The sequence below is a fragment of the Petromyzon marinus genome, chromosome 11, assembly GCF_048934315.1.
Source record: "Petromyzon marinus isolate PM22_M1 ecotype Great Lakes invasive population chromosome 11, UKy_Petmar_22M1.pri1.0, whole genome shotgun sequence".
NCBI lineage: Eukaryota > Metazoa > Chordata > Hyperoartia > Petromyzontiformes > Petromyzontidae > Petromyzon > Petromyzon marinus.
The window spans coordinates 8,228,576-8,487,524 of NC_133677.1; the positions used below are offsets into that span (position 1 = coordinate 8,228,576).

At 47.7% G+C, this 258,949-nt stretch overlaps 4 protein-coding genes and 2 long non-coding RNA genes across 10 annotated transcripts; 3 read left to right on the plus strand and 3 right to left on the minus strand.

Moving 5' to 3' along the window:
• Nucleotides 1-16,899: 16,899 nt before the first annotated feature.
• On the minus strand, nt 16,900-39,070 carry HHEX (hematopoietically expressed homeobox). Its single transcript, XM_032952123.2, has 4 exons — nt 37,962-39,070; nt 24,845-25,023; nt 22,194-22,244; nt 16,900-21,512 (listed from the first exon to the last, which is right to left on the minus strand). Exons 1-4 carry the CDS (start codon nt 38,461-38,463, stop codon nt 21,360-21,362), a joined length of 885 nt encoding a protein of 294 aa, XP_032808014.1. The 5' UTR covers nt 38,464-39,070; the 3' UTR covers nt 16,900-21,359.
• Nucleotides 39,071-49,328: 10,258 nt separating this feature from the next.
• LOC116941447 (uncharacterized) lies at nt 49,329-56,301 on the plus strand. Its single transcript, XR_004402673.2, has 3 exons — nt 49,329-49,779; nt 50,084-50,140; nt 54,037-56,301. It is a non-coding gene; the product is annotated as an uncharacterized LOC116941447 (long non-coding RNA).
• A 12,740-nt stretch (nt 56,302-69,041) lies between these two features.
• PDE6C (phosphodiesterase 6C) lies at nt 69,042-111,217 on the plus strand. 3 transcript variants are annotated; one of them, XM_032952120.2, is made up of 22 exons: nt 69,042-70,164; nt 73,044-73,196; nt 75,216-75,305; nt 75,918-76,058; nt 77,542-77,616; nt 77,787-77,851; nt 79,902-79,968; nt 80,795-80,842; nt 82,222-82,371; nt 83,438-83,581; nt 84,303-84,368; nt 86,556-86,702; nt 87,817-87,924; nt 88,285-88,394; nt 91,935-92,022; nt 92,622-92,722; nt 93,832-93,939; nt 95,424-95,487; nt 97,774-97,848; nt 102,701-102,784; nt 103,830-103,977; nt 104,976-111,217. In XM_032952120.2, exons 1-22 carry the CDS (start codon nt 69,697-69,699, stop codon nt 105,041-105,043), a joined length of 2,568 nt encoding a protein of 855 aa, XP_032808011.1. In that variant the 5' UTR covers nt 69,042-69,696; the 3' UTR covers nt 105,044-111,217. The 3 variants fall into 3 exon arrangements, with proteins under 3 accessions (XP_032808011.1, XP_032808013.1, XP_032808012.1); XM_032952121.2 differs by having other exon boundaries at nt 69,324-70,164; nt 104,979-111,217; XM_032952122.2 differs by lacking the exon at nt 102,701-102,784.
• A 542-nt stretch (nt 111,218-111,759) lies between these two features.
• LGI1 (leucine rich glioma inactivated 1) lies at nt 111,760-136,480 on the minus strand. The gene is made up of 10 exons (XM_032952119.2): nt 135,397-136,480; nt 134,032-134,103; nt 131,973-132,041; nt 131,239-131,310; nt 130,019-130,090; nt 128,841-129,010; nt 124,660-124,824; nt 123,163-123,406; nt 121,893-122,166; nt 111,760-120,072 (listed from the first exon to the last, which is right to left on the minus strand). The coding sequence occupies exons 1-10, from the start codon at nt 135,561-135,563 to the stop codon at nt 119,767-119,769; spliced, it is 1,611 nt and encodes a 536-aa protein (XP_032808010.1). The 5' UTR covers nt 135,564-136,480; the 3' UTR covers nt 111,760-119,766.
• A 52,601-nt stretch (nt 136,481-189,081) lies between these two features.
• On the minus strand, nt 189,082-200,357 carry LOC116941259 (uncharacterized). 2 transcript variants are annotated; one of them, XR_004402664.2, is made up of 3 exons: nt 200,270-200,357; nt 193,319-193,371; nt 189,082-192,247 (listed from the first exon to the last, which is right to left on the minus strand). It is a non-coding gene; the product is annotated as an uncharacterized LOC116941259 (long non-coding RNA). The 2 variants fall into 2 exon arrangements; XR_012941468.1 differs by having other exon boundaries at nt 189,082-193,371.
• A 253-nt stretch (nt 200,358-200,610) lies between these two features.
• SFRP5 (secreted frizzled related protein 5) lies at nt 200,611-239,059 on the plus strand. 2 transcript variants are annotated; one of them, XM_032952118.2, is made up of 4 exons: nt 200,611-201,486; nt 206,266-206,343; nt 206,482-206,494; nt 236,710-239,059. In XM_032952118.2, the coding sequence occupies exons 1-4, from the start codon at nt 200,850-200,852 to the stop codon at nt 236,918-236,920; spliced, it is 939 nt and encodes a 312-aa protein (XP_032808009.2). In that variant the 5' UTR covers nt 200,611-200,849; the 3' UTR covers nt 236,921-239,059. The 2 variants fall into 2 exon arrangements, with proteins under 2 accessions (XP_032808009.2, XP_032808008.2); XM_032952117.2 differs by lacking the exon at nt 206,482-206,494.
• The last annotated feature ends 19,890 nt before the right edge of the window (nt 239,060-258,949 follow it).

Here is a 258,949-nt window from a genome sequence, read left to right on the forward strand (position 1 = left end):
CAGGCTAACATCCCTGTCAGGTTGTGTCTGAACCTGTCCTGGGTCCAGTCTTAAACCTCCACCTGCTGCCGTATGTCAACATCGGTACTGGGGACACGAAGGCGGCCGGGTGTTGCTGCTTGACCACCTCGATGACGAACGTCGGACCGCAACGAAACCACTCCACCCCAAGCGACGTCGAAACGGACAGCGCGCGCGCGTTCCGTTCTAGGGAGAGGGCGAATCGCAAAGCGGCCGCGTTAACGATGACCCGACGCAGTGCGGCGGCTGCGGCTGCACCAGGCTGGACCTCGGCGTGAGCTCGTTCAATATTTGTGCGTCACGCCTCCCGTGTGCTGCTGCTATTGTACTCGCGCGAAAGCATTAAGATGGAAGACAAAGTTTCCTTTCCTGCTCTCGTACAATCGAGAGTCACTGTGGGGTGGGCCTTCAACTCCAGGGCCCAGACACTTTGCCATTGCCACCGGAGTCAATATTTGAGCACCTGTCGCTCGTGACCCCTCTTGTGCGACGAGTTATGGCATTTCAACCCCCGGCACCACCACCCCCCCATTCAACATCATTAATCCCATTAATCAGCAGCAGCAGCAAGCGCGTTTTGAAGCACTGACCTTTATAAGCATTACGAGCCACTCGAAGTTTCTATGGCAATTGCTGAGAGCAGATTTCAAAATTGCACTTGACAGCTAAAGTGGCATGTGCAACAAATTGTCGAATGTCACGGGCGGTGAGTGTGCGTTTAAAAGAAGAAGGAGAAGAAGAAGAAAAAACGGTAAAACTGGCGGAATAAAAGATGATAGGATGGTGGCGCGGGTTTTAAGTTGCGTGACTCTCGTTCACGTACGAGGTTCCCTTTTTGTTGTGCGTGCGGAAATGTCAAAAGCCTAAATTTGGTGTGACATGTAACGTGCACGGAGCCCATCCGCAATTGATCAAACGCGTTGAGATGAACCTTTCATGGCCGAGTGGGTATGTGGAATGTGTGAAAGGTTCGCACCATTGATTTTCGGGAACAAGATTGCGAGCAAAAAAAAACACGATTGTTCAGCCGAATGTTCGTTTTTTTTTGTATTATCCCACAATGCGTGCGAAGCAAACTTTCGACTAATCAGATCGCGATTGTTGGCCAATCTGGAAACAGCGCACTCGACTGTCACTCAATCTGCATCATTTCGTACGCTCGCTCTATGCCGAATTCATAACCACAGCTCTGCTGACGGGTGGAGATGTCGACTTGTGACGAGTGTACGGCGGTTCATAGGCCCGGCTCCAGGCGTGGTGTGTTCTGCATTATCGTACGAAATGAATCCCCTTATCTTTAAATTAATCCCCTTATCTTTAAGGACACATCTAGGTGTACGTTTGTGAGCCGTGCGAAAAGTCGCTGTGGGGAGTATATGCTGGCCAGTTCGCCGGAGATGCGGGCCCAGTTGAACGATGCAGTTGGTCACCACGATGCGGTCCGTCGCGTAGTTCGGGTGTCCGCGGTCACTGCACTTTGGGGGGAGGGGGGTAGTGAGGGGGAGGGGTCATCTTCAATGCCCCTCTCGTGGAAGAGGTGCACGAAGCAGCAGCAGCAGCAGCAACAGCGAGCGGTCGCCGTCGTGAAACGGTCGGTGATGGAGCAGCCACCAACCACCACGGCTTTCTTGGCAGATCAAAGCCGCGCGGAGCAGTAGTGCGGCCCTCGATGAGGCTTTGATTAGGAACGTCGGCCGAACTCCACGGCGTTCGCCAGCGGTCTTCATTTGACCCTGCAGCATTGTCCAATTGTCTCACAAGGTGATCACAGATCGGTGTTCGGGAACTCAGTCTTCCCGTCGTACGACTAATTTGGGGCGCCACGGCTATGAGATGTTAACTACCTCGCCTGCTGTACAGCAGGTCGTAGGTTCGATACCGATCCTGACGATGCCTGTATATTTGGAGTTTGCATGTTCTTTCCGTGGTCGCGTTTATTTTTCTCCAGATCCTCCGAGTTTTCCCTCCACATTTAGAATCAACGTGCGTTTAGAGCATTTCGCTGCTAGAAACGTCCACTTGATAAGCCACTTCGCTGAGCTATCATTTGCGGCCAGGTCGTTTCTGAAAATAGCTACATAGCTCAGTGGGCCCTACCTGATCAGATAAAAAATACCGTATCACTTCGGCCGTTTTGAGTGTCGCGAACATATATCGTTTATATATTCGATTTTCATGCACTGTATGTGTAAATACGAAACAAATAATTCAACTCTTAATTGCTGTACGTATGTGAAGACATTTGACGGATTGTTATCCTTTAAAATGTACTTTCACTGGTACAGGAGTCCCGTACCAGGAGCAGGGCCTGTGACCAAACCACCAGAAAGGCCCCCAATCTCATCATATCTCAGAAGCTTCGCACGTTTCAGTCTGGATAGGGATGCAAGAGTGACTGCTATGCACGCCCGATTGTCATAGACGGCTGCGCGGCAGAGGGCAGTCCATCACCATCGAATGTTGTGCTGTACACCTATGCCCCCACACCCCTCCTCCGCCTTAACTAACCGGCACCGACCAGCGTGTATGTACGTTGAACTTATTTTGCACTGTACGTAGCCAACCGTGCTAATCGGCGGTGCGGGCAAAGGACAACTAAATAAATTTAAAAAAAGCGTGGTGAAGTATGGCCAAATCACTCCCACGGCGTGGGGAGTTCCTCATCCAGCAGTGGATGGACGACAGCGCTGCACCGACCAGGGGATGGGAGTACACGTGTGCCCATTTGGAAGCAATGCCAAACACATAGTGCCATGCACACACTCTCGCTGCGGGCAGACGGCGATACAGGCAATCTGTGTTGACGTGTGTGTCAATAACGTGCCATTGGCTTGTGGTCTCGTTAACAAACGAACTTCGGGCGATTAGTTGACATGTTTGACATGAGTACGATGGACTTTGTTCAGCCGACAAGAGTGGAGATGTGTTCATCTCTCCTACAGACTGCATCACTCTAGAACAATTGCGATGGCGCTTTACTGCTGAGCCGTACTATTCGCAAGCAATCCTACGCTGAATATTCTTCCGCTAATGTCCCAACGATACCGCCGATTGGCGACTCGCTGCAGCGCCCTCCTTGTACGGCAACCATGACAAGAGGCATTTGAATGTCGCAAATTCAATCGCTATCGTGCAAAACGCCACATATTAGGGTCATTGGATCGATCGTCACGGTTTATAAATTCTAATAATTCACCCAAAACAAATGCGGGAAGTCTGATAAATATTAACCCGCGATTGTGCAATGCTTACACTCGAGTTTTGTTTTTTTCATTCATGTGATGTGACTATCAGTCTCAAAATATGTACATTCAATTTTAGTTTTGTCTCTCACCACCACCGCCACCACCGCCACCACCACGGAGACAAAAAACGAAATACAATCAAACATGCGCATGCTTACCAACATTGGTCCCGCCGTGTCTAAAGCGTTTGTACTTCTGTGCACTACAAGCACCGTTGTGATTGCCGGCCAGGGCTGACATCAGTGGCGAGTGATAATGACCCAACCGGGCACCAGGCGCACTCCTTCACCGCCAACCTGCACTGACCAGCGTGGTGAAGCATGGCCAAACGACCCCAACGACAACCAATACACAGCATGGTGTTGATGACCTTTACCCAGCAGACAAGGGGCTCTATATGATTATTATTATTAGCATTGTATTTTTTGAATTAATCACGTGTAGGAAGTGTAGGCTGCTACAATGTGCAATGTAATGAGTTGTGGGTAGTAGTCGAGGAGGCGTGGATTCACCGGGAGGGGCCGTAACAGCTCATCAGATTTACGATACACGGCAGTCGTCACCACTAGTATCCGTTTATCTTGGGCGGCGTTTGTGAGACGGGGGGGGGGCTTGGGATTGGCTTGACAACACTTCTCACTTTAGCTTAAGGTGACGCCAGCCGCCACATTTCAAAAGACGATCAGTTTCAAACTCAGTGCGTGACAATATATAGCCCGAGTTCAACTCCCCTCCCTCCAGCCTCCCCCCTACTGGGATAATGAGCCCATACCTGGCGTTAAAAGAGCCGTGGCCACCACCACCACCACCGCTCGGTTGGGTCAACACGCAGTGGTCAAAACACATTGAACTTTTTTTTTGTTACGAGCGATTTTTGCACCTCCACACTTTGCGTGGGCCACAGAACCCCCGTCCGTCCGTCCGTCCGCCGGACGATTCGCTTTTGTTCGGCCACGCCGACTGTTGCGGAGCTGCTAAATTTATAGTGGCACAATAGGTAGGTGTCCCTTTGAACATGACCCGTTAATGTTTTTGTTTAAAGAGCATTTACTGCGATTGGTAAAAGAGGAGGTGGGGGTGGTGGTCGGAGGGGGGCGGGTCCTTTGAATCATTTGCCCATCACCGCTGAGCATACAATGCCATGGACTTCCCATCAAAGGCTACTTTAAAACATTTAAAAAAAATTACAACTTCAACCGGGCGACAATACTTACGGCTGCACGATTGCGCGTGTCAACACTGGTGCCAAGTGTTAACAGTTTTAGGAGCTGGTGCAACGTGCAAACTGAAGGCCGGCATTGGTTTTCGTGTTTATTTTGTTTTGTTTTTTAACCAACGCTAAAGCGGTTAGCGCTGCGGTTAGCGCCGTGCTTTGCTGTTGAGCTAAGAGGACCTTTGTTCGATTCCAGGCAAAGGCTAAAATGGTCAGTGGAGTGAATCAAGCCGCCTCCTCCCCCTCACCACCCCCCCCCCCCCACCGATACCTTCACCACCCCACACAAATAACCAGCGCCGTGAAGTACGGTCAAACAGCCCCCCGCCCCAAAAGGGCTGTAAATCATCATTACTATTTCTTACAATTTCATTTAAAGAAATAAGATCTTCATTACACGCACGCGATCATGAATATTACAGTTAAACTTCGTGAGCAACATCTGCCGTTAATGTCTTTACGCTTGCTTTCTTATTGTGAGTTTACATCTATCAGATGTTTACATCTGCTAATAGCTTTATAGCTCAGCGGATTCCTCCAGTATAAATACATATTATGATATCTGATGCTATAATTATGCGTAATTGGAAACAATATTTCAATTGCACTCAGAGAAGGCACTGTGCTGAAATTGGCAACGATTTTGTGAGCATTCATTCACATCTTGGCTGTAACCATATCACCAGACACGCGCCTTGTCTCCACGGATCTCGCAAGATAAACACGCCTGGGCCTCGACACTTCTTTCGGATGCTGTGGGACCACGTGGTGGGCTGCAGAGGGAATGAATGCACAAGTGAAACTTCGCATTGCACTGCACTTCTAAGTCCTCACGCCTCTGCTGCACAAGCATCAACTCCGTACTGAGCGGTGGATTGACCGGATTGGCTACGTTGGGCAACGTGTATCAGGCGAGAGTTTATACTGTTCTCGCGCGTATGATGGCAGTACATTCAGAAGCCGAATGCCAATGTCGAGGTCTGTTAGGCACGAGAGAGCGCGCTTCAGAAGAGAGTTCGTGTAGTTTTGCTCATTCCTCCTCCTAAGTGGCCCATAGGTCGCATGACCACAGTGGCGCGACTGTGCCTTGCGTCTCGAATTATCCATCCACGAAGGCGACGTGAGCATCGGCCTCTCGATGTTCTGATGCACTTGACGGTTCTACCGACCAGTGAATCTTCGAGGAGGAATGTCAGATGCCAGGAGGAGCGATGATGTTTGGGGTCTCGGACGAGGAGTTTATTTTGGACGTCCGCGTTTGTTCCGCTCTGTTCGCCAGCGTTCGTCCGGATCTGGGCGAGATTCTGGACTGTGTAGGATGGGGGCAGCAGCGCGATGCCAAAAAGGCGTGGGATCGGGGACCTGAGTCTGCGGATAGGTACAATAAAGTGTAATAGTACTAATAATAATAGGGGAGTGTTAAACAGTCCAGTAATAGGCCCACGTGTATTGGGATTCGCGTGAACCGTGTGGAGCAGTGGTTCTTAACCTGGGGTGCGACTACGTTGTTTCATTAAACCCTATGTATTTCGTAACATTATATATAAAAAAAAACAATTTACGATTGAGACCCAAGGCTGCAGTAAATGTTAAGAACCACTGGTGTAGAGGCTTTCGATTAAAATGTCGTAAACCTCTCCGTCATGTCGGCACACTAATTTTAGTGGCGATATCTATAAAAGGATCGCGATGGACATGCGCAACAAGAGTTCGGCTATTGGAGCCCCTCGAAGGGAGTCAACTGGTGGCGTGTTTGCGGCTCGTTTTGCCCTCTTCGCCGTGGCCGTATCGCGGGGCAGTGGGGCTGAGTGACACCAGACATTGACGTTTTGGAGCGGCTTATCTCTGGAGTAAGTGCGTTTACAGCAGTTTCAAAAAAAAAGTCTATATAAACACACAATCAGTGGGTTCAGGGGCACAACCACGGGTTTTAGATGGGATGGAGGGGATGGGAGGGGGGGGGGGCAGTTTCCAGTAATATTGGCGTCACGTGAGTAAAGTGATGGTGGCGCAGTGCTTTAGCGACATGCGCTGTGAACCCGGCGACCTGGGTTCGATTCCTGGCCAAGGCTATAATATAACAAACGTCAGTGGCGAGCAACAGCACCCCCATTTCAGCAGGGAGAGTCCAGGCAGATTCAATTTGGAATGCCACATCCATCTCGCTTCACGTTGGCCCCACGGATATTTTGATTATTGTATGAATACAGCTTTTAATATCGCGTCATTATGTGTAGGCATAACCTGTACTCAAGTGGTAGTGCCTTACACCGATAATCCCTGCTCCAAGCCGGCCTCGCAGCGTTCCGGAAATTGCTGAGGTAAAGTGAAGCCGTGGTGGCAAGGGGGGATATATGAACAAATCCTTCAGACATCTCCGCCTTCCATTTCACCAAGGTGTCCTGACCGGCAATGGTGAAGTGTGGTTAAACAACCCCCTTACGTATTCTTAGCTCTTTCGGTAAAGTCACGTTGAAGGGAAACAATAAAATAATAAAATGTATATAAAACAATAAAAATTCTCACGACGTTTCGACCATAATGCAAACGGTCATCAAAATTCTCACGACGTTTCGACCATAACGCAAACGGTCATGATGACCGTTTGCATGATGATGACCGTTTGCGTTATGGTCGAAACGTCGTGAGAATTTTTATTGTTTTATATATATTATTATTTTATTGTTTCCCTTCAACGTGACTTTACCGAAAGAGCTAAGAATATGAATTACTGCAGTCACGAAAGCTTTAAATCAAAATTTAAACCCCCTTACGACTGACATGGGTGTGCGTAATTATTCATCCAGCAGTGGGTTAACAAAGGGGTTTGAAAAGGTGGTGACAACAAAAACACCATGCCGTGCACGCAGAGCCTTCTGCGCAGGCTTTATTTTTGTTTTTATTAATGAGGGCCTACAAACTGAGTGTGCTTAGCGAGGCGACACTAACGTTGGAGCCAATCGCTCACCTCGGAGTCGGGTTAAATAAGCTGGCGGCGTTGTTGTCTTGCGGGCAACGTCGATGACTGTTAAAACGGTTGCGACGTTAAGGAAAAAGTCGTTTCCATTAACTTAGCAGGCAAAAAACAACTGGTATAAAACGTGATTTTTTTTTTAAATCAGCATTTGCAAAGGAAGCTCTCGTCTTTTTTTAAAATGATCAAACTCTTAATTAGACGTGGAATTAAGTCCGGTATGTTTCACGTGTATTCATTTGTATGAATAAAATGTAGTAAGACGCACAAATTGAACATAAAACATGCCGAGGCGCCAGGGGGAATAAACGAGAGATGGAGAGAGAATCTTCTTCTTGGTTCTTTCCATTCTACGTGGTGGTGACTTTACCGAAAGAACCAAGAAGATGAATCCCAGCAGTCACGAAAGGTTTAAATCGAAAAATGGAGAGAGAAGTTGCGGAGTTCCCTCGCTTTGTGCGGTAGTAGTCGTAGTAGTAGAAGCATTCCAAAACAAGGGAGCACAAAGCGAAACCGCACGAGACAGCTGCCTGCCGAGCAGCTCATACACAGTATAACAAAAATACAAAGATCCCCCATACAGCCTTTACAGACTATTGTGGCAAGAGCTGTTAGCGAGCACCTATGAAGGCCGGCACGGCACACGAGGGGGTGGGTGGTCAGCACCACGCCCGACCGCCTTTGTCTCCTTAGTGGCGATGTTTACGCATCGCACCAGGTACTCATTTGAGGCCGAGTCGACCTAGGGGAGGTCCACCACGGGTTCAGATAAACTTTCACTGGTGTTGGTCCTGAGCGGGAATCGAACTCGGGACGCCGGGTTCGTAGCGCAGCGTGCGAATCGTCACACTACCACAGTAACGCACACAGTAACACACACACAATGTTGTCCCATGTCCGAACGCATAGCCGCATACGAGTGAATTCAAACCGCATAGGGCGAATTTTGGGTGGAATTAGGTTAGCCGCATATATGCAAAATCGCACAAACCGAACCCGCATGAAGCGAGGGAAATCGGTAAACAGATTCTGACAGGAGTACGTCACCGACGCTGATGTGCGGCGCAGTGAGAATTCCAGACAGCCGCAGCTTAATGTTCAATCGTGAAGTACCTACTATAATGACCCAAGAATGTCTGTGTGTCTCGTGCGTGACGTCACTCCACGTCGACCAGCTCCCCTCAATAATCATGAACAGGTGACGTCCTCCAAATGGACAGCCCCCCTAATTAATAATCATGAGCAGGTGACGTCACTCCACATGGGGGGGGCGAGGCGCCTCCTCCCCCCTCCTCGGCGTCAACTCACAACCCTCACTACAGAGGCAGAACCCTCACGTCACGTGATCTCCGTAACGCTGTTGAGACATCAAAGTAAAAAGGACGTCATGATGGACAAGGGATTATAAACCTTTATATTAAATAAATCTGTGTCACCGCGCCCTTACAAATTGCACGCGAGTTGATGCAATGAGTATATCACGTCGCGCTCTGCTTTTCGCTTGCGAGTTTCACATTTACCGCAATGCATCCGTCCTTGGACGGGCAAAAGGCGAGTTCAAAATAATATCCAAACGCTGCCAAAAATAATGACGCACCCTCTGAAGGTTCGTGGTGAAACTTTTAGTTTTGTTGTCTTGTATCACGTATAGATAGATATGGATCTAGGAAGGGAGACGCTTATTTTTTATTTCTCTGCTTGCCTCCGTCGTTATATCATCGGTCTCAGCAACGAGGCCATTCGGGTTGTGTGTGTTTGGGGGCTCGATTCAAAGCGACTCGCTATGTGGCCTATAATAGTGGGCAAATTGACTCGTGTTGACACAGGCTCCCCTGCTCAAGAGGACCCTCTTGGGCCGGGGACCAGCCGACACGTTTGGGTGACGAGTAGGGGAGAGAGGGGGGGTAGAGGGGGGGAGCCTTTGGGGGGGGGGGGAAGTTGGTACAAAAAAAAGAATAATTGTGAAGCACTTGCAAGCAATACCGGATTAACAGCGGGTCGTTGAAGTTCAACACTCTGCTCGTTGCTCTTCAACACGCCCTGCATTCGATCGAACGCACACTCGCATGTGCGTAGTGTGTATGTGTGCGTGTGTACACGTGTGTAGTGCTGGATGTGTGTGTGTACACGTGTGTAGTGCTGGATGTGTGTGTGTACACGTGTGTAGTACTGGATGTGTGCGTGTGTACACGTGTGTAGTACTGGATGTGTGCGTGTGTACACGTGTGTAGTGCTGGATGTGTGCGTGTGTACACGTGTGTAGTACTGGATGTGTGTGTACACGTGTGTAGTACTTGATGTGTGTGTACACGTGTGTAGTACTGGATGTGTGTGTGTACACGTGTGTAGTGCTGGATGTGTGTGTGTACACGTGTGTAGTACTGGATGTGTGTGTGTGTGTACACGTGTGTAGTACTGGATGCATGTGTGTGTACACGTGTGTAGTACTGGATGTGTGTGTACACGTGTGTAGTACTGGATGTGTGTGTGTACACGTGTGTAGTACTTGATGTGTGTGTGTGTACACGTGTGAAGTACTGGATATGTGTGTGTACACGTGTGTAGTACTTGATGTGTATGTGTGTACACGTGTGTAGTACTTGATGTGTGTGTACACGTGTGAAGTACTGGATGTGTGTGTGTACACGTGTGTAGTACTGGATGTGTGTGTACACGTGTGTAGTACTGGATGTGTGTGTACACGTGTGTAGTACTGGATGTGTGTGTGTGTACACGTGTGTAGTGCTGGATATGTGTGTGTGTGTACACGTGTGTAGTGCTGGATATGTGTGTGTACACTGTCTTGTAGGGCCGTGTAGGGCCGTGTAGGCCAGTAGTTCTTAACCTTTCCCCTGCAGCCTTTGTACCCCTTTGGTTCTCAATCGTAAAACAAAACAAAGACAATGTATCATATCAATATATACATCGGTTCGATGTAACAAAGTAGTTGTCCTTACGTGTTTAATGTATGTCTCGATGATTAACCTTCTCGAAAAATCTGGCCGTCTCGCACCCCAGGTGAAGAGCCACACGCGATGTCGCGATCGTTGGCATGCAGCACGTGGACACTTGCGATCCCCGCACCTGCGATTCGGCACGGTGGGCTAAGTACGGTGCGAAAGAAGTTCAACATGCATGCATTTTGATGATCCGACCTCCGGACGAGGCAGTGGAAGCTTCGACGGTGCAGGCTCCTTACATTCCCCTTCACCCCCCCCCACCCGCTGCCGAACCCAACCTCGCCCACCTCTATCTACCGCGCAGACTCAGTGGGCTCACCCACGCTTAGTCGATCCCCAAGCGGGTCGCCTGCGGTGGGGCAAAGCGTGGGTAACCGCCACCTACTCCGACGTGGAAGTGTCGACCAAATCACCCTCTACTAGGAAGGGCCACTCTCTGGAGCTCACACTCGAGTGGGGTGGCTATAATCGCCAGCAGTTGGCGTGAGCGAGCAGTTTTGCAGGGTTGCACCTTTTAAAGCACCTTTATTCGGACCTTTTTTGTCAATTTCACTGCTGGGTGCAGGCCTCGCCACGAGGGCTTTGGCGTTCCCAGAATCGTCCTCTTGCTGAGGTCGCCGCGGTCTTTGGGGGAACCTGTGAAGTCTTCCCCGGGACAGGCATTACAAGGGCCGCTTTTTTTGTTGGCCGTTTGGTTTATGATGTACACATCGAGATCTCATTTCGCACCATACGTAGCCAACCGTGCTAGTCGGCGGTGCGGGGGAAGGACAGCACTCGTCTGGCAGTGCGAGATTAGTCTTCGCATTACACGTTGCGGGTTTTTTTTATCCTCGTAGTTGCCAACTCGACACTCACCACGGGCTGTTGTTTGACCATACTTCACCCCACGCTGGTCAGTGCGGGTTGCCGAGGCGCAGAAAACGTGGAGGCATAGAAGTGCAGTACAGCAGTGGATTTTTTTGCCGCGCTGCACGCGAGATTGGCGGCCGCCCAATGGAGCACTGCCCAGGCTCAACCCCGCTGTGGGGTCATCACGCGCACGTGACGTGCCATCAGGAACACAGAGACATTAGTGCAAGGCGCCTTACAAATGCGTGCAAATTATAATTGGGTGTTAAAAAAAAGTGCGCAACGGAAGTGCTTGCCACAGAAGCAGCTTCAACCATCACGCCAACTCCGGGAATACTCGCAGCAGCAGCGGCGGCGGCGGTGGCGGCGGCTTGTGGCTACCAGCCATCGAACAAAGACGGTCACGGCATCGGGCGCGTTCAGACTGCGCTTCTGCGGCCGTCTGGAACGCTCTCCCTTCCGACGTTGGGAAGCCACTTTTAAATCCAGATTGAACGCTCATTTCTCGAGAACTGCGTTTTTTTGCGTTAAGTGTGTTGTCCTTCCCCGCACCGCGGATTAGCAGGGTTGGCCACGTATGGTGCGAACGAAGTTCAACGCACGTACATATAGATAACGAACCCGCGTCCAGGTCGGAATCATTTTCATGGCACGGAGCCCGCGGGGCTCAGAGTCAGAGCACAAGTGGTCGTCCTCACGTCGACTCGAGTGTTTGAGGTTCAAATTACCCAGAAGGAGGTGGGCAAACTCGCTGGACGGCTGAGCCAACAACGGGGCCGTCTCTCCCCCCCTCCCCGCGGACCCCGGAGAGGTTTGGCCCTGGACCTTTATGGGTTTTATGCGTGCGCGTTTGAAAGCGCATGAAGAAGGCACTCCCCCGCCTGCCCGCGCTCTCTGTCTCTGTGTCGCTCACAAGGGGCACGCGGGGTGCACGGGAGGTGGATGGGAGTGCATCTGCTGGGGTTGTGTGTGTTTGTGTGGCGGGAGCGATGCGAGCGATGTGTGTGTTGAAAGTTGCAATATATTCGGAATCACGTACGCACCATCACTCAGTCTGCCCACTGATTGTACGTGCACGGGTGCTATTGTGCAACGCTGTGTCTGAATTAACGCTCTTTGCATAACCAGCTTTACATAATTCAATATCCCAAGCGACACATTTTGAAGTGGAACGTTTATGTTATATATTATCCTATTTCACTGTCACTATTTGCAATCGATTCACCATTGTGTTGTTATATGAAACAATTTATTTACATTCCTGTTATATTTATGAATCGGCCAAGGTGGCCCAGGGCGAGAGTGAGTGGCTCGCGATCGCAAGGTGGCGATTTCGGAATTTGGTTAGGGGCCCGACTTAACTCATCATACCTCCGCGGGCGATATAATGGGCACCACTTTATTGGGGAAGTGGTTGTCCTATGGATATACTCGCCCCCCACCCCTGTCATACGAATGTGGAACTTCCACCGCTGGCTCGGGCCTGTAGACGGGAGATAAACACCAATGCCACAGTTCTCATTTGAACAGAACATCACTCACTGTTTTGATATCATTATGTTGTTAAAATATGCACAGTATAAATACAATATGTTTTTTTTTTAAATTAAACTACTGCATTATATTTGATCACTCTTCAGTTGTCGACCGCCATATCACATAAACATTTTTTTTACAAATATACGTAGACTCGTATAGTGTACATACGACAGAAATCCCCGCGATAGCCTGAACAGACTGTTGGGGCAAGTGCTGTTAGCGAGCACCTATGAAGGCCGGCACGGCACACGAGGGGGTGGGTAACCAACACCACGCTCGGACGCCTTTGTCTCCCCAGTGGCGATGTTTACACACCACACCAGACACTAATTTGAGACTGAGTCGACCTAGGGGAGGCTAATAACTTGTTCACACAATCGTCACTGGCGTTGATCGTGAGCGGGAATCGAATTCGGATTGCCGGGGGGTTCGTAGCGTAGCGCGTTCACCACTGAACCACCACGACTCACATGTGCATCACGTATATCGTTTATTGTAAAATTTTAATCAGTTCCTATGATCACTAATATATTGCTTTTATAGCTTTATTTTGGTGATTTCGAAAACGTTTGGTTTAGCCATGTTTGTTTGTTGAAGTACAGAACCTGATAACTGTAATCTAAATTGTCTTATGGTTGTTATTGTTTGACTTGCATCCCACTGGGATTTTTGCACACAGCGTTAATACGCGGTGCTTTTTTTTCTGGAAGATTTTGCTGTTTTTTCCTGGATTTTCTGTTGCGCGTAGTCACGTTAAGATGTTCTTTGTTCATGTTTTTGTTTGTTGCGGTTGCATCCGAGTCAAGAGCCGCATGGCTCACAGGGCTATGCCTAATACATGAAAACTGAAAACGTGGAATAAGTGTACACATACACAGACCTCAAGCTTTACTTTAACACGTGACCAATATGATCCATGGTAGAGTTTTTTGTTGGGTTCGATCGCATGCAAATGTGTCGTTAAAACCCGCCACCACCCGACACAGCCAATTAGTAAGGTTTGTCACGTAAACAAAACGTGCCGATTAGTTACTAGTACAGCACCCCGGTGTGTTGGAGAGTAAATTGTAAACGTTGTGGGTTTACTCACTAACACACCCGTGTGCTGAACTAGTAACTAATTGACACGTTTTATTTACGTGACAAATTTTACTAATTGGCTGTGTCGGGTGGTAGCGGGTTTTAACGACACATTTATATTTACGCGATCTAACCAACAACAAAAAAACCCTGTTATGAATATCAAGCTTCATTACAATCGGCTCTCCATGTACGCAGACATCGTGCTTTTGCCTAACGCGTCGCGTGAGACGTGTTTAAACAATCATCGGGCGCGTGCGGTAGGACTTAATTAGCATTAGAACGGGAGGAGGAGGGGGGGTAAAGTAGTAACATCGGTAAACGCGGAAAGACGGAGCCGCCGTGACGGTTTGTGCGGACCGGAGTTTGGGTCAAACGCAGAGAGAGTGAGAGCGAGGGAGCGAGGGAGCTACTGGAGGCAAACGCCGCTCAGCCAACAGAGAGACTCGTGCGCGCTTACACCAGCAAGGTGGAGCTTTTGGATCGGTGCAAACGCAAGAACATTGAGCTCTCTCACAACAAAGCACGCTCATATATAGTATGTTAAAAAGCGCCTTCGTGTCAATTCGGCGAAAGCCGCAGAGGGGCATGTTAAGAGCGGTTCCAAAACATCGATCCATTTGTGCGAACGTTTAAACAAATTAAACAAATATAACCCAAAAAGGGTTTTAAATGGGTTCAACATTTGTCGTTGAGATTTACCGTCGAGCGTTCCCTCGCTCTCTCCTGCGTCGCAACGTGAACTCGCCGATTCTTCCGCGAGCGCATTGTTAGCGAGCGCCTATTGAGGGCGGCAGGGCAACACCACAAGGGGTGGAAGTTGCGTCCACAAACGAATTCCCGACCGCCTTATCCACCCCCCCCCCCCCCCCCCAGTGATTGTGCATATGCGCTCTCTCACTTACGTGTAAACATTTGAGGCTGAGTGAACCTATAGGAGAGACGCGAATTTGTTCAGATAATTATTGCACGCTTGAAGGATGCAGGACCCAACTAACCGATGGCCTTAAATGTAAAATATATTTATTTAAATGCGGTGATGAGGTTGAGAATATTTTTCGCAATTTATAGTTATAGAATATCTATATTTATTATTTGAGTCCATTAAATGATCAAATAATAAATACATAGTTATTTAAGTATATATTCGCGTTAATTTATAGATGATAAAATGTGTTTTTATTCATTTCTATGTAATACGGTTGAGATAACATGTGTTTCATCAGCACAACTGATGTTAAGCCCCCAACATTACTTCTTCCGACGGCTAATCACGTGACACGTAATCCCCACATTATCTTTACTCGAACAATAATCGTTGTGTATCCACTGCTGGATAGCGACTCCCTCCCTCACTCTGTCGATCGTAGGGCTTGTTATTTTCTTACCAAACTTCTTCACGCTGATCCGTGCTGGTTGGCGGACAAGATCTGTTCAGATTTCACAACAATCACCGCGCCCTGCGCTAACTACTGCGACACCGCTCCATCCCAGACCCCGAGTTCCTATAAATACGTTTCCCTGTAATTCTGGACAAACTTGATGGATGCGTAAAGAGCACTCTTACTTTAGCAATCATTCAATTAATCAATTGCAACCACATCTGTGTGTTTTTTTTAAAATATATAATGCGACGATTTGGCTAAACAATGGACGTGGGACATGTTTAACAGTCAACTACGGGTGCCTTCTGTAATTCTGTGTATGGAACTAGAGCCTACATACAAAACTATCATTTGTATTTCATCTGGATGGTCTTTTGTGATGGAAAATCTCGAATTGCCTCTTGTGCAGCATTTTTGTATCCTAATACGCTCATGGATTAATATATTCCGTAACAGAGCAATGCTTAAATATTCGTATTATAGTTGATGCGTGGTTCGTTCCTTCGTTTCTTAATCCGCTGGTCCTGGTGAGGATGGCGGCGGCAGCAGTTGAGTCGTGGCGGTCCGGACCTCCCTTTCCCTAGCGACAGACTCCAGCACGACATCACTATACACTACTACACTATACACGACTATGCACTGCACTATACACTACTAGACACTATACTTAAAGCTATCGTGACTGCAGGAATTCATATTCGTTGGGTCTTTCGGTAAAGCCACGTAGACAGAAAAAAATAATACAATTATCACGACGTTTCGATCGCAACACAAGCAATCGTCATCAGGTGAAAAAATATATCAGGTGAAAAAATTGTCATATTTTACCCACGAATGTTAGTTTAACGCCACACTTATATGTATGCGATCTAACCGGAAGAAAAAAAAACTTCATTACGGAACAACGAACGTGTCGATCGTGGAGAGGGGGCAGTTGTTCACCCATATTTCACCACGCTGGGCAGTGCGGGTTTGCTTCGTGTGTGGGAGACGCCGCAGGACCGATAGGTTTGGATTTCACGCGCCACTGATGTTAGCCGTGGGCAAGAAACGAACTTGCGTCGCCGTGATGCAGCTTTGCTGTCCGCTACACCACCGCATCTCCACATTATGGACACGTGTATCGACTACATTATTACGTTAATTAACACACGTGTTATTTTAGAGAGAGATATATTTCCGTATGTATATATATACGTAGCAGGCTATCTACCCCATGGATCGTGATGATCTAAACGTTAAGGATTGGCCTTAAGGCATGCAGGAAAATGGACAAAGGTTTTATTTTCGTGGTAAAATAAAACCTTTTTTATTCGTGTTTAAGTTTGTTTTGGGGATATGTCGTGGGGGTGAAAAGTAACCTTTCAAATGGCTACCACTTCACGAGCCGACAGGGCAAATCAAATAAAAGTGTTTACGTCATGTACAAATATGGCAATGGAATTGGTTGACATTATACCTCCACGATCTAACCCACACTAAAACAAAAAAACTCGAGGTTATAATATTGCTCGGGAAAACCTGCGTGTTTTCATATACACATATAGTATACATATATATGACCTTTTACTGTATATTTACGTGTTTGTTGCGTGTGTTGACTTATGCGAAATTAAAATTATACAAAAAATACGTGGGAAAAAAACACAATTTTATTTCGTAAATAACAAAAAGCACGTTTTGTACACCACCACACATTCATCACAGCATTTAATTTAACCACTACGTATGTACAGTACATGACGACACAATATTGTGTAATTACGATTTATACCGGTGGCTGCCAGATGATAAGGCGCACATTATGGATCTAACACTGGGTGCATATCTATCTGTGTGTGAGCGTACACAACAGATGTCCTGAAAATGAATACCTGCTATTCACTTGATCCACCGCTATGTATTAAGCTCTCTGATTAGCACGGTTGGCTACGTACGGCGCGAAAGAAGTTCAACATCATACACGATACAAAGTTTCCCATTTTCGTTCGCGAGAATGTCATGAATATTTGGCCAAACACTCTTATCTATCTATTCCTTATCTGGAAATAAAACAACACATTGCGCAATAACACGGTGTGTTGCATTTGTGTCTTAATTGGTGCAGCTGCCAACTCAGCATCGCCAAATCATCTATCCTCGTCAAAAACCCTTAATGCGTACGTGGGAATTGATACCAGATCATCAGCACCGTGTAGCCATTTGTCATCAGCGTCCTGGAGAGACAGCAGCGTCATCACACACACGCAAGAAACTGTCCCAATTCATCTTTAGTCTTTCAAGGAACACGGAGATTGTGACAAAGTGTAGGTGCCAGATCTGGGCTGTTAACGGTCGATGGGGCATATAAGCAGTCGATCCAATCCGTGCTTGTTGTCCCTCGTGTGTTCAGACTCACTAGGTACTAAAGTTCCTTTAAAAAAATATTAAGCGCACAGTGTCCTTAGACCTTTTGTCGAATTGCAGAAGGCCTCACGCCATCTGACAAATGTTTGACAATTCCATTAATCATTATATACAACTTGGGATAAATTCAATAAAGAATTATATAACAAATAAGAGGTATTAGTTTTGGGGTATCTCTCATATAAATTATGTGTAAATGCTTACACGTGTGCATGTGTGTATGTAAATATGTAAAATGATACTGATTTGGTTTTGATATAGCCATCCTCTCGCAGTGGATCAGGAGCGCTTTACATCTCACGTCTCAACACATTTGAAAGGGGCACCCTCCAGCAGCAGCTGGCCCTGTACGACACAAAGGCTTACTCAGCCAGCACCTCGCCTGCAAACGGGCACTATACATCTGCCAAGTATACCTACGTAGCTTGCACACGTGAACAAAGGTCAGAACATCTACATGTTATGGAGTTGCGGTGATAGCGAACGGGTGGGTGTAAAGTGCCCGATGATATCAATAACGCACGTGGTTTTAACTGTTTTAAAATATCCACGTTTGGAAATAAAACCTCAAGGTCTTCAGTGTCGGCTCATATTCGTCATGCGTTGAAACTCACAGCCATTTGCTATACCCACGCCCCAAACCAGATGATTGCTCAAGTTCTGCACCATAGGGTAAATTATATCTCATCATCGTTACAGTACAACATTTCGTACTGTACTGTGTTAGTTTAATTACGAATGTACATATACACAACACAAACTGTACACATTTAAAACCAAAAAAACTGATTTTATCATAAAACGGAAACCCATTCATAGCTCATAGTTTTATACCACCGGTGTCTTCGATTGGAGAAAATGTTGCACAACAATTCTCCGTCTGGTCAATTTATCACACAGTTCATACACAAAAACCCATAAACATTCAAGCTATTCAGTAACAGCCCATACAGGCTGCCTGAACATCCATCAACACTACCTGAAAATTACACATCGCCTGAACATTCGAGAATTGTGTCAAAACGTTGGAGACGTCCCACAGTCGCCTAGACAGTACAGGGACTCTTCTACTTACAAACATTCGAATTACGAAATTTCAGAGATACGAACAAATCTGTCTGTATGTCCAGTTGCCTGTTCGGACCGAGAGTCGTAAGTTCAACCGCCGCGCAATAGATGGCGGTGGTGGCATCTACATCTGCAGAACGTGAAGAACCAGTGGCATCTATATCTACAGAACGTGAAGAACCAGTGGCATCTACATCTGTAGAACGTGAAGAACCAGTGGCATCTACATCTACAGAACGTGAAGAACCAGTGGCATCTACATCTGCAGAAGGTGAAGAACCAGTGGCATCTACATCTACAGAACGTGAAGAACCAGTGGCATCTACATCTGTAGAACATGAAGAGCCAGGGGCATCTACATCTACAGGAGATTATGCAACGAAAAGCCATTCCCCGTGTTTAGTGTACATGGCGTACAACATGTTTGGAATCGACAGGAGTAAAGTTGGACTAACGAACAAATCGACTTTCGAACAGACCTCTGGAACCTAACTCGTTCATAAGTAGAGGAGTCCATGTACACGTTTTTATTTGTCTCTGTGAAGTGTTCTCCATGGTGGTCCAAAAGTCAGGACACGAATAGGGTTGTTATAGTAATTATTTCAACAAATTACACGGGGTTCTAAAGACTTCCATTCACATTAATGCACGATGAATACAATTCTCGTCGGGAAGTGAACTTAGGACTTCCCCCCGCCCCCTAAAGATTACAGGCGTGTAATCTTTCAACATTCATCAATTATGTTTCGTCTCAATTCACTCCAGGTTCTTAGTCGAGTTTTTGTAAACAACGAATTTGAGTTGACCCAACAGTACGGAGAAGAAAAATCGATATGAATAATGATAAAAGATAAAATATTAACTTAAATAATACGCAAGTCAAATGTTTGGATGCCTGTGTTAAAATAAATTAAATCACCCTATGTGTCCTGCCCATTGGGCCACCCTGTATGTGTAATAATCGAGAGGCTTAAGAACAAGTCACACGGAATGTACCTGATCTCGGAAGCTAAGCAGGTTTGAGCCTGGACATTGCTTTGATGGGTGACCGCCTATGCATAAGCAGGTGCTATAGGCGACGCGACATTGTGGAGAGGCACATTGTTGTACTGCACTATATCTTGTGTCTATGCCCACCCACCTTCTCCAACCCGCACGTACAAACGTGGTGATATGTTGTCACGGATAATGATCCCCTGTATAGCCTGAACAGACTGTTGGGGCAAGTGCTGGCACGCAGCAAGAAGGGGCTGGTGGCCTATACCATGCTCTTCCGCCTTTGTCTCTCCAGTGCTCAAGTTTACACACTGCACGAGTACTGTTTACACACGGTACTCGTTTAAGGCCGAGTTGACCTCAGGGAGGCCCATATGTGGGTCAATAACCCTCAGGGCCCACAGAGGCTCTCATCTAGCAGTGGATTAACGAAAGGGCTGTGCATTTTACATTTAATGTAAAAGGCTTGAAGAGGCGAATACCACTTTATAATCATGATGGGCAATATTAGACACTCAGCGGAACCTGAAAGTGATATGAATGTGTGAGATGAAACGAAAATGCTGCATCCATTGACCGTGTAAATGTACAACGCAATGTACAGGCCAACGACAAAAAATAATAATTATAATAATAAACAACAATTAAATCAACCCCATACATATAAAGTTGGTGCTTAATGCTATGGAATATTGAATGAAACAGCACGACAAAAACGCTCTAGAGGAGCACACGTGATTGCCCCAATCGAACCGGGTTCATCCTCTCGTCCCATCGATTTTGTGCGAAAGAGATGCAGACACAAAAGCAAAAAGGAGAGATTACTTTAACACTGTCCGCACTTTACACGCGTAGGGACTCTCCCACGAACACGTTAGGTGGGTTACAGCAGCAAACATCGTGCATGCTCAATAATGCTCAAGCGTTATAAAAAAAATAACAACTATTTGCTGTACACGGCAGATACTGCGTCGGCAATGGTGCACAAGCGCAAATAATACAAATAAAACTCAACACATTTGTCCATGCCAGCGTGGCCTTAAAATGGAAATATATGCGTAGCACATGAAGAAGGGCCATTGCCCGAAACGTCACCCATTATACACGCTTCCTTGTCAGGCCACGGAGTTATTGACGAACGTGTTGAGTTTGTTGTTATTTCTACCGCGCATGGCGTTGATGTTCAGCAATAACGAGGCGTGAGCAGCTTGTACCGCTCTGCATATGAACGGAGGAAACTGGTATTTGGGTCGCGAGGAATCTTGAGGAGCCCCCCGATCTCCGTAGCTCTGCACAATATTTGCTTCTGCCACATTCCAATTGACGTGTTCCTAGAAATTCCCAGCACGTGTTGCGTTTCACCTCTTGGTTGTATCTCTTCGTTCCAATAAGCGTACGAGGTTTCGTATGTGCACGAGATGCCGTCATTGGTCCGCTGCCGGGCCAGTGGTACAACACAGTGGCTCCAACAATACAATGCCATTCATTATACCTTCCAACGTGAGTCCATGGTTTAGCTCAGGGGTGCAGGGTGATTGCTGGTGTTGGTGGCGGGAGCCAAATGACAATTGGGTTGTGGAGGGGGGGTGTGATGGGAAGGGCGGTGAGTGGAGGCAGTCCTTAGTTGGGTTCATCCACGTCCACATCTTCGTCGCTATCGTCAGAGGAGACGGTGGGGGGGCTGTCGGAGCGACTGCAGTCCGAGGGGGGTCCGCAGGGATCGGCTCTGGCTCCGGATTCTCCAGACTCAACTTTGCCGTCTGACGGTAGTTCCTGGTGAAGACGAGATTGATGGCGTGTTCATTGCGAGCACGTCAGCACATTGTTCGGGCGAGCACGTGGCTTGATTGAGCACGTGGAGTGGGCATTTGTTCAGAGTGAGCACGTGGCTTTATTAAGCACGTGGTTAGGGTTCAGAGCACGTGGTTAGTGACCACGTGGTTAGAGTGAGCAGCGCATGGCTTGATTAAGCACGTGGTTAGAGGGAGCACTTGCCGAAAGAGAGCACTTGTTTATATAAAGCACATGTTTAGTGTGTGCACGACCAAAGTATACTCAGTTAAGATTGAGCACGCAATTATATTGAACAGGTGTGGTTATTAGCCACAGCTAATATCAAAAGGGCCTGGGGTGATATCTGACTCCTACCCCCTCTTCATCAATCCACACTGACCAGCATGGGGGAAGTATGGCCAACCTCCGCATGACCTTACACGGCGTAGGGCCCGTGCGTACACACGTACGACGTTATACGGTCCATATAAGCCATTTTAAGAAGCATCGACGCCGACTTGTAAAATGTGTTACGTGTACTATTTTATTATTCATTTCATTCGCCCCCGCCCACAATCCGTTTGTTTTACTGCCGCCTAAATGTGTTCCAGTAAAAGAAAAAGAGCAGAGCAAACGTAGGAGGAGGCTGCTCGTAAAGAGCCGAGTGGCCAAGGCTCTCACCTGCTTGAGTCTCCTCCACTTCGCCCTCCTGTTTTGAAACCAGGTCTTCACCTGCATTCGTTCGCACGCACACACACACGCGCGCACACGCCTTCCGTGAGCGGACACTTGTGCACGTGTGTACTGTAGCTATGCGTGTACCGTATATAAAGCGGCGGCGGAGCGGCTGGCGCGCCGTGCTACGAACCCGGCGAAAATGAGTTCGATTCCGGCTCATGGCCAACACCAGTGAAGGATATCAGAACCGTTCCTGGGCCTCCCCTAGATCGACTCAGCCTCAAATAAGTATCTGGTGTGGTGTCTAATCATCGCCATTAGGAAGATAAAGGCGACTGGGCATGGTTATGGTCACCTATACCATCGTATGCCACCATTCCTGCCTTCATAGGTGCTTGCGAACAGCACTTGACCCAAAAGTCTGTTAAGGCTATACGGGAGACCTTTCGTTTTTAACTGTACATACAACTCAATATTTGCATGCTCTTGCACGATACATCTTTTTCAGTGTTTACCGATATTTTTTCGAATACAAATGTATTTTTTACGTGCTGCACTTGCCTGATGATTGGTAAACAACTCACCCCCCCCCCCCCCCCCCCGATCGATCCTCCACTGAATGAAGACTCCCCCACGCCTTTCGGTCATGCGGTTATTTTGACCATACTTCACCACGCTGATCAGTGCGTGCTGGTGAAGGACGGAGAAGGAAGAGGGTCGGAACCGCTTAAGATGTCGACCGCCGTTTTTTTTTGTTTGTTTGCCGTTTGCCGTGAAAATAACTCCGGTCACCGTATTCGCAGCGCGAGCACACAAGCTGCTGCGTCACCGCTCACCCACTGCACTGTTTCCTCTTCAAATATGAGAGATGCCACACGTACGCGACCCGTGGCAGTGGATTACGAGTGAAAGAAGTCTGAAGCTTGAGTGCAACGTCTTCAAATGCAATCCCTCGTATTCCTTTGTAATTGGACTGTGCGTGCATTCAATATGACCAAATCACCCAGAATGCACCAGTGACCTCGTCAAGATCTCAGTAGCTGAGCAGGTTGGAGCCTCCAAAGTGTTGGGATGGGCGATCCACTGCGCATGACAGGTTGCGAAAGGCGACGTGGCAAGTCAGCAGATTGCACCGCAGCAGTATCCAGCACCGACAGTAGTTTACCGTACACTTCACCGCACTCCTATGATATCACGTCTACGCCCTCCTCCGGCCTTCCCCAACCCGCGTGCTGACCAGCGTGGTGTCGTGTGCTCGTAACGACCCGCACGGCATGGGGAGACCGTCACGCAGCACTGGATTGCCACAAGGCACCGCTGAACATGCGGCATGGAATTTTCACGCACGGGTAAGGATCACCCTAATGCGAAGAGTCGGCTTGTTGACAAACTCGCGCAAGCATCCTTTCTCGCTATTAAATACCAAAAAGAATTCGAGGAGCCGCTAGAACCGACACTCACTCAAAGAGGCATTGTTAACTTCTTGTTTCCCGTGAGAAAATAAAAAGGGTGGGCCACGCGCCGAAGCCCTCGGCGGCAAATCATAAAAACTGCGTGCAGTGATAACCCACAACAACCTCCAGTGCAGCAGCAGCAGCAGGCTTCCCCCTAACCCAGTCTGATCCACGTCCACATCAAATACATTATTTGGCAATTGATGCCGCTGCTGCGTTGGCAGTGGTGCACAAAAGACAAAGACCCCCCCGTGTAGCCTGAACAGAATGTTGGGGAAAGTGTTGTTAGCGAGCACCTATGAAGGCGGGCACGGCACACGAGGGGGTGGGCTGGCCAGCACCACGCCCGGTCCCATTAGTCTCCCAAGTGGTGATGTTTACACATCGCTACACCAGGTACTCATTTGACCTAGGGGAGGCCCAGGGCCGGTTCAGATAATTGTCACTGGTGTTGGCCACGAGCGGGAATCGAACTCGCGTCGCCGGCTTCGTAGTGCAGCGCGCTAAACGCTACACTACCGCTCCGCACACGTAACACAAACAACAACAACAACAAAACCAAATCAAACACATTCTCCAACGATAACGCTGCGTGGCCTTAAGTGGGACAGATATAAATATACGCGTACACATTCCACTCTGTCCTTGCGTACGATGGAAGCAACATGGTTCAGGAGCTGAATGGCAATGTTGATGTCCGCTAGCGATGACGAGAGGGCTTCAGGAGAGAGTTGGCACAGTTTGGCTGCTCCTCCTCTGTTGTAGGAGCGCAGACTACAGTGAGTTTACTGTAAGTTTGGGTTTCATGGCCACAATCGCACTGTGTAGCTTGTCTTTAATGCATCCCCATTGGTTCTCTCTCTCTCTCTATGGTTCTCCAAGTATATCCACGTGTCTCTATGGATTTCACCATGTGGCTCCATAGTTTGGGGGTGCATGTTGACGTCCCGTTACGGTCGATGGCAGTGTCTTCGAGGAGGAAAGTCAACGCCGGGAGGGAGGGAGGGGGGGGCGTGCGACGTTTGGGGGTCTCGCACGAGGCGTCTAAACGTTGGGACGTCCGCGAATCAATTCGTGGAAACGCCACGCACGCTGCGTCCTGTTCCAAACGTGGCGACGAGTAACGACATCGGCAACCCGCGGATTCCAAGAGCCACCGCCGCTTCTCCTCTCCACCTCTCGCCCCTTCCCGCCTCTCACCTGTCGCTCGCTGAGCTGCAGCAGCTTGGCCAGGCCCTTGCGCTCGCCGGGGGAGAGGTATTTCTGCCGCTCGAACTTGCGCTCCAGCTCCACGGTCTGCTCGCTGCTGAAGCGCACCTGGCCGCCCTTGCGCTTGTGTGCGGGCCGCGGCAGGAAGGGGGCCCACAGCAGCGGTTTGCCTGCAACGCCACGCGGGTGTTAGAGACTCCGCAGCGGTTTAGCGCTACGCTGCGCTACGGACCTGGCGACCCGGGTTCGATTCCCGATCACGGCCAACACCGGTGACGATTATTTGAACCGGTCCTGGGCCTCCCCTAGGTCGACTTAGCCTCAAATCAGTCCCTGGTGCGGTGCGTAAACATCGCCACTGGGGAGACAAAGGCGGCCGGGCGTGGTGTTGGTCACGCACTCCCTCGCGTGCCGTGCCGGCCTTCATAGGTGCTCTCTGACAGCACTTGCCCTGACAGTCTGTTAAGGCTATACGGGGGATCTTTGGCTTTGCACGTGTGCGGTGTATAGTGCGTGCGATGTGCGGAAGTCGAGTGGTTCGGATTCCGCTCACAACCTTGTAACACCGGCGACGTCTGTCTGGACCGGTCCTGGGCCTCCCCTAGGTCGACTCAGCTGAAAATGAGTGTACCTGGTGCTGTGTGTAAACATCGCCACTTGGGTGCGGTTACTATCCACCCACCCCCTCGTGTGCCGTGTCGGTCTTAATAGGCGCTCGCTAACTGCACTTGCCCCAACAGCCTAATAAAGGCTATAGAGGGATACTATATAGATAGGTATGTGCATGTATGTATTGTGTACACGTGTGTGTGTGTGCGTATGAACGGGAGTGCCGGCCTTCATAGGTGCTCGCTATCAGCACTTGCCCCAACAGCTTGTTGGGGCTATACGGGGGATCTTTGTCTTTGTAATGCACCCACCCCCTCGTGTGCCGTGCCGGCCTTAATAGGTGTTCGCTAACAACAATTGCCCCAAATGTCTGTGAAGGCTACACGGAGGGTCTTTGTAATGGGTGTGTGCTCACACTACCTCTGAGTGTGCCTTAATAGGCGAGTCTTAATAAAGTTGTTCACGCATAGCACAGTTTATGAATTATTAAACGTAATTAATTGCCGATCAGAGTGCTTATTATACTGCATTCATGAAAGTGAGCACACCGATATATTAACACGGCAAATATATTAAGCACCACACATGTGTAGTATGTATACGTGGGGTCGGTTAACCAAAATAACGAGAAGAGCCAATTTAGTTCCAATTCGGGAAACAACTCAGCACTATTTCAAGAGCCGCAGCAATGCATGCGAATGCGAGACGGCGGGGTACAGGGTGATTCAAAATAATGTTGACACATATTTACGCGATCTAACCGAAACATCTCTATTATGGATGATATTGGTCGCGAAAGCCTACGTGTTAAACTTGTACGGGACTATCGTTTTTAATGGAAAAAGAACGGATAATACACTGTGAAATGACAACAAATGTATGTTAATAGCTTCAAAAAGTCTTCACTTATTCGCCATCATTGCCATAACAACACTGTAACGTGATTACAAATGTAACGTTAATAGATAAAAAAAAGTCAGTCTCCACTTGTTCGTCATCAAAGTCAACACGTGCCTGGAATCTTCTCCAGATGATCTCCAGAGCCCGGAGGCACATTTTTTGCGGTATTGTTGCAAATTCCCCGAAGTGTTAACATTTCTTTGAAGCATCCTGTATATGGTACGTAGAGGGAGCGGTCGTGTCGCGGTTAGCGCGCTGCGCTACGAACCCGGCGACCCGAGTTCACGGCCAACATCAGTGACCATTAGTTGAACCGGTCCTGGGGAGACAAAGGCGGCCGGGCGTGGTGCTGGCCACCCACCACCTCGTGTGCCGTGCCGGCCTTCATAGGCGCTCGCTAACAGCACTCGCCCTAGCAGTCTGTTAAGGCTACAACGGGGAGATCTTTGTCTTTGGCACGTAGCAGAGCCGGCTGCGTTTGCTGTGAATTGTGGGCAAGAGTGGTCAAAAGCTATGCCGATAACTCGTGGGAGGCTTTGACCCGGCCCTGTGGATTTTCAAAAGAGATGCGAGACTTATATAATCTGTTTGTATCTCTGCCCGTGGTAGTTCTCGTGGGTGAAGCGGGAGTCATCAGTGGTTGTTATTTAGTGCGCCTTGCTATGAAACCGGTATCACAAGCTGCTAGTTGCTTTCCTAGCCAGGGATCATATAGAGCACCAGCGGTCAGAGGTGAGATCTCTAACCGGACCTGGGCCCCCAACACGTTCTTTCACCAACCGGCACTGACCAGCGTGGTGAAGTATGGTCCAAACACCAAGGCCCTCCCCCCCCCCACCCATCCGTCAACCCCCCACGAATAATACGGTGAAGGGTGGGTATGTATGTTACCCTGTAACAGCACTGTAGTGGATTGACATCGACCATTAAAGTTGTTGTTGTTGTTGTTACTCTCGTTGCAGGGCAATGATTCAGATGAGCTTCTGCGGCCCTCTGGAACGCTCTTCCTTCCGATGTCAGGACGCCACTGGAGATGTGGACTTTTCTAAAGTTACTTCTTTAAAACTGCTTTTTGTGCCTATGTTTGTTGTCCTTCCCCCGCACCACCGATTAGCACGGTTGGCTACGTACGGTGCGAAAGAAGTTCATATACACACATAACGCGCTTCATGCATTATGTTTTAAGTAGACCATTTCACGACCAAATAAAAATGTGTAACTTTTAACTTTCACATCTACAGTACATTATGTTGCTGTTAACAATCGCGATACGAAAACACATAGCTGCGGTTTCATAAGAGACCCGTGCATTATTTCAACGTGATTTATAATAAAAACAATGTACCCATCGGGAAACCATCTACGGAATGCACCATGCAATATTCCAAACTGAGCACCATACGATACGGTACATACAATATACATAAACACATAACACAAATGAAAAAAAAAAAACTCAACACGATCACCAACAAGACTGTGGCCTTAACGGTAAAATATATAATAGGCGACGTTTCAGGTAATGGCCCATCTTCAAAGCGCAACAAATATGTTTTGTGCGTGTTCAGTTGTCGTCCCCCGTGCCTCCGATTGGCAACGGTTGGCCCTCGTACGGCGCGAAAACAGTTCAACGTGAGACGAATGAAGCTCAACAAATGAACAACACCACGCTCTCAATCTAAAATTGCGACCTTCAGCGGGGGGGGGTGGGGGTGGGTGTGGGGACGCACGCTCTCTGCATCAGCACCTTTGGTGGTCACTGTACGTTTCGAGAAATACAAAAGCAGCAGAGAGAACACGACAGCTCTGCCGAGCGACAGCTTTGTTTCTGTAACCCCCCATCCCAGTGCAATTGCAGGCGCGCGGCTTCCGCTTTCCCTGCAGGTGCTTCCTCCTCTGCTTTTATCCTCTGAGCGGACGACTGTTTTCTTTGAGATATATCGCAGTCCTCCACCACCACCACCATCAACCACCACCTCCTTTGTAATGTTTTGTCCGGGTCATAATCGTATCGGGTTCCACCACAGTTCCTGCAAACGCCGCGGATTACCGCCGCCGCTGTTGCTGCTGTTGCTGCTGTTGCCTGATGTCGTGACCGACTTAGGCTGATCTACGACTTACTCACGATACGGCCCAGGAGTTTCCTGCTGCGAATAAAATAGCTCCCGCTCGCATACGCGGCAATGGGATGGGGGTGACGCATGTACCGCCGGACGAGCCTCCCTCCACAAATAAACAAACACGCACGCACGCCGGCTAGGCTCGTTATTTATTAGACACCGGCTGGTGGAGTGAGTGGGTGGGTGGGTGGAGAAGGGGAAGCGGTCGCGTCGTAGGTGGGTGCAGCAAAGCGAACCGAGGGCGAGTTTCCAGCTCTCGCCAGGGCCACGGATAAATTCGCCACGCAATCGCGGTGGTGATGATCCATGGATCAGTACCCCCCAACCAGAGCTTCATAGACTTCTCCCCCCACCACCACCACCATCCCCCCCACCCACCATTCCCCCCACCATCACCCCCCCCCCCCCCCCACTGGAGGAATCCGGTGAGTTTCTGAAGCTATTTGTCTACAGATGTCCAGGATTCGTGACGGCTGTCATGACGAGTCGATCAATATCGGTTCTTAGGGTCACGATGTTGCTTGTACTGGAAAAAGTTAAATTTCGATTTAAAGCTTTCTCGACTGCAGGGATTCATCTTCTTGGTTCTTCTTGGTTCTTTCGGTATGTTTTATTTTTATTACTTTTGTTTCCATTCTACGTGACTTTACCGAAAGAACCAAGAAGCTGCAAAAAAGTTGTAGAGTTTTCCAAGCGATCCTTATCAGCCGCTCGTGACCGCATCATTCGCCGCAATGGTGAATAACAATCGATCGTTGGATGTAATCGCGACGATTAGTCGAATCGCGAACTGATCGATTCGTTGCATCGCCCTGCGATGCTTTTACATAGCTCAGTGGGCCGTATCTGGTAAAATAAAATAAAAACGTGTAGCTTACTTTCGTATAGCTTTTGGTCGTTCACAATGCAAGCAGTCGCCCACAGAAAAAGGTCGAATTTGACCACAGTATTGATCTATTCAACCGCTCCCATTACAGTACATGAACTTTGTAACAGATTCAATCCAGGCAAACTATGGGGCCGTCCATAAATGACGTCACGCGATTTTGGACGATTTTTTAAGTCAGACCTCCCCTAAAATATGACGTCACAAAGCTCTGCCCCCCCCCCCCCCAAAAATATATAAAACATGCTTCAAATCGCTTTAAAATATTAGTCATTGTAGTGCGTATTTAATGTGGCGCTGCACTCTGATGTTGTAGGTGAAAACATTTACTAAAAAGTCTATTTAATTAAGCAGAGTTTATATTTATTGAAAGTTGCGCATATTGATGTGACGTCACATTTATCAAACCCCCCCCCCTCGTCACACATCGTCACAAATGTCTGACCCCCTCCCCTCTCCCCCTAGGTGCGTGACGTCATTTATGGACGGCCCCTATGTAGCGCGCGATCGAGCAAAGTTAACAATTGTATCACGAATTATATTCAGCAAGTTATCAAAGGATTTGGCGCGCGAAGTGCGAAAGGAACGAACGAGATGGGAGGCCATTGACGCCGACTCTGCTGCTGCTGCTGATGAGACACTCGGGTGTCGAATCCGGTCCAGAAGTTGTCTTTTGCTCGCCTTGAATCAATGCTGCCGGAAATGATGCGGCAGATTTGCTATGCGCGAGACGTAATACTTGGGATTTGTTGTTTGATGCGGAGAGACGGCGTATATATTGTATCGTCCCCCCCCTTAATGTTGTGCGTTTCCGCTCTTCCCAATGTATGCGACGCTAATGATTGAGTTATTAGCGTGGTTGGTTGGTTGTCTTCTGAGTAAAACCTGTCCCCAACCGTAGCAACGTGCAATTCCCATCTCGCTATCCACAACAATATTAAGAGATGTTACATTTGGGGAGGGGAGAGAAGGGGTGGTGGGTTGCGCGAAGGTTCGCGCACTGCTCTACGAACGCAGCTGAGTTAGATTATCGATCACACGGTAAACATCAGTGATTATCGATCACGCGGTAGACATCAGTGACTTGAGTCGCAACGTTAGACCGGTTTCCTCCTCCACCATCTCCCACGCCTTACCCCCCCCCATATATCAACCCGCACTGACCAGCGCGGTGAAGTATGGCCGAGTAGCCACAATGACCGATACATGGCATGAGGAAACACGATCAATGCACATGTGAAATCGTTGATTTTACGCAACAGAAATTATTTTGATTCGGTCACTGAAGCGTTTCGGCCTACTCGCCTTTTTCAGCAAAACATTGAGGCTTAGGAGTTAATGAGGGTGAAATATAGTGGGGGGGGGGGGGTCGGGGGAGACACTCCCTCTGTTACTTTAATTCAACTGTGATGATTGCACTGTGGACATTTCCATTTCTCGAGTATAGTTTTTTTGCTGGGAGGAGTGTGACGCTAAAGCGGAGAGAAAGCGCATTGAAGCCTCTCAGCGACTATACAAACACATGTATACACTTGGGACCTTATCGCATTACTAACGGGGGGTCCTTTATGGCAGCTATACTCACAATAAGATGTATTTATGACCAGGTAAGAGTGCCATGGGGTCAGATGTCTCTTTTGGAAATTCGCTTATCATAGTTAGGCATTCAGTAAGCTCGTATAGTGTGTACTTGGCGTGAATGTAGTACTGTATAGTTAAAAAAAAATCAATATGACTTTGCATTACAATTGTTCGACTATATTATCCACATTTTGCCTTGGTTAAATATAATGCGTTAAATATAAATGACATGTTATCGTATTAATTTGTTAACTATATATTTAAATTGTGTTCATAAGACGAACTGCGTTCGCCTAACAGTTTGAGGCCTGCTGTTGGGCTTTGCACCCTCCTTATAACTTGATTGTATGAACAAAACATATTCGCAACCCAATGAACGCCTGTACTTGACTACACATATATAAATAACGCATAGCACTCCGCCGATTAATCGATTATTATTGGTGCTTTCTTGAAGGCAGAGGTGATTTAAATACAGCGCTCGCTGAGCAGCGCGCACATCTAACTACATCTCAACACGTGCGTCTACAAAAACACTTGCCCCTGAGAAGAACCAACATATACATTGCGCGACGTTTCGGGCCATGACCCTTCTGCATGGCAGATACAAGCATAAAGCAAAATGGCTTTACTTCATTTGCGATGGAGGGCTATTTGCCTCAACGGCATCGTATCGTGTAATGGCACGTTTCCCAGAAACGTCTTCTCTTAAGTAGGTACCATATTTCCTTCAGAGTTATTGACAAACGCGTCGAGTCTGAGGCTGTTATTTGTGACCCTGCACAACTGCCAACGGACATCATCAACCAACAAACAAAGGAGATCGCGTGGTTGTCGCCGAGATTACCATTCAAGATAAGACAAAGGTCCCCCGTATAACCTGTAACAGACTGTTGGGGCAAGTGCTGTTAGCGAGCACCTATGACAGGCCGTCATGGCACACGAGGCCTAACACCACGGCCGGCCGCCTTTGTCTCCCCAGTGACGACGAATTTACACACCGCACCGGGTACTCATTTGAAGCTGAGCCGACCTAGGGGGATTACCCGGGATCGGTTCAGATAATCGTCACTTGGTGTTGGTGGCCGTGTGCGGGAATCGAACTCAGTTCGCCGGGTTCGTAGCGCAGCGCGCTAACCGCTACACGACCGCTCCCCCCACCATCATCACCACCATCATCATCATCATGGCCATCATCATCATCGCCGCTACCATCGACATCGCAAAAGAGAATCCACTCGGTTATCCGCCGTGGATTGTTTCCCTTCATTGGGCTGAATTGCGGAAACCGCCGCCTCTAATCAGGCGCGCGCACGCACGCGGCCCCGCGTCCCTTGTGCCGGAAAACATTTGAGCAGCATTACCAGCAGATTTACTCCTATCGAGAGCTCAAGGCTTCCTGTATTCTGATTGTGTTGTGTGTGTGCCTGGAGCGGTGGTGGTGGAGTTGGCGAGGGGGGGTGAGGAAGAAGTTGGGGGTGGAGCGAGAGAGAGAGAGACGGCTGGGTGGTTGTGAACTGGGCTGATGGTGGTGATGGTTGGTGGTTTCTGCTGCTGCTGCTGTTGTTGCGAAAGCAGCGGTGAGCCGAGCCCCGGCACGACCGTTAGTTGTTGGATGGATGGTTGCTTGCGCCGTGCAATGTCGGCCCTATCGCTGGATACACATCATCGTCGTGGTCTGTTGTGACATGCCAGCCAGTCCTGCGACACCCACCCACCCACCCACCAACCCCCCTCGCTCCCAGATTGTACCGATAATGATTGTGTTGGGTCGTATGACACCCCCACTGCATCCACCCACCCGCAACAGATTGTGGGGATAGTGTTGTGATTGGTAATGTTACAATCATTATGGCTGGAGTGGGTTTTAAAATATATATAGACATAACTTATATTATTACATTGCATATGTATAGCGATATTAAATACATATACCCGCTGTGTCTATGACCCACTGTTTATTGAGAAGCGTCTTGCATTTATTCGCTGTACACACCCCCCATTTAATTAAGTGATATATTGGTATCTTTAAGGGTGTATCGATTAGATAAATTTCCCACCACTTGTTTGATTAAGGGCGGCGAGTTGAGCTATCGTTTCTCATTCGTTCCGCCTGAATGCAACATGACCACAGTGCCATTATTATTACTTGCGTGCAATTTGAATCATCCTCGAAAAATAAATCAGATTGTACGCAACGTACCCGTGCCGTGCCCGTGTTAAAGCTACGAATTGATGTAAACTTTACAGCCGCCACTAGCGCGAATTACACACAATAAAACCCTATAGCTCACTTATCAATGTCAATGGGTGATGTGAAGAATGAATGCATATAGGATGATTTTACTGTCAGCCATTATCAATCCACGGCTGGATTAATGTATTTCAAAGCTGCTGCTGCTGCTGCCGCTTCTACCTCCTATCACGACCATACTAAACTAACAACTATTTTACCAGGTAATGCCCACTGAGCTATATATCGTAGCTCTTTTTCAGGCCACAAATGATAGCTCAACAAAGTGGCATATCACGTGGACATTTATAGCAGCCAAATCCCCTAAATTGGACATCCGTGGAAAAGAGCTTTATAGCTCATCGGGTTCCTCCTGTCTACATAAATATTCAGGTTTCTGATACACGTAGACCTCTGTCCTGTATTGAGCAGTACAACACACAGTGGGTCGCAGCAATATATTTTAAAAGAGGCTGGCATAACTGAGTTGGTTTGGCCAGTTCCTGTTTCACTAGAATGTTATGTTTTTTCAGTTGTGGCAATCATGCGAGGCATCTCGTGTTGAAATGTAAAAAAAAATGTAACCATATCACATTTATAGAATAGGCAAATGTAAGTGCGTGATGTGGACCGTATAGGAACACGTTATATAAATTACATTGCCACAGTTGTCGTCTTGAAATGAATGCACATTGAAGCCCGTTTACCAATTCACTTTTGAATGTCGGTCACGGGAGATGTTTGGCCATACTTCACCGTTCGGGTCAGCGCAGATTTAGTGAAGCGACAGATAGACGGTTCCCATTCGTGGACAGTTGCAGGAATCATGAACCCATTGAAGTGAGCTGTGGCCGGGAATTCTCGCGGATGCCGCGGGGTTCGTAGCACAGTGCGCTAACCAATGAGCAGCAATACCAAGAAACAGCAACACGCAATTTGAACTTCGTAAACCCCGGTGTGCGTTCGTGGAATGATTGTAACTTTTGCTCAGATTTCCCTTCAATTCTGGCTGAACGCACACGAATGCGAGTCTGACCCATTGTTTGATACGCTGCCTCAACGCAAGAAGTGGAAACAACCGAGATGAGTTAGATACTCGCTATCCAGCGCGCGCCGAGTTCCGCATTCACGTGAACTTATCGTCCACGCCATTTAGGTATAGGGCAATCGTGGTGGTTAACCGCTGTCTGAATTCAACATATGATTCCTGTTTTCACATTCACTTCAATGTTTTGCACTATCAACAGCCGGGCTTATTTAACACCAATAAAACAATCTTAGATATAGATATAAATGTACCTACCGTGTCGCCACTATTGCAGAGGTAGTGTAGCGGTTAGCGCTACGCTGCGCTACCAACTCAGCCACCAGAGTTCGATTCTCGCTCACGGCCAACATCAGTGACGATTATCTGAACCGGTACTGGGCCTCCCCTAGGTCGACTCAGTCTCAAATGAATAAAAACATCGCTACTGGGGAGACAAAGGCGGCCGGGCGTGGTGCTGGCCACTCATCCATCCCCTTGTGTACTGTTCCAACCTTCGTAGGCACTCGCTAACAGCACTTGCCCTAACAGTCTGTTAAGGCTATACGGGGGATCTTTGTCTTTGCTACTATTGGAAGGCTCTCACGTCGGGTCGTGAATATTTGCGCTCAATATATCCCACTACGAACGATTGTTATAATTATGATATTATTATCAGACTGGAAATAAGAGAAATGCGAACACCTTGCATTACCGTCCGTACTTTAAACCCCATTCAGTCTCACCACGTTACAATGTGATGCGGACACACTACGCAGTATAAGGACAACAGCGTCAGGAGAGAAACCAATATATATTACTTAACTGTAAACACATTATACCGTAATATTTTAAGAAGAGGAACAACCCTTTTTCAATCCACTGATTCGATGTTGAATGAAGGCCGACCCACAAGACGTTCCGTCGATCCACGAGAGAGGGGGGGGGGGGGGTGTTGTGGACCATACTTCACTCTGCTGGTCACCATCGAGTGTTTGGTGATTGGAGACATCCACTCGCCGTGACCGGAAAATCCCAAATCTACCGGGCCCATAGCGCAGTGCCGCTAACCACTGGGCCACCACGCCACCATCACAGCGAATATGCTGTCATGTCACTCAATAAGATGTAATGCAGAATATTATCGGCATTAATAGTTTCACTGACGGGATACAATCGACGGGATGAATATTTATAGGGTTTTTTGTAAGGCCGTGTTTACAATATTGGATAAATATATTCCAATTAGATTGCAAATGTAATTATACCCAGGTAATAGCGAATTGAGACTTTAAAGTCAATGCCAAGTTATACCTGCATGGGCTCTACCAATGAAATAAAAACATAGGATATTTTAATTGCCGAATTAATTGCCTTATTAAAATAAGTACTGTCTCTAAAAATCACTGCATCTGTTCCCAATCTGGTCCCACCACGCTTACAAAAAATTACGCAACAAATTCATATAATGTATTTATAATACAAAAAACAAGATCATTAAAATTGTGCTGCTTGTTTTTAAGGTGACATATTATCTCTACACGCGTAAAGGCAGATTTTACATCATTCACGTATAGCGAGTAGCACCTATGAAGGCCAGCACGGTACACGAGGGGGTGGGTGGCCAGCACCACGCCCGACTGCCTTTGTCTCCCTAGTGGCGATGTGTATACACCCACCGCACCAGGTACTCATTTGAAGCAGAGTCCATTTAGGGGAGGCCCAGGACCGATTCAGATATTTGTCACTGGTGTTAGTGACCGTAAGCGGGAGTCGAACGCAGGTCGACGGGTTCGTAGCGCAACGCGCTAACCGCTTCACCACAGCTCCCCGCTACCTCCCGCTAATAAGACACACACACACGCGCGAGTACACATACTATGTATCTGGTCGAGTGCATGCGTTTAGCGCACAGTGAATTCGTCTTAGGTCAAAATAAGCTGCGCGTGACGGATGCTGTCCAAAACACATCCGTCAATAACGCAGTGGCCAAAGGAGAGAGTGTATAGAGTAATAGGCGACGCTTCGGGCAATGGCCCTTCTCAATTAAACGTGACACTTATAATCGCGGGAATGTGATCGATCAACAAGTGAGCTGCACGTGACAAATCATCCAATCACAGATCCGTCACCAGCTGCGCTAATTGGAATGAAGCAAAATCCGCCGTGAGTCGCAGCGCGCGACGACTCCACCATTGGCGTCCGTTTGGCGACAGAGTTCCGACACGGAACGCGCTAAATCGCTCTGCGTATCCCAATAGGAACCGGCCACGCTGTCCTTCTGGCTTCTGCGGCCGTCTGGAACGCTCTTCCTTCTGATGTTAGGAAGCCACTGGAGCTATGCACTTTTATATCGAGATTGAAAACTCATCTTTAAAACGTATTTGTATGTGTTCAGTTTCGTTGTCCTTCCCCCGCACCTCCGATTACCAGTTGCGGAGGGAGTTCTACATACATGCTACATACATACATACATGCTACATACATGCATACATTCTTAGCGATATTTTACTTATAGACACAGTTCTGTATAACTATCCAGGGGAGGCCCAGGACCAGTTGTAATGATACAGTACTGTGTATATATGTATAAATGATACTGTAGTTAAGAATATCTACATGAGGCTTAAGTCTCGCTTTCAAGGGCGGGTCCCTACCGCTTTGGCGATATATTGGCCAATTACCATTCCTGTCTGGGGGCTTCGTGTTGGGACGAAACCCCCTTAAGATTGCGGAGAAAACCCCTCCACGCAAACGGAGAAAACCCCTCCACGCAAACGGAGAAACCCCCACCACGCAAACGGAGAAAACACCTCCACGCAAACGGAGAAAACACCTCCACGCAAACGGAGAAAACACCTCCACGCAAACGGAGAAACCTCCACCACGCAAACGGAGAAAACACCTCCACGCAAACGGAGAAACCTCCACCACGCAAACGAAGGGGACATCAGCAGCAACAAGAGGAGCAGCACTCGGCACTGCCATCGCCTGGCCACACCTCGCAGCGGTGACCAATGCGAGGTGCTCTCTCGCTAGGCTCAAATCCTCCGCTCATAGGGTTGGTTGTCGTCCACTACTAACTACACCCCTGCATCTCACACGCTCGGTGCATCTAATGTGTTAGTCGCGGGCTGCGGCACGCGTTCTGTGTGGATTGCAAGTCCAGTGTGTCACCACCGCTGTGGCAGCAGCATCTAAACACGTGCATTCCCGGTTTAATTTACTCGACGTCTATGGAAAATACTGGGCATCTGTGACGAAAGAGCTTCATAGCTCATCAGATTCCTCCTCCAGTCTACATGGAGATTCTGATTCCGATTTCGTACGTAGGCGCTCTTCTCGGGGAGCCACGATGGTCAGATGTTAACTTCCTCGTCTGGTATGCAGGAGGTCCTGGGTTTGACCCCGACCCTGACGATGCCTGTATGTTTGGAGTTTGCATGTTCTTCCTGTGGTCGCGTGGGTTTTCTCCGGGTCCTCCGGTTTTCCCCTCCGCATTTCGACTCAACATCACGCGTTGAGAGTTGTTTGGCTGCCACTAGACATTTCCACGTGATAAGCCACTTCGTTGAGCTACCATTTGTGGTCAAGGTCGCTTCTGAAAAATATCGATATAGCTCAGTGGACCTTACATGGTTTAGAACCAAAAAAACTATATATAGTTGAGTTGAAATTTCGATCTCACGGGAGGGGAGAGAGGCGGAGAGAGGAGGGGGGGGGGGCGGGAGAGGAAGGGGTGAGGTGTTACTCACCGAGGTGGTCGTGCCGACCCAGCAGGGGATGCCCGAACTCGAGCGCCGTGCGCGGGTAGGGGTACAGGTGTCCCGGGAAGCCCAGCGTGGCCGCGTAGGCGAGCGGCTGCCCGTGCGAAGGGTACCCGGCGGCCACGGCGGCCGCAGCAGCAGCGGCGGCCGCGTGAGCGTGGTGGCCCGACACGGCGGTCATCTCGCCGTAGGTCACCGGCGCGCCCCTGTAGCCGGGCGTCACGGACGTGAAGGACGAGTTGGGAGACGGGTGCAGGGTGGCGGCCGCGGCCGGAGGGGCCCCCGGGGGCGAGGTCTGGAGCGGCGGCAGAGGCGGCTGGGGAGGACGCCTCCTGCCGCGCTCGTCGACGCCGCTAGCGCAGCCCACGCCGTCGCGTCTCAGAATGTCCTCAATGAAAAAGGGTGTCGGGTGGGCCACCTGCACCGGGGTCGGCGCGTACAGCGGCACGCGGAGCGGCGCGGGAGGAGGCGACGCGTGCGGGAACTGCATGGCCGTGCTCAACCCCGGGGGGGTGTGTGGGGGGGGAGTCGTCCCGACTGGCGATGGGCGAGCGATGCCCCGGGTGGTGACGGGATGGGAGCCGGCGGAGGGTCAAATCCTTCCCCGTCCCCCCACCCCCACCCCACCCCTCTCCTTCCTCGCCTCACCTCGCGTGGCTCTGAAACTCACCACCACCACCACCGCCGTCTCCTCCTCCTCCTCCTCCAGCTCGTCACCCCGTTGGCTGTGTTGTCGTCGGGCGAGCGAGCCGTGTGCGCCAGTGGCTGTTGTGAGCGCGGGGCGCCACGAAAGTCGCGAGGCGCTTCTGTCGCGCGCGCGCGCAGCCGCTCAGAGGCGGAGTTGAATGCGCGCGTTTCCTTCCGTCCTCGCAAAGAAAGCCAACAACCAGAAGAGTTGCTCCCTCGCCCCTTCTTCTATTGGCTGATGTTTATTTTTTATTTCGCCTCGCTTCAGAATCCAACCACCCCCTCCTCTTCCACCCGACTCTCCTCCTGCTCCTCCTTCGGCTCCTCACCTCCCACCCCCGGCCAGTGTCTATCCGGGGATGAACTTCTCCCGCGATTGTGGCGAGTCGTGACACGGCTTAGACATATCTGCCAGACCCGCGCATACAATGGCGATGTGATAGCGGCGCTGTAACGAAGGCGATCTTTATCAGCCCTTTTGTTTGTCAACCCACGGCTACGCACGGCTGTTTGTTGCCGGGCAGTAGGCAAAGTAAAATCTGCAACGTCGTCCGCAACATATAAAAACAAAGATCCCCTATATATCCTTAAGAGACTGTTTGGGGAAAGCACCTATGAAGGCCGGAACGAGACACGGGGAGGTGGGTGGCCAGCACCACGCCCGACCGCCTTTGTCTCCCTAGTGGCGATGTTTACTACACACCGCAGTAGGTACTCATTTGAGGCTGAGTCGACCTAGGGGAGGCTCAGGACCGGTTCAGGTAATCGTCACTGATGTTGGCCGTGAGCAGGGATCGAACTCGAGGCGCCCGGGTTCGTAGCGAAGCGTAGCGCTAACCGCTACACTGTGTCTGCACATATACGTCTGCCCAGACACACAAAACATATCAAGGATTTCTAATACGGCCCTCGTCTGGGAGCGCGTAATTTCAGCAGTGCTCAATCAAGACGAACAAAACTCTGGACCGGCTTCCAGACAAGGCGTCTCATCAGTAGGGTTGTGCTGGACTATACTTCACCACGCTGTGCGCATAGACAGTCGTAGGTAATTAACGATAAGGTCGCATTGTCAGATGAAAGCGCGCTCAGATATGGATTAGATGTGTATGCAGCATATATGTATATATATGTTACTGAATATGGTGTGAAATACACACAATTCACACACGTGCACAACATAGGTTAATACCTTTGAACTGGAATATCTTCGTTATGACACCCGCCATTAGTGTGTGTATGCTGCTTTATGAACAATCTTAAATACAATTAATATATATTCTTAGCTCTTTCGGTAAAATCACGTTGAAGGGAAACAATAAAATAATAAAATATATAAAACAATAAAAATTATCACGTTGTTTCGACCATAACACAAACGGTCGTCGTCGTCAGGTGACGACCGTTTGTGTTATGGTCGAAACGTCGTGAGAATTTTTATTGTTTTATATATTTTTTATTATTTTATTGTTTCCCTTCAACGTGACTTTACCGAAAGAGCTAAGAATATGAATTACTGCAGTCACGAAAGCTTTAAATTAACAATTAATATAATTTTGGTAATCGTGCATTAACTTGACATCTAAATGCGTTTAACGCAAGAAAGAATGCGTTACTGATGACGTATGCATGTTGAACTTTTTTCGCACCGCACGTAGCCAACCGTCATCTCATTTTGGATTATTTGACCATAATACCACACCACGCTTGTTTAGTGCGGCAATTTGTCGAAAGAGGGTGGCCCAGGAAATATTACAGATGTGACCCAGATAATACTAAATATGTGGCCTAGGCAATGCTAAAGATGTGGCCCAGATAATACTAAATATGTGGCCTCGGAAATACTACAGATGTGGCCCAGGAAATATTACAGATGCCACTTGCCAATGATATCATTATCCGTCGTCGGAAATCTAACTTAGGCATCCGAGTTTATCACGCAGTGTGCTAACCACCGCTACGGTACATAGGTGCCCTGTGCTCGATGTGCTATTTACATGGAGGAAAGAGAAGGATCGAATGAAAGTAGTTTATTTCGTAGGCTTTCGCGAGCAATAACATCCATAATAGAGGTTTTTGGGTTAGATCGCATAAATATATAAATGTGTCGTTAAAACCCTTCACCACCCGACACAGCCAACTAGTAATGGTTGTCACGTAAACAGAACGTGGCCAATTCGTCACTCGTACAGCACGCCGGTGTGTTGGAGAGCCAAGCCACAACATTTACAAACTGAGTAAGACGTTTCGCCAGTAATTGCAACTAGCTTCATCAGGCGACAGCCAGATTTGTAAATGTTGTGGCTTGGCTCTCCAACACACTGGTGTGGCTGTACTAGTGACGAATTGGCCACGTTCTGTGTACGTGACAACCCTTACTAGTTGGCTGTGTCGGGTGGTGGCGGGTTTTAACGACACATTTATACATTTACGCGATCTAACCCAAAAACCTCTATTATGGACGAATTAAAATTATAATATCTATCTTGAATAATTCCAACGCCACCACCTCGTTGTGTCGATCACGTGCAAAGGGACGCCTCGAGTTGGTGCCTGAAGCTCCGTCTGCTGCGTTCTCAGCCGTGATGCGGACCAAATTGTTGTCCCAGGCCACTCTCGTAAGAGATACACTTCAGGTCTAAACGGGTCCTCACCGGGTGAAATAAACTCGACCAACTAATACCTGGGCCACATCTGTACTATTACCTGGGTAACATTTGTAGTATGATCAATCGAATGGTCGAGTTTAGGGGTGGGGGGGGGGGCTGATTCAACAGTCTTCTTCTTTCTTGCGGCTGCTGATGTAGACGCAGAGCAACAGCTCCAATTTAACGTTCAGGTGGTCAAGCCAGATCACCGCGTCAGGAGTAGCGGAGTGTAACGCTGTGATGTCTCCTTCGTATTAGGCGATCGGGAATGGAAAGGTTTTAATTTGTCATTTGTGCATCAGGTATCCGCAACTTCTGCCATGGTTTGTGCAGTGGATGCGATTTAGGGTGGACCATGAGCTTCGTGGGAGATCAAACCAGCGTGGTGAGGTATGGTCAAACAAAATCCCCCAGGAACCGCACGGCGTGGGTAGGGCCTCACTTATCAGTTGACTGGCTCATCATGGCTGTATCTCACACACGACGAGTGTATTTATCCAGGAAGCCACACTGAGTGTGCTTATAGACAAGCCCGGGGAGTTCTTATACGGTCGGTATTTCACATAAAGGGGAACAATCCAACGAGTGGCTCACCGCCACTCAAGCCACGCGCATTCCGGGACAAAAAGTGTCCCGGGGCCCGGCGGCCGATCAATAAACACGCGCCCCGTGCAGCTTCGGCCTTGCGTGTCCTCCAGGGCCGCCGTCTGTCTGCGAGTTGCCCCCCCCCCCCCCACGACTCTCTCTCTATGTCCTACAATGCGACCTTACAATCCACATTCACCAAATCACATTCACCAATTGCAATAATCGCAGTCATAATGTGCAGCCTTTTGTAACTGCTGCGTGGATGAAAGTGATGGCCATGGTGGTCGTGATAGAACCGGTCCTGGGCCTCCCCAAAGTCGGCTCGGCCTCAAACGAGTACCTGGTGCGGTGTGTAAACTTCGCCACTGGGGAGTCAAAGGCGGTCGGGCGTGGTGCTGGCCACCCGCCCCCTCGTGTGCCGTTCCGGCCTTCACAGGCGCTCGCTAACAGCACTTTCCCCAACAGTCTGTTAAAGCTATACGGTGGAGTCTTTGGTCGTTTAACCATTCTTCACCACGAAGAACAGTGCGGGGTTAGTGAAGAGAGAGCGAGCGAGAAAGACACGCAGGAGTGGTTTAAAATCACACGCCTGCACTCCCATAGTAATTTTGGCCGTGGTCGAGAATTGAACTCGGGTAACCAAATTCACAGCGGAGTGCGATAACACAACTTGTTCCCACCGCTCCAGCCCAAATAGCACACGCGAAGCGTCGAGCACTGTGCGTTGTTTCGCGATAGCAGTGAGATTAGCCGGGGGGGGTGGGCAGAGCGGTGGTGCAAGTGGTTTTGGCTTGCTGCGCTATCCAACCCGGCTACCTGAGTTCGATTCAAGACCACGGATATTTTAGTTGCCATACATTTCCGCACGATAAGCCGCTTCGTTTGAGCTATCACTTGTGGCCAGGTCGCTTCTGAACTGATAGGAAAAAAAACTAAAAAGTAAAGTTTTTAGTTTTAGATATCCTCGATAACGAGTTTGATGATCAGCGTGGGTGAAGTATGGTCAAATATCCACCACGCTTGTATAATTGACACAGCGTGGCGCAGCAGGGAATTACTTGTTAGCCATACCACTTGTTAACCACCCCAAGCACACGGAAGCACAACTCCAGGGTTCTTTGTTAATCCACTGCTGGATGATTGCCTCTCCACGTCGTGTCGCTCGTATGGGTTGTGGTGCAGCGGTTGGCGCACTGCGCTCCGAACCCGGCGACTCGAGTTCGATTCCCGCTCGCGGCCACCAACTCCAGGGACGGTTATCTGAACCGGTCCTGGACCTCCCCTCGGTCGATTTAAACCTCCAATGAGTACCTGATGCGGTGTGTAGTAACCATCGCCACTCGGGGGACAAAGGCGGCCGGGCGTCGTGTTAGCCACCCACCCCCTCGCGTGCCGTGCCGGCATTCATAGGTGCTACTCGCTAACAGCACTTACCCCAACAGTCTGTTTAGGCTATACGGGGGGATAATTGTTGTTTGATCATATTTTACCGCGCTCATCAATACAGGTTGGTAAAGGATGATACTTTACTTATATATATTAGCTGCTGACGCAATTGTCCATTGCGAAAAAAATATAACTAATACATTTTAGAGAATTCGAATGCGTACAGCCTTGAGTAAACACTAAAAATGTAAATAAATCTTAGATTTGCTTTAATCTAACGAAGGATGTACAGTTATGTATTTTTTTGTATTGTACTTCATTTGCTCCCACATCTATGCTATCATCCCGCATCCACAAACCCGAATTGACCAGCGTGGTGAAGTATGGCCAAATAATCCCCCACGACAACATTGCCTTTATTGCTCGCGTTGCTATCGATAAAATTGGTCAGTTTATCAGCTCAATTTTGTTAAACAGGTCCACAACAATCTATTAAAACACAAAAGTAAATGTTTAATGTATTAAATATATTTATTGTGTGTGTGTATATAGCATTCAAAAGGAAATATTGAATATTGTCTCGACCACGTGGTGTGTTAAAAATCCGACGAATCTCTGATTCGCGTACTAAATGTAGATCCTATAAGAGGTTTTGTAAGTTTGCGTTTAAATATTTAGTTGTAAATGTAGCCGAATGTTTAATGATATGTAGTTTTAAATGTATATATATATCCCAACCGTTCTTCATCAAGTAAAGAGTTGACTTGTTCGCTAACCTATACGCATTCATTCAGATTACGATTATAACAAATGACGATTTTAATAACCTTCAGGACTTTACGAATCAAATCTATAACATTTAAGCTCACGATCATCATCCTCATCATCATCCATGATCAAGCCACTGCTGGATGAAGGCCTCCCTCTAATCCATCTCCATCTCTCGCCATCCAACGATGTCATTCATAATTATCCACCCACCACATGTACAACCCAACGATTTAATTATTGAACGAATTTACGGAAAACATTTCACATTCAAAGCCAACAACACAACATATATATAAAATATCGTTAATTAATTTGTAAATACATTCAAATTGTAGTTGAATTCAAAAAATTCGATTCAATAACATACCCACAAATACGAAAATGTGTCCAGAGAAAGTATCAACGACGCACACAGGAGTGAGGATGCGTCGATATATGATTGCTCTCCATCGTTATGTCCACGAGACTCAAATGGAACCGCCTTGGATCATAATCGATCACTCACGAGGCATGCAAATTAGCCACGAACGCGGACTGCCGATTCCCCGGATGTTAATTGGCCGCTCGGTATCGGAACGCTGCTCGGCTGGCTTGGAGTCGGGATTATCGGCGTAAGGCACTACCACTAAGAGTAAAAAAAAACTATTATCCAGAATAATAACTGGTAATAATAATGATATACGAATGATACTTTATATTGCTATAATAATAGATATGCATCATGAGGATAAAATAAGTAATATTAAAAAAAAACTTTTTTTTAAAAACACGCTTTTATGAAATGTATTAGTATCGGAAGAACTCCACGACTCCAGGAAGTGGCCCCGAAGCTTGGCCACAACGTAAGGGGCCCGTGGAGATTTACAGCCAACGTCAGTAGACCGTGGACAATTCGGCACAAGCCGAAACATAACATATAAAAAAAGATCGTTTAAAAGTAGTTTCATTTTATTTTGTATGATAGAATATAGTATTGTCATCAGTATGATATAAGTATACCAAGTTTGCAGTCGATACCACATTGGGAAGTGGGTTAAAATTGAGTTACAAGATTTGAGGATACAACAACAACAGACAGAGTGAGTTACATGAAAACATCGAATAATGCGACAGAGATGGATGTGGCGTGCCAAGATAATTCCGCACAGTTACACCTGAAATGTATCAATCGGTATACATTTTGGAATAATGCTTAACAGAGACAACACGTCTGCTAACACGAGACGCAACTAGCTGGAGACAAAACCAAGGAGGCGGAACTAACGAGACAACAACAACAGCAACCACCACCACCGACAGACTTCCCAATCAACCACGACAATCGATTCTCGAACGTAATCGCAAGCGGAGGAATCGTGGGCAAGTGGCCGCATGCCCCAATCTCATAACACCCCCCCCCCCGACTTGGGGATACAGTGGAACGCTGTGTGAGCTTATCTCCAAAGGGGGGGGGTTCATACAACAACTACGGATCACATGAACGCTTCTCCTCAGAACACCTCCAAGCCCATTAGGACTGACAATCATTAATGCTTGGGAGCGAGCGCGATTATTTATCACTTGGGAAGTGGGCGAAGGGGAATCAATAGTTAACTTTTTGGTGGCGCCTATTGATGTTATCTCGTCTGAGAGGGCTAATGCATAAACAGCTTTAGCGGAGGCCCTCCCAGCGCGGATGAAAGGGGCAGGTTCACGCGCTCCTCTCGTTTCCAAATCAGCGCCCAGAGTTACCGGCGGCGTGATCCGTTTATAGATAACCCACTCGAATGACAGCGGGGAGATATGAGGCCATCGCTCCTCCCGCAATTTAAACGAAGAGTAACTTCCCCCTCCCTCCCCCCCTACCATGTTACCAGGTAAGCACCTACTGAGCTGGAGGTGTTCTTTTTTAAGAAGCGGCCTGGCCACAAATGAGAGCTCTAGGAAGTTGGCTTACCGCGTGGAAATGCACAACGGGCAAATTCTCTAAACGCGCATTGATTGTAAACGTGGAGGGAAAACCGGAGACATCTACGCGAGAGAGACACCGCAAACTAAAAAATATACAGCAGGTGTCGGGATCGAACTCACGACCTCCTGCATGCCAGGCGAGGTAGTTAACATCTCTTCCGCCGCGGTGGGCTTCATTACAAAGAGAGAACAAGATTTAGTTGCGACGCTGGGTTGTAGCAGTGGCGCGCACAAAACACAGCAACAACAACAAGAACTGAACACATTCATCAATTAATGGCATAGAATTTGAACAAAAAATATGTCGCAGGTGACATTTCGTGCGATGGCCCTTTCACCACAGCAGAGACGACTATTGTAGAGAAAGCAACGGTCCACGTGATTCCCAACAATCTCAACTCACTTATTAAATATGTAACACTCTTCTCCGCGCTCTACAGTATTTTTGAAGTAAGATGAACGTTAAAAATCAGTGGGGTATCTATTCAAGTGGCATCCTGTGACAGCCCGCAAACTCCGATTAGCCCGCACCTCCGATGAGCACGGTTGGCTACGTACGGTGCGAAAGAAGTTCAACATACAGTACATACAGTCGGCTAGGGATGGGGGACGCTGGCTAACGAGTCTCTGTGTAGCCCAGGACTCTTATCTCCTAATCCTCTAATCAAGGGCCCCATCGAAATTCGCCCAATTTACCTTTTTTTAACGGTCTGTGTGTTTTACCCTTCTTCCCGTGAAGGACGCTACTGGGCAGTTGGAGGCAGTCGCCCTCCCAACAACGACAACAACAGTGGAGGGCCGAAGCTCGATGGCTCACAACAACGAGTGGAGAGCCGGGTGGATAAAACGCAGTCATGTGGCACAGTAGGGAAGCACAGGTGGTGCATCTGTCGGTCATCTCAGCCAGTCAACCCATGGCACCTGGGTCTGTTCCCGTGATCTCCTGCCAGCAGCGACCCTTCCACACTTTACGTGGCCTCAAGGTGTACCTAGCCTGGCACAAACGACGCCGTGGTGATGTCACAGCCACTTCGCAGCGAACGGCAATTGTTTTTTGTTGCTTATTATTCTGCTTAAAAAAAACAGGACGAGTCACACTAGTCACGCATTAAACACATTACGCGTGCTTACGCATTGTGGTGATTCTCAACTAAACTATTTAAAACTAAACTATTGTTATTTTACCAGATAAGGCCCACTGCGCTGTGTAGCTCTCTTTTAGAAGTGACCAGACATGATCGCTCAATGAAGTGGCTTATCGGGTGGAAATTTGTCGCGGAGGAAAAATAGACAAATCACTTAAAATATATATGCACAAATTAAACTAAACTATTTTTTTTATTTAACCAGGTAAGGCCCACTGAGCTATTCGTTTATTTTTCAGAAGCGACCTGGCCACAAATGACAGCTAAAGTGGTTTATCATGTGGATATTTACAGAAGCCAAATACTCTAAACGCATGCTTATTAATGTGGAGGGAAAACACGGAGGACCCGAAGAAAAATCCACGCGACCACGGGGAGAACATGCAAACTCCAAATATAGAAGCGTCAGGGTCGAGATCGAACCCACGATCTTCTGTGGACCAGATAGTGACAATTATCTGATCCGGTCCTGGGCCTCCCATGTGGTCAACTCACCCTCGAATGAGTACCTGGTGCTGTGTAAACGACGTCACTAGGGAGACAAAGGCGGCCGTGCGTGGTTCTGATCATCCATCCCCTCGTGGCCCGCCGTTCCTCCCTTCATATGTGCTCGCTAACAGCTCTTGCCCAAACAGTCTGTTGAAGGCTATAGGGAGGGGATATTTGGCTTTGAGCATGCTTGTGCAAATGAATGAATAAATAAATAATAAAAAGGCTCCAGTTAGCTCATTCATTCTACATATCTGTACTTTACAAATCGATGTGTTGACAAATGATTGGGCAAGTATTCATCGTATTGCGCGATGGAGATCACGTGGCGTATCGCGAAACATTTTGCAATCGTTCCGTGTCTCCGTGTGGTTTGTTTTTGTTACCTGCTGCCGTTCGTTCGTCAGACAGTCACAAGGGTTGAGTTTGCTTGGAACCAGAATGCCAATCATTAAACAGAACACAGCGCTGATATCCAACACAACCCGATTGTTTAAACGCGGCCTGCTGTTGTAGTGAATACTGTACAACCACGTGTCGTTGTAATTGGCATGCATTCAATTCACTAACCCGTTGGGTTCCCTGCGATTCAATAATAATCCACATAGCACGCGCTGGGAACGAGCTGATTCCATCGCTCCATCTCGTGAGTGGAGGCCGTGCCTTGATCGCCTTCCATTCCTCCTCGGCTTCCGCTCCCGTCGTCATTCCGGCCTGCCCAAATAATTTGTTTATTATACACGCAGGTTTCTGCTCAGCACGTTTAAATCGTGACTCACTCATCGCATTGTCTCCGTTTGTAACTTTGTTATTTTACTTTTGCCTTTGGGTTTTTTTTTTGGCATTGTCATCGAGGATTACTGGCTCCGCTAATGCTGTTTAATTAAACGAAAGCCGTAATAAACATCCAACAGACACCACTTGTTACGCTATTGTTCCGACGTCTGTATTGCTCCCCCCACTTTCACCAACCCGCATTGACGACCAGCGTGGTGAAGTATGGTCAAATCACCATCAACGCACACGACACGCGCGGCGCGGGCAGGCCCTCGTCCAGTAGTGGGGTGACTCCAGGACCGTACAATTTGGACATCTTCATCATGCCCATTGAACACGGGCCCTCTCTATTCATTGCGGGAATCAACTACCCCATAGAGTCAGGAGTGTAAGACTGTATCTCCCGACTATGCCACGAATTGGGCATGTATGTACATATTTGTTGAACTTCTTTCGCACGGTACGCAGCTGATCGGAGGTGCTGGACCATACTGCAGACATAAACATACGTGAGCCGATGGCTGAAGTATGTTCTCAGCTTGTCGTGTAGAATGCCCTATTATAGGATAAAATATCCTATAGGCTGAACACGAAATGTGAACATTCACATTGTCTAAATCACTTAACACAAGAATAATAACAAATGCGGAGCTTATTGGGTCTCTCGTGGAGATATTCCCCGTGCCCCCCGCCACTGCCCCAAGCCCGTGGGTCCCTAAACCCCTCCACCCCCACCCGCCCCCTCCGCCCGCTAATCAATGTAATGATTGTTCACACAACTACACACGTACGCACACGGCGCCTACGTCACCGATTTGTTTCAATTCACAACAGTTCATAATAATTTACAGCCCTTATTAAATCCACTGCTGGATGAGGGCCCTTCCGAAGCCGTGCGGGGTTCCGTGACCATACTTCACCACACTGGGCAGTGCGGGTTCTGTTTGGTGCAAAGTGTGGGGGTTGGGGAGGGGGTGTTCAGATATCAGGGCCGTGGTGGTCGGGAGTCGAACTCGTGGTCTCGAGCTCGTTGCGCGTGCGGTGCGCGAATCGCCAGCGCCACCGTGACACCCCCACGGTGCATTACAAGCGCAGACAACAACCGTACGTGCAACATCGGTCCAGAGCGCGCATGGCCATTGATAGCGGCCGCACATCTAAAGGCTGTACAACACACAGTGGGGCAGTTGATTCGTTCTGGCCCCTCGAGACGTTGATGGGCAAGTGCTGCATACTCTATGTGTCTACTCTACCTCCATTTGCACGTACTCGATCTCATCTGTACACGTGGAGTAGTGGCGCAGCGGTTAGCGCACTGTGCCGGTGTGAAGCCGATCAGCTGAGTTCGCTTCCCGTGCGCGGTGAAAAGTCAGTGGCGAGTGAGATCTCTGAAACCGATTCTGGGCATCCGCTTCAGCAAACTCACACCGGCCATCGTGGCCTGCTTCCGTGTGGCTGATGTAGCTGCAGGGCAATAGCGACAATGTCACATTCAGGTGGTCAAGCCCACATAACCGCGTCACGCGCAAGCGAAGTTGTATCGCTGTGATGTCTCCTTCGTATTTGTGGATCGGGGCATTGCGTCGTTATACGTTGTACGGTCTGTTCTGGATGATCAGTCGCACACGACTGGAGAGTTGTTTTTTTAAATATTCATTTTCCATTTGTGCAGTGGATACGATTTAGGGTTGACCATGAGCTTCCTGAAAGATCAAACCAGCGTGGTGAGGTATGGTCAAACTAAATCCCCCCAGGAATCGCACGGCGTGGGTAGGGCCTCACTTATCAGTTGACTGGCTCATCATGGCTTTACCCTACACACGACGAGTGTATTTATCCAGGAAGCCACACTGAGTGTATGTATGTACACACGAGTATATTCATCCAGAAATGCACAATGAGTCGTACGTCTCTTTTAAAGAGGATCCTTGCTACATTGGGTTTTGATTTGCAAAGATATGTTCAGCCAATTAATGGGTGGTTATGATACTACGAGCTTTTTTTGGCCCGTCCAACGACGGATGTATATTGCGGTAAATCTGAAATATTCAATAGAAAAATTGTTCAGCTCATGATTATTAATGAGGGGAGGGTTGCCCCGTGTGGAGTAACGTCACCCGTTAATGGTTATTGGGGAGGGGTGCGGCATGTGGAGTGACGTCACCCACTAATGGTTATTGGGGAGGGGTGCGGCATGTGGAGTGACGTCACCCGCTAATAGTTATTGGGGAGGGGTGCGGCATTGGAGTGACGTCACCCGCTAATGGCTATTGGGGAGGGGTGCGGCATGTGGAGTGACGTCACCCGCTAATAGTAATTAGGGAAGGGTGCGGCATGTGGAGTGACGTCACCCGCTAATGGTTATTGGGGAGGGGTGCGGCATGTGGAGTGACGTCACCCGCTAATGGTTATTGGGGAGGGGTGCGGCATGTGGAGTGACGTCACCCGCTAATGGTTATTGGGGAGGGGTGCGGCATGTGGAGTGACGTCACCCGCTAATGGTTATTGGGGAGGGGTGCGGCGTGTGGAGTGCGCGACCTTCTTGTGCGTTAGTGTAAATTTCCATGCGGGCATGAATATTAATGAAGGGGTGGGGGGGGGGCTCTTTTGCAGTGACGTCACGCACGGATGTAGCACTGTGCTGCGTAGATTTATTTTTTTACTGTCACTTTCGATTTCGCGTTGTACTTGCGGCTAACCTAATGTTTTTTTTCCGAAAAAAATCGCTCGGTGCGGTTTTAATTCACTCAACATGCGGGCCATGCGGTCGGACACGGGACGACACTGTGATGCGCGCCGTGTGCGCTACTCGGCAAGTAGCTTGCCTCGTGCGGGTGTCGCTTCGTTGGGCCCTTTTATTTTCTTTTTTTGGAACGCATCTACCACTACCGCATGCAGCGGAGGACATATGTACAACAACAAACGCCGATATCGGGCGTTGTAAGTTAGGGCTTCGAGGCACTCGGGGAGATTAGCAGCGGAGCATTATCAGTGCAGCAAACGGATTCTTGAGTCTTCTGTATGTGGTGAAGTTTTGAGTTGAGTGTGTCCCCAACTCGTTGGAGGTGGTTGGGGTTTCTCGTGTGACTGCGGTTTCCTCTCACGCCGAGTGAAACGCTCATTAATGTGGAGGTGACAAAACATCCCAGTGGAGCAGCGCCATCCTGAAAAGGAGTCTTGAGACTCAATGAGGCGTCCCGTGGTAAATAAAGGACATTATTATTATTGTCAATTTTTAATGTTTACTCGACACTGCCAGGCCGTTTAAATGCAGCACGCAGCTGATCCAACAGTCGCCTAAGCAATGCAGCTGAACGCGAACAAAACACAGGGCATGCTGCAGCTATGGGCCATACATACACACACACAAAGACAGATCCCCGTATAGCCGAAATGGACTGTTGAGGCAAGTGCTGTCAGCGAGCACCTGTGAAGGCCCAAGACGAGTTTATTTATCCACAGATCGGGGCAACCGCCGAGGCGAAATGGTGACGAGCGCACTGAACTAGCAATGCAGGGGGCGCCGGTTGCGATTCGATTTCCCGGCGCGGCAGTGAAAACAACGGGCAAGTTTATGATTTAAATCCCCCGCCTCTGCCCACCCACTCGGCGGTCAGGTCGGTGGGTCTCAAAGTGCGGCCCCCGGTTAGCCACAGGGTGGCTGGCCACCGTCTTTCAGGTGGTTGGCTGGGCCGTGATGCAAATGCAGGTTGATCAAGACAGTGTTGTCGGACATGAATTCATATTTTACTTGTGATATTTAAACTGAAAGTAAAGTTGGATAATGTATCCTAACCCTAAGATCTCAATTCTCCCCCCACCCCGCCCCTCCTAAAACAACACCTTATACCTGTGGTGCGCTGGTGAGTTTTAACGCCAAATGTATTATATCTTTACGCGATCTAACTCCCCCAAAAATAACTCTATTATGGATACATTTTCTTATGATCCGTAAATATAATTCGATATTCCTGGTATTTAGTGAGAGAAGTAAATGCGTTATTGACGCCGGGGGTGTGGGAGCTGAGTGTGTCCGCGGAAATGTTTGCATCGGATGAGTGTGTCGGCGGGCCCAAACGAGTTCGAGAAACTCTGGGTTAGGCGAGCCACGTTTGGTCGATCGGCAAGCCGCGTCAGGGTGCAAATAAGTGTGGGCACCCCCCACCTCTCCCAGCGTGGACGAGTAGGCCAAGTGCCGTCGTCTAGAAGGCCTCAGTGGAGATCATCTCACCAGCAGGGGCGTAAATAAGCTTTTGCAGGGCTGCACTTTATACAAGACAAAGATCCCTCCGTGAAGCCTTAATAAACTGTTGGGGCAAGTGCTGTTCACGAGCAAACGAGGGGGTGGATGGGCAGGACCGCACCCGACCGCCTTTGTCTCTCTCGTAGTGATGTTTTCACACCGACGTAGCAGAGGCCCAGGATCGGTACAGATAATCGTCACTGGTGGTGGTGGCCGTGAGGGGGAATCGACCTCGGGCAGCCGCGGTCGCAGCCGCCAGCGTGCTAACCACTGCGCCACCGCTCCCCTCCCCCCTGTAAACACACACGCACACGTGCTATGCGAAGAGGCCACAGAGTGGACAAATGTCTGCCTTCCAGACTCAAAGAGGATGGATGGGGCTATTGAAGACGTTGTCATTGGGATTTGCAAACACAAGCGGTGCGCATGCGGTGTTTATTACGAAGGACACAAAGCCGTTGTGTGCCGATGGATTTAATATTTATTTGGTCAAGCTTTCGCCCAATCGCTTATACTGCGTAATCTCTGTGCAGAGACGACATCAAAGTGCGTGCCGTCTGCCGTTGTCTTGTAGAGTGAGCGGTAAAGATCCCCCCCCCCCCCGTTAAAAGATGTTGCTGAACGTTATCAGTTACACAGGCACAATTTTTATTGGAATTGTCCAAATAAATCGCAACGTGCGGACCTCTCGACGAACTACTGACACTCGGTGAGGCAGGAATTCCTGGATAAACGGAAGACCGCTACTGTTAAAAGGTAATGTAAAATGTGCAACCCTTTGTCAATGCACTGCTGGCTTGAATGGATAACCAATGGCGTGTCAGTCACGTTGTTTGTTCGACCATACTTCACCACGCTGGTCAATGACGGGCCAGGAAATTGCTTCCCCATGCATATAGCTTGGTAATGGTTGTTCGCCGTGGCCAGGAGTCCAACTGGGTAGCTGGGTTCGTACCTCGCGGCTTAGCGCAGTGCACGAATCACAGAGCCACCGCTCCACCAACAAATACATTTAATCCGCACAAACATAAATGACGTTTATACATTGTGTCCTGTTCTCGAGGCGGTTAAGGGTTTTTTTTTTTAGAAGAACTTACAGTTTTAAAACGTGAAGAGACAAATTCAGCAAAAAGGCACATCTCAATTCGGTTACGTGCTTGGTGAAATGCACGCGCCGTGTCTGCTGATGAGACCCAGAAGGTCGAAACCAGTCCAGAGTTTGTACAGGTTTCTAAATGATATAAAATTATTGAATTCATGGTTATTCTATATAATTATGTATGAATAATAATAATAATACCCTGTAAATGACCGACTGTGTTGGGTTGGCAAATCCGTGCGCTCTCAACTGCATTTTCCATCTCTTTCCGTGTCAATGAAAGCACGCGAGTACTCGAGGCGCCTTTGATGCTCCCTGGGCTGCAACTCTTGCACAGGCTGAATTCTACGTGGAAAAAGATGCAAGTCCTGTACCCAAGACTCACCACAGCGAAACGTCGTGCGCTCCCCAATTCAGCGGCGGAGCATCTCATCCTCGTCGAAGATTGGGGGTTCTCATTGACGCTCTCACTTAACTCGCTCAATAGAAGTCGGAGATAGACCGGTTCGAGGTCTGCCGACACGATGCTTTGCATCCACTGTTGGTCCGGGAAATCAATGCCCGAATATGGTGCGGAGTTGGAGCCGTTCTGATCTTAAAATATCTGCGATCGTCTCTCCGTGTTGAGATTATTAAACAATATTTGAACAATGTCAACTATTTTTGAAGGCTGCTGAGGTGTATACCGGTTCATCATAAACTCCCAGGATTCTACTTTATCCCTGCTAAAATATATATTTTTAACAAAATCATGAACACAAAATACCGCTGTTTCAAATCAGGCAGTTACTTGTGGCCCACCCTGTACATGTACACATACACACACGTGTGTGTTAGTAGCGCAGTGGTGAATAATACACTGTGCTACGAATCCCACTCCCCGAGTTCTTAGCCACGGCTAATATCAGTGGCGATTATTTGGAGGGACCCTGGACCTCCCCCTAGGTTAGTTCAGCATGAAATGAGTACCTGGTGCGGTGTGTGCTTGTCAGCACACGTGGTTCTGGTCACATCAAACCCCTCTATGTGCCGTTCCGGGCATTTCATAGGTGCTTGGAAACATCACTTGCCCCATAGCGGTGTGTAACTTCCACATGGTGATCTGTATGTGTGTACTTAGTATCCGGTGCAGACTTGGGACTTGGGAAAGGGCCTTCATCCAGCAGTGGATATATCATGACTAATGATGATGACGACGTGATTGTTACAAACCACAGCTGTGGCTCCCCCCGCTGAGCACACATCAAATGAAATTAAACTATTACAATGTTTTATTTAGCCAGGTAAGGCCCACTGAGCTATACAGCTCCTTTTCAGAAGCAACCTGGCCACAAATGATAGCTCAACGAAGTGGCTTATCACGTGGAAATGTATAGCAGCCAAATACTCTAAACGCGTGATGTTTATAAATGTGGAGGCACAAACCAGAGGTCCCGGAGAAAAGTCCACGCGCCCGCTGTGAGAGAGAGACACGCAAACTCCAAATATACAACAGGCGTCAGTTTCGGAATCGAAACCACCACCTCCTGTATACCAGGCGAGGTAGTTCACATCTCCTAGCCACCGCGTCGCACACATTAAGGCGCGGTGAGAGAGGCACGCGATCAATTTGGCCGCTCAAATATTTGTCGCAATTGATTGGAGGCCAGGCGAGCTGGCTACACGTCCAGTCTACGCGCGTCGTCTGCCTAGCCCTGACCGCTGCCTTTATTCATGGCCCTTGGCTCCAGGCCGATTGTCCGATAAGCGGCGGAGAGAAGTGGTCACTCTCACTCAGTGTCTATATATCCCCCACTCCGTGCCTTGCCCACCCCGCTCCACTCACCCACTCAACCCCTCCACCCACCCCACGCCCTCCACACCTCGTGTCACGCAGCACATGCGGGGAAACTCATGAAAAATGAAGCTGCTGTTGCTTGCTGCGTAGATCAGCTCGCGTTGAGCAGCTAGACCAGGGGTCGGCAATCTGCGGCTCATCAAGGACTGATTGGTGACATTATTTATTAAGGACCGTCTCGTATTCACATGCATTGCGGCACTTGAAATATTTTTTGTTTGTTACCAAATTCGAAAAAAATGTCTCTGCTTGTTGTTTTGGTTGCCGACCCCTGAGCTAGACAAATCATTTGTTGCACCTCGAGGCCGTGAGAGATGGTGACGGAGTGGTAAGGTCTTTATCGCTCGTATAGCGGTGGATAGATCAAATAAATAAAACCATCAATGTTTAATTGTTACACGGAAAGTCTAATTTAGACAGTTACCCGGCTTGTTTACAAGGAAGACCCGTGATGCTTCACAATGCATTGCTGATCTCGTCAAGGAGCACAAACCATCACGCAGACTCCGGTCAGACTCGCAGCGGCGGCTTGTGGCTGGCCGTCGAACAAAGACGGTCACCGCATCGCGGCGCTTTCAGATGCGCTTCTGCGGCCGTCTGGAACGCTCTTCCTTCCGATTCTCAGGAGCGATGCACTTTTAAATCTATATTGATTTTTTTTTTAATGTAGAACTGCTTTTTGTGTTCAGTTTGTTGCCCCCCCCCCCCCAGGGCCCCGCACCTCCGATTGGCACGGTTGGCGATGTACGGTGCGAAAGAAGTTCAACAAACATCAGCACCAGAACAAGAACAACGACATCGTCGTGATGCGTACGGAGGAACAGGCAACAACGGAACATGGCTGATGATGATACCACGTGTATTGTAATGAAGCGATACAGGACCAACGCTGCCTTTGTCAGGGCGCAGGGTTTAAGAACACGATTCAAAAGAGGCGAATTCACCGTGGCTGCTCCCGACTGTACCCTGCTCCAATATTTGTACTCGCGAGGGGAGGGTGCCTCTGATAAGTGACGCCTAAAGACCAGGCGCGCACCAACCCCGACAAGGGGGTCACCAGCAGCAGCAAAGACAAAGATCCCCCGTGTAGCCTTAACATATTTTTGTCGCAAGTGCTGTTAGCGAGCACCTATGAAGGCCGGCACAGTACACGAGGGAGTGGGTGGCCAGCACCACGCCCGACCGCCTTTGTCTCCCCAGTGGCGATGTTGACACACCGCTACATCAGGTACTCATTTGACCTAGAGGAGGCCCAGGGCCAGTTCAGATAATTGTCACTGGTGTTGGCCACAAGCGGGAATCGAACTCGGGTCGCCGGATTCGTAGCGCAGCGCGCTAAACGCTACACTACCGCTCCGCACACGTAACACAAACAACAACAATAACAAATCAAACACATTCTCCAACGATAACGCTGCGTGGCCTTAAGTGGGACATATATACGCGTACACATTCCACTCTGTCCTTGCGTACGATGGAAGCAACATGCTTCAGGAGCTGAATGGCAATGTTGATGTCCGCTAGCGATGACGAGAGGGCTTCAGGCGAGAGTTGGCGCAGTTTGGCTGCTCTTCCTCTGTCGACCTTAGGGGGAGGCCCAGGACCGGTTCAGAAATTCGTCTCAGATGTTGGCCGTGAGCAGGATTCGAACTCGGGTGGCCGGGTTCGTAGGGCAGCGGGATAGCCGTTGCATTGCCGCATCCCCACACCACCAACCAACCACCATCACCATGAGTCACAATTGCGCATTCGCTCTCACACTGAAGAACGTTAAAAAAAATAACTCGACACATTCGTCATTGACGCTGCCTAAAGATACCAAGGCATGTGTAATACAATATAGAATTACTTGTCTTTCAAAGCACAATTACATGGCATATGACAAGGGGCATTGTCCGAAACGTCGCCTGTTACATATATATTTTTTTATTTTCATTTTAAGACCACACAGCATGAGTCATGGTCACAATAACTTGCACGAAACGAAAGTGGGATTCCTCATACAGCAGTGGATTGGATAAGGGTTGTACGCGTGCATTCGGATGCAATTCATCATCTTGAAGAGCAGCAGCGAAGTTGTTACCAATTGTCTTTGGTTGTATTCGGTAAAGTCACGTAGGTAAAAAATAAAACAACAATCACGACGTTTCGGCCACAACACAAGTAGCCTTCTTCAGGTGAAGGAACAGAACTGTCGGGACGACAGAGCTTCAATGAACGCTGCTAAGATTCGTAGCGTCTTTTAAGCTGGGTGAGAGAAGACGCTACGAATGTTAGCAGCGTTCATTGAAGCTCTGTCGTCCCGACAGTTCTGTTCCTTCGTCTGAAGAAGGCTACTTGTGTTGTGGCCGAAACGTCGTGATTTTTGTTGTTTTATTTGTTACCTACGTGACTTTACCGAATAGAACCAAAGAGTATGGATCCTTGCAGTCACGAAAGCTTCAAATCTAGAAGTGATACCAATTGTTGGCTGAAGGCCTCTCGATGCTGTTACCATCCACATTTACTCCCGACAGACTGTTTGGACAAGTGCTCCTGGCAACATACACAGACAAAGATCCCCTGTACTGTATCGTCTGCATAGACTGCTGGGACAAGAGCTGTTAATGAGCACCAATTAAAGCGGACACGGCGCAAGAGGGAGCCGGTGTGACGAACGCCACGCATGGCCGCCTTTGTCTCCCCAGTGCTGATCTTTACTCACCAAGTACAGTACTCGTTTAAGACTGAGTCCACCTAGAAGAGGTCCATGACAGGTCGACTGCGACAGGTCGAAAGAGGGCGTCGCGGTGGCTAGGAGATGTTAACGACCTCGCCTGGTATGCAGGAGGTCGTGGGTTCGATCCCGACCCTGATGCCTGCTGCTGCTGCTGTATATTTTAAGTTTGCGTATTTTCCCCGTGGATTTTTTTTCTCCGTTTCCCCCTCCACATTTAGAATGGACACGCGTTTCGAGTTTTTTGCTGCTCTACATTTCCATACCGTTCTCCACTTCGTTGAGCTATCTATCATTTGTGGTTGATAAAAAAAAATAGCTACACGGGGGGCGTCCATAAATGACGTCACGCACCTAGAGGGGGGGGGTCAGACATTTGTGACGATGTGTGACGAGGGGGGGGGGAGGTGAGAAATGTGACGTCACATCAAAATGCGCAACTTTAAATAAATATCGACAACACGTTCTACTTAATTAATTAGACTTTTTAATAAATGTTTTCTCCTACAACATCAGAGTGCAGCACCACATTAAACACGCAACTACAATGACAATAGTTTAAAGCGATTTGAAGCATGTTTTATTTAAAAAATGGAAATATGGTTTTGGGGGGGGGGGGCAGAGCTTTGTGACGTCATATTTGAGGGGGGGGGTCTGACTTTTTGTGACGCCGTGTGACAAGGGGAGGCGGTCAAAAAGAGTCCCAAATCGCGTGACGTCATTTATGGACGGCCCCATAGCTCAGTGGGCCTTATCTGGAAGAATAAAAAAAAAAAACTTTAAATATTTTCATCTCAGGTGATAGGAGGGGGGTGATATGTCACTGACTATGTCACCATACAGAGAGATTTATTTGACGATTCACCGCAGCTGCACTTGAGTCGAAGACTTTCAATCCACGAAGCATTCGTTAAAGAACAGAACGAAAGACGGGACACTGGAGGGCGCTGTTTCACTTGCGGCGAGGGCCAAGCCACCCATGCCCCATGCTCGCTCGCTCCGTAATTATCAAACCACTCGAATGGATTTTCAGTGCACGGGTGCGGCTTTGCAATCAATCCACTGCTGGATGAAGGCCTCCCGCCACGACGCCTTTGCGGAACGCGACGTGCCGTTCTTTCGCGTGGCAAATGAAGGGCAAAGTTGTTCGTGATTTCGGTTGCACGTGTGTGTTTTTTTTTTATACGCGGGGCAGTGCGAAGCCAACATGGCACGTCGAGCCAACAACGTCGGTTCCAACCGCGTGTCCAACGTTAGTACGTTTACTGGGGTCGCATACGGTCCGTGGTTGGTTGTTTGTAGCTGCAGTCACACACAGGAGAATCTTTCATTTTACACTTGTGCATCCCATTTGTGGGGGGGGGGGGGGGGGGGGGGAGGGAGTAGGGGAGTGGGAGGTTATTTTGCCATACTTCACCAGGCTGGCTACACAGTACTGCGTCCACTTTTGTAAGTGACGACGTTCCCTTCTTTAATCATCATTAACGTCACAACTCTTTCAACGACAACAAAAGTCCCCGACATTGTCGAGTTGTCGACAATTCAACTTTGTATAAAATAAAGGAAGGAATAAAACACAAACAAATATAGCATGCGCGTGTCTTCGATGTCGTTATGCAACATGCGATTGTCCTGGGAAACACAGATTCGCGTTATCACCCCCCACCTACCCCTCCCTCACCCCCGTTACAGACAGAAAGACGGAGCTCAGTTCATGACAACGCTTCCAACCTTGGTTTAGAAAGCGGTAAACAAATAAAAGAGCCCATCAATTAGGATTCGCCCCCCCCCACCACCACCTGGATAACCTCCAATCAGAGAGATTTCCGTCGGCCCAGGATTGGATAAATAAACGAACGAAATTTGTGAGGGGGCTTGACCCCCCACCCCCACTCAGAAACTCCGCTTCCCCCCCCCCCCCTATTATCAGATGTGAACCCCTGACATGATGCGGTGTTCTGATTCTGCTTCGTTGAAATCTCCAGACACAAAGTTTCGCGAGACTTGAGTTCAAACAAAAATAAAACAACCCGTGACTGAATGATGATTCACGGCCCCTTTTGTCAATGCACTGCTACAGTTGCTGCACGCGCCACATTTGAAAAGACGAAACACGTTTTCGCGGTTGTGATGTTTTTATTTTACTTCTGGTTGTACATGAACTCCTCTACCTACGACCATTCGAATTACGAACTTTCAGGTATACGAACAAACCTGGCCTCATGGCCATTTGCCTGTTCAAACCGAGAGTCGTAATCTTTGATTCTTTCGGTAAAGTCACGTAGGTATAAAATAAAATAAATCACGACGTTTCGGGCGCAACACAAGCGTCCGCCACCTGATGACGGACGCTTTTGTTGCGCCCGAAACGTCGTGATTTATTTTATTTTCTACCTACGTAACTTTACCGAAAGAACCAAAGAGTATGGATTCCTGCAGTCACGAAAGCTTCAAATCAAGATCGAGAGTCGTAAGTTCAACCGCCGCGCAATAGATGGCGGTGGTGGCATCTGCATCTGCAGAATGTGAAGAAGCAGTGGCATCTACATCTACAGAACATGAAGATACCAATGGCATCTAAATCGACAGGAGATTATCCAACTTTTAAAGCCATTCCCCGTGTTTAGCGTACATGCCGTACATCATGTTGGGAATTGACAAGAGTAAAGTTACGAACAACTCGACTTACGAACATATCTCTGGTATCGAACTCGTTCGTAAGTAGAGGGGTCCTTGTACCGCACGTTGCTCGGCACAATGTCCGATGTTTTGTGCCACGCGCTGAGAGGAGCTCCTGTGCTCCACGTGGACATCTGCGAAAAAGAGCTTCATAGCTCATCGGATTCCTCCAGCCAAAATAAAGATTCTGAACGTCGAGCATAGCTCTCTGATGTGCTTTGGGGTCGTACACTTGTACCACTCCACGTTTTGTTGGGGAGATTGTTATTATTCCGAAAAAAAACTCCCAAAGCGTGGAGTGGTCTAGCACGTGGAACGAAACGTCGGACATCATGAGGAATAAACACGCGGAACGAGACAACCGTACATCGGACAGCTTCGAAGCGTAGCATTCGAATTTACGTTAACTCAGTCACTGTTATCTATACGTGTTTGGTTAATGCGTAGGCATACAGCTCAGGACTACAGGATATAGGGGGGGGGGGAGGTATTTCAATCCCTACTTTGGCCTGGGGGGGGGAGTTGGATTAGCTAAGCCCATCCACCGCTCACGCGTCAATTTAATTAGCAGCCATGGCAACGGGTATCACTTAGCGAACGCGCACGAGAAATCAGCCGAGTTGTGTTGAAGTCCCTGCGTAAAATAACTGTGCAGATCCACGGCGCGCCGAACGTTGCCGGGGCATTCCTGCAGCGCAGGGTTCTTCATGGCAAGGCCCGCGGACCACTGGGCGGCCGTTAGTGCGGTCCCCCCGACAATACGCAACACGTGAGAACAACCACCCCGTCATCGTGCTGGCAAATCGCCAATGGTTTTAAATGTGTGGCTGCCCACACGCTGATGATGTCTTATCGGAGAAAGTGTGCGTCCCCCCCCCCCTGAAAATGAGTGAAGGACACCGCTTTGGCCTTCATCTCTCAGTGAAATACTTGCCCTGAAGGACACCGCTTTGGCCTTCATCTCTCAGTGGAATACGTGCCCAAAGAAGAAATTCGGTTGCTCTATAAATACCAATTGTCATTGAAGACTTCTGATCATGGCATCATTTGTGGGGGGTATTTGTTTTGACAGTGAGTTGAGTCGTCTGTACTGCCGTCGGAGGCCGTTATGCGAAATATAAATATCAAGATGCCCCAGGATATGTTTGTTTTTTTTGGCTTGTTAGTTCACAACCCCTTTGTCAATCCACCTTTGGGTGGAGGTTTACCCACGCCGGGTTGATCGGAGGGGTTGTTTGACCACACTGGTGAAGTACGGTGAAGGAGGGGGGCCTGGACCGGTTTATATATTACTCGCCACTGGTGATGTTAGAAGTGACCGGGAATCAAGCTCAGGCCCGATGGGTTTAGAGCGCAATCGGCTCATCACCGCACCACCACCACCACGTCGGACAAATTTGGCGGAACTAACGGGAAACAACACAAACAATACAAACGAGACAGTTAAAAAAACGAGACGAAAAAAATAATTGTTGCTTGAATAAAATCTCGGGTTTGTAGTCGAGGAATTTCATCGAATCGCTGGTTGGTCGGGGTTGCGAATCATCGCATTCGGCGCACGCTTAACGATGACTCGTCGTGTCACGACGCTGGAGAAATTGCCACTCGTTCTGAGCGGAGGAGGCTGTGACTGGCATAGCAGCAGGCAGATTAGGGCAACCCCTGTAATTTGACTTTGATTGCGGGGGAATCCACAGCAATGGGGCTTTTATTAACCACGTCGGATAGAGATTAGGTCGGAGGCGTCTGTGTCGTTACAAGCTGCGAATGACTCACGGCGTGGCCCCCTGTATTCGGAAGGATTTGCAAGCCTCGGCGTTCATCGCATTCAGTTTCATTTCCAGGTCAAAGGCAATGATGCACGGCTAATAAGCTCTTTGTCCTGCATACCTTGAGCATTTCGACGCGTGGGTTTTAATTTAGAAACGCTACGCGCTTTATATAATTGTCAACCAAAGCACGTTACGTAGTTCACGCGTTGGTTCTTTGTTTTGTCACCTAGCGATGCACATTTGAAAATGTGCTACCGTCACCCACTCTCGTGCGTCGGTGACTTGGGAATGAGAAACCATGGACATTGACACACGGTTCGTGGATGAATAGGGCACAGAGATGTGCGGAGGGACGCGTGCTTAAAATGTCACTGAGAGACAGAGAAGGCGAAACTATGGATGACTGATACAGAATCAGAATCTTTATTAAAAATTGGAGAAATCCAATGAGCTATGAAGACCTTTTTCACAGATGTCCAGGACGGGGGCAGGTCAGAAAGTTACAACAATAAACGATACAGGAACACGATAGGAGTGCAATATAGAGGAAAGATAGACAAATCACTTAATATATACAAATACAATTATTTTTTATTTTACTGGGTAAGGCCCACTGAGCTTTTAGTTTCTTTTTCAGAAGCGACCTGGCCACAAATGATACCTCAAGTGGTTTATCATGTGGATATTTATAGCAGCCAAATACTCTAAACGCATGCTGTTTTTAAATGTGGAGGGGAAAACCGGAGGGGCCGGAGAAAAATCCATGCTACCACAGGGAGAAGAGGCAGAGTCGGGATCAAACGCACGATCTCCTGTATACCAGGCGAGATAGTTAACATATCTACGGGGAGAGAGAGACATACAAACTCCAAATATACATAAGACGTCAGGGTCGTGATCGAACCCCCGATCCTCCTGTATACCAGGCGAGGTAGTTAACATCTCTACGGAGAGAGAGAGACATACAAACTCCAAATATACAGAAGCAGGCGTGAGGGTCGGGATCGAACCCACGATCCTCCTGTATACCAGGCGAGGCAGTTAACATCTCCTAGCCACCGTGACTCATGGCAGTGGCAGCCCAAGAGGTCCGTCGACGTCTCGTAGAGACGGAGCCATGCCATCATGAGCTCGCGTGCAGTAGCCAGCCACATAGATTGTTTGCATGACACCGTGAAAGATGGGGACGGTTTGGAGAGGCATTCATCCCAGCAGTGGATACATGTATATCCTGGCTGCTGCTGCTCATGATTAATCTCTCCCCGTGTTTGTATAATGCATACATGAGGTGCAATGTATTGGTTGCAGCAAATGCGCTTGTTACCCGTGCCCTCAATATGGCTATATGAGGGTCTTGTAACGCATTGTAGATGCACAGATGGCTTTGTACGGTGCGAAAACATTTCAACGTACGTACATTTCATTGTGTTCGAACCTCAGGCTTGAATACACGGAGCATCTCCCATAGGAAGACATGGAGCGCACCACATTGTGCAATATGGGAGGAGAGTTCTGACATATTTCTTGCTGTGTATTGATTTTAATGAGTACATTGTTAACAATACATGGCTCCCATTGCCATATATTAAAATCAAACAGAATACCAACCAATATCATGCCATAGAGAGCGCTGTGCAATGCAAGTAACCGTAGAGATTACAGCAGCCATATGCAATTAAGTTAAATTGAACTCAGTTTATTTGCAATTGTGCATTCATTGCATCGCAATGTAAATAATGCAACTTGATTCATGCATGGACCAAATACGATTGGCGAAGCTACAAAGGCCGCTGCGAAGCCACAATTACTCCACTATTCTAAAAATAACATAAGCTCTATATAATCGGGTAAAGAAAGCTTCGTTTCAACGGGGCCTTCTGTCACGCAATTTTGGAGACTCTATGGCCATACAGTGTACGAACAATGTAATATTTGTTCTTGTAGAGTACAATATATGTGTTGCGTAACTTCATTATAATTACGAGCAATTATTTTTTCCACTGCTGGATGAAGGCCTGCCATCACGCTTGGTCTTGCGACACAACCATTCGTCTGACGTGAAGGGCTTCGCGGTTGTGCTGCTGCTGCGCGGCTCTCGGTACGCATGTGGTTCGGCACGACGTCCGACGTTTCGCTCCATGTGCTGGCTGGGAGCTTATTCAGGAATGAAATCGTTAATGAACTGAATATTTTGAAGAAGAAAATAACATCAGACAGCAACTCACGTCCTTCCCCCGCGCCTCTGATCAGCGCGGTTGGCTACGTGCGAAAGAAGTTCAACATACATACATCAATGCCTGTGCACGAGCTGATTCCATCGCTCCACATGACATTCTTCATTCGTCACTCGGGTCCAGGAGGCTCGAGTTTGTGGCCACTGTTTTTGTTGAGTTGCAGGAAGCCGAGAGGAACCCCGGCAAAGAGAAAACCCGGCCAAATCCGAGGGAAGAGCACGACACGTCTGCACAGCTGGATGATCAACCGAAGGTAAACCCAACCGGGCATCACGTTGACCCTGCCGGCGAGTGTCTCGGGGGACATCTCAACATGAGTTCATCAACCCCACCCGGAGGCTGCTAGGATGCCATGGTCTCTGGAGTGACAATTAAGATTCTGGTCTCGGCACGCATGGATCAATACGGTTTATTTACACCTAACAAGGACGATAGAATACAGTCTGAAGAGAGAAAAAAGAAGCGAGGAGAGTTGCATTAATTGGAGTTACAATTTAAGCAACAAAAAACATATTTTTTAACAGGACATATGATGTACGTCTATTAACTGCGATTCTTACATGTGATTGTTAGTTTTAACGTGTGGCTAGTGACACTTAAGTCTGTGCTCTCCAGTTATCTCGGTGCAAAGTGCTTTTTCCCAATCCTGGCCAGCTGGTTCATAACCCTAATAAACCAAATGCGATAAACGAGCACACGGCTTAGAGAGCGTACACACAGACGTTCATTTCACGATTCGTGTCACCTGGGGAGGGTTGCCACGAGCAGAGATGATGGCCGATGTTCGTCACTCGCGACAAGAGTGGCGACCAAGGAACCGAGGGGCAGGCCAGCCACCACGCCCGAGGAAACGGAGCAATGAACTCGTGTGCAGTGCCACGTGTGTATTGCTATTTTGGGGAGTGGTGGCGCAGCGGTTAGCGCGCTGCGCTTCGAACCCGGCGAACCGGATTCGATTCCCGCTCACGGCCAGCACCAGTGACGATTATCTGAACCGGTGATGGGCCTCCCCTAGGTCGACTCAGCCTCAAATGAGTACCTGGTGTGGTGGGTAAACATCGCCACGAGGGAGACAAAGGCGGCCGGGTGTGGTTCTGGCCAACCACCCACTCGCGTACTGTGCCGGCCTTCATAGGTTGCTCGCTAACAGCACTTGCTCCTACTCTTAAGACTATGCGGGTGATCTGTGTCTTTGTTTATTTTATCACGTAATGCCCACTGAGCTATGTAGCTCTTTTTCACAAGCGACTTGGCCACAAACGATTTCTCAACGAAGTGGCTAATTGTATGGAAATGTATAGCAGCCACAAATTCTAAACGCGTGATATTGATTCTGAATGTGAAAAAAATCCACGCGACCACCGTGGAGAAGATGCAAACTCCAAATCAACAGGCGTAAGAGTCGGCATCGAACCCAGGCAGTTAACATCTCACCACATTGCAAGTCTGTGAGCGATGGTGACCGATTGAGAAGTGAATTTATCGTGGATAATGATGATGTGAGTTCGTGCTTATTATTTCGCTACTGCCACGTTTACTGTTCCCATTGAGCTTCACTCGACCATTTCTCCACCCATGTTGAGGAGCAGGTCTACCATACTGCATTCAACCACCACCACACTGCAGGTCACACTACTCTTCCTTCCGCTGCCTTCCTCACACTGCTCGACTTTGTAAGTCACTCCCGTCGTCTCGTCCCAAGCTCTTATCGCCTCGCTCAATAAAAAAAACACCCGGTGTTAACTTCCCATCTATTCGACCTTCACGAGTGGCGTTTGTTGATGTCCGGTGCGGGCCCCCTTTAGACCTGTGCTCAGCAACTGTGATTTTAAAAACAAAAATAGATCAAAGTAACCACTGGGGCATTGTCGCTTTATCGGTGCGGTGTTGCCATCAGTGTCAACGTCATTTCATGTTGGGGGGGGCGGGGGGGGCAATGACTTTATGAAGCAGCACGATCGCGAAAAAACGACGACACATTTGCGCGCGGGGTGAACCAACAAAGTTGAGCTTTGGGCACGTCGTGCCTGAGCCTAAGGATATCCTTGAGAATCAGAATAGAGCTCCATTAAATAGGCTTTAGGGGGATAACTCGCACGGTAGATTCGATGACTTGAACTTTCCGCTTTTGTCCTGCGCAGGCCAAATCCACCTTTGCGTCGGCGCGACCCCAGAGGACTTAATAGTGGAGTGTTTGGCTTTAATTTCCCAGGTTACAAATACCAAACAGGCGCCACCTCGAGCCCGCGGGGGTTCAGCATTGCATTACTGGTAGACGTCGCGACAGCAAAATTAATTTCCTTACGCATCGTAACGTTTAAGCATTGTTTATCAATCGTGTTCTTTTTGGGTGAGGGGTTTGACGGGGGTCATTATTTTCAACGAGATTTTGACACTGCCCCCCATAAGTATCACAAGGGTACGCGGAGGTTCACTTTAATTTGCGATGGAAATAAAATGTTTATATCGTTTAGTAACCTGTTGCTTGCTAGCCTTGTGGTGTTGTTGATCGATAACCGGATCAACCAGAATCGATTACCAGTTCGGAAAGTCAGGCACCGGTGTGTAAACGATTCGAATACGAGTCACAGATGCGCGGCTTGGCACGTGCGAACGTACAAACTGCATGGCGGCAGGCCTATGCGTATGTAAAGAAGGATAAAGGAGCGGCCCCGCAATTGCCTGCTCACGCCGCTGAAGGGAACTCCGAACGGTACTTGGCCTACTCTTCCACGCCGACCAGCCGTGCTGGATGAGGCGGACGCAGCCGGAACAAACCGGGTTGCACTCCACACTCTTTGGTTTATTTCGGTAAAGTCACGTAGGTACAAAATAAAATAAATCACGACGTTTCGGGCGCAACACGAGCGTCCGTCATCGGATGGGAAAGCAATGGTCTGCTGCTGAGACAAGCTGTTTTAAAATGTTTGAAATGGGTGTAGCCTAAGGGTCATAAAGAAGTGGACGGGGCTAGTGATGTTGTTAGAAATGAGCACGTAACTGTAAGATAGGAGGAGAGCGGCCTCCTCGACGAGGGCACGGAAGTGGCCATGTTCATGTGAGAGATTAGCATGATGTTAATGTAAGATCGAAGAGTGGTGCCATCCAAAAGCTGCGCGATGTCAGCAGACATCGCGCTGGTCGCAGCGGCTGTCGCGATTTTCACCTGAAGACGGGCGCTTGTGTTGCGTTCGAAACGTCGTGATTTATTTTATTTTATTTCTACCCCTACGTGACTTTACCGAAAGAGCCAAAGAGTTATGGATTCCTGCAGTCACGAAAGCTTCAAATCAAGATTGGGTTGCGCTCATTCCTACCGCTGGACGGATAGACTGCATATCTGGAAGATGGAATCGAACCGGAATACTCTGGATTGCAGCGTCCTGACCATGCCACCACTAATCTTAGAGTTGATTTGTAAGGATCAGACAAATGTGTGCTACTGGCTTGGAACTTATTATTGAAAGTAAGATGAATAACAGTGTTCCCTGCTAACGTTCATTGCCAAAGACGCAAACTGTGTAGATTGCTCACACAACTTGTAAATTGCTTAAAATGAACACGTTTGTGGGATGGAAACATGACATCCACACCGTGCTGATCATGGTGCTTGTTGACCCTACTTCAGCTAGCTAGTTGGGAGCCCAGAACGAATTCAGCAAGCGCTCGCCAACTCGTGTAGGCCGTGGCCACCGATGAAACTCGGGTCGCCGGGTTCACGGTGCAGTTTGCTGCTTCCACCGAAGAGCCATCGCGAACACGCGCTCCAGACCCGAACTACGACGCGATTTGCAGAGCTCCATTCCAAGACACAATACATCTCCGTGTCCTCTCACCGACTTTGGCTCAACGGCTATCGACCGTCGCTTAAAACGTTTTCCAGTGCCCGGTGGCTTACCCATAGCACTCCCTCGCGCGCCATGCACGAGATGCCCCGAGCGACGGTTTCAGTATTTACGATGAGAAATGCGAATCCATGAGCTTGTATTTTGAATCGGCCTCGGCCATGGAGAGCGAGAGGGCGAGATGGAGAACGCGTACGTTGCCTTGTGACCCCGTGGCTAAAGTTGGCGGGTCACGTGTGATGCTGCTGCTGCTTGCCACTTGCTGCCAGCCCTATCCCTGCAGCTGTGGTTTTTGTTGGGTGCTTGGTGGGTGGGCATAAAACCGGTGGCAGCCTCGGACAAACCATCCGCTACCTCAAGGAAAATTAAGCATCCCAACAACACACACACACAAACGATGCCAAACGTGGGACCTGTGGGCGTCATCACGGCGAATCGCATTGACGGGGCTTAAGCGAGCGCAATAGGCTTACTTTATATAATGAAGTCCCTTGCGAGCCGCCCGCCCGCCCGCCCGCACGCCCCAAAACCAGTCCCTGGCGACACCGAAGCGAGTCGTCGACGTGATGGGAAGTCTACCGGAGCCTACCTAACAAACCAAAGGCACCGCCAACACTCCGCGCCGCTGCCGCTGCTGCTGCGCAGGCCAGCCGCACCGCGCGCCGGCGCACCACGGACGCGTGGAGACCCCCACGGATGTGTAGAGATCCCCACGGATGTGTAGAGACCCCCACGGATGTGTAGAGATCCCCACGGATGTGTAGAGATCCCCACGGACGCGCTGCTGCATATTGACCCATAGAAATACGCACGTATATATATTTAAAAATTGTTGTTCCGAATCGGAAAAGCGATCAAAGATGGGCAGCCAGAACCAGGACAGCGTCGAGCAATTTTTGGACTCCAACCCGAACTTTGCGCAGGAATACTTCAACAGGAAGCTGCGCCCGGGGTTGATTTCGGCCATGTGCGACGAACGGACGACCACCGCAGCGCACTCGTACGTGGACATCTCCAAGGTGGAGGAGAGCGAGATCCTCTTCGACCTGGTGTCCAACATGTCCGAGACCATCAACATGGAGAAGTGCATGCACAAGTGCCTGCGCCACCTGGCTGGCCTCATCGACGCCGACCGCTGCAGCCTCTTCATGTACCGGCAGCGCAACGGCACGCCCGAGCTTGCCACCCGGCTCTTCGACGTCACCAGGACCTCGTCGCTCGAGGAGTGCCTGGTCCAGCCCGAGGCCGAGATCGTGTTCCCGCTGGACTTGGGAGTGGTGGGACACGTGGCCCAGTTCAAGAAGACGGTGAACCACGACGTCAGCGAGGTGCGTGGTGCGCCCTCCGAGCGGGGAGAGGAGGGCGGTGGCGTTGCAGAGCGGCCAAGCGGCCGCTGTTGCCGTCCCGAGCCACGACAGCGACGTTGCTCACGAGACGTCGACGTCGCGTAGCTCACTGAAAGGCGCCGATAATAAATTGCGAATAATTTGTTTTTTTTAGAATAGCCGAGATTGTAAAAGGTAACAAAAATAATAATTATATCAGTCAATAATACTGGCATCAGACATAACCTTCGAAGTATTTCCAGTCGGTGGCCGTAAAATTACCTATTCAAGAAATTGCATCAAATAAGCAATCCAATGCACGAGCCACAATCGGCCTTATGTTGAACATGATCAGAAAATGATATTCTGATCAAAATGTATGTGCTTAAGTCAATACTGGTGAGCTGCCAGATGTTAATTGATTCAAGCAAGCCTGCCTCTGCTGATGAGACATTGTCCTGTCAAAACCGGTTCCGCATTTTGCTTGTACTGAATGAATGCTACTAAATGTAACTCTCAGAAGGCCGTGGGATTGTGCAAAGGGTACTTTTACGTTTTTATGGAGAGACAGATTATCTAGGCGACGTGTTGTCCGCTTATCTATGTTTAAAAAGTTGCTAATGCAATAGAATGAATCCACTCTATTGCAATTGCAAGTACTGCACTGTAGGCTTTGCAGTGCTGTACCAATATTCTCGGTGTGCTTATTATCAACGTGCTCGTGCTCATTCAATTGCTAAACTTTTTGTTTACGGAGTAAACGAGAGTGGCATGTAATTATAAAGCAATGCGAATCATGCCTCCATTGTTTGAACATAAGACACATCTTCATTGGCGACTCTCGGATCAGTTTTACAAAGTTTCAAAATCATAATTTAGTGGTCTTAGGAAAGGCCACAACAGTAATGCACCTTTTTATTTCGCAAGGAAGGCCTCAATGAATTGGAAGTAGATTTTTCACAAGAGTCCTGCATTGCAATATTTGGTCAATTCCATTGATGAGCGTTTGGGTTTCATGTGGGAAGTAAATCGATTTACTTAGAGAAAACCCACCGCGGGCATACAAACGGATACCAGTCAACGTCCTGCACAGACTGATTTAATAATGCCTGTGCTGCCATCTCCCGGCCACGTTGCCACTCTCGGCCTACAACGTTTTGAATTGCCAGGCAGTGTCCCATACAAAGACTAAACGACTCTCAGCTCTGCGACGCTTCTGCGGTAAAGACAAGGTCGTGTGCGTCAAGGGCGATGTGGTCATCAGCGAAATGCCGTTAGGCTTCTTCAACGTGCGTTCGGTTAAAATAAATATATTTAAAGTTAGGCTGTGTGCTTGGTTTGTAATCCTGGTTGTGAACGACCGGAGAATCCCTCGTATCCGCGGTGATTGTGGGTAAACAATAACTCGGATCCTACCCCCCTTATCCGTGCGCTAAAAACTCGCGGATAATGGGATGAATTTGCCGCGCTAATCCTCTTATCCACGAACAAAAATGGGCATTTTCGCCGACCCTGCAGCTGCCGTGGAAAAGATGAGTTGCGGGTAATAGGGCCGCCGACGAGAGGAGTTCTTCTGTCTTCACGTTTGAAAATTATATAAGTTGTATTTAAGGGACACCGATGGCAGCTATAGGACCCAACTTTATGGCTAAAAAAAAAAATAATTCTCTTAGATGGCATGTCTTTCAACTGCCGAATGCCATCACGATCGCGATGCAGTTGGCAGTCTTCTTTAAAAATCTTCTTTCGTTACGGCTGATGGTAGCTGCAGAGCAACAGCGAAACAATGTCGCATTCAGGTGGCCAAGCCAAGGCAACCGCATCAGGAGTAGCGGAGCAGCCGCGTGTCGCTGCGATGTCTCCTTCATACCCACCGCATTGCCCCTTCGAAATTTGCCGTTGCAAGCGCGGCGACCTTGAGGCAGCCTCGGCGATTAGAACTCATCGTAATCAGATCACCAAAAATAGATGCAGATAAGCATGCGAGGTTCAGCATTACACAAGCCGTGCGCCTGTGTCATTTTGGAACGGTATCTCCCATAAATTGCCGTTTTATTTGTACGCTTCGTTGCTGCTCGCCGTTGGCAGCGCTGTTGCACAATAAATGTGTGTTCTACGTGTAAAAGGATGAATGTCCCCCCCCTCCGAAAGTGATTCAAAGTCACACTTGATAATCAGCAAAGTCGAATCCGATGTCACGACGACGTAACATGACGCCATGCACAGTCGACGCGACATGTTTAATCGTTCAACAGCGATAGCGCAATGGACACGGTGGCTTAAATGGCATCAGGCTGGGTCTGTTCCAGCTAACGATGTCCACGCCCGGCACACCACAGCACCTCCAGGATACCGCTCGCTGTGGCTGTGGCTGCTGCTGTGGTTTCTAGCCACCTCCGGGGTAGCCACGATCCGGAAAAAATAAACAATGAAAAAATTAAAAAATTCGGCGTAGGAAAATGAACCCCTGCGTTTACGCACTTTAAAATGCAAAACGCCTTCCACGTCTTGAAACCTGTTGCGGGATGTTGTCATCGTACAGCCAAAGACTGTGTGTGTGGTGTGGGGAGCGGTAGTGTGGCAGTTAGCGCGCCGCTCACGGCCAACACCGGTGACGATTATCTGAACCGGTCCTGGGCCTCCCCTAGGTCGGCTCAGCCTCAAATGAGTACCTGGCACGCTGTGTAAAAGCATCGCCACTGGGGAGACAAAGGCGGCCGGGCGTGGTTGTTGGCCACCCACCCCCATACCGTGTCCCGTGCCACGGCCTTCGCGGGGGCTGCTGATGGCTGAACAGCGCTTGCCCAAACAGTCTGTGAAGGCTACACGGGGAGGGGTGAGATATTTGTCGTCGGTGTGGTGTGTGTGTGTGTACGCTCAAGGGCAAGCTGTTCAGCAACTTTGTGGACAAGCTGACGGGCTACACCACCAAGAACATCCTGGCGACCCCGATAATGAACGGCAAAGACGTGGTCGCCGTCATAATGGCCGTGAACAAAGTGAACGGGACGGCGTTCACAGCGCTGGACACGGAAGTAAGGTCACCGTTGTTGTCTGCACCTCATCAAACCCCCCCCCACCACCACCTTCCAACAACCCCCATCTGCAATGACCCGACCTATCAAGGTCGATACGATGGAAACATAGGCAGGAAGACGTTTTGGCAATTCTGGCAAATCGCCCCGGTGAGGCTGGTCGCTGTAATCACCAGCGAAAGGTCTCGGTACTCGCAATTGTCAATTCTGTGGAGTTTACCCTCCAACACACAACCAGTGTACTGAAGTAGTAACTAAATTGCTCGTTTTGTTCACGTGACAAATATTACTAGTTGGCAGTGTCGGGTGGTGGTGGGTTAACGACACATTCATATTGACGCGATCTCACCCAAAACAATATTAACGTAGGCATGACATCTCCTTCACGTCACTGTCCCACCACGTTAAACAATGAACGTCTATTTTTTTTTAAAAACACTTCCTGTCAACCGCTAAACGGGCCTTCTGGGAGTACATTGGCTCAATATAAGCGAACGATGAAAAGGTAGCAACATGCAGCGTCCTATAGCAGTGCGGGATTAAGCTAGTGCGGGGCCTGTAGCGTACGTTATATAGCGGCCCTAAATAAAAAAAACACATTAAAACACATACATTTTTTACTTGCATAGTAAAGTAATTGTATTTTTTCATTTGCTATACAGCCAGATAATATGACAAATCGCTAACCTTAAACATCCAGTCGTTCATAAAAGTTGAAGGCAGTATAGTACTATGGTAATAGAGCAAGTGCAGAATCACTGAACAGGAATTGAAAGAATTCAGTGCGGGGCCCTTGACCCATAGCATATGCTACTTTTTGCTACTAGGATAATCCGGCACAGTCCGGTCGGCAATCAGATTTGCTTGAACCGATGCTGGTGAGCTTCCAGATGTTATAGTCAAGGATGCCTCTCCGTTATATATGAAGTTATATATATAAAGCGATAGGAATACATTACTTCCATACTTGATTATCTTACAATTGGAACGTTATATAATAATGCCAAGCCACTGCTGCATGAAGCCCTCCCCACACTATTTCAGTCATGGGGGTTGTTTGACCAATACCTTCACCACAGTGATCAATCCAAAATGGTGAAGGGGGAGAGGCAGAGGCCCAGGCAAAAGTGAGTGGCACAGAGTAGCAGCGTCTGTTTTCATAGGGGGCGGGGAGAGGGACTCAGAGTGGGGGTGGCCACACAGAAGTCACGTGATTCACGGGCTACTTGGGCTGATTTAGAGACAGTATATACTGTAGATCTTGAAACAATAACCTTTGGATCACCTATATTGGGATTAACTCAAAGTTTCACCACCCATGCCTGCCATATTGCTGCTACCAATGTGTATACAACTCATGTTGTGTATCTCGATTAATATTATTTTAATGTTGGCATATTCATCTTTGCCTACATCACTTGAGATATTACTCGCCAATTATGCTAGCCATCACCAGAAATCAAACTCAGGTGGCTGGATTCATAGATAGCGCAGTGCCTTTTCCAACCTGCACTGACCAGGGGTGCCGCGGTGGCAAGATGTTAACTACCTTGCCTGGAATTCAGGAGATTGTGGGTTTGATCCTGACCATGAAGCCTGCATTTTGGAGTTTGCATGTTCTCCCCGTGGTCACGTGGATTTTTCTCCGGGTCCTCCAGTTTCTCTCTACATTTACATTTTTTGGCTGCTATAAATTTCTACATTATAAGCGATTTAGTTGAGCTATCATTTGCGGCCAGGTCACTCTGAAAAAGAGCTAATGAGCTCAAGTGGGTCCTACCTGGCAAAATAACAATATTGAGTTTTTAGTTTAGTTTAAAAGTACGGACAAACAACCCCTGGCGAGACTTTCATTCAGCAGTGGATTGACATTAAAGCTGAAATTTCCCATTTACTATCGCGCTCTGGAATAGGAAAGAAGGGCAGCAGAGATGGCAGCTGACGAACCCTCGAGCGGAATCCATTTTCTTGTAAACACAAACGGAATCATGACATTTTCTTTGCGTTTTTATTCCGCAGGTCTTCCTGAAATACCTCATCTTTGCCTCGGTCTGTTTGAAGACGTACTACCTCTCATACATGCACGCGTGCGAGACACGGAGGGGCCAGGTAAACAACGACACTTCGTCACCGCACGCTTGAGCCAATCACAAACTCTCCCCGTTGACTTGTTAAGTGTTCCATTTTTGTATATATAAAAGAAAACTACCCAGCACAACTGAAAAAAATAGTGTGCAGGTTGGAATCCAATACGAATTATAATGCACACCATAGCATCGGTCGGTTCCCCCATCATACCATGCACGTCACGTGATGTGCATCATCCTGCGTGTATGTCAAGCACACAACCTTGTTGTTGCACAGCTGCTCAAAAAAGTCATGCCTGAAAAATATCATGGCAACTCTCATTTGCAAGTGACCTGCGCATGAGCCTTATCTATATATTTCTTTACAGAGCTGACATTTCCTCTCTCTTCAATTCAATGTTTATTTGTTCCACAGAAAGTCCCCTGCAGTCAGTTGAGTCCATCTCCTTGCTACCACTCGAGAACACGTGGCTTTCATGTCACGGGGCGGCTGTTGTGGATTTGAACCCACGATCTCAGCGGCGCGCCGGCTCAGCGCTCCGAGGTGGTCGCTATTAGCTCGCCGGGCCAAGTGGCCCTGCTCGTGAACTCCGTGCGGACCACGTGGCTGCAGTCCGACTCTGCTCTGTTGCAGGTCTTGCTGTGGGCGGCCAGCAAGGTGTTCGAGGAGCTCACGGACATCGAGCGACAGTTCCACAAGGCCATGTACACCGTCCGCGGCTACCTCAACTGCGAGCGTTACTCCGTCGGTCTCTTGGACATGACCAAGCAGAAGGTTTGTTGAGGAAGTGAAATATTCCACATCAGCGACAGGGGGGATCCTCCAGCATGCAAGCCCAGGTATGGCCCGTGATTAAATTTAATAAGGCTCACAGCCACATGAGGCCTGTCATTTAGAAAAGGCCTGCAAACTGTACTAAGCCATCACCACAATCTTCTTAACCCCTCTAATCAGGTATTAGAGGGGGGGGGGGTATTTGAAATTTGGAAACGTTGTTTTCATGATTGTCTTGCGCTCAGTCTCAAGTTATTTTTCTCAATATTGTTGGGTAACGACGGTGCGTATTAATGTGTGGACCACCAAACATGTTTGGCAGTCCTATTCAGCCCTCGGTGAGGTATAAAGGTTCCCCACCCGGGGTCTGCGGGTGACGAGACAGTGACAATCACTGCAAATCGTTCTGGAGTCGAGATTATTCAGGAGCCTGGCGGAGTTCAGGGTTCAATGTCTATGCAAATTTACACTTATGAGGAGGGATGCTGTGGTGGTATCGTGGGATTCAAGCTTTTCACGTCTACATTCTCTCTCTCTCTCTCTCGGTCCTGGTAACACATATCAATACATCATCATCATCTGCCTTGGTCTGTTAACTCCTGGACAAAGGCCTCTCCGTGCCACAGCCATCACTTATGGTGATGTGATGGCACAATCCATCTCGCTCCTGGACACGAGCCGATCTTATTGGCTCCATCTCCGCGGTGATCCTCTCGGCCGTATTTCCCTCCTCTAGATGCCATTCGGCGAACAGTATCAGTCGAATCCATGAGCCGTGATGCCTTCTAGCGATGTATCTACCCAAGCCCACTCATCAATACATGCTCATTTTCAAATAACAATACACAAATTAAGCGTTTCCTTTATCTAGAAAAGTTCCACTGAATCCCAACACCAGGGGTCAGCAACCAAAACAACAAAGGAGAGGTATTTTTTTTTCCGAATTCGGTAAACAACTCAATATTTCTCGAGCCGTAATGCACGTGAATACCAGATGGTTTCCCTTAATAAATAAACGTCACGAAGCAGTCCTTAAAGAGCTGCAGGTTAATAATTTAATAATAATCATTTTTATTTATAAAGCACCCTTGAACAGTCGTTCTCAGGGTGCTCGATTGCCGGACCGCTGCCCTCGACTCGTATTTCTCAGAAACGGATTGGTCCACACCAGAGACAACTTTCTTTAGAGCCTAGTCTCAAACAGTGTTAGACCACAGGACGACTTTTCAAAGACAATGCATATACTACCAGAGCATTGTTTTTTATTGTATGTTCACCACAAGTATGAAGTGTGGTTAATGCAGACGTGATTCCTTGCAAAAGGTTTCAGTTTGGTGATTTAACATTTTAACACAAACTGTTTTATTGCCAGAAAGGGTAAAACCTATTGTTATATTTTGATACTGGCAAGGGAGGTCCCATGATGGTCTGTAAATGCGTTCGTGATGTTCTGACCACCGCTTATGTGGCCCTTGCCTTGCAGGAATTTTTTGACGAGTGGGCCATTCAAATGGGCGAGGTGGCACCGTACAAAGGCCCCAAAACTCCGGACGGAAGGGTGAGTTTTGCCTGCCGGAAAACGAAGTCTCGCATTTTTACTTTTTTTAAACGACAACGCTTGCGCGCGCCCCTTGACGAACCGTCGTCCATGTATATGTACGTGCGTTTGCACGTTTAACTTCCTTCGCATGTACGGACAATTCAGCCGCCGCTTGTTTTTTTTTTCAGGAAATTCACTTTTACAAGATCATTGACTACATCCTCATTGGCAAGGAAGAAATCAAAGTCATCCCGTGAGTTACTCGGACAGACCCTGCTTGTTAACGTCTTGCACTCCAGTCATACCACTGCCTACATTTCTCATAACGTGAAATTCCACTTGTCATCGATTAAATAGTACTGTATTTGTTATGCCAGATCCCAAAATCAAGGACATTTATTTTGGAGGCGTAATGCTTCACATATAAATGGAATATCACATGTTCTTCAAATAAGTATATAAATATTCTTAGCTCTTTCAGTAAAGTCACGTTGACCGTTTGTGTTATGGTCGAAACGTCGTGAGAATTTTTATTGTTTTATATATATATTTTATTATTTTATTGTTTCCCTTCAACGTGACTTTACCGAAAGAGCTAAGAATATGAATTACTGCAGTCACGAAAGATTCAAATCAAAGTATATAAATACTCAACACCGTTACAGCGGATAATGCCAAAAAGGCAACAGTGCAGCAAAATCCATTTTTGTATTGTACTATGCTCCAACAGCTATGCCTGCCACCTTCACCAGCCAGTAATGACCAGTGTGGTGAAATATGATCAAATAACCCACACAACCGCCTGCTGTATGGGGAGGCCCTCACCCAGGAGTGGATTTACAAACGGGCTGCATACGCACATGTGCCACTACAGTCTATTCCAACACGTACGATGGTTCATGATCGGTATCTATTGGGTTTGGTCGTTCTCTAAAAATGTGCCGTAAACCCTCCTCCACCCGGCCGACACGGCCAATGAATAAAAGCGACACGTGAATCAAACGTGCTTCAGTAGCACGATCGCTGTTGTTGGCGGATGATCTCACAACATTTAAACGGGTACGCCACTTCGCTGGAGCTTACATCTAGAATCTCGAGATGTGACGCTGAGTGTGAACTCAAGTGCATTGTCTTCATGTTAAATGTTGTTATCCTGACATGAATCCACGACGGTGCTGTTTATAATAATTAACTCCGCATTTTAATCCGTAGCGCTCGAGAACATGTTCACGTCACAATGTTTGTTGTTATTATGATGAACGCGTCGCAATAGAATCGTGTTTGCTTTTGTGATATATGCTGTTTAATAATATTCTGCAATTTTTATTTGTCTTGAGCATCTGCTGATACGATTTTTTTTATCTGTACCGAGGTTTCCCCTGAGGCTCTTACGCTGCCTTAAGTGCATTGAATTGAAATAAGAGAATACACTTTTAAATACCTTGCAACGTGCCACTTTTGTCAAGAGGTCGGAGAGAGATTTCCTGTCAAAAAGCTGATTAAGGCCTCAGTTTTGAGCTCTTTCAAATGCCAGATGTTGCGTAGCTTTGAGATATTCGAAATGGCGCCAGACGTCACATCGCTTCGAGATCTTCCAGTGACCTCAAAATTATTTATTGTCACAATCACATGTCCACTCGGGAAGGTCCTCGCCATTATTGTTCAACGTGCATTTCCATGACTGAAATTAAAAACGAAGTAAGTAGCGCCACCTGTGCGGTGCAACCGCACGGAGGCCCACAGGTCAGGGTGGGGGGGCCCAGGAGCCAGGCTATGAAGAGGGGGGGGGGATTGGACTGCGCGGTGGGTGGGCGGGAAAAATATAATTTAATTCCTAATCATAATATTTATTTATACTGGAGAAATCCGATTAGCTACGACGCTCTTTTTCACAGATGTCCATTAGGCGCCGATAATAACTTCAAAATAACAATTAAAAAAAATACACGACAGTAGTGCAATGTACAAGAAAGGCCAACATCACCCACAAGCATACAAAACGAAACAATGTTTTATCCCACCAGTCGAAGCCCACTGAGGTATTAACTTATTTTTCAAGAGCAACCTGGCCATAAATGATAGCTCAACAGAGTGGCTTATCATGTGAAAATATATAACAGCAAAACCATCAAAATAATCTGCACCATGGGCCCGTGCCAACCATGCTACGCCACCGGGAAGGGATCGTGTTGCTTTAGATACTTTTGATTCTGCCCCACGCGATATATGAGGTCAGGATTAAGGCCAAACGAAGAGTTATAAAAAACTAATATTTGTAACGAATGCCTCTTTCCTTTTCACAGAACTCCACCAGATGACCACTGGGCCTTAGTCAGCGGCCTTCCAGTCTACGTGGCAGAGACTGGCTTTGTAAGCTGCCTCCTGTTCTGCAGAGGGTGGGGGGCATACGATAATTCATACGCAGGGCATGCATCTCCCTCGTAAGGTTTCCTAAATTGCTGTCCAGTCAGATCGATGGGCTCGTAGATTTCAGGCTCCGGGTGTAACTTCTTATGATATATTTCCCCAACCTCTCCCGTGCCCCTCAGCAGCAGTGGGGAATGAATCAGAATCAAAATAGGGCAGTGGGGGTGGAGAAAATGCTTTCTTGAGCACAGTCCCAGACAGCTTAGCTTAAGGCCTGGCTTATAGGGGATGCTGCGATTTGACGATAGAAGATCCAGGATAATAGTATCGTCCTTTTTGCTAAATATTGTCCGATTGCGCCGCTCGCCGCTCATTTTAACTTTAAAATGTTAACTTTTTTTCATAAAACAATTCTTTAGGAACTAAATAAGAGAAGTAACAGTTGTAAACACATTGACATTACCAATTATATTTGTGCATTACAAATCGTTTTCTGGAGTAACAGAAGGAATCATGGTTATATGACATCGTTTTCATAAGTCATGTTATTATTTAATAGGTTTACTGTAACTGACAGCATGCGCATTATATGTTACATTTATACATTTTAATTACATTGTACGCAATGTCGAAAATCACTCGGGGTGCTTTCATTCTTTGTAATATAAAAAGAAATGTATTTATTGAATGAAATCACAACCGTGAATCTTGCCAAGTCGTAAATGTTCCAGGGAGGGCGAATCATTCCACCCCTGGTATGTAATTCAGTTGTTGTTGTTACCGTATTGATCAGGTTAATAATTAACCGTTTGTCCACTTTGTGATGCAGATCTGCAACATTATGAACGCTCCTGCCGATGAAATGTTCAAGTTTTCTGTGAGTAAACCAAATGCCATTCCACTCGAATTACTGATAAACCCACGTGTACAAAACAACTGACCAATTTTTTACGTACGTTTTTTAGTGACGCTGTATTGGCAGTGGTGCCAAAGTATATTTAACAACTAAACTAATTCGTAAATAACAATGCCTTAAAAGAAAAAAATATAAACGATGAACAACATGGCAATGGCTCTTCTTCATAACGCATTAATGGAGAGGAGGACAGAGAGATGGGGTTAATAGAGGATTGTAGATTGCAATTAACACCATGCGGCCTGATTAGAAAAAAAAATGTTCTCTGATGACCAGTTTTTAAATAGACATGAACAATCACCGAATAGTTTGCTATTCAGTACCAGACAAACCCTTCGATAATCAAAAGTATTACAAAATAAACGCATTTTATTTTAAAGTAAAATTATAAAAATGTTGCTGGCACAATGCATTGTGGGACGGTTTGTCCTTGTGGCAGTACATTCCTGGTTCCGATCACAATTTCAGCATCCAAAGTAGCGGTGGGCAACCTGCGGCCCGTGGAGCACCTCGTGGTGTCCTGGTCTCAGTGTGTTAGGGTGATGCGTGCGGTCACGATTAGTGCACAAGCACTATTTCCAACTTGCGGCCCACCGAGGCGAAAAAAGGCCGCTCATGCGGCCCACTAACAAGTCTAGGTTGCCCATCGCTGATCTAAATGGTGTTCAGTTCCGATGAGCTTTAAAGCTCGTTTTCACAGATGTGCAGGTTGGAGGCAGGTCAGAACGTAACAACAACAAACAATACAAAAACACGATAGGGGTGCAAACTATAGGCAAGGTAAACACATCGCTGAGAAATATTATACAAATAAAACTAAACTATGTTTTCGCTTACCAGGTAAAGCCCACCGAGTTATTAGTTTCTTTTTTAGAAGCAACCTGACCACGAATGATATATTCTTGGTTCTTTCGGCAAAGTCACGTAGATAGAAAAGAAAAATAATACAATGAAATTCAAATAAAAAATAAAATAAAATTGAAAATGATAAAAGCAAAAAATCCACGGCGTTTCGATCGCAAACACAAGCGGTCTTCATCAGACCGAAAGAACCAAGAATATGAATTCCTGCAATCACGAAAGTTTTAAGTGACGAATGATAGTTCAACGAAGTGGCTTATCACGTTAACATTTATAGCAGAAAAAAATCATCTAAATAATTTAAATGACGATGTCAGCAGCACAACTCGGGTTTTGCAGTGGAAAAACAACCCGGAGGTTGTTTGAGCCACGCCGGGCTGGTTCGGCATGACCCCAGCGCGGCTCATTTGTGCAGCGTGATGAAAGGTATCCTTATCTACGGGCCACCTCCTGGGGTTTTTTGTCAATTTGTTCCGCAGCTCAACCCCGTGGACGAAACGGGCTTCGTGATGCGAAACGTCCTCTCGCTGCCCATCGTCAACAAGAAGGAGGAGATCGTGGGCGTCGCCACCTTCTTCAACCGCAAGGACGGCAAGCCCTTTGATGAGTTTGACGAGATGATCATGGAGGTGAGCGTTTCATCAACCGCGATGGCTGCGCACGTGGCTGCCTGTAATCCGGCATCGAGGTCGGTGGATCGCCGCGCAGAAGTTGTTTAGCTCCCTCCCTGCGAGCGTTCGAGAATGGTGCCATACCCTGGCTTGCCAGGAGAAGGGGGTGCAGCAAAAATGTGGACCCCACGTGTTCCAGGTGGGATAGAGCGTTGCCCCCTTGCACACATGGGGTTTTATCCGGGTGCTCCGGTTTCCTCCCACATTTAAATACCCAGGGCGCCGCGGTGGCGAGATATTATCTTCCTTGCCTGGTATGCAGGAAATCGTGGGTTCAATCCTGACCCTAACGCCTATGTATTTGGAGTTTGCATGTTCTCCCCGTGGTCACGTGGATTTTCCTCCGGGTCCTCTGGAGGAGGTAGCACTCAGTAATCTGCACAAATAGGTACACGAACCCACTGCCCTGCTGCAAATTTGGCCACCTTGCAGCTCAATTCTATACCACCTGGTATTATCAGGCAGTCAACCATCCAGGTATTAACCAGGCTCAACTTTTTGCTCATTTTCCGAGATCTGATGAGATTAGGCACATTCAGGATGATCTGGTCGGAGGCATACTTGTTTGAAATTTGGGTGCCAAATACTGAGAATGGTATGCTTGTTTTTGCGTATGAAACATCTACATGACTCAATCTGACACAGAAAGTATGAAAGTCAGAAACGTTTCTCAATTCAAGTCGAGTGAAGAGCTTTGCCATCACAGCTAATAAATACTCTTACGCAGGACTTCATGTCTCGATTCATATTTTTCCGGGTCATAGGTAGGCTCTGTAGATGACACATGCCAAGTAGCCACAGACATAGTGAACGGTATACTGGATGTGGTGTGCCGGGTAAATACATATTTCCCGGATCACTGCCCTGCAGAGGCCCGGATAAAATCTAGCCCTGATCTTCTAACCACGTACAGTAGCGTTTTCAAGGAGATCCCTAATATTTACGAATCACGTGTTTAAGTCACAAATCTTACCATAACTGTGATGAGCAGCAATCCTTTGCTGTTGTCCGTCGTTCGTTTCAGGCTCTGACGCAGTTCCTGGGGTGGTCCGTGCTAAACACGGACACGTATGACAAGATGAACAAGATTGAGTTCAGGAAGGACATTGCCTTGGAGATGCTGTTTTACCACAACAAGTGCACCAACACCGAGCTTCAGACCGTCATAGTACGTTTTTGGTGGTCTTGGGGGAACTACTGGGGAGGCCTTCATCCCACAGTGGATTGATAATGGCTGCCTTATCTTGGTTCTTTCGGTAAAGTCACGTAGAAGGGAAACAATAAAATAATTAAAAAATATATATTAAAAATAATAAAAATATATTTTTACTATTTTATTGTTTCCCTTCTACGTGACTTTACCGAAAGAACCAAGAATATGAATCCCTGCAGTCACGAAAGTTTTAAATAAAAAAATGACTGCCTTATTACAGCTGTATACATGCGTTACACATTAGGCACCATCTGGGAGGAACATGGGTAAAATAATAATGTTCTAGGTTAATTTTTCCATGCAAAATATTTGTTTTAGTCTTTTGCCAATTTAGACCTTCGAGAACAAAGTTGTAAAGCCATATTTTCATCAGCAGACCTGTTTTAACTGAGAAAGAGAGTTGAGACTAATCCAGAGTTTTCCAACTTAAATTCTCCTTTAAAATATTGTTCTGGAAGGCCCATAAGCTAAAGAACGAAAAGGTATTATTTAAAATGGAGAAATTGACTGTTTGTCGATTTCTAATTATTTAGCACGGCTTGTAGGTAGGACCCGTTCAGGCTCAATATTCAGGCTCAAATCTGATATTCATTTTGTGCGGTTACATTTGTTGAGTTAATTTCGAAGCACTTTTAGCGTCTTTCTTCAACAACCGGGATAAAAATGTGTCTTTCAGAAAAACAAAGAGATCCTGAACAAGGAGATTGAAAACTGCTCAGAAGCTGAACTCAAAAAGTTGGTCGTAAGTATCGAAGAGCGAGTAAACGCATCTCCAGCACGTTTGGCCTTTTAAAGTCCTCACCTCATTCTTTGAGGCCCCACCGCTTTCTTAAAGGCCCCGCCTGTTCTTGCTCAGCTTTCTAGCGACACTGAACGTGGCTCCGCGAGTCACGGTTATTTATGTCCGTGAAATATTGCTCGTGTTATGCATTGCATTATCAATATTGTTGGTGTAGACCAATCACTTTCAAAGACGATGCATACAGTATATTACCAGAGCATGTGTTTTTGTTTGCATGTTCCCGACAAGTATGTGCGGTTAATGCAGTAACTTGATTCCTTACAAAAGCTTTCTGTTTGGTGTTTGAACATCTTAACACAACTGTTTTATTGCCAGAAAGGGTAAAACTATTCTTATATTTTCATATCATCATTGTTATTATTGGGTCTTACAGTAAAGTCACGTAGATAGGTTCAAAGAAAATAACAAAAAATAACAGAACCTATCTACGTGACTTTACCTAAAGACCCAAGAATATTAATTCTTGCAGTCACGAAAGCTCTAAGTCAAGATCTTTATTGTTGTCATGACGAGCTCTTTTGACTCGCTGCTGATACACTTTGCTCAGATGTGGGGCCCGTCGCTCTCATAGCATCAATTGCCTGTCGAAAATAAAGTCAGAGGGCTCCTTAGACATCAGTGAGGCCTCTTTAAATGGATCACCTTGCACGAGCCACCACTTCCGCAAGGTCTAGGTTTTAACAGTGCATTAAAACGACGAATGCTCAAACCTTTTTTGAATATTCATCCATATTTTTATATAAATCACTGGTGTCATTAGCTCCAGTTAAGGTCGGCGGTAATCTCCACGGTGTTCTGATTGTAGGTGACATGAGCAGGTTAATTTCTTCATACATATGGCCTCCATTGACATCTTCACCGCTTGTAATTGGGGATGTACATTTCAATCCCCTTTAACGTCTGGAGGTTATACTCTTTGGTTCTTTCGGTAAAGTCACGCAGGTAGAAAAAATAATAGATCAAGACGTTTCGATCGCAACACATGCAACCGTGATCAGGTGTGTAACAAACACAGCAGGAGAACTGACCTGGGCAATGGTATCATCCACTGGGATCTGTTTAGGGGTGACTGCGAAATTCAACCCTTTAGCTAGTACCGTTTTAAGGCTGTCGGAAATTGGGCTGTTACTATGATTGATGACAATCTTGTTAACATCTAACTTTTTAATGTGTGGCTCTGGCAACACAAGGTAATACCGATCGCCTTTACACTCACATCTGCTGATGTCACTTCTAACTAACTCTAAATGGACCTTGGTTCGGGCCAGCCTAGCTCTAACCTCAGAGAGAATAAGATTGCTCCGATTTGAACTTGATAATTTAGACAAGACTCTCTTAGAATCACACTTAGTGTTAACAGATCGAATGTCCACATCTGATTGGGACCATGTAGATAACATGACAGTTTCTTCAGCTACTTCAATGTCAACCAAATGTAAAGTTAACTTGATTGCGAAATTCAACCTCCTGTCAAAAAATAAGCCAGAACCACATATTAAAAAGTTATATGTTAACAAGATTGTCAACAATCATAGTAACAGCCCAATTTCGACAGCCTAAAATCGGTACTAGCTAAAGCGTTGAATTTTTCAGTCACCCCTAAACAGATCCCAGTGGATGATATCATTGCCCAGGTCAGTCCTCCTGCTGTGTTTGTTACACACCTGATGACGATTGCTTGTGTTTCCATCGAAACGTCGTGATCTATTATTATCTTTCTACCCACGTGACTTTACCGAAAGAACCAAAGAGTATGGATTCCTGCAGTCACGAAAGCTTCAAATCAACTTGTGGAGGTTCTTGAGCCTCAATATTATTTGGGCAACTTTCCATCGAGAGCGCCGGGGAATTGCAAAGCGCTACGTTCGAGGTCACTGAAGTGGAAACGACGAAATGTGCAGTGGACACCTACGGGCTATTTGCCCATTGATCTTGATGATGATGATGATGGTAATGTTCGATTCCTGGAGAGACTTAAGAATTCAATTCCCTCCGCGATTACCGTCACATCTCTCTCTCTCTCTCCACGATACAAGCGAGAAAAAGAGTCGGGCGAGGAGGCATCGCTCTCGCCAAGGGGTCATTCACGGCGGTGGCCGTAACGCGACCTTTGTTTCGGCCGTGCAGAAGCAGGAGCTGCCCGACCCCAAGGAGATGGAACTTTACGAGTTCCACTTCAGCGATCTCGAGGAGACCGAGTTCAACCTGGTGAAGGGAGGCATGAGGATTTTTTTCGAGCTGGGCGTCGTCGACAAATTCAAGGTCCCGCCGGAGGTACACTTATCGAGCGTGTTTTGTTTCGCAATGAGTAGCATTGGAAATGATAAATCCGCGAATGAACGAATCGTAAACAATCAGTGGTCTATTCATTCATTCTACTGAATTACAGCAATAGGCATTGCAGAGGCCGTAGGCAGTTAGAGCAGTGCGCTGACAAACTTGACGATAACCCGAGTTCGATTCCCAGCCGTGGTTAACACCATTTGGCGAGTGATACTTCAAATCGGTGGGTCCAGTACGCGCCACCTTCACCAACGCACGCCGAGTTTTTGGCTTCAAGTGGGAAGAAACCAGAGTAGCCGACGAAACCCCACCACACATATGAAGGGGGGGTGACCCCCAGTACTGCCATCTCCTGGCCATCTCGCAGCCCCACGCCAACAACACCTGACAAGCTGTGGTGGTCGCCCATCTAACTACTCACGAGGATCAAATCTGCTTGGCTTCTATGATCCAAAGAGATTGGGTGTGTTTTAGGGTTAGTTAAGTGTAGTTAAGTGTACATTTTTTTTCTAATTGCGTGTGAAGTTTTATGCAGCTTAAGTGCAGTAGAGCGAACTTACAAGCCCTGAGGTGTGGAATTGATATTTTTTAAATCAACATTTGTGTTTCCGTTCAAGCAATAGCTTCTTCTACTTGTGCTATAATAGTCATTGCAGTAATGCAACAGAAAATCACAATGGTAACGAACAACCTAAGAAGAGCGGCACAAGCCCTGAATCTAGGCCGAGTGGCCCAGACAAGCATTATCCACAGCGGTGTAGCTATTGAGTGTGCAGGCGGTGCAACTGCACCGGGGCTCATGGGCTGGAGGGGGCCCAGCCTCCTGGCTACCAAAAGGGGAGGAGAATGAAGAATGGGGCCCCATTGAATTCCCGTTCACCAGGGGGGCGCTTGGCAACCAGACAATGCCACTGCCAATCTCACATTAACCATAGTCACCGAGATGAATATACACCGACGTTAAAAATGTCATTGTCCACGATCACACAATGCTCCAATTCATAGCCATCATCACCCACGATGTATCCGCTTCTGTGTGAACGCCTCCCCCCCCCTCCCAGCATTCTCGAATTAATATACTTTCATTTGTTTTCCTTATTTTCAGACACTGGTGCGTTGGATGATTACCGTCAGCAAGGGCTACCGCACTATAACTTACCACAACTGGCGCCATGGCTTCAACGTGGGCCAGACAATGTTTACGCTGCTGATGGTGAGGACCTCAGTCTTTTGGCCGGAAGACGGTTCTATGTTGCCATTGCTTGGACTCTTAACAGCGACAAAATGCATAATATACACCCTCGTGTTGTGCTTAAAACAGATATTGTTCTGCTTTGCTTGCAAGAGTACATCACGAGATGCTCGAGACAACAATGAATTAACTCGTAACAGGCTTTCCCAAACGCATTCATACATTTCTACTCATTAGCAACGTAACATTAGCGTGAAGGCTAGCAGCATTGAAGACACTCTTCTGAAAAGCAACATTTACGTGCGCGGCGCTTCGCTTGGCAACCTCCGTTCACGAATCGCCAGCGGCTGAACGTTGCAGTGGCTCTTCTTGCCCACGCAGACGGGGAAGCTGAAGAAGTACTTCACGGACCTGGACGCCTTCGCCATGGTGGCGGCGGCGTTTTGCCACGACATCGACCACAGGGGAACCAACAACCTCTACCAAATGAAGTAAGGCTGCCGCGGTCCCCGTCTAGCACACGCCTGTGAACCGTGGGGAAATGGAGATGGAGAAAAGGTGGCAGCGTGCTGGAACGAAACGAGGAGTGAGAATTGCACACGAGTGACGATTGCTGCGGACAGCGAAAACGAGTTGATATTGTGACCATAACTAAAACGAGTTGATATTGTGACCATAACTAGAACGAGTTGATATTGTGACCATAACTAAAACGAGTTGATATTGTGACCATAACTAGAACGAGTTGATATTGTGACCATAACTAAAACGAGTTGATATTGTGACCATAACTAAAACGAGTTGATATTGTGACCATAACTAAAACGAGTTGATATTGTGACCATAACTAAAACGAGTTGATATTGTGACCATAACTAAAACGAGTTGATATTGTGACCATAACTAAAACGAGTTGATATTGTGACCATAACTAAAACGAGTTGATATTGTGACCATAACTAAAACGAGTTGATATTGTGACCATAACTAAAACGATTTTTTTTTTATTTTACTCGGTAAGTCCCACTGAGCTATTTAGCTCTTTTTCATTAAGCGACCTGGCCACAAATGATAGGTCAACGAAGCGGCTTATCGCGTGGACATTTATAGCAGCCAAATACTCTGGACGCATGTCTCTCTAAATGTGGAGGGAAAAACCGGAGGACCCGGAGAAAAATCCACACAACCACAGGTAGAGAGACATGCAAACTCCAAATATACAGGCACAGCTCGGTACTCCCAGCATTACTTGCATGTCACGTGACTTTTACACGCTGCATGCGTGTTTTATACAGCCTATAATAAGACATCTGTGTACCAGTTTTTTTTTTCCTTGTTAGATATCACCAGTACGGTATTGACATCACTGGCTACCGCTGCTGCCCTGTGTCGCAAAGGCTTTGTGTAGACAATACGCCAATTCCAACACTTCCTGATACTCACGAGAAACTCGTTAGACAAAGTCTATGAAGGCTGTAAACAATTACAGTAACAATTACATAGTAATACAGTCCTGATTGAGGCCATGGCAAAAAAAAAACTGTTTTGCGTCAACGTCACAGTTTTTTTATTCTTATTTTTTTAAAATGTGGTGTTTTATATGTGTAGTCTGAAAAAGAAAACGGTTTAAATGGTAAATATTTACATTGTGGAAATGATCTTTAAAACTTGCATTGCACCATTGAGTCACATTGATTATCCATCCGTAAGCAAGGTCTCTCAAAGTGCGGGTGCAAGAATCGGTGTGTTTTGATGCGTATGTGTGTTGCACTAAATTGATTTGATTGAAGAGTCAATTATGTTTGACTTGTTAACGTTGTTACGTAAACTGTGCAGCCACGAAAGATGGTACCATTCGCTGCAATGCGAAAAATACAAAACAAGTTACGGATGGAATTGAGACTGAATTGTGGCAGTTCATCAAATCGCCAGGGATGAATCATTCCTGACTAAAAAGCGTTGTTGTTTCTGTTTCCTCTTATACCATTAGCTGCCTCGATATTCATACATTTTTTTAATTATTCTGATGATCATTAACGAATTTTATTGATGTACAGTGAGGGAAAAAAAATATTTGATCCCCTGCTGATTTTGTACGTTTGCCCACTGACAAAGAAATGATCAGTCTATAATTTTAATGGTAGGTTTATTTGAACCTTGAGAGACAGAATAACAACAACAAAATATCCAGAAAAACGCGTGTTCAAAAATGTTATAAATTGATTTGCATTTTAATTAGGGAAATAAGTATTTGACCCCTCTGCAAAACATGACTTAGTACTTGGTGGCAAAACCCTTGTTGGCAATCACAGAGGTCAGACGTTTCTTGTAGTTGGCCACCAGGTTTGCACACATCTCAGGAGGGATTTTGTCCCACTCCTCTTTGCAGATCTTCTCCAAGTCATTAAGGTTTCGAGGCTGACGTTTGGCAACTCGAACCTTCAGCTCCCTCCACAGATTTTCTATGGGATTAACGTCTGGAGACTGGCTAGGCCACTCCAGGACCTTAATGTGCTTCTTATTGAGCCACTCCTTTGTTACCTTGGCCGTGTGTTTTGGGTCATTGTCATGCTGGAATACCCATCCACGACCCATTTTCAATGCCCTGGCTGAGGGAAGGAGGTTCTCACCCAATATTTGACGGTACATGGCCCCGTCCATCATCCCTTTGATGCGGTGAAGTTGTCCAGTCCCCTTAGCAGAAAAGCACCCCCAAAGCATAATGTTTCCACCTCCATGTTTGACGGTGGGGATGGTGTTCTTGGGACCATAGGCAGCATTCCTCCTCCTCCAAACACGACGAGTTGAGTTGATGCCAAAGAGCTCCATTTTGGTCTCATCTGACCACAACACTTTCACCCAGTTGTCCTCTGAATCATTCAGATGTTCATTGGCAAACTTCAGACGGGCATGTATATGTGCTTTCTTGAGCAGGGGGACCTTGCGGGCGCTGCAGGATTTCAGTCCTTCACGGCGTAGTGTGTTACCAATTGTTTTCTTGGTGTCTATGGTCCCAGCTGCCTTGAGATCATTGACAAAATCCTCCCGTGTAGTTCTGGGCTGATTCCTCACCGTTCTCATGATCATTGCAACTCCACGAGGTGAGATCTTGCATGGAGCCCCAGGCCGAGGGAGATTGACAGTTCTTTTGTGTTTCTTCCATTTGCGAATAATCGCACCAACTGTTGTCACCTTCTCACCAAGCTGCTTGTCAATGGTCTTGTAGCCCATTCCAGCCTTGTGTAGGTCTACAATCTTGTCCCTGACATCCTTGGAGAGCTCTTTGGTCTTGGCCATGGTGGAGAGTTTGGAATCTGATTGATTGATTGCTTCTGTGGACAGGTGTCTTTTATACAGGTAACAAGCTGAGATTAGGAGCACTCCTTTTAAGAGTGTGCTCCTAATCTCAGCTCGTTACCTGTATAAAATACACCTGGGAGCCAGACATCTTTCTGATTGAGAGGGGGTCAAATACTTATTTCCCTAATTAAAATGCAAATCAATTTATAACACTTTTGACATGCGTTTTTCTGGATTTTGTTGTTATTCTGTCTCTCACTGTTCAAATAAACCTACCATTAAAATTATAGACTGATAATTTCTTTGTCAGTGGGCAAACGTACAAAATCAGCAGGGGATCAAATACTTTTTTCCCTCACTGTATGCTCAACAGAATTTTTTTTTATATAATAATTCACTGGGTATCCAATCTCTAAGGTCCTGTCCAAGTCAGATTTCCATGTTAGCCAGCACACTCATATTATGGATTGGTAGACAGGCCTTGGTAGCTTACAACATTGTATTCCAAGACAGTGGCATAGCTACCGAGTGTGCAGAACTGCACCGGGGCCTACCAAGAGCCGGCGGGGCTGCAAAAGAGAGGGGGGCAAAATGTGACAGGAGGTCCCCACCCCTGCCAATTCATTTGTTCCACAAGGACCCACGCCAACCACATCGCGGACACGGAGTTGTTAAAACCCCGCTTGTGTGTGTGTTCATACGCCGCCGCTGCGCGCTGTGCCCGTTCGTAGGTCTGCAGCTCCGCTCGCAAGGCTCCACGGGACGTCCATCATGGAGAGACATCACCTGGACTACTCCAAAACCCTGCTCACCGACGAGGTTACTGACGAGCGCGTCGAGCTCGGTTTTTGTCTGCTTGTGCTTGAGCACCGCTGCCAAATGACACAGCAGTGGCATCACCGCCACTACTGTGCGCAGACCGGTGAGCGACGAGGGCCAGGCACTCTTCCCACGCTTGACCGCCACCCAAAAAAAAGGCGCTGGAACAAGACGCAATGCATCCACGACAGAATGAATGATCCATTATGTCAACGCTCAGCATAGCTAATGGCCTAGTGGTCGAGTTATGGTCAAGCTATGGTCGAGCACCGAGCAGTCATCGAGCTTATGATCGTTTTGACGCTCGAAAAAAATCCGGTATCATTTATGACGATTCCCGTTCCACTGTTCCTTATTTGAGCAAGAAGAACATACCCCCCCCCGCCCCCCCCCCCAAAAAAAAAAACAACATATCGTATATGGGCAAATCCACGCTCAGTTACTCCACATATGGGCCTGAAACTGTAACATAATTGATCACGAGTTCTGTCGCGGGTTCATTACGTCCCCTTACAGCGCCACTGAATGAACGCTCGCGCTCCGTTGTGGTTTGGCAGCAGCGCCGACAGCCGGCGCATTCGCGTCGCCCTCTCTTGCAGTCTCTGAACATCTTCCAGAACCTGAACCGTCGGCAGTACGAGACCGTCCTCCACCTCATGGAAGTCGCCATCATCGCCACCGACCTGGCTCTTTATTTCAAGTAAGGGATCGGCCTGTGTGCACACAGCCGCTCACCACGCACTGCCGTGGAGGATTATAGGAAATTAGCATCCTTTTCCCCCGTCCGTAGGACGGAAGCTGTGATGTTTACGAAAAAAATGAGCAGAGTATAATTGTGTATCTTGTGTAAATTTAATGGCAGTGAATCTTGCACGAAAGCATGTCATGAAACACTGCACTGCATTTCACTGTAGCACTGTATTCGTGGCAGTGAATCTTGCACAAAACGAAGTCATAAAACACGTCAATTAATGTCACTGTAGCACTGTATATAAACTGACCTTCAATTTGTTCAAATTCACTGCTCTGATACTTTATTCTCTTCTGCTTTCGGTCGCTGGGGGTTGAAATCAATTGGAAATCGATACAATATCTGGAAAATCACCGAGAAATGTCTATTTAACCATAACGTAGAAGCATAAATTAGATGTATCTTTTGTCTCAAGTGCTGAAGAAATAAAGACACCAAGTCCACTTTGTTGCTGCGTAGAATCATTTATTAGATTCAGTTTCAATAAAGAAACGTGAAACTTAAAGCGAATTTGCGAAACAAAAATATTTCCACTTGACTTTCTTCTGCGCGAGTGTAAAAATCCACCCACTCATGAATATTAATGACGGGGGGGGGGGGCGGCATGTGGAGTGACGTCACGCGCGTTACACACAAACAGACATTCTTGGCTCATTATAGTAGTAATTAACATAATAGCTAAGGCGGAGGAACGTCAGTCTTTCTGCATAAAATTAAATAGGATTTTAGTCCCGTCAGCCTATGAGTCTTTTTTTTTAAACCAATGCTTACAATGCCATTTGTTTAAGCAGGGAAACTCCGGGTAGACTTTGACTTTCACAATCATATCAGCCTGTTGAACCAATGCCTCTGGGTTGTCTGACGTTATAGGCAAGAGCACTCCACAAACACGGTCGGGTCCATTTGTCAACAATCATTATGGAGGGCCTACCTCCGATGTTTATACACCTGCCGTTGGACCACAGGTCCGGGAACCATTGCGCTCACGTTATACTCTTTACTACAAGGCCCGTGTACAACGTGCGTGTTTTTAATTTCTCTGGCTTTTTGACCCGCAGGAAGCGAGCGATGTTTGTGAAGATAGTGGATCACTGCGAGACACTGGGGAACGAGGCTGAAGCCATCAAGTACATCACCTGCGACCCCACCAAGAAGGAGATCATCATGTAAAGCTACAGACGTGGCGTGCGACGCAACTTAGGGGAAACGAAATTCGTGCAACCGTCCCAGTCACGCAGATCTCGGTGGGACTCGGACAGAGTCAACGCAGCCCCTTTCCGCTAAGTATTATAATTTCATTCCTGCCAGTCTGACGGAAAAAAAAACATTTTTTTTAGCAGTTGCCCACCAGGTAGCCCTGGCCTAGGAGAGGGGTTTCTTTTAGTGACGGCAATTTTCTGTTGTCAAGTTGTCACGAGATCTTTCAAGCTCAAGACGTCATCATAGTCGAAGCCGTTGATGCCATCACCACCACTGGCACGTTAGAGGCCATCCACGTAGTACGTACGCATGGAGGAGGGAGGTTAACCCAAATGCGTACGCTTGCGTATGCAGGGTCTACTGACAATGTGCGTACTCATAGGAAACGGTGGGGGGGGGGGGGGGGGGGGGTGAAGCCTCGATAATAATGTGTCTACATTGGCCTTCAAATGAGTCAGATAGTCCGGGCGGTGGACTATCTGTTTGCTTAAACACGTTAATATTATTAATCCTTGATCGTTTCTGCGTGGATTAAATATCGGCCGTTCTGTAGGATTTGGGGGGTGGGGGGGGCGTGCGTCAGGCGTCCGTACGCCTGACGTACAGGGAGGGGTCAAGTTTTGATAGATTTTTGCGTACCTACTAAATGGATGGCCCCTTATTGCCGCCGCCGCCACCACCGCCACCACCACCACCACCACCGCCACCACCACCACCACTACCACCACCACCGCCACCACCACCGCCACCGCCGCCACCGCCACCACCACCGCCACCACCACCACCGCCGCTGTCTCCCCTCCGCTGCTGCCGTGCAGTCGTCACGGCGGCGACCCCCCCCACCACCCCGAGAGTCTCCATGCCATCTGCCTCAGGGCTTCCCGTTGGTCGCCCTGGACTTGTGAACAGCACTCCCTACCGCCAGTCTGTCAAGCTTCAATACAAAAACTGTCGCCCCACTTCGTAATGGAATGCTGGACACGTTTCTCTCGCCTCTCTGCGTGTGGCGGTAGTCGCTCGTGGTCGTGGGTGTAGATGCGTCCCAAGGCAATGGCGCACAAAGCAAACAAAACAGCACGACGAGGAGGAGGAGGCTGCTTGCCGAGCAGCTCCCACAGTACATGCACAGACAAAGATCCCCCCAGTATAGTGCAGCCTTAGCAGACTGTTTGGGCCAAGTGCTGTTAGTGAGCAACCACGAATGCCGGAACAGCACACAAGGGGATGATGGGCGGCCAGCACCACGCCCGGCCGCCTCTGTCTCAATACATACAGTACACGTAGCACACACACACAGACAATGTTGTCCCACGTCCGACCGTATAGCCGCTTGTGAGTGAATGCAAGCCGCGTGGCACAGCGAATTTTGTGCAGAAATGGGTTAGCGGCGTAAACAGCGCGAAATCGGCGCAGCGTTGAGGTGAACCCGTCTGTTAAATGCCATTCGCAGGGCGATGATGATGACCGCCTGCGACCTGTCAGCCATCACCAAGCCTTGGGAAGTGCAGAGCAAGGTATGACCACGATTGTAAATGTCGCGAGAACAACACACCACCGGTGTTGCTGTTCTAGCGACGAATTGGCCACGTTCTGTTCACGTGACAACCCTTGCTCGTTTGCTGTGCCTGCTGGTGGCGCGTTTTAACGACACATGTTTATACGCGATCTAACCCTCCAAAAAAAAAACACCCGCTTATGGATTACATGAGGTGTTAGTATTCCCAGTGTTTTTGTTTGTTACAAGGGTCTTGTCAAACTCTAGCTCAGCAGGGGTCGGCAACCAGCGTCTCTCCGGAGCCGCACGCGGTGGCTCTTTGAGGGGCTGGCTTCGTGACGGTCATTTATTAAGGAGCACCGTTCCCCTATTCACGTGCATTGCGGCTCCTAAAAATATAGTTTTTTTTATATACAGAATTCGAAAAAAATGGCTCTTCTTGTTATTTTGGCTGCTGACTCCCTAAAGGAGCTCCGACGTTCTAGATCCATCCTCCATGGTAACCTCGGCCGTGGCCATGTCGGTCTGGTTTTAAGTCTACCCTCAAAACGTGGCTCTTTCACAAGCAATTTTCATAATGAGCACGGCTCATGAGAAGGAGGTGCGTAGTACATTTTTGAATGCGGCACGATTCATATTTTGAGCGTTATGAGATGTATAATGGGCTTATTGCAAGGCTTATACAAAGGGGATATATGGTAAATGGCCGAATGCTGTATCATTGCTACGTCAGTGGGGTGTGATGTCTAATGCATGATTATGGTAAGGCTTATGAAGAGAGGATGTGTGGAAATTGGTTGAAAGACGTATGAATGATATGCGAGCGCGATGACGCATTACGTTTGGGCTTATTGTACGGCTTATGAAAAGAGGATGTTTATTGACTGGTTTAATGCTTTGAACTTTATCGAGTGCAGTGCCATGGTGTTTGTGTATAGGGTTCATGAAAAAATAAGAATAGTCTTTACCCTTTCTAGGACTAAAACAGGAAGTATTAAAATGTTCAAACGCCAAATAGATATCTATTGCATGGCATCAATTACTGCATTAATGACACACACTTGTGGCAAAACATGCAAACAAACATGCTCTGATAATTATTCATACAGTATATGCATTGAACGTCTTAACAGCTGTTTTATTATTCATATTCTTTGGGTCTCTCGGTGAAGCCACGTAGATAGAACAAACAATAAAAATAATAACAATATCACGACGTCTCGATCGCAACACAAGCAATCGTCATCAGGTGAAAAATATATATATATAGCGGGAGAGCTGCTGAGAGTATTTGGCGGGAGCGCTGCTAAGGCAGGGAGTTATAAAGGTTTGAGATGGGTGTAGCCCAAGGGTCAGTGGACGAGGTTAAGCCTAATCTCATTTTTCCGTTATCTTGATACTGGCAAAAAAGGTCCCATAGATGTGTATCGGGTTATTGTGAGGTGCCTTGGAGTCTCACTTCAATGAAAGGTGCAAACTACGCTTGACTTCCTATTATTGTTGTACAAACACATTAACTTCCTCATATTATCATCATAGGGAATACATTCAAGTTCAGGCTGCTATCTAACGATGAGATTAATTCCTCAGGTTCAGAAACGTTTGGTACATGCACAGTTACTTTGAACAACAACAAAAATACGAGAAAATAACTGAAAACAAGGCGTTTTACAATTATACTTGTGGAAATAACATGAGGCCACTTAAATTATAATTTAAAAAGCATGCATACTCCATGATACAGGTTTTATTGGGTTAGATCGCGTAAATATATAAATGTTGCGTTAAACCCGCCACCACTCGACACAGCCAATTAGTAAGGTTTGTAACGTAAACAGAACGTGGCCAATTCGTCACTAGTACAGCACACCGGTGTGTTGGAGAGCAAAGCCACAACATTTACAATCCGAATACGACGTTTCTCCAGTAATTACAACTAGCCTCATCAGGCGAGAGCCAGATTTGTGGAGAAATCCTCCTGTTTCGTTCCTTAAATAGAGGGCTAGATCTGATGGCATCTTGAGCGAAGTGGGGGGGGGGGATTAATTAATGCATATAAATGACAAGCACGTATCCGTTGTCTTAACCACATTACTAGACATTCATTTTTACTGGATTCTAAAAAGCCTCATTCAGTTGAGTATAAAGTTTACTTAACGTCTCCTTCGTTATGGGCTGGTGACGAAGTCTAATTTCCTTCCGAAACAAACAGACGTGCGTACAACAATGTGGCCATGGGGGCGGGGCGGCCCTTATCCAGCAGTGGATGTAACAATGCGTGCGTCTTGCCGTCCCCATGCCCCAGGTAGCACTGCTGGTCGCCGCCGAGTTCTGGGAGCAGGGAGACCTGGAGCGCACGGTCCTGCAGCAGAACCCCATCGTAAGCACCCACGGTGGCTACACGGGCGGGGAGATGCGAGGTGGCTGGAGGGGAGCGGAGATGCGAGGTGTCTAGAGGGGAGTGGAGATGCGAGGTGGCTGGAGGGGAGTGGAGATGCGAGGTGGCTAGAGGGGAGTGGAGATGCGAGGTGTCTAGAGGGGAGTGGAGATGCAAGGTGTCTAGAGGGGAGTGGAGATGCGAGGTGTCTAGAGGGGAGTGGAGATGCGAGGTGTCTAGAGGGGAGTGGAGATGCGAGGTGGCTGGAGGGGAGTGGAGATGCGAGGTGTCTAGAGGGGAGTGGAGATGCGAGGTGGCTAGAGGGGAGTGGAGATGCGAGGTGTCTAGAGGGGAGTGGAGATGCGAGGTGTCTAGAGGGGAGTGGAGATGCGAGGTGGCTGGAGGGAAGTGGAGATGCGAGGTGTCTAGAGGGGAGTGGAGATGCGAGGTGGCTAGAGGGGAGTGGAGATGCGAGGTGTCTAAAGGGGAGTGGAGATGCGAGGTGTCTAGAGGGGAGTGGAGATGCGAGGTGTCTAGAGGGGAGTGGAGATGCGAGGTGTCTAGAGGGGAGTGGAGATCCGAGGTGTCTAAAGGGGAGTGGAGATGCGAGGTGTCTAGAGGGGAGTGGAGATGCGAGGTGTCTAGAGGGGAGTGGAGATGCGAGGTGTCTAAAGGGGAGTGGAGATGCGAGGTGTCTAGAGGGGTGTGGAGATGCGAGGTGGCTAGAGGGGAGTGGAGATGCGAGGTGTCTAGAGGGGAGTGGAGATGCGAGGTGTCTAGAGGGGAGTGGAGATGCGAGGTGTCTAGAGGGGAGTGGAGATGCGAGGTGTCTAGAGGGGCGGGGAGATGCGAGGTGGCTGGAGGGGAGTGGAGATGCGAGGTGTCTAGAGGGGAGTGGAGATGCGAGGTCTCTACAGGGGAGTGGAGATGCGAGGTGTCTAAAGGGGAGTGGAGATGCGAGGTGTCTAGAGGGGAGTGGAGATGCGAGGTGTCTAGAGGGGAGTGGAGATGCGAGGTGTCTAAAGGGGAGTGGAGATGCGAGGTGTCTAGGGGGGCGGGGAGATGCGAGGTGGCTGGAGGGGAGTGGAGATGCGAGGTGTCTAGAGGGGAGTGGAGATGCGAGGTGTCTAGAGGGGAGTGGAGATGCGAGGTGTCTAGAGGGGAGTGGAGATGCGAGGTGTCTAGAGGGGAGTGGAGATGCGAGGTGTCTAGAGGGGAGTGGAGATGCGAGGCGTCTAGAGGGGCGGGGAGATGCGAGGTGGCTGGAGGGGAGTGGAGATGCGAGGTGTCTAGAGGGGAGTGGAGATGCGAGGTGTCTAGAGGGGAGTGGAGATGCGAGGTGTCTAGAGGGGAGTGGAGATGCGAGGTGTCTAGAGGGGCGGGGAGATGCGAGGTGGCTGGAGGGGAGTGGAGATGCGAGGTGTCTAGAGGGGCGGGGAGATGCGAGGTGTCTAGAGGGGTGTGGAGATGCGAGGTGTCTAGAGGGGCGGGGAGATGCGAGGTGGCTAGAGGGGAGTGGAGATGCGAGGTGTCTAAAGGGGAGTGGAGATGCGAGGTGTCTAGAGGGGTGTGGAGATGCGAGGTGTCTTGAGGTGTGTAGAGTTGCAAGATGCTATTTTAAAGCGAACATTTGCGGGGGGGGGGGGTGGGGGTGGGGGGTGTTATCATTCTGTAGATGTGTGTGTGTGACCAGATTTGTTAAGTTTATGCACACCGAGCATTGGTTTTGGGTGTGCCTCAGTTTTCAAAGAGTATTAAAATGGAGAAAATACAGTACGACCTCTTATTTACCCAGAAAGGCCACGCTGACTTGTGAAGATTTTCTGGAAGTTTCTGCATTGCGATGGATGAGTTTTTGGATTCATGTGAGAGGAAAGCAGAGTGTGTGGAAAAACCCCAACCCAATCGAGGCGATATCACTGATAGCTCCACACAGACAACTTCAAAATCGACAGACTCGAGCTAGTGAGTGAACTAAATATATCTGTGGCCCAAAGCCATTGCTGCACAGCCATCTCACAGCCATCTCACAGCCCTCACAAATAAATGTGACAGATAATTAGTTGACATATCCTTGTCTGTGTAGTGGGTTCTAGAGACACTTCGGATAGGTAACTTCTTTATTACAACACAGCACTCCAGCAGTCCTCCTGATACACTGTTCAGCCTAGGGACACAGTCTACTCCTAGCATGCCGTGACACTGGCTACGCTCTCGGGTCCTCCGCTATAATCACCCTAGGGGAGGCTACCCCTGACCCAACCCAGCCAAGGTGCGGGTCTTGACTCTGGCTTCCTCGGACCTCACCTTCACAAGGGCGTGGGGCCGGGAGTCCCAGACTCCCACCACTGGCCCAGAGTCCCACCACTGGTCCAGAGTCCCACCACTGGCCCAGAGTCCCACCACTGTCCCAGAGTCCCACGACTGGCCCAGAGTCCCACCACTGGCCCAGAGTCCCACCACTGGCCCAGAGTCCCACCACTGGCCTAGAGTCCCACCACTGGCCCAGAGTCCCACCACTGGCCCAGAGTCCCACCACTGGCCCAGAGTCCCACCACTGGCCTAGAGTCCCACCACTGGCCCATAGCCCCACCACTGGCCCAGAGCCCCACCACTGGCCCAGAGTCCCACCACTGGCCCGCACAGCGTCCTGGCCCTCACAAGGGCAGCGGGTCGAGGGGGTCCAGGGTCCTATCTAGCTGCTGGTCTTCGGCTTCGGTCTTCAACTGGTCCCAGATCGGCTGGGGAGGTCCCCTTTTATGCCCCTTGCCCATTGAGGGGTGGGGCTGCGAGGGATCCTAGACCCTCCGCAGCCCCCCCCCCCCCCCGTTGGGGGCACCAAGGGGCTTAGCTGTCTGGGGCTCCTGAGCCCCCAGCAGCCCCTCCCCTCTTGGGCTGGCGCTGCAGCCCCTCCCCTGACGGTATGAGGTACCGTTCCATCTATGGTGCTACATCTGTATAGATATTGGTGCTATAGTCACCCAATATCTGTTAATGTTTCTGTAAATAAATTTTGTAATTGTACCGTGATCAGTTTTTTGCCCGAGCCGATTTGCGTTGAAGGGAATCGAATATTTAACTTTTATTTAACATTGATTCATGTTTGTGCAATATTTTCAATGTATCTTCTGATAACACTTTTCTATTTGCCTCATCGTTGTTCTGTATTTGTTTTGTTTTTGTCAATTTGGTGACCCAGGTCACGCTTGCAAACGAGACGATATATCTTGGCCTCTCGAGTTCTCACCTTTGCACTGCAGAACAAAACACCGCGGCATTGCTCTTCCGTGTGTAGAACACACGTGCCCCACACACGTACCCCACACACGTGCCCCACACACGTGCCCCACACACGTGCCCCACACACGTGCCCCACACACGTGCCCCACACACGTGCCCCACACAAGTGCCATAGACACGTGCCCCCACACATACCCTCACACGTGCCCCACACACGTACCCTCACACGTGCCCACACACGTGCCGTAGACACGTGCCCCACACACGTGCCCCACACACGTGCCCCACACACGTGCCCCACACACGTGCCCCACACAAGTGCCCCACACACGTGCCCCCACACATACCCTCACACGTGCCCCACACACGTACCCTCACACGTGCCCACACACGTGCCGTAGACACGTGCCCCACACACGTGCCCCACACACGTGCCCAACACACGTGCCCCACACACGTGCCCCACACACGTGCCCCACACACGTGCCCCACACAAGTGCCGTAGACACGTGCCCCCACACATACCCTCACACGTGCCCCACACACGTACCCTCACACGTGCCCACACACGTGCCGTAGACACGTGCCCCACACACGTGCCCCACACACGTGCCCCACACAAGTGCCCCACACACGTGCCCCACACACGTGCCCCACACACGTGCCCCACACACGTGCCCCCAAACGTCCCCACACACGTGCCGTAGACACGTGCCCCCACACGTGCCCCACACACGTGCCCCACACACGTGCCCCACACACGTGCCCCACACACGTGCCCCACACACGTGCCCCCAAACGTCCCCACACACGTGCCGTAGACACGTGCCCCCACACGTGTCCCACACACGTGCCACTCATGTCATTTAGACATTACGACTCAAAACCCGTTCGTCGATAACACTGTGGCCTTCATGTTTTTATATATATAAAGTCTACAATGAGCCATGTTTTTGGAAATAGACCTTCTTTGCAGCACACAGAGACAGAGAACACTCTGCGGTTTTGAAGGCCACGGCGTTTGTGTTGTTATTGACGAACGCGTCGAACATTGTTGTGATGCGTGTTTGTGCACCACTGCCACGGAAGTATCGCCAGATAATTAAAGTTAAACACGGAGGCTTTCGAGACCAATATTATGCGTAATAAGGTGCGTTTGGTTGGAGGCGGGTTTTCGACACGTTTACATTTACGCGATCTAACCGAAAAAACGTTGTCATCACCAAATAACTCGTTTAATTTAGACGCTGGCAGTCGAATAAGAAACACTCCCCTGCACGCGTGAAGTGATTTCTGAGTTGTAAATTGTTCAGCTAAACAGTGGTGTAGAATTGGCTCTTCACACCATATTTTACGAGTGAGACGTTAACGTCTCAATTGCAAGCAATTCACAGTTCGCCGCTCGGGTGTGCTCACGTGATTCACGATTGTGTTCATACCACCCCAATTTTCCCCATTACCCCTCCAATTGACATATGCTTCCAGAAACAACAGCCGCAGAGGGGAGGTAAAGGGGCTCATTGGTTATTGTTGGCAATGCAGGCTGGACATTCTTAGAAGTGCTATTTATATGAACATTTTTTTCCCTCTTTGCATTATTTTTTTTATTCATCAGCCCATGATGGACAGAAACAAGGCAGTTGAACTTCCCAAGCTGCAGTGCGGTTTCATCGATTTCGTCTGCACCTTTGTGTACAAGGCAAGAGATCGCTTTGTAATGATTTCCAGATTTGCCTGGAATCATTTATGGTTTAGCTTCGTCCGTCCATCTGCCTGTCTGTCCTAATTCCCATTCCTCTGTCCATCTCGGTCCTCATGCCCGTTCGTCTGTCCATCCGTTCGTCCGTCATAATTTTGTCATCATTTCGCGCTTGCAGAAGTCATGACATTGGGCCTCGTGGCACAGTGGTGTGAGCACGTGGCAGCTCTCAATCAGCAGGATGCGAGTTCACATCACGTTAGTGGGGTTGACTCAGCCCTTTATTGCCAAAATTTAGTATACATTAACAAAAACTCAACGTCCTCTTCAATAATATTGTGGCCTCAAGAGAAAAAATATACAATAGGTGATATTTCTTTAAATGACCCTTCTTCAGAGCACGTTAAGACGGGCCATTGGCTGAAACGTTACCTCTTATATATTATTTCCTTTTAAGGCCAGAGTGTTATGTTGAGGTTTTTTTTTATTAACTACTAGCTTTACTACCCGGCTTCGCCTGAGACTTGGATTCTTGTCTTGGATTAATACACGGCCTACGCGGAGGGTGGGGGGGGGGGGATGCGTGACGTCAGCAGGCACACTGCGTGACGCTGCCGCATGCGGGTGACATCACAGATGTGACGTCACCGCTCACTTGCCGTGCAAAATATATCCATTATTGCGCCTCCCCCACCCCAAAATACAAAAGTATATTTTTTATACTTTTTTATACTTTTTGCATTGTGTACAGTCTGGAAACTACCCACATGCCACATTTCAAATTTGTTGCATGTTGGGAAGTATGCTAAACATTTATAACAGACACACATATTCACAAATTTCCCTTTATTATATATATAGATGCTTGTGCACCGCTGCAGCAGGAGCAGCAGCCAAAGCAACATCACCAAATAATGTGTTCAGTGTCGGAATAATGACATGTCCACGGCGGTTCTATGTTGCATTGTAGACGTTCTCGCGAACAAAGGTCTCCGCGGTCCGCGCCTCCCCCCCCCCACCGCCCTCCGATTTGTGCGCATCGCAGGAATTCTCGAGGTTCCACCCGGAGATAACGCCCATGTACGCCGGGCTGCAGAACAACCGCGTGCACTGGAAAGCACTCGCGGACGAGTACGACGCAAAGTGCAAGCAGTTGGAGGAGGCGAAGCAGAAACAGACGGAGACCGTGCAAGGTGATGAAGCCGCCCCCCCCCCACCACCACGCCCCCCCCCTACCCTTCCCCCCCCCTGCTCCCCCCGCCCCCTACTCCCCACCCCTTGTTGCTATTGCTGGAAGGGGCGGTCGTGATAGGGCAGCGGTCTTCACTCATTTTCAGAGTCGGGTGGGGGTGGGTGCAGGCACTTGTGCCGGTAAGACAGCATCAGTGTGAGGGCTGCCACACATTTGAAACCATTGGGTTTCACAGCAGCAGCAGCACAATGATGTGGTGTTTTTCACGTTTGTGTATTTAATTATCGGGGGGCCGCAGGAAGGCCACCAGGGGTCACCAGTGGCCCGTGGGCCTTGCAATGAAGAACACTGGAATAGGGAATTCATTTCAGTCGGGTCCTGTCACGTTCAATGACCCATGACATATTTCCCCACTGCTCACACTACGACATCTATCCTGTGATTTGTAACTTCCATCCTTACCCATGTATCGATAGTTAAACTATAATGTGCATTTTTTATTGAGGGAATGTGTTGTCTTGGTGTGGTCTGGGACTATTATTGCTGTTGCTTTGCTGGCTTGCCCAAGTTTGGGAATTTATGTACTCGTGCAATTTGAACTTATATATTTGTTTTGTGATTTGCTTACATTTCCTACACTTTGTACACCTATCTTTGTTGGTAATTGTAACTTTCTGACCTGCCCCTACTGGGCATCTATGTGAAAAAAAATCATATTTTCCATTCCTGTTTGGAGAACTTGTAACATTCTGATGTTTTTTAGTTAGGGTCCAGTTAGGTGCCCCATAGGTTGTTCCTCGTGTCGTAGGGTAAAGGTGCAAGCCTGCAGTTTCATGCTCATGCAATTGCTGGCGGAAGGTGGCCTCCACTAGAACGAGCTGTTGAGAAGCTATACGTTTGCTCAAGTTTTTTTTTTCCGTACAAACAACTATTATTTCAATGAATATCACACTTAAAGCTTATTTTCTTATTAACCGTTTTTCCGCACTTTTGTTTTAGCAGGCAAAACGGTTACCAACGGCGGCTGTGAAGAACCCCCCAAGTCGAAGAGTTGCGTGATCGTGTGAAACCGCCGAGGCGTCTCGCCGCCAACCTGCAACGAACTTAATCTCCCAAACCTGCAGCAGTGTGTGCGTGTGTTTGTGCTTCACACTCTGCAGCTGTAGAAACAACCTCCCGTAAACCTTTGCTGCTTCAGGGGTGGGGAAGCTACAGCCCAATAGACCAACTACGACCCATGACTTCACATCATACTGCCCGCAGCCACGTGAAGCCTACCGTATTCATAACGGCCCGCAAAAAAAATATTTGTTCGCGTCAATGAGGGCATCTTAGCAGCACTAAAATCGCGTACCAAAGGGGAAAATCTTCAACCCGGTAACAACAACTGTGTTTCTAAGTTTCACGCGTGTAGGTCACCCATAGTCTTGAACGAATAAATTTTAAGGTCGCACTATTTACACACATTAGTGCTTGCCACAAATGAACCACGATTACCTTGCCGATCTCGTCAACGCACATAAACCATCATTCAAACTCCAGTCATCCTCGCAGCGGCTGTTGGATAGTCAAACAATAACGGTCACAGCACCGCGCGCTTTCAGATGCGCTTCTGCGGAGCGTCTGGAATGCTCTTCCTTCCGTTATTAGGAAGCCACTGGAACCATGCACTTTTAAATCTTGATTGAAATCTCATTTCTTCAAAACTCCTTTTCATGTTTAGTTTGTTGTCCTTCCCCCGCACCACCGATTAGCACCTGTACCTATGTATGTGTTCAATACACATACATAGGTACAGGTAGTTCTGGGCACACAGGTAATGAGTTCATTCCAAGCCTGATCTGTGGCACGCCGAAGGTAATTTGAAAAGACCTTATTCCGCCGTCGGTAAGGAAAGGATGCCTCAACCCCTGCTTTACTTAAAACACATTAGCAATGAGGTAACAGCAGCTGGGGAGGCACATACGTAATCATCCGCTCTCCGATAAATCAAGCCAATCTTGTTTAATGGGTCACAAATTCAAGTTTCAAATACTAAAAATTAAATGCGATTCTAAGCTTGCGGCAGTGGTGGCCACCTACAGATGCTCAATTAATAAAAAAAAACAGATGCATAGACAGTGCACACTCACCGACAGCACGACATTTATGGGAGTGCTTTTAAAGGGGCAAAGCATGCAGTAGGGTCTTCTTCCATTTGATGTCGGTCGTCCGATGTTATTTCAAACTCCGTCAACAGCCGGCATCTTTATTTAAACATGTAGGTAGAAAAATAAAATAAGCAAAAAATAATATATCACGACGTTTCGATCGCAACACAAGCGGTTGTCCTCAGGCGGAAAAAATAATCCAGAGTGGACCCGCTGAACCAGCGAGAGAGCTGTTACAATAAGAGGTTATATATGTGGTGATGGGCAAGCAAGCGGGGTCTGAGCTGGAAAGGAATTCCATCCCCAGACGCAAGCACGTCAGTTGTGTTAATGGGAGAGATTAGGGAAAGAGAGATTAGGGAGAGAGATTAGCATGAAATGAGCTTCCGTCGCCACATAAGAGTCATCCCCGCATATGCGCACAACAGCCGTGTTAATGGAAGATTGGCACTATGTTGATGGGAGAGATTAGGCAGAGAGATTAGGGGGATTAGTAAGTGAATGTCATGTCTATGTGTAACACAAGCTGCGGCGCTGCCAACTGTGCTGTGAGGCAAGCGCGTCCACGCAAGAGAACCACCACAACGGTGGTCGCGCCAGTGAGACACAAAGCCCATCACGCAACCAGAACCATCGATAGATCTAGGCTAAGGGAGCAGAGGTGGCCATGTTAGTGAGACCCCAGCCCGTGAATGCAGAGGCACCTAACAGGGCAATGCAACTCAGAGAGTCGGAGATAACAGCCAAACGGCAGGGAAGAATGGACGCACCACAGCAAGTAACGACTTTTCTTGGTTAATAACGTCCTTCCAATGATTGATCAGCTTATACCCATCTTCTCGGTTGAAATTGTCTCTGTGTTTATATATCTGGATGGTTTCATGGACAAATCTTTGATGGTAGCCCGAAGGTTTGCAGAGTACCTTTGTCTCGGAAAAAACAATATCGTGCTAGCCCACTGCGCTATAACAATGATCAGCTACGGCAGAGGTATTGGTTCTGCCGTGTTTCAAATCTGCCTTGTATTCGCGAACATGGTCGGAGACATGTCGTTTCGTTTCCCCAATGTAACTGCTGCTGCAGACACAACTTAGTTTGTAGACACCAGGGTATTGCATGTAAGGAATGACATCCTTCACAGATGGGATCAAATCACGGATTTTGTCTACTGTATTGAATTGGACCTGGATCTTGTGTTTGTTTAAGATGTATGGCAAGGTGATGGTTTTGATTGGGTCCTCAGATGGTTGTCTCCCCATGGTTGGGGCTACAGCTTTGCGGATTGTGCGGTCTGAGTATTCACTCATCTTGAGGGCTTGGTGTATGTGCTCCAGTTCACTGACTAGGTGGCGCTGATCGGAGATGCAACGGGCCCTATGGCTTTGTTTTCTGATGAGGGAGTTCTTCTTGGCCGGATGGTGGTGGGAGTCAGGCTTTAGATAGGAATCTGTGTGGGTCGTTTTCCTGTAGACGGAATGTCTCAACGAGCCATCAGGCCTCTTGATCAAAACGTCCAGGAATGGTAGCTTGCCATCATTTTCCACTTCCATGGTGAATTTGATGGATGGGTGTATGGAATTGATGTGGTTGAAAAACTGGTTCAGTGCTGGCTGGCCATGTGGCCAGATGACGAATGTGTCATCTACGTATCTCTTCCACAGGGAAGGACGAAGGGTGGATGTTAGGATGGCATGTGTTTCAAATTTCTCCATGAAAACATTCGCTACCCCTGGTGATAAGGGAGAACCCATAGTGGTACCTTCATTTTGTTTGTAGAATGTACCATTCCAGTTGAAGTAACTGTTGGTAAGGCAGTGCTTCACCAAAGTTGGTACATCAGGATTCAGTCCCTGTTGTACCATGTCTTCAATGATTGCTATGGTGTCAGGTACAGGTACATTCGTGAACCCGAGCGACTACATCGAAGCTGACAAGCAATTTATATTTATATCTTTATTTAAATTCAGGAAGAATGCAGTCTGCGCCATTTAGTTCCAGAGGAAGCTCCCTGCACGCGGAGTAAAACGTCAGAAATTGTGCGGAACGATGCGCGGTACGACCGGCAAATGCATCAAAGACAGCTGTGCGGCATCGTCCGCTAAAAAAAACCTAGTCATGTCTCATGGTGTCGATGAGTACTGTTGGCTACGTACGGTACAAAAGAAGTTCAACATACGTTGTTTGAGAAAACTTCTTCCAGAATATCCCATGACCAGCAGTGAGGCAAACTCCACGGTGATGCATCTCAGGCATTTCTCCACCGAGTGAGAAGTGAACCATCGGCACTGTCTTTAGGAACAACACTTTTGAGATAAAGTTGAAAAAATACTTTTGGTTACAGACACTCCAATTCCCCGGAGATAGAGCAGTCCTCCATGCGTCCCGTACTAAACAAAACCAAATTTATTTGGCGTAAACACAGTCTTGGGCGAATCCTGCAAAGTGTGCTGTCTTAATTGCCTGTTCTGGTCAGTGGTGGATCAAGGGGTGGGGGTGGGAGCGGGGGGGGGGGGTGAGGGTGCACCTCCCCCCCCCCTTCACCACCCCCTTGAGACCCCAATATTTTTTTTTCTACCGATTTGGCCAGATAATACATTACATTCTAGATTTTATGTTTTCGTGACTGCAGGGATCCATACTCTTTGGTTATTTCGGTAAAGTTACGTAGGTAGAAAAAAATGTTTGTGATTTATTTTATTTTATACCTACGTGACTTTACCGAAAGAACCAAAGAGTATGAATGCAATACATTGTTAGCATTATTAATGTAGGGCCCTATTCAAAAAGCGCGAAACGTTGGGGCTGCCCCCATGGGGAGTTTCTAGGGTCGGCCTCCGGTTCTGGTTCCATGATCCCTGATGACCGAGATCTGAAAACCACAACGCCGTCGATGGCACTGCGATGAAATCTCTAACGTAAAAAGAGTTACGCTTCCCAAATGTATGGAACAGGTAACAATCCCGAACACTCACCACACCCCCTATGAAGCCACATGCATTTTGTATTCCCGTTGTTTTATTGCGTGAGGCGCAGGTTTCTGTTTACTTGCAACTGCATCGAAAAATCGGCTGGGTTTTTGTATCGTTGTTTTGATTAGGTGTGTGCGTGTGATAGAATTGACTACCAGTCTGCTGCTTCGGGGGGTGCTGATTCAGGACTACACGTCTGAACGTTTGAAATGCGACAGTTGAAACTTTAGAGGAAACAAAATAACCGAAGGTTGCTTTTTTTTAGGATGCTATCATTCCCGCAGCAGAGCTTTGGGCATATCGAGGCACACTGGCTCACGCGAGTAAAGCGGGGGATGGACTTTTCGAAATCGGCTTGTCACTTCCATCGCAAACGTGCGCGCGTTATGTAAAGGGTTTCAAGAGGCTGCGTTCGGTTGAGGTTCACATCGTTGGTAATGAAAACGCAAATCAGTTTACGCTCGAATACTCTGTGGGTGCCATACGATACGGAACACTTTGTGACGGCTGTAACAAGAGCTGCATTTCACATCGAGAGCCTGTTTGAAAGACTGGAATTAAATGTCACGTGTGCAATGTTCAACGATTATTATACCATGGCTACAACTGGGTGTTGGGGCTAGTGTCAAGTGCTACATTGGTTCGACAAGGCTAGGACCAAACAGATGGCGTGAGAAAGTAAAACCACACTGAAAGAAAACTGAGTGACTTTCACGCATTTGGGAAAGTGGTCTTAAAACGAAGGTTTTAGTCCAAAAAAATATTCAGGTTATGTGCAAAGAAATATTATATTGTAACAAAACATAAGGGGGACACACACACACATTTGGAAGGGCAACCGATATTCCTGAATATTGTCTGCCTAAGGGAAATGAATATTATTTCCCATAGGATAAACATACATCCCCTGACACCGGTGTGGATCGGATTGGCCCAAACTCTGCTGCACACCGACGCTTGCGCTGGCTCCGACCCCAGCCGCTGGGACTCAGAACTGCACCGACAACCGTTGACGTGGCTGCAAGTCGCCATCATCGTCGCCGTATCGTGCGCACTGCTTAGTTCACGATTGCGAAAAAAAAAACAAGAATAGGTTTTACGCTTCCTGGCAATACAACAGGTGTTAAGATGTTCAAACAACAAAGAGATACCTTTCGCAAGGAATCAAGTCGAGCATTAACCACACGTACTTGTGGTGAACATACAAACGAACATGCTCCGATAATACAGAGTGTTTTAAAACGATGGACCCGATTTGAAATCGCTATATGTCTGCAACCACGAACCGCTCATAAATGAAACTCTTACCACTTGAAAGAGGCGGGGCATAGAGAGGGCGGGGCATAGAGAGGGCGGGGCATAGAGTTTCATATGATGACCGCTAGATGCCTCTCCCAGCGCACAAACAGCCCCTAGCCTCAGTCATTCGCAAGACAATACTGCCTCAACCTTGGATAGATCGCACGGGACCCCAAGACTTGGCGCTACACTCTTGGCCCCCAAGATCCCCAGACATCACCACACCCTGCAACTTTTTTATTGTGGAGATACGCCAAAGACCCGTGGTGTTTTTGTGCCACCTTTAGCGACTAATCTGGATGACCTCAGAAACAGAATCACGGCAGCGGTGACTTCAGTGGAAGAAGACACTTTGAGAGGCGTTTGGGACGAATTCAACTATCGTCTCGATGTTGTCCGTACAGCAGGTGGAGGGCACATAGAGCATTTATAAAATGGTTAGTAAAACTTAATAACCCATTAAACCGTTTGTAACTTTTTGTGTAATTGTAACATGTTGCCGTCGTGAAATATACTGCTTTGAAATTGGGTCCATCATTTTCAAACACCCTGTATACGCATCGTCTTTGAAACTGATTGGCCTACACCTGTTTTTATTTTCTATACTTTCATACTGGCGAAAAGGTGGTTTCGCAGTCGAGCTGTTACTTTAGGGTCCCTTTCGTAGTGAGACTCGTCAACTGACCTCACGATCATGGCGATGAGCGCGCCGATGCACCGGTTACGTTTATATCAATTCCGTCGAACGTTTAGTTACACGCATCACCCGGTACACATGTACGGCAATGCCATTACGCTAAATAAAAACAAAATGTTAATTTAATGCTGCACGTCATTGTTTTTCTACCCTCGAAGGCATTTATCACAATTGTGCAAAGAATGTGCTATGTTAAGGTACGGACGCCTATTGGCCTCCGTAACCTCCACAGTTTGCGTCCACTCGGTGACGAACACGGCTCTTAAAACGGGCGCTTGCTTAAATGGTGGCCCAATGAACGAATATGAGAAGCAGAGTTGAGCCGTGGAGGGCAGGTTGCTTGCATCGCACCACATTCAGCAGTGGGAGGTGGGGAGGCCCAGAGTGTTGTTATTGGCGGACAAACTTGGATATGCGGTGCAGCACAGTGCTTCTCTACGTTGCTATTCACCCCGCCGTAGGCAAGACGAAGTACTTGCTTGGGTAGGTTACCACCAACAAGCTTCAGCGGCAGGGCTTCGTGTTGGCCGACAGAGTGTAGTGCAGCAAAGTCTACTCCCAGATCTGACCAGAGTTGCGAGCCAGACGCTTTTATCAATTGAACCTAATCATTGTTGGGCCTGGAATGCCAACATCATCAGCGACCATGAAAGCGCCCAAAGAATATATAATAAGCAAGTGCATTTATTGTTAATCAGTGCGATACAATCGTGATACAGGCTTTGACCGTTAATAAATAATAATATCACTTTTATTGTCGCGCTTCTCCGTTTAAACACAGGACATTGGTAAATGTTTTTTTTTGTCTTCTGTAATTTAAACGTGTATAACATCGGAGCATTCACACGTCTGCTTACAGTAGGTTGTTCCGAGTTCATATCACCGCGAGTCTAACGATACGAGACGCATCTTGGGCCGCACATCTCATTCATGACATTTGTCAAACTCATTGCCATTCAGTGGCATCGCCACGACTTGCAACTTCATTTACCAGCAGATATTCTTTTGTTCACATATCGTGACTTTCGGCTCAGACTTTAAGCTCAAGTAAATGCCCTTCATTCGATTCTCTCTTTTTGCAACAAACGATTTCACCGGATCGAGTGCCAATGAAGCTACCTACGAACGCTGTGGATTGTGGTGGTTCACGTCGTACCGGGTGGAAAGCTCTGCTCAACTGTAAATCGTTTGCTGACCCTGGCAGTGATGAAGGTCGAGTGAGGAGTGGTTCCAAAACGTCACGATCTTTGGCAAACAAAGAAGCGTGGAGATACGACTGCGTGCAATTACACCGAGGGACGGAGAGAGGAGCACTTGGATGAGAGAATTTACGCAGGTTAAAGACGTAATTCAAACTTGTTTAAAAAAAAGGTAAGTGGGTTTGGGGCTGGGACGCGTCACTCCTGGAAGGGATGATGATGACTGACGGTCAGGAATGGTGCCGGAGTGGCAGGGCCAAAGGGATGCAACGTGGCTCCGAGAGAGGACGTCCTGAGGCGAGATGGAACGTCGAAATCAGCTCCGTTGCAGGTGCGAGGCGGTTTGTTACCTCGCAAGCACCGTGAGAGACGGTAAGAGCTTGTGGAGGCCTTCATCTAGCGGTAGATAGATCATGGCCGGTGACGAATATGATGAGGCGGATGCACTGGATTGCCTATCGTAACATGCCAATGTGGACACGTGTGGAATTTGCAGTTTTCCAGACCGCATTTGGCCCCCACATACAAGGATAACAAAAGACAAATCACAATTGACCTTGCGCCTGCCGTCAAGAACCACTCGAAGGCACCTTTCAATAATCCGCGTGACCGTGCACCATCATCCCGCACTAAAATCTTCACCTTGCTGTAATCAACTATTTTACCATACTTTCTCTTCTCATAGGCGGAACGGTGAGCTTCGTGCACCATCGCAACGAAAATAATAATCATGCAACATGTAACCAGGCGTTCTTACTCCACACGCTCTTCCCAACAAGCTGCACAAGTAAGCCTGTCCATCATACGCCGTCACATACCGCACGTGACTATTACTCCTGCAGCAAATCTATTACACATTCTCTCTTTTTTGGGAAGCCGTGCTTATTTGCACTCTCGTATTTCTTGAGAAAAGCTCGTGTTGGGAAGGCTGCCCTTTGTAGAAATGTGCATCTCTCAGCACTCAGGTCAGACAACACCTGCAGCCCGTCACAGCTCACACATTAGCAACCGTCGTTGGTCATGGTGAAATAACAATACACGGCATTACAACAACAACAAAAAACCCTACATTTTGTGCAGTAGTGGGGAAGTTTGGCTCGTTGGTGGAATTAACAAAGCTATTTTTTGGGGGGTAAATTATTAATTCAGCCATATATCTAGGGTACACCCAATGGATTCAATCATTGCGATACACCCTCACGGTTCTGGGCACCCCACGCGGTGTTGGTGTTGGCAAACATGGGGAAACTACTGGGATCGTTGAATTGTTGCTGAAATGTCTCCACAGCCCCCTATAATTGGGAGAATTGCAATACTACACTAGTACTCGTATTACAGCATCGTAGCGAATTGCAATACTGTATTAATAAAAGCGTTATTAATAGGAGAACAATATGTACACTAATGTTTGATCATTGTATAATTACAAGCCATGTACCTTACACCTGGGGCAGGATCAATCATAGGATTCAACTTTCGGGAGGGGGCAAAGTCAATTTAAAACGGGAGGAGCAACATCCCAAATAATGAGCTTTGATCCTGCGGATACACACTTGAGATGTAATCGTAAACATTTCAACCCACGACACACTACGGGAGTCGAGTGAAGAATATTTCACGAATGGGGAAAGAGAAAGGGACGGATAAGGAAGGGATTCCGGGATGAAAGTTCCCTACAAACGAAGAGGGCACGGCTCAAGATGAGCAGCACCTGGAAAAAAGGAGGAGGAGGAACGCCAGTGCAGGAAGGGGAGGAGAAGGGGGAGAAGAAATGGCCAGGCCGAGATGTCGGGGATGAGAGGATGGTGATGATCGTGAGGGAGAAAGACGGAAGGAGCGAGCATGAGTGAGCTGGACGGAGGAGCAGCGTCTGTTTTCAAAGGGGGCGGGGAGAAGGGAGAGATTCCGAGTTGGGGTGACCACACACAAGTCACGTGGACACTGAGGCTGTAATCTTGTAGATGCACCTTTGGGCCCTAAACTTGTAGAAATGTACCGATTTGGATGTGTGTTTGTTCTATGGGCTCTCCGGCATACGATTGAAGCAAGCGTGTCATGATGGTACTCAAATGGCATCACTCACACACGATGTAATATGCCCAACATGCAGTGACGGCACCCACCATCGCAAGAACCCCAGTCATCATCGCTGCAGCTGCTTTTATCTGGCCATCCAACTTTCGACATTCAGTGCATTGAGCGCTTTCAGATGCGCTTCTACGCCTGCCGATATTAGGAAGCCACTAAAACTACGGACGTTCAAATCTACATTGAAAGCTCATTTCTTGAAGACTGCGTTTTGTGTTTAGTTTGTTGTCCTTCCCCCGCACCTCCGATGAGCACGGTTGGCGACGTACGGTGCGAAAGAAGTTCAACGTACAGTCCACAGGGCCAATGCGGCCACCGCCAATCTCACACCACGGCTCGCATAGCAACGCCACTGGCCGCTGCCATCACCTGCCCGTAGCTGATTCAGGTATCCACCAGGAGGCGACCCCTTCAAGCCGTCCCACGGGCTCACTCACCAACCGGCACGTGGCGCTGTGTAGACGTTTACTGGCCAACGCCTCCGTGCCACGGACACACGAGCAGTGCTTGTCACCCTTGGAGCCCTGAGCGTCATTCTCAAGTTGGTCTTTTTGTTTTTCTCCAAATTTAAAAACAACAACAACAACAAAAGCATCACAACCGTGTCGGCTGGGCGCTGATATATGCCCGGCCTTTGGTATTGAGAGTCGTCCGCACAAAATTAGGGGCTCCAGTAGAACGTCGCGGACTTCAGCATTAGGCGCATGCGTAAAAGAAAAACAACAGACGTGAGAACGACTCTAGGCCAGGACAGCCACACACACACACTAACCGTGCACGACATAGATAGCTCGGCGGCCAATAAATCGCGCGACTGCGTTTTAACGTAGGGGACAACGCTCGACTCTGCTTTACCCGTGAGCGAATGCGCGCGAGAAGAAGAGAGGACAGGTGAATGACCGCGTGCTCAAACAAGGGCCACGTTTGTGAACGCCGTCAGAAACAATGACGGTCACACCGCGAACAAAAAAATACCGCTCCGGGTGTGGGTCTGGTCAGGCTTGTTTCGGGACGAATTATGCGGCGGTTCGGATGCATACGAAGTCGCCGCAATGTTCGCGTAGGGATTTTGCGTTCCTCCAAGAGACTCCAGCAACGAGTGGCAGGGCATTCGTCCGCACTCCGTGCTACGTTCGACTTCTTTCGTGGCACGCACCAAAGCGCAGTGTTCACGGACAGAAAAATCCCCCCCCACCAATGTCATTCTGCTGCCGGGATAATCGACGTGAACAATTGTCAACTCTTGACTTCAAACTTTCGTGACTGCAGGAATTCATATTCTATGGTTCTTTCGGTAAAGTCACGTAGATAGAGAAAAAAAATGACAATCAAATAATAAGTGATAAAGTACAAAAAAATTATCACGACGTTTCGATCGCAACGCGAGCGGTGTTGCAATCGAAACGTCGTGATATTAACAATAACATAATAAAAAATAAAGTGAAAACAAATATCACGACGTTTCGATCGCAACACAAGCGAAACGTCGTGATATTTGCCTTCACTTTATTCGTATTATTTTATTGTTATTTTTTTATCTATCTACGCGACTTTACCGAAAGCGCCACGGGATATAACTGTCAACTCGTGACGTACCCCCCCCCCCAAATTATTTTTTTTAACTCTGCGGTCCTCTCTCATTTGAAGGTGTTGCTGGCTGTTTGGCGAGCGAGTGTTTCATTACATGGCGGAGGAAACCGGAGCACGTGGAGCAAACTGACGCGTGCGAGAAAGGAGGAGGGGGTTCAAAACATCCTCTCGTATAAAGAGTGAGCAGGGGGTGGGGGGGGGAGTCCTACATTTGCTCTACCGCCGTCTCCTGGTGAGCCAGGGTACGGGTACCTCCGCGCCACCCAACTGGGAAGGGAGCTTCACAGCCCATCCGTGCGGTGCTCCTCCAACCCTCGCTGCTGCATCCACAGTGCTGGATTAACGCCAGCCACGTGGAGCAAGCACCACTGAGGTCGCAGGCTCCGCACTCTCACGATCCTAGATGGGCACGCCTCGGCAACATGCTCATTCACGTCTCACGGTACTGTGTTTGGTGGTCGTGTTTACCGGTGAACATCTGCGGTTCTACTTCATAGCTCATCGGATTCCTCCAGTATAAATACATATTCCGATTCTGGTTCGTACCTCCGCGTTGAGACGGTAACAAATTCCCCCTCGGGGTTTTTTCCCAGCCTCAGATGATGCAGCTCGCAGCCGGATTTTAGTTGAGAATCCGGACGAGCAGTGGCTTCACCATCAGCACTAGCCGCCCCTTAGGTTCGTATCGAGGCCCACGGACTCACGTAGAGCCCCAATAAAAAAAAAACAAATCTGGAGCGCACTCGCTTTATCACCGGCGCTGTCTCCGCCAATGAATGGGCTCCGTCAAGAACAGGAGAACTGACTTTGTGAGAGTTGTCATTATCACGACCGCACGTGGCCTTTGTGTTACAATGATCAATGAATTATCCCATCATGCACGTGTTGTCACCCGAGACTGGAAACCCCGAGGCGGGCGATAGAAGCCACCACCAGCCGCCACTGCGAGTGAATTATCCAGGGCGGCCGTGTCGCTGTCAAGAACAATATAACAATCATCGATAGAGTTATCAGTCGACGAGACATTCAACGATTGGCGCATCTTAAACTTCGACGAATGGTCACAACTTTAGGGGTCACATTTCGACTCCAGGATTGAACCCTTGCCTTGTATCTCGGTGGCGAATATCGGAAACACCCCACTCGTGGCTGCGGTCGTTCACGTGAACTAAATAACGTGCAAAGTATTCGAATTAAAAAAAAATCGATCACCCACACTATGCTCTACGTGTATCGTGAGCAATATAATCCAGTTTAATCCAGTTTAATCGCCGGATCAATGCAGCGTTACACTCGGACTGCGGGTATGTTACCACACTCGAGTGATAAAGTGAAAAGAGTGAGGCACACACCTCCAGCGTTCATTCTGCTCCTCCTGTGTTTAGCACGCAGAAGGCTTTTGCGACAAATATCATCCATAATAGAGGTTCTTTGGGTTAGATACCGTAAATATAAATGCGTCTTTAAACCCGCCTCCATCCGACACAGCCAATTATTCAGGTCTGTCACGTAAATAGAACATGCCAATTCGTTACTAGTACAGCACACCGGTGTGTTGGAGAGCAAATACACAACATTTATCATCTGAGTCCGACGTTTCGCCAGTAATTACAACCGGCATCATTAGGCGGCAGCCAGGCACGTTCTGTTGTTGTGACAAACATTACTAATTGGCGGGTTTAACGACACATTTACGCGATCTAACCCAAAAACAAACCTATATTATGCCCCTGTGTTCTCTGCCGACAGAGTCTGACACCGGCAAACGTGCTATGTCGCCATGCCTTGGCAGCCAGGACATCCTATACGTTTCAAGGAATCTTGCATCCACAGCATCTCAACCACCGGGTTCAAGTGAAGATGCCTCTGAACTCCCAAATGAGAAGCATTATTAGCACACACGCCCCTGTATATTGCGAGAGAGCATAACACTAAATCCGCGACAACTACAACCGAGTATGCGTTATGTCATTGTCGGCTGAGCGTCATCCGTCCGGCCGCATGCACGCAATAATGGAAATGTCACCAATTATCAATAAAAGGGCTGAGCCTGCATTCTTACTTTACAATATCCCAAATCCCGATCGTTATCTTTCACTGTTATTAATTAGTGAACAATCATTGTGTACAGTACATATTATATATTGTGATGCTGTCGTTACAATTTTTCTTAAAGGTGATAAGTAGATTTTGCTTAGAGTAGATTAGGCTATTATTGTATTATACACAAGCAACTATTAGCTTGTAATGCCAGTATAAAATAATATATTTCTTATGAAACATGCTACGTGATTTTTTTTTTTAGTAAAATGGCATAATTGGCATGCAGACTTTATACCCACAAATCAATTTATATCAACGCAATATCCCTATCAAACCCGCAACTGGTTTAATGAGGCATGAATATTCATAGGCCCACATTTAACAATAACAACCGTAGAGAAGACTCCAATTAATGATGACATTTTTTTATATCAGTCCACTGATGGATGAAGGCCTCCCCACACACACACAATGTATTGGTCAATGGGGCTGTTTGACCATACTTCACCATGCTGCTCAAAGCAGGTTGGTGGTCAAGTGGAGGGAAGAGGGGGAGGGTAGGTAGCAGGGGGGGTCGGAGGTCACCCAGGACTCGCCACTGATGTCAGCCGTGGCCAGGAATCGAACTCGGGTTCCCGTGACTTGTTATGCAATGCGCCAACCAGGGCACCGCCGCTCCTCCCCAACGGGATGACACGGGTGCCGTGTGAATTACTCGCTTGGGCCTTTTCATCGCGAGGTCGTTTCACAGTTTTTGCTCGTGACGCGTAAACATCGGGGTGTCAGTCGAGGGGTAGAAGAACCAACAGCGCTGACACCCGTAGCGCCTAAAGCGTACAGCCACCCGGCCTGGAGGGAGGAAGCGATGTTATTCCTACGGCGCTCAGAGACTAACGGTCGCTCGTAAAAACCTAGTTGGGGGGGGGGAAATCACGCTTACGTGTGGATTCTGTAACGCTTTCCAACTGACGCACGTCTTCGGACGCAGTTTATCGCAGCCGCCGCGTGGAAGCTGACGGTGGCTGTCAGGGCAAGATTTGTTTACATATTTTGCAAATGGTCCTGTTTGCTCTGGTTTGTGTCCACCAACTTTTTTTGTTTGTTATTTAACTTTGGCTGGTTTGCCATGGCAACACAACGTTAAACTGCAGGTCGGTTCAAATTGGATACGGGCGTCACCGTGTCTCCCCGTTACGGACAAAACTGATGGACGAAGCTAATGCATGAACACTTTCAACCTGAGCTGGAGAGCGTTGTTAATACGTACGACTGCAAAACGCCTCAATCCGACATCCGCAATCACCCTGCTGCGACGTCGCAGAGCCATGCGACGGAAGCCCTGGGAGGGACGGAGCCACACGTTGGAAGATGATGGGGGTATACGGCTCGCATGAGTGTGTGTGTGTGCTGACCGAGTGTGCTGACTGTGAGTGTGTGTGCGTGCTGACTGTGTGTGTGTGTGTGTGTTGCCTTCGACACTTCACGTGGCCTCGGGGTGCACCTGGCCGAGCACAAACGCAATGGTAACGTCACCGCCACTTAGTTGCGAATGGCGGCTGTTGTTGTTGTTGTTGTGTTGACCGTATGTGTGAAATATCGCGTGGGTTTCTCGCTTGGCCATGACCACAAACGCAGCGGGCGCCTTACGGCCCTAACTACACATTTCTGGAGGTGTCCCTAAACCCACGACACCCGCAGCGGCCGCGCCCATTCATCCCACCGACATCGACTCGCCCGCCAGCCCGCCAGCCCCAACTACAGGCTGAGGTCGATGACGCGATGCTGGAAGATCTTGGTGCTGTCCGTGAAGCTGGAGGCGAACAGGAAGACGCCCTTGTCCATGGAGACGATGGTGAAGGCTCGCGGCGCCTGCACGTTGAGCGGTTGCAGCTTGGCGAAGGCGCCGGCCTCGGCGTCCCACAGGTAGACCTGCGAGAAGGCGAAGTCGCTGCCCAGCACCGCGTACTGCCGCGGGCCCACACTCAGCGGCTGCAGCACCATGGAGCCGCGCGACGGCAGCGCCTGCACCTCCGTGAAGCGGAGGCCGTCCCACTTCATCACCTGCGGGGGAAGGGGAGGGGGGGGCAGCGTCGCCGTCAGGTCGATCGTGGCCACGTCACGTGTTGATTTTTCAAGATACGCCGGTTGTCGCAGATAGCGGTTTACCGTGAGCGGAAGCTCTCCCCCCCCCCCCCCCACCAATGCAGCGCCTTGGAGCAGGCTCACCGTGATATTAATTTTTCAAGGTATACCGATTGTCGCGATAGCAGCTTACCACGAGCGGAAGCCCTCCACCCAAGCAGGGTCACCGTGATATTTATTTTCACGACATGACATTGATTTTTCAAGATATGCCGATCGTCGCGATAGCGGTTTCCCACAAGCAAAAGCCCTCCCATCGTCCTGACCTTGGAGTCGGTTTTGCCGCAATTTTCCACAAAGGGTGATGATACGACGCGATACGTTCAAGTTCGCGACGTGACGACGCGCTCTCCGAACAGCGTTTGCCGGGTCGACCGAACCGCGCGTTGTCTGGCACGACGTCTGACGTTTCGCTCTCAACCCCCCGCCGCCCCCATCGCTGGGAGCCACCTCACCAGTAAAAACATTTTTTTCCCTATTCCAGAAACATTTCACCCAGGGAAATAAATGAATAAATAGAAATTAAACCAGCAACGATGACCACGACGTGACAGTTTCTTGTTTTGCCAACCGGTTCGCGCGATCACCGTCGGGGGACCTCACGCGGCGCCCCACGTTATGAGGTCACACTCGTTACACACACAACGCTCGCGACAAACGAGCCACAACACCTCGCTGATCTCGTCAAGGAGCATGAACCATCATGCAAACTCCGGTCATCCTCACAGCGGCGGCTTTTGGCTCGCCGTCGAACGAAAACGGTCACCGCACTGCCGCGCGCTCAGATGCGCTTCTGAGGCCGTCCGGAATGCCCTTCCTACTGATTTTAGGAAGCCACTGGAGCTGTGCCCTTTTAAATCTAGACTGAAAACTCATTTACTTAGAACCGCTTCTTGTTGCATTTAGTTTGTCGTCCTTTCCCCCGCACCTCCGATGAGCAACGGCTGACTACGTACGGTGCGAAAGAAGCTCGATGTACGTACGCGAGTAACTGTACACGAGTAACCATACACGAGTAACCGTACACGAGTAACCGTACGCGGGTAACCGTACACGGGTAACTGTACGCGAGCAACCGTACACGAGTAACCGTACACGAGTAACCGTACACGAATAACCGTACACGAGTAACCGTACGCGAGTAACTGTACACGAGTAACCATACACGAGTAACCGTACACGAGTAACCGTACGCGGGTAACCGTACACGAGTAACTGTACGCGAGTAACCGTACACGAGTAACCGTACACGAGTAACCGTACGCGAGTAACCGTACACGAGTAACCGTACACGAATAACCGTACACGAGTAACCGTACGCGGGTAACCGTACACGAGTAACCGTACACGAGTAACCGTACGCGAGTAACCGTACACGAGTAACCATGCACGAGTAACCGTACGCGGGTAACCGTACGCGGGTAACTATGCACGAGTAACCGTACACGGGTAACCATACACGAGTAACCGTACGCGAGTAACTGTACACGGGTAACCGTACACGAGTAACCGTACACGAGTAACCGTACGCGAGTAACCGTACACGAGTAACCATGCACGAGTAACCGTACGCGGGTAACCGTACGCGGGTAACCATGCACGAGTAACCGTACACGAGTAACCGTACACGAGTAACCGTACACGAGTAACCGTACACGAGTAACCGCACGCGGGTAACCGTACACGAGTAACCGTACACGGGTAACCGTACACGAGTAACCGTAACGTTTCCGCTTTACCTTGGAGTCACCGATGAAGCGAGTCAGGCAGACGTAGAGATCGTCGCCCATGCTGAAGCTCTTCACGCCGATAACGTCCTCCGTCTCGGGGATGTCAGAGCGCGGGTTCTGGAGGAACTGCTTGGCCGCGAAGTCCCACTGGTAGATGACGGGAACCTGCGAGCTGCTGGCCAGGATGAGCATCGGTTTGCCGGCGATCTCCACAAACTCGGCGTCCGTGTCCCGGTACCAGTGGTGCAAGGACTGCAGCGAGTAGAATCCGTTGCCGTTCCACCTGCAGGGGAAGAGGGGGGGTGGCAGGGCGCGGGGATTGTGGGCAAGTCCGTGAGAATATTCTTATTGGTTGGCCAGGTGCGTCGCGGGGCGGCGAGATGTTAACTACCTCGACTGGTATACAGGAGGTCGTGGGTTCAATCTCAATCCTGGAGTTTGCGTGTTCTCTCTCCCTGTGTTCACGTTGATTTTTGTCGGGGTTCTCCGGTTTTTCTCTCCACATTTAGAATCAACGTGCGTTAGAGTATTTGGTTGCTGCTCTAAATTTCCACGTGACGATAAGCCACTTCGTTGAGCTATCATTTGTGGCCAGGTCACTTCGAGAAAAGAGCTGTATCGCTCAGTGGGCCTTACATGGTAAAATAAAAAAAATTCAGTTTAGGAAAATTCTACTCAGACTTTACCGTACACGCCCCCTTCAAAGCATCGTGAAAATACAGCACAGAGATTACCTGTACAGGGATTGTGTGAATGTTGAAATGTCCTTGCTTGCGGGGAAAAAATGAATGAAGCGAGAGATGACGGTATTCTACACTCGTTAGCACTCTTTACACGCACGCGCTGGTTTCTATTTTCAGCCTCTCCTCCCTCGTGGCTCAGCGACCGATGGCGTTAATAAATAATAAACCGCTGAACGCGACACGTTCTACGTCTTCACCCCGCCAAACCCCCTATTCGACGCACGTTATTAGGAAGCCACTGGAGCTTTAGACTTTAAATCTCAATTGAAAACTCATTTCTTTAGAGCTGCTTTAGCACGGTTGGCTACGTACGGCGCAAAAGAAGTTCTATACACACATACAAGCGATAAATACGTCTCATAGCCTATTTTAGACACGACTGGCATCATCCACGCATCCACGTTTCCTTATAATCCGGGTCACCCATTACTGCACCCCCCCCCCCCCCGCCTTGCCCCCATCAACCTGGACAATCGACAGCTGACCGTATAAGTGTTTGGAGTTCGGGGGAACGTAAGTATGGCGATGCGCAGCACCTGTACAGGGTGGTCACTCCCGCTTTGGAGCTCTCCGCGATGACGGCGAAATGCTCCCCCTTGATGTCAAACGTCTCGACGTCGTTGGGTTTGCGGATCTTGTTGGTGTCGATGTCCTGGATCTTGATGAACTGGTGGGAGTGCTCATCCCGCTTGTAGATGTGCGAGCCTCCGAACAGCTGTGCCACGATCACGAAGATCTGCCCCTCGATCACGATCGGTTTGCAGCTGATGATCGACTGTCCTGCAGAGGGGGGAGAGAAACGATGGCGCCCGTGTTCGGTGAAACATTCACGTTGGACCACATCGTCATTAATATCGTCGTCGCCCGTGGTTGATTCAGCGGCGGACGAAGGCCGGCGAGCAGCGTCACGATCCACCCAGCACGTTCACCGATCTCATCGCTCCATCTCCGCGGTCGACGTCCTCCCGGATGCGTTCGCTTCCTTGGCTGGCACGCCGTCGTCAGTAAGAACTTTCGAATCACTATTATTGTACTTTAAATAGGATAGGTAATTGATTAAATATGCTATTTGTAGTCATAGCTGTAAAAGGTTGCATATCGGATCCTCGGTCAGGAACGTATCCCCCTATTGTATCATCGTTTCTCTGGGAAAGTCGGTCTCGACTTACGTCGTTTCGACTTACGTCACCGTTCCTAGGAACGTAACCAGACGTAGGTCCGAGGACTGCCTGTGCTGTAGCTGTCAATGTCTCTGCTCCCCCCCCCCCACCTTCACCAACGCGCACTGACCAGCGTGCTGAAGTTTGCTCAAACAATACCCTTATTACCAACACGGCGTGGGCAGGCCTTCATCCAGCAGAGGATTGACACACGAATGACGGTTTTGAATTCCTGAACGCGTTCCATGTGGTCGCGGCTCTGCACGCGGCCTGTAATCTAGCACGGTGGAGTCACAGAGTGTTGGTCAATTACACAAACGTGTTTGTGAAGCTGCCTTCCCGGGGGAGTCGAGGAGGTGCCGTACCCTGGCTCGCCGGGAGAAGGCAGTGCACCTGTTCGGTCTTGTAAAGGATAGAGACGCGTTCTTCATTGCAAGGCCCACGGGGCCACTTGCAGCCCCTGGTGGCCTTGAGTGCGGCCCCTGACGTGCGGCCCCCCAACAATACACAACACGTGACAACACCCCATCGTCGTGCTGTCCTCACACCGATGTCTTATCGGTGAAAGTGGCCCTCCTCTGAAAATTAGTGAAGAACACTGGGATAGAGTGTTGTCCCCTCTCGCACTCGTGGTTTTTCTCTGGGTGCTTTGGTTTCCTCCCACATGTAAACACTCATTAATTGGCCGATAACGTCTTAATATATAGAGGTCCGCAGAGCTTGGGCAATTGTTGGTGCCGGCCCATCACGCCTCTGAGTCTTTCTGTCCCTACGAGAGTGAGTGACTATCGTGCGGCGGTGTGTTACAAGTTAAGTATCATCATAATTATTATAATTAAAGTGACGGGCACCAAGCGAGCAAAGCCGTAGTACCGGTGATGTTATCGAAGACTCGGAACACCCTCTCAACGTGGTCCCACTCCAGCACGGTGCAGTTCCCCACCAGGGGCTGAGCCACGACCACGTTCACCTCGCCCTTGTACGGGAATGTCTCCACAGACATGGACTGCATGGGCAAGGTCTGCCACAGCACGAACTCTGCACGCACAAAACGCACAAACGGCACGGACCCCCCCACGAACCCCCTCGTGTAGCCTCAGCAGGGGCAAGTGATGCTAGCGAGCAGCTATAAACGAACAGCCATCGAACAAAGACGGTTACCGCATCGCACGCTTTCAGATGCGCTTCTGCGGCCGTCTGGAACGCTCTTTCTTCCGATCTTAGGAAGACACATTTCTTTAGAACTGCTTTTTGTGTTTAGTTTGTTGTCCTATTCCCGCACATGCGATAAGCACGGCTGGCTACGTACGGTGCGAAAGAAGTTCAACATGCATAGATTAAGGCCGGCATCGGTCACGAGGGGTACGTAAAGGGCAAAATCCCGCACACATCATCACACAACAATGACAAATATCCCCTGTACAGCCTACAAAGGCCATTGCGGAAAGTGCTGTTCGCGAACACCTATTGAGACCGGCATGGCACACGAGTGGGTTAGTGTGGCCATCACCACGCCCGGCCGACTTTGTCTCCTCAATGGTGATGTTTACACACCAGGTACTCATTTAAGCCCGAGTTAACTTGTTGCATCTAGCAGTATATCACACTGTTTAGGAAAAAGTCCCAGCAAAAAAACACCACTTGAGGTCACTTTAAAAAGCCCTCTATGTCCATACGAGTAGCACAACTAATACCAGATATGCCCCCCTGCAAAACGTGTTCCGTGCATATCAATCAAACTGATTTAAGCGACTCGCTGTCCCACCCACATTGCATATTATGAGAGTAATGTTCGTCGCATGACAGTCAAAGCGATTATTCTTCGAGCTGGGTGAAGGCAAGCTTAGTGAAAAAAAAAAATGTTGAATTATTTTTGTTCTGTGCAGGCATTCGATGACCCGGGCACAGACAACCCCGGCTCGTGCCGCACTCATCCCCGGTTTAATCGCGGGCGGTTTGAAAACCCCGATTTGTATCCGGCATCTCGGCCAGTGCCGGCTGAGTGCCCTGACCCGCGGGCGCTGCCCCGCGCCACCTCGAGGCTGGCCACCCGAGACGGTGCTGGGCCCTCGTCACGTACCAGCGAGTGCGGAAAATCGAACGGCGTCGGCTCCGACATGGTTGGTATCGCTCGGGGCAGGCACGAGCGGAGGGCCTTACGTTGAGAGGCGGGCGCGCGACGGCAAATTCACCGACGCGCGAGGAGGAGACGTGCTTTGGTTAAGTCTGTGCCGCAGTGCGCAACGCCTCGCCGCGCTGTGGATTTACGTCGAGGGATCCGTGCCGCGTACTTTTTAATACATTTTTATTATTGGGTTTTTTTTTGTTCCGCCCAATTGGATTTTTACTGCTGGGCTGTACCACAGGCACCCAGAGCAGGCTGGGCGGGGTTAATCATCGACGATTCCCTCCACGTACACAAGAGCCGACTTTCACACGATAGGGAACAGCTCTGGAATTGAATACCATAATGCATGCTCCTATGATAAACCGTAGGGAAAGCCTGGTTTTTTTTTTGTTCATCTGAGGTGATGTGGGGGGGTTGCTAGTTTGCGGACCCTGTTCCTGTGTTTATCCAAGCAAATCGCTCCTTTTAAATCCGGACCATAAAGCATGGATTAATGTGGATTGTAGGGAGAATTTACTGCCTCTTTCAGTAACTGGTCTGGATAACGCGATGAAACAAATGCCTGCGGTGACCACTTAATCAAGCTGCAGCGACGACAGCAGCAGCAGCATTGAGATGGGCATCATCATCGTCATCAGCAACAGCAGCAAGTCGTGACAAGATGATCATCATCACCATCATCATGATTGGTCCTCAACAGTCACAGCAAGAGCAACATAACAAGATGGTTTCCTCTGATCTTATCTACATTTATATGGCACATTAATCCAAGGTACTTCACGGCAATTGTAAAAATGATGAAAGTGGTTGAGACAAAGAGTGTGGTCATTATAACAAGTGGTGGTGTCATTATAACAAGTGGTGGTGTCATTATAACAAGTGGTGGTGTCATTATAACAAGTGGTGGTGTCATTATAACAAGTGGTGGTGTCATTATAACAAGTGGTGGTGTCATTATAACAAGTGGTGGTGTCATTATAACAAGTGGTGGTGTCATTATAACAAGTGGTGGTGTCATTATAACAAGTGGTGGTGTCATTATAACAAGTGGTGGTGTCATTATAACAAGTGGTGGTGTCATTATAACAAGTGGTGGTGTCATTATAACAAGTGGTGGTGTCATTATAACAAGTGGTGGTGTCATTATAACAAGTGGTGGTGTCATTATTACAAGTGGTGGTGTCATTATTACAAGTGGTGGTTTCACAGTTGAGAGAGCAGGGGGTAGAGGTGATGTAGAGGAGTTGGGGTAGTGATAGGGGATGGGGTAGTGATAGGGGTTGGGGTAGTGATAGGGGTTGGGGTGGTGATAGGGGCTGGGGTAGTGATAGGGGCTGGGGTAGTGATAGGGGTTGGGGTAGTGATAGGGGTTGGGGTAGTGATAGGGGCTGGGGTAGTGATAGGGGTTGGGGTAGTGATAGGGGCTGGGGTAGTGACATGGGTTGGGGTAGTGATAGGGGCTGGGGTAGTGATAGGGGTTGGGGTAGTGATAGGGGCTGGTGTAGTGATAGGGGCTGGGGTAGTGATAGGGGTTAGGGTAGTGATAGGGTTGGGGTGGTGAAAGGAGTAGTGATAAGGGTTGCGGTAGGCCTATTCGTAGCTGGGGGCAGGGAGTAGCAGTAGCAGGATGGGTAAGGGAGTAGAGATGGGGTGTTTGTTTTAAGGGAGTAACGGAAGCAGGTCAGTGAAGTTGATTGCTCTACGTGCGGTGAGAGTTTGTTCCAAGTGAAGGGGACGCGAGAAGGGAAATGGAACGACAGCGTGACTGGGCGCAGGGCGAGGGAGGCACAGATCGAGAGAGACTGTGAGCGTGGAGAACGGGATGGGACAGAGTAGTCAGAGATTAGAGAAGCACGATAGGGTGGGGCAAGACCATGGAGGGATTTAAATAATTAAAGAGCCGCGTGAGAAATGACGGCAATGGTAGATGTAGAAGACTGCTCTTGAACCGCCAGGTGGATAGCTGGAGTTCATGTGTGTCGACTCGAGTGGGAGGGTAATAGGAACACAGTTAAGAGGGCTTTCATTGCATTCAATCAGCCTCTGGCCTGGCCTCAAGTAAATGCTGGAAAAAAAGTATTTTTATCTGAATTAGATTTTCTGTTTTAATTATATTCAGGAATGGGTGCGTAAGATCGCGATTTCAAACCTCACCTCGGGGCCACCCTTCCGAATGTTACCTCTAAGGCCGACAAAATTAACAAAACTTTGTTGGTAGAATAAAATAAAACAAAAATAATAATCCAGCAATGGAACTGCTGGCTGGTTCACCAGTTCCACTGCTGGATTATTTTTTTCCGCCCGAGGACGACCGCTTGTGTTGCAATTGAAACGTCGTGATATATTATTATTTTCTACCTACGTGACTTTACCAAAATAACCAAAGAGTATGGATTCCTGCAGTCACGAAAGCTTCAAATCAAGATATGTTGGAAGAGTTACCAGTGGTTGTCCGATGGATAAACTGGCTCCTGACATATAAATGTGGACTTTCCTCCACTGACAAATGACAGCCCTGCAATGAATGCTTATTGCAGTAGTTGAGCGAGTGGGAATGTATGTATGTATGTTGAACTTCCTTCGCACCGTACGTAGCCAACCGTGCTAATCAGAATGTACTGCCCTCTGCTGCGAAGACCAGAGGTCAATTGAAGCCATCTCAGGGGTAGATCTGATATACCCGTTTTCGTGGGCCATTCAACTTAACATCGAAGGGTAGCACTGCTCTCTGATTTGCACGGTTGGCTACATATGGCGTGAAAGAAGTTCAACATAGACACATACATAGTGCTCTGCAGGGAGAGATGCGAATGAATAGCTACAAATCGGAATAACATTGGAAAAAATTCCCCGGGCCCCAAAAAAAAAAAAATTCCATTGAAGCCCAAGAGTTAGTGCGGCGAGATGCCCCCGGGATCGCCGGTACCCGTGGTGATGCAGGAGAAGTCGCTGGCGCTGAGGCTGCGCGTGCTACGCCCCGCGAACTCGGGCGGCGAGGCGCAGGTGATGTCGTGCACCGACGCGTTGGTGGAGTGCAGCCACGACACGAGCCACTTCATCTTGCAGTCGCAGTGCAGCGCGTTTCCCCGCAGGTCGCTGCACAGACCGCGGCCCACGCGCGAGTCCGTCAGGGGTCTCAGAAGGTAGGCAAGGAGGTGGTGGGGGGGGGGGGGTTCCCGGCCTGCTAAGGCTTACGCTGCCAGAGGTGGCTCGTGAAACCTGCCCTCTTTGCTTGATTTGTTGTCGTCGTCGTGGTCGCGTGCCTGCATGCGGGGGTCGTGTGTGTGTCACCGTGATGGCAACGCACGAACGCTGCGACCAAACCGCTCGGGATGAGCCCAAATCTCGTCAGATCTCCGAAGCTAAGCAGGTGGGAGCCTGGACAGCGCTTGGATGGGAGAGCCACCGTGCACACAAGCAGGTGTTGTAGCCTGCTGAAGGTCGGCAGTGACGGCAGTGCGGCAATATCCATTGTTGCACTCCCTGACTTCACTGAGCCACACCGTGACCAGCGATCCAAAAACCTCCCTGGCTAACGCAGCGTGGGGAGGAGGCCGTCGTTTAGCAGTGGGGTTTTTGTTATCACAGGCGTGGACGGGGGGGGGGGGGGGCGGGGGTCATGCTTGGGGTCATTGTCCGGTCCCTTACTTGAATGTCGCGTGTGTGGGAGGACACTGGAACACCCGGCACATCACGTTACGTTGATGGAAATACTATTGTTTACGCGCACTGATTTTTGCATGCCAATACCGCAGGCAGGTTAATAGAACGGACAGAACTGTGCCGATTTAGACGGAATAAGTGAGAAACAATACAAACGAGATGGGGGGGGGGGGGAAATGAGAAGAAAATAAATAACTTGTTATCGAGTCTCCAACCTGCACGGTCACCATCGCTGGTACCGCTGTGAGGGTGAGTTACTACCTGCCGAGTGAAAGCCCACGGTTAGGGAACAATGCTCCAAAGACCATACATCATTTCGATCAACAGCATACTTGCTGGACTGCCACCTCCTAAGCCCCGTAAGGTTGCCACAAGGTAACGCCGCGTGCCACCGCCAAGGTAACGTGCGTTCGCGGTGCTTGAAGATGGAAATGTACTTACACGTCCGTCATGGCATCCAACCCTTTGAACACATCGCGTGGAAGCGACCTCAGCTTGTTGTTTGCCAGAGACCTGCGCGGACATCACACGCCAGCGACGGGGACTCATGTGGGTCGCGTGAACGCAGCGTGCTCGGCTGTGCGTTATAAAACAGCAACAATAACAAAAGCGTCGAGAATGTCCCATGCCTCGAGAGTGTCATTAGTTTTTTAACAAGGGCACCCCGCCCCATGCCATGCGTTTATGGGACCACTTTATGTCGGCAGTTAAAAAAAAAAGAGTAAACAGCCATCACAGCACAGTGTGCAATAATATTGTGCGTGCCTTGCGGCTGCGCAGTGCGAATGAAACACGTAGCGGGCAAAACGCAATTTTAGAGAAATTGCCCGCGCCGAGCTGCACCAAGCAACATTTTATGCCCCGTACTCAAGTGCCATTAACAATTAAAATAAATTAACAACTTACATAACATGGCGATATTAGGCGAACGCAAATTGTCTCTGGCAAGCTTCGAAAAAAATCCATTTGCGTAAGTTGACAAAGACCAGAAGCTAAAAGCTTCCAGGAAGAGACGTATGGACGTTCACCCTCCATAGGAACTGCGGTCAGGCATACGCAATGGGGAATATATGTCGAAACGCGTAGCAGGCGCTACGGAATCAATCGGCGTCTTTATCTTTCGACCAGTGAGATCCCGGTAAGCATTTTGCTATTTTCTTAGCAAGCATTGATTGGAAAAATCAGAAAGCGGTGTTGAAACGGTGCCCAAACTGGACGCAGCATCGGCCTTGCCTCTGCTTAATGCCACAACCGTTCTCACGTTTGGGCTTAATTTCAAAGTGTATGAAAATGGCAAATACACCCATGGAGGCCAGCGCCACTGGGAAGCCCACATCGTTGATCGCTTCAGATCAAACCAACATGCACAGCTCTTTACAAGCAAGTCTCCCACACCCCCCCTCCCCCTGCCCCCCTTCCCACCTCTTGTGTTCATTATACGAATGTCCAGCCCTGTGAAATTGCAGCGATATGCTCTATGATTAAGGAAGAGCAAGACCGGTATCGTATGGCGCTATAAGTTTCCTGTTGGAACTGTGCCGTTCGTCGGAAACCGTGAATATGAAGCGAATTAAAATATCGCGAATAATAAACAAAACATAACGAGCAAATAATTTAATAAATGGCCCGCGCGCGAACGAGAGTATGGCGGGTTCGCTCACAGGTGGGTGAGCGTCTTCAATCCGCGAAACGCGTTCCTGGAAATCTCGTCGATGATGTTGTTCTCTATGAAGCTGAAAGGTGGAGAAACAAGAGTCGACAGGATACAACCACCCGAGATGCATCGTGCGCGTTGAACTTCTTTCGCACCGTACGCTGCCAACCGTGCTAATCGGAGGTGCGGGATCCAGGTAGCCGTTTGTGATCGAAGCACGTGAATGCAAGTGCGCTGATTCGATGGTTTCGGTGCGTACTATCTGCTGTGTATGACGTATGGTTCAGAATCCGTGGTAAATTTACGTACAAAATTGGAGGGGAAAACTGAACACCTTGCGAAGAGGCATGCGGAGATGCATGTATATAATCGCACTTAGGCACCGAAAGATTGACAACGTGAATTAATAGCGAACATACGCAGGTTAATGTCATCGTTAGAACTGGTGAGAAAAGTTAGTAGGCCTGGACAGGACGAGTCACCAGAAGGGATGATAACCAACGGTCAAGAGTAATGATGGAGTGGCAGCCACGGAATGAAATAAGTCTCAGGGGCTGTCTACCGAAGAGATGGAGCAACGAAATCAGCTCGTGTGCAGGCGGCATGTGGACTGCTACGTTGCGGGACAGCGAAAGGTGGCGGAGGCGTGCGAGGGCCTTCATCCAGCAGTGGACTGACCACGGCCGGTGATGACGACGGCGACCCGGCGCTTGCGGGATTCATACACGCGCACATACTCACAGGTAGTGAAGTTTGACGAGGCCTTTGAATGCGTCGTCTCTTATGGAAAAGCTTGACGATCCCAGGAGGCTGCAAACGCCACGTGTCACACGCCATCGCACGGGTCACACCGATGCACTGCGCTCCAGTTGCTGACGTGTCGATCACTGGCGTCGTCGGCTCGGTGCGATCCCCAGAGCAGAGGAGTAAAATTACTCCGGCGTTACCATTAACGCGAGACTCGTTCCGAAAAAAAAATCGATTGCTGGTGGAGTGCAGCTACTTACACAGAGTTATTGGTGTGTCTCTGTGTAATGAAATGCTCGCTGTAACAATTACATTTGACTGGAGGATCCGGGAAGATAAAAAAATATATATTGTAGAAAATTAAGTCCATAAATGCCAAACTCCACCAATGTAGATGGCTGTCATAAAAATACCAATTATTCAGGTATTAAATCAAACAACCCGGTTAAATATTAATGCAGCAGCTGCATACCACAGCGTTGGGTATACTTGTCGTGTAGCCAGCCAGTAACCCATGGTTGCAGTCCCTTTGTCACCTTTATAATGCCAAGTGGTATGGCGAAAAGTGCCCCCTTCTGCTACAAAGTGGACCCCGGCTATAATACGTCGCGACATCCAGAAGAGTAGGCAATTGTGCACCGGTTTAGACACCCCCAGTTTATCCAGCTCGTTACTCACCAGCGCCGTGAATTTGTGGTACGTGGTGAAGGTGGGGAGCAGTGGTGCAGTGGATAGAGCACTGCAATATGAAACCTAGTGACTCGGTTTTGATTCCCGGCCACGGCTAATATCAATAGCGAGTGATGTCTGAACCGGTCCTGGTTGCCTGCCCACCCACCTACCCACCTTAATCAAACCTCACTGACTAGTGTGGTGAAGTGTGGTCAAACGACTCCCATGACTGCCACGGCGTGGGAGGCCTTCATTCAGCGGCTGTAAAATATATTGTTTTACTATTATTTCAAATCGGCTATTTTTTTTTAAATAAATATTCGTCCCTTTCTTCTTTGCAGAACTGGATTGGCATCTCACATTATTAGATTATTTAGCTGCAATAAATGTTCACGTGATAAGCCACTTGGTTCAGCTATCATTTGTGGCCAGGTCGCTTCTGAAAATAGCTAAGTATCCCAGTGGGCCTTAACTGGTAAAATCTAAAACGCAGAGGAATACAGTGGAATTGTTGGAGTGAGAGGTCCCAATGCGGCTAAAACTGTAACGCATTTAGAATTGTCCTCCTTACATGTTGTCCGGTTGTTCCACGCCTGTGATCGAGCACTGCGGAGGCAGCGAGGGTTTGTTTGGATCGGACACGTGTTGAGAAACTCCCTTCTCGTCGGCGCTGAGGGTGCCATGCCCCGGCTCCCCAGGAGAACGCAGTCGAGTAAAGTGCGGACTAATGCCACCTGTCCCTTCTGCCCGGGATAGAGCGTCGGCCGCTCGCACCCGTGGGGTTTCGCCGCACGTCGTACAAACACGCTCGTTTAATTGGTTGCAACAACAAAAAAACATCTTAATGCATGCAGGACTGCAGACGCTCGGTCAATTGTTAGTGCCAGCTCACCCCCCTGGCTGCCTTCCAGCTTTGTCTGTGGCTCCTCAGCGATTTTGAGATGCAATTTGCATGAACCACGCTATTTAAAGCGACACATTATGATCATCGTATTACCGCGTGCTGTTCGGCATGATGTCTGACGTTTCGCTCCACGTCCTGGGAGCTTCTTCAGGAACGGAAAGCTCCCGGCATGTGGAGCGAAACGTCAGACATCGAGTAAAAGGGCACGCGGCACACCCCGTAAAGTGCATCGGAGAGCTCTGCAGCGCAACCGCAAAAAAAACAACGCCAGTCATAACTTAAATTTCAATATATATTTAAATTTATATTATTATAAGCCATGCAATTCTCCTGCCATCTTTAAATATTCTTACTAATTTATTATTTGAGCCTTGCACTCGACCTGCATATAGATCAATATACATAAATAAAATAAAAACGGTTTTGAAGAGACGGAGCTCTTTAAAACTCTGCACCGTACATCTTGGTATAACTCACAGAACGTGAAGGGTTGGCAAGTGAGAAAATGTCCCGTTGGCAATCTGATTGAAATCGGCATCGTCAAAGGTTCTGAGAGAAAAGAGGAGAAAAAAAACACGGGCAAATGTAAGAATGATTAAAAAATTGTTTTGCTTGCAATGTAAAATTCAATATTGTAAATCCTTGGACGTGCAATCCTGGGGTACATTCCCTTGGCAGAGCAGAAGGAAGAAATTTAAATAAACTCGGATGATTTAGGGATATATATGGATTTTAAATACGTAGGTTGTTTGAAGAATATTAAAATGGGCTGTGTTTTCAAAAGAGTTTGATCATTTTTTTAAATGAGTTGAGTTCTCCCCCCCCCCCACCACCACAATCATTGCAGGGTTTTACGTACACACATATCCCATTGTAAGTCTCGTTAAATGGGTTCAGTGTTGCATACAACCAAAATAAATGCTACATTCAGTTAAGCAGTGACTAATTTCGGGAAAACGTTGCAGCCATCTGTGCTGTTGACTTCCTGCCCTGTTCAGGTCAATTCTAAATAATTTCTTTTTTTTCTGTCCGCCTACACGGCTGGCTGTCTCATCTCAATAAAATAAAAAATTCCCACTGTTGCTAGATGGCATCTCGCGATGCGGTGGTATTTGTACGCGACATCAATCCAAATTGCACGCATCACTGTGTAAAACGCACTTGTACAGAGTTTTTTTAAAATAATCTCATGGAGCATGATGCGGCCATCAGTGGCCTGGTAAAATATGCAATGCAGTGTTAGTTGTTCAACAACCCATGACATTAATCAGCAGCGCATAATAACATTCGCAGAAATCCCTTTCATTAATCACGGATGGCACTTTTCCCTGTGACGGGGCCAATTACCGCACAATGCAACGTTACGCAAATGCACACCCACTGAACTCCGACGTTGTGGCTCGCAGCCTCGCATCACCGAAGAGCCGCTCGCACGTCTCTGCGTGCGTTCCCATGGCGACTTTAACTAGCGGGCTAAAAGCGCCCGCTCTAAATATAGACCACAAAAAAGGCGAGAATGACACCGCAATTCAACGTGCACGTAATACCGATTCCACAATTTTTTTTGCACCGCGCGAAAAATAAAAAAAGCCTCCCAAATAAAATTTGCCACGTGCATTCTGCTTCTTTCAAACACGCCCGCGTCGAACGGTCGCAGCACGGCCCACGCCAAAAATAACCGCACTCTTGTCAGGTCCCCCTAAAAACATCTCACCATAATAGAGTTACACAGGCGACGGTATGTGTATGTGCTCAGCTGGCCGATGCAGTGCATGCAGTGCGGTGTGTGCGCGCCCGAGACACTGCGGCGCTGGGATGCGGGGACGGCCCGCTCGTACGTACAAGGAGGTGGCATCGAGCGGGAGGTTGCGGGGCACGACGGCCGACTTGCAGATGACGGTGCCTTTCCCGCAGGAGCACTTGGGCCAGCATTTTCCAGGCGTCCTTTTCGTCGCGCACGACACAGCCAGCAGCAGCAGGAGCGCCGCGACGAGCAGAGGCCGCTGCATCCTCCCTGCGGCGGCGGTGGCAGCAGTGGCAGCAGCCTTCACCGCAGCGAGCTCGCACCTCTGAATCGATCACCGGGGGCTCCTTAATTAAGCGCCAGGGTTGCGGCGATTCCACCTGATTGGTCGTAACGGGGAGAGTGTGCGGCGGTTGCCTACAGAGACATCTGCACGGTGGCGCTCTGATGTCAGACGCGACGCCGCATATCGGCACTGCTTCTCTATTGCCTTTCCTTTCTCACGTCTCTCCTGCGCGCTCGCTCGCCCTGCCGCTCGCTCTCCGTCGCACTCTCTCTCTCTCTCTCACACACACAAACCCGCACTATAATTATAGCTCTTGCTATGCCCTCACAAACTGTGTTCTCTCTGTATGCCTGGCTCGATCAATTTTTCCTTTCTTTATTTGGTCTCTGCTAGTCTCCATCTGATTATTGGTCAGCCTGGCTTTTGATCTGTTCATCTCCCTCCCCTTTCTCTCTCGCTCTCAACCTCTCTCAATCCCCCCCCCACTCTCTCTCTCTTCTTCATATCATGAATAATTCATGCACATCTTGAGTCTGGCTTTCAACCAATAGCCAATTCTCACATTAGGAATTCCACAAACATGAGGAAGATCAATTCTCATATATGTAACTGCTCATTTAAAACAATTGTACATTGCAAAACATTTTTTTGTAGAATTCCGTACATATTTAAGATAACGTATATTGTTTCGCAAAACATATATCCTTGACATCAATGGGCGTAGGCATTCCTTAAGGTATTGATATTCCACAGCTCCAGAATATTATCCCGTAATCCTGTGATGGCTTCGAGTGGGGCTTAATTGTCCCTCTGCGCAGCTAACGGTAAATGCGCTCACACTTAATGTCCGTGCTAATTAGAGCGCCGTCCCTCGCAGGCGAAGGGAACGCCGGCAGGCGTTGGAGTGCGTGCGGTGATGGAGTCTGCGGAAGCCACCCGCTTCCCCGTGACCGATAAATAATGCAGGGGGCGGGATTGGTGGCATTTTCAGAAGAGAAGGCCTTCAAGAGAGATTCCTGGCGTGAAGCGAGTAGATCAACTGCTCTCGTTAAAGGTCAGTCAGTAGCCCCCCCCCCCCCCCCGCCCACTAGCACAGGTCAAGCGGTCCCGGGGATATTTCCTTCTCTCTCAGCCAATAGGTAGTGCATTACCGGCGGCTAAGACCGTGATGCCCAACGCATGAGGCCATTGAAGACGGCTCTGGCTACAGGCTGCTTCCTGGGTGTAGAATCTCGTCGAAGGTTTGGCATGGAAGGCCACATTAACGTTTAGCAGCCCAGCGTGCCTATGTCATTGCCAATAAATGGTTTCCAACCATGATAAGCCATCCATTAGGTTACCCACTGGAATATCAGTCCATTAACTTTAATCAGAGCCAGATGCGAGCCCATCCAGTCTCTTTTCCCGAGGAAATAAAACTGGAACAAACTACAATTGTAGCGTTACGCCGATCACTGCGTAGCAAAAAAGCAATACAAACTTGGAAACGAACCGTAAATGTATACACAATATATTTAAATATAGCAGCAGATGATGAAAGTTTGAAGAACACCCAGAAGAACGTGAGCTTTCCGTGGATAAAGACGCACGTGCACACATTATAAATCAACGCCACGGATGTGAAGGCAAGCTGTCTGCATCACTGCCCACAGAGCCATGCTGAGAGTTGGAACAACAAAAAAATCCAGATTAATACACGTAGACTTTCGCGACCAATATTATTCATAATGAAGCTTTTTGGGTTAGATCACGTTATTTATAAATGTGTCGTAACCCTCCACCACCCGACACGGCCAATCAACAAAAAAGTGTCACATTGACAAAAGACAAATAGTTCACTACTTTAGCTCACCGGTGTGTTGAAGAGTGAATCCACAACATTTACAGTTTGAGTACGACGTTTCGCTGGTAATTACATCCAGCATCATCGGGCAATTCGCCAGAATGGTAAAGCCCTCACTTGCTCCCGGTCATAAATAGAGCAGCAGGATGACGTCATCATTTAACTCATTCAGGTGTAGTGATTTGAGGCGGAGGGGGGGGCGGTATTTTAATTATATAATCGATTGGTAATCAGTCAATGGTTATGATTAGTAATGAGTTGTAGATTAGTAATTAGTTGTAATGTGTGTTATTGTGATTATATGCTACGTTAGTAATCCGTTAATTAGTATGTGTTTCCCCTATAAGGAATTGTAATATGTATTATTTAATAATACGTTTCCAAGCCGCACTAAGCCTGTGGCTGTCAGAGCGATTAAAGTTATTTCTATTTCTCTCAATTTCAATGGATTCTCTAATTAGTCTTTGACAGTAATAATTAGTTTTACACAACACTTCAACTTTATCAAAATCAATTGAGTGTCCTTGTTGACAAACATGCTCTGCCACTGTCGACAGTTGTGTTTGAGATAATTTAATATTTCTTTGGTGTTCTTTTAGTCTTATGCTGATGTTACGTCCCGTCTGTCCAATATAGCATCTGCCACATAAACAATTAATCCGATATACACCTTCTGTTTTTCTAGACTTCATAATAAAGTAATCCCTTCTAAAAACGAACAATTTAAAAACAAAACCGTAATGAACTTGACTAACACTGTTTTAACCAGTGACATGATCTCTGTCCTTTCTAAAGGCCTTAACTTTGCCGTTACCCCACGCACAATTTCAGTGGATGAGATAATTCCTGAGGTAGAATTAGCAGTAAGACTCCTTCCACATAATGAGGCAGAGATAACTAGACACGAGGTTGCCAAAATAATTGAGAATAGCAAAGTTCCAAAAGTAAATATTAGCTCTAACGAAGCAAAAGCCTTAAGAGAGCTCCGTGTAATAAAGATATCCAAATCCTGGCAGCTGATAAAGGTCGCGCTACTTTAGTGATGTCACTGATAATAAAATTAGAAATTTACTAGAGGAAAGTACCTACATTAAAATTTAACGAGATCCAGCTAATACTTTAGAACGTAAGACTACTGCAATAATTTCAAATTGATTAATCCCTAAGAATGAGCAATACCAAATTAAGCCAAGGGCCTCAAAACCACCTAGACTGTATGGGCTACCAAAGATTCATAAAAAGGCATCCCATTACGACCCATGGTCAGTACAATTGGCTCTGCCACATATAAATTAGCAAAATATATAACTAAACAAATACAGCCCTACATCGGTAGGACATCTTCATTCATAAGAAATGTAGAACATCTTGTGAATGTGATTAAAGATATTAAACTTAATCCTAATGATATTCTGGTAAGCTTTGATGTGATTTCTCTATTCACTAAGGTTCCAGTGAATGAATCGCTTACATTACTTGATACACTAGTAAAGAATACAGGTTTACCAAAAGATATTCAGAAACTTGCTGACCATTGTTTAAATAACACTTACTTCTTAGGGATGGGGATTTCTTTAAACAAAAGGAAGGAGCAGCAATGGGCTCTCCTTTATCTCCTGCTATAGCAAATCTGTACATGGAAAACTTTGAAATAAGAGCACTTGCCTCGAGCACATTAAAACCATCTTTTTGGTTTAGATATGTGGATGACACTTTGGTTGTCTGGCCACATGGTAAAGATACACTTATTGATTTTCTAAATCATCTCAATGCACAAAACCCAGCCATCCAGTTCACCATGGAAATGTAGGTGAATAACACACTCCCGTTCCTAGATATTTTGCTTGGACATGACCTAAACGGTAAAATAACACACAGCATTTACAGAAAGCAAACGCACACTGATGCAGATTCGCTGGATGATGATGCAGATTCGCATCATCATTCAGCTCAGAAATCCTCTCTTATCAAGACGCTCATACATCGGGCTAAAACAATGTCAGATGGTGAAAGTTGAGTGAGGGAGATCAAACATGTTAAAGAAACATTACGACAGAATGGCTACAATAATACTCAAATTAACAGAGCACTGAATGCCAAATCACGATCGCAAAGCAACACTGCTGAAAGCGATCAGATTGTTAAAACAATTAAAATTCCATATATCTCAGGAGTAACTGAAGCATTTGGCGGGACCCCGGGGTCCCATCACTAACCCAGGGTTGGGAAAAACCGCGTAGCGACACGAGTCTTGCCTTACCGACAACAAAACTAGTGTCAATCGATTGGCCTCGTCGAGAGCTACTCGGGGCACAAAGTTTCGTAAAAAGTTGAAAAATTACATAAACACGTTAAATTCACTGCGGGGGCGGGCTCGCCTTGGCAAAGAAGCTGAGGATCGACGGCTGACCGGAGGGCGCTGTCGCCGCGCGCGACTGCGGCGGACGCCCCCCGGGGCTCGCGTTTGGCCGGTGGGGTGGCGCCCATCGTGTTGATCGCCGCCTGCTGCTGCTGGTGCTTGTTGGCGCGAGTCTGGGCGGGCGGCGCGTTGCTGTCGGGATCACGAGTGGGCGGACTGAAAAATAATTATTATTATTGACCTGATTTTTGCGGGACCCCAGGGTCCCGCCAAATGATTCATATTACTGACAAATTAGCCCGTGTCTTGCAAAAGCAAAACATTACAGTAAGATTTGGTAAAGTACACAAAATAAATAAAAAACTAGTATCTTGCACTAAAGACGAATTACCTAAATTATCAACAGAAGGTATATATCGGATTAATTGTTTATGTGGCAGATGCTACATTGGACAGACGGGACGTAACATCAGCATGAGACTAAATGAACACCAAAGAAATGTTAAATTATCTCAAACACAACTGTCAGCAGTGGCAGAACATGCTTGTCAACAAGGACACTCAATTGATTTTGATAACGTTGAAGTGTTGTGTAAAACGAATTATTACTGGCAAAGACTAATTAGAGAATCCATTGAAATTGAGAGAAATAGAAATAACTTTAATCGCTCTGACAGCTACAGGCTTAGTGCAGCTTGGAAGCGTATTATTAAATAATACATATTACAATTCCTTATAGGGGAAACACATACTAATTAACGGATTACTAACGTAGCATATAATCACAATAACACACATTACAACTAATTACTAATCTACAACTCATTACTAATCATAACCATTGACTGATTACCAATCGATTATATAATTACAATACCCCCCCCCCCCCTCTGCCTCAAATCACTGCACCTGAATGAGTTAAATGATGACGTCATCCTGCTGCTCTATTTAAGACCGGGAGCAAGTAAGGGCTTTACCATTCTGGCGAATTGCCCGATGATGCTGGATGTAATTACCAGCAAAACGTCGTACTCAAACTGTAAATGTTGTGGATTCACTCTTCAACACACCGGTGGGCTAAAGTAGTGAACTATTTATCTTTTGTCAACGTGACACTTTTTTGCTGATTGGCCATGTCGGGTGGTGGAGGGTTACGGACACACTTATAAATAACGTGATCTAACCCAAAAACCTTTATTATGAAAAAAATCCAGCTACTTAAAAGTCGCATGCGCTTCTGCGGCCGTCTGGAATGCTCTTCCTTCCGATATTAGGAAGCCACTGGAGCGATGCACTTTTAAATCTAGATTGGAAACTAATTTCTGTAGAACTGCTTTTGTGTATAGCTTGTTGTCCTTCCTCCGCACCTCCGATAAGCACGGCTGGCTACGTACGGTGCGAAAAAAGGTCAACGTGTACTTCCGACGAGGGACATCAGAGCCCGCTGATTGAACGCTGTCGTAATTGAGCGCCTTTCAAAGCCGAGCGCTTTTCGGTGGAAGAGGCTTCCGTTGGAAAACGCCGAGCGGGCAATTTAGTCGGAGGTGTGCGCGATGTTCCCGCCATGCGAGAGAGTACTCCGCCGGGGAAAGGAGCTCAAGGCCACCTTGCCACGCTCAAACCTTTAGCGCGTCCCCCCGGGCCGATCCCCCGCTAGACCTTTACTCCGCTCTCTCGCTCTCTCTCTGTGTGCTCTGTGCTTGAAACCCTACCACCGACATCACTGGACATCGGGCGGTCCTCGGAAGGACACTTCTGCAGATAAGTTTTTTTTTGTTCTCAAATATATAATATATTTAAAATCGCTGGATCTGTTCGAGACTGCATAGTGTGGCCGTTTACTCGTTGACATCGTCAGGCGAAGGTAAAGGTCCTGCACTGCAGCTGCTTGCTCACGCTACCGTGGTCAGAAAGGCATCCACTGCTAGAGGGAGCTCTCGACAGTCCCTCTCGAAGTTATTTGGCCTACTCCTCCACGCTGTTCAGACGTCTCGGAAGGGGGTCGAAGCGTCCGCATTTTGCACCGATGTATGCGACCTGCCGATCTTACAACTGTGGTGGCATTTGGTTTACACGGCCAGATGAACAGAGGTTGGGGTAGGAGAGGGGGGGGGGGGGTGATAAAGAAACTTGGATCGTTGTTTAAACTGCCGCGCAGGGAGACCACATCAGCACGGTTGGCTACGTACGGTGAGAAAGAAGTTCAACACACATGCATACGCACAGATCGGAGAGCTCGGGATCGCGAGTGCAGTGCGCTAACTACGAGTCCACGGCTGCGCCTTTTGCCAGTCAATGCAATGGCCAACAAATTCCGGTGACTTTGGCGACATAATGCGTGCAAATGCAGTCCCAACAGCTGTGAACACATCAATAAATTTAATAATCCTGCTGAGCCACTCGTAAATAATTTCATTTCCATGCAAAAAAAAACACTTAATCAGCAAATATTCCTATTTACGGTCCCGAGGAGTAACTATGCGCGTGCCGTCCTTCTAGCACTGAATGTTTAACAAACGATGCGATCCGTCTCGCCGTCGATACTCTCATTATTTCCATTGCTACGGTGTTAGCGTTCGAGCATCGTTACGCAAACACGTGACGCGTAGCGGGAGTGGTGGTGGGTTCGCAAATATCGCACGTCTCACGTGTGGGAGGCTCGCAATCGTACGGGTTGAGAGCTCACAACCCGGTTGCGTGTCGGATAAAATGAGCAACCACTTCGCGGGGAAGTCAAAGTGGTCGATTTATGGATCGACTCGCCCCCGCCGTGGGAACGCGGAATTTCCATAAACTGCCTCAGGGTTGTAAACGTGAAATAAGCACCAATGCATCAACGTTCGTTCGAGTGGGGAAATGGCTTTACGACCCGTTTGACGTTTAGACAGGGGTCACGACCTTTGTCTCTCCAGCACAGACACTGACCACGCCGCACCGTGCGTTCACAACTCATTTCGCCCTGAGTTGACCTACACGAACCCCTAAATACGTGTGCCATTCCACTCACTAAACAACGTCTTGCCCGCTAACGTTTACACAGCCCAGCAAGCTTGAGCATCTGTCGTAAATAAAGTGGCAAAATGTGGAAAACTTATTTTTAAAGCTGCTGCGGTTTTTCAGCATGAATATTTTTGTTTATTCGCAATTCCTCCCCCCCCCCCCCCAAACAATGCTGAACCCTTAATCGTCAGCGGGCCCGTACGATGCACACAGACGGAGCGACGTCCGCTCTTGGGTCCACGCAGCATGAGCAGCAGGATCGAGGCTGCACGCGTGGAGCATCGCGCAGGGAGCCGTGGGGCGGAGTGGAGGGCAGTGCGGTAATTGACATTTGTTGTCATGTACCGATACGCTCCCCTGTCCATGCTCCGTCAAAGGGCCGAACGATTTGGGGAAAAATATCTAATTGCGATTTTTCTGACAGATATTTGCGACCGCGATTTGATTTGCGATGACATTTTTGAAGTCAAGCTTCAGTTCAATATTCACTGTGTAATAGATGTAAAACATGTGATGGAGCATTACCACGTGATACCATCAACATATGAACTGCTCTATATATTCTAATGCAAGGATGATAACTAAAAATATATGAATTGCTTCCAACGTGTATTTATGAAAGAAATTTTTTTAATAGAACAATCAAACATAGAACAATTGTTAAGTTAAATGAATAAAGTTATAGTAATACAAACAATTCCAATAAGAAAGTAATAGGACTTTTCAAATCGCAAAAATATGCAGCCTTTGCGATTTGCTAATCGCATTGTTTCAAATTGCGATTTCGCTTTGAATCGATTAATCGTTCAGCTCGACTCCCTAACCCTTTACGCATCCGCGCTGAGCAGCATGGTAGAGTACGGGCAAGTAACTTGCACGTTCCGCTCCGGTGTCCGGGTGGGTGGAGTGTGTCCTCATCCAGCAGTGGATTGACAATTGGGTTGTACATGCATATATCCACGCTGCATTAACCAGCAGTGGCTGAGAGGAGAGTAAAACCAGAAAATATTACCATCCCTTCAGGACATGGAGTCTCATCATCATCATTATTATAATCCTAGCCTATAGCCCGTCCCAGGACGTGTGTATTGCAGTAAATCTGAAACTTGCAAGCGAAAAGCACAGACCGCGACGGGATATTCAATTCATGAACTCGTGTGCAATTTGTAAGGGCGCGGTGACACGACTTATTTCATTTTAAGGTTATAATCCCTTGTTCATCACGACGTCCTTTTTACTTTGATGTCTCAACAACAGCGTCACGGAGATCACGTGACGTGAGGGTTCTGCCTTTGTAGTGAGGGTTGTGAGTTGACGCCCCCCCCCCCATGTGGTGTGACGTCACCCGTCCATTATTATCAATGACGGGAGAGTCCATGTTGAGTGACGTCACCTACTCATGATTATTAATGAGGGGGGGGGGGGTCCATGTGGAGGACCCTATCAGTTCATGATTAATAATGAGTGGGGCTGGTCGACGTGGAGTGACGTCACGCGCGTTACACACAAACAGACATTCTTGGCTCGTTATATTAGTAATAATTATATTGTATTGTGCCATCGGTGTCACGTCATGTGACGCAATGCATGGCCCACGGTTAACAGAGTCAAGAGAAAGTTAACGCCTCTTCGCGCTCGGTATTGATCGCAGGGGCAGCCCTGAAGAAGTGGTCGGAATTCCACATTGTCACCATCCAAGCCCCATGGAATTAGCACGAGCAGCGAGCGGCCACACGATCTCGCTGCACACAAACAAAGACAAAGATCCTCCGTATAGCCTCAAGAGACTTTTGGGGCAAGTGCTGTTCTCGAGCACCTATGAAGGCCGGCACGACACACGAGGGGGTGGGTGGGTGGCCACCACCACAACGGGGCCGCCTTTGTCTCCCCAGTGGCGATGTTTTTACACATCACACCAGGTACTCATTGGAGGCTGAGTCGACCTAGGGGATGCCCAGGACCGGTTCAGATAACCGTCACTGGTGTTGGCCGGGAGGAGGATTCGAACCCAAGTCGCCGGGTTTGTAGCGAAGAGCCCTAACCGCTACACTACCGCACAGACACACAGACAGGCACAACAACCGCCGTTCGCCACTTAGTGGCGGCGACGTCACCTCGGCGCTTGTGCCAGGCTAGGTGCACTTTAAGGCCACGTGAAGTGTCTAACGCCCCCTCTCCCACCACCACCCCCCCTTAAACACACGCACGGCGTGAGCGAGCCGTAGCAGGGCTGCACCTTTACCTCTTACACAGAACGCAGACCACCACCCCCCACGCCACGCCACCACGACAAACACTTTAGGGCAGCCACTGCGCATCTATTTCGGCAGCGTTTCGTGTCAACTGGGCTGGCTGGGTGGGGGGGAGAGTGTTGGGAGCAACGCGCGCACGGCATTCGAGCGGCAGGTCGGATGGCCCATTCGGGACGGGACGGGGGGGGGGGTTGTTGGTGCGGGCGGCGAGATCTACGCACGCGTCAGCGGACGCTACGGCCCCGCCACCACCACCGCCACCACCTCCAACATCTCACCGTGAATTATCGCTCGCGTCAAAGGCACTCTACGAGCGTCAATGTGACCGTGGATCTGCGCGCCGTTAAAATAAATGGGGGGGGGGGGGGAATTCCGTTGTAAAAAGAACGGACGGACGAGACGGATGGATGCGGGCCCGCAAATAATTTCCGCAGGTACAATATGTCACAACTCGCCTTGTTGTTGCGTTCACTTTCGGGGCCAGCGTGTGGCTCCGCTCGATCGCAAAGCACCGTGCGCGGTTTGCTGACGCTCTCTCGCGAGTTGTCGCGACAACAATGAGCACGGATGAGATTGTGTTTTTTAAAATGTCACTTGTTTTTTCATTTTGTAAATTCTTCCCAGTTTTACCCCCCACCCACCCGCATTGTGCTATCGGTGCCCCGCGTCATCCCGAGATGACGAAGCCATTCCAATCTCTCATCTTGTTGGCGAACGGCCCCGGGTGGAGAGGTGGCGCTCGCACGCTGAACCCGGCCACCTCAGTTCGATTCCAGACCACGGCTAACATCGCTATATACAGTATTTGAACCACTTCTGGGCTGCCCACCCTGGCCATCGTGGTAAATATATGGTCAAACAGATCCCCATGACCTTCATCCAGCAGCGAATTGGCAAAAAGGTTGTACCACTGCACTGCATGTGAACCCACGCATAATCTCAAAAAACATGCAGTGTTGGGTAGCTTTGGTTGCTGGCACTTTACGATGTAAATTAGGTGGCAGAGGGCACATACCTGGGTGTCTCCTCTCTAACCTATGCCCCCCTAACACAAGCCAAGGGGTCAAGCTTCAGACCCAGGTATACTGGATGTGGTGTGCCGAGTATGGAATTATTTTATGGGTTGCTGATTTGGACAGATCCGGCCCAGAGTAATTTCTCCAGTTTGGCAAAACAAAAAACTCCACCCGGGGTTTTCCATTATAAATTGACAAATGTACGTGATAATCGTTGAAAAAAAAATCACTTACAGCCCTTTAACACTCCACTGCTGGGTGAGGGCCTCCCCACGACACATCTGTCGTGCGGGTTGTTTGATGATACTTCACCACGCTAGTCAGTGCGGGTTGATGAAGGGTCGACCCACGACCAGTTCAGACATCACCCAACATTGATGTTAGCCATGGCCAGGAATTGAACTCAGGTGACCGGGCTCATAACGCAGTTCGCAAACCACTGCAGCACGACTCCCACCCCTCACTTGCATACACCACCGCACACAGGTGACGTGACTGCAACTGCGCTGGCAGTGGCTTCATCATCAGAAATTAATCCGCCAGATGGGCGCACGCAGCCCGTGCAGCTTCCCAGGAGACCTGGTCTGGTGGAGCCCGGCACTGCAGCATTATCATCACACCGTTGCCTCTGTGCATCTGTTATTATATTATTATTCCATCCACCAGCACACATCCCGCGAGATTGGAAAAGTTTCGGTGGAACATATAGTTTCGTCAAACTTCCACCGTGTATGAGAATTTCAAAGAATATAGAAGAACGAGAGATTGTTATTAACTCTAAAGTAATGCGGGTGGTGATGCAGTGCAGTGGTCGCTGCGCTGCGCTATAAACCTGGCCACCCGAGTTCAGTTCCTGGCCATGGCTAATATCAGTGGTGAGTGATCTCTGAACATATTCTGGGCACCACCTTCACCATCCCGCACTGACCAGCATGGTGAAGTATCGTCAAACCATACTCCAAGGCATGTAGAGAAAATCTTCATCTAGCAGTGGACTGTCTAGGGCTGTATAATATATACTTTATAATAAAAATAAGAGGTTGCATTTGAGGCCCTTTCAATGTTGATGGCTGTAATGGGCATGTGTGACAACCAACACCATCAGCAACGATAAAAAAACACGAATCTGTGCCATTCACAAATGTCACACAGTCAGGGCTCGCCACATCGCAAAATAAATATTTGACCTCTCTCCCGATACTGCAAGGCCGTCCGTTTCTGACCATGCAGCTCATGCAAGCAGTAAAGTTTAATGGCAGACACGAAGCAGTCCCAGGCCATCAATAAACTTTCCATCAACCTCCTGCCCTTCGCAAGGGCATGCCGTCATAAGTCTTGTTCAATTCGAAGGTACATTTCAAGCGAAAGAATTATGTTTAGTCGCAAGCGTGTACGGATTGTTTGCATTTCATTTTATCATCTCATTTTTCACGGAACCATCAAAACTAATCATTATCATACGTGTGTGTGTGTACTTTTTATGCAGTTTAGAAAATATTTGCAATGTCGTTTTCATTTTCCGTGAACTACAACGGATGTTTAAGTATTGTACAAAAGCTATTACATAATTTAAATCGTACGTTTTCATCGTAAACGTTTTGAAGCACATAAAAACAAAACTACATTCGCAATTTTTTTTCTGATTTGCGTAACGTGTTATTTTAGAATTGTTCTTTAATGCATATGTCATTCATTGTAAGTGCGTGTGATCGCTGCTAGTTCACGTTTTAAAAAATAAGCCACAATTGTAAATGTGTTCATCATTATCATCGGCCTTGGTCAATCCACTGCTGGATGAAGGCCTCTCCAAACCGCCACTGCCATCTCTCACGATCCGGCAATGTAATAATCCACCTGGCACCTGCACAATGAGCTGACTGTCATTGCTTCATCTCCTCAATGAGACATCCTCGAAATGAAAACCAATGAAACACGAAACATTCTGATTCGACAAAACGCACGGTTCCAAACTATCGATTTTGGTGGCTCATCCGCTTGTACCAAACTGTGCCACGTTCAATTAAACACACGACTGATTTCCAAAAGAATCAGCTGGTCCACATTGAATTAGGAATGGCAAGACTGCTCCGGAATCAGTGATTGCTGATGGTTTGGCACGTGCCGTGGAGACAAGGGACCTCGCCTGGCCAAGCCTGTGAAAGGAGCGCCAAGCGTCTGCCGAAGGATTCTCAGTGCTTGCTACAAAATGCCAAACATGTCAAGTGACGTGAAGTGGTTTTAATAAATCAAAAAGTGGAATGCATAGCTTGCGTTTCCATGCCACGCTTGAACACGGAGATATGGCCTGCGTGTGGGGTTTGTCGGCGTTCCATCAAGTCGCCGTCTTCTGACACGAGGATGTAGAGATATCTGTCGGCCGTCCAAAGCAAGCCGGTCTACCAACCACAACCCACGGACTTTGTCGACACGACACTGAGATGACGCCCGTTGTCAGTTGTACGTTGGGAAAGTAACCATATGCACGCAATGCCCATTATGTAATTGAAAAAGGAATGAGGAACACTGGATGTCTTTAATGAAAGACAAAAAATGACAGCCTCTCATTCAGTCCACGACCGGATGAAGACCTCCCCACGCCGTGACATTTGTGGGGATTGATTCACCATACTTCGCAATGCCGTCAGTGGCGGGTTGTGTTGGGAGTAGAATACTGTACATACCAGATGATGCATAAGCAAATACGCGATGTGCAAAAACTCTTGTGCTTTCACACCTTTTTCTGTTTGGTGTTGAACGGGTTCCAAAATGTTGGTGGAGGGTTCTGGCCTCTACCATGAGGGAAGCCAGCAGCATTGGTTGAGCAAGCCCCACTTTCTCTACCGATGAGACTCAAAGCCCGTTGGAAAACACTGGTGTGAAAAACAATGTTTCTGGGAGTCTATCACGCCAACACATGTACAGTACGGACTTTCGTCAACCCACTGACGGATGAGGGCCTCCTCGCGCTGTGCAAATCCGTGGGGGTTATTTGACCATACATCGCCACGCTGGCCCGTGCGGGTTGGTGGAGGGGAACACATTCCAGGGAACATAGAAAATGTACGGTACAACAGCTGATTTTGCGGCATATCCATGATGTCGGTCCCGCGGTAGCCTGTAACAACCTGTGGATGGTGCCACTGGCGGAGCCAGTGGGGGGGGGGGGGGGGGCACATGCCCCCAATGATCCGATCGAAATCCCTAATTTCGATCGGATCATTGGGGTTTGTTAGTAATAAATCGGCATTTTACGACCCCCACTGCCACCGTGTAGCATATTATTATTACGTACCAGGGACTCTATGAGATGATAGGACAATAGTCTGAGTCCATAATTGGCAATAAGTAACGGCAAAGCAGTTATAAGTGACTCAGAATTGTGCGCAGTTGCGTCTACAGAGTCCACGACTTCCCTGAAGGCATCGACACCTTCAGCGAGCGCGATGCCGATCACACAACGCGATTCGAATTCGATCCTCGATCGATGGCTGCGCCATCGCCGCACATGCGCCGAATAAAAATCAAGGGACAAGTTCTGACTGACTAACAACTCCTCCATCATTTTTCATTGCTGGAGGGGTTGCCCCCCCTACCTGAAAATCCTGGCTCCGCCATTGCATGGTGGTCACCCATCCATCCACGGTGCCATTTGTCAAAGTTCTCAGTCGGCAGGGTAAAACAAAAATGCTTTCACCAACCCGGTACTGGATCAACAATAAGAATCCAGCGGCCACCCTAATCGTTAATAATATCTGCGGCATTAACCATAGGAAAAATATATATACGCGTCATCGTTAAAGAACCCGTGATGTCTTTTGCAAGAGTAGGCCCATTTTGTGCCTGCGTCACGCTCTAAATTTGGCCAAATTTGAAAAACCACCCTCACATTACAGAAGTCAATTGGGATTGTACTCAGCGAGTGTCGCCCCCCTACTAGAAGACTACAGAGCTTGGGCAATTGGTGGCGCCGGATTCTGGCTGCCTTCCAGCTGATGTGGTTTTCTGACCGAATGGCTACCCTCTAATTGACCGAACGGCTGCCCTCTCAATAGCGACCTTCATGATGTTCTAATGAATTCAAAATCTCTCATCCGAGGAGTGGGGGGGTGAGCATACCATGTATTCCAAGGTTGACAAGTGAAAGTGAAAAATAGACAATTACCAGAGCCAGGGACATCACTCCTAGCGCTATCCAGGCTCATACCTGCTTAGCTTCCTTCAACGTGACGTGCATTCATTACGGGTGATTTGGCGATAGCACATGAGAGTTCAGTACTGTACTACACTTTGCACACTTTCACTCGTCATTTATTTTGCATCTGTCGACACGGCGAAGTCTGTGTACGTCTGTTGAAAAAGAGCTTCATAGCTCATCGGATTCCTCCAAGTACCAATATTCTGCTCCTGAGTGCAGTGACCCGAGACAGCCACTAGAGGGCACTACAAAACCAACGGAGACGCAGCAGCGATTGTGTCGTGAGCCGAGACCCACTTATTGCTGCGGCTGCTCAAAGCGCACACGGGTCATTCGTCGTCGTCATCATCACGCACGCACTGTCCTAGAACCATAAACTAAACTGGTTTTTTTATTTTTTACCAGGTAAGGCACACTGAGCTACGTATCTCTTTTTTCAGAAGCGAACTGGCCACAAATGATGGCTCAACGAAGTGGCTTGTCGTGTGTAAATGTAGAGCAACCCAATCCTCTAAACGCACGTTGATTTATAAATGTGGAGGGGGGGGGGGTGCGGGAACCGGAGGTCCAGGGGGGGATGGAAACTCCACGCGACCGCGGCGAGAGAGAGGCGTGCAAACGCCAAATATACAGCAGCAGCAGCAGGCGTCAGCGTCGGGATCGAACCCACCACCATCCTGTACACCAGGCGAGGTAGTTAACGTCTCCTAGCCACTGCAGCGGCGTCAGTACGTGGCCTCGATTCACTCGATTGGGGGTTCCTGTCTGTTTTTTTTGCCGTCGTATTAATTCCGACGCGTCGGGAATGGTGGACGCGCCCCGATCCTCGTACGCCGCTCATGCACGACCTTGGGCGACATCCCACTTCTTTATTCCGGATGGAACAGTCGGGAAACACTGCTCCGGGAATTACTTTTGGCACGTCACTTCCAACCATCTCGCCCTACTTTTTGTCCTATAAACCTGTTCGTTAGATGACAGAAATTGAGGCGACGATAACATCGAATTATTACGCGTGGATGTATACCTTTGTGCTCGAGTGGTTTTTAGTTCCTTGACGCCGACAGCCCATCCTCCGAACCAGCCCTAGGAGCTTTCAGGAAAATATCTAGTCACCTTCTGTGGGTCTTTCGGTAAAGTCACGTAGATAGGTTCAAAGAAAATAACAAACAAAAAACTACGACGTCTCGATCGCAACACAAGCGATCGTCATCACCCCCTTTTCCTGATGACGACCACTTGTGTTGCGATCGAAACGTCGTAGTTTTTTTGTTATTTTCTTTGAACCTATCTACGTGACTTTACCGAAAGACCCAAAGAATATGAATTCCTGCAATCACGAGAGCTTTAAGTCAATTTCTAGTCACCGTGTGTGTGCGTGCCCACAAGAATGTTTTATAGCGTCCGGTGGGTACCTGGGGTTGGGGGGGGGGGGTTTACGTTGCTTTCTGGAACGCAGTCCCGGGCAGCTCCGTCTGCAATGGAAGCCCTGGGTCCAACGATTGGGTGCCGTGACTCTTGCCCAAAGAGAGCAGATATTAAAAAAAAAACAAATTCAGCACTGAATATTTGCCGGCTCTTTTGTCGACTGACTTATCCCGTGCCCAAAAAATAAACCACCTCGAGAGGGGCATTCTGGGTGTTGGTATCGCGGAAATATTTCGCCGATCCGGACATACCTGCTTGAATCAGAAGCAAAATGTTTTTTTTCTATCAAAGTGAAGGATAGGAGGGGGTCCGGCCCCTGCTCGACTTGCCCGCGGGCCTCGTTAGCGCTGCCGGGAATGGCCCAGGGTACCCCGCCTGTACCTGGGACCCGTCGCCGCTGCTGCTGTTGGTGCTGGGCCAAGGGTTGTTGCTTCGTATGTATGCATGTACGGTACGTAGCTAAACGTGCTCATCGGAGGTGCGGGGGAAGGACAACAAACTAAGCACAGCAACAAGCCGTTCTAGAGAAATTAGTTTTCAATCCGGACGATTTAAAGGTGCACAGCCTCGGGTGGTTTCCGAATTTCGGAAGGAAGAGCGTTCCAGACGGCCGCTGTAGCGCATCTGAGAGCGCGCGATGCGGTGACCGCCTTTGTTCGACGGCCAGGAAGCCAAAAGCCGCCGTTGCTGCTGCGAGGACGATCGGAGTTCGCGTGTTGGTCTTTGCTCTTTGGACGACATCAGCTGTGCTTGGGAGGTTCTCTCCTCTCTTCCCCCTCCCCCTTCTTTGTTTCCCTGCCCTGACAACCCATCATCATCCACCTCCCCCCCCATGACTAGGGTCGCCTCTTGCAAAAGAGGCAGTGTGTGTTTTTTCATACGCGTCTCTATTGGTTTATTTCATCTCCCGGTTAAATAACGGATACAACCAAGACAGCCGTTCACTTTGGGCAACATGACTTGAGATGCAAGCTGCATGACAAACATTCGCATTTAAATCGTTGCTGTTGTTGCTGCAGCGAGCTGCATTAACGTCTCGATGATGAGAAACTCGTGCCTCGAATATCAACTCGTGTACTTTACCCACCGTAGGATCACAGTCCAAGGCAAGGCGAGGGACTTGGCTCTCTGATGATGATGATGATGATGGATTCAGCAAGAGATTAAAGCAATGTTAACATTTGGACTCGGCCTGACTGAAGAGTAAACCCAACTCACAACATTTGGGCCTTCATATTTGGGGAATTAACGTCCCAAATATACGGTTGTCAGATTGCCTTCGTTGTTAGCATAGACCCGACTACTGCATTTGTGTACCGCGTTTATCTTTTAAAAGCCTACCAAAAATACAATCCTGGTCACTCAATCACAATCAGATGTCATGTGCATTAAAACAGACGCTCGTGCCGCAATAATACGCCTCAAGCGAAGTTGGCTTGGTTGACAACTATACCGTGCTGATGAGTGCCAATGAGGACGAAACCAGTCCACTGTTGTCACTCACTGCTGCTGCCAGTCGGTCGCATTTGCTCGAATGAATCTTGACGGTGAGCTCGGACGAAAGGACCAACAATGCACCACCGCAGGAAATGATGATGATTTTCTGAATATGCACAACGGCTTCTGGTGCTCTTCACGCGTGTAGCTGTGTGTTGTTTAATGCTTAAAGTTAATGTATCCATAAAATACATTTTAAAAAGATATAAGCTAACTGCAATACCGTGTGAATTTCTGCAAGGGCTGCAAAAAAAATGAAGATCACAAATATTACAAGCCGGTAGGGTATATCCATTAACAACTGAAATTTGTACACATACCATGCAACAATTGCTAGTTTACATACCTTGAAGTGCGGCGAAAAAAAACCCAAAGTGCTATTATAAATCAATTCCCGTTGTCTGGATTTAATTTAAGACTAAAAAACGTTAGCTCATTGTAACTGTTAGCATGGCCGCGTTCCAGAATAGCGTGTTTAATGTAACACAGCATTAATGTTGCACTGAAGCGAGCTGGTATGTGCAGGTGGACTTGTGACTACCTACCCCTGTCAAAGGGTTTCCAAACGCCATTAGTGATAATTGTATAACCAGACCCACACGACTGCCGTCCACGGAGCATCACGGTGGTAGAGAGAGAAGGAGAGAAAACAAAACCCCGACTGAGATGTCTGAGCACATCGGGCTTGCTTACACATCGGGCTTGTTTTAAGCGAGGGCCACATTGCGCCGCCGAACCCACCTCGCCAATTATCCCCCACCCCCAAAAAGTGAATTGAATTTTAATTGTAAAAACTCGCGTTGGCAATTTTATTGGCCCCGAATGTGGCTGACAACAGCGGTTTGATTTGTTTTCGACTTCTTTGTCCAAAGAGAGATTCGCGTTCAATCTGCATCCACTCGCGGAATGGAAAGGCTGATTCCGCGAGTCCTTTCCAAGGGACCGTGTTCAGGGCAACAACAGCAAACTAAATAAACCCACGTCTGCACCGAATGGGCCCCAATGCAAGTTTGGTTTCCTTCCAAAACCTATACCGGTTACAGTCAAAGGAAAATCTGCTTAAACAAAATCGAGACTAATTCTGCACCTCCTTTTCTCCGTTGCTTTTTCTAGGCATTGTCATGATCATAATTGGCCATGGTCAATCCACTGATGGATAAATGCCTCCCCAAGTCGTCGCTATTCTCCACGGTCCTGAGATGTAACAAGCCCACTATAGCACCCACACACGAGCCCTTCCGTTGCTCCATCTCGGTGGTTAAACTCTCTCCATCTCGGTGGTTAAACTCTCTCCATCTCGGTGGTTAAACTCTCTCCATCTCGGTGGTTAAACTCTCTCCATCTCAGTGGTTAAACTCTCTCCATCTCGGTGGTTAAACTCTCTCCATCTCGGTGGTTAAACTTTCTCCATCTCAGTGGTTAAACTCTCTCCATCTCGGTGGTTAAACTTTCTCCATCTCGGTGGTTAAACTTTCTCCATCTCGGTGGTTAAACTCTCTCCATCTCGGTGGTTAAACTTTCTCCATCTCGGTGGTTAAACTTTCTCCATCTCGGTGGTTAAACTTTCTCCATCTCGGTAGTTAAACTTTCTCCATCTCGGTAGTTAAACTCTCTCCATCTCGGTGGTTAAACTTTCTCCATCTCGGTGGTTAAACTTTCTCCATCTCGGTAGTTAAACCCACCCGGACGCATTCTGTCCTTTGACTACCACTCCATCATAAGTCTTGTCCATCGGCCATCAACACTTATTGCGTCGTTTCATGTTGTTAATCTCCGTATATTCTCTACTCCAGGCATCAATAGGGAATTTAATAAACCATCACTAAACACGGCGTGGGAACCATTAAGACGTGGTAATGTACTGTTTGTTGAACTTCTTTCGCACCGAACGTAGCCAACTGTGCTAATCGGAGGTGGCGCAGTAATTAGCTCACTTCGCAACGAGTGCCGGCAAACCAGAGTTTGATTCCCAGCTACGGCTAACGTTGGCGGCAAGTGATATCTGAGCCAGTCGTGGACCCTTTCACCAACGCGCACGAACCGGCGTGGTGGAGTAAGGTTCAGTCAAGGAATTATCACGACGGAAAGTGGTGGGGAGGCCCTTCATCCAGCTATGGATAGACTAAAGGGATCGTTAATTTAATTTTATGCACACACTAGATTAATGGTGTAAGATGCGGAGCTCACTCAAGGGTACTTACTCAGAATTGCAATGTGGCTGTGTGCAAAGTGTGAATCCAAGTTATTATTGGCTTCCCAGTGAATTTATTTAACGGGTCGACTTAAAGTAGGGCAATCAATCATGCAAGGATGGAATTACTCCGGCTGAAGCCAAGTGTGCTGTTTTATAAACTTCATTACAGTATTTGTATTATATCACGTGACCACAACACGCAGTAATTACACCTTATCGGATATCCAATAATAAAGTGAGTGGGCTTGGAAAGGACATGACGTTTGATGGGATGATGACCAATTGTCAAGAATAACGACGGAGTAGCAGCCAAGGAATTAAACGGATTCCGAGTGGAATGGAACGGAGTCTGCGTGGATTCCTACTGTGGAGATGGAGCGGTGAAATTAACTTGTGCGCAGGCGCGAGATGGATTCTTTGCCTCGCTTTGCGCAGGAGGAAACCGGAGTTTGATTGCCGCTCGCCGCCAACACTGGTGACGATTATCTTAACCGGTCCAGGGCCTCCCCTAGGTTGACTCAGCCTCAAATGAGTACCTGGTGCGATGCGTAAACATTGCCACTAGGGAGACAAAGCCGGCCGGACGTTACGGCTATAGGGGATCTTTGCATCGCAGTATCAGGAGGGAGGACGACGGCTTGGTTGGGATGGGAAATAATGCGTCTCATTCTCATTTCATGAGAAACTGTACCCCTGTCTATACGTATAGACCCTATATGAGCACAAGTATTAGGTAACATTTGGCGGGGGCGGACCTGAATGGCAGGGAGAGAGAGAAAGCGCTCTTGTGCATGTGCTATGCACGCATACACAATTGGCATCTGCATAATTCCGCTTGTTCCCATGGTATAATCCAAACGTGTATCAATACTTACATTGTTATGTTCCTGTGTGGGCTGCTTCCCGGCAAAGGATACCAAGGACCCCCCTCCTCCTCCACCCCGACCCCCCCTGACTTTTGCTGATTCTCGTATCAAATGCTTCTTCATACACACATTGAATGGAGCCCATTGATGCTACGAGTGGGAGAAAAAAACACATAAGATATTAAGGAAATTCCTACCTGGCCGCTGCGTGCTCTCTAGCCCTACCTGTGTGCTGTGTGCAGTCACAAGCCCTACCTGCCCAGCCTGGAAGTAATGCCTTCAGGTTTCGCGACAGCTCGGATTACAACGAGCATTTCACAGGCTACGGCGAGCTGCCACAATGAACGTCACACACACACGGAGCTAATGGCGCGGGAGAAGAGTCCTCCAAAGGAGTCTTGGGAGGTCGCAAAGGTCCCGCCAGTCTTTTATAATTCCATTACACTTTCTACGGGAGTCGGGCTTGCATATGCAGCAAATTGTTAAATACTTACATAAACGCTTGCACTTTCGTCCAAGTGACTCAAATCCCAACACTGGCTGCAAATGATCACAAACAGTAGAATGTGTGCAGGTGGGAAACAAATAGATTTAACGAACGGTTCAACCCTTGAGCTGGTGGTTTGGACAAGGCTGAGAGCATTGTACGTGCAAATGTGGCGATCACGTGACATGCTTGTGTAGTGTAATAGCGCCGGCTGGTGGACAGCAGCGGCAACTGTGGTGGACAGACAGCGCACACGCCGGTGAGGGTGAGCACGGTGTGTGTTGGCAGGGCGGAGGAACTAGGGCAAGGGTCACGGAGGACCCCATCTGGAGGCCCCTGAAACCTGCTAGCGTGTTCGAGAAGAGAGACGCGGTCAGGGCAGAGCCAGGCCACGCCGGTAGCATAAAAGGAGCTGAGAGCGGGAGCTCGAGGCTGCCTTTTCTGGGAATGGATTCGTCTCGTCGTTGCTGTCGTCTCGTCGCCATCGTCGCTAAGCGTCTCCACTAGATATTGTGCTACTAAGGATAGTAGTTGGCTATCTCAGCGAGTACCGTCAGTGTTAGACGGCTAGTATTGTGTGCAGGCTAGGCAAAGCTACTTTGGAGAGTGTGTGGACGAGACCGTGAAAGTTATTAATAAAGAAAGTGCCTCCTAGAAACTCTGTCTCTGAGTTGTTGATGCTACACTTGCAAGGCATGACGGGAGTCGCGCCTTCCTGCTGTTTGTGAGCAGCAGCACAACCTTCGTGTGGTTAAACCTTTCCTGGTCACCCTCATTATTTTTACAATTAACGTAAACAATTATTACACCATCTCAGTCGTGGCGGAGTTGTTTGACCATACTTCACCGTGCTAGTCAGTGCAGATTGGAGAAAGCGGAAGTCCCAGGACCGGGTTAGATAGCGCTGACCCCCAAAGTTCTCCATGGCTGGGAATCGAACTCGGGTTACCGTTGTACATGGTGCGTGCATCGTGCCAAAAACCACACCGCCGCTACCCTGCCATACATTCACATTTGTTTACGTTTATCGTGCAGTCTGGTGCACAACTTTGCTAAATTATGTTTTCTGGGCCGGCATAGGGTGCAGAATAATATATTCATGATTAGCATGGAGAACAAAATGACCGTGCATTTCATTAAGCATCCACGTTTGACTAAAGACAATCCTGTCGGGTAGAAGTAGTCACGTTTGTGCTGAGCTGGTAAGATCGTTTACGCTGAACCGCGGGCTTTATACTGCAGCCGTGACTTGGCTGGCATGAGGATTGCCCATTAAACAGGTGCAGCATGTACAATTATTTCCTCTCTTTTTTTACGCTTAATTCGCTAAGAATCCAGTAATGGAGGTTAATGGAAGAGCGTCGCAAAATACTGTAGTTTGCAAACGTGTTTCAAAAACATGAATGTACGTCCAAAAAATTCACAAGAGATGGCAAAATGTGCACATTATTAAACCATAATGCTGCCTTTTCCTCCGTCACATCTCCCTCCAGAATATATTTTGTTCTATGTATATATTAAAAAAACATTCACTTAAATCGTACTAAGACAAAGCAATAATATTTCCAGCAATATTAAATTTCTGTCAAACAGATGTCAAATATTGGGCAACATATCAGAACAAGCTAACATTTATCAGTAAGACATAAGAATAATAATATAAACATTACGATGTTCAAAGGAATGTGCGAGTGTGTTGTGCCAAATGCCTTCCATAGTCAAACTTTACAATGCTCACAATTAAAATTCCATGACATGTTTCACCTACAGTCATAAAAATGCCAAGCATTCAGGATGGTTTTCCACTCCTGGCTAAACATTTGCCCCACTCCAGAGAAAAGGGCCTTCAATCTCAAAAAAACCTCTTCTGGCAAACGTTATTCTTCGGGCGGACGATCCCACCACCCCGAGTTGCACGCGCAGTAAGATAAACAAGGAAGAAAAATCATGCACACGCATAGATTACGTAGCGCTTTCCAGCGTACGTTTGTCTTCGGAAATTTTACGTCAGCGACATTTAAAAAAAAAATTGTGCCGCCTTTTAATCCGTTAAACGAGATGACGTCACTCGCCACCATCCTTTGATCAACCTGTCACGTTTTCGTCAGGGAAACATCCGAAATAGCTCCACGTTTCTCAACTAAACTCTGATTCACATTCGATTATCTTTCCGATAGTTATCGTGACCACCCCCCCCCCCCACCACCACCACCACCACCCACCCTGGCTACAGAGACACAGACAGACGAACGACCGACAGGACTGATGCGTTCGCAACTGTGCTTAAGAGTTACAGAGCAAAATTGGCCCGATGTTTCAAAATTCTCGGGCATTTATAGCCGGTGTCACGGTTAGAGCAGCAACTGTTCGCCACAGCGACGAGGAGGATGAAGATGTGAATCTCATCGCATTCGTCTGCCCCCGGCAGCGGTTTCACGCCTAACGAATGACGCAGAAGACAATTCCGGGACGTGCGGTACGATTAAAACCACATGCCTTGCCTGCGTCGCATTTTGCCTTCTTTGTTGCAACAGAGGAAACATCGTAAATGTCTGGAAGACGTTGAGCAATAACGCCGGATCGAATGGCAGGAGAAGATTATTACCAACAAAAACGCAATTGAGCCAACGAGTTCGCATTTCACCGCGGTTCCCAAGTAGGTTACCGGTCACGGACTCTTAACGCTGACAATTCTGCGGACAATCAAGAGGAAGGGTGAGGGGTGTTGAGGGGGTAGAGGAGGAGGTTGACACTCGTGCGGGTTATGAGTCAACTCATCCCATGGCTCCCGAAGCGTCAGCGGAATTTATTGTGAATAAATTTGTTTTTTTTTATCGTTTACGGTCACCCGCTAATGCACGCACCGTATGCTGCATGCATCTGCTGCATGCATCTAACTTGCTTCGAGAGAGGAAAGAGAAATATTCATCCGGTGTCAATCCACTGCTAGATGAAGACCTCCCGACATGCCGTGTTGGTCGCGAGGGTTGTTTAACCATACTTCGCCACTCTGGTCAGTGCGGATCGATGAAGCGGAGCGAGGGTGGCGTGGGGGTTCAGGACCAGTTCACAGATCGCCTGCCACTGATGTTGGCTGTGCCACTTGTCGGGTTTGTCGCTTAGCGCGCTAACCACTGTGCCACCGCTCCCATAAAATTGTTCGCGTAAAATGAATGATTTTACTGATATAACGAGCCAAAGAATGTCTGTTTGTGTGCAACGTGCGTGACGTCACTCCACGTCGACCAGCCCCCCTCATTAATAATCATGACCATGTGACGTCACTCCACATTGGACCCCCCCCCCTCCTTCATTAATAATCATGAGCGGGTGACGTCATCTCGGCGTCAACTTACAACCCTCACTTCAAAGGCAGAACCCTCACGTCACGCGATCTCCCTAACGCTGTTGTTGAGACATCGAAGTAAAAAGGACGTCGTGATGAACAACGGATTATAAACCTTTATATTAAATAAATCTGTGTCACCGCGGCCTTACAAATTGCACACGAATGGATGGCCTGCTTTTCGCTTGAATGTTTTAGGTTTACTGCAATACAACCGTCCTTGGACGGGCTATAATAGGCTAGTATTAATAATAAGAAATAATAAAACCGAGGATTTTCTTTCTTTTTTATTCCCTTGTCTGTCACTGAGGGGAATGAAAGCGCTCAACATTTTGGCCGTCTTGTCTTCGGGAAATGAACTTGGTATTAATTTTAAAGGTTCTCTGAAGCAGAACATCCATACAGTGCACGAGTTTAAACATTATTACTAAATAATGTTTTATACTCTTTATACACCGAAGCAGAACATCCATGCAGTGAACGAGTTTAAACATTATTACTAAATAATGTTGTATACTCTTCATACACTGAAGCAGAACATCCATACAGTGCACGAGTTTAAACATTATTACTAAATAATGTTTTATACTCTTTATACACTGAAGCAGAACATCCACACAGTGCACGAGTTTAAACATTATTACTAAATAATGTTTTATACTCTTTATACACTGAAGCAGAACATCCACACAGTGCACGAGTTTAAACATTATTACTAAATAATGTTTTATACTCTTTATACACTGAAGCAGAACATCCACACAGTGCACGAGTTTAAACATTATTGCTTAATAATGTTTTATACTCCGACAATCTTGCTCGTTGGGTTTAAATGGCTCGGATGAATTGATGTCAAGAAGCAATGTTTGTCAACAGGAGATGAGCGTGGAGGTCACCATAGATTTTATAATAAAATAAATAATAAAACAACATCTTGATAAAATATGCAGCGTACAAAATGATGATCTCTGACACCCAACGCTTCTACGAAGTCGGTCCAAGCGGCTTGGAAATTAATCGGGGACTGGTGTGCGGCAAAGCGGCAGTGGTTAATCACGTGTTCATTGTCTTTCTCGAATTGAAACAGGTTCTCAGCGCAAAGGCAGCATATTTGTATTTCCATGTGATATGTATTCTCCTTGTTCAGACTCTTACGCTTGTTGCGGCACCAGGAAAGCCTCAGCCAGTCTCGTGGCTCTTTTCAAGAGGGTCCTGACAACGTTTTTGTTTTGGGGTGAGGGGGGGGCAATCATTGCCCTTGAGATTCCAATTAAATAATCCGCAGGTTCCTTTTTCAAATTTGAACCACGACACTGGAACACAGTGGCCTACTCTTGCGAATGACGTCATGGGATCTTTAACGTCCGCTGCGATGCAGACAACACGTAGTATTTTTATGGTTATGGGGCCTTTTTGCCAGAAAAAAACCTATACATTTTTTCATATTTTTACGGTTGTTACACACCGCAGTATTAACCAGGGGTGGTCGCCGGATTTAGAACCGTGAATCTCCGCAGCAAACGGCGAACGCGCTCCCTGTGGGCCGCATCCACCGCGCCCTTTATAAGTGCCGACCGTAGCACGGGGTTCAATATTCATTTGTAAATGTCCTGTGTGCTTCAAATTGTAACCGTGCATAGCGCGACACAAATATGAATGCTGAAGTAACGCTTTTGTCCTTAATGTCACAGGATGGGCCTGGAAACATGCAAAAGACCTCTCTGGTTTACGATTGCAATAAAAGCACAGTTTACACAGCAAATATATAACAGCTCTTAGAAGCATTAATTTATTATTAATTATCTGCGTCGATCGTTGCCCTACCTTTCAGGGCAATAAAAAAAATAAAAACGCGGTCATATCGGCCACATTTTGGTCCGCAGAAAAAAAAAACTTCAAACACAAAATGACATTTTTGCACTTGCTTGAGTTTTACCCAGCGGAAAGATTCCATTTATAAAAAAAAAGCACACACGAAACCAGTGGAATCTCGGGTCGCATTGCAGTGCGCTGAGTCACGGGCCCTGTGCTTGGCCTAAAGACTTTGTGCGCCTATTGCTTTAATCAGCGCGGGCCGCTATTTTGTTTAAACAGCAAATGCCATTTCGCATGCATCACGGTGTTTTTGGCATTCCGACCACATGGACACGATCAATGCGCAAAGGGTTTCGGTGCCATGCTCGCAGTCACCGGTGAGACGGGCCACATTCTGTGTGCGCTGTGGGGGAGAGCGGCTGGCAATCGGAAGGTTGCGAATTCAAACTCGTCGTTGGGATGGTTGATTCGGCCCATCATCACTCCTCTGGGGGTCGATAAGAAATGCGTACCACTTTGTGGTGGAAGTCAGCAGCGATAAAACAAAATGTAGGCTTGCATCCCACTCCTTGCTTTAGTGTGTGGGATTAATGTGGGGATTTTTTTGTTAATGGCCAAAAAAACGTTGTATTCTTATTTTACCACTGACCTATGTAGCTCTTTTTAAGAAACAACCTGGCCACAAACGATATCTCAACGAAGTGGCTTGTCATCACGTTTAAATGTAAAGGAGCCATATACTCTGAACGCATGTTGTTGATTCTAAATATGGAGGGAAAAAACCGAGAGACCCAAAAAAATCCACATGACCACGGGGAGAACATGCAAACTCCAAATATACAGGCGTCAGGGTTGGAATAGAACCCATGGCCTCATGCAAACCAGGCGAGGTCACTAACATCTCGCAACCGTAGCACCCCATACACTTAATATCAAGCACAACGAGATGTGAAACGCATCAAATTGCGTTTGACTGAATGGGGCTGCGCTGTGGGGATCTATGATGCCGATTACTTATGTTACGTATGTAATTTTCACTGCCATATAAAATTGGACCCCTTGCAAATTGAGGGAAGATTTTTTGTAATTTCCACAGTAATTAATTATGGGCTTAGAGCCAAGTCCCCGGGGCAGGGGGTGGGCTGGTGAATTATATAGGTAGAGGTAACAACTTTAAACAAACACGAATATATACAGATTATATAAACAAACATATATACAATACATAATATGATAATAGGTTTTCCACTTTTTTCTGGCAACGAAACAGGTGTTGAGAAGTTAAAACACCAAACTGAAACCTTTTACAAGGAATCATGTCTGCATTAACCACAATACTTGTGGTCAGAATGCAAACAAAAAACAAACTCTGATAATATATGCATTGTCTTTGAAACTGATTGGTCCACACCAGAGACAGCTTTCTTTTGAGCCTCGTCGCAAAACACCAAAAGGCGTCCTCTGGTCTAACACCGTCTGAGACTACTACTATAGTCCGTAGATACTGCTACTGTAGTGCGAGCGGACGGATGGTGGGGGGAGGAGCGGCCCAGCCCCAGCTGGCCAAGGCGCCGCCCCGGCCGGCCGGGCAAACTAGGCGAGGCCGGGGGCTCTGCACGGGACTAGGCCTGACCACGGCACTCTGTTAAGTTAGTAGTTAACTGCTATAGAGTTGATAGATACTATTATAGAGTCGGTATATACGACTATAGAGTAGGTAGATACTACTGTAGAATAGGTATATACTACTGTAGAGTTTGTAGTTTCTGCTACTGTAGAGCAGGCAGTGGGGGGGCGGGGGGGGTGTAGCAGCCCAGCCCCAGCCTGCCAAGATGCCACCTCTGCCGGCTGGGCAATCTAGGCGAGGCCAGGGGCTCTGCACGGGACTAGGCCTGACCACGGCACTCTGTTAAGTTAGTAGTTAACTGCTACAGTCGATAGATACTTTTATATAGTCGGTATATACGACTATAGAGTAGCTAGATACTACTGCAGAGTCGGTCGATGCTACTGTAGAGTCAGTGGATACTACTATAGAGTAAGAAGATACTATTCTTTGGTTCTTTCGGTAAAGTCACATAGATAAAATAAAGAAAAATAATAAAAACCACTAATGTCGACTGTAGCTTGGTTCTTAATCTGCGTGAGTGTACTGGCAGTCTATAATGTAGACTGTAGCCTGTTTTTTAAGCTTGGTGAGCATATTGGCAGCCTATAATATAGACTGTAGCCTTGTTCTTAACCTAAGCGTATTGGCAGTCTATAATGTAGACTTATTCTTGGGTTATTTCGGTAAAATAATACTAATAAAATAAAAAAACAGCGATCGCTTGTGTTGTGATCGAAACGTCGTGTTTTATTTTTTCCCGCTAGTATAATACAAATGATTACACTATGTAGAACTATTTTTGTTCCTGGGTAGTGTTATTTCGAAATTGCTTATGCTTAAAAAGTATAGAAAATGGCTTTAATTCCACACTAACTTTGCTTTTGTGACCAGGACAGGGATATTTTACTTATTTTCAATGAGAAAACGGGTAGATATTGTGTCTTTTCGTTCACATAAAGTCATAAAAAACAACAGAATCCAAATTGACATGTATTTATACTAAAGTAATACAAAAATGACTACAACACATTTAGAAGCGAGTCGTTTCTCGACATTTACGATTCCACTGTAAATCATTTTCGTGAATCAGCCCCCAAATGTAGTCTCCTATCATGTTCTCGTTATACTGTCCTTGGTAGCAGCGTTCAAAGTCCAGTATATCCTGGTGGAAGCGCTCGCCTTGCTCCTCCGAGTACGCTCCCATGTTCTCCTTGAATTTATCAAGATGAGCATCAAGGATATGGACTATGAGGGACATCCTACAGCCCATTGTGCCGTAGTTCTTCACCAAAATCTCAACAAGCTCCATGTAGTTTTCGACCTTGTGATTTCCCCGGAAGCTATTGTGACAAAGTTGTTTCAAGCCGCTTTCTCCTTACCAGTGAGTTGCTTGGGGAATTCATTGCACTCCAGGATCTTCTTTATCTGTGGTCAGACGAAGACACCGGCTTTGACCTTTGCCTCAGACAGCTTAGAGAAGAAATATTGAAGGTACTTGAAGGCTGCCGACTCCTTATCTACAGCTCTGACAAATTGTTTCATAAGGCCCAATTTGATGTCCAGTGGTGGCATCAGCACCTTCTGGGGGTCCACCAGTGGCTCCCACTTGACGTTGTTCCTCCCCACAGAGAACTCGGTCCGCTGTGGCCAGTCCTGCCTGTGGTAGTGCGCCTTGGTGTCTAAATATTTTGTAGTCATTTTTTTATTACTTTAGTATAAATACACGTAAATTGATGACTTTATGTGAACGAAAATACAGAAATTCGCCCATTTTCTCATTGAAAATAGGTAAATTTCAAAATATCACTGTGCTGGTTTCAAACGCAAAGTTTGTGGGGAATAATAGACATTTTCTGTACTTTTGAGGCATAAGCAATTAGAAAATAACACTTACCACCCTGGAACAAACAAAAAAATGTTACACAGAGTTATATATACAATACAGATTATATACAATATATATGCAAACATTAATATATATATAGATTAATACACCTACCTACATATTCGCCTGCCCATCCACCTACCTATCCACTAACCTAACTACTCCACCTATTTACCCACGTATCTATCCACCTTTCTACCCAGCTACTTAGCTACCTTACTTACCCACCTACTAATTCTGCTGCTCACACACCTACCCAAGCCACTTACGTACTCACAACTAAATTACCTATCCACACACCTACCCACGCAACCACATCTTCTTACCTACATACCTACCTACCCACCTCCTACTCAACATCTACCAACTTATCTACATACCTAGTGACTACTTTACTAACTACTCACCCATCTACCAACATTGCTAACTATCTACTCCCCATCTACTAACATAACTACCGACCAACTCATCACACATCGATCAACATAGTTACCTAACTACTCATCATCTAACAACTGATGTACATGCCGATTCATCCACACAGTCATCTAAAAAAACTAGCCACGCGCCTAATTTACTCTGGGTTCATTGGGTATTTTGAAGGCATTATGTACTCTAGATTGAACTCAATGTGCTTTTTTTAATTGTGAAAACGTGTGCAAGTCATTAAAGTGTTTATGCATTCGTGCGTGCAGTGCCAAAAGAACAAATGTTGAGAGACAGAGTTTTTGGAAAGGCTATGTCTTTGTTGCTGAGATGCATTTTGTGTCAATTTTAATTTTTGCAAAGCTTCAGTTGGCTTACTTGTGAAACACAAGTGAATTACACGTATAGAAATCCAGATGTATTTGCTTAAAATATTCCATTATAATTATAAAAATGTGCGGCCTTTTTGTTAATCCACTGCCGGACGAAGGCCTCCCCATGCTGCCGTTTGTTCATGGGGGTTGTTCGACCATACTTCACCATGCTGGTCACTACATGGACGTATCGGCAGTACACTGGTGCAACATAACACACTGGCCCCTCATGAAATAACGTAACGTCTAAATTTTAATAAGCAAATCTTTTATCAGTCTTTAATTGACCCTGTCGCCAAGTTTGACGTGATTCCAAGGTTTATTCAGTCGACTGAGATTTGCAAAAAAAAAAAGGTCAATATTGACCGTTGATTTGGGTCAAGGGCACGCGATTATTTTGGGCCAACCAGGAGGGCGAACGCTTGGAGCAACAGCAGCAGCAGTGGCTTTCTTGCGTGCCTCACGAGCATGTTCACGTGTTGGTCAAGAGGTGACCCAGAACCAGTTCCAGATATCACGTGCAGCTTGGCAGTCACTTCTCTCTGAATCCAGCCACCTGAATTTTTTTGCAAGCCAGTGCTGCCCTTTCATTGAATAAAATACCCCCCTTTACCGACCCACCGGGACCATTGTGGCGAAGTATGGCCAAAACAACCCCCCGCAAATGACACAGCGTGAGGAGTAATTTTTGCAGCGGTGGCTAGACAAAGGTCTGTGAATCGTCATTATATTTTTTTACGCATTATTAATCGAATGAATCAATTAGCATAATCTATTTTTTTAAAGTGACGTTAGAGCTGAGGACATTTTCAACACTTGTATTTGCAAAGGTGCATGGCCATCTCAGCATGCAGTCGAACTTTTCCCGTCAAGTCAAAACATCCTGTTAGGTAACGAATCTGTGCTGATAGTTGGTTAATCCTCCTAGCAGCTTACTGTATGACACTGCCACTGACTTAAGCTTCTTGTCACGCACATCGTAATCACCCTCGTCGTCATGAGTCATGATCAATCCATTGCTGGATGAAGACCTCCCCAAGCTGTTGCATAACATGCTACAGCTTGACAGTGTGGATTACAGTGTGCTTCACAGTGTGGATCACAGTGTGGATCACAGTGTGGATCACAGTGTGGTTCACACTGTGGTTCACAGTGTGGATCATAGTGTGGTTCACAGTGTGGATAAATGGGAAGTGTACAGAATTTGTTTTTATACTGCCATGAGCCTGGTTTGTAATTTACTGGCGAAACGTCGTACTCGAATTGTAGATGTTGTGGGTTTATTCTCCAAAACACAACCGGTGTGCTGAACTAGTAAATCATCATTCTCTTGGGTCAAGTCACGTAAATAAAAAAAATAATAGATCACGACGTGATCATCTTCACCTGAAGACGATTGCTTGTGTTGCGATCGAAACGTCGTGATCTATTATTTTTTAGTTACGTAACTTGACCAAAAGACCCAAAGAGTATTAATTCCTGCAGTCACGAAAGCTTTAAATCAATATTTAGTCAATAATCGGCGTGTTTTGTTTACGTGACAAAATCTAACGAATTGGCTGTCGGGCGGTGGAGAGTTTTGCACGACACATTTATATTGTTGCGATCTAACAAAAAAAATTGTCCTCTTATGGATAAGGCATCCTGTCTTTATTTTTTTTATTTTAAAGGTTATAGTCACTTTAATCATAGCTTAAAAATACATACAATGTATAATAATATCGCGTAGGAATTCCGCTCGGCTTATTTTGGCCGCCACCAATATTGATTGAGGGGAACAAGAAATCTCACCAGAGGTCGCCTGCCGCTCCAGCTCTCGCTTTGTGGAAATTTCAAATGAGGAATGAATATTATTATTATTAGTACCGCGTACGTGAGCATAATGAACACCGTGTTTCTCATCCCAGTATAAATATATCCATGTAACACTAAGCTATGCTTCCTCAAGAAACTAGCCTCTCATGAGCATGAAGTTTTGTATTCTTGCTGGTCTTCCAAAAATCACAAAGTAGGGGTTGGACGCTATAAGAAGCGTGTAAGAATAATAAAATGAAAAAGTTGCCGCTTGGTGTACTGTACTTGCAAATTGTAATTGGCATACGATATTAAAACTGTATCAATTGCTTAATTTTTTTGACGACAATTAAATGAAGCTATATTTTATTTACTCAGCTTACGATTATTTAAATTCGCCCCAAGCTGTGCTAATATTTTTTCGTGAAGATCTGCTGCAGCAAAGATGTCATTCACGTACCACGCACGCAATGCATTGAAATTTGTGCTTTGACGAATCTCAATAAGGCAACAGCGCAATCAAGGCACCAGCGAGCTGGGTGTCCAGCAAATCTGGCCGCGGTTACTCCCCACTTGCATCCCCCCCCCCATTCATCGTGCGCAATGATGCCACTGCACAACGCCCCTGAAAGACACAACCCGCGATCTAAACAATCGGACCAAGCGATGCATTGATAATTCCACAGAGGAAACAAGGAAGCTGGAGACTGTGATGTTTCCCGATGGCCCTTTTGGAACAATGTTCACTCCCGGGGTTCGCATTCCAAAGCTCCTGCTCAAAGCGACCACGTTGTCTTTACGAGCTTGTGTTGAGATTGATCGCGCGTGCACGCGCGCGTGTGTATATGGGGCTAATAAGTTACAGGGTGGAGCGGAGTGGTTTAGCGCGCTGTGCTGTAAACCCCGCCGCTTCAGCAACTAATGATATCACCGACCCGCACTGACCAACGTGGTGACGTTTGGTAAAAACATCCAAACATGACCCACACGGTGTGGGCAGAGCTTCATAGAGCAGGAGTGCGACCACTGTGGCTGTCCGGACAGCCCGACAATTTTGGTCAAAGGGCTGGTGCATCGGTGTTGGTAGTGGCAGCGTGGTTCAGCACGCATGAAACAGAATTTGCTATTGATCAACTCGTATTTTAATTGTAACTGAAAAATATGTGGCAAGCTAACAGTGGCAATGGCCGTCCTTCAGAGCAGAATTAAAAACATTGGTGCGCCGGTCAGCGATAGCAGAGCACACGGTTAACCGGTGCAATCAGTGAGCCCCTACCATTGAATTCAATGAGATAACGTCCATAAACCAGAGAGCAATATCACCGCCAGCAGAGCACGTGGTGGACAGATGGAATGAATCCATGCCAATGGGCGTGTCGGTCTACCACAAATTCTGGTGGTGGGGACTTTTGCGCACTCTTGTTTTTAGACGTGAATAATAATAGCAAAACTATATATTTCAATATGCTTTGGTTCTTTCGGTAAAGTCACGTAGACAGAAATATAATAGTAAAAATAAAGTGATAAAAAACCCCGACTAATGTAGACTGTAGCCTGGTTCTTAATCTGAGTGTACTGGCAGTCTATAATGTAGACCGTAGCCTAGTTCTTAATCTGAGTGAATGTACTGGCAGTCCATAATGTAGACCGTAGCCTGGTTCTTAATCTGAGTGAGTGTACTGGCAGTCTATAATGTAGACCGTAGCCTGGTTCTTAATCTGAGTGAGTGTACTGGCAGTCTATAATGTAGACCGTAGCCTGGTTATTAATCTGAGTGAGTGTACTGGCAGTCTATAACGTAGACTGTAGCCTGGTTATTAAGTTTGTTGAGTGTACTCAAGGGGGGTTCATGAGGCTGTGTTTGCCCGGGCCCATGCCCGTCATGCGGCAAATAAGTGCGGTCGTGGAGTTTATCGCTGCGTCTGTGAGCGCCGTGTCGCGCGCTCACGGCCTCGCAGGAATGCGCTCCTTGCGCGCGCCGCGTTTCCGTGCCACGCTCCCAACCGCCCTGCCTCCCTCGAGGGCGGCACGTCTCCCACACATGCCGGGGGAGGGTGACAGCTCTGTTCCGCAAGGGATCAGCCGGCCCACACAGTGCGTTCAGACCACAGTCGGACAGCTGCTCGCGTCGCTGCTATGAGAGACACAAGAGCCAGCCACGATTGCAGCGGTGAGGGTGATGCAAGAAAATTCAAGATTCGTTAGGTTGAAACTAAAAAAAACATTAATTGTATCCGTCTGCGAGTCAATCGCAACTCTGGAGTAAATTTGTGTCGTGCAGAGCCGAGTAAGGGCTCATATTGATCGGGTGGAACCAGAGACTTGTGATGTTGATGATGGGCTATGTACAATCCATAATCGCTAAACTATAGTAATTAAAATAACACGATCAAAAGTGTTCACCGTGCTATTCTTAGAGGATCTTAGAATTGTCTAAATGCTCTGAACAATCCTTCCAATGCTCATTTTTTTCTTAGTTAAGGTGTAGGAGTAGTTTTGTGAAATTGTTCAATATCTACACAATAAACGGGGGACAAGTGGAGTCTTTGGTGGTGGCAGTGGGTGGGTGGGGAGGCTGACACCATGGGCATTTTCTCGTTATTCACAAGAGGGGTGATGTTAAATACGGTCGACTAAATCTACGCTTCCTCTTCTATTTTCAAGACAGTTGCTCATAATGTTCAATTACTTTTTTAAATAATTTCTTGCCTTGAGGTCTCCCCGCGTGTTTTTGATCCTACATCACTGACCGGTCCACGTAGTTTTTCTTGTTACAATACGTATGGTGCAAAAATGGTAGGTTCCCATGTCAAACTAAACAGCGTTAATTGATATTGTCACCGGTCCTTTGCCAGGAAAAAGCATCGGTGAGTCTGAAGACGTTTTCAAGAGGAGTATCTTTGAATGTGGCGGAGGACACTGTAAATGGTGATGGCTGTTTTGCTAATTATTGCCTCTTATTTTCGAAAACATTTACTCTACCCGACTCTCAGACTGATTTCGGCCAAAGTAACACATCTCCAGGAAGAAAGAATCTGTGTTACTTTTAAAGTGAGGGTTTGTTTTTTTAAAGCAAAAATATATTTGGCAAATTATTAGCTCCAACGGGACTGCAGGCACGACTTTATGTGACTATGAAGCCATCTTGTGCGTTTAATAGACATCCTTACAATCTGCACGGGTGGTGCAAATGTAGCTCGCAGTGACACTATACACTCTGGCTTGTCAACCGAAGACGATCGCACTGGAAGTTATGCTATTGAATGAGTTTCATTAACCGCTTCCACATGCGAGAAAATCGTGAAACCAAGTACTGGAGTGCAAACGTGACGACCCGGTTATGGGGAGAAGCTGCCCTTTCATTTCATAAAACTCGATCGCAGGAACAAAAACGCAATGTTGAGTTGCGCTTGAACTCGAGCCGGGATGTACCCCATTACACCGACCTTGATGGGAAACAAAGTGAGCTCTCGCCGAACACGCACGCTTTGTGCTCGAGTGAAAACACCGAGGGGGGAAGGCGAAACCATCGCCGCCCGTTTCGCGCCAATTCTCAGCACACCAAAGTCCAATGCGCGCGGATGCCTACTTTATTGAGGGCGACATTAGCACGTAAAATGAAGATGGATTGAGTGATAATAATAATATCTACTTGTTATTCGCCACCGCTCGCTCTCGAAGTGAGAGAGAATCACTCGGAGGCGCCAGTCGGAGGAACCTACAGACGGGCGGGGAAAGCAGCGGCCAGGCGGTTGGCTGGCGTCAAATTCCACCCCCTAAGCTCTGCAGTCCTCTCTATATAAATGCCTTCTCGGCCAATTAATGAGGGGGGAAATCGAAGCACCTGAATATTTTTTTAATATATCAGACTGGTGAGCAACAGTATTACCATAGCATCCCTTCCATGCCCATATTACATACAATGTGCATCCAGAGTTCATTTTCCTACCTTGCAATTGCCGTGACGTTAAGATAGCAATTACAACACTTTAATTGTATATAGTAGCGTCATTCATGCCAACAGCATCCCACAACGCTGTACATTGATTATATATAAGGACCAAATCCCATTTACGCGGTTGGCTACGCACGGCGCGAAATAAGCCCAACACACACACAACAACCGCCATTCGTCACTAAGTGGCGGTGACGTCACCACGACTCTTGTGCCAAGCTATGTGCACCTTGAGGCCACGTGCAGGAGGTCACGGGGCAGACCCAGGTGCCACGGGTCGACAGACTAAGATGACTGGCTGATGCACCACCTGTGCCCCCTACTGTGCCAACTTGCTGTGCTTTAGCAACCCGGCACTCCGCTCGTTGTTGTGAGCGTCGCTCCTCCGCCCTCCGTTGTTGTTGGAGGGCGATTGCCTCCAACTGCCCATTAGCATCCTTCATGAGCCTCCTTCACAGAGGCCGATCTTGACACCGCTGGTACCAGTCAACGGCAAGTCCACTTAGCTCCACGTCCTCCTGTACCACATCACTCCATCTCTTCTCTAGCCCGTGCCGCGCCCGTTTAGCCCCCTCGATCTGGCCGAACAAAAGCTGTTTAGGCATGCGGTGGCTGGGCATGCTAGCTGCATGACCCAGCCAACGCAGCTTTGCCTGCCGGAGGAGCTCACCGATGGGATTTTGTCCAGATCTTTCAAGGATTTGTGAACTCCTCACACATTCCAGCCTGGTTAAACCAAGGATTGATCGTAGGCAGGCCAGCCTAAATGTTTCGAACCGGCGAAGATGTTCCATTAGGGGGGTCCACGTTTCGCATGCGTAGAGAAGGGAGGGAATGACCATGGCCGAGAAGACCTGAAGCTTCGTGCGGAGCAACAGACCAGGTAACATCCACACAGCGTTATGCAACTGATGAAAAGAATGCCGCTCAACTGATTCGGAGTGAGGCCACTGCTGTTAAACCAGAGCCGGTCATGAGCACACTGCCCAGGTATGGGAAACTCTCCACTCTCTCAACAACTGCCCTATCACCAATTGGGAGTTGTGGGGGTGGAGTGTCTGATGGTATAAAGTACCCAGGCAGGTGCTTAGTTTTGATGGGACTGATGGGAAGGCCCCAACTCTTAGTGGCAAGCTCCAGGTTCCGCAGCAGCGCCTCCAACTTCTCCTCTGAGTGAGCAGCGATTACCAGATCATCGGCATACATAACATGGTTTAGCAATAGGGAGCCATCCCTTGACCGCACCCGGGCATTGATCAGCCTCCCATTATATCTGTACCAGATGGAAATTCCTCCGGTACAGCTATTGAAGGCTTTACGAGCTTCGTGGTCGAAATAGATGTTAAATAATGTGGGAGCCAGAGGACATCCCTGTCACACCCCAAGGTGTACAGGGAATGGCTCCGACTCCCAGCCACGTAGTTTTACCCGAGCCCGCTCACCATCATGAAGGTCCTTAATGATCGTGACCAGGTCAATAAAGCAGAGCTGTAGGTCTTGTTGGAATTCCCTACACCTCTGCTGTAGCAGATGGACAGAAATATGGCATCTGTGCAGGACCGCCCTTTCCTGAAACCACATTGGGGCTCTGCCAGCCTCTCCTCAGCGTGCCTAGCAAGGCGATGTTGAATAATCCTTGCCAGGACCTTTCCCGGCACACTGAGGAGTGAGATGTCCCTGTAGTTGTTACAATCTGTGCAGTCCCTCTTCTGAAAAAGGGGGACCACCAGGGCATCCTTCCAATCCTGCGGAACCCATCCAGTGGTCCAGACTCTTGTTAAGATGTCATATAGGGCAGTCTGTGCACAAACGCCACCCTCCCTCAGCATTTTGCTTTGGAGATCATCTCTGCCCGGTGGCTTTCCTGGTCTCAGACTCTGGATCGCCTTCAGTACTTCCTCAACAGACGGCACCTCAGCCAGCCACTCACAGGGGGTGACTTCTTCTTCCAATATTTGAGGCACCGCAGCCTCGGCAGGGTCATCCCCACTTTGTCCCACGTTGTTTTCCAGGCTGAGGGATTTCCCCTCCCCGAGGACCTCACAGAAATGTTCAGCAAATCTGTAAACCTGTTCCTGGGGGTCGGAAATTAGATCACTGTTCTTTCCCCTAATTATGGTAATAGGTGTGGCACTGCAGGTTACTTTTTTATGGAATGAAAGAGCGATTTGTAATCGCGGGCCATTGAGGCAGACTCCATCTCCTCAACAACCCGCGACCACCACCCATCCTTGCAGCGCCTCACGGCTCTCCGAACCTCCGAGCGAAGGCTACGATAAGCCTCCTCATTCTCCAATGTTGGATGCTGTAGCCGATTAAAGTGGGTCTGTCACTTTTTCTCAACCAGCTTGAACACCTCCTCTGTCAGCAAGGGTCTCTGAGGAGGTCTGGACCGTGCACTCAAAGAAGCCATTGCAGCTGCATGAGCCACAGTCCTAAACCTCGCTCATTTCACCACGACATCAGGAGGAGTGGGGGACGATGCCAACCCCAGCCGCAAGCGATGATGGAATTCTCACTTGCAACTTTCATCAGCTCACTGAAACCATGCGACTAATGGTTTGAATGGGGTCCTGGGTGTACACCCACCACTGGAGTGGAAAAATGGCAGGTGCATCTTACAGATGATAAGTCGATGGTCAGTGGGCAGATCAGCTCCACGGTAGGTCCTGGTGTCAAGGACATGGGCCCGCATTCACTGTTCCGTCACTATGTAGTCCAGCAGATGTTCTTGCGTGGACTCGGCATGCATCCATAATGTTGCGTGGTTGCGCCAATGCCGGAACAGTGTGTTGGTAATTACAAGCCCATGGGCTGCACAAAAATCTAACAGCCTCCTGTCGTTGTTATTGAGCTGATCTGGCCCATGCCTTCCAATCACTCCAGACCAGGTGCCAGCATCATGACCAACTCGGGCATTTAAGTGACCCAACACGATTACTCTATCCCGAGGGGCCACTTTAGCTAGCACCTGTGACAGGAGGTCATAGAAGGCATCTGACTCATCGGCCTTGCCTGCATCCCTCCACGGATGTTCGTCTTCCGTGGGGGCATAATTAACCACGACCACCACTCCTACGCCTCTGGTTAATGGGAAGGCGAGCCCAAAGTAGCCTGGGGCTTACAGCTTCCCACACCTCACTGCCATGCTCCCATGCCCCTTCATTCTTTTGTTCAGAATAAGAGCCACTCCCCGTTGTTTGGCAGTCTCCTGCCCCGAGAAGAGGACTGCCCACCCGTCATGGTGGCAGGAGCCAGAGCCGCTCCACCGGACCTCCTGAATACCACAGAGATCCAGGCGGTACCGGTCCAGCTCCCGACAGAGGAGTGGCAGCCTCTCCGCAGTGAGCGTTTGAACATTCCACGTGGCCACACGTAGTGTTTTTTTTTGTTTCTGGAGGAGCCCCGAGGGTAACGATTCAGTTTCCTGGCTCCACCAAATGGAGTTTGGCCAGGAGACGTCATAGACGCCTATCCCCCGGGGCCTCCGGCACAAGCTAATTAATTAAAATTTTCCATCGTTAGTTTAGTGGTAATTAATTGAAGGTGGAGGGGTTACCAGCCTCTCGCACCTGTCCAGAGCCCCCTTTTGGCCGCTGTGGTGGTTACAAAGGCCATGAGGGGAAAGGACAATTTAAATTGGTCCTCCCCCCACAGCACTGCCCACCACAGCGTTGCCGCCCGGCACCACGATGAGGTAGGGGGTTGTTTTTGCCGGACACACACACACGTACATACACACCAAGCAAATAAAAACCCTACGACCAAGCAAAATAAAAATTGGATGATAACTGCCACCAACTCCAGTCTATAGTCATCCTGCAAGCGCATATGAAGGCCGGCACGGCACCTGAAGGGGTGGTGTCGCCAGCAACGCGCCCTTTGCTTCCCCAGTTGTGATGTTCACACACCACACCAAGTACTAATTTAAGGCCCAGTAAATGTAGAGGAGGCTCAGGACTGGTTCATATGATATCCACTGATGTCAGCTGTGGCCGGGAATCAAACTCACGTTGCTGGGTTCGTGGCACCCTGTGAAAAAAAAAACACGCTCACACACACACACATCTCTACCATCTCTTTACTCATCCCCTATATCTTGAAATCCAGGCACTGCTGCTGTCTGTCTGCTGCCCCCATTAGGGGTTAAAGGTCATTCCACTTAACGTTGCTCATCTAGCCAGGGCCTTTGTGGGCCTTGTTCACTCACAGTGTGCCTTACAAGACTGTCAACAGTGAGTGTGTTCACCAATGAATTTGTCTTTGTATTATTCGGTGTGGTGACAAGTTTATTTGTACAAGAATATTATTCTTTTTTTAAACGTTGTAATTGTTCATCCATTTATGAAACAAGTTAACAAATTGAGAAAATAATAGCCTATTTTTCACGAAACTATTTCATTTATTGCAAAAAGTTGTATTCATTTACATGGACTGTTACATTTAACTTTTTTTTATTATTAAACAATCGCGTAAGAAACTATCCTGAAAGCGATATCCGGCTCAAATAAGCGTTGAGGCAGTACTCATCCACTGTCTACAGCCCTGAGCAAGTGGTGGAATTTCCACATTCCTATGGCGGGTTGGGGGGACGAGTCTATCCATAGGACCAAGGCCGGATTAAGGCGTGGGGGGCTTTAGGGGCTGCAGCCCAGGGGCCTCCGCCAGCTGGAGGGCCTCCAGAGATGAAGTGAAAAGTAATTTAATTTGTGAATGCTGAATTTTATTTATTGTTAGCCTTGTAAAAATAAATGATATTTTTCTTTAACTTTTGTTTTCCTTTTGAAAATATTACTGGGGGTCTCACAGTACCTGTAGCCCAAGGGCCTACACAATATTAATCCGGCCCTGCATAGGACAAACACGGTTGAATTTGGAAGAATAATTATGGCTTATATACAGTATGGAGGTGATCAGTGGCATTATTGGTTAGCGCACCACACTTTCAACCTGGTCAACCGAGTTCAATTCCCGGTCACAACCTACATGAGCGGCGCTCGACATCCTAACCTGCGCTGGGCCCCCTATTCACCAACCTACACGGACGGACCGGTTAGTGACGCACGATCAAACGACGGAGTCCGTCATCATGTGGGGAGACAAGCCAACAGAGGTTTCAATTTGTTTTTTTAAATGGCAGCAGCTTATTTTTTATCATTATACTTAAATATAACATTTTAAAAGAATGTTTTCCGTGCTTTCTTCCTGTTCTCTTCTTGCCACGCTTGTATGGTCAACGTGATGTTTATGGAGACAAATTTGCCATAACTGTTTGCGCAGATGGGACATGTTTGCACCGCGATCAGCACTGACCATTTATCTGCTTTTTATCATGCGCGTTTTGTTTTCATAAATTCGCCTCGGACAGCATTGAGGAATTCACCATAATTTTGCCCCTGCACTGGTTTACAGTGAAACGTCATTACTCATACTTTCGAACTACGTTTGTGCGATAAATATAAAACGGGGCGGACAAAGTGCAGTCCTCAATAGTCACGTGTGACAAATTGACCAGTTTCTAAACATCTGTATTATATGGCGACCGTAATGTATTGGAATATAATGGCTCATGCGAGGCACTGGGTGGAATACGCGCAAGACCTTGTCACGTAGAGTGGCTGGATAAGCTCACGCATAGCACGCATGTCTCCAGAGCCCCGGGGTCACGGGGTTAAAATGTAATTTCAAGCCATGGCTCCGCGTGGTAGGCGAGGTTTCTCAGCAGGCATCGTCCGTCATGGCAATTCTACAAGCCCCCTTTCGTCGATCCACTTGCTCGATGATGAAGACCTCCCCACGCCCCCATCAGTCGTGGGGATTGTTTCAAAGTACTCCGTCGTGCTTGGTCAGTGCGGGTTGCTAAAGGGATGGGTGGGTGGCCAAGATCAGTCCGGGGGTCACTTGACGCTCATATTAAGTGTGATCGGGAACTGAACTCGAGTTGCCGGGGACGTAGCACGATGCGCAGGTACTGCGCCAATGCACCAGCACAATTATACCTGGGAGTAAACGTGACGCCTGTGGTGCGATGTGCTTATGGACGCTGTTTGTATATAAATGACGCCTTAATCAATGAACGTGCTGTTTTAGCCTTAGAAGTACAGAAGGATTAGAAGACCCGATGTTGAGGTGGCTGGTGCCACGGCAGTTTGTGGGCACCAACCATCGATTCAAAATCAGGTTTCAGCGACCGATGATTAAACCGGCTTCTCAAGTGTAGGGTGCAACCAAATGGATTGGTCAACAACACTGCTATTAAGGAGGGCCATTGCCCAAAATGTCACCAATTATGAAGTTTATTTTCCTTTTAAGACCACAGTATTGTTGGTGAACGTGAATTGTGATCGTGCACCACTTCCAACGTAGCAGCCTCACCAAAAAATGTGTTACATTTTTATGACCGTAATCTGCACGCAGAAAAAAACAGAATTTTTACTGTAATTTGGGTTTTTCATTTAGTTTTGGGTATTTCGAGCTCTGAGAAATCAGAAAAAATGGTGCAGTTGATAATGCGACAAATACTCTTTGCAGGGAATATCAAAAGCGTGCACCTAGTGGTGGATAAAAGGACTGAATGAAGTGACTTAAGTCGTAGTTCTGTGGTCTGATCTTCTGGGGCCGTTCCCTTACATAATGTGAATTGTAATTTCCTGACATCATGCCCATAGCGCGATTATAAATTATGAAGAAAAAACCCCACAAATTTAAGGGAAAATATTTTAAACATCAAGCAGGCGCTCATCAGAGAGCAAATATTGATGCTCAATCTCTGTTTGCCTACAGCCAGCACCAGAATGTGTAATTTGTCCCCTTCTGTGAAGAATGTTACACGAGTGCGACAATGCTCTCTCCCTGTTTGCTACTGCCATCCGTGCCTCATCACACACAAATCACCGAGCGGTCAACCGGTCACATGCACCCACACGCACCCACACGCACACACGCACACGCACACACATACCTGCCCACACACACACCTAACCACACGCGTCCAAACACGCATCCACACTTACACCTACACGCACACATACACACCAACAAAAATCCCCCGTATAACCTTAACAGTGCTGTAAGCGGCCACTTATGAAGGCCGCCACGGTACACGAGGGGGTGAGTGGCCAGCGACGATGTTTACTCACCGCACCAGGTACTCATTTGAGGCTGAATCGACCTGGGGAGGCCCAGGACCCATAGATATATTGCTCGCCACAGATGCATGCTGTGGCCAGGAATCTAACTCAGGTTGCCAGGTCCTTCGTGATAAATAGTTCTTTCATTTACAACAATAATTTTCAAGGGAAACTATGTATAATTGTTAAATAACTTGGAGTAGATTTTGGGGGTGCAGAGGTTAGCGCACTGCGCTATTGAACCCGGCCGACGTGAATGTAGAGTCCTGGCCACAGATAACGTCAGTGGCGAGTGATAAGCCAAAATATCCGAAAGCGAATTTTACCGACAGGAAAATGAAAATGGCACTGCGCGCTGCAACGACTTGGCTCTGTCCCCTCTGCAAATGACTGCCAGCTCGGTGCTCCCTCTCACCAAGCCAGTTTTTTTGTTGTTGTTTTAACTAAAATCTGCAGCAGCAGCAGCAGCAACAGGTCATGCCAACACAGGCCCAGAGCGACATCGCTGACACGCACAGATTCCTCGCCATCTGACCCCGTGTGACCTCCGCTTCCCCTTGTTTGCCTCGCCTGCCGCTCACCGCCCGCGCGCGTTGCGCCCGCCTGCCAACGAGCGGGGGACGCGTTAAATGACTCCTCCTCCTTGTCGTTGGCACCCCCGAAAGGCACCCACAGCGGCAGTCCTGGCGAACACGCCTGGTGCCTGGTGTCCCTGCGCAGCTCATGCTGATTATAAGAATAACAAGGGCATTTATTTTAACGCAGTAAAGCCTCAGCAAGTCTCAAGACTGTTTTCAGTAGGGTCCTGCCTCATTGGGATTTTCCAGTAGGGTTCTGCTACATTCGGATGATTGGCCAATTCCAATTCTGTCAATGGGTGTTTCGCTTTGCGTGGGAAGAAGCTGGAGAACCCAGAGAAAATCCATGCAGACGAGGGAATAACACTTCAAGCTACACTACTGTACATACCTCCTCAATACATTGAATACACAGATATGTGGATTGAATGCATTGCTGTGCTGCCATCTCCACGTTGCAGCCTCATGCCTGCAGCACCTGGAAAGCCCTCGTAGTCACCAATCCAGCAGGTTCCGAACCGCCCAGAGCTTCCGGTGTGCAGCAAATCTCGCACATCTGGGGCTTACGGGACAGCCGCGAGCTGTAGCGTCAAGGCTGCGAGACAGGCGATGGTGCCGCACATCGGCCGTCTGGAACGTCCTTCCCTCCGACATTTGGAAGCCACTGGAGCGATGCACTTTTAAAAATGAATTGAAAACTGCTTCGCGTGTAACAGTTCGTTGTCCTTCCCCCGCACCTTCGATTAGCACGGTTGGCTACGTACGGCACGAAAGAAGTTCAACAACATTCACGCAACGTACACACTGTACATACAAACAAGCTTAGCGGACTCGGTCAGATGACAATGACGCGAACGATGAAGTTGCCGGCTGGCTTGGTACCAATGCACCGCGGTGAATACAATCGAATTGTGTTGATAAGCTGCAGGATTCTGTAGGGTTTCCCGGAAGGGTTTGTATTCAAATGATCTTGATTAAAAATGCACGAGAAATGCACCACCATTACCTTGAACGGTAAATTTACTTTTGGTAATGTACCACCACGCTCAGTCATTAAAAATTTTATTTTATTAAGAAGACGTAAGCAATACTGTGTAGTATGCTACCGTATTATGTGTAGTGTACTATGTAACGTGAGTGTTATCCGCTCATATGCACTGGTCTTCTCCAGATATTCTGGTTTCTTTCCAAATGCTCATTAGTGGAATTGGGCAAACATCACAAGCAATGATTTAACCTTCATACCACACATTGTACTGTAATGTCAAGTGTGGTATCAAACAGGTGATATCGTGACAGATTGTGAAAACGTGATTGCATACATGAAAACAAAACTCAACACATACGGCAACAACGCTGTGGCCTTAAAAAGAATACATTTGGTAGTGGTAGTACTACAGGCAACGTTGCGGACAATTGAGCTTCTTCATAGCACGTAAATGAAAGAAGGGCCATTGCCGGAAACATCGCCTGTTTAATATTTTATCTTTCAAGGCCACAGTGCCACTGACGAATGCGTTGAGTTTGCAATGCTTATTGGGCGTCACTGCCAACGCAGCAGCGTCACCAAACACTTTGCGTGCATTTACGTTCGCATCGATCGATTCTGTGACAGCAGGATGGAGTGATTCTGAAAATGTGTAATGACACTAATACCTCGATTTGTGGCATTGCATCATTGTGGGGTGGGGGGGTGGGGGGAGACCTTAAGCCAGCAGTGGAGAGACAATGGCAGATGATGATGACGATAATTGTGATAGTTTTTATCATCTCATTTGTATTATTGATCTTTTTTTTTGTTCTCTAGAATTCGCACAGTTGTTTTCGCTCTATCAGCATAAATGTAACGTTATGGTGTACAGCCCATTTTTTTGCTCCGCTGTTGGATCAAGGCCCCCCTGTTTGACCATACTTCACCACGCTCATCAGAGCGGGGCTGGTGAAGTTGGACGATGTACGGAATGACATTGGATTTTGCTGCACTACCCTCTGCTACTCCACCTGTAGTGTTTCCCGTTGTGGTCGCCCACTCAAGCGCACCTATCCAGGCTCAACCCAGCTTAGCTTTCGAGGTTTAATGGCAATGGGCTCATTGTGGGCTATTTTGTCACCGGCTACTCAATTGGGATTGTACCCAGCGAGTGTCGCCCCCCTACTAGAAGACTACAGAGCTTGGGCAATTGGTGGCACCGGCTTCTGACTGCCTTCCAGCTGATGTGGTTTTCTGCCCTCGTGAACTAATTGACCGAATGGCTGCTCTCTCAATAGTGACCTTCATGATGTTATGATGAATTCAAAATCTCTCATCCGAGTAGTGGGGGGGGGGGGGGGGGGGGGCGAGAATACCATGTATTCTAAGGTTGACAAGTGAAAGTGAAAAATAGACACTCACCAGAGCCAGGGACATCCCTCCTAGCGCTATCCAGGCTCATACCTACTTAGCTTCCTGTAATGTGACGCGCATTCATTCGGAGCGATGTTGTGATAGCACATGAGAGTTCAGCACAGTACACACTCACACTCGTCATTAATGTTACATCTGTCTTCATGGCGAAGTCTGTGGACATCTGTGAAAAAGAGCTTCATAGCTCATCGGATTCCTCCCATTTAAATAAAGATTCTGATATTTTACGTTGGCCATGTTACATGATAGTACAATTTGTGTAAGTGCAAAAAACATCGATTGCTACACACACCATTAGACGATGCAAGTATCATGAACCTTAAGAACCAATATTAATCGACCAAAGCTACCTAACACCCCAATAGTAAACACTCCGGAAAACCGTAGTAAAGTACTATTCATGTACTATTCGGCTAATGGGCAGGTAAGACGCCGCACAGACACTCGATATGATACGGACGCATTAATGCACACGTGAGGTCAGGCAAGGTCAAAAGGCGTGACGTTCTCGAGGTCAGGGTGTGTAACATGGGAAGGGGCGAGGGTGTTTTAACAGGTGACGTTACCTCCACTTCAGGGTGGCAAGACGCTAGTTGATGTCATCCGCCTGCCCTTTTTGCTCCATCACTCCGCCAGCCACTCCACCCCGGTGACCCGCTCAAGGTCACCGGGGTGGAGTGGCTGGCGGAGTGATGGAGCAGGAATGTCAGAAGCTCTCAACAGGGCCTGACTCCTCCACAGGCGCACCTTCGCCGGCTGCGTAGGTGTTCGGGTCGTACCGCGCCACCAGTGGTGTTGATATTCGGCACGGTGTCCGACGTTTCTCTCCACACGCCCGGAGCTTCTTCAGGAACTAAATTGAGTAGCCGCCAGTTCTCCCCCGATTATACGGCATTTTGCCAACGCAACATCGAGCTTGTACGCAAAAGCGATGGAGTTAAAGAAGGCCGGCCTGCCTATATCCGATACCAGTGATCGAGGGAGAACGTGGACTGGTCCATCATTCAGTTCCTGAAGACGCTGCCGGCACGTGGAGTGAAACGTCGGACATCGTGCAGAACAGCGCGTGGTCCGACCAGAACACACGAGATGGTTTCATCTCTACAAGATTGCTCGGAGTGAATGCGCTCAATCTCGTCGGATCTTCCAAGCTAATCAGGTTTGAGCCTTATCAGCGGGCTGGGATTAATAGAATGTTATAGGGTTGGGCTATGCCAAACATTAATGGACCTGAAAAAATAAGAATAGGTTTTACATTTTGACTTAAAACTTTCGTGACTGGAGGAATTCATATTCTTTGGTTCTTTCGGTAAAGTCACGATGATAGAAAAATATAAAACAAATATAACGTGAATAAAACTATTATTTTTCTATATACGTGACTTTACCAAAAGAACCAGAGAATAATAAGCTTTACCCTTTTCTGGCAATAAAACAGATGTTCAAACACCAAATGTTCAAACACCAAATAGACACCTTTTGCAAGGCATGAAATCTGCATTAACCACACATAAGTGTGGAAAAACATGCAAACATAATGTACCGATTTTATATGTGCATTGTCTTTCAAACTGTTTGGCCTACACCAGAGACAGCCTTCTTGTTAGCCTTGTCTCACCGGTGTCAGACCAGAGAACGCAATAAGTCGAACAGTACAAAGGTAATGTAAGTATCAAAGTATGAATAGCTCGGGTTGAGCAATGATATCTACAGTATGGGATTGTTGTAGCCAGTATCATTTTGATGCTGGCAAAAATTGGCAAAACAGTATACATGGGAAAAAATGTATATTCGCAAAAATATCCCATGAACATTATTGGAACTGAACAAACACCTCCAGAAAAAGGGCGTTATAATAATTATGTTTTTGGACTCCTGACACTTGCCCCCAGCCTCGTGAATTACAAAGTAATCGGTAATACTTTGACGCATTGCTAAATATATAAATGCACGTGAGTGCTGCAAATACCTCAGTGGGAGTAATTAGCGGACAAACCTAATTTTAAGTGCAAGTATACATTCAGATTACAGCGTGTAAACAGCTGACCTTTTACCCCTCCGCTGGCTTTTGAGGAAGCATTTAAATCCAACGAATCAACAATTGTTTGGCAGCTTTATTGTTCCAACTTAAGCCCATCCTGAAAAGGGATTAATGCAGGCAATTAACCATTAGCGGGCCATTCTTTTTAGCTGGGCCAGTAATTGAGTGCTAATTGCAAGGGGTGAATATGACAATTAAGTGCGAGCTTTGGGGGTTGGAACTCGGAAGAAACTGCCCGTGGACTTGCGTCTGGAGCGGAGGGGGCTAGGGGAGGTGGTTGGATTGGTGGGGTGGGTGGTGGAGGGGAGTGAGCGACCTCCTAGCCACTACAAGCGATGGTGTTTTCACAAAACTGGTGGGAAGGGGTCTCATTCGCAGAGGCTGGGGGGGGTCCTCTTAATCCCCGGCATCTTTGCCTCGCGGCTTCACACAGAAGCGCCATTCAAGCTCTCTCTCTCTCTCCCCTTCCCGCTGTTATTAATTTCCACCCCGGGTTTCTCCATCTCACCTGTTCGGCTCCCCGCCGCTGCCGCTAATCCCATTGTGCCATGTGGCCTCGCCCTTTGTTTTTTAAGTCGCCACCCCCGGACACTGCCAACGGTCATCACAGAGCTCCCCCCACCGCCCGATCTCCCCAACCAACACCCCCCAACCCACTACCTCCCCCCGAACCCCCCCCAACCCCCCCCCCCCACCAGTACCCCCCCAACCCCCCCCGACCCCCCCCCACTAGCACTCCTTCCCCCCACCCCACTACCCCCCCAACCCCCCCCGACCCCCCCCCCCCACCAGCACCTCCTCCCCCCACCACCCGCGCCGTCACCTTACGCTGACCGTTTTAGCAGATCCATTCGGGATTTAAAAATTACTTTATTTTAACACGTAGGAGGCTTTCGCGACCAAAATTATCCACGATAAGGTTTTATTTTGGATTAGATCGCGTAAATATAAAATGTGTCCTTAAATCCGCCACCACCCGACATAGCCAATGAGTAAGGTTCATCATGTAAACAAAACGTGGCAATTAGTTACGAGTATCTAAAACGTGCCAATCACGGAGGGTTTCTTGACCATACTTCACCACTCTGGCCAGTGCGGGCTGGTGGACGGGGCGTATCTGTCTGCTTTATTGATGTGCGTTCAGTGTTTACCTGTAGAAGACATTGTTTAATAAAGTCAACATGCAGCAGCTTGTCACATTAACGAATGGTAACTAATGTAATGGCAATCTTTCGTAACTTATGGCAAGATTTAGTTTTAATATATGTAAGTCAACTTGGGAAATATTTTAAATACATTTTATTGTTTTCTTTGCTCCTATGTTACAGTTCGTCGATGAACACCATTCTAAATAGTTTTTTTTATTCGAGCAGGCTTTTGGAAATTTCATGATTAATTCACCTTCGTGTCGTGGGAAAGGAATGAAGTAACTTTTAAAACTCTCGTTATTACTGGCGAACAGCTACATACAATCTATCTTACAGACAATGTCACAATGACTCACAGTTGAATTAAACGTGTTCCTACCCCGTGCTGACGAGTGTGGTGAAGCATGGTCTAATAACCCTCAATGACCCACGCGACATAAGGAAGCCTTCAAAAGAACCGTTAATGTGCGTGTGAAAATATATACAATGTTTAATAATCCATTATTGAATATGACTTAAATTGTATAGCTATTATATGATTATTTTAGGCAACTATACGTACAGATTTTCTCTGAATGTACAACCATAAATCTAATTTCACACCATGCATTGCTTACAGATATAAACTAAAGCGAACTCTTAAAAATGTTTATCAAAGTAAAATTATTTTATTTAACCAGGTAAGACCCACTGAGCTATATGACTCGTTTTCAGAAGCAACCTTGCCACAAATAATAGCTCAACGAAGTGGCTTATCGTGTGGACATTTATAGCAGCCAAATACTCTTAAACGCGTGTTTCTAGATGTGGAGGGAAACCCCGGATGATCCGGATTAAAATTCACGCGACCACGGGGAGAACGCGCAAACTCCATATATACAGGCGTCAGGGTCGGGATCAAACCCACGACCTCCTGTATACAAGGCGAGGTAGTTAACATCTCGCAAACCGTAACGAGATGCCACCTTCACCAACCCGCACTGACCAGGATGGCAAAATATTGTCAAACAAAAACAAGGATAAAGATCCCCCATATAGACTGAACAGACCTTTGGGGCAAGTGCTGTTAGCACCGATGAAGACCAGCACGGCACAAGGGGGTAGGTGACCAACACCACACCCGGCCACCTTTATCTCCCAAGCAGTGATGTTTACACAATGCACCAGGTACTCAATAGTGGCCGAGTCAACCCAAGGGAAGCCCAGCACCGGTTCAGATAATTGTCATTGGTGTTGGCCGTGAACGGGAATCGAACTCTGGTCGTCGGGTTTGTAGCGCGGCGCGTTGAACGCCTCGCTGCCGGCCCCCGCAACCAGCAGCGCCATGAGGAGGCCCTCCCTCATCCAGCAGTAGACTGACAAAGACCTGTAAAAAAAAAATCTGATTTATAAACAAAATAAATCAAACCATTTGCGACCAAACAAAAAAATGTCTGGAATACCACAATCACAAACGATGTTTAAAACAACCCACGAACATTCTGACACCTAATTAATTGTGTTCACAGTCTTGTCAAATGTATAAATAAAAAGGGGCTCAAGAGGAATCACAGATCTTCTGGTGGTGGCTGAAGTACGCTTTCATGTAACGGTGTCTAAATCTGTACGGGGGGGTGGGGGGGGGCGGCGCTGCGCCTTTGTTGCATTTAAAGGGCTACCACCCCGGGTTCTTAATCACTGACCCTGTTTACTCCCCAAACTTTGCGTGGCACTGCTGGGAATGCAAAATGAGCAACCCACATGGATGTCCTGAGTCTAAACAAAACGTCGGCTGTGCAGGGAAAATCACTCATCCACCCGAGGTCGTTTTCTCAGCCGAGACCCTCTCTCCGCTCTCTCTCTCGCGAACCCCGAGGAGAGCGGAATGGAATTTCCCCCCCCCCCCTGCCCTCCACTCACACCCACATCTGGGGCATTTTATCTGTCGCGTTCGAGCGCCTGACCGCCTTGTGCGCGCGTTAAGCCTCGGCGCGCAAAATCGGCGGCATTAGAGAGGCTTTGATTGTTGTTTATTTTGAGCAATTAAATTAACCGGCGACGTGGCAGGGAGGGGAGCGTGAGCGCGGTGGTTCACACACTGCGCTGTGAACCTGCGGCGATCTGAGTTCGATTCCTGGTCATGAATAACAGCGGCGATTGATATCAGAACCGGTCTGGACCTCTGCAACCCCGTTACCAACCTGCATTGACGATGGTGGCGAAGTATAGCATAAATAAACCAAATGACTGACATGGGTGTGAGATTTGCATCCTGCAGTGGACTGATAAAGAGCTGACAATCATGTTTCAACAATTATATTAAGCGGAGAAAATATTATTGATTGCATTCTCATTAAATCATCCGACCTACCAACATTAATTATGAGCGTTGAACTAATAGTGCTTGTGGACTTGAATTTGTGGCAAGCAGTCATGCATGCAATCATTTCAACACTACAATGGAACATTGAAGAATATAGAGAGAAATTAATTTACATGAAGAATGTCTGCATGGAGTATCGGGCGTAAACAAGTTATATATGCGCGTGTCAAACACTCGGGCTGGAGCGATTCAGCCCACTGGCCGTTTGTTGGATGTTTTCGCAACAACCGGTGCCACGATTCCACTCAACGATTGACCCTCTTTGTCACATTGCGGTGAACAGCAGCAGCTCCTCGAGGGCAGCGGCCCTCAGCCGATGCAAACATTTCCACGGACCACCCATCACCCCTGGGAATACAGCTCATTCACTTCTCTCTCTTTAAATACCAGGAATATAAAATTATTCACATTACCGAAATGTAAAAAAACTTTTCTTTTTAAACGCAGCGATTAGGTTTTTTTTTTGGGAGGGCATTTTAGATCTTAGGATTAGTGCAGTTGAGTAAGGGGAGTTTACCTAACTTCATTTTTTTAAAATTAACTATCATAAGTAAAAAAAAAATACAATTAACGTCCGATACAAAATGTATAAACATTGTCATTATTGCCTGTATCAACCTGCGCTTGCATGGCAGCCCCGCGGACCACCTGGAGGACCGTCGCGGACCACCCCGTTGGGTACCGGGGACCGCACTGGCCCCGAGGCTTCAGAGGAGACCTGAGTCTGTTACAGAACACATGCTCCAACTGTGAAACATCGATTCTTACACTCGTGATTCAATGCCTGTATCATGAGGATCCGAATTGATATTAATTGATTAATCCTCGATGCGAACCCCTGCAATAAGCCACTTTTACTGCACAATCCAACGGTGCCAAAAAAAAATTACCAAATCGTGCGATGTTTACGTAATTCCACCGAGGCATCCCAATTCTGCTCGGCGCACAACACATTTGTTCACAATTTAAAATGCAGGACTTTATTTTAACAAGTGGTCCAGAAAATAATAATAATTCACCTCTGGCAGGTCCTGTGAGCAATCATGAATCATTTTGTTTAAGATATTTTTTTTCAAAATTGCTCAGAAGGTTTTGTTTAAGACTGGATACCATTCTTTGTTTCAGAGTGGATACCATTCTTTCCTTTTTTTCGAAACGAGGTCCCAAAACGCAATTTCGATTATTTAAAGTGGACGGAATGGCACGTCCGGAAATTGGGTTGTTTTTTTATTTAGATTAACACGAATTAAATTGAAACACAAATATTTATAATCTAAAGAACATGGAGCCACACTTCAGGGCTTCATATTTAGTTTGAGGAGTTTTAGGCCATGACATGGACCGAATTTTCAATGTGAATGTTTTGTTCAAATAAGTGCCATTTATTTATGTAACCTAAAACTAAACTAAAAGTTTGTAACATCAACAAGACAATTAGTAAGATACACATGCTTCCGAAAGATGCTCGTCCTACTCACGCATACGATGACACAAACGATGTGATATTTATATATTTGTACGATACATTCATTTAGGAATACACATGAATCTAATATAAATAAGCTAAAATCAATTACAGACAGCTCCAATCAGGATGCGACCATGAAAGCAAACGCATTAATCACAGCGCACAATGTCAGTCGTGGCCGTTACCAAGATACTAAACTTGTTCAAATAAAAACATAGGCATTTAAATTCAAGATGTTTCTCTCACTGAATGATGGCAACCACAAACTAAAAACTGAACCGCAGCCAATGGAGGCAGTTCGTTTTACGATCCGAGGTTCTCATAAACCAGAAATAATAATACAACATTATAAACCCACAACGTCTCTGGGAATAATCTAAAACAACCATATTACCAAATGTTGCCTATGTAATGAAACAATTAAAAAAAGTACGTATTATCCACGTAACAACTCATGCTAGTTCAGTATTTATCAAAATGTGAGTCGTCTGATGTTTTACCAGCCTCAATGAGGAGGATGTTTGCTGGGCGGTGGCGGAGCGCTTAACGCACTGCACTATGGCCACCTGAGTTTGTTTCCCCGGTCATGGCTAACATCAGTGGTAATTGTTGGTATCTGAACTAGCACCGAGCCCATCCCTCGCCGCAATAAACATGCTTCGGGTGGGCCAACGTTGCCACGCGGTTGCATCGACAGCCAATGTCGAAGCAACGATGACCCAGCGTGTGCACGTTTGCTGTTGCCAATGCGCACCAGCCACCACTGTCAAGTGTAGCCCAAACAACCCCCAGAACCGACAACGGTTCGGGTGGGGAGGCCCTCGCCCAGTGATGTATTGACAAAGATGTGTAAATTACAATGCTCGTGCTTTATAGAAAGGCTCAGAGGGGGGCAATGCTTTCCTCAACCACATGTTGTTCCACAAAACCAGTCTGGTCTCCTCGGACAATTTCAAGCCATAGTCCAGAAGAAATGAGCTAAGAACCCACAACTTTGTCTACTGCCTGATTGACGACATTGTTGGACCAGTTCTGGACACCAGCTTTAAATGATCAGCTACATATGTTCATTTTTTTTTGCCAGAAACAAACAAACAAACAAAAAGTGTATTAATATTTTAATGTCACTGGTTGCATAATCAATTACACACAAAGTGCTTGCCACATATGAAACACAATACCTTTGCTGATCTCATCAAGGAACATAAACCATCGCGCGAACTCCGGTCATGCTCGAAGCGGCTTTTGGCTGCCCATTGAATAAAGATGGTCACTGCATCACGGATTTTCAGATGCGTTTCTGCGGCTGTCTGGAACGCTCTTCATTTCGATATCAGGAAGCCATTGGAGCTATGCACTTTTAAATCTAGATTGAAAACTCATTTATTTAGAACTGCTTTTTGCGTTAAGTTTGTCCCCCCCCCCCTCCCTCCACACCTCCGATTAGAGCGGTTGGCTATGTACAGCGCAAAAGAAGTTCAACGTACAAAAAACATACGTACATCAAGTGTGCAAGAGAAGGCCAAATAGCCGTCTCTTGGGGCTCCATAACCCACTGTAGCGTAGGATCCTCTGTGAGCAGTCATGTGAGGAGGTGATTGCAGGGCTGTACCTTTACCATTTTTGTCAACAAATGGAAAAGCGATACGTATTCTGACTTTAAAAAAATACATATTAATTATTCATAATTTTGTCAGTGTGCATCCGGTGATATTATTTACGTTCTGAATCATGCTTCAAACATTCTGGATGTTATAGCATGGAGGTTATATAATAATAATAACAATATAATAATAAAAACAATAGCAATGTCATCAACAAAGCACTCAAACACAATTTAATGACATTATTTATGAAAACCCACACAATGCCCTCCACAAAATAAATGTGCCATGCAACGTTGAAATAGCAGTTTGTATTGTATAAAAAAAAAACAATATAAATGTTCCAATATTATTAGCACACCCCCATCCCGTAGCATTTTAACGTCAGTGCCTTTTCCCCCTCGGCTGATGCTCCCCATGACTTTTGCACGCGCTGCATTTGAAAATCCACAATACATTCTTGTATGGAAATGATAGATTTGTGGGCAAGTTATTGGCATTCGTGCATCAAATCCAAGTGCACTGTTCTGTTCTAACATGTGGTCACAGGCTTTCAGTGCCTTGTATAAACATGCTTAGCGCGTATAGTTGAAGCCTAATGCTGTGGGTACTGAAATATTCATGCAAAACATGATTCACTTCCAAATGTACACTCACCCACCCTCCGCTCACAAACACATGGTTCCATTAATGGTGGACGGTAAATCAGTGTGTGGTGCTTTAAGGTTATTTAAGAGCCTCAACAGGTGGCAATTAACCCCATCAAAAATCACCGTGTGCTTCGCGTGTATTGCTCAATATGATTAAGGTAATTGTTAACTAATTGTTCACAGACTGGAGCAAGTCTTTACATTACGGCTTTGCGAAATAGTATTTTTTTTAATTCCTTCTAAACTTGATTTAGGGTGAATTTCTCACTTTCTTTCTCTCCAAACTGCGTATGTGCACGGCCCCCTTTGTCAAGCCCCCAGTGTTTCTTCACCTCGCGCCCCTTTGGTTCTTAATCGTGAACATTAAATGTACAAAGTTAATAAATACATCGGGGGTTTGATGAGACAAAGAAGTTGTAACTCACGTGCCCCGTGCTTAATTTGTGTTTTCGATTATTTACCTTCGAAAAAGATCTGGCCACGTCTCGCGCCGCCAGAAAGGGCATCTCGCACCCCAAGGGCGTGCAGCGTGCACCCCATGTGAAGAAGAACCACTGGTCAAGCCACTTCTGGACGAGGCCTTCTCACTCCGCGCGGATCACGAGGGCTGTTCGACCACACTTCACCGCGCTGATCGACACACGTCGGCGAAGGCGTGGAGCATAGACATTCGCGCGTAGTACAGCACAACTGTGGGTTTTCTCCTGCGGTGCCTTCTGCTGACAACCGTAGCCCCGCAGCTGCCCGACAGCGCCTGCTTTTTTTGTTAATGCAATGGTGGTCACCCGTGGCACAATCTTGCTTGGCTTCTGAGATATGCCGAGATCCGGGGGTGCATTCCGGGTGATTTGTTCACAAAGCGAAACTTTGTTCATGTAACGAGATTTCCTCCCACACCCCCTTTGTGATTTCTTGGACGATTGCACCCGAGGCGAGCCTGTGGGAACGTGGGTGTGAAGAAGGAATGCAAAATCTTGATGGTACGCACCGATGCTAAAGTACTGTGAGGTGTAGTTTTTTTTTTTAAAGTTGGGATAACAACTTGTTCCGTACCCATGGATACGACGTTTTCACTCTGCGAAGGTGCACGTTTAATTTGTGTGTACGGTGCCGCAATCAATCGCAATGTGCTGGCCCCTCGGCTATTCCGCACCTCCGATCTGCACGGTTGGCTACGTACCGTGCGAAAGAAGTTCAACATTACATGTCTCCGATGCATATGCAATAGCAAAGGCCCATGCTACTACTAGTAAGGGGCAATTTGAACGCTGCTTCTGTAAACACACCTCAATGAACCTGTCAAAAATATGACGCAAGACAGAACCGTTTTCTAAAAAGCCAACTATGTGCGGCAACGTGGACTGTAGATTAATTTTAAAACTGGCTTCCAATGCACGTGCCTACAAGCGAACCACTTTGCAGGGGAGGTTGACAGAGGGATTTGCGATCAACTCGTGGCGTTTCTTCCAGCACCAACCAGAACAGAACGAAAGGGCAGGGAGTTAAAACTGGAAGTAACGTTACGAGCATTTCAGTTTAAGCTGACCCGAGCGACATCCGAGCGGCGCTATTGGAATCGTTACCCTGCACCTTCCACTCTGGGATTTTTTAGTTCACGTTTTCCGAAGGTGCTTGAATGCAGGCTGAAATGGAGGAGAGCGTTGACCACGTCGCTTAACCTCTAGTCTGAGGGTCTAAGTCGATACCTCAAGGCTGAGCCCCCGTGTGTCGTAATCTCATGGGTCACATGGACCGAGCTCTTATCGTCGTATTGACTTTTCCCGTCGAGTGGTCGGCCCAGGAATTTTTTGGGGCAGCTTTGTGCCAGCTGATAAAGGGCGTGAGCCACAATATGGGGTGACAAATTGTTAAATATCCGTGACTAAGTGGAGGCAACGCAGACAACGTTTTGGGGAGTGTGTGTGTGGTGGGTTCGGGCGGCGAGAAGAGCAGATGGGGCATGGAGAATCCAAAGGTCAGGGGTGAAAGAGCATGACTTGGCATGTACCGCTTTGACTTGTGGCTCCAGTGGTCTGTCTGCTGCCTGTCTCACGCTCATTCCTGTACCAGAGATAAACAAACACGGCAGTTTACGGTGAGCGTTCGTGATTAAACAAAAAATTGCATTTTATTGGGGTTCCTTATTAGAACTTTGGATGCAATCGCATTCTGTCATGCCGTCGTCCGTGACCTTTGAATCTGCGTGAGCAGTGAAGGCTTCCTTCACAGCAAATCTCCAGACTAGCACACACAAACTTTTATTACGATTATTTTATCTACAAAAGAAACGAGATCTCATCTGATCATTAAAAAATAATTTGAAGTAGACATCACAGTTAGATCCTCGAGCGCGCTGCACGCACGCCACACATTGCTCTTGCATTCAAATCACGAGATAATAATCGACGGCCATGCCGCAATCATTCATGCAGTCTCCAGGTTTAAGATATAAACATCCACCCGATGGGTTTTGTCTTTTTTCTCTTCCATCTTTAGAGTTGCCCTTTGACCCCCGACAAAGTGCCACACAATCGCTTTCTTTAAGGGCCTCCAAACCTAACCCTCTGAAACGTGAGAACCCTCCCCCCCCCCCCCCCCCGCAAAGGACGTGGGCAAAAGTTATTTTTTTGTGTTCGTGCCCCAGTGCAACCACAAGTATCAGTGAAAGATAAATAACGGCCCCCTTCCAGCCGATCTATAAAACAGTCCTGCCCTGTCTGCGGAAATCTGGTGAAACCGACTCTGTGGATCACTATTTAGCGCACGCAAGCCGACCGACCGCCTTTCCCGTCGTGAAATATTGCTCGGCCGAGCAAAGGGCGTCTGGCACAACACGTGATCCAACCGAACGAGCGATTTATGAACGAGCGATTTATCAATCTGAATGGGCGATTTATCAATCACTCCTTCAGAATGTGTTAAAGGTCAAGGGTGATAACTGACGGTCACACGTTTCGAGAATGGGCAATCGTGGTCAAAAACACCTCTTGCGCCTCTGCGTGGCCACGAGGTAACAGGTGAGCTTCAAGGTCCCGTTTCAATTTTAAAGGGAAAGACAGAGAGAGAGAGAGACGTCGTTTGTCTTGCAGTTGCTGGGGCACCAAGGTCCATGTGATGAGTCCTGCGACGGAGGAAGCGCATGCCCAGGGGCCGGAATTGCATGTATGTTGAACTTATTTTGCACCGTACATAGCCAACCGCGATAATCGGAAGGACGACAAACTAAACACAAACAACTATTTTAAAGAAATGAGCTTTCAATCGAGATTTAAAAGTGCATAGCTCCAGTGGCTTCCGAATATCGAAAGGAAGAGTGTTCCAGATGGCCACAGAAGCACACCTAAAAGCGCGCGATGCAGTGACCCTCTTTGTTTGATGGCCAACCAAAAGCCGCCTGATGGTTGACGCTCCTTGACGAGATCAGCAAGGTGTTGTGGTTCATTTGTGGCGAGCACATTTGCGTGTAATGAGTGCGACCTTAAAATGATTATTGTAACATTGCTGGGGCCCAAAGCTATGTCCAGGCTTGGGGTTCGTAAATAGAGGAAAGCCTGTATATTTTGGTCATATCGGAATGAAAATAACCGCTTTAGAGAGGAGTTTTTCCCCATCTCCTATATTTTTCAACCGATTATGTAAAACTTGAAGCTTCGTATTATTATTTTTTCGTGTTTAGAAGCCCCTTGTAATATGAGGCCCTAAGCTGAAGCTTACTTCGCCGATGCCTAAATCCGGCACTGCATGTGGTGACACGACTACACCTCGTGCTAAAGTTACACGACACGGGCAAGAGAGGAAACGAGAGAGTTTCTAAGCTAATAAACAAATGAGGACAAAAAATATGATTTCAGTCAATGTTCCAGTCTGGGTGTATGGGTTGTGAGAGCAAGGCGTCCATCAACTATGACAAAAGTAATTGCCCGTTGCCAAATATTCCAAAAACCTTTGACGTCTTTCCACTGCTTATCCTCAGCTGTCCGCGTGCCCATTTCGCAGACATTGTAACTTAAAGAAAAATGTCTACGCGGCAGAATTTACAACTATTCTTCCAACGCTTTCCAGAAACCGATGTAAATACGTCTTCCAACGGCGAGGTTAGTGTTCTCATATTCTCTCCCCGCTCTCTCTCTCTCTGTCTCTCTAACGCTTTTTTTTTCTTTCAACATTTGCTTCTACAATTACTAAAGAAATAATGACCAAACAGTGCTTTTCTGATCCACAGAAGCCGCTCACTCTCCCACCCCCTGACAACCGAGTCCCATTGTTTTTTTTTGTGAATATAGCGCGCACAGTTCCTTTTCTTTCTCCACTCTCAAGTCTATCACGGGGGCCTCTCGGAGTAGACTGACATTTCTCTGAGCTCCTGCCAGTCTCCCTTTTGTTTCCCTTCAATCTCCGCTGACAGCTTGTGTTAAGGTATGGTTGTGGGGGGGGGGGGGTGGCGGGGGAGCCACTGGGAAGGAGAGAGGTGGGGGGGGCATTCAGAACCGAAGCGCAGCTTTCAGCGGAAGACGACGCAGCCTTTTCCCGTCTTGAGACAGCGAGGCGCGCCTCCAAGCGTGAAAAAAAACTGTACAAAGTGTAACGTGTGTATGGTGGTGGGTGTGTGTGTGGGGTGGGGGGTGGTTTGTCTTTAACAAAGGGGAGAGAAAAATCTCTCGATGCTTGTCTCTTGCCGTCATTCGCAAATGGCAAACGTGTGCGGTCCGAGAGAGGCACCGATGTACCGACGTTAGGCGGCAGGGCCTTGACGTGCGTGGTGGTCACGCGCCGCGCCGCGCGTCCCCTCGGTTTGAAGTTGAATAAAGTGTCACAGCTGCGATGTCAATCAGCCGAGCCGGCCGACGAATATTATTCATTCCCAAACCGCCCCTCTTTTACCGATCGATAATAAAACGCAGCGCGAGACAAACGTCTCTCGAGATGCGTTCGCATTTAGACGTCATATAAATCACAGGTTGTATTATTTTTTTAATGAGGCATGCGAATTGTATAACTGCACGCGTACATCTTTAGAATCAGGATTTTCTGTTCATTTCCTGTGGAAAAACCTTACAAAACAAACTTCCATCGGACACCCGATTCAAAACGTATGCTGCCCTATCAGATACGATAACTTAATGCTCGGGGCAATTTCAAACGGCATTCGCTGGAATTCCAAATTCCTGAATCATCCTCAGAGGACGTTTCCTCTTAATTTTTGCGGGGATTTTTTTTTCTCTTTCTCTCTTGTCTCCCTCTGCCTCTCTCTAAAGAAAAACAACATTTCCTCAGGAGCGCAGAGAATAAGACAAGTCAATCACGGAGTGAATAATCGCGTAAATCGTTTTTGCGGGTCTGGTCGTGACTGAAACTGTATTGACAGCGAGGATTATCTGGAATCGCAAACACTCCGTGATATCCTCTTGCTTACCTGACACCAACCTCAAATAACCAGCCAATTTAAATTGCAGATTAAGCTCAGAGCAATGTTTACCGGCAGCCACTCGTCTTTGCACATCATTACAGCAATTGGGATTGCACACAGAGAAATAAATGGTGTCTGTAGTCGTGAGCTGGACAGTGTGTGTGTCAGCTGCGCTACACTTCGAATATCGGCAACCAGAGTTCAACTCTCGCTCACGACCAAAAATAGTGGGAAATATCTAGACCGGTCCTGGGCCGCCACAAATGAGTATGTAGCTGATGTATAAACATCGCCGCCACTAGGGAGACAAAGGCGGCCGGGCGTGGTGCTATCTACAGTCTAACACCCCTCGTGCGTCGTACGGCCTTCATAGGTGCTACTCGCTAACGGCACTTGCCCCAACAGTCTGTTAAGCCTACACGGGTGATGGGGGCAGGGGGCTCTTTGTATGTTTTGACGTTCGCGGGTAACGCAGTGGGAAGGGATCACGCATGGGCGGAATCTCGTTTCATTGTGTATGTTTATTATTAAGTGAAAACAGCTGCGCGTCGAGTCATCAAAGTTACCTGATACGCGACCCCCCCCCCCTTGCGGCTTCAAGAGAGCGCAGATTAATCGGCAGAGACACGAAAATTGCGTGATTGCTTTTCTACGCATGGTTGCTTTTATGTGCTTTGGACCAAGAGGTATTAATATTTTCGACTGTTAAATCCATGGCATGCCGTTGCTACCGCCATCTATAGAGTGGACGTACATTGCAGCAAGCGCGTGTATCAAGTTGTATGTAGGTTGAACTTATTTCGAACCGTACGTAGCGAACCGTGCTCATCGGAGGTGCGGATGAAGGCCTCTTCCTCGCGAAGTTCCATCACCATATGTCAAGATCCCGTGCTGCGATAATCCACCCGGCACTTGCCACGCGCTCACGTTGGAAGACGTTTTTTTTAAATAACCATGAATGCAAAAAAGCACACGGCATCTAAAAGACAACAGACTGACAGATTCGTGTTTTGTTCTCGTCGTAACACAATGGGGACGACTTTACAACTACCATGTAGACTGGTGCATGTCTGTGTGGGGTACAGATTTCCTCATTAGCGTTGATGCCATCAGGCCACTATCAAAATCACGCCTCTCATTCGGAAATGACGAATCGGAAATGTCGCCCTAATCTGTCGGCGTTGTCTAAACATTACAACCTTCCTAAGCATCCACACACCCAGGTTGTTCTATCGCGATGTGTGAAAAAGATGCAAGACAAAAAAATGTTGGACGCGAATTGTATTTACAACGTTACTGAATTCTTAATTTACAATCGGACATAGGCGTTCAGGTCTCATTCTCATCGCTCATGTTTTCCGTTCAACGAAGCGTCTGTTACTTGTACAGTCCACTTTGCCAATCCAGAATCAGAATTTGTATTTATCCTTGAGGAATCCGATGAGCCATGAAGCTCTTTATTCACAGATGCCCAGTCGTGGCGGATAAGCGAGTTACATCAACAAACAATACAAAACACGATGTGAATGGAAGATAGAGAAAAGGTAAGAAAACCACATGCAAAAATAAATAAAGTATAGAAGTATTGTACATATTGCGCTCGTGGATAAATCCACTGCTGGATGAGAGCCTCCCAATGCACGACCTGTCCAGTTACCCAGTAGCAGTGGTGAGCGTGAATGTGTTAATGCTTTAAAGGCAATTGGGCCTCATGACGGTGGTGATGGTGGTGGAGTGGTTTTTCGAGGGGTGGCGGCGGTGGTGGTGGAACCCGGGAGTGGTCAACAGTAAACGCTCCAAAGTGGCTCATAATTGAGGGCGTTCGGCCCATCTGGGAGCTGGAGCTCATTTCCGAGTTCAAAGATCCCCCCCGTCACTCACTCGCCATCGCACACTGCAGCCCCCCCCCCCCCCCCGTGAACGAGCCCACAACACCCCCACTGGCAGCTTAACGCCTAGCGGGGCTTGCGCGACCAATTTTATTCATGATAAAGGTTTTTTGGGTTAGATCGCGTTAAGTGTAAATGTGTCGTAACCCTCCACCACCCGACACAGCCAATTAGTGAGGGATTTGTCACGTGCGCTGGAGTAAATCCACAACATTTACAATTTGAGTAGTACGACGTTTCGCTGGTAATTACATCCAGAGTCATCGGACGTTCCCCCATCCACTCCCCCAACTGGCGTGGATGTGGGAACGCGATCGTCAGCAGACATGGGGAGAAGAGGGGCCGTCAAACCATACTGTTGCTGCTTGCTGCTGCTGGGTGATAGGTTGCTGGTGGTCATCGGCCCGATAAACGTGGCCGGCCAAGTTAGCAAGGTGCATGTCACGCGAAATCGGAGGAGGGAGAAGGGAGGCGGCGGGGGGGGGGATGGACACGCTGTCGTCACTTGCCACCAAATTAAGCCATCTGCAATGGGCCACATGTCCGAGTCCAAACAAGCGGGGGTTGCACTGCTCTGCTCGATAACGTCTGCCCTGTGTAAACATTTTCTAGGTGGGAGGTGGGGGCGGGTTAAAACCCGCTGAGCATTTTGTTTTTGTAACGCACGAAAGGGAATGAGTGGCGAGGGATTGTGGATGGACGTTCGCCTGTCCGTTATGCGTGCGTTACACGTGTGTGTGTAGTGTGTGTGTGTGCGTAGTGTGTGTGTGAGCGTAGTGTGCGTGCGTGCGTTACACGTGTGTGCGTAGTGTGTGTGTGTGTGCGCAGTGTGTGTGTGAGCGTAGTGTGCGTGCGTGCGTTACACGTGTGTGCGTAGTGTGTGTGTGTGCGTAGTGTGCGTGCGTTACACGTGTGTGCGTAGTGTGTGTGTGTGTGCGCAGTGTGTGTGCGTAGTGTGTGTGTGTGCGGTGCGTGCAGGCGCTACGAACCTGGCGAACCAGAGTTGGATTCCCGCTCACGGCCAACAGCAGTCGCAATTATCTGAACCGGTCCTGAGCCTCCCCTAGGTCGACTCAGCCTCAAATTAGTACCTGGTGCGGTGTGTAGTAAACATCGCCACTGGGAAGACAAAGGCGGCCGGGCGTGGTATTGGCCACCCACCCACTTCGTGTGCCGTGCCGGCCAGCATGGGTGCTCGCTAACAGCACTTGCCCCAACATTCTGTCAAGGCTATACGGGGGATCTTTGTCTTTGTTCTTCGGTGGGACCAGGCGCACGCAGCAATCGACCACAAGACAGGAGGAAGCAGAATGCGTCCCCGTAAGAGAGGCATAGCAACATCAGCGCTTGGCTCCACGACCGTAGCCGAGTAAGAGTTTAGGACTGTGGATGGGCCAAAGATGCATTGCAGAGGGAGAGAGGTGGAGAGAGAGAGAGAGTGGTGGGTGAGAGTAGGGATGATGGGTGAGGGTGGATGCGTGGTTTGGGGAGTAGGAGGAGGGGGAGTCATTAGGTTTGGTGGTTGGGTGGGGGTGATGCAGCGGTGGGAGTTGGGGGGCGGTGGGAGTTGGGGTGGGAGGACCGCGCAGAGATGGGAGGAGGCAGGAGAGCTCATGTGAGACGATTGGAGAAGGGATTAAATGAGCGGCCAATCGTGGCGTACCGTCGGAGGTAGTAACAAGGCGTGCAGGCACCGTCGTCTCCCTGCAGACTGCTGCTGCTGCATTCAACCGCAACACGCGCGAACTGCTTTGCTTAGCTCGCTGCCGGAGGGCTTCTGAACAGAGCAGGTTCGCTGCCGTCTGGGCCATGTAAATACCTGCACAGCCAAAGAGCAGCAGCAGCATCAGCATCGGGCAAGCCCAAGGCCAGACACGGTCACTGCCAAGACAGGAGAAACGAGAGCAGAGGGGTAAAACGAAACGAGCAAAACAGCGACAAATTCACAATCAATATCTTGCAGCTGACCACTCTAAAATAGAGCAAAACTAGAGTGGGGTTTATTTTATTCGTATTCAAACAAACGGACTATCTTTTTTTTGTTGTTGTTGGGGCGGGGGGAGGGAGGGAGGTAGGTAGGGAGGGGGGGGAGCTGTATATTATTCCAGCGGACTCATTGTCGCGACAGCCGCTCTCGTCCTGAGCAGCAGTTCAGCGCCGCGCTTCCAAGACCCGCGCATCCAAGACCCGCGCATCCCGTCAACCCCGGCACCGCAACAACAACAACGCGACGCGACCTCACGATGGAGCCACCTCGCTCGACGCTCCCGGCCACCCTCCCGCTCGTGGTGACGCCGCCGCCGCGGCTGCTGCTCCTCCTGCTCGCGCTCTCTGCCTCGCCGGCTCAAGCCCACTACTACGACGACTACGGCTGGCAGTCGGACGCCTACCAGGGCAGCCAGCGCTTCTACGCCAAGCCGGCCGTCTGCGTCTCCATCCCCAGCAACCTGCGGCTGTGCCAGAACATCGGCTACGCGCAAATGCGCCTGCCCAACCTGCTCGAGCATGAGTCTTTGCCCGAGGTGCAGCAGCAGGCGGGCAGCTGGGTTCCCCTGCTGGCCAAGCGCTGCCACCCGGACACGCAGCTCTTCTTGTGCTCGCTCTTCGCGCCCGTGTGCCTCGACCGCCCCATCTACCCGTGCCGCTCGCTGTGCCAGGCGGTGCGCGACTCGTGCGCGCCCGTCATGGAGTCGTTCGGCTTCCCGTGGCCCGACATGCTGCGCTGCGACAAGTTCCCCATCGACAACGACCTGTGCATCGCGGCGCAGTCGGCGAGGGGGGGAGCAGGAGGAGGAGGAGGCGGCGGCGGTGTCGGCGGTGTCGGCGGAGGTGCCGGGGTCGACGGAGGGGACGAAGCTGAAGGCGTCACGGCGCAGACAGGTGAGGAAGGTGGGAGGTGGGGTGATTGATTGCGCCGAGGGGATATCGTGGGGATATGTTCGTGGACGATGAGAGTGGCGGTGTAAGTTGGTGGTGGTGATGGTGGTGATTGAGTCAAAAGTTGCGTCTGATGGGAATTGTTCCCAAGTGTCGCGACGGTGACTCGTGTTGTCATTGCAACGACGACGACAACAACAACAACAAACACCCCAACGTGTGACTACGGTGACGAGATGACGTTGTTCAGGAGTTTTACGAATGCAGACGACCCAGGCGCGTGTGGTTGTTTTCGGAGTTTGCAGGCAGCTGACGAGGTCCAGCAAATGTCCCCGTTTGACTGTGTAATGAATATGAACAACAGATGTACTGCTGAGTTCACCCGTTTTACTGACCTGATATTACTGGGGGGGGGGGGGGGCACGGAAATTGTGCGCCCATCACCCCGACGTTTGACGACTAAAATGTGGACTTCGCGTTTGACAGCTTGAGTCACCCTAGAGAATGGCCCAACGGAATCCACACAAGAAGATGAGTAAGACTCGACTTGCAACTCCACTGGTTGCGGCACAAGAAAGCCTTCACAGCCAAAATAATAAAATCGCCGGTGACTAAATTAACACTGGCAGAACGCAAACCCAGGATGCCTTCACAATCCCCCCCCTCCCTCACTTCCCTTTTCACCTTTCCCCCTCACTGATCCCTATCTCAGCCATAGGGCGGGAGGAGGAGGGAACTGGAGGAATTGGGGGGTGGTGGCTCCATCCAACAGGAGCAGGTAGATTGTTTTGAGAGAACGAGCCGGGTGTTATCATCATAGCGACGCGGTTAAGGTGTTTTTTTTTGCGGCGCTAAGAGAAACGAGAGTGTGTTGTGTGTGGGGGGTGGGTTTGCGCGCGCGCACGAGAGAGAGAGGATTCCTTTTTTGCGGGTCGTTATGCAGGCCTCCGTCCCCGAGTGGTGAGTGAAAGTTGTTTTAAATTGCCTCTCGTGCCTTTCCGCGCGTGCGCGTGTGTGTGTTTTATATGGGGGGGGGGGGGGTCCTTTGTGTTGCTGCCTTAAGCGAAATGGATTTAACACCGCTCCGTTTATCCACGCCGCGCGCGCGCGCCTATTTACGCCAAATCGACGTTTTTTGTCCGTGTATTTGAGTCAATTTGGCCGAGGTTGCTGTGTCATTTGCCGTGCATTTATTTATGTCATCCGTTTGTCCGCATTCTGCCAACTCGTACGAAAAGAGAGCCATGCATTTGGCGATGCTGCTGCCATTGGCAGCGGTGCACAAAAAAAACGAGAAAACTCAGGTTCGTCTTTGACACCGTGGCCTTCAAGGGAAACGTTTCAAGAGTAATAGGCGACCTTTCAGTCAATGGGCCATGTGTTATTAAGAAGTGCCATTGCCCGAAACGTCACCTAATAGATATTTTTTTACCTTTTAAGGCATCGACGAATGTGAGTACACACAAAAAAACCGTGGCATGTTGCGTTATAGAAAAGTAAACTCTCACTCCGAACGTGAAATAGGTCCATCAAGAGACATTGCTTGTGTAGATGCCCTGCCTCATGTGTGATCAAGGCCTTACTTTTAATTCTGCCTCATTACCGACAGTTACCATTGTTTTAGAATGAAGCAACGCCCTTTGCATAACGTTGAAAATATTCCAATGTCTTGTTACCATTTCTCTGCGATTCATATTGAGCTTAAATGCTCTGTAAGAAAATCCACTGCTGGTCTGTGTGCAACGGTCCTCCATATAATTTACCCGCTCGCTATATGTGTACACAAAATGTTGTTTTATGTCCCCATGAAATGATGTTTGGGAAAAATGTAAATAGCAGGACATTTGAGTTTCACTTTATTTAATGTGTTCAAAAGAGAGCGAATATTAAATGTGACGCAGCTAAAAGTCAATCTTTGGTATAGAACACGGGTTTAATCACGTTTATAAAGCTTCAATGTACAGACAGTGGTCATGGTATTTAATTGGTTTCCCCCACACATCTATCTATTCATCTCTTGGCCGTGCAGTGTTATCAACATAAGCCCAACCTGTAGGTTGCTGCCCTGAATTTTACACGGACAGACATTCTCAAATTCGTGACTGTCCCCTTGTATTTTGCATGCAGAAGATATCAGTGGGTTTCGTGGTGAATTCTGATACGGCTAAGGCACTGCGAGTGCTTTAATAACGATGAGTGACGGGACGGCGCAGGAGCGTGGTGAAGACACTTGTGCGGTGGTGTGCTAATGGGTAAAAAAAAAACGCACGCGCCTCACTATTAAATGGAACGCAGACAAAGCGCCGTGGTTTCCAACAACGAACGACGGAAGAGAAACGGGGAGGCAAAGTGAGGAGGAGGAGGAGAGGCAAGTGTGTGCGTCTGTGACGGACGGGTTTGAGACAGTAGTCCTGTTATTTCTCCATAAATGGGCAGCGCTGTTAACAGTGGAAACAAGGAGAGAGAAAAAGAGCGAGCGAGCGAGAAAGACAAAAAAAAATCCGCAGGAGACCCAGAAGTGAAAAGGCCAGTCTGAAATCAGGCTGTGGTCGTCCAGGAGAGAAAGAGAGCGAGAGACGCAATGGAGTGAGGGGCCGGCGAGGGAGAAAGCAAAAGACTGGAGGGGGGATGGGGCATATGAGGGTGGCATTGGGCAGAAGGCGGGGTCGAGGTTGGGCCCGTGAGTGTAATAATAATAATAACGTCCTCAAAGTGCCCAACTCTCCGTTTCCATCTCTGCCCGGCAGCTTGACAGTAGTGCTGCCCCCCCACCACTCCTCTCCTCCAATCTCCCCACCCACCACCCTGCCCAAGCTCCCCCCCCCCCTACATCCTACTTACCCCTCTAAGACCCAAAGTGGAATCTAATTAAACACGCAGACTGACAACCCTAATGAGCTGCAGGCGAAGCGCTAAAGCTGAGCAAAACGCCGCGGCACAAATCGCCGGGTTTTTGTTTAGTTTCTCTCCCCGTGGCTTTTGTATTCCTGCCCGCCCGCAGCACACAATGCAACGCGCAGCCACGCTTTCTGAAGACTCTTCGGGAATTAGGAGGCGAAGTACAGTTAAATTGGTTCGTAAAATCGCCTCTATTGTGCATTGTTAAGACAAATGCAGGGTTGTGTTGTTTCGGTCTATGGTAGCATTTGTAGTAAGAATAATAATAAATCCATTTGCCTTGGGGGGGGTGGGGGGGGAAACGTAAAAAAAATATATTTTTCACGTAAAAAACAAACAATTGAAATGCCTACAGTAGAAATGTATACCTACGTGTAAATAGTTTGTCCTTTTTTTGTTGAAGTGCATGACAATTTATTAAATTTCGCGTGTGCGCCCGTTTTGAGCGTGGAGTTGGCGCTCGCAGAAATTGGTTACCGCTGGTCGGATCATGAGCTTCCCTGGGGGGGAACTGGTGGGGGGGGCATCAGGGGGGGTATCGGGGGGGGGGGCATCAGGGGGGGGCATCAGGGGAGGGGCATCGGGGGGGGGGACTGGTGGGGGGGGGGCATTGGGAGGGGGTGGCAGGGTACCGATGAGGGGAGCGACAGGAACTCTGAATCTTTTGTCCCCAATTAAAAAAAAAACATTGACTCTAATTAGGAAACAGAATTTGCCTGAACCATCTGGAAACCAAAAAATACAGTATGTGGGATTTGTTTATGTTGAGCAGGCAATTCTTTACAATCACTGGCTCCTTACTGGTATTGCAGATGGATATTTAAATGAGCGGTAATTTTTCTCACTGCGCGATGAGCCAACGGCATGAGTTTGATTCCTTGCCGTGACTGACATCAGTGCCAAGTGATATCCAATCCTGGGAGTGCACTCCTCCTCCTCCTTCACCAATGTGCACTGCCTAACGTGGTGAGGTATGGTCAAACAATTATCACACGCCATATGAAGGCCCGTGTTATCCAGCAGTGAATTTCTTAAAGGCTGTCATATACTATCACTACTTACACACAGTGCATGCAACATCCTAACTTTTACTATCGGACTCGTTTGCCCCGTAACGCTTGTCCGTAATAAAGAATGTCACTCGTTGTTATTTGCTTCGATATATATATTTGACGCTTGAAATAACGTTGGTTTTAAGCAAGCAAAAAAAAAACCACGCCAAACCTCCAAAAAACTAGAGCACACGAAACGCACGTGTGCAATTGTCTTGTTGTGGCACGTAACAGCAGGTTGCAGTGATCGCAATCAGTGCTGTGACCATCAAGAGTGCACCGGGGCCCATGGGTCAAAAGGATAAAAGCGCCAGGCCACAAACAGAGGGAAAATTCGACAGGAAACCTCCCCCCATTTCATTCCTTACACCAGGACTCATGCCACCCCGCCCCCCAACGCTCCACCACCGAACAGAAATGTATGTTTAGTGTCAATGTGTCATGTATGTATGTACGTTGGACTTCTTTCGCACCGTACGTAGCCCACTGCGCTCATCGGAGGTGCGGGGGGCGGAAGGACAACACAAACCAAACACAAAAAGCAGTTCTAAAGAAATACGTTTTCAATCGAGATGATTTAAAAGTGCATTTAGCTCCAGTGGCTTCCTAATATCGTAAGGAAGAGCGTTCCAGGCGGCCGCAGAGGCGCATCTGAAAATGCGCGATGCGTTCGATGGGCCGCCAAAATAGCAAGCACTGAAGTGTGAGCACGTGTTGCACCCACCTGCGCAGTCTTCACATGCTCTAAACGTCCCATTCGCTGGCACCTGTTGCGCTAATGTGCTCCGAGCATCCGGCATAACCACCCCAATGTGTTTGTTGTTGCCCGCAGAGATGAAAGTGTGCCCTCCGTGCGACAACGAGATGAAGATCGAGTCTGTTCTGGAGCACTACTGTGCCAGCGAGTTTGGTGAGTTCAGCGCCCCATGAGTGGCAGCGCACTGGCCAGAGAAAAAGCCACCAAAAATGCCGTTCCATGGGAGTATAAAAAAAAGTGAATTAATTTTAAAATGTGTGTGTGTGTTTGTGTGTCAATTCATGCTTCAAGGAGGACTTTTGAGGTAAGTGGCTAACACAAAACAGTGTTGCATTTGAGCCAGGTATGGTAACAATGGGATTAATTCCAACAGTCTGTCTGGGTTGACGACCCAGAAAATATTTCCTCTCACTACGGCTTTGGCTATTAGTCACGTGCCTACAGCAGTCTACCAGCGACAAAGGAAAAATGTTATTTTTCAACACGTAACAAACCTCGTTCAGAATACTTCTCATCGCTACGGCTGTGGATACTAGACGCGTATCTGCAGCAGTCTATACCGGCGACCCGGAAAATATAAAAATGAGAACTTAAGCTCGGTGCGGCACGCGGAGAAGCCGTAATTAATAGGGCACGTCAACGATACCAACTCTCTTGCTCCCTCCTCCCCCTCGTGAAGCCGGGATGTTTTAGGGGAACCTTTTGACCCCGGCGGTTGTGGGTCGAGGAGCTGCCTGTCTGCCGCTGGCAGCGCTCACAAACTGGAGAGCCCTGAGTGGGTGGCTGTCCTCGTTTTACTTGCTCCGAGACACGAAATAAATTTGTGGGGTTTTTTTTGGTGAAAATTAAACTAAACTTTGCGCACGCTCTTTCGCAACTTTGCTCCGAACGTGGAAGTCTGCTTTGGTGGAATTGGTGCACGATTGCACACTTCAGTTAACACATGGTCGCCACCGTTTAAATTGTGTTGCACTTGTGGGTCAAGGTCTATAATTAGGTCTAATCAATTCGAAACATGATCCGATCCACACATTCTGTGTTACACACAGTGCATGTTTATGAGATGTGCGTTAAACATGGGCGTGGACTGGCGGTGCAGTGGTTAGCACACTGCGCTATGTTCCTGATGAACCAGGTTGGTATGTATGTTGAACTTTCGCACCGTACGTAGCCAACCGTGCTAATCGGAGGTGCGGGGGAAGGACAACAAACTGAACAGAATAATCAGTTCTAAAGAAACGAGTTTTCAATCTAGATTTAAAAGTGCTGCAGTGGCTTCCTAATATACGAAGGAAGAACGTTCCAGACAACCGCAGAGGCGCATCTGAAAGCGTGCGATGCAGTGACCGTCTTTGTTCGATGGCGAGCCAAAAGCCTTTGCGAGGATGGCTTGAAGTTTGCGTGGGCGTGGAGTGGCAGTGCAGTGGTTAGCCACGGCGCTATGTACCCGATGAGCCGGGTTTGATTCCCAGCCGTGGCCAACGTCGGTGGTGAGTGATATCTGAACCGATCCTGGGGATTCCACCTTTGACCAGCATGGTGAAACACGGCCAAACAAAGTGTGATAGCTGGCATTTATCCAGCAGTGGATTGTCAGAGGGCTCTATTTATCTAATGTATACAAAAAAATCTCACTCAATGTCAGTATAAAAAAACCTGACGTCCTTGAAACGCAGTTTCTCAAATTAAACACATCTGATTTATCTGATCAATCAACGTTATCATGTAAAAGAGACATTGATCTCAGCACTAAAGTAACAACATATTCGCCTATAGTCTACAATGTAATTGATATCACGCTTTTGGTGTGAATATGCACTTAAAGGTATATACAATCTCTCAATATAATATAACTTATCTTATTAACACAACACAAGTTTTAAGCTTGGTGAATGAGAGAAATATAAAGCATTTAAAGTTTTGACTTGACTGCAGCTTCTCTACCGTACCAGTAACACAACCGAACTTCAGTGAGATCACTAGACAGCTCCTTATCGTTACTTGAAATGTTTCTTTTATATGATTCTCATTATTTGGAGGTTTTTTGGTTTAGGGCTTCCTTGGCCTCAATATGTGCCCCATACTGTAATTGAAACTCTCCGACAAAAACAACATTGTCGACTTATTATGCACCGTACTGTACAAGCAATTGGAAAACCAATACACAATGTATATTCATAGCAGACACAGTACATTCATTCTGAAGTCGCTGTGTTCAATGTAACCGTTGGATAGAGACCACTCCTCACAAAATGGCGCTGTCTGAAGATCTGCATAGCTGCGTAACAGTTGACTCCCTCCTTCTTCATCACTCCATCTTCTCCTCAATCGCATACCGAGTCAACCCATACGGTTTACCCCGTATTCTTGTTCAGGGAAATGGAGTTTTCAGGTCCATACAGCGTACAGCCGTTTCAATACGGGCAAAAACATTTTTTTGTCTATTTCTTTGTGTTTTTCCTTGTAATGGGACTTTGTAGGATGGACGTTGAGATTGATAAGGGCACGGGGTGACCAATCAGGTCTGAATTTAGATATAATAAGATAATCACTGATTAGGGGTTGACAGGTATGCCATCATCTGTGAAGTCAAGCACGGATTTTATTTCTTGTCATCTCTCCTTGAGACTAAATGCTTCCACGGTCTGCTTTCTCCTCTTAATTACAGTAATTTGTATAGTTTTTGTTGCTTTTGATACGGCGAAATGTGTATTTGTACACGCACGTACAGAATATTACATGTTGTAGTTTATCCGAGATCGCATGCAAAAGAACATAGGCCACCTATTTATAAAGACAAATGCCAATCTCTGAATGTAGACATGAATACATAAAAATGTCACTCCATTGACCTATGGCCCATAAAGACAGTGTTTAGCAGTGGCATTTGTTTGAAGCAAATGGGTCTCTCATCAGCAATTAGGCCCGTTAAGTACGGCTTTTTGTTTCACATGGAGAAACAAACATTTGTCTGTTTCGTTCAGTGCCTTCCATGGTGGCACACATTGAATTTGGTAAAAGATAAGTCACCGTCTGAGCATGACGGCCTTGAGCAAGAAACTACTTTGAACAAATATTCTTAGCTCTTTCGGTAAAGTCACGTTGAAGGGAAACAATAAAATAATAAAATACATATAAAACAATAAAAATTCTCACGACGTTTCGACCACAACACAAACGGTCGTCATCATACTTTGAACAAGTTCGTTTAGGCGTAGCGGTGAGAGAGATCGCCCCAAAACGTACTGGCATCATCACCCAATTAATTTCTCACCATTGACCGAAGGTGCCCTGAAGGCTGGAGTGATCTCACGTTAATGTACACAGTTTAACTTGCTGCAAAGAGTGGTTTTGTAGCTTAAAAGGTAGCATGATTCAGCATAAAACTTTGCAATCACTAAAATGGCATGAGAAAGTAACGTAGAGGTGTAATCAGCACTCTGCAAATAAGACGATAACATTAAATCTATACCGTTGGGTTGATAATGGCAATATCGCCACTAGAAAATCCACCTTTGCTGTGGGTCCAAGGGTTACCGATTCAAGTTCATTTGATATCAAGTTCATCCTGATATCTAAAGTAATCATTTGCATTTCAATAACTGCATATCAAGATATGGTCATACTTCACCATGCTGGTCAGTGCCGTTTGGCGAAAGGGGTGTCCCAGAGCACCAGTTGGGATATCACATGCCACTGGTATCGGATGCGGCTAGGATTTATAGCGGAGTGCATGGCCGCTCTCCACAGCCATTATTCACCATGGCCAGGAATGAAACTCATGTGTTCGCAAAGTTGATTACAATTGCTACAATTGCAACTACAATGAGCTACCAAGTAGAGTTCACGAGCATGGCTAATGATGATTGGACAGTGACCATAAAAAAGGAGACACCGTGACATTCGTCGGTCCATTATGAACCCTGCAGTCAATAGGAATTGCTCTTCATTAGGCCTCTCTTCATGATCACAAGGGCTCAGAGAGTGCACATGAGTAGTTCATTCAGTGTCTGCGTGTCAATGCTCGCAGCACTGTGCTAAGCTGGATTGAAGGCAAAGCCAAATTCTCGTCTGGTTTTTTTTTATGTGGGCAATCATTGGTGACTACTTTAAAGCCATCAACATCACCACTGCACGTGAGAAGCTGTTAGACCCTTGTGAGTCTACTCGGAGCTCACACTTAAGTTCTCAGCTCTGCTTGCTGGCTTATGACTTTGACACGGTATTAGTTTTCAAAGCCACATCGCCCCGTTTCTCACCGTCGTTTAATAATCCGCCTCCGCTCTCTCTCTCTCTCGAGAGAGAGAGAGCAGAGAGGATTCATGCGGTGCACTAACGTCACGGTCTCATGAATCGGCGGCAATAAATATGTAAAAATTCTCAAAACAAAGTTGGAGGCTCCAATGTAAGCAAGCAGAAAGCAGCTTAATAAGAGCTGCACCAAGTTTCACAAAAAATCCACCGAAACAATAAATAACCCACCCCCCCCCCCACAAACGCACGCACACAACACAACGAATGCATGGCTGTAGCCCAGTAATGACCAGGAATTTATAAACATTAATAAAAGTCCGCTTTTGATATGATTGTTGCGAGAGGGCTCATTAGAGACCTGTTTCATGGCTTTTGGCCAAGCACTTTGAATAAACCGCCACCCGTTTCCTAATCCTGTTTATACTTACGAGGCGATGCACCCTGGAAAGGGGTCGTGTGACGTCCAGCTGCCGTTATTACCGGCGACTTTTCTAATGACGCCACAGCGGTGAAATTGCTCTCAGATGCATTTTTCAATGCAAGCATGAAAAAATAATAACGATATGAAGGCACGGCATGAGATGGCTAAACAAAAAAGTATTTGGCATTTGCGTCATTATTTCATTTATACATTTTAATAGCAGTTCGTAATAGCCTCTTATTGGTACTTGCCATTTTTCTTTGAGATGCAACTGATATACCTGTTGATCATAGTTTACGAATCTACACAATCAACCTTACATTCTCCTCATGTTACTTTTAAAAATGTAGGAAAAAATCTGCACATGTAAATACGGGCAATCAGTTTAATCTGATTTCTCCTGGATTTCGCTTCGCAATCCATAGGAGACAAGTTCACTCGACGAGGATCGCACATTTGTGCGTTTGGCTTGAGACTCAAAGCATTGTCGAACTTTAGGCTGACACCTTGCCCTGTGAGTGAAACAAATACAACTCCAGGCTAAACATTTTTGGGAAATTATTTGAAAATATTTGCTTTCAGATCATTCTAGTTGTAAGAACAGACCGGACTACACGTTCCACATTATTATATCCAGCTTTTTTCAAACCATCATCAAAATGTACATAACTCAGTTACGGTTATCCCTGCATTTAGTATTACATGCAGTCCTTCGGGATGAATAATCAGGTGAATTTTATGGACTATCTGTTAATAACCGGGATGCATCGCTGCACATAACCTACTCTTTCTGTTCATTAGTATCTGCCAGAGTATACAACACACGCACGTATATAGACTAATGTACGGTGTATGCACACAACGAACTGAAGCAAAACAGGGCGCAGCGTGTTTATTATCTGGATGAGATGTTGAAAATTAGTGTCAGACTGCTGGGCCCCTCCACGAGCACGCGCCAGAGGAGAACGTCTGTCTGGTGGTGAGACACCGCACACACCACGCCGGGACAAAGTGCCGCGAGGAAATATTCGGCACACTGCAGGCGCTTTGGCATTTTACAGAACCTGGTGAATCGGAATCAGAATCTTTGTTCAGATTGGACAATACGATAAAATGAAATCGATAGGAGTGCAAAATAGAGAAAAGGGTATGCAAGTCACTAAATATTTTTTTAAAAATACGTTTTGTAGCACTATGCGTACATAGCCATTTAATATGCAGGTACATATATATACATTACACAGCTATATACCACGTCAAATATATTTACATGATAGCCACATGCCTTGTCAAATCTATTAACTTGCACAGCCAACACTATTTAAATCCGTAACATGTACAGCCATGTATCATGTTACATGTAAACCTCATATAGCCATCCATATACAATGCCACCCGACATATACACAGCCATGGCACAGCGTTCATGGCAAGGGCTCTGGTGGAAGGAATGACGGGGGGGGGGTGGGGGCTGCTGTCCAACTTCACCCCCCTCCCCCAAACCCCCCCCCCTCACCCCTTGTAGCAGGGCACCTGGAGTCCCTCTGGCCAGTGGGTCCCGGTGCGATTGCACCGCCTGCACACTCGCTAGCTACGCCAGCGGTTACGCATGTAACACTACCACCAAAGAAGGCAAAGGCCCCCCGTACAGCCTGAACAGGCAGTTGGGGCAAGTGCTGTTAGCGAGCACCTATGAAGGTCGGCACGGCACATTTGGGGGCGAGTGGCCAGCACCATGCCCGGCCGCCTTTGTCTCCCTAGTGGCGATGTTTAGACCTCGCACTATGTACTCATTTGAGGCACAGGACCGGTTCGGGTATATAACCGTCACTGGTGTTGACCGTCCGTTGGAATCCAACTCGGGTCCGTAACCGCGGCACTACCGCTCCCCATGACACCACCACCACCACTCGCGCCAGCACCGCACGTCGCCCATGTTGGGACCGAGGGAGGCGGCTCGGTGCCGCGTCTGGGCAAGCCCGTGCCTGCCCCGGCGGCTTCTCCGTCTGTCACGATGACGCCGGCCGCTCCTGCCCATCTCCTGTCGATTCGGTCGTCTCAACAGACTCCCTTGCTCCTTCTCCTCCTCCTCCGTCCTCTCACCAAATCCTCCCCCCACCACCGATCGCCACCGCCGCCCCCACCTCAAGCCCCCCCCCCCCCCCGCCCGCTACCTCCCCCGGCGAGACGTTTGCGTTTGAGACGTCCATGTCCCGTGACCGGCCGAGTGTTTAACATTCTGCTGACCAGAGCGGGCTGAAAGCCATGCCCAAAGCTAAGCGCCCTCCGACAGGTCCTCATTGTAAACGGTAATCTGCTTTTAGGGGCGGCTGTCAAGAGAGATTTCCACATCGGGTCTGCGTATACTTTATTTCAGCACTCGCCACCCTGCTGCCCGTAGCTAGCGGACGTTCAGTGGACGTGCGACACTCGCGTGCTTTGCCACGCTGGTCTGTGCGGGTGGCAGCACAGTACAATACAACAAATGGATTTTGGTCCACTGACCTCTGCTGCCTGCCACGTTAGCCCCGTAGCAGCACGTGTTGGTATTGGCCTTCCGAGCACTATCCAGGTTCGATTCTGCTTCGCTTCTGAGGTCGGAAGAGATTGGGCACATCTTGTGTGATTTAATCACAGGCAACGTTGCTTTATATAAAACCAAAAATTAACTAAATGTAGGGAACTATTAGAATTGATTTAAATAGTTATCAGTGAGCCGTCTTGAAAGCAGTCATCCCCTGCATGTGTTGTAGTAATCCCTGATACGTGTTTATCTTAAATCAACCATTATTCTTTGCCCATTGTCATTTTAGAAATGATACTAAACAGAAAAAGGTTGTTCTGTGGATGGACTGCTCCTGACAGAGTAATGGGGCTATTCTACATTCCTATGGTGAAGGCCATACAAGTGGGTGAGCAATAATAGTTGTGTCTAACCACGTTACATCTCCATGTATTTCCCAAGGCTCCTCTGTCTTGGAGGCTAGATTTGAGGCTGTAAACTAAGTGTGTGTACAGCCGTACAAATATAGGCAGACACATCCTTTTTTGCCGAACCTGGTAAGAACCCCTTGAGATTTCAAGGACGATCTGGGTCACAAGATCGGTTGCAGGGAAACTAAAGTTGCAAACGTTTGCACGAAACGTTAAATGACACAACTCAAGACGAGTTTTGCAAACATAATTTATCAATATAACACACAAAGAAAACATATTTCAACAAAAAAAACAAATACATAACGTAAATCCAACCTGATCTCGTCAGACTTCAGTAAACAAACAGGCTTGGGCCTGAATGGGTAACCACCTGTTGAACTGTACTTATATGCTCTTAACGTCTATGCTCCCTGCCTTTTTCCAACCAGTGCGGTGAAGTATGGTCCGATAACCCCCAGGCCCTACATGACATGGGGGAGGCTCCCACCCAGCAGTGGATTCACATATGGGCGGCACACGCACAAGGTGAAAACCAAATTATCCGAGAGGTATAAATGCGGAGAGGATTTCAGAAGCATCTGCTCGTAGTAACACGGGTGTAGGCAGACAAAGGGTTAACCATCTCTCTATTATATTACGTTTAATAAAAGCTCATTTAAAGCACACTCTCAATTCATGGGAGAGTCCACAAAGTATTGCAAGAAAAAAAACGAGCTCGGGCTTAGCCATTATTGTTGGCATAAAGTTTGAATGACATTTATTTGGAGGCTGGTATGATGTGGGTAATTTCCACTATGACCATGCAGTCTTTGATTAGCCAGCTTCTCGGCAGTAATGGGGGGGGGGGGGGGGGCATCCCGCAGCGCGTTTACTTTCAGCGCATTGTTCTTAGTGCGTAGATTGCCAAAAATCCGGTTAATTATGTACTGTCTTTTAAAATAAAGTTCTGTCTTTCAAAAAAAATAAAAGCAGTCATAGCTTTTCAGTCTCTCATCTCGGCGCATCTCCGCAGTGTGCGGTGGGGGTTTGGTGGGTGGGGGTTTGGTGGGTGGAGGTCTGGGGGGTGGGGGGGGGGGCGGACACGCTACGCTGAGCCCCCCAACGCTGTGCCCACCGGCAGTCATTTGTCAAGTTTGAGCAGGCGAGTGAAAGCTCGCCATTCTTTCGCAAAAAAACGCGCGGCCGCCGGGCTCTTTGTGAACGGGGGGGGGGGGGGGGGGGTGGGGGTGGGTGGTTCTACCTTACGTTGTGGTCAGCTCGTATGTCTTAATCTTATTGCGTTGACTCGCCGCCCGGGCGGAGTGAATTGTGAGAGTCGAGGTGCGGCGGTCCGGCCGGGTTGGTTGGCGCGGCGTCTCCGAGCCAGCGCGCACAGCGCGGGGAGCGTTCGAGCCTTGACTGACACTTGCAGTGGGACAATGCCACTTGTCTCGTCGGCTACGGAGGGAATGTTAAAGATTCCTACGTCGTGATTTATTTTTTTACCCGGTCATTCCGACCACCAATTTTATTACCCCCCCCCCACCCCCCGCCCGCCGCCTTGTGCTATCGGCATCACGTCGTGAGGTGAAAGTATCCGTTCGGATCTGGCGCAGAGCAGCGGCACCCTCTTTGTGTTAGGCAAGGCCCAGCAGAAGCAGATATCTCGTAGCTAGCTCTTGAGATCCCTTCAAGTGTGACCTCTAGGCCACACACTAAGGGGGGGTAGCGCATTCATACCTGCCCTGCCACCCAAGAGTAATATATGTTGCCTGACAACCAAAACAATATTTGTTTTATTCTCAGAGTTGGAATTTCGCCAAATTAATTGCAAAATCAACTTTATTGTGATGGTTCCCCCCCCCCCTGCCCCTTCTCTGTGTTGTCATTGAGCTGAGACCATCAAGTCTCACTGCGCTTGAGATGCCGGTTTAATCACAGGAAGCTGCTTGGATTCAAGCCCAAGAACTCGGCGGTGCCATCTCAGTACTCTGACCTCTGAACCACCTGGCTCATATTTTGTTAAGTTAAAGTGGTTTCCCACTGTGTGGGTGTTGCGCTGTGCTAATGCTGTATCCCAATTCACAGACCTAAACCAGTGCCGGAAATTCCACACTCCTATGGCAGGGGACAAGCTTTCCCTACAGCACAACCACTGTGGACCTCCCCACAAAAGGGGCACTAATTTTATTGACCCCCTAGAATGTTGGAGGGTGGATTCGACCCCCTGACTGGGATTTGAACTTACATCCTTCCGATTGCAAGACGAGCACTCGACCGCTGAACCACCCAGCTGGGTCTCTATGGCTTGGTAACAAAAGCTACGGCTCGTAGCTACGGCTCGTAGCTTTTGGTCAGAATCAGGAGAATAACCCAGTGAGACTACGATTTTATATTTTCACAAGAAGCCTGGGTCAAACGTCCAAACGTAACGATTCCAGATTTCGGCAATATAACAAAATAGGGAAAATTACATAACATGGACTCAATTTAAGGAAAATGCAGTTCAAGACCAGAGATTAAAATGGAGATTTTTTAAAACATATTGCATGCGTGCAAATATCACGGTATTAGAATATTTGAAAGATTAATCCCCAAGTGTAAACGCCTGACAAGCACAATTCAAAACCCCTAAATTGCTAAATAAAAAATGTATCTAATAATAAGTTGAAAGCTGGCTTGGTTGGCATTGTTTCTGACTTTAAAGCAGAGAAATGTCATTCTGTCTACGAAAGAGCGTGTGATATAAAACAGGATCCAACAAAAAAAATTGTTGATTTTTTTTGGGAACGTTATGGCTTGCGTACAAGAGCTTTCCGTTGCATGACGGCATGAACTTAAAATTAAAACTCAACTATCGGCCTCATAAAAAATGTGATCGTTGATAATCGCGTCACTCGCATGACTGGCTACTCAAGCCTTCTTTTGATGGCTCTTGTAGCTCACGGGCCTGTCACCCGATTTGTAAATGTGGTGCGATTAGCAGGAGCGCAGCCACGCCATTCAAGCTGAAGGGAGCGCGACCAGCAAATAGGTTCTCACTGGTTATTGGTTAAATTACAGATGCACAGTGACCCATTATTTGCCAATGCCATCGTTAATTATTCTGTCAGTGCTGACCAGTGGGCATAACATTTTGTAGGTGTCTCTTAACCTTTTGTAACAAATGTTGGGGGGGGGGGGGGGGGGGGGTGTTGGGAAGGCGGGGGTGGGTCTCTTGGCCATATCTAAAACTATTGCGGATGTCCAGAGACCCAAAGTGGCTGCTGCTCCGCCCGCCCGTACACTGGTGTAATGACAACTTGACACACTCGTCTTGACATGGTTTCTTTATTGAAGAGACACGTTCACTCGAACATTGCGGAGACCCCACTGCAACAGCCCCGAGTCTCCCGGGCATCTCCCTTATATACCCACCGAGGGCACGCCCCCATTCCAGAACCTTCTTGTTGGCTCTAGATCGCTCGCTCGCTCTACCAGCTGACGCTGTCGTCCTCTTCCGTCACCTGACCACGCTCCTATTCTTGACCATTCCCGTAGCCACCAGTCCCTTCGTACTGCAGGCTGACTCCCCTATCATTACCTCCGGTGGCCACTACTAGTCCATACGCACTCTAGCCTGACTCGTAGGCAACCGTGCTAAGCAGTTCTAAAGAAAAAAGTTTTCAATCTAGATGATTTAAAAGTGCGTAGCTCCAGTGGCTTCATAATATCAGAAGGAAGAACGTTCCAGACGGCCGCAGAGTTTTGCATCTGAAAGCGCCGCGCGATGCGGTGGGCGTCTTTCGGAGGCGCTCTTCTCGTCAAGGCACCTCCGCTCAAACTGCGCACAAAAAGGGCCTCGATTGCGCACCCCGACAAAACTTTCATTTTCATCAGAACTTTGGCAGAAGAGCGCTTCGACCTCTCCATTACAAACAACTGGGCAAAATCAACAAGGCCACGACTTTTTTTTTCCGGTTATTATTTCGTCAAGATGGGAATCTGGTCGGATAAACAAAAGATCTTTTTTTTTTAAACTTTAAAATTAAAAAAAAAACTCCCGAAGCATGGCAAGCCTTTCATTATTACAGTTGAAACGACAGGGTATAAACGTTAACAAACATTTTGACTTGTTTCGAGCGTGATTGCTTTACAGCAAGCAGTCGAAGTGCGTCAATGCTGTGCTTGCTGTGCACAGAAAATGTCAAAACACACGCAGCACCCTTGGGTTAGGCACATCACTGCAACTGCAATGTTTCATAACAAATAGCAACATTGAGGGTTAAACTTGCTCGCACGGAAAAGATATTTTAAAATGGTACAAGTTCAAAATAATAATAATAACAATGATTATTATAATTAACAGCCCTTTATCAATCCGCTGCTAGATGAAGGCCTCTCCCCCAGACTGCCTCGGTCATGGGGGTTGTTTAACCATACTTCACCACGCTATCACACGTTGCCGTGGTGATGCCTGCTGCCATGGTGGCAGTGGTGGATGAGCAGAATGCACAAAACTAACTCAACACATTTGTCAAAAAGACTGTGGCCTTAAAATGAAACATAATACGTGTATGGCTGATGTTTCTGGCAATGGTCCTTCTTCATAGCACACATTCTGGTCGGTGCAGGTCGGATAAGATATTGGCATTCGAAATGTCTTGCTACGGAAGGATGCTGCATCTAAGCTGGACCCAAAGAGTGACCAACGTAGAAGTAAGAAAAATGTTGCGCATGGAAGAAGGCAACCTGATGATGCAGGCAGGGATGAGACGGAAACTGGCAACAACGGGAAAATTTAAAGTGTGTTGTTGGGAAAACGTTTAAGGAACTGGAAGGAGAGGAAGACCTCAGAGAATGGCTTGACGACATAATAATAAATTGATGCCGGAATGATGAGGCACCAATTGAGCATATTTGCACGAGACAAAGGAAAGTGAAAACAAATTATGAAATATGCAGTCGACAATTAGGGGGCTATCTGCGCATGGACCGTGATGATGATGATGATGCAGGTTGGTGAAGGGTGGGTGAGGGACCTAGAACTGATGCAGAGATCACTTTCCACCGAGGTTATCCTTGGCCGGGAATAAAATTCAATTCACCACTTTAATGGCAAAGTACGCTAACCGTTGTGCGACCGCTCCACCCCACAACACATTTAGCTTCCAATTCCTTGATGATTAAAAAAAACAACTCAAATTGTCAGCTTGTATAACTTGATATAAAAACACTTATCGTGATACTCTCAATCCATTGCAGTTGGAGTAATAACGGTGCGTGCAGCCAAAGAACGTAACATGTCCCAGGCAGAGTCACGACCACCATGGAAATGGAGTGATGATATCAGTTCGCGTGCAGGCGCTCGGTGGATTGTTATAACATCAAATTATTGCGACGGATGGTGGTAGCTTGGAGAGGCCTTGATCCAGCAGTGGATTGACCATGGCTGATGATAATGATGGGATGTTTAGATAAAACAAATTTTACACAAGGGTCAAACCCATGTGCCTTGTTAGCACATACCACGGAAGCACATTTTTTTACGCATAATTACCAACGGTAAACAAACCAGCAGAATCACTTCCAGGGATAGCCCCGTTTAAAGTATAATTTGCCAAACACATTTGCTTATTGCAGCGGAAGAGTGTAGTATACGGAACCGAGCAGAGATAAACAGAGCAGATAATGCGTGAAGAACAGGATGAGGAAGAATGAGAAAATGAAAGAAGAGGGTTTGTAGGAGGAGACGGGAGGGTGGAGATGCAACCATGCACCTCTGATTAGCACGGTTGGCTACCGTTTAAGCGTACTAAGCGTTTGCATTTTGTCTGGTTCGCTCCACCCACTGCAGACCGTCCGTATAGCATCAAATGAAGCTTCGAGAGAGGTCGCAGGATGCCGCAACAGGATCAGTCATCGTGTGTGTGTGTGAACAGTCACTACAGCTGTTTGACTAAAATAAGAACACGTGTTAATTATCGGGCCTGCTGGCACGGCTGTGAATGGCTCCCGGCGAGCAGCTCGCAATGGGAAGGTTCCGAGTTCAAATCGTGAGTGGTGGTTGGACTCGGCCTCACCATCGCTTCGCGTGCCTGTGGAATGAGTACCGCTTCGTGGGAAAGACAACAGTGATTATCCTCACGGGAAAAAAGACTCGCCTTGGAAATGTGGAATTTCCATCACTGTCCTCACGGCTGCAAACGGACACTGGGCAACGCCTCTGTATGTCCGACCATCTGAGCAGGAAATCACGGTGACTTTGATAAGAATGTGTAAGGGAGACTGAGCCTCAATGAGTGGGGAGATCAGCCCCCCCCTTCACAACAGGCCCCCCCACAACCGTAGGGGGCCCTACAGACACAATGCCGCATGTAGTGAGAGACCGAAACAACAACATAAAGAGTTGGACTTATACAGCGGGAAAAATAAGCGGTGAAGGAATGAGTGAGTGAGCGGAGATAAAGAATACGCTTGTGTTTGTTTGTATAAAAGGACTGACACTGTTTAACCCTGGGGCATCAACTCACCAGCCATGTGTCTGCGTTTGTTTTTGCTGGGGAGGGGAATTATAGATGCATAAATTAAATTGTGTTTGTACAGAAATCAGCGTGAGGCTGCTAAACATGCAAGCAAAGCTGCATGGGAGCAGACAAATTCTCCACGTCTCAAACTTGAGCCCTTATGTGCATAATGTCTCGTGTAAACACTCCTAAATGGCTATGTGTACCATTCATTACGTGACAAACAGCCAACGGGGGGCTCAACTGGTGCCCACATTCAAAAATATAAAACGAAGAAAAAAAGGTTCATTTTAAATCGGTTCCTATTTATCAAACACCTGCGCCTGCATTTGTAGCTGTGCATTATTGCGATAATGAAAGTCATCTGTCCCGTTTAAATGGTTTGTTTAAAGTTACCAAAAGGGTAGTTTTAAATAAGGTCAGCTTGGAGTTAAACACGAAGCTATTGAAAGGAGAATGTTTTAATTCGGAGGACGTTAGCTCATACGTTAAACATGCCAAGTTCAAAATACACATCAGCGTTGCTTATTGAATATATGCACTTCTCTTAACAAATAAAATAAAACACGCATCACCAAATGTATATATTTTTTTAACTAAATGTACTGCAATTACGTTTTTACAATCGCTGCAGTTTTGAAGGAAGATTCCACTTTTTCAAAAAGTACATTCACATTTCTTATTGGCAAATACTTATTTTTCAGGGGGGCAAGAGAGTGTGCCTTTTTTATCAGGCCAAACGGAGGGCAATTAAGCGTACATAGGGAATTCGTTAATTTGTGTGATAATTGCTGAGAAACGTCTTGGGGATCTCTCTCTCTCCCCCTCCACCTCCCACCCACTTCCCCCAAGAGATCTCAAAAGTCTGTCTGGCGTGGCTGCTTTGCTTGGGTTCACAGTTAGGCCTCTCCCATCTCAGCGCTTACCCCCTGCCGCCACCATCACAACCGACGCTGCCCATCCACCACCCCCTGTCTAACCTTGTGTGCACCACTCCCAAAACCCTCTTCCTTCCCTTGGCCACCTGGCAAGGGATCAGGGGGAAATTATCTTCAGAGAAAAAAAAGTCAAGAATGGCGTACCACCGCGACCACATTTTCATGAACACCTTTTGAGAAAACTCTTCGCAACTGCTCCACTCAGCCAACCAACCCAGCAAGCCACACACCAATCCAGCCACCCACTCCCATCAGTTACTGCTCAACTATCCACCAACCCAATGAGCCACCCACTCGTCAACCCAGCCAACAACTACCCACCCAACTTCCCCAGCCAGCCACCAACGCTGCCACCAACTAGTCAACCCAGCCACCCACTCGCCAACCCAGCCACTTCCTGTGCCCAGGGTGAAAGAAAGAAAATAAAAGCCTCTGCTAATCCTATTTTCCCAGTCCCAGTTGTCCTGCATTAGTTTAATCCTCTTGGTTGGCCTTTTAGAGTAAAATGTGGCCTGTTTTTTTTTTACTTTGGGATGGGCCGTCTAGCCATACCTTCACAACAGGGCCTTCTGGGATACATAACTTAGAGAGAGATGTGTTGTATCATTAGGAAGGGCTGTCTTTGACACATCTTTTGGAAAGGTCCTTCTGAGTCGCACTTTAACAAGGCGCCTGTTTGGTATTACTTTATGAAAGGGCTTTCTGGTGCCCAACTGCTGAAGGCTTTATGAGCTCTATATATATATAAAAAAAAGTTTTTTTTACCTCCAGATTTCGAAAAAATATATTTTTCAGCAGCCACATCTCCCCTCATCAATCGGCAAAGTGTATCCCCTCTACTCAAATTGGTGTGGGATGGTGTCCACCTCTGTTGTTGGTGACCCTGAGCCAGTGATGGAAATTCCACATGCCTATGGTAGAGGGGATATACTTTGCCGATTGATGAGGGGAAATGTGGCTGCTGTCGTAAACAACTTAGTGGACAATCATGACAATTCGTGGGGGCCCAAGACATTGTGGACATTCCTTTGACAAATGGCAGGTTTTTTTAACATGTTTTTCGAAAACCTTCCCGTTACCAATTTTATGGTTAAATTGTATTTTTATACCCTGGTCAGACTAACATTTGACATTTATCTGGCAAATTAAAAAAAAACATCCTTAGAGGCATGTTGAGACTGTACATAATTTAATTGAGCTGCAACGGTGAGTGGTTTAAATTTTAATTTCTACACTGATAATATTTGTACAGCATGATCTCTACACACACAATCCTGGCATGTGCCTTAAAAAAAATACACGGGGTAAATTTTAAACACGTGCCTCAACATATTCTTTTAAGCATCTCCCCCGCTAAAGCTGTGCGTAACTATAAAGTACGGCCTTTCCATGTTTACTCACCGCAGAGACATCTGCTGTTGATGGAAGGTTTTTATTGCGGTATTTTTTTTCTCCGCGTTGCTTCAGATCATCCTCACGACTGTCGAGCAGAGAAACCGTGGCGCAAGTGTCCCCCTTGTTCCGTCTGTTCAGGGGCGTCGCGGTGGCGAGATGTTAACTCCCTCGCCTGGTGTACAGGAGGTCGCGGTTTGGATCCCGACGTCTCTCTCCCCGTGGTCACGTGGATTTTATATCCAGATCCCCCGGTTTTTCCCTCCACATTTAGAAACGTGCATTTAGAGTTTTCGGCTGCTGTAAATTTCCACGTGATAAGCCACTGCGTTGAGCTATCATTTGTGGCCAGGTCACTTCAGAAGAAGAGCTACTTAGCTCAGTGGACCTTACCTGCTAAAAAAATATAATTGCAATGGGCACCGCTGTGTCCTTGCTCGTCCTGTGTTGATATCGCGACGATTCCGACGACGCACGGCATCCATCCCCGTGAGCCAACGGGAACATATTTTTGTAAATTAATGGGAGAATTTCTGAGCGGTCAGTTATCGTGAGCATTGTTGCAATGTTTAGCAATGGGTCTGGCCACCTAAAACAGTTTAACACATAGGCTTTCGCGAGCAATAGCATCCATAAGACAGGTTTTTTGTGTTAAATCGCGTAAATATATAAATGTGGCGTTAAACCCGCCACTACCCGACACAGCCAATTAGTAAGGTTTGTCACGTTAACAGAACGTCAATTCGTTACTAGTACAGAACACTGGCTGTCGACTGATGAAGCTAGTTGTAATTACTGCCGAAATGTCGTACTCAGATTGTAAATGTTGTGGCTTGGCTCTCCAACACACCGGTGTGCTGTACTAGTGACGAATTGGCCACGTTCTGTTTACGCGACAACCCTTACTAGTTGGCTGTGTCGGGTGGTGGCGGGTTTAACGACACTTTTATATATTTACGCGATCTAACCCATAAAACCTGTATGACACCTAAAACACGTTAACATTCTATAATGTAATGTCCAAATGGGGATAGGGAAGACAGGTTTTCCTTTTTTAAGCGCACGCAGTATTATGCTCCTGTGCATACACAGACAAACCTTGCCTACCACCTCCTGGGCATGTTATTATTTAAACGTCAATTGAATGCGAATTCTGTGACAGTTACACTATTTCCAACAAGGCGTTTTTACCATAACCGCAAGTTCGCGGAGCTATTATTTTCCACTGCTCTTGTCAGGTTAACACACGCGCGGAGCCGAGAGATATGAAATATAGGTTCCCTATGCTGGGTAGCTAACTGTTCCATGCATTACACGTCAGCGCAGAGGGCCCAGGAGGGGAAATTCGATGCAAAGGACGCAGATTCACCCCGTGCGGCTACGTTTAAGTGATTCTGATCGACGGCACAACTCGCGATCCTGAACATCGTTGCCATGGCGTGTACCGTAAGTTAGTGGGGGGTTTTTTTTGCACGATTGCGACTGTGCGGAGGGTAGTGCTAGCCCGCGCCAAACGCAAGGTGGGGTTTTGAGCCATCGCCGCGTCTTTACTTCGCCGTGACGCAACAGGCGCTTTCGGCCGTGAAGAATCGGAAAAAGAATCATGTGCACCAAGTGCATGATCCCCACGCATCTCTGGCTGAGAATAACTTTTCATCATCATCATCATCATCGTCCGTGAGTCGTGATCAGTCCTCTGCTGGATGAAGGCCTCCCTAAGCCGTCACAATCCATCGTGATCCTACGATGCAATAATTACCCGAGTACCTGCGCACGAGCTAATTCCATCTCTCAAACTCTTTTTCTGCCCATTCATTATATAAACAATCGCACATCCGTACGAATTTTCACCACCGAAGCATTGACCGCCATAAGCGTCATCACCCGCACTATTGTCATCACCGCCTATATTGGCGTCACCCCCGTCAGCATCATCAGTATCATCACCATCGCATGCAGCACAAGCGTCATAAACGGGGACAGACACTCGGCCAAGTGGTGCAGTGGCCATCTGTACCACCGTACACAAGTGACAGCGTATATCTTCCTGCCCGATGACCGATCGTTTATCTGTGTGCTGCACACTGGGGAAATCCGCTAAAGCACAAACCACACAACTTCCTTCCAGCTCCGCCCAGCGTTCTGCTCGTTTGTGACAATCTTGGATGATTGTCCTAAAGGGACCCTGCGCATGGCACTGACGCAGAGGGAGGGATCGCGAGCGAGCGCAGACGTCCTTAGTGGAAACCGCGCTGCATAAACAGACGCTAAGCGGTGCGTTTAACAACGCCGGGGTAGTGGTGGCGGTGGATCGGCGCTGGCCGAGTGCCGCCGCTCTCGGGGGCTAATGGAGCGTGGCCGAAAATACGAGCATGTCAATAACGCCACGGCGACGCTACGATGAGGACGACGACGCGCAGGCCCTCCTCGTTTGGTTGCCGCGGTGGCGAGGTGTTATCTGCCTCGCCTGGTAACACGGGAGGTCGTGGGTTCGATCCCGACTCTGACGCCTGTATATGTGGAGTTTGCATGTCTCTCCCCGTGGTCGTGTGGATTTTTTTCCGGGCCCTTCGGTTTGACGGTCCACATTTAGAATCGACGTGCGTTTAGAGTATTTGGCTGCTATAAATTTCCACCTAATGATAAGCCACTTCGTTGAGATTATTTGTGGCCAGGTCGCTTCTGAAGAATAGCTACATAGCTCAGTGGGTTTTACCTGGGAAAATAAAAAAAAAATTGTTTAGTTTAGTTGTATAGTTTGCGCTGCGGCTCCATCTCCTCAGCCACATGGCCCCTAACTTCAACACCTGCCCCCCCAGCCCGAGCCCCCCCCCCCCAACACCCCATGTCCTTGAGAATGTGCCATTCTGGCATATTCCTCCGTGAGCTCTTGTTAGAGCCTTGGGCCGGGCAACAATTCAAACTTTAAACGTTAAACACCGACACTTTTCAATTTCCACGGCACCATAACGATGAGCACCTTCAACGTTGGCAGCCATTGTCCCCCCCCCCCCCCCGCCACTGCTTGCAATCTGAACATTACTTTGCACAATGTATTCTTGAAGTGGGCTGGCAGTGTTTATATTCACGAGGGTTCTGGGCAAGGAGCTCCATGCAGTGTGCAACGAGTTCTGGGTCAGCTTGGCCCCTCCGTAAACATCATGAATGCAGTCGGCGTGGTTCACGGCATTTGTCCGTCATGCCGTCATTCTCGCCGTAGCAATCAAAGTATGTAATTTATCGCGCTGAAGATGCAGCCACTCTTTGGGACCAAAAATGACATTTTCTCGTGTTTGACATTAGTCCCACCTTCCAACACTCAATTTAAAGGATAATCTAAAAACGTAAATGTTACTTTGTTGCTATATAGAACAAGTACATGAGAGCCCACTGCTGGATGAGGTCTTTCTTCATGCCGTGCGGGTCATGGGGATTATTTGACCGTGACATTACAGCGCTGGTCACTGCGGGTTGGTGTAGGCAGGTAGCACATACATTGGAGCATAAGTACAGTACAACAATGATTTGTTTCATGCACTGCCTTCTGCTGACAACGTAGCCTCCGCAGCAGCCTATAGCAACCTGTTCATGCACGGTGGTCGCCCATTCAAGCACAATCCAGGTTCAAATACTTGCTTAGCTTCCGAGATCTGATTGAGGCCGGGCGTATTGCAGGCCATTTGTCCATTCGGCGTGATCGTGGCAGAGAGTACATAATGAAAATAAACGACAGATTCCTAATGCGGTAGTAATTACTTTAGAGCCACCTTACAATTAATCTATCCGCCGAACCTCCAAGTTTTACACCTTAAGCATTCACAGGCGATGCGAATGATGTATCTTTATTACCGATTAATGCTGAGAAGCGTGGCCAAACGCACATCACAATATGACACGAATGTATATAACGTGCTGAATTGATGTAAATTTTTTGTTTAAATATTCACCATATGTTGGGTCTTTGTCGTGCATTTCCAGCGAAATTCGCGAGAGACAATTGTATTAGGAGCAGTGCTTTCCTGCGCCAAAGTAATCACTGCCTATTTTAATGCTTGTTTTAAGTTGGACAAGCTTCCAAAATCAATCTTTGCATTGGAATCCCGGCCATTTTCATTGCAGCTCCTGCTCTTGTTGTTGGGCGAACTCTGCGGGAAAAATTTAGACAAATTCTTCGAAGCAAAAGTGTCACAGAGACAGAAGTGACTTTTGGGTTGTTGTTGTTATTTTTCTTCTTCTATACAAGACAAAAGAGTGCTGCAACTCATGGCAGAAGAGCACGAGTTGATGTTTCAGATTCTCAAGCTTGCAGCTTGTTGAGAGATTTCGTGAGATTGCTGAGGAAACAATCAGACGGTGCTTCGAATTTGCATATCGTAACCAGGGGGTTGCGAAGCCATCCATTAAAAACAATAATGGCAAGAAAAAAGTACGCGCGCACCCGCGCAGGCACGCGTACACAAACCCAGCCGATTCACTGCAGCCGTGAAATTGGGTAGAGTTGGAATAACAGCACGACGGAGCTTTGGCAGCTTACTCGGGTTTCCACTAATGGGAGCCAGATGACCGCACTAGGACCCACTAGGGGGCTTCTCCCTACCGGAGAGCTGTCCTCTGTGTGTGTCTGAGTAAGCTTGGCCAATGCACAAACTATCGAGCACAGAGAAACAAAACAAACCGAGGGTGGATTAGTGTCGGGCCGGGGTAATCGGAGCAAACTGAGCAGCGCAAATGGCCGAGCGCATGACACGGACGCCAAAGAAAAAGAGTCGCCGTCGTCATCATCGTCGTCATCGTCGTCGTCGTCATCATCGTCATCATCGTCATCGTCATTATCGTCGTCATCGTCGTCATCATCGTCGTCGTCGTCATCGTCGTCATCGTCAGCAGCCATGATCTATCCACTGCTGGACGAAGGCCTCCCCGAGCTGTCGGCTGTACGACGCGACAACCGAAAGACGAGTGTGGAGGAATTTGATTTTCCAACACAGTAGTTAGGCTGGTGATAACAATGCAAGTCGACGATTTTTACAGCCCTTCGTCAATCAACCGCTGGATGAAGGCCTGGCCATGACATGTCGGCCGTGCAGGTTTGTTTGACTATACTTCACCATGCTGGTCAATACGGGTTGATGGGGGAGGTGGCGGGAGGGGTTGCCAGGACTGGTTTTGATATCGCTCGCCACTGAAGTTAACCTTGGCTAGGAATTGAACTCAAGTGGCCAGTTTACCATGCAGCGCACACACTAACTACTGCGCCGCTGCTCCAGTAAAATCATTTGATGAGCTGATGAATATTGGCCACAGAAAAATCAAAAAGGGGGATGAACAGCTATATTGTGCAGTTTTTTTAAAAACTATATTACAAGACGTCTCTTTTTGCAAATTTGTTCAGTAGGGTCATCTCCTAGGCAAACATCATTAATCTGGACCAAGGGCCATGGGTTTCATCCCCAGTGAAAGCAGCTCAAGCCTCGGGCGAGTTTCTTTGTTTGAATGAATTGCCACCCACTGAGAAGTCGGATGCAGTCGGCGTTGACTCAGCCAGTGGGCACGCTCGCTGGGGGTAAAGTACGGATACCTACAACTCTGTATGAGCAGGGCCCCCCGCAGTAGGGAGTGATCTTGCCAATTGTTTAACAAAGCCTGATTCTGCCGATGAGACCCACAAGGTCGATACCGATCCAGAGCTCGCTCGCTCGCTTACAAAAAAACGCTGCGGATAATATTTCTGGGCAATCCAATTGGCCGTTGGACCAAAACAAACTGGTTGACTGAATACCAATGGCGCGTTACAGGGACCTCCTCTGCTTGGCACGGCACCACCTCAGGGACAGCCCGTTATCTCCATCCTTACCCCGGGGCTTATCTTCCGCCCTTTAAAAAGCACAAAAGCGTGCGAGACAGTTCCGCACGACTCACGCCTGTACACAAACACAGGCAGGGGGACCGTGAGCTGCCGCCCTACCGGACTGGGGTCACGACACCGTCACTAATATGTAACAAGCTCCATTGTGCTGCTCCCCACCAAGGGATGTCGGCGTCCCAGCGTTTACCAACTGGAGATCCCAATCCTCCTTTGGGCATTTCCAGTCTTTTCGGACAACAAGTGGGGGGCGAGGGTGGGGGGGGGCCACTTTGACGTGACGGAGAATACAGTGGGAAGGAAAGAGCGAGGGCAGAAGGTCCCAGAGGGCCGCCCGCCCGCCCGCCCGCCCTCTAGTGAAGGCGTTTTTTTTTTTTATAACTCACTTCTGTTCACAGTTTTTTGTTTCTTTCGAATTTCAGCTCAAAGTGCTTTTATTATCGCCGGCTTCGCTGTCGAGTCACAATGGGCCACCCACGTGCCCTGCTGGGCTGTTTCACTCCCAACGTGGCCCACGTTCTGTTGTGCCCCCTTTGTCACGTGCCCCCCCAGCCCCCCCCCTCCCTCCTCAAACCCCCCCCCCCCGCCCCTTCTCCAGTTTGCCGAAAATCTCGCCCAGAATTCTGATCGATATTGAAACAGGCCGATAGTGACTTTAGCATGAGGATAGATTCATGTATGAGATGTAATAATATCTTCATTCTGCTCACTGGAAATGGCAATTGATCTATATATATAGATCAATTGTGCTTCAAAGCCATCAAACTGAGTTAGATTCCTGACTATGGCTAAGTGATATCTGAACCGGTACGGAGGCCCCCTTCACCAACCCTCACTGACCAGCATGGTAATGTATGGTCAAACAACCTCCTTCATTGTCAGTGTAGGGAGGCATTCATCCTTCAGTGGACAAACACAGAGCCATACAGTCCATTGTTATTATTAAATATCATACTTAATTGTCACAAGAGCTACCACTCGCATCCATGCCTCGTGTAGTACGATTCCATATTGTTGATCTCTTACTCTGTCATCTCTTACTTCGTGTCTTAAATTCGCTCACGGGAATCGATGCTCAGTTCAGTCCCTTGCCAAAGAGGCAGCTGTCTAACCCAGCCTTCAAGGAGACACGTAGCAGACGAGAGTTACATTAAATCCCTCCGAGCAATCGCTCGCACTACAGCGGCGATTAACGACGCTTAATCACTCTCGTTAGGGACCAATTCAGTTGCCGACTCGTGCAAGTTAATTAGAGTTCACCGCCCGTACCTATCTTGGTGTAAACGGGTTTCCCCCGTATTGTCTCCTTCACACAGAGTCGCCGTCTCCATTAAGAGACTCCACGTGACACATTGGACGAGTTGAACAACTCTTCAGGTATCGAATGCCCAGAGCTCGGGCGCCTTTTGCCTCGATAGTTTCTGTCAATTCGCGTTGACCGAAAATTCAACCGGCGGCCGATTCTTCGTCGTGGGTTTGGCCTGAATTCCCTCACCCTAACCCTCCTCCTGTCGGAACTGTAGCCGAGCAGCAATAATGCCACCAAGCACGTTATCAATGTAAATTGTGGCAGGCGGGTCGCCACAATTACCCTTTTTAGATTTCGTTTAACGTTGGACAATTAGTCTTTTATTTTTTGTCGGAAAGCCCGTCACGACGTTTGACTTTCCCAAGTATTTCCGGGGGGGGAACCGCCGACAAACTCGCGCCGCGATGACGCAGGTCGACTCGGGCCAACTACGGAACCGCCGCTGTCCCGGGCAACTCCATTTGGCCTTCAAATCCAACTCGGACCAACTCGCGCAAGCCGACTGGAGACAACTGACCGACACTCTCCTTGGACTCTTAATGCACACGGGGGTCACCCCCGTTTCGCTACCGAGCTGCGCCCGCAAATCGCTGCGCGTAGATCACGCGTTCGGCCGCATTGTCGCGTCGAAAGTGCTCCGGCACGCCGCTCGCGCACAACGCATTTTACAGCCCCGTCGGTTTAACCATTGATGCTGTGAACGTGCCCCGCTGCCGCCGTTGGGAAGCCCCGGCAGTAAGCAGCGGTAGTGGGAGAGTGTCGGGGTGGTTGGTTGGGGGGGGGGGGTGGCCGATTGTGCGTCACGGACGCAGAAGAAGGCGTTGTACATTAACTTGTTCACAACGAGCCATCGCGGGGACCGTGCGGTGACCCCGGGGTTAGCGAGGACGCCGCCACGCGTTGCACCCACCACCATGGTGTCCTTTTGGGCTCTCGTGAAGCGCTCCCCTTTCACGGCTCCTTGCCCCCCCCTCCCCAATCATTAATGCGTCGCTCATTCCGGGCGGGGCGGTGGGGGGGGCTATAGGGGGATCAAATGGACCCCCGCTATCTTATGGGCGAACGCGACGTGAGTGTCGACGAGATGATGTCGACGCCGATTTGAAGTCGTCAAGGAATGTAACGCAGGGGGGCCCAGCGAGTCAACCAAAAGAGAAGGTGGCCCCCTTTGGAATAAATAAAAAATATTGGGGACGTTTGGCCGAATAGGCAGTGTGTGTGTGACGTGTGTGTGTGACGTGTGTGAAATGTCACAAAATACAGCAATTCACATCGCGCGCTTTCAGATGCGCTTTTGTGTCCGTCTAGAACGCTCTTCCTTCCGATATTAGGAAGCCACTATGAGCACTGCACTTATAAATCTAGATTGAAAACTAATTTCTTTAGAACTGCTTTTTGTGTTCAGTTTGTTGTCCTTCCCCTGCACCTCCGATTAGCACGGTTGACTACGTACGGTGCGATAGAAGTTCAACATGCATACATACGTACAATTTGGCATGAAGATCTCAGGCTTGCATTTTAAATGCGCCTGTGTGTGCGGAGCAGCAGCGAGGGAAGGGATGTTTAAGTGCTCGGAAACATAGCGTGCTCGTAAACCGGTACGCAAACAGACGTTAAACGTTTATTCGTGTTTTATTTCCTGTGTAACGCGTTACGGTGCTGATAACGAGAGATTAACTACGATTTATATTGGCGCTCGAGTGGGGGTACACGCTCGTGGGCACTTCACATACAGTAGTTTATCAAACAAACTATTAACTCTTTTCTAAACAAAGACGAGTTTGGAAAGTTCCGAAATAAACCTCATATATATAACAAAATATGGTATGCGAGTCGCAGGGAGTGTGTGTTCCACGAACAGTTAATCTTCTCAACACCGGCATGGAAACAAAACTGTTTGAAATAATCATAAAATAAATCTTGTCGCCGGCGAAAACTCTCAGTTTTACCAAACGGCAGTGCTACACTCGCTACCATCCGGTGGAATTACCAACGTGTGCAGCCTGTGCTGTAAGGTGCGTGGTGTTTAAAGGCCACGCGAGATCATCCTCTCGGCAAGAAGCCACATAAATTGCCGTTGTCATTCCTCCGAGTATAAAATGTCCCCGCGCCCTGTAACTTGTAGGTGCGGCGATTACATAACTGCACCTATTAAATTGTTGTAGGGGACAACTGGGAAAGGCAAAGAGTAATTTGTGTACATCGGGCAGTTGTTGAAGGTGGAGTTGGATCATAATGGTTAAAAAAAGAAAACGGAGCAGGCTGCCAAAGGAGGTAACGCAGCTGACTTCACAACGACTGTGGAGAGACGGAGGGGATGAGGATCAACTCGTGCGCGAGTGTGAGATAGATTGTGGCATCGTGGGACCACGAATATGTGTTGACCGTGTCGAGGAGGCCTTCATATATAAGTGGATAGAACATGGATGATGATGATGATGATAAAAGTACAAAAAGTGAAATTCAAAGAGTTTATCTGCACAAATGAACATGGGGTCGCATTAACTTCCACTGGTAGCCCTAAACCAGTGGTGTTAATTACACATTCCTATGGTTCGGGCCCGGTCTCTCCCGAGGAAAACCCCTGTGGACTTCCCACAGAGAGGGATTAATCGACTCCAGTCCGGGTGTGAAGCTTTAATTGCGAGTCAAATGCTCTAACCAAATACCACCCCGCCAGATTATTTAGGCCCTTAATCCTCAGTAATTTGGATATAATATGCGTTTGCTTCTGCCGCTATGTCCGTACGGAACTATTTTTCAACTTGAGAATGACTGCATTACATATATATTAATATATACGTTGTCGGTTTTTTTTTTACTTTGGTTTTGGGCGAGCGGTCTGCGTTGGACTGAAAGCCGGGGCCCACTGAACTCGATGTCCTTTGAGAGCCCCGTCCCTTCTCGGGATTCTGGGAGACGAAGCTGCGCTGAGCCCCCCCCCCCCCCCCCCCCTCAGGTTCAGCGCTGGATCCTCGGCAGTGCCTCATTACCTTGACATTGAGAGTTAGTCCAAGTCCTGTGGCCAATGTGTCTTTAAAATGTGATTATAGTTTTATTCCCATTGTATTTATTCCAGGAATTTCTGCAGTACACATATATATACATCAGCATCTGGGCAAAAGCCATTCATAATACTGTAATTTCTAATGGAAAAAAAATTTTGCCTCCAAAAATATAATTCGCGTTTCAAGGCCCGTTTAGATTTTCCGCAAGTTTATTGGGTTTGGACTAAATTTAACCATCGTGTCGCCTGTTTTATTTCCAGGGTGTCATTTACAACTTAATTCACGGAACTCTTTGTTCGATTCCAATGAGCCTTCCCATCGGCAAAATCTCGCAGATACTTGTGAACGAAATGGAGTGAAACGTGAATGGCAAAACATTAAACGGTTTGGGGGAAATTGCATTTTAAAAGATAAAAACGTACGCAACTCCTTCCTCGGGTTTTTTTCCCCCCCTGAACATTTTAACGGCTCGACAACTGCTCACACCTAACGGCTCAACGTTTTAAGAGATATGGCATGTGCGTGCGCGTCACGATATAAAATAAACACTTGTCAGCATTACGGAACACTCACTCCATAAAATTCGCGAATATTTACGGGCAGATTTTGCGATTGTAAAATTGCGAGTTCGTTCGAGATGGGGCACAGAATGTTTATCACGCTGGTGCTTTTAAAGACCTTGTCGGAAGAAATGGAGCAAAGTTTGGAATCTCATTTTAAACACTACTTGCGCATGACAGATTTTAAATTACATAAACGCAAAGCTGTTTAGTTTTCAATGGAGAGCAACCCGCTCACATTATTTTAGTATCTTAAGCCTGCACTTTTGTTCCCATTATGGCCGTTCAAAAAGTGTCCGATTAAAAACTGATATGCGGGAGTTGTGGTACGTGCTGCCATGGTGTAATGGTTAGCACACTGAGACTTCCAATCCAGAGGTCATCCTTTGATCTCCCGGCACGGCAATGGCCAGATTTCTTAACTCCCCCACACTTCTGTCCACCTAGCAGTCGTCATGATTTTATCACAGTTCATCCGCACGTTGTGCGTGGTGAGGTAAAGTGTGGGTACACCCACCTCTTCCGAGGCGTCTGCGCAGCGTGAAGGAGTAGGCCAAAATACCCTCTAGTTGGGGGGGGGGGGGGGAGTTCGAGAGCTCCCCCTTGAAGTGGGAAGCCCTTCTGCCAGCAGTGGCATGAGCCAGCAATTGCAGGGCTGCGCCGTTAACTGTTATAGACAACTATTTATCTACTATGAAGAAAGGCCATTGTCCAAAGCGTCAAAACACCACCTGGCATGTGTAGTTTTTTTTCCTTTCAAGGCCATAGTTTTGTGCGTATGTATTCGAACTTATTTCGCACCGTACGTAGCCAACCTTGCTAATCGGATGTATTGAATTGTTGTTGTGCGTTTGTGCCTGGGCACCACTGCCAACGCAGCAGCAGCAGCCACATCACCAAATAATTTGTTATATTTTACGTTAACCACGCATCGACGCTCACTTTAAATGAGTACGTTTTCTGATTTCATGAGTTTCCGATGTGGCTACAATTTTTGGCTTGGAGGAAATCAATATCCTCTCCCCCTCCTTCCCTCCCCAATATATCTGCCCCCCTCCCCTCTCTCTTTCTGATCGTCTCTCAGAACTAGCCAAGTCCATTCTCCGGTAATTGCCAACAGTTATAAACGTCAGCTTAGCACAAATGTTGGTTACACGTAACGACTTAACAAAAAAAACTTCTTGCAGAAAATTAATTGAAACTTAACCAGCGGAAATGTTCCCGCTCAGCCTGAGAAATTAAATACCCTATACACTTTTTTTATATATTTACGAAGCCCTTCATAGCATTTGCTACATATAGCATGTGTGTGTGCAAAAACGTCAAGTAATATTACGTTTTATAAAGGATGTAAAAACATTTCAGGATGTGAACCATCTGGTTGGTTAAAAACTGTAGCAAATATGTCAATTAGATTTTATTTTTTATACTGGAGGGGAATTTTGTGAGCAACGGAAATGACTTAAGAGCACTCGCACGAGCAAGGAAGTCTCCTGTAGGTTGCAATACTAAAACTATAAACTATCGAACAGATTGTTTTTTTTTATTTTACCAAGTAAAGGCCCACTGAGCTATGTAGCTCTTTTTCAGAAGCGACCTGGCCACAAATGATAGTTCAACGAGGTGGCTTATCGTGAAAATGTATTGCAGCCAAATACTCTAAACGCATGATGTTGATTCTAAATGTGGAGAGAAAACTCGGACGACCCGGAGAAAAATCCGCACGGCAACGGGGAGAGAGAAGATGCAAACTCCAAAATACAGACATCAGTGTCAGGATCGAACCCACGACCTCCTGTACGAAATAATTTTAAATTCAGTGTGCTTCTGAGTGGTCCATTTGCTATTGTGGGTTTGAGGCAAATTGTTGAAGAAGGCATTTGTAAAGTTTTCCTTAAAGCCCTGTACAGTAATTGCTTCTCTTTCATATTCCACACCCCCAGACCACCCCACCCTGCCCGCCCTTAACCCCTGAGGACATTTAGAAAGGAAAAGGGGGAAAGAGCTATGAAAGAAATAAATCGTTAATGAGGCATAGGATGGAAGTCCTACATTTCCCAAAAAAATATATTAAGCAGCCAGTAGGAGACGATTAAATAGGCAGGCTGTCAAGTTCACAAAGAGGTCTCAGCCACAGCGGCAGCAAGCGGCATTGGCTACTTTAGCAGCGAAGTGCTCGTGATGGTTTTGAATGAACGCAACACGAAACATTGGGGCTGTGCTCGCGCACGGCGGTTCAACGTGGCCACGAACACAATCGTATGCGGTTGATGCACATTTTCTTGCATTTTCCTTTCGCTTCTCTTAATTCTCCTTAATCTTGTCGAGTATCTGGCTGTTTGTTTTTTTTAAATAAACCATCGCACAGTTGCCATTGCCGCATGGAACGGAGGAGGGTGAGGAAGGGGGATAACCGCCGCCAATGCCGCTTCGCTCTCGGTCAGATGTCGCAAATTAAATGGGAAGTCAAAACGATTGACGTCGCCGCAACCCACGTGTCTCGGTTTTAGCTCGAGATCCCCCCCCTCCTCTCCCCCCCTTCAGCCACGGCGCCCAGTGTGGGCACGATCTTACCAGATAAACTATTTTAACTAAACTTTTTATCTTACCAGGTAAAGGCCCACGTAGATATTTAGCTCTTTTTTCAGAAGCGACCTGGCTACAAATGATAGCTCGGCGAAGTTGCTTATCGCGTGGAAATTTATATCAGCCAAATACTCTAAACGCGTGATGTCGATTCTGAATGTGGAGGGAAAACCCAGACGACCCGGAGAAAAATCCCCACGACCACGGGAAGAGAGAGAGAGAGACATGCATACTACAAATATACAGGCGTCGGGGTCAGGATCGAACTCACGACCTGTGTACCAGGCGAGGTAGTTGACATCTTGCCACAGTGGCACCCCAATCTCAGGAGCTAAGCAACGTGCATCGGCCTGGATAGTGCGTGGGACGGTCGACTACCGTGCATATGAAACGTGTGTATGTTGAACTGCTTTTGCATCGGACGTAAACCAGGCACGCTGATCAGAGGTGTGCGGGAAGGGCAACAAATTCAACACGAAAAGCAGTTTTAAAAGAAATGGGTTTTTCAGTCTAAATTAAGAGTGCATAGCTCCAGTGGCTTCCTAATATCAGAAGGAAGAGACGTTCCAGACGACCGTAGAAGCGCATCTGAAAGCGCGCGATGCGGTTGACCGTCTTTGTCTGGGCTGCTGGATTGTGTCGTGGACAGCACAACAAATGTAATTGTTACAAAAACACCTTCTGTGCTGCACATGTACTTTATTATCACAACTGCTACGACTACGTACGTGCTCATCCGTGATCCCTCCGCGCGTTGTTTCCGCAGCGATAAAGATGAAGATCAAGGAGGTGAAGCAGGCAGGTGGGGACAAACTGATCATGGCCCAGCAGAAGAAGAGGAAGGTTCTCAAGCCAGGCCCGCTGGCCAAGAAGGACCTCAAGAAGCTCGCGCTCCACATCAAGAACGGGGGCGGCTGCCCCTGCCAGCAGCTCGACAGCCTCGCCGGCAACTTCCTCATCATGGGGCGCAAGCTTGAGCAGCAGCTGCTGCTCACGGCCATCTACCGCCTGGACAAGAAGAACAGGGAGCTCAAAAACATCATCAAGAAGCTCAAGAACCACAAATGCCCTGCCTTCCACTCCACATTCTGACGCGGGCAGGGCGGGACGCGGTGTCGCCCCGGGCCCCCCCCAAAAAGACGGGGTCCGGCGTTTCCGGCAAACGTCACGGCGGCGTGGCCCCCAAAGCGGACAATCAAATGTTGAAGACCGACAGCAAAGCGTCTCCCGAGTTTCCACGGTCCGTGTTGTACAACGCAGTTAGAAAATTGCCGCGCGTCTTTTTTAGGCTGAACGGAGAGAGGGGAGAGAGGGGAGAGAGAGAGAGAGAGAGGTGCGTTGGCACGGCTACCGTCACGCGGAGTCACATTCATCCCTCGTAGAGACATTCCGGAAGCTGCATTCGAAAAGGGTTCTCTAATTCGGTCACTTCTAAACTTTTTCTTCTCTCCCACAATGTTGCCTTTTTTGAGTATGCAGCAATACCCTGCTGCCTTACGACCTCCATATGTGAAGATCAATTAATGCAGTCTTGTACCAGCAATCATGAAGCCAGATTGGAACAACTTTTTTTAAATAATAAACTGAGAGGAGATGTACTGCCAGCAGAGTTGCTGTGAAGCTATAGAAAAAAATTATATTTTGTTGTATGTGACAGTTTTATAAGAGACAGTTTTTTTGTGATTGTTATAAAGTTGCATGTCTATGAAAAAAAAATGAGATCCAGGATTACTCACGAAAGAGAGAAAAGTTGATAACAACAGCCGAGACAGATATTCCCTAAGATTGGAATTGAAAGCACAAAGCAACGAGTCTTATCTGCGGAAATTGTTGTCGGTGTCTGTAACTCCGAGGAAAGAAGATTAATCGGAAAGATAACGAGGAATGTGTGACAAGCAAGAGCGACGTGAAATCCGAGCGCGCATCGCCGCCGCTGTGCCCGCGTGCCTCCATTTCATTTTGTTTTAGGCTTTCGCCAAAATAATGATCAATTTCTATTTCTCTGTGGGTTTCTTGAGATTTACTGTCCTCAAGGCAACAACAAAAATTCCACAATTGTTTCCGTATGTTTTTTTTTCTCTGGATATTGCTCTGTGGAGTCGAAAATGGGGGGTGGGATAGGGGGGGGGGGCAAAACAGAGAAAACATCGTGAAGCATCCAGCCTCTGGCATTCCCATTTCTTGGGTTGCATTGAGGCAGCTACTCATCCCCGCCACACGCGCGGCACCGCAAAAACAAAAGAGAGAGAGAAATGGCAGCACAGATTTACTTTAACAAAGGTCATGAAACACAACACATGGAAACCGAAAGCGATGGTAAACCAGACACACAGACACAGAAGAGCAAAGCAAACGCAAAAAGGCTTTCCTAACTTTGCTTCAAAATTTACGGTTTCATTCCCTTCCCTCCGAAACTCTCTTCCGATCCTTTTGGGAATCTTTCCAGCCCGAGTCCAATAATTTGAGGGATTTGTTGTTGCATCCCTGAAAAAAGGGGGAGGGAGGTGAGGGAGGGGGAGGGAGGGAGAATTCCATGCGGGCACTCGGTCAGAATTAAACGTTCACTTTGCCTGCGTTTGTACACTCGCAGCCAGCGTCGGCACGAGACTTCCACTCTCCACACCACGTGGACATCAAAGCCAGCCCTGGAAACACGACTTGTTGTGGTGGAACGAATGCAAAGAGCAAGAACTTTGTTTTTAAGAGGCATCATTTTATAATCTAGCAATAGTCCTGTAGTTACCAGTTTGTTATTTTGTTTTTATTTTACAAGCGTTATTTGTTGGTAGAGATTTCAAGTAGGTTTTACTGATGTTTTGATAGGATTTTGTCTTAATACAATGCACTATTCACTTCTACACAGCTTCCTCAATAACTGACCACATTAGATGATTGTATGGTTGTTATACTTGTTACTGAGCATTTATAGTACGCTATGTTAACCACGATCATTTTGATAACAGCATTAATCTACTGGTTAGCCCATCTTACAATAGAGGTAGAAGAGCTATGTAACTTTTCCTTGGTCCACAGTATGTTTGTACACCGCGTGCATTTTTTTGTTATCAGCATACATTTACTGGGTTTAATAAACAACTCACTGTTATTCAAGTTCAGACCCGTTGTTATGCATCCATTTTTGCTTTTATATTAACGATATTTTATCTGCCAAGGAAACAAATTCCAGACGTAATCTACATTACGTAGGTGGAGCGACGGCGTGGTGAATGGTTGGCGCTCCACTCTACGCCCCCCCCCCCCCCCCCCCCCCCCGTTACCTGAGAGTTATTCCCGGCCACGGCGAAAGGCAGTGGCTAAGTGAATATGTAAAAAGCAGTCCCCTGGGCATCGCTTTCACGAATTTGCACTGAACCAGTGTGGTGAAGTATGGTTTAAACAAAAAAAAAACCGCCGGGACTGACACTGACCCACAATGCCTTCACATCGATGAAGTGCTATAACACTATACCTTATTTTTTATACGTATGCATTCTTTTTTTAAATCAAAGTGTCTTCTTGCTTAAACAAGTGAGGGAGCAGTGCACGGATCTGTGCGAATTGTGGAAATTCCACATTCCAATAGCGGGGAGAGGGGGGGGGGGGACAGTTTCTCGATAACACAAATTAGACGGATATTTATTACCTTTATATAAAACCACTTGCAAGGGACAACTGTGTTTACAAGAAGAGAAGAGCGTGCAATGTTAATATAGAGCTAAAGGTAAGGTCCACTGAGCTACGTAGCTCTTTTTCAGAAGCGAACTGACCACAAATGATAGCTCAACGAGGTGGCGTATGTGGAAATGTATTGCAGCCTAACACTCGAAACGCACGATGTTGATTCAAAATGTGGAGGACCCGGAGAAGAATCTACGCGACTACGGGAAGAGAGACATTTCAAACTCCAAATATACAGGTATTATTAGGGTCGGGATCGAACCCACGACCTCCTGTATACCAGGCAAGGTAGTTAACATCTCGCTACGGCAGCGTCTCGTATGATAAAAACAATAGATTCATCCAGTCAAAATAATTGCATGCAAATTATAGAGTAAATAGTTACCATTACGAATTTGATCCATTTTATTGGAAGGTATAATGTAATTAAAATCATTTTCGGTGTACAAACAGTGAATACAAATGACAGCAGTAACCAGTTCCAATTGTTGTAAAATAAAATGTTTATATACACACACATATGCAGTGCATACTATTTAGGGAGGTGGTGATAGGGAGGTGGTGATAGGGGGGGGGGGGGGCCCAGGGACTGAGTGGACACCAACGACAACCTGGGTTCTCAAGTGCGGCAAGTCGATGGCCTTGGCCTGGTTACCATTGACTACAAGCACACACACACACATACAAAATAATTAATAAAATATTTAACTTTCTTTGCCAAAATTTCAGGGCTTAGATTTTTTATTTCTTATTTCATTGCCACGCGATGAACATTTCTTAGTAACGAGGCGTGTGGTAAATTTCGCTCCCTAGCCGTGCAAAGAGACACCTCAGTAGTAGTTCTGTGACGTCTCCTTCTGCTGCAGGCCGTGCTCTAACACGGCGGCTGCGAGAGCTGTGATACAATCCTTCATCTGGTGGCAACAACGCCGGCATACATGCGCGCACACCGCCACCCCTCTAGCCAGTCCACTGCTGGATGAGGGCCTCGCGACGCCGGTGCGGGTTTATATTTGACCACACTTCACAATCGGAATAACATTTTGAATTGATAGAAGAAAAAAAACCCCACCTACGTTTCGAACGCAATTCTCTGGCGTCCAACACAACTCTTAACGTATAGGTTTTATAAATGTTGTGGCTTGGCTCTCCAAATCACGACCGGTGTGGCTGTACTAGTGACGAATTGGCCACGTTCTGTTTACGTGACAACCCTTACTAGTTGGCTGTGTCGGGTGGTGGCAGGTTTTAACGACACATTGAAATATTTACGCGATCTAACCCACAAACCTCTACTATGAACGTACAGGGCTGCTGAGTGCGCGGCTGCTGTACCTGGCATCGGGCAGGCTGGGTGCTCTGTGCGCGCTAGGGTCAAGGGCTCTCGCTGGCTCTGCGAGCACCCCCCCCCCTCTCCGCCAGCTTCCTCCGCTTCTCCTATCGCCGGGCAGAGCGGGGGTGGTCACGCAGCGCCTTGTGGCCTGGACTCGCTCCGAAGCACACATTTCCAGGGTCGTTCATGAGAGAGCCAACTACTATCCCCGCGGGGGCCTGGCGACTTGCTCGTTTCTTTTAAAAAAAAATTGCCAAAAAAAATCCATCCCGCAAGGCTAAAGAACAAACCTAAGCCTTGTTGTTGTTTAATTAAGCGATGCGTGGCCAAAGAAGTGGCTGTGGGGTAGGGGGGGAGGCTGCTTGTCAAGGGTGCATTGATGGTGGCTACCCGGTAAGTTTCCCCGGCTTCACGGTGGGCGTCCTTGAAAAATGTCAATCGTGGTGGACGCTGAGAAATTCCGGGGTCTTCCGAAAACGGAGCTCCGATAACGGCCGATGCGGGCTCGAGGTCTAGGTTCAGTGGCTAAGGTGACTCGTGTAAAATCGCCGTGTCGGTGCACTGCAGGCAGTACCGATGAGACGCCTGGGTTTAAGACCTGGGTTTCGGCCAACGGAGATTAACCTGGCTTCCCAAGCCAGCGAGAACTGACAGTGTCAGCCCGGTGAATGGTAAAAAAGGCATCCTGTTACGAATTCTCTTTGCAAGGAGCAAGGACGATTAAATAAAAAGCACGATCTGTGTTTTCCCCTTGTGGGGGACATTGGATGATGTACGCTTCTCACTGTAAGAGTTCCAGGACATCTGTTTGTCTTGAGACCTGATGCCAATAGCACAGCACAAAGCTAAAGAAAGGGCTCAACCACAGCAATCCACCTTCGCATTTTTTTCTCCCGTGCCAAGGAAATCAACAGCCATCCCCGCATGACAAAGCCAAAAACTACGAAACAAAAGTCCGACAGAACATTCTTCAACGACAAAAAAAAATCGAATTAACTTCAGTTAAGATAACAATCAATACATTGTTGGCCCCAGGTTCTCAGCGTATTTAAACAAAAAAAATTCTATCACTTAAACATATAGTAATGTTTTAAATTCAAGCGATTTATTTCCGCAGCGTGATTTGTAGAGTTTAGGCACGCTTTCAATTACATCCTAACGTTGCATTTTACTTCGACCGACACTCGACCGCAATTGCCAAAGCAATCATCAGCCACGATCGATCCAATGTCGCCATATCTCACGATCCTGTGATGCAACAGGATCGTGAGATGTGGCGCGCGCCGTTACTCGGGACCGAATTCATAATTCCATCTCCGCGGTGGACATCCTCTAGGGCGCGTTTTCCTGGCTTCGACCGCCACTCCATCACTGTTCTTGACCAGAGGTCATCGTCCCTTCAAGCTATCACCGAAAGCCATGCCTGTCCAGTCACAAGCCTGCCATGCTCCCTCGAACGTGGAAACGCAATCTCACACAAACACAACACACAAAGTACTGGGGCACTTTCAGCGGTGGAAGGCTTGTAGCGTTATTGATATGCGTTATGTGTTGTGTGCACTAAATACATAAATCAGGACGTTTAAACAAAAACAAAATACACCAATGGCACCACCAAAAATCCAAACCCAATTTTTTTTCTGAATCGCCCTATCCAATACTACAGCAGCTGGACAGGGTGGTCCAAATTTACTGTGACACCCCAATTAATTGACCCCTTACATTTTTTTTTATCGTGTGCATATTAATTTCTTCGTGAAATAAACTTTACTTTCAAAAAGATTACGTGTTCAAGAAGTAAATGTGAGTCACAATACATCTGGACCACCTTGTAGAGGAGGGAGGGAAACGGTCTGTGGCCCAGCCTGGAGATGCGGATAATGGTTACACGTCAGCATGTAAATTCTTGAGCTTAATAATAATGATACATCTATTGATAACGCATACATTCTTTTTTTCAACGAAACGCCAATGTCCAGTCGCGACGGCCGACCAACCAGAGCTTTGGGAGTGCGATTTGAATAAAAAAACTTCTTCCAAAATTTCCATTCTTATTCATATATTACTAAATACTTATTTATATTGGAAAGGCACACTGATTCTAGGATATTTTTTTTCAGGAGGGTCCTAATGCATTGGGGTTTTTTTTCGTTTATTATATGCGTCGGAGGGAACCTTAGCACCCGGCGAAAACCCACACGCTCGCGTGAGGAGGTAACACCCGTACAGATGGAAACAGACGGTGATTAGTCTACTTGCTGCACTGCCTTCTCATGGCGAGCCAGGGTTATGGCACATCCTCGGCGCCCACGGGAAGGGAGTTTCACAACGTTAATCGGATCCACCAACCCTTACCAACTCCACAGTGCTGGATGATTACAGGCCACATGCATAGCGCCCATATAAAGGACATGGTATACCCGCCCCTCCACGTGATTTCGAGGACAGCGATTTCCGCAAACGTCAACAGTCACAGCCGACGGGGCAGGTGAGCCTTGGTGCAGTGTGTTTGCGTCGCGTGGCAGAGGCTCGGCGTGCGTCTATGTGGTCGAGCATGTGATCGAGCTTCGATCAAGCATTGATCGAGCAGTGATCGAGCTATGGTCAAGCATTGATCGACCTTAGGATCATTTACTGCTGAAAATCGTTATCGTTTCTGACCTTTCCTGTTCCACTTTTCCTTATTTGGGCAAGAACACCCCCTCCCCCTTATATGGGACAATCCATAGCCAAGTCCTCCATGTATGGGCCTGTAATGTAACAATTTATCATGAATTCTGTCGCAGGATTCACATTGTCCGATTTACAGCGCCAACGCAGAAGATCCCTTTGGACTTGATCTTCCACGGAGATCATGGTCCACCCTAAAGCGCATCCGCACAAACCATCGCAGTAGATGCGCATAACCGATGCACAAATTTATTATTAAAAAAACTGTCCAGCGTGTCACTGGGGTCATCCATAACAGACAACATATAACGACGCAACGTCCGATCCACAAATACGAAGGAGACATCTCCAGCGATACAACTCCGCTTGCTCCCGACGCGGTCATCTTGGCTTGACCACTTTAATGTCGTGCCATTGTGGCCGTTTCTCTGCATCTAACACACCATCAGCAGCCCGAATACGAAAGGAAGAAAGAAGAAGAAGCGCCACTCTGCCGCGGGGTTCGTTGCGAGACCGCGAACTTCCCCGGCCGAGCGAGGCAGGGGAGGGAGCGAGGCAGGGGAGGGAGCGAGGCAGGGGAGGGAGCGAGGCAGGGGAGGGAGCGAGGCAGGGGAGGGAGCGAGGCAGGGGAGGGAGCGAGGCAGGGGAGGGAGCGAGGCAGGGGAGGGAGCAAGGCAGGGGAGGGAGCGAGCGAGCGGCTTTCGCCACCGTTGTCGAGATTTACGCGCGGCTCCATCGCTGCGCGGCGCGGAGGGAGGACGACTCCACGCTGAGCCGCGACCTCACAGCGCCTGGCCCCGTGCCAGCCCCATCACCACCACCGGTTGTCTAATTACTTAACGGGCTGGCAGGCTGACCAGCTGGCCCATGGCTCACACACTTACGTGCGCACCCACGCACGCACGCGTACGTATATATTCGAAACGTACACAACCAAAGATCCCCGTATAGCATTTAGCAGGCTGTTGGGGCAAGCGCTGTTAGCGAGCACCTATTATGAAGGCCGACACGACACACGAGGGAGGGTTATTGGTCAGCACCACGCCCGGCCGCCTTTGTCTCCCCAGTAGAAATGTTTACACATTGCACGAAGGTACGGTAATCATTTGAGGCTGAGTCGACCAAGGAGAGGCTTCATATAATCGTCACTGGTATTGGCCATCAGCTGCTTTGTGGACCTATGCGGCGCGTAAAAGCTGCTACTGTTCTCCATTCTGATTGCGACATTTCGTTATAGCTCACTCATACTGGTAGGAACGAAGTTGTAAACTGAGTGTACCAGCCTGCAATAGATTAATGTGTCCGTCCGTCCGTCCCCTTTCAATACTTTAACGAAGTGAAATCTCGTGCTGTTGGGTGTAAAATCAGCAATAGACAGCGCAGAGACTTGTCCTACCAGCCCACCCTGCAGGGACCTGTTTATATTCCACGAGCATAAGGAGCGGTGGCGCCGTGGTTAGCGCACTGCGCTATGAGCCCGTCGACTCGAGTTCCGAACCGTGCCTGCCTCCTTCACCAAACCCGCACTGACCAGCATAATGAAGTATGGTCAAATATCCCCCCTGACCAACACGGCAATGGGAGGCCTTCTAGCAGCGGAGAGGCTTGTTAAGTGCCTGTAAATATTCTAATTATTATGATTGGGTCTCTACGCCTTTGATAGGCAGTGTAGTTCGGGGGACAATGTCCGTACATTCCAAGCACGCTCACGATGCGTGCCCAGTGTTTAAGCTCAAGAGCGCACTGTGAATTGTTGTGATAACGCTGTCAAGCGGTGTAAATGCTGTGTTTTATTTATTTAAACCAGGTGCGAGCCCCAATGGAGACCTGGGTACCAGGGTAATACAGTGAATATGTAAATAAACAGCGAAGCACATGTGACATTATAAATCTGACATTGTTCCACGCGGTAGAGTGGCGGCGCAGTGCTTCGTAAACTGGGCAATGAACCTGACGCCCTTAGCTGGATTCCCAAACACGGCTATCAGCAGGTAGCCAGTCTTGACCAACAAAGTGAAAAAGTGCTGCATGGTCAAACATTCCCCGTGAGTGGCACACCATGCGGAGGCCTCTATCCAGCAGTGGGTCGACAACGGAATACAAATTGTAATTTACTGAACGTTGCTGGCTATATGTTCAAATAAATTAAAGTGAATTAACCTAAACTGGCAAATGATGGCTGTGAACTCAACAGAACAAACATTGGCATGGGTGATGGGAGGCCACAGCGCCACCGATTTGGTCTAAAAATCACAGCGAGGTCACCATGAGGTGTGTGTGGCGTGTTAGGAAGAAACTTCGTGATTTCACTGGCTTCCACCCCCTCTCCTTTCCTCCCACTTGACTCTCCACCCCACACACACAGAGGCATAAAGAAACTGGAGCAAAGTCGCAGCTTTCCTACCGCACAATGACAGCGAAGAGAGAATTAAACAAAAAAATCCCGCACAACGTCAATTGGAAAATAATGTGTTCTCGACAGGGGGCTGATATTCTCGTGACTGGGAATAGGATTTATGAAGGAAATTCTGTGTACTACATGAGGCATATCAGCGCAAGCCGGCATGTTTAAGAGATTTTACGGCTTCGCTAGGCAGCATTCGCGAAGCCATTTGGGGATGTACGGCAATTGTGCGGCATAATTAACTTTCCTTGAAATTTCCACACAGCCACTTCAAAGGGCAAGAGTGAGCGCCGGACAGCGGAGCCAGTTTTTTTTTTTACTCTCGCTCAATAAATACGACAAAACCACATGTCCAGGCATAGCGGCGCTGCGCTCCAGAAATTATCAGCTCCTTTAAATACGCATCGTGCTTCGTCGTCGTTGATTATACTGCCGCCGCTGGCTCGCGGGCCATCTCGCTCGCGCGCTCCGGCTGCTCGGATCGCGCGAGCCCCACGTGGCGGTCGCCACCCGTGGGGGGCGTTCCCTTTGCACCACCTTTGGCTGCCAATTCCTTCTCCAGACGCGTCCATCGGTTATCAGCCTGCCTCGCGATGTGTCCTGCACAAGTCCGCTTAACGTTTGTTGCCGGTCAACAATATGTTTCGAATCTGCATTCAGCCTGTGCTCCTAATATTCCTCGTTTTGTTTGTTAGTGGAATTCCCAGCATGCATGGCTTACGTGCTTATTTGTATACGTTAACGCTTTTGTTAAATGCCATATGTCTTTGCCCATGTTTCCAATCTATAGGTCATAGAAAACACGATGCACCAATTAGAAACGTTGTTATTTTGGCATATTGGTATGCTGCTTTTCATTACGAAGTTTAGTTTTATAAAAGGCATTCCAACCTGATCTGGCTCACCATGATAATTATATTCAAGCTTGAAATTATATGCCCTGGTTATACTAACTCTCTTGTGCTTTCCAGTTGTATTGCTCCAGAAATTATTTCCTGCCCAGTGGTCAAGAATTTTTCTTAAAATAAAAATTTGGAAATATTTCCTCGAGTTCATTACCGGTCGTTATAGTAACGAAGCGACTGGAAAATCTGAAATGGTTAAAACTCACCCTTCATCTGTTTGTCTTCATTTCCGCAATTCAGTTTCCGTAACAATATCTCCGAGTGCCACTGCGCCTTAGCTTTTAGTTTCTGAGTCACGGACAGATATTTTGCTTGTCAGTACCGTCTGAGGTGGCATCACTTTCAGTGGTTCCAATTCTGTGTGTGGCCAACAACAATTAATTGTGTAGAACAAATCATTCACTCTTATTCGACATATAAATAAATCGATGACTAAACTTGTGCTACCTTCCGTTGGTACCAATTTCTACTCCGGCCCACGGATTGTTTTGTGTGAGAACAAACTCCTCGCCTGACTCTCATTCTTATTGTCTTACTTTCCTTATACAATCTTAGCTGTTGCTACTCTATGAATGATTGTGATCATTTCTGTTTTGAAATTGTTTTATCGAGGCTTTGTGAAAGCGGTGAATGTCTGCTTCAGTTTCCACTGAATCGAATGCCTTTTTCATAAGCCGACAATAATCATCAGTTTTTATATCGCGTCATTCACAACGCCGCACAATTCCGCAACACGCGGGGGACAAGTTCGAAACGTTTTCAGCCAATTAATGACGAGTGCTTGTTGTGTGGGAGGAAACTGGAGCACCCGGACAAATACGCTTACTGCATCGCGCGCTTTCAGATGTGCTTCCGCGGACATCTGAAACGCTCTTCATTCCGATATTAGGAAGCCACTTTTAAATAATCTCGATTTAAAACTAATTTCTTAAGAAATGCTTTTTGTGTTCAGTTTGTTGCCCTTCCCCCCCCTCCCCCCGCACCTACAATTAGCAGGGTTGGCTACGTACGGTGCGAAAGAAGTTCAACATACATACGTGCGTACAAAACTCCACGTGTGCGAGGGGGGAACATTCTATCCCATATAGGTGGAATTAGCTACTCAGTAAATAGTCCCTCGGTTAACAGTGACATCGGTTAACAGTGACATCGGTTAACAGTGACATCGGTTAACGCATTGCCTCCCATCAGACCCCATTGTTTTGACAAACGTTCATTCTAGATTTGAAGTTTTCGTGACTGCAAGGATCCATAATCTTAGGTTCTTTCGGTAAAGTCACGTAGGTAAAAAATAAATTAAATCACGACGTTAACATCTTGATTAACAGTAATGTTTACGTTTTGCACGCGGCCGCCAATTTCGGCCAATCCGAGCGCTCATTAGTGGGCTGAGCCATGACCTCCGCCAATCACGTAATTCCTACCGTTCGATTAACAGTTATTTCGGTTAACAGTAGTTTTCGTGGAACGGATTAAAAATGTTAACCGAGGTCTATTGCAATATCTAATCAATCGTTTGGATGTGGTCAGTGGGAAATAAACATATTTTTTTTCTAAATTCAGCTAGCTCTTCTGGTTGATTGGCCTCTAGATGGACGAGCGTTGGATTTATCTGACGTCCGTGAACCGTTGAAGAATGTGTGATCAGATGTTGAATGTGTTTGCGAACTTTCATACCAGTGTTGTCTCCCTATTCGAATGCAAGAACGTCCGAGGCATCGTTCTTCAAGTGAGACGTTTAATTTCGGACGTTTTCCCTATTTTCATCCTGCAAAAGGCAGCTCTTACCTCTTCAGGTGTGACATCTGGAACCTCTTCCCTCCTCAACTGAAAAAATGTGTTTCTTCCAATAAAATATATTTTTTTGTCTATGAAGATCTGCGTAAAATTCCTCTACTAGTTTTACGATTCTGTCTCTATTATGCATGCATTATGTATGGTTCCATTGAAGAGGTCCTGGGTCTCCCCTAGGTCTACTCAGTCTCAAATGAGTACCTGGTGCGATGTGTAAAAACATCGCCACTAGGGAGACAAAGGTGGCCGGGAGTGGTGCTGGCCACCCTCACTCTCATATTCCGTGTCGGCCTTCATAAACTAAACTTTTTATTTTATTTTACCAGGTAAGGCCCACTAAGCTATTTAGCTATTTTTTAGAAGCGACCAGGCCACAAATGATAGCTCAACGAAGTGGCTTATCACGTGGAAATTTATAGCAGCCAAATACTTTAAACGCACGTTTCTAAATGTTGCGGAGGGAAAAAAATCTGAAGGACCCGGAGAAAAATCCACGGCGACCACGGGGAAAACGTGCAGACTCCATATAGACAGGCGTCGGGGTCGGGATCGGGATCGAACCCACAACCTCCTGTATACCAGGCGAGGTAGTTAACATTTCGCCACCTCGGCGCCAACAGCACTTGCCCCAACAGTCTGTTAACGCTGTACGGGAGATCTTTATCTTTGTCCATCTGGTTCTGTAAGGGCTATTCTGGTGCAATGTATCAATCGCCAACTTCTTTTCTTGCTGCTTCCATTCCCCTCTTGCTTGTTAGGCCATGTCGAAATATCATTTTCAGGATATATTATTGAAAATTTATTTTTAGAAAATATGTAAATGCACCTGTTTGCTTTACAAAAAGAGATTGCACGCACGGTTAATCATTTTACCCCCAACATGGAATAACAACCAGTATTGAAAAGAATATGACATACTGGTACCTTGCAAAATTCGCTAAATTAATATCAATCGACGTCCGCAAATAGCCAGAAGCCATCTGTCACCGTGTTTCACTGAGAGACAGGAAGAGCAACGCGTGGATTGGAGAACGCACGCAAAGTCGGAGAGGTCTTTGTTCCCGTTACCGTGCCATGAGATGGCGACTTTGGCCGAGATCCATGGAAAGTGGCAGCCAGAGGAGTCAAACGCCACGCGAGAGTCACGTTCGCCTCGGGAGATTGAGCGTCGAAATCATCCCGCGTGCAGGATCACGATGTAAATCAGCCCGCGTGCAGGATCAGGATGGAAATCAGCCCGCGTGCAGGATCACGATGGATCGTTGGCGTCGCAAGCTGCGCGAGAAGAGGCGGCGGTTTGGGGAGGTCTGCATCCAGCAGCGGAGAGGTCATGGCTGCTGCTGATGATGATAATGATGATGATGAATAAGACGATATGCTGTCATGATTGAGTCACCCAGTTAACAACACGGAATGGGTTTGTTATAGAAACTACGTAAAGTAAGTCATAACATGCTCCGGTCTCAAATTATCTTTGCCATTCCTGTCAGCCCAAGCGAATCAAATAGGCAATAACAAAGTGCTGCCCCATTAAATGTTGCTTCTGACTGACCTCTCTTTATTTTATTTTGCTTTTGGGTGGGGGGAGGGGAGGAAAAGCCGCCGATATCGCTCGGCTTTGATGTTGAAATTGTGTAAACTTTCTTTGTCAACGGACTTAGAGAGCACCTGCTGCTAGCCGACATGGGGGCCCGCGGAGCAGAGGGTCAATTCCTATCCGGTGATCGAGCGATTATCGCAAACCAAACCAAATCCACAGCTTTAAAAAAAATATATACACACAGCTACGATATTACTTAATCGTGTATCTGACATTCGCATGCGGAAATTAGTTTAGTTTTGTCCGGCGGGAGGCGGTGGCGTGGGGCGGGAGCGATAACAGCCTCGCAATGATGAATAGCGCCGTTTAAGAATTCAAAAACCTCTACGGCTTAATTACACACCAATTACATTTATTACGAGGGCTAAAGCCGAGATGCGTAGAGTCAGCGACGGGAGACAGAAACATTGCGCACCAAACGGGGGGTGAGATTTAAAGCCGCGGTTAGCCCCGCTCGGATCGAGCATTCTGCACGGGCCAGCAGCGAAACACCGCAAGAGAGCCGAGGAAACCCTCAAGTGGCGTGCGTTTCGCCGCAACCCCCACAGCCCCCCCCCCCCAGCACACCCCCCCCTCTAGCCCCCCATCCCCCCCCACCGGTTCTGTCGGAGAGGAACGCCGGTCAAAAAAGTCGACTTCTGGGGCACCTCGCGAATTATGCGGCTAGCGCTCCGCTACCCCCCCCCCCGCCGCTTTTCTTTCAATCACACGGCCCTCTTCCATCAATAGACACTGGTGGTGGGAGGGGGGGTCCCAGTGGTGGGGGAGGGGTCCCGGTGGGGGGGGGGGGGGTCCCGTACAACAAGCGCCGCTTGAACCAGGAAAACATCGGGGGCGTCGGTGCAACGCCGTGGCATTTCACAAATATCTGCGGCGCGACTCCTCCACGCGGCGGCTCACGCTCATTGGATTCTGCCGCCATGCGAGGGCATTCGCAGCACGTCGGCCGTGGCACGCGGCGAGTTTTTCAAACTGCCGAGCACGTGCCCCGAAGTGACTGCAGATTTAAAGAAAAAAAAAACAAGGGCTTTTGTTTGCAAGAGCCCGTCAAAGGTTACGCGCGTTCTACCAGGAGCTCGGCGATTGCGCCAGGCTTGTCGTCGAGCCCAAACGATGGCACGGCGAGACAAAATATGACAATTTTTTTTAAATGCCTCACCACTGAAATGTGAGATCGAGGAGATTGCTAGTATTGTTATTGTTATCGCCGGTGTTGTAGGTATTAACGTGAAGGAATGTAGCTTCCCTAAGAGTTGCCCAATAAGCGTTACAAAAAAAATCGGCATAAAAAACTGCGTTTTAAATGACGTCTCGCGTGAAGAAACGGAGGATCGCGGTAACGTATTAAAATTAATTTGCCTTCGCAGGTCATTCTGTAAGACGTTTCTGGAGGAACGCCGCTCTTGTGAGGTTGCGTGATCTTCAGGTGTGTTAGGAAAACCAAATCCGACACGAAGCCGAGAACCGTTTTTGCAACAACAAATTCAAAAGTTCAACAAATTTAATTAACGTTGCACGGTTACCCGCGGTTGTAATTCATAACAGCGGCTGATTAATGCGTGATTTCGCCATTGCTTCCACGACCCTGCCTGCAGCTACTACAACGGTACAATGTTATTATTTAGAACAAATCCGCCGGCTTCCAATCGGACTCTGCCATCTTCCATCACTCAGCAGGCTGACAAGGGATTTGTTCTGACTTCTGATTCCTATCAGTTCTCATCTTACCATGAAGAGGGCTGGAATGCGTGGTTTTTTTTTTCTCTCTTTTCTAGGAGGGAGCTTTCAGCAGCCAGCTTCATGCACGACCACCGGATTCTACGAAAAAGTGTTGGACGTCATGCGAAAAATCACGACCGCACATTTTTAGATGATTAGTTTCATATTTATCGCCGACGTACCCCGCTTCTGATGTGCGTACATTGTACATGATATGCCATTGTTTGTATATAGATATGTTCAATCAATAGGGGGGGGGGTTGTCTTACAATGTACTCAATAATCTATTTCAAAATCATTTTCATCCCACATTCGATTGAACACATCCCGACAGGCAAGATAAACTCGTCTTCCGCACTGGTATAAAGCAGCTTCTGCAGGGTGGTGGTGGCGATGGTGGCGTTGATTGAGAATATGTTTAATGACTGCGGGTTGAATAAGAGTATATTTAATCCCCTTCTACGTATATTGAAACATGGAACAAACCACGAAGAGGAATCGTGGGATAAAGTGACGACTTTGTAGCTTTTCGCGGTTGTGCTGCATGGCTTCTCCTGTCTGTTGTCGAGGTCGTACCGCGCACTGTTCAGCACGACGTCCGACGTTTTGCACCACGTGCTGTGAGCTTTTTCGGGAACTGAACACATAAAGCGAAGTGTCGGATAACGTGGAACACACACGCGGCACGCCCCAGAAACGCATCGGACCGAAGGCAGGAAATCAGCTTTGAGTTTACTGTAGATATAATGTGGAGTCATTGCATTAAAGTTTTAATCGACGCGCGTTACGCGTTAAAATGAAGCGTTAAAAAGATGTGCAACTGGAGTCTTACTTTCGTTCTCTCTCGATAAAGCCGCATGAGCAATTTCAAGTGGCCAAAAGGAATGGCACCATATCTGGCGTGTGCGTGTGGGGAGCGGTAGTGTAGCGGTTAGTGCGCTGCGCTACGAACTCAGCTTCCCGAGTTCGATTGCTGCTCACGGCCAACACCGGTGACGATTATCTGAACCGGTCCTGGGCCTCCCCTAGGTTGAATCAGCCTCAAATGAGTACCTGGTACGATGTGTAAACATCGCTACTAAGGAGACAAAGGCGGCCGGGCGTGATGTTGGCCACCCACCCCCTCGTGTGCTGTACCAGCCTTCATAGGTGCTCGCTAACAGCACTTGCCTCAACAGCTTGTTACAGGCTATACGGGGATCTTTGTTTGCCTTTGAACCCCGCTGCCACCAATTTTTTTTTTCCAAGAAATTTCACTTTTTTCGTCCAAGAAACCCCCTTTTTTGTTGTTGTCTGTTTTTGGCCGGTCGCATCAAAGCGTCGCCGCATAAACTCAAATTACTTGGAAGCGCCGCAGTGCAAACAGCGGCCCACGTCGGCGGCGTGGATGGCAGAGGGGCGAATCGATGAGCCGTTTGAATTGCGCACCGCTCATTCGTTGGGGCTCACCGACGGCCGCAGCTATGATGAGGCGTCAGTGTTTGGTATCCCCCCCCGTTGTCCATCGCATTCACTGGATTGGCATAGGGGCAGTTTATCCGCAGGTTTTCGCGGTTGTACTGCGTAGCGCGCTTTCAGACCCGCTTCTGCGGCCGTCTGGAACGTTTTTCCTTCTGATATTCGGAAGCCACCGGGAGCTACGCACTTTTAAATCACCTAGATTGAAAACTAATTTTCTTTAGAACTGATTTTCGTGTTTAGTTCATAGCCCTTCCTCCCGCACCACCGATGAGCACGGTTGGCTACGTACGGTGCGAAAGAAGTTCAAAATGCACGCGTACATACGCAGCTCACCGATGTGTTGTCGGGTCGCACCGCGTGTTGTTGGGCACAATGTCCGACGTTTTGCTCCACGCGCTCCACATGCTTGGAGATTTTTTTTCAGGAACTGATGAAGTGTTGTTCTTATTTTTTTTAAACCCCCGTCTTCTAGAGTCTCGAGATCTAGTGCACGGGAAGCACGGTATAGACAATAACCTGACTGTGTTCAGTTTCTGAAGAAGCACGTGGAGAAAAACGTCGGACATCAAAACGTACTGTCCAGAATGGTGACGTATGGTCGCACATCCCGCATGACTGACAACTGCGTGGGAAAGCCTTTAGCCAGCAGCAGATGGGTAAAACGCTGAAAATAATTACCTGTATTATACACCACAATATTACGTACATTACGTTTTGTACACGAATGTAAAACGTCTTCTATATTTATAGAAAACCCCACAATTGTTGTTTTGAACCATCACACTCATGGACTGAGTTATCAGATTTGTACGCAATGATGACCTGAGGCATGGCTATATGATCAAGGCAATGGATATTTCACTGAATTTGAATCCTTGCTGGTGCGCATTATTGTGCAAAGTACAAATAACTAAGGAACAGAACAACTATGTTAATACGCTCACGGGGCAGAACAATTCATGACACCACTTTAAGATCAACCGCCCTGTGTTACGTTATCCAAATCCAACGTAAATGCGAACATGGCCAATGGAATTCGAATTCCAATCTGCTCAAGACATAATTTCTAAAAGAAACATTACATTTGCGAGTAATTACGCAGCCCTCTCCTATGTTATCATAAAAGGTCACGGCGCACATTATTTAATTTCTAGTCGCTGAGGTCATGTTTTTCTTTGCAGTGGTTGAGTGTAAATTACTCGGCGCCATTCTAAAATGTACCCTCATTCGAGTGGCTGATGTTGTCGACGCAAATAGCCACGTGTTATGTTCAAACAAGGATTCCGATGCGACCATAGCTGTTGTTTTAACCGTAATAGCTGTTGAATTATCTAAAGTGTCATTAGGGAAAATACATTTTGCCTTTTAACAAAAATGCTTTCTAATTAATCACAGTCTCGTTTTAAACAGAACACTATGTAGATGTAGGGGTGTTGTGGGAAGGAAACACAGTGTGGGAAGGTAACACACAATCACACCTTGGTGGCTACAACCACGTCCGCTATAGCCCCGCCCTCAGTGGGTATAAAGGGCGGGGAGCCAGAGAGCTCGGGGCAGTGTGTTGGGGCCTAGAATGAAGAATCAGTGAAGAAGGCCGGCTAGATAGACCCTGGGACTTCCCTGACCGCTGTCCTTTTGAGGGCCGGCAGGGTAAGCCGGTGGTGCGGCCCCAGAGCCTCAGAACCGGAGCCCTTTTAAGGGTCGGTCTGGTTGGTGGGGTGCCGTGATCTGTGCTTGACTAGGGCCAGATCAGATAGCCTCCTCTAGCGCCTGTAGCGGAGGAACTGGGAGCACAGGAGTTAGGCTAGATAGCCTAGAGGGTGTCCCAGCGTGTATACGGGTGAAGGGGCCGTTACCCCTTCCAGTGTAACGCTTGTTAAGCTTGAATAAACAGTGCTGCCTCTACTCCACCGTTTCCGTGTCCCGTGAACCCACTACATAGATGTGAGCGGTTTTTTTTTCTTTTTGCTATTTAGAATACGCAGAAAACCCACCTCCGATTATCATGGTTGGCTACGTACGGTGCGAAAGAAATTAAACAGACATGCAACATGTTTACTTTAACATGCTAAAATTAAACTTGGTATTTTCCACGTAAAATCGGTCCGAAGAATTGAGACATTTACGAATAAATGTCATCGTTTCTAAAACGTTTCACCAAAAATCCCATATTTAATTTAGAACATTCCTCCTTGGTCAGCCCATCCAGTGGGCATAAATGAACACATACCACTGGCCATTTATAATGCCATTCTCGGGGCTCAAGTGAGACAAAAGGGATTAAGTGTGACGACAAACCACATGGACGGCTTGGTGAGAGCGCCTTGAAACGGCATATTCAATGAAAACGCTCTCACGCCAAAATTAAATGCAGTTGGTAGTATTTTAAATTACGTCGAGGATAGTCAGCCGGGGGAATGTTTGCCGTGCGTGGTTAGCGCGCACTGAACTTGCGAACCGGACGGAGGCAATGAGGCAAGTTCAAAGAGTGAGGCGAGTTTCTTAAAAAATTCCCGAGCGCCTCTATCTATCTAGCCCGTAGCACAGCAATGGGTTCAGCACGGTTAGTCGATGGGCAGTTCGTGTGTGGTGGGGTAAAGTGTGGGGACTCACGCCTCCTCGAAAAAGGCATTCCCCCCACCCCAGGGTGGAAGAGTAGGCCAAATACCCTCTACAGCTCCCTCGAGTGGAGGCCCCCTCCCGCCAGCAGTGTCGTGAACTGGTAACCTGCAGGGCTGCGCCTGTGCCTATTTACATAGCTATTGAAATGTTAGGTCACACACAGCAGCCATGCAGCTCCATTAACTTTTACTGAAGTGTTAAGACAGAAATGTATTTTTAAAAATATTCTGCAATGCTAAACGTAAGCACCCTCCATCTATATTCAGTACGTACTGTGTAGTAGAACACAACGTACATTCCTCACGTTAAGCTGCTGGATGAGAATCAGCACTGTGCAACGTTCAATAAACCCTGATATTTATACGAGACTGAATGTGAGACACCACAGAACCAAGCGAATTATAGTGATCGTGATTTGAAGGTCACGGAATAAATCCAATTTTAACTTTCATATAAATATTTGTGTATATGTCTATTCACGCCATTGGTGACAGCTGCATTGGAACTCGAATCCTCACCTCGGTAAACCAAACCCAACCTCTCTCCTTTCTCCCATGTTGCCCCCTACTTCAGTTGGGGGGTTGTACAGATTTGTCGTGGGGCAGCAGCAGCAGCAGCGGCGGTGAATGGCTCAAGTCAGATGTGCTGAGAGTTTTAGGTGACGCACCGTAACAGGCGAGGTATAATTGAGCCATTCCGATGCGGAGAGGGATTTTTGACCACAGGGTGTATGCCCGCAACACTATTGGCTCCCAGAAACTCTAAGGACTAGCTTCTCAATTGGAATGGAGGAAGATTTCATGAAAGATGTCAGTTTGTTTCATTTGCCAGCGTCTCCGACGGCATCATCTTCTTCCTTATTCTACAAGCTGGTCCAGATGTCTTGTGACACCCCCCCCCCCCCCACATTAATGTTTTCCCTTTGCATATTCATTTTTTGTTTTAAAGAAACCTTACTTTGATAATATTAGGTTTTAGATAATTGAATGTGGGGGGGGGGGGGGTCACTAGACATCTGGACCACGCTCAACACGCAGTGCGGTCGTATTAGGCATGTAACGATGCATCGACGAAAACGACGGTGTCACGTGATTCTAATAATTTACTTAATGGGTCGCACGGGTCACCTGAAATTAGCAAAGCAGATGTCGAGCATGGACTGCGTAGTTCACTTTTAAATGTTGTGGTTTAACTTCTAGAAGCGAATCTTAGTTTGGGAAATGGAATTTGATTTGTAACGATTGTTCAGCTGAAACACACGCATTAACATCACGGGTGTAAACATAATTTATGTTTAATGTATATACTTCTTTCTCCCGATATTAGGAAGCCACTAGAGCTATGCAATGTCTAATCTAGATTGAAAACTCATTTATTGAGAACTGCGTTTTGTGTTTAGTTTGTTGTCCTTCCCCCCGCACCTCCGATGAGCACGGTTGGCTACGTACCGTGCGAAAGAAGTTCAACATTTCAACGTAAGTAATGCATGTATTTGACTCCCTCAAACCACTAGATGCCGCTACATTTGCCACAAAGTTCAAACAAAAATAGATTCTACACAATTGAGTAGCAACCGTGCAGAGTGTTGTTATTCTTGACGGCGGCGAATGGAATGTTACGGTAATCATTGAGATTAAACGCAAGAAAACACCGATAAAATACTTCTTACCTTGCCAGCTGTTGGTCGAACTGGCTTCTGTAGGTTGCAGGTCGTATTAAGTAACCTGTGGCGAGGTTTATTACGGGAGAAAAGCACGTGCGTTTTGTTAAGATCCCTTTATGCGATTGCCAATGCATGAACCAACAGATGTCTTTCCGCGAGACAGCCAATTTAATGCCTTAGATACCAGAGGACCATAAATAATGCTAATCGCTTCCAACGGTTCTCATTCATTCTCGGCCACTTAAAGTTTTCATTTAAGTAAGATGGAAATTACCGAAATATTTAATGAGTCACGCAAAAAAAAGCGTGAGTTTATGAGTTGGTCAGCTGGAAAACATTACGGCGCTCATCAAAAACACTTGGTCCCAGCCTTCTTGACCAAAATGTGAGAAGTTTGCGCCTGAGGAAAAAAATAAAGGAGGTATGTGTATCTATCCCTGCACGCGTGAAACAACAACAACAGCAGCACAAGTACCATCCCCCAAACTTGCCAAACGTACACACTTCACGCTATGCACACACAAACAACACTCCCCCACACGTAGTTTATTTTTTACACAATACTTACTCCTCTTTATCCCTGATGTGGACGTAATGCTACAATGAGCTCTCTCTCTCTCTCCATATTTTCATGTCCTTTGGCTCCGTGCTGTGCCTCTCACCATCGCAGCTTCGTCTCGCCTGGCTCTGTCGGTGACGGTTCTTCGTCGGGTGGCTTTTGGCCTGTCCAATTTTCTTTAGGCCCGGAGGGGTCCATCTCAGAGGAATTGCAGGGATGCGGCTACCGCTCCATTCTTAAGAAATGGCCTGGCCATCGCAGTCTTCGTTGTTAGATATCCGTCGCGATGTTCCGGCTTCGGCTCCTCACGGACAATTCACGGTTGGAAATGTTGTTTGGCCAAAATATACCGCAGATATTTCTGAGGCATCCATCGTGGAAGGGTCCTCGACCATTGAACACAATCTGTATCCTTGACTTACGCAGCCGTTCCCGTCAATATAGAAAGTACACAATAATGTTAATCAGAAGCAGATATTGTAGCCCACGACTTTATCAAAAGCGACGACCTTCCCCCAAAGATGGGGGGGGGGCGGGGGATAGAATTTGGTCTCCTCGACTGCTGACCCCAGCAATGTTTTTAAATCCAATCAACAAA

Bases quoted from the DNA above. Each gene is read 5' to 3' on its own strand.
- HHEX (XM_032952123.2), bottom strand. From the start codon at position 38,463: ATGCAGTTCCCGCACGCGTCGCCTCCTCCCGCGCCGCTCCGCGTGCCG. The intron at 25,024-37,961 runs GTGAGTAACACC...GTGGCGTTGCAG, and splicing joins GGGTCGGCACGACCACCTCG to GCAAACCGCTGCTGTGGGCC. The intron at 22,245-24,844 runs GTGAGAGGCGGG...GAACGAATGCAG, and splicing joins TGCAGCTCAGCGAGCGACAG to GTGAAGACCTGGTTTCAAAA.
- PDE6C (XM_032952120.2), top strand. From the start codon at position 69,697: ATGGGCAGCCAGAACCAGGACAGCGTCGAGCAATTTTTGGACTCCAAC. The intron at 77,852-79,901 runs GTGAGTTACTCG...TCCTTTTCACAG, and splicing joins GAAGAAATCAAAGTCATCCC to AACTCCACCAGATGACCACT. The intron at 97,849-102,700 runs GTAAGCACCCAC...TTTATTCATCAG, and splicing joins TCCTGCAGCAGAACCCCATC to CCCATGATGGACAGAAACAA.
- LGI1 (XM_032952119.2), bottom strand. From the start codon at position 135,563: ATGCAGCGGCCTCTGCTCGTCGCGGCGCTCCTGCTGCTGCTGGCTGTG. The intron at 131,311-131,972 runs GTGAGTATGTGC...TCCACCTTTCAG, and splicing joins CTCGTCAAACTTCACTACCT to CTTCATAGAGAACAACATCA. The intron at 129,011-130,018 runs GTAAGTACATTT...CGGTCTGTGCAG, and splicing joins TTGGATGCCATGACGGACGT to CGACCTGCGGGGAAACGCGC.
- SFRP5 (XM_032952117.2), top strand. From the start codon at position 200,850: ATGGAGCCACCTCGCTCGACGCTCCCGGCCACCCTCCCGCTCGTGGTG. The intron at 201,487-206,265 runs GTGAGGAAGGTG...TGTTGCCCGCAG, and splicing joins AGGCGTCACGGCGCAGACAG to AGATGAAAGTGTGCCCTCCG. The intron at 206,344-236,709 runs GTGAGTTCAGCG...TTGTTTCCGCAG, and splicing joins CTACTGTGCCAGCGAGTTTG to CGATAAAGATGAAGATCAAG.